Source organism: Vipera berus (genome assembly GCF_964194415.1).
Source record: "Vipera berus genome assembly, chromosome: Z".
Lineage (NCBI taxonomy): Eukaryota > Metazoa > Chordata > Lepidosauria > Squamata > Viperidae > Vipera > Vipera berus.
In genome coordinates, this window is record NC_138205.1 from 72,674,535 (window position 1) to 72,899,698 (window position 225,164).

At 38.5% G+C, this 225,164-nt stretch overlaps 3 protein-coding genes across 7 annotated transcripts in view; 2 read left to right on the forward strand and 1 right to left on the reverse strand.

Annotated features, from left to right (window-relative positions):
• Positions 1 to 37,698, forward strand: part of ELMO1 (engulfment and cell motility 1) — a 336,399-nt gene extending 298,701 nt beyond the window's left edge. For 4 of the 5 annotated variants that reach the window (XM_081343171.1, XM_081343172.1, XM_081343173.1 and 1 more), the window contains 6 exons: positions 19,529 to 19,692; positions 21,995 to 22,107; positions 23,509 to 23,616; positions 28,690 to 28,772; positions 33,880 to 33,957; positions 36,470 to 37,698. In XM_081343171.1, the coding sequence (XP_081199297.1) occupies positions 19,529 to 19,692; positions 21,995 to 22,107; positions 23,509 to 23,616; positions 28,690 to 28,772; positions 33,880 to 33,957; positions 36,470 to 36,670 (747 nt within the window). In that variant the 3' untranslated portion in view covers positions 36,671 to 37,698. Of the gene's footprint in view, positions 1 to 6,835; positions 7,215 to 19,528; positions 19,693 to 21,994; positions 22,108 to 23,508; positions 23,617 to 28,689; positions 28,773 to 33,879; positions 33,958 to 36,469 lie in introns of those variants that run through there. The other variant, XM_081343175.1, reaches the window with a different exon arrangement.
• A 30,100-nt stretch (positions 37,699 to 67,798) lies between these two features.
• On the forward strand, positions 67,799 to 175,373 carry AOAH (acyloxyacyl hydrolase; the record flags this gene model as incomplete). Its single annotated transcript, XM_081346233.1, has 23 exons — positions 67,799 to 67,883; positions 70,187 to 70,323; positions 96,821 to 96,916; positions 101,824 to 101,890; positions 106,006 to 106,105; positions 123,644 to 123,700; positions 125,373 to 125,443; positions 126,355 to 126,415; positions 126,843 to 126,913; positions 134,346 to 134,394; positions 136,796 to 136,844; positions 138,746 to 138,840; positions 142,219 to 142,278; positions 144,350 to 144,441; positions 146,802 to 146,884; positions 148,806 to 148,842; positions 149,106 to 149,180; positions 152,074 to 152,246; positions 159,145 to 159,203; positions 161,950 to 162,009; positions 164,065 to 164,161; positions 167,668 to 167,744; positions 175,248 to 175,373. The coding sequence occupies exons 2-23, from the start codon at positions 70,194 to 70,196 to the stop codon at positions 175,371 to 175,373; spliced, it is 1,785 nt and encodes a 594-aa protein (XP_081202359.1). The 5' UTR covers positions 67,799 to 67,883; positions 70,187 to 70,193.
• Positions 175,374 to 177,489: 2,116 nt separating this feature from the next.
• ANLN (anillin, actin binding protein) lies at positions 177,490 to 221,738 on the reverse strand (the record flags this gene model as incomplete). The annotated part of the gene is made up of 24 exons (XM_081343636.1): positions 177,490 to 177,853; positions 178,079 to 178,251; positions 179,995 to 180,102; positions 180,802 to 180,888; positions 187,840 to 187,952; positions 188,682 to 188,703; positions 188,867 to 188,905; positions 195,103 to 195,159; positions 195,247 to 195,295; positions 201,077 to 201,203; positions 201,648 to 201,827; positions 202,566 to 202,701; positions 203,378 to 203,522; positions 203,864 to 204,012; positions 206,210 to 206,439; positions 207,210 to 207,326; positions 211,154 to 211,265; positions 211,530 to 211,637; positions 211,753 to 211,943; positions 213,830 to 214,022; positions 214,401 to 214,729; positions 215,702 to 215,962; positions 216,754 to 216,907; positions 221,721 to 221,738. 24 exons carry the CDS (start codon positions 221,736 to 221,738, stop codon positions 177,730 to 177,732), a joined length of 3,222 nt encoding a protein of 1,073 aa, XP_081199762.1. The 3' UTR covers positions 177,490 to 177,729.
• Positions 221,739 to 225,164: the final 3,426 nt, after the last annotated feature.

A 225,164-nucleotide genomic window follows, 5' to 3' on the forward strand; every position in this document is an offset into this window, starting at 1 on the left:
TTTACGGGAATAGTTTGAAATAGAAAGAGTATTTTTGGTAAAATGTTCATTTTATTTATTTTATTTATTTAGTAATTCGGTTTATATACCGCCCTACTCCCAAAGGACTCAGGGCGGTTTACAAGGCAAAATTTAAAAACAATACAATATAAAATTAAATTAAATTAAATTAAGTCTAGCTGCAAAAATTAAAATCACAATTTAAAAACATTAAACCCCTCAGTCCAGACCAGATAGCTCAAAGAGCCAGGTTTTTAGGTCCCGGCGAAATGAACGAAGGTCGGGCGCAGTCTGGAGTTCCGTTGGCAGTTGATTCCATAGGGTAGGCGCGCCCACAGAAAACGCCATCCCCCTGGGGATCGCCCGTCGGCAATCCTTGACCAGTGGTACCCTGAGGAGGCCCTCCCTGTGGGAGCGCACAAGACGATGGGAAATTGACGCTGGCAGCAGGTGCTCCCTTAGATAATCCGGGCCTATGCCATTTTAATTGTAGCTATTGTAGCTATTCTTCCCAGCATTGAAAGTTGAAGGTTTTTTCAATTTTCTAAGTCTAGTTTTATTTGTTTTAGTAACTTTACATAGTTATCCTCTTTTATTGTTGCACATCTTGCTGTTAAGTAAATTCCCAAATACTTAACTTTTTTAACTATTTGAAGGTTTGTTTGTTTTTTCAAGTTGCATTTTCTGTTAAGTTCTTTGTCAAAACTTTATTTTCTTCTCTATTATCAAACTTGCTACATCACCATATTGTTCTATTGTATCCAACAGTTTCGTGCTTGTTTCCAAAGGTTCTTCCAATATAAAAACCAAATCACCTGCAAATGCTTGTAATTTATATTTTTCACCTTTAATCTCAGATTCTTGTCTAATGTTCTGTTCAATACTTCCAGAGTTAGTATAAATAGTAATGGGATAAAGGACATCCCTGTCTTGTGCCCTTTTTAATATTAAAGTTTTCCGTATAGTCTCCATTTACAATTATTCTAGCAGTCTGTTTAAATTTACAACTAAATTGTTACATGTCGATTCAAATGTTTCTTTTTCAGGGTCATATATAACTTAAATGTTGTTGATTACACAAAGAGAAAGTGAGAGAGTTTTCTCAATGTAGAAAAAGCTTTTTGTCATTTGAAATGATCTTTCATGCTTACAACTATGGAAAACATTGATGGGTTCAGAATATTTAGCAAAACCAAACTATAGTAAACATGTTTTTAACACCAAGATATATCATAATGAAGAAGTTGGGGTCAGGTTGTCTCCTTTTTATTATTGGTAGGGAGCTATTGGCAAAGTCAAGAATGTAACATTTTAGGTTGCTAACAGCTGAAAACATTTTAGAAGCTGTAGAGAAAAGAGAATGAATTTGATGGGCCAGAGAAAAGATGTGTTACCAAGGCATACAACAAAAAGTGTTTCATTGCTTACCTCCCAATAATAGAGGATTACAAAAATGTCTCAGGCAAACGACTCCTTGTTTCATCTAAGTGTAAAAGAGGGAATTATCCCTTATGGTATAACTGTATTATTGAATTATCAAATGATTTAGGGAGCTGCTGGCAGAGAAGGGGAATGGTGCATTTGCATTTTGTTCCTATAACTCGGCTTGGATTTTTCTGGGAATATGTAGGAGAGGACAGAGTGGCAGGAGTGGTAATATATAGTGGATGATCTTGGGAGAGAAAACAACAAAAACGGAACAATTGTTTAAGTCCAAACAGTAGGCCAGAATTATGAAACCCTCTCAGATACTTCTCTAATTCACATAAAAAGAGAGAGAGAAGGAGGAGAAGTAATCAGACTTGCAAGATTATCTTACTACCAACAAACTTTTTAAAAGTATTGGTTAGTCTTCTATGAAATCTATTTGTCATAGGCCTGACAGGAATTAAATTAGCAATTTAAGAATATAAACTGAAATGGTGTATTTACAGCTATTCAGCCAAATAACTTTTTACAATTGAGAGTGGCATAAATAGTTAATATAATTTGACAATAGGAAACAGGATACCTGTGTTTCCTGCATTCTGGGTTGGAAGGATTAGCCAGCAAAAAAACCTGACTAATTAGCTTGCCCTTGCATTATGTTATTCAGCAGGAGAGTCTGCATCATCTATACAGGTCCATAGGATGCTTAGTGATACATGTCACATCCAGTGGTGGGATTCAGATTTGTGAACAACTGGTTCTCTGTGTGAATGCCACTTCCAGAAGACCATTCTGGGCCTGGGCAACAAAAAAATAGCTACTGGTTCTGCTGAAGTGGTGCGAATCCCACCACTGGTCACATCATTCCTGGATGTTTGCATCCTGCCGCACTCCAAGGCAAAAAAGTTTCCTTAAAGAACATATTTATTTGGTTACATAGTATTGGAATGTTCAATGTTTCTTGTAAGTCCTTCTCCACTTGAGTCTCCACTAGCTTATATTCAGTTTTCTGCTTTATATGATCTCTTTTGTTTTTTTGTTTTCTGATCATTTGATTGTTGTGACATTAAATTAAGAATGCATTCATTTAAATTTTCAAATTCATTTTTAATTTCCTCATGGTTTGAAGTTAACATCATTTGCATTTGTTGTAATAGAACAAACATTTCATCCTGGTAAGTATTTGTTTTTTCTTGGTATGTTCATTCTGCATATCTCTGATGCTCCATAATGACCAAAAGTCCTTTCTCTGCCAATCACTTTAAAGTTGCAATTTAAAAAATATTTATAATCCAAGAAGGTCAATTTTTTCTAAGTTTTGTAGTTCTCACTTTGTAGATAGTCCACAATGTTTTCATTTCTTCTGTAGCAGCTGCTCTTTGTTTAATCAATACCCTGAAGGTCACAACAACAGGCTTTTCTTTCTGTCCAATATATTGAGGGCAGTATTTTCATCCACCACTAGATGTCAGCACCAGTCCATTTTTCAATTCCCCCCCCCCAATCACTTTCAGAAGATTTTTACTTCTGGGTTTTTTTCTTTTTTTCTCAAGAAATCAGTCAGGTAGGAGAGAGAAAATCAATATTTTTACCTAGTTCAGTCATGCTGTTTAAAATTACGCTTAGTTTAGTACTTTTTGGCTTTGGCTACATGTAACTTGGGCTAGACTCACGAATGACACTAGCCTTCCTTCTGTCAGTTTTTTGGAGAGCTTTCCCCAGATATCTGGATCGACCAGCATTGGCAGGGCTTTCCTCCTTCCTTGCCACCTCTCCGAGGTGGCTTTGGGCCCATTTAGGGTCCCCAAACAGAGAGAAATCAGCCGTAGGGATTGGATCATCTCAATCCCTCAGCTGGTGTGCTAGCTGCGCAGAACCAGAAGCCCTAAAGCTCTTTTGCTAAAGCCTTTTTTGCATTGTCCCAAACAGTTTTCCAGTTTTGAGTACTTCACGCACTAATTTAGTATATTTTCCATGGTCTCTATATAAATGAGGATGTCATCAAGGTAGACTAAGACCCCCTTGTACAGGTGCTCATGTAGCACTTGATTAATCAATTGCATGAACACAGCAGGGGTTCATGCAGCCCAAATGGCATAACATTGAACTGAAAGCTTTCCGGTGGGCTGTTAAACGCTGTCTTCCAGTTGTCTCCTTTTTTAACTCTCACTCAATAGTACATCTCTCTTAGGTCCAGCTTGGTAAAAAAACTTTCCTTCTGCCAAATGGGCTAACATGTCTTTCATTAAAGGGAGGGGGTACATATTCTCCACGCTGAACCCATTTAACCGTTTAAAATCAACACACAGCCTCAGCGACCCTTCTTTTTTTTCTTTGAAAAGCACAGGGGCGGCTACTCAGGATTTTGCTGCTGAATGAACCCTTTATCCAAATTGTTATCAATGTACTCCCTCAGTTCTGTCAACTTGTGTGTGTGTGGGGGGGTGTCATTGAGAACATTTTCGGCTTGGGGAGTTTGGCTCCTGGCAAAATCTCAATAGCACAGTTGGTCGCTCGGGGGGGAGGGACAGGATGTCACACTGTGTCTCACTGAATACCTCAGCTAAGTCTCAGTATTCGCTTGGGACGAGCGGATCCCAATTGGGAAATTTATGATAGTTTTCAGGATTTCAGGAGATTGCCTCTGGGTTTCACTTGTGTCACTGGCAGAGGTGGGAAGTGAAGGTCCCATTGCTAATCTAGTCCTCATTCCATTTTCCCACCAGATCATGGGCTGCCATTTATCAAGCCAGGCTAATCCCAAAATTACTGCCTCAGTCATTTTTGGGACTACCAAAAAACAGATAAATTCCCAATGCTCCCCCAGCTCTAGACATACTGGTTCAGTGAGTGGCTAGAGCCCCGCCTATAATGGATCCGTCTGCCTTATACCCTCATGGATATGGGCAATAATTTGGCATGAATGCCTAGCTTGAGCAATGTGGAGAGATTGATCAAACAAGGGTACAACCAGAGTCAATTAAAACATATAAATCCATTTGTGCTCCTGTCTTAGGGACCAAGAGCTTTGCAGAGAAGGCAAAAGGTGGAACAAGCTGACTCACCATCGGGTCAGCTTCTCCTTTGTCGTCACTATTGCAAGGAGCAGGCAGAGGCAAGCTCTCAATTGGAGTTTCAGGTTTCCCTTGGAGAGGAGAAGTGACTTGGGTGGCTTGCTTCTTGACTGGCCCAATTTGATTTTTCATACATTGGTTGGGATCTTGTCTTTGGTTTTGCAGAAGCAGTAGGTGCACTTTTAGGCAGAGGAAAAGGGACTAGACAGCCGGCTGCCTGATGCCCTGGTTGACCACATCTGAAGCACTTGATCAGAGGTCCCACAGGTGCTTTAGGGGTTCCAGTGGTCCTGGCAGGTGAGGGCCATTGAGGAACCTGATGTCTCATTGGTCCTGCTTTGGTCTGGATCTTGGTGCTTCAGGGTTTTGGTAGTGGTTCAGCTCGATGTCTAGGTTTATGGCCAGGTGGTACCATTCATGTAGTTAGTTAGGAATCGCTTGGGAGGCACATGCCTGGAAAAAATCATGGTCCAAGCCAACCTTGTAGTGGTGGATCAGCAATCACTCAGGCCACTGCCTGATCTGCCCAGCCACTCTTTGGAACTCCCTCATGTACTCTTTTGCCAATTGGCCCCTCTGTTTCACTTCATGGATGTCCTTTTCAGCTTGCAGGGCTTGGGATTCATCTTCAAATCTGGCTCTCAACTCACTCATAAATAGATTGAAATCCCACAGCTCTGATGCTTGCTCATTGTGCAAGGCAGTCACCCACTCTGCTGCTTCCCCTTCTAAATTTGTGGCCACAACATCAACCATTCCAGCTCTGTCATGGTAAGCCTGGCCATAACGATACATGTGAGCCCACACTTGGTTCAGGAAGAAGAACAGCTTCTCGGGATCCCCATCAAAGGTGGGCTTAAGAGGGGGTGGTTCTGTGGGTTGTTGCTGCTAGGCACATGGTGCTGGGGTCGCTAATAACCCTCTCCCTGGAGAGCCCTTGGCTGGGATCCTGGACTGGCTGGGCATTGATAATAGTCAGGGCTGGCATGACTTTGGTAGAGGTTGGAGCTGGCATCGCGTTGGCGACGATCAGGACTGGCAGGACGCTGGTGACAGTCGTGGCTGGCATAACATTGGTAGCGATCAGGGCTACCATACCACTGGTGACAGTCAGGGCTGGTATAGTGTCGGTGATGGTCAGAACTGGCATGGTACTGATAACAGTCAGGACTCTGCCAGCACACTGGGCTTGAGGTTAGACCTGGTCTAGGCAGTGGGGAGGCAGCATGTGTCTGGGACTTTGCCGTGTCAGTGGACAGTCACAAGGACACCTGTCCTCTCGCCCGCTGGAGATCACCTGGCGAGTGACTGGCTCCACTTCACCTATCTCAAGTTGATCAAAGTTCTCCCTCAAGCGTTCGACGGAGTGACTGTGGATGGCTATCAGGTATCTCCATTCCTCTGATTCATCCCAAGTGGCCAGCCACTTCGCCTTTCTCAGCACCGGCGAGTGAGATCCACAGGAAGAGATCAATGGGAATTCAACTTCTGCAGCCTTCAAGGTGCGTTTTCGTGGCAGGGCAGCATCCGATTGCCAAGTCCCTCCAATGACTAATGCTCCTTCTGATTGCATCATCGTCTCTAGTGGGACCTCCCAGGCTTTTGGTCTGGCTGTACTCTCCACCTGGGCTATAGCCTGCTTTCCATCTGCTGCCATCACGCTGAGGCTCGCAGTCGATTCCCCCTTCTTCTCCATCTCGAAATCTTCCCTGAGTCTTTGTTGTCCTCCCAAAGTGTTAGGTAGGCGATCGGGGCTCAGGACCCCACGTTTTAAAATAAATTGGAGTCTTGGTTTGTCATGGTTCCGATAGATGAGACCAGTAAAAGAGAACTCCAAGGCAAAAAGTTTCCTTAAAGAACATATTTATTTGGCTACATAGCATTGACATGATCAAAAGTGAAACCAAGGCTGAAATTCCCTCCCAAAGGTTACAAGGTTGAACTTCCCACCCCAGTAATATGTCATAAATCACATTCCCCAATTAACTACTTGAGCAGGCTTTCTAACGGAAGCTTCAGCTCGCTAAAATGCAATCAGCAATGACCTTGGTTCCCACAGAACAATTTATTGTTTTGACTAAGCTAAAAAATACTCATCCCCCCTCCCATTTCTGTGGGAACCAAAAACAAAGGGAAAATGGCTTTTGTAGTGTTGAAAAGATATTATGTGATCTGGCACCCATTATTTGGCCAAGTACCCCCTATAAAAAGATTGAAAGCAAGATGACATCTTTTCCAAAGAAAATCACTTTCCCAAAATAGAGTTTCTCAGTCATCCAGGTCATGGTTGTCTCAAAGGTGCTTTTTCAAAAGGCATTTGGACTTTCTTTGTTTTGGTTGAAGCAAAACAAGCTTCAATCAAAACAAAGAAAGTCCATTTCTTTTTGAAAAAGCACCCTTGGGTTTCCCAAAATAGGTTTATCAAAATAAATCCTATACACTGGCAGTCTTATAAAAATCTCCAAAACAAAACTATAGCATACATCCTATAAAGTATATTGATGAAAGATATTTTACCCAAATGTTTATGACAGGATGTCTATTTTAGCACCTATTACTTGAATTTGAACTTCAATAAACTGAAAATAATTATGCTAATCTGTTTTATTTAAGGAGAAAGAATTAACTTTTCATTGCAAAAAAAAGTTCTGCAGAGAGGGGGGAAACTACCAAAGGACTCCTGTTTTAAGAGAAATAATTAAAACAAATTTGGTAAGACTGAAATATTCATCTATATTCCATTTCCTCCTGTGCTGCAGAGAATAGGGGAAAGTAACCATCCTGATGTTCAGGAATGAGACAGAGAAGAAAAGGAAGAAGACAGTATCCATCAGAAATAATAAGGATTTTTTTTTGTAAAACATGCTGATTAAATAAATGCTGACTGGATACTTTTGCATATTTTGTTCTTGGGATGAAATTATAAGGATACATTTTATCTTCATTGAAAAGTTTAGAAAAAAAACTTTTTTTATTGAAAAGTTTGAAAATACATTTTAAAAACATAAACTCCCTCCCTCCCCCTCCCCCCCACTCACCCTCCCTCGCCCTTCCCCCTCGACTTCCCAGAGCTGAATACAGGGTATTAACTTTTACAAACTTAAGCTAAAATATGCTAACTCACTAAAAAAAACACACATTAAATTCTATCACACTTTAACTCCCCTTAAACATAACTAAATAACTAACTAATAATGAATACCTAATAATACATCATATAAAACTAATACTTATTCATATGCTAAATGAAACTTTTTAGTCCCATATTTATTCTGAATATACTCGATCCATCTTCTCCATTCCACAATATATCTCTGTTGCGATTGTTCTTTCAAATATGCTGAAATCTTTGCCATTTCCACCAGGTTTGAAACTTTCAAAGTCCACTGTTCTATAGTAGGCAGTTCCTCCTTCTTCCAATATTGCGCTACTAAAAGTCTTGCTGCCGTAATTAAATTCAACATCAATTTAGTATCTATAACAGTACAATCTGTAATAATACCCAACAGAAATAACTGTGGAGAAAACCTTATCATTTTCTTAAATATCTTCTGCATGTTCCACCAAATTTTAATCCAAAAAGCTTTGACTTTTTTACAAGTCCACCATATATGATAATACGTTGCATCATCACAACCACACCTCCAATATTTCGGCTGACAGTTCAGATACATACTTGCTAATTTTTTAGGATCTAAATGCCATCTATAAAACATTTTATAAAAATTCTCTCTTAAATTTTGAGCCTGTGTAAATTTTACATTTCTAACCCATATCTTTTCCCAGATATCCATTGTTATGACCTCCTGAAAATTCTGGGCCCATTTTATCACACAGTCTTTAACAAGTTACGTTTCTGAGTCTATTTCTATCAATGCATTGTAAATCCTTCTTATATGTGCTTGACCTTGATCTCTAATTTGTTTTACCAAATTTTCATCAGTTATCGAAATACCAACTTTCTGATCTTCCTTCCATCTAGCTTGTAACTGCCCATACTGGAACCAAGTTTGTACTATTTTTCCTTCTTTTAAAATATTATATGCCTTCAATTGCCATACATTCCTTTCCATCCTAAGAATTTCTTTATATGTAGTCACATCATGTTTAAATCCCACATTTATATTTTCTATTGCATGAGAAAAAAACTTCTTAACTATATTTCTTTCATAGTTTATATGCTGCCGGCATCAACTCCCCTCCGCCCTGTGCGTGCCCACAGAGAGGGCCTCCTCAGGGTGCCTCCGGTCAGGGAATGTCGACTGGTGGCCCCCAGGGGGAGGGCCTTCTCTGTGGGTGCTCCGGCATTATGGAACCAACTGCCGGTTGAGCTCCGGACGGCATCGGACCTTCGATCCTTCCGTCGCGGGCTGAAGACCCATTTATTTGAATTAGCTGGTCTGGCCTGATAGGGGTATATGGGTTTTTTAATTGGTTTTTATTATTCTATCATTGTTGTATTTTAATTGGGCATTGGTTTAATTTTCTTTTAATTTTTGTACTGCTATTTACATATGCCCTGTGAACCGCCCTGAGTCCCTTGGGGAGAAGGGCGGTATAGAAATCAAATAAAAATAAATAAAAAGAAATAAATAAAATATGCAAATTTGTATTATCCTGAGATGTCCAATATGAGTGTACATGGGTCTTATAAAAATAAATCTGCTTTCTGTTGTTAGTTTAGGAAAGTTGGAGAAAGTATATTTAAATATATACCATCAGTCTTTTAGTTATCATTTTCAAATCCACTTTCAGATCAGTCTTGTTCCTCTTCCATAACATGTTTTAAATATGGTCTATAGAGGCATATACTTTTAAAATTAGTATCGGTATCCATTTTCAAAAGTATCCTTTAACATATCCAATGTTACGATATTTTGCTCCATTCTATATTACTAACTCAAATTTAAGCGGTCTTCTTTAATTGTAACCTAGATTCTTCTAATTCCCTCTAGTGTCCAATTTTCAAAGTCCTATCCTATCATATGGGATTGTAAAGAAAGTGTAATTAAAAGCATTTGTGGATACTAAGAAATGAAGACAGGCTGTCATAAAAATCAACTTGTGACCAGATTAAATCTCTTGGCTAAAAGATTTTGTCATGTACAGTACTGGCAAGTGCACGTTTTCCAGTAATAAAGTTATTTAGTAAATCAGTAAACCACAATTTTCTTAACATTTCTTGGATGTAAAAATTTTAATTGGTTTATCTTGTACAAGTTGTTACAGACATAACATTTTAAATGTCATTAGTTGAGTTTTCTACTTTAATATCTAAGTGACCGTATTTTATTTTGAGGCAACATAATTTCTAATCTAGTCATTTAGATTATATTGTTCACACAGATATCTTTTTGATGAGATGGAGTTAGTCTGTTTTATAACAGTCTTCATTGGAATAATGGATGCAAGCTAAGAATGCCTTTTAGTACCCCACTTTGTTTATTTAGATTGAACCCCTATAATGTCTGTTGCTTAAACACCTACCCCAGTTCTTTTTATTCTTGGCAACAGGCAATCAGGTATGGTTTTTGGTAAATTATATCACACCATATTGTTTATTCTTCATCTGGTTTCTCTGTTGAGACCTGTTCATTACGGTAGAACCTTTGGCATAGCTCTCATCCTCCTTGTAGCATGCAAGCCCCATATCCATGTCAACATAGTGCCTCATTGGGGAAATAATAATAATAATAATAATAATTATTATTATTATTATTATTATTATTATTATTATTATTATTATTATTATTATTATTATTATTATTATTATTATTATTATTATGGTTCTTCACAGAGTCAGCCAGATGTTCAGACCTGATTTGATATTTTAGCTACCTATTGCCTCCTTGATAGGCAGATCTGGATGTTTGGTAATGTTACAGATATTATCACAGGATGTAAACTGTATATCATCATAGGCTGTAAGCTGTATTTTATGTTTGTTGTTTGTTGTTTGTTGCACAGGCAGCCAGATGTTCAGACTGGATTTGGTATTTTTGTCTACCTGTTGAGTTCTTTCCAAAGACCTGGGATAGGCAGATGTGGATGTTTTGGGATTTTTTTTTAATAAATATTCTATTTTCTATTTTTATAATCAAGTGCCTAATAGACAATAGACTGAGTCCATTAGTAATTCCATGGTACATGTAAGCTTCTTCAAACTAAACCCAATATTCCTCTCTCCAATACATCCTCTTTTCTTCTGGTAATAAACATTTTTCCACAGTAAGCAAATACAATTCTTATTGTTGTTAGTAAATAAACAATTACATATCAACATTTGTTACATTTTTCTAATAGTGTCAATAATATCAGTTTAGAATATCTTTTCCAATCAAAACATATCTTAATTGCATTTGCATTCAATATCCATATATTCAGTCCATAGCCTACTGTATTTTGTGTCAGCATTTTCTAATTTTCCTTCTATTTTCTGAGTTGTTAGTTCCTTCTCTATAGTTATTTTCTGAGTTTGAAGATTTAAATAAGAAAATTGTTCTTTTATCTCCTTTGTGTTAATTTTAATCTCATTATGAGCTAAAGCAATTGTTTCTTGCATTAATTTCAACATGGAGATAATTTCTTTCTGTGGTTCATCAGTATTTTCTTGGTGGTATGTCAAACTGAGGCTTCTGGAGACAGATGTTAAGGACAGTTTCTTACCATTTAGAGCTAAGTATGGAACATCCATTTTATTTTTTGTAAGTGGTCTTTATAAATTATCCAACCAACTATCCATTCTTAAAGTATAAGTAAAATTCAATTTTTTGTCCAGTGAGAAATACATCCTTTCTGTTCAGGGAGAAGAAAGAACCATTAAAGGTTGTGTATCAATCAAGATTTATAATCCAAAATGTTCCATCATATCAGATATATGTTTCTTCTACAATATCCCCAAGTAATTAATTAGCCGCTTTTCTTTTCCTGCGGGAATGAGGTGGAAATTCCCTTTCCCTCCTCAGGGGGAGTGCTTTGGGCAAATTTTCAGGAAGAGGTCTTAAAGTCATAAAGAGAGGCTCTCACCCAGTTTCACCCACATTGCTGTAAAATTGCTTGTTAGTGCTTGTTGTTTTCTGTTGACAGCAGCTTCTGACTGGCTATGCAAATGTAGCCAGTCTTTCCCCTGCTGGTTTGGAAGGCTTCCTTGGATCAAACAAGAGGGCTGCTGCCTCCCTGCAATCAATGAGGGTCCCCTCCTCGTTGATATGGGGTGACTTTTGATCCTTTCCAGGGTCCCCCAATGGAGCAAAATTGAACGCAAAAGATGGAGCTCCGTCTTCCTACATCTGCTTCACCACAACGTCAAAACCAGATGTTTGTGGATGTTTGAGGGTCTTAACATATATCATTGCAGAATGTAGGCTTTTCCAAGTAAAGTTGCCTTTTGCAATTGATTGATGGTGAATTTGTCAATACCAATGGTGTTCAAGTGATGCTCCAATTGTTTTGGGATTGTACTCAATGTGTGTATTACTAGTGGGACTACCTTTGCTTGCTTCTGCCTCAGTTGTTTTCTTTCTATTTTCAGGTCTTTGTATTTTGTGATCTTCTCTAGTTTTTTTTTTCCTCTTCTCTTCTGCTGTCTCCAGGCACTGCCACATCCACTATCCAGACTTTTTTGTCTCTCTTATAGACAGTTGTTAAGTCTGGAGTGTTATGTGGCAGGTACCTATCTGTTTGAATTCTAAAGTCCCAGAACAATTTAGCTTCTTCATTTTCTATGACTTTCTCTATTTCATGGTCCCACGAGTTCTAGCTTTCAGGCAAAATGATATTTCTTGCAGATCTTCCAATGCAGCATTGTTGCTACTTTGTCATGGTGTTGCTTGTAGTCCATCTGTGTGATCTTCTTGCAGCAGTTAACCAGGTGGTCCATCGCTTCTTCAGCTTCTTTGCATAGGCAGCATTTGCTGTCGCTGTTTTTCAATTCTGGCTTTGTATGAATTTGTTCTTAAAGCTTGACCTTGTACAGCCCGAATTAGCCACTGTCTCTTTCTTCAACTTTTCTGCTCTTAGCCATTGCCAGATCGTATTATTACATGCTTTCCCTGCTATTTTTTTTTCAATGTATTGACCATGTAATAGTTTGTCTTCTCATGCCTCCATTCTGTACTTCATTTTGTATTTCTTGTAGCCCAGTTTGTTCTCTCTAGTGGACAGTAAGCCTTCCTGGTATACAAACATCAGTGTATCTTTTACACTGTCCTTCAGATATTTCTTCAATGCACTTTTTCCTTTTTCAACTATGTGAGGTACTTGCAACATTCCATGCTCAACTATTTTCCTTGGTAGATAGAGTCTGTCTATGTAGCTGTGAGGATGAGACATGATTTATTATTATTTTTCTGGTCATCTTATCCATGGCTTTTAGTTCTGCTTGGATCCAGTTCTTTCATTTCAGCTTCCTTTTTATTCTTATCCACCTCCTTTAACCAAGCCGTGACCTTTGTATTTCTTTGGGTTATCCCATATCTGCGCCCAGATCAGTACTATTTTTTTCGTTGTCAGGACTGATTGATTCACTGCAGTTTCTCCATTGGTAGATTAGTAGAAACATTTCTGATTTGATTGAAATTGGAAGGTCTGTCTATAATTTGCAATTTGAGCTTCATAGCTGCTGATCTTCTTGGCTATAGCTGTTATTTGCTGCTTTAATATTTCCAGTGCTTCTTTGGTCTTCCTTCTAAGTGGTATTTCTTGATTAAGTATTGTTTGGTCTTCTTGTTCTTCTGCTTCCTTTCCTACATCTATTCTAGCTTACTTGCATCTGATCTCAGCTTGCCGATCTTATTTTTCAGTCTAATCTTCCATTTTGGTGGTATACTATTTAGCTTTTTTTCTTCTTTGTTATAAGGTAAAGGTAAAGGTTCCCCCGCACATGCGTGCTAGTCGTTTCCGACTCTAGGGGCCGGTGCTCATCTCCGTTTCAAAGCCGAAGAGCCAGCGCTTGTCTGAGGACGTCTCCGTGGTCATGTGGCCGGCATGACTAGACACCAAAGGCGCACGGAACGCTGTTACCTTCCCACCGGAGTGGTCCCTATTTTTCTACTTGCATTTTTACATGCTTTCGAACTGCTAGGTTGGCAGAAGCTGGGACGCGTAACAGGCGCTCACTCTGCTACGCGGCACTCGGGATTCGACCCGCCAAACTGCCGACCTTCTGATCGACAAGCTCAGCGTCCTAACCCACTGAGCCACCGCGTCCCTTTCTTTGTTATATTGGATCCCAGATATCCAGTTATAATTGCAGCTGTGCTGTACATTAGTTAGTTTGTTTCTTGAAAACAAATATCTGGAAAAATGATTGGCAAGCTGAGCTGGTCTTTATATTTGATATTGCAGTGTTGGCATCTTTTAATGTTTGTGCTAGCTGCTTCTTTGGAACAGGTTTTAATGCAGACAACCTTATTCTGATATTTTTGTGCTATTCTAGATGCTCATTTATTTTTTGTTTCAATTCTTCTGCTTCTTTAATTAGAGGGCTTTCTTTCTGAGGTAGAGGAAAGGGTGCCTGGCTTCTGAAAACAGAATCTGCTGGATTCGTCTATTGCTAGCTCCCCCTGGTTTCTTTCTGCAGTCTGAGTTACTCCTGGCTTTGATTTCTTGCCCTGACTAGACCTTTGCAGTTCTTTCAGTTTTGTGAATACTTTATTTAGTATTACAAATCAACATTGATCTGCCAGCCTCTATTCTGTTATTTCTGATTCTGGATGTTCTTTCCAGAACTGGTGCATTTATTCCAAATATCCTTTTCTGTAGGACTTGATCTGTAATAACAAATCATTATTTCTTTATTTTCAATCACTGTATATTTATGATGGGTAAATACCTTTTCTTCCAGTAGTTCTGAAGCTGTTGGCCCTGGTGTTTAGCTAACAGTCCTGTAGCCCATTTTTCACCAGATGTCCAGGAACTCCAGCATCTAGGGTGGTCGTTGTTAACCTAGGTGACAACCAGGCTGGTATGAATTTCTGTAATTTACATCTCACTATATTTTTTTTATGGAAGAGACACTTTTTGTTTGAATCCTCTGGTAAGACCTGTCCAGTATAGTTGAACCTAGTTCTCATCTTCCTCAGAGCACACAAGCCCCACAAGCATGTCAGTGTAGTGCCTCACTGCAGGATTATTTTTATAATTTATAAACTGAAGGATTATTAGTGTTGTTATTATTATTTCAAAGGTAATGCTAGATTCTTATTTATGATCAGCACAGTAGGAAGTGGGAAATTCTTTCATGAAATTATTTAAGATACTGAAAATAAGAAGCATAATACTGTGCTCTGTTTTCTAAAAGTTAAAATGGTAATGGTCAGAGTTTTGTGCTGTGAACTTTGGACTTATTGTCATCAAAACCAGGAAAACATTGAAAAGTACTATATGAGTAAGAAAATAGTTTTTAACCTGAATACACTACTAATTAAATTATAGCGAATGAGGGCATGTCTTTTCTAAACAAGTTTTATTAATTTTCCAATTTTACATCCAGATATTTATGAAGCAACATGGTGATTGGGTAATGAAAAGTCCAATAAGAAAATCTTTTTGTACATATTCCAGGTTACATCGGCAAAAATTCCCTCTCCAATTCCCTTACTTACAATATCGCAATCAAATTAATACATTTCTAGTTGTAGCACGGTCAGTTGAGACAATAATCAATATATTTTAATTTATATTTATCCATGTCCTGCTTTTAAATTTTACCTAATTTCAGTTACAGTGTTCTGAATTAGCTTTTAGTACCCATAATATTTAGTTTTCGGGTAACCCAAAATTCCCCTATTTCATTATATAATAGTTGTCATATCTAAAATACATATATTGCTTGTTTAAATACATTTTTATTTTTACAAATATATTGTATTTCTCATCTTAGAAGGTCGGCAGTTTGGCGAGTCGAATCCCGAGTGCCACGTAACAGAGTGAGCGCCTGTTACTCATCCCAGCTTCTGCCAACCTAGCAGTTCAAAAGCATGTAAAAATGCAAGTAGAAAAATAGGGACCACTATGGTGGGAAGGTAACAGCGTTCCGTGTGCCTTTGGCGTCTAGTCATGCCGGCCACATGACCACGGAGATGTCCTCAGACAAGCGCTGGCTCTTCGGCTTTGAAACGGAGATGAGCACCAGCCCCTAGAGTCGGAAACGACTAGCACGCATGTGCGTGGGAACCTTTACCTTTACCTAATTTTTATTATATCATTCCAAGTTCTATAATATAATTCAAAACTATGTTCTAATAGCTGATTTTCATTTCCCTCAAAAGTCTAAATCCTATATATAAAGTCAGTTTATATCTATTAAAGATTCCCCTTAGCCCATTAAAAAAAATTTAGGCTCTGTCATTATAAATCACAAAAGAAAAGAACCCATTTTTAAAATCTAACTCTAGCTTTCTTTTTCGGCCAAGCAGGCTTCCATACCAGTGCCTTTAAGTTCTCAAATGGGTCTCCCCTCATTCCTACACACGTTGCTTGAATCGAGGAAGGCCATCCAGCTGTCAATTTTTCAGAGGAACTAGGCCCTTTATAATCATTAAATTGTTGCTCTAATAAATCAAATCCGCATGTTTGTTTTAGTGTAGTTATTGTTGGTTCAGTCTGGTCAACTTCTTCTGGTCCCATCTGGCTTAGAAAAGAAGTCATGTCCAGTGTTGTAGTTGTTGTTTGGCTGGCTGGATTCTCAATATCGTGTGCTTGGAGATCCTTAAGATTCTCCATCTTAGTGTTGCTTTCTTCGACTTCTGTTGTTTTTTGGATTGTAGGTTTTGTAATTGAGATCAAGGTTTGGGTATCAAAGTTGTAGTTGTTGTTTTTTAAGATCCCCTGTTTTAATATTAATTTCTTCCTCTTCTGTTGGTTTTTGGATTGTCAATTCATCAGTTGCAGTCAGGGTTTCATTTGGTAAGTTTAAGCTGACTTTGTAATAATGCCACTTGGGTGTGTGTGTGTGAAAGCCCTAATAAGCAGGCATATACATAGAATGAAGGCTACTGCTAAGCTTGTAAGCCGCCCTGAGTCTTCGGAGAAGGGCGGGATATAAATGGAATTTTTTTAAAAAAAAAAAAGCTGGCACCTTTATCTTTCAGTCGAGTTCAATAATTCAGTCGCTTCAAGAATTTTTTCAAGTATAGTTAAGTTGTGGGTAGTATTCCTCCATTTCTATGGTGTTTACAGATATGTCTTTGGTGGAGGGTATTTTGTTAAGATTCAGCAAATCTCCACCTCCACTATTCCTAGAAGTTGTTTTTGCTGCCTGGTGTTTCAAGTTCTTATCTTTAAAAATAATGCCAAGGACAAATCTAGGCTATAGCAGAGCTCACAATAAAGAGAAAGTTTCCGTGCTATACCAGGCTTTGCCACAAGAAGTCCTCAATAGCATGTAAAATCTTTTTCCAGTCTCCAATAGAATTTTTATCCAGTTTGGATTTTTCCATTTGTTTTTTTCCCTTTTCCAGCTTAAGGGGTAAATAGGGTAGTAGGTCCCCATAGCAATAAGAACTTTTTGGTACCCCAAATATTCCAAAGGTATAAATCCATTTGTTTAGTTTAGTTATTTAGTTTAGTTTAGTTATGTTTTTAAATTTCTTTTGAGGCTTTAATTCCCCAAGTAAGCAGACGCTGCTCTTCCAAAACAGAGGGGGAGAAATTTTCAGAACGCTTCCACAGGAAAGTAGTTAGGGAAATAAGAAAGGTAAAATCTCACCCAAATCCTCCTTGTTGCTTTCGTTGTGCTTGGTAGTAATTTTGGCTTTCGGCAGGAAACGGCTTGATGATTGGCCATGTTAATGGTGGATCTTTTCTTCTTTGGTCCAAAGGAGCTGCATCCAGATCAAATTGAGGGCTGCCACCCTTCTGTGATCACTCAGAGGGCCTCCTCACAGTCGGTGCCCCTCCAGGGCGACTTTCAACCCTTTTCAGGGTCTCTCAATGGAGAAAAACCGGATGGTGGGGAGAGCGCTCTCTCCCACACGTCCGCCAGTGCCGCTAGCGCAAACTGGAAGCCTGGGAATGAGGGCATGTCTTTAGGTGTTAAGTGGAACACATCAAATGAGAAGTTGTATGAATGAATGCAATTTATTTTCAGGAACAAATTAGTCTTAACTGGAAAAACTGAGTTTCCTTGTAATGTCTTTCTTCAGTAATGCTTTACAATTGTTGCTGAAAGAAAAGGCAAGAAAGCACTGAAACTAAAAAAAAAATCTGCTCTAAACTAACATTGACCTTTATCTCTTTTCTTTGATTTGATTTGTTTAGATTGTATTTATTCCTTCTATTCTACATTCTGCATAGCATATCATCCTGAAAAATATTATTTGTATTATCATCATTACTAATATTTCCAGAAATGCAGTCCCATGAGATGCACTTTAGGTTTACTATGGGCTAGATTGTAATTGTCCTTTCTAGATTTTATTTCAGACTAGGACTTACAAAATTATTTTTGTGAATATATTCTTCAAAAACTAATCTAAAAGCTATGGTCTCATAATGCATAAAAGAGATGTAGAATTAGTTTGAGTGTTCAAAATGTTGTTAAACATTTCTCATTAAATTTGGGTGTTTATAAGTGATAAATTGATGAGTAATGTTTAAAAACTTTCACAGTTGATGGAATGGTTAGAAGGTTCTAATTATGCAAATATTTTAAAATATTTAATTTTATTAGGACTGAGAACACTCCAATAGCATATAATGTATAGCTATTTAAAGTGATGTGGTTTCCCACCAGAGACCACCTGTGCAAATACCCATTTTCTGGCTTTCACTCATCTTAATGAACTGCGTCTATGCAATACTTTTTCTGCTGGTTTTAATATTTAGATTTTGAATTATTTATCATTCTATTTCTTAGTTTGCATCATTCATAGTTCTTCCTCAAAGTCTCTCTTGACTTACTTTTGTTTAAAAGCAATAGTTCTTTAAAAAGTAATCTTAAACAGATTTTGCATACATTTTTGTTAAAAGCCAAGCCAAAAAAATAGATAATTGAGTGAAGGGGAATTAACTTTAGCATAAAGATTCTTTGAGTTGAATGAAAGCAGGATAGAAGTGAAATCTTAAGAAGTTTAACATAATTGGCTCTGTGAAAATAAAACATGTCTCTTCTTTGTGTTTCATTATGGAATAATTTCCACTTTTTCTTTACAACCCAGATTTGCTTCTGCTGTATTCATCTATACTAAAAAGCCACAAACATGGCACAGCCATAACACAAATGTAGATGCCATCTGTATGTTACATCATTTACTTATTTACAGAATTAGTAGACAGGTTAATATTCTGCCTCTCTTCTAAGAACCAAACTTTAGGAGGAGCTTTCTTCATATTATTTCCATAGCAACAATTTAGTGAATTAGGTTGTGCTGAGAAAGAATGATTGGGCTACAATCTCCCATTGAGATTCTATACATGAAGATATTGAGGTGCTGAGTCTAAACTTTAAAATGGAAAATACCCTATAGGGGCAGCAAAGCTAACTTATGGAAAGTTTTGGAATTTTATCCTATAGAGCAGGGATCCCCAACCCGTAGTCAATGGACTGGCACCAGGCTACAGCATGTCAGAAACCGGTCCACGCAAACAAGCAAAACCCCATCCGCAGGATGCAGGAAGCACATGAAACCACACCCCAGAAACCACACCCCAGACTGGTTCTCCATGGAACCAGTCCCTGGTGCCCAAAAGGTTGGGGACCTCTGATACAAAGACTGAATTCTCACAAAGTCACATGGCTATTTTGTGCTCTTTAAAGTTATTTTATTAAATTAGATTAAGAAAGAACAGTCGAAAAGTCACCAAGAATAATACTTGGTCTATGTTATTTTTAAAACCATGTGCCACATGCCTCCCAGTTTAGTAAAACTAAAACTGGAGCTGTCCTATCGATATAACAGTTGATGTTACAGCATTTCAAGTTTTTTTTAAACAGTAGCTTTAGCGAACGTCTAGAAAGAACGTGTTCTTGATTATCTAAGACGAGTACTACTCTGAAGTAATTGCAATTTTGCTTTCCTCCACAGGTCATGCAAGTAGTGAGGGAGCAGATAATGAGAGCACTGACCACAAAGCCTAGTTCTCTGGATCAGTTTAAAAGTAAACTTCAGAATCTGAGCTATACAGAAATACTGAAAATCCGCCAGTCTGAGAGGATGAACCAGGAAGATTTCCAATCTCGTCCAATTTTGTAGGTTTTCTTATTTTTTTCTGTTCTTTGCAACAAATACAATTGATGTTTGTGACTTCTTCAAGAATAACCCCAGGAAGTTATGTAGGACATGATTTAAAGAAAAGTTTCACATTTGCTTAGAATGCATTCATGTTTATACGAATAAACAAGTATGGCCCGTTATGTATCCAAAATACTTTTTTCTAGTTTTGTAGTTATTGGAAGTGAAATGATGATATAGGTAGGTAGGTAGGTAGGTAGGTAGGTAGGTAGGTAGATAGAGACAGACAGACAGACAGACAGACAGACAGAGACAGATAGACAAGTAATGCATTTTCAGCAAATGGTATTTTGACATTTTTCCCTGTCTATATGTGCCCTTTTTCCCTTTATGACTTTGTTCTCTCCTGCCCAGTTCTTGCAGAGGACAAAATATTACCATCAGTCAAATGAAATAGGTGGAACAAAAGTTTGAAGCAACAGAGAAGCTCTGGAAAAAAATGCTTTTGCTGTTTGGATTCCATTTTTGAAAATACAAACTCAGTTCTTATTTTACTCCTTTCCATATGCTCATAATAACCAGAATAGTGTAGTTGTTACTGTACCATATCTCATCCCAGATTGTGTGTATACATGTGGCAGAGTGTAAAGGAACTGGTCAACCTTGGCCATTAGCCATTGATAGATTTTTCTTGATTGGAAACTGTAAATTTCATATTTTTACAATCTATCTAAGCCTGTCCATAAAATGATTAATTGAGCCATTCAGGATATTAAAATGTCAGAATGTGGAATCAATATTAAATGTTAAATTTCTCGGTCTGGGCAAATTGCTGTGTAATGTAATTTTTCAGTACACCGTAAAATTCCTTAGTCTCTTTGATTGTCAAACTGAGATTAATTTTATTGATTTATTTGACTTGACATAATGCCAATTTCTGAACTTTCTTGGTAATTTGCAATATATATATTTGATATTAACAGGACTATTATATTACCAAAAGCCTGTATCGAAAACAAGATTCTATATATTCATAACTCTTATTGAAGAAGAAAATACTCATCTGCAGGGAAATCAAGATTACAACAGGATGTCCTTGTTGGGGAATTAATTTATACAGAGAGATGATTCACTTAGCTCACAATTATGGCAATACAATATCAGCTGCTCATTTGCCTCTCTTGTGGGAGAAATGGAGTTAGTAAACCAGCAGCTATGCTTGCTGCTGAAAATTATGAGGCAAACTTTCCAGGAAGCAACAATTATTTTCATTTTCAGGCTATGTCTTATTCCTTTTCTATTTCGGGGGAAAGAAGTGAATACCATTCCTTCAGTCTAGGAGCCATGGTAGCGCAATGGTTAGAATGCAGTATTGAAGGCTAATTCTTCCAACTGCCAGCAGTTCAATTCTCACTGCCTCAGGTTGACTCAGCCTTCCATCCTTCCGAGGTCTGTAAAATGAGGACCCAGATTGTTGGGGCAATATATTGATTCTCTAAACTGGTGAAGTGGTATATAAGTTTATGTGCTATTGCTGTTGCTATTTGTTCCAGACAGTTCATGTTCCATAACAGTATCTCAAAAGCAATATTCAATTCTCAGGAAACTGCAGCAAATAGAAGGGAAAATCAGTGATGTGAGAAATACTTAGGTGTATGATTGGGATAGAGCCAATTTTATCATTTCATATTGAACATAAATGTTTGTCAGAGAAAAATAATTAATATGTAAAAAAGAGTTTATCTAGAATACAATTAAGTGAAAGATATTTCAAGTTTCTTTTAAAATACTGATCATATTTTTCAGATTGCATAAGGATAGATGATTTCTTGAATGTCAAGGCAGATATTCTCTCCTTGTTTGGTGAAGGGAAGCTATACACTATTTTGTAATTGTTGTGTGCAGTACAGTTGTCTTTCCTAATTTCAATACTGCTTTGGAAGGACTAGTATCTCATTTTAACATGAGATTTGAGAATAATGCCTATAATAGTTCAAGGGATCTCCAGTTGGAAAGGATTGAAAAATATTATCTTGACCCATGCACTCAATTACCAGGGCATGCAACCCCTTCCATAGTCATTATGGACAATCTAAAGGTGAGATTTTATCAGCAGAAATGCAATACAAAAAATAGTTCCTCAGTGATCAATTAATGTTAATATTTATGCATAGAGTATCTAATTTGTTAATTAACTACCTAATCAATTCCAGAATAGACCTGACAAATTATTCTTTAAAAGAATTGGCAGTTTTATCAAGCTAACCCTAACCCTAACCCTATCAAGTCTGAGAGTATTTATTTGTGTTTTCTTTCCAGGGAGCTAAAAGAGAAGATTCAGCCTGAAATTTTAGAGTTGATAAAGCAGCAGCGTCTAAATCGTCTTGTTGAAGGAACCTGCTTTCGGAAGCTTAACAGCCGACGCCGACAAGGTACAAATCAGGATTGTTTTATCTGCTTCTTGTTTAACTTGCTTCTCTTTTCTTCTCAATGAAATCATCTTCATTCTGTGGTTAAGGTGCTTTCTGAATGGATGCAAAAGAATATCTTTTAGCTTTTACAGTAACAGTTTAATAACGCTATATAATAGAAAGGTTTGTTATAATTTTTAAGCTAGCTATGGTGAATACTAACCTCTTACTGAAAGCAGGTCTGTGTCTTGCTTCTTCTGATCCACCACCAATGCTTGGTTGTGGCAGCTCATGGAATGTCACTGAGCAGGAAGAAAACATACATTGTCATGGGGAAATCCCAGCACATGTTTAGAATCTGCAGATTTCTCAAGGAAAAAGATAAGGGACTAATTTTTATGGCAACAACTTTGTCCTCTTACAGTTGCAAATTGAATTTAAGTTCTGTTGAATGTAATTTTCTGATGGAGTTTTACAAACATAAGCTACAATTAGCATTACTCCTTTTAAGTTTAAGAGTAGTTTAAAATAATCTTTTCTCATGCTGTGCAAATCTGTTTCTTATCTTTACCATTTCAGGGGAAAATTCTTAAGGGTCAGAAGGATAAGGGAATTCAGTTAATTTTTTTCCTTTTTGAATTCGGTGGTATAAATAGCTACTTTTAAAGATTTTAGGAATGCAGTATTATGTATTATATTTTCTTTGCCATAGAGTAATTGTATGCCTTTTCAGATGAAAGCTGCTAGGAGCCATTTCCATACATCATATATTTTCATGGATCGATTTTTGAAATAGTAAAATAGGATAGAAACTCCACTTTAAGACTTTACTTAAACTCTAAGTAAATATACTGTAATTAAGCAAAATGCTGTCATTTTGATGGCAGCATTCCAGCTACGATGAAGCATGACACCAAATCATAGAAAATATTCAAACTATATCAAATAATTTTCCCCACTCGTGGTAAACTATGACTATTAAATTTGCTTCAATCTCAATATTTGGCAACCCCTGAAGTTTACATCACTGTTATCTGACCTTCTTTTAAGTGAAAAGGAGGAAGAACAAAGTTCAGGTACAGTACGTTTTGGACAGATCCATATTATGTATCCTGTTTATTAAATAAAGGGGTTATAGGAAAAAGAGGTCCTTGCTGTCTTCCTTAATGGGTAGATATAGTCCTCTGTCAAAATGTAAATTTCCAATAAATACTACCTTTTGTAAAGAAAACATACTAGTAGAAGATAAAGATAGTAAGGAAATTCAAGGGGTCTGGAGCATAAAATTCAACTACAAGATTTGATATTCCACAAATATTTATTGATAATTCTGATTTGTTTCTTACAGTGTAATAATTGTTTGTTTCATTCAAGGTGATGTTCTCTTTATAATACAAATTAACAACTTCTTTTATTTATCAGACAAATTTTGGTACTGTCGACTCTCTCCAAACCATAAAGTTTTGCATTATGGAGATTTGGAAGAGAGTCCCCAAGGAGAAGTTCCACATGATTCATTACAGGATAAGTGTAAGTGACTGGTATTAAATAACTTTTACTTTTTAAACATTTAGACTATCTAAACCATAAACATATGCACTGATTTGCTTATTTTTTAGTACCATCAGTGAAATTACTATTTGTAAAGCTCATTTGTCATGCCTTCTAATGAAAACACAACTGAACAGCAAGAATCTGTCTCTTATTTTTAAAATGCCTTGTTATAAAATATCTTCATTAGCTATTGTTTATAATACTTTTTATTCAAGAAATGGTGCAATGTAATAGCAGTATTTTTTTTATTATGAAGACCAGCAGTAGAGACAAATATACACTCACAAAACAAAGGAAATTCAGTGCCTTAAAATGAGACCTGAGTACTGTTCATAGTTATGTCATTCTACTCTGTCCTGCAACTAAAACAGAAATAATTACAAAGAACCTGAACCCAGTCATGTGGAAGTCCACAGTCCTACAGAAGGCCACATGGGGTCCAGCAATTTTCTGACTTCTAAAGATGATTCTTCCACATACAATGGAGAAGGTACCCGTAATAGGAGATTTATTCTCTCTTCCCAGAAAAAAATATTCCAACAAGATCACTTTCAGCCTTCTTTTAGCTGGCACCAAACCAAAGGTTCCATATTTTGACATCTTCAACAAACAATAAATGGTATCTCAAGTCTAGGCCAAGAAGGATGTGTAGATGAGCTCTTAGTAAATATTTATTAATATTGACTAATATTGACTAGTAAATATTAAAAAATATATAATTCTCCATTCTGATAGGTCACAAATTACTAAAGTAAGTGTATTATCTATTTATGATACAAAGCTATAGGTACAATTACGAACAAAAGACTAACACATATGTCAGAAGGGATTAATTTCTAGATATTTGTAAGAACATACAAAAGAAGGAATCCATTGATGATAATTGCATGTTATATTGAAGTGATAATGAAAAACCACATAAAGCTTAGGTATACTATTTGTATACCCAAGATTGAATGTGATTGTGATTAGTAATTGGTGAGTATCTGCTTACAAGAAAATTGATTTCTTTCAAATAAGTGGTTTAAACATGCATATGTTCATACATACCACAACAAAAGGATTAATATAAAGCTAAAAACATAATTGGATTGTTTCTAATAAAATTAGAAAACATTGTATTCCCTGTGATACTCTGTGAAAGCAAAGGTTGAGTTCTGAAGAAGTAGGATAGAAAGAATATTGATGCTGCTGAATTTTTGAACACTCTTGATAATATCACAGACAGCCAAAAAGCAAAGAAGTCATTAAACAAATCAATGCAGAGTTCTCATTCAAGGCACAAATGACCAAACTCAAATTATTCTACTTCGAATACATTATTTGAAGACTTAGTTCTTTAGAGAAGATTATGATGCTGAGAAAATTGGAATGAAAGAGAAGAAAGAAGAGGATAACCAACAATAAGCTGGATGGACAAATTTATTTGTGTGGTCACTTAGTTGATGCAAATAATCATAATGATGATAAGAGGTTCTAAATTTTTTGATAGTTAAAAATGGATCTTAAAAAATCAACATGGAAGGAAAGTGAAAATAGAATGAAAATATAAGTGCAGAAAAAGAAATTATCAATCTTGAATGGAAAAAAATATTAGAAGATAAATTATGGTCCAAAAAGAATCAATGTGCCAGAGAAGTCTGAGGAATGGTAAGTATAAAGCAAGATGCTTTGAAGAATAATGAAGTGAAAGAGGCTCTGGATGAGAAAAGGAATTCGTAAAAGATAATGTTTGCTACAAAATATGAAGAAAAACAAAAGGTTTGTATAATTATTATATGTAGGGAGAAAAGGACAGTTACAAATAAGAAAGGAATGATCCCAAAAAAAGCAAAATGAGTTTGATGGAGATAAATGGTGCTACACAAAGAAAATCCACTAATAATACCCTTAATACTTTACTTCCCAAAATAAACATGAAAAGCTGAAACATTTCATTCATAGAAAATAAAATAAAATATGAATTGTTACTACATCCTGCTAAAATGGAGAAAAAATATGAAACAATATATGTTCTTAGTATGTTGTTATGTTTCACAGGATGCTTTTCCAAAGAAAAGATAAGCAGTGGAGGTAAAAAAAACAACCCAAAAGAGGATGTTGATATATGTCTTGTGATAACTTCACTACAATCACCTAGCATAAGCATTCTAGATACTAAAGTGAATTATTCTAAACTTAAAAAATGAAAAAGCCAGTAGTAAAACAAATTAAACTTTCAACAAATTTAGTAACTTCATTCTACCAGCAACATTATTTCACTTCCAAATGATATTTCTGTAACATAAGCAACAGATGCAGCCCATTTATTTCCTTTCCCACAATACTGTTCTGATATATTTTCCTACTAATTTTGATACTCTTGATAATTTGAATGCTGCACCGTTTTATCAGAAATGACTCTTTCAGTGGCAATGCTTCCTCTGCAATGCATAGAACCAGAATATTATTTGTTGTTGTTAGCTGCGAAGTCGTGTCCGACCGATCGCGACCCTATGGACAACATTCCTCCAGGCCTTCCTGTCCTCTACCATCTTCTGGAGTCCATTTAAGCTCACGCCTACTGCTTCAGTGACTCCATCCAGCCACCTCATTCTCTGTCGTCCCCTTCTTCTATTGCCCTCGATCTTTCCCAGCATTAGGCTCCTCTCCAGTGAGTCCTTCCTTCTCATTAGGTGGCCAAAGTATTTGAGTTTTAGCTTCAGGATCTGGCCTTCTAAAGAGCAGTCAGGATTGATCTCCTCTAGGACTGACCGGTTTGATCGCCTTGCAGTCCAAGGGACTCGCAGGAGTCTTCTCCAGCACCATAGTTCAAAGGCCTCAATTCTTTGGCGCTCAGCCTTTCTTATGGTCCAACTTTCACTGCCATACATTGCTACTGGGAAGACCATAGCCTTGACTATACGTACTTTTGTTGACAGGGTGATGTCTCTGCTTTTTAGTGTGCTGTCTAGATTTGCCATGGCTTTCCTCCCCAGGAGCAAGCGTCTTTTAATTTCTTGGCTACAGAGAATATTATACTACTGCCATTAAGAATGGCACTAAAAATACAAAGTGCGCTCACAATGAATCTGGAAAAGACTTCAATATCACTTCAAATAATATTGCTGCATATATTTTTGCATTTATATTTATATGTATGTTATATTCCAAAAAAAGGCCATGACTCATTAGTGACTGAGCTGAAGTTCAAAAAGTATGTCTTTCATACTTAAAAAATATCAAGTACAAGTATTTTTTCTTAAAATACTTAGATTTGTATTAGATATGTCTGGATCTGTAAAACCTGTTATATAATGTATGAGAAATGCACCATCTGTGAAATACCGTTATCCAATTATTTACAATATTGTTTGAGAGTGCCCCTCTCCCACCTATCATGCCTGACAAAGCCACTGAACTACTATCTCTCATATACATAAGCAAAAGTCAGGTTTGCCTCCACCCTTAATTCTATATAGGTACTACAGGCAGAACTCCAGGTAAAACTAAATTGCAAGCTATGTGCTCAGGTAGGGCAGGAGCATGTGTTGGTGCAAGAAAGCTATTGGCATTCTCCAGCCTCATATTAAAGAAGAATTTCCAGGTTACTGAGGAATTTCTAGATAATAGTTTGAATCAAAAATAGAATTGGATTTAAGGATAGCCTGTTCCCTATAGGAATAGGAAAAAGTTAGAAACATTTAATAATATTAATCTTACGTTGTCTTTATGTGCTTAAAGTCTAATGTTTTATTGCTGGTATTTATCATCTATATGTACACAAGCTCAATATTTGTGTGTTTATGCAAGAAGGAACTTCCTGACACTGGCCTTTCTCTAAATAAAAGCAAACTATCACCATAGTGATCTGCCAAGACATGGCATGTGATTTGAACAGTTTATGGTTTTATATCCTTTGCCTTTGAAATATATTGTTGGTGATGCTTTATATTGAAAATTGATTTTTACATTTCCATTTTTTTCTTTTTTGTCATAAAAAGATTAATTTTATATATCTTCTATGAGACTGATCTGTCTCCAAAATCTCTCATTTCCCTCCCTCCTGCCTCTCTTTAATTTGCCCGAAAGTAATACAGAGTGTGGGCGACCTACCTGTACCACAAGAGGGTTTATCCCAGATGTGCAAAATAATTAATGGTAGCAGAAACTGATTTCTGCTCCAAGGCACAGAGGCAAAGGCAAAATGTATTAACCTTGCAGAAAGTTCTGGGAGAGGAGATTTGAAATATCTAGCCTTTCACACTGCCAGCTGCTCAAATGTTTGCATGATTGTATGGATAAAAGGTTAGATCATGCTTGGCAGTTACTGTATGTGTTTTTATTTTTCTTTTACATTAAGTGTTTTTATTGGAAGCACCTGAGAATCATGTAATAGTGAGATGAGAAGCTAAGTAAATTGAATAAATAAGTAAAATAAATAAAATTAGCTGTATCCTAACAAATTATTTTCTGACTGAATTATATGCACTGTTTTTAATAAAGGGTATTTAGATTAAAAGCATTTATTTTTTCTAAAGAAACAAATAGTAAGCTAACAGAAAGTGGTTGTCTAAACATTTTATCTAAAGGGATACAAATATGAATTTGTTTTTTAACAATTATTTGTTAAAGTGATGACATATAAAAGAAAAGACTCTATGTTAAATCATTACACAGTAAAGAGGAAAAATAAACCAGAATATACAAATAATATATTGATTAGGACTAAATTCAGTGACAAAGAAGAATCAACATTTATGTAAGTATTACAATTACTAGGGAATAAGCCCCACAGAAATCAATAAGGCTGATTAATGAGTGAACTTGAACAGAATTCTTCACTTCCACAGATTCTGGAAAATAAAGATGGAAATTGATAGTTTTATCAGTAACATTTGACAGTAAAATCCATTGATTCCTGATTACCTCTTTGGTTTCTTTCACACACCAGAAATCACACCTGATATTAGGGATGTCATTTCTAACATTACTTTCATTTTGCCTCTTTGATGCCAAGTGCTTTCCATGTCTTCTCACCTTCCGTTTTCTTCTTCTTATCTGATACAGTGCCTGTGGCAGATATAAAAGCAATTGTTACAGGGAAGGACTGCCCTCACATAAAGGAGAAGGGAGCCCTTAAACAAAACAAGGTATTATTTTAAATTACATCCAGTAAGTCTTTAGCTGTAGGGGTTTGGCAAAAGTATCTGTTATTCCTTCTGCTAAAAAAGAGTTTGCTTGGTTCATTTTAAATGTTCTTTTTCTAATTTGTTCATTCTCAGATGCTCAGTCTTTAGCCACATATAGTAATGGAATAACATCTCTCCACAAAACCCATTCATTCTCTGTTTGCAAAGCTCTGGCAGTTGATATCTAGTATAGTAAAATAATCAGACAATACAATATTCCCTGAAGTTCATCATTAGATAAATTCTGGACAGGCTGTGTTTAAGTGCCATTGGTGTCAAATTGGAATTATTGAAATGAGATTGGATCTAGAGACTCTAATGTGCATTTGGCCATTTTAAGTCACACGTAATCCCAGATATAAAAGAACGTGTCATTTTAAGATGATAAGCTTATCTTCCTTTCTCCAAAGTATAGTTAATTCACTCCATCTACATACTACTAAAACTCTTGTGCCTGTTTGTAACCTTCAATTGGGAGAAATGGTGCCTTTAGAGGGCCACAAATTTTTGAATCAAGATACCTCAAATGGACTAATACTGGGACCCATCACTTCTGTAGAACTGAAATTTGGGGAAATTGTGCCCACTTCAGTACCACTGTGCTGCTGCTGCTGCTGCTGCTTCAGTGTACCACATTGTTGCAGTCAGCCATGATCACATCTTTGCCATTTCCAATGCTCCCTGACAGTCAAGCCAGAAACCAGAAGTAAAGGCATTAAATTGCTAAGATAAGTCTTCCCCATCCACACATAACTTCCCACCAGTCACTCACTCACTCCATGCCAGCCACTTATATATCCCATGCCTACTCCTCAACCTGTGCCATATCCCTGTGCTCTCTCCACAAGCAGGTGGCATCTCACACACCTCTCACCCATTCTTCCTAACCCAAGCTGGCCTACAGCACGTCTTCTGCATCACATGCATCATCCACCTATATCACACCCCATACAGGCTTCCCAACATCACACCCTCACACCTTTCTGAGCTCCTGTTGCATCCCTGCCTGCCATTCCTGACATATTTGGCTATCCTTACACCCCCATGCATTCTCTCCAATAACATTACATTCTCGCACTTCCCTGTATATCCTTCTCAACCTGCTCTACCCCTTCAAGCACCCCTAGCTCCAGATCCATGCTGCATCACTGCACAAATACTCATTCCTTCCCCAAGGGGGTAGGAATCATGCTGAACTTGCAATTTTCTCCCAGCTTCTCCACTGACTTTCTCCATAGAAGCTTCCCACAGGCAAAGTGAATGGGAAAGCTGGTAGGAATTTGAGGGAGGAATGAAGATTTGCAATACTTTCTGCCAGTTTCCCACAAGGAAATTTAGTGGTGAAGCCAGAAGGCAGTCAGAAATCACTTCCACTCCCACTGCTTTTTTGCCCATCTATGGTTATTCCTTTCTCTGTTTAGCTAATGAAATATGAAATGATGACCCAAGATTGTCTAGTTATGGCTAAACAGAGCTTGCAAAAAGAACTTTACTAACATGCACTTCATGCTTAGCAACTGTTTTCATATTAAGGTGTTGACAATAGTAGAAATGCTACCACTATGAGCAGAAAATGAAGTATTTCCATTTGCCAATGAACAATTTCCTTTCTTTCAACAGGAAAAATTAGCAACAAATAGATGTAAATTTTATATCATTTGTAATGCTGCCTAAATCACTTGATCTGTCTACTAATATTCAGAATTGGTTTTGACTGCATCTTGTTCCATTTTTTATGATTTTTAAAATTTTGTTTTACAGTTGCCTAACCTTCTAATGAAATTTTTGCAAAAAGAACATATACACACAGCAATCTACAAAATAAAAACCTCAGCAGTCTATTCCTTAAATAGGCATTTAGATCAGGAAGATGCATTGATATAAATTTAACTACAGAATTTATTTAACCTTGCTTATTGCCCAACATCTTTTTGGCAAAAAAGCATTTAGAGGGAAAGAGATCTTGAATCTTTTTTTAAAAAAATATCCCTAACTGAAGCATGCCAGGATAGTGTTTTTTTATATATTACTAGATGAACAATATGAAACCCAAAAAACTGTTCAAGAAACTATTCAAGAAATGTCCCTAGTAATGATAGATATATCTTCAGAACATCTTTCAGCTTCAAGACTAATATTGGACATAGAGTAATTTATGAATTTATGCACATTCAGGGGACAAAAATACTTCCCAGGGGGCGTAAAGATTGCTGTGGACTGAATGAATCAGTTCTCCTCAACTTAAAAGGTTAGGATAGAAATGTTCTTAACACCTAAATACAATGTGACACTGTTCAGACTGTTTGGCTAATGTAGTGGGTAAAGGAATAAGAGTTTTACAAATAAAATGGTACATATAGTAAGCACAGAAAGGTAAGTCAGGTGAACATGCTAGAAGGTAGGACACATTAAAAAATTCCTGTCGATGCAACAGTAGAAGGATCATGTTTTTGAATTCCGCTTTCGTGTACTATGATGACAATATGGCTCTTGCTGTGTCTCCTGTTCATTTTTTAAAAATAATAATAATAATATATAGGCATATAGGATATGTAAAGGAGCTCTAAGAAAGATAGAATTGTGCTTTTGCTGGTTCTCATTATTTTCTCTTTTAATTGAGAATGTCTTAAATTTTAAAAAGAGATCAAAAGTTCATAAAATACATTGTAATGGAAGAAACAAAAGTGCTTCCTGAAGTATAATTATATCTGTGGGCCATGAATTTCCTCACATGGGTATATTTACACACAAAAGTATATTTTTATTCTTTTCTTACTCTGTATGTACAAGTGCACATGACTTGAATTTCATAATTTAATGTATTTCAGTTAGGTTTCTACTTGTATAGCAAAAAGTTTCTACATAGGAAAAACACAGAACTTACTCAATTCCTCATATGCAATACTTTCATTTCACAGAGTTGTTCTTTGTTTATTGCAAAAAAAATTCCATTTTATTATTTCTCTTTCTCCTTTGTTGATGGAAAAGTGCTACAGGATAGATCATTGAAATATGGTAGACATTAGATCCAAGATATCAAGATCAGAGCCCAATTATCACAAAATGTATAAGCATTTACCTCCTGTGCATTCTTATTTGGCATGCATTTTTTATTGTTGAGATAATGTGTATTACTTTGTTTTAATAAATACTATCCTCTACTTTATTTCAGCTAAGTATTTTAATAATGTACAATATATATTTGCCACTATGATCATTCACTATTACTTTGAATGTTGCAAACTTAGAACTAGGAAAACATTCAGCAGTTTTTTAAAAGATATTCCCAATATCTTTCACACTGAGATCTTTTTTTTCCTCCACAAAAAATGGCACAGTATCAACAACAGTGTTATTTCACTAAAAATGGTTTTTAAGGTTTTGAAATATATTCTTTTGGAGCAGTAGGCTATATATAAAATCAGATATCATAATGAATTTCTGTGCTTATGCTTTTTTAAAAATATGAATTAATCCATATTATTAATAGACATTAATGTTTCTTATATTTCTTCTTAACATGTTTTCCTACTTGTTTTATTTTGAGACAACAAAAACTTTAAAAATGCTAAAATTCATTTTTACAGTGTTTTATCTTTTTGGATGGATGGATGATGAAGAGAGAGAGAGATAATTACAGACAATTATCAATAAAGCACATTACATATATAAAACTAATATTATTCATGAAGTGAAATAAGCATATCATTGAAACTGCTGCATACCTTATATTTTACATGATAAAATATGGCTGTACTTAAAAAGATAAAGCTATTTGAGTCTGAGAGTAGTATCTGTAAATAAAACTGATCTGAATGACCAGGGAATTTGACTAAGCATGGGTTACCAACTTTAAATGGATGTCAGCATAAAGTAAACAGTATCACAACCTCTCTTAAAGTTTCAATGGTTCCTTCTGCATATGGGCATTATGTAAAATTGAATTTAATGTTCTTTTATTTTTGTTCTAAAACTGCTGATGTGAACCCATTGAACTTGCCAGAGTTAGGATTCCCCTGAGTTTGAAGACAGCAGTTTGAGATTTAAATATCTAGCAGATCTGGAAAGGGTTCAGCAGCTAATTAAATACATCTTTAGGAAGAATTTCAGAACTAATAGACTATCAATGTCTTTAAGACATTGCTTGATTCCCCTTACTGTATTGCACACTCATGTCTTAAAATTCACATTGGAGTTAAAATTCCAGTTCCTTGTGTATTGCTTGAACCAGGATGAAATAAAGTATCATTAAGTATCATAGGATCTTGCATCTGCCAGGAGGAAAAATAATCCAGTAAGTAAAGATATATATCAAGTCATTAGGTTTTATATTACTAATGAGAGCGTTATAATTTAGGGATCACATTTGAAATATGACATGGAACTTGGAATTTGTTCCTAAGAAACTTTCAGCCAATATTAGCTGAAATGATAGTGATTGTCTTCAGTGCAGCGTTGAAGAAGAAAGACAGAGAAGCACATGGCTCAAAATTATATGAGAATGTGGTATTAATGGTATTTGATTGGGAATATGCAGAATTGGCAAAAATAACACTATACATGTAAAATAGAAACTTGACTAAATTCAAGAAAGAATGGCTTCCATTTATATCACATATATTATGTAGCAAGGCAAATACAAGCATTTAGAACAAGATTTTAAAATTTATATTAACAGCTAGTATAAATTGATGGGGAAACAAAGTAGGAAGACAGAAAACATTTTTTTAGAAATGTTTTTCTTTTTCTTTTGTTTTCCTTTCTTTTTCTTTTCATTTTACAATTCATAAACAATAATATAATGACTTTGTTCAAAAATTCCTTTTTAGTATTATGGAAAGAACTCAATATAGTTAGTTTGATGTCAATTTTTTAATGTTATATTAAGCATCAGATGTGTAAAATCATAATAACTATTAGCCATCAAGACATTATCTTTTGAAAATATATATATTTAATCTTTTTAAAAGAATGCACACTAGACACACAAATATATGGGTGTAAATTGAGACTATGAAATTACAACTATAGTCTCTTTTTTTACTTTATTATTATTGTGTCTTTTCAGGAGGTGCTTGAACTTGCTTTCTCTATACTATTTGATTCAAATGGACAGCTAAATTTCATCGCTCCTGACAAGCATGAGGTAAATTTGTGTATGTTTTTTTTTAAAAAAAATATATATTGAAAAGGCAAATAGAGAATTATTCCTTCTGGTCATTAGTTAAGTTAAACAGCACTTCAACAAATTCTTTCTTGGGAAGGGGAGGAGGTCGAATAGCTAAATCAGCTTCATTTTTTGAGATTCTAGAAATTGCGAACATATAATGATACTTTGAAGCAAAAAAGCAAAATTTCTTAAACTAGGAATTCAAGATGACTAAAAATTTCAGTGGGCTGATGATTTAAGAAAACCAACAGAAATCTTCAAGTTGGCAAAATAATCAATGCAATAGCCATCCACCTATAATTTTTAAACAAATATTAAATGAGATTAAAATATATCCTGTATTGTTTGTCTTCACAAAATGGAAAAGTCTTTCCCATCTTCTAGGACAGGGGTCCCCAACCCCCGGTCCATGGACTGGTACCAGGCTGCAGCATGCCAGCAACTGGTCTGCACAAACAAGCAAAGTCCCCTCCGTGGGGTGCAGGCAGCACACAAAACCAAACACCCTCCGGTCTGCAGAATAACCTCTCTCCACGAAACTGGTCCCTGGTGCCCAAAAGGTTGGGGGCCTCTATTCTAGGAAGTTACTAATAAAGAAGTCAAATGGCTTTCTTGTAAAAAGAAGTTCTAGAGTTCACATCAACAACTGAAAAGTTCATTCTGTAATCCAAGCTCATATTCTCTGAAATGGATGAAGTATATAAAAGGGTCACCCAAGAATGGTAGCCAGTCTCTGACCAGTAATCAAAGTTTGAATTTTTTTGGAAATAAACTAGAAGTCAGTTTACTGAGGCATATAGAATGCTCACCAATATGTCATCCGGGCCAAATTTACATTCTGAGGCAGGATGTAAACAAAAATTCTAATTATAACTAACAGTGCTATAGCACTTGCTAACATAATTCTACCCATTTTCTTGGTATCCAATTGGAATTTGAATTATATAAATTATATTATTGATTTTCATTATTTTTATACTGTAAAATGTACAAACTACCTAGTCCACTAAATGCCAAGCAACAAATAAAACACATAAATTAATGCAGCAACTAAAATAAAATTTAAAAACCATAGGAAAACCCTAAAATAAATGTAAAACAACTTTTAAATAGTGTATCTCATCGGTCTAGAAAACTCAAGAAGAAAGTTTATTGAGCAGCAGGACAGCTAACAAAATCCCTGTCTGACCAAAATTACCAATTTTATATTATACAAATACTCAAGATCCGGTGAAAGTCTTTCATCAGGGGAATAGAATAACAGTAATCAGAAAAAGTAACTACCTTTCTATTTTTGTTTCTTCTTTCCCTTATGTGATGTTCATATACAGTAATCTTTTATTTTCTTGCTTTTTAACTTCAGTTGCACATTGCAAGCTCTAGTTACTTTTATTTTATAGCATGCAGTCAGCTAAATTTAAAATCCATCTATTGGCATGGAATCCAAAACAATCCTTCATATGATAAAAACGCTATTATGGTTGATTATAATTTCTAATTATAAATTAGGACATAGAGCAATGTAAGGGAAATCTTTATTTTTAGGTTGCCTTATTTAAACACTTTTCTTCACAATTGCATAAGTAACTTTTAAAATGGCTTTTAAAATCAACTTGATTGTTGTTCATGAAATCTCTTTGAATTGCTGATGATTTCAAACACTTTTTCTGACCTCTGGAACTATTGGCTTCAGGGAGATTTGGCTTCTTTTTAAAAAAAATTAAAAATAGTGAAACAATTTTTTTTATTTTTTACTTTACTGTTAATGATCCCAAAATTCAGAAGGGCTTTCTCCTTAGCCAGAGTCAATACCCTCCCAACAGCTGTTACTGAAGGAAGATACCAAAAAATCCCCTTCAAACAGAGACTGTATCCATGCAGTGGAGGAATAATTGAATTGATGAAACATGTTTTTCTGTATTTCCCTCTGTATGCAGATGCTCACCAAAAATTATTCCCATTCTTTACTAAGTAACATGATGGTTCTGATTTGTTTTATCTCATTATCAAATAAATCTGATTTTATTTCCATGACCATAGCCAACTATTGCTGTATCGTCTGCACAGTAGGACGTATTAACTCTAACCCTTTTAAGATATATTAGAATAATATATTTTCCTTTTAATTTATTCTGTAAATTAAGTGTGACTTTTGTGGGGGGTTTTTGCTGGTCTATAAATATTATAGACATTGCAAGCAGATATCACTTATACTTCTTCTCTCTTCCCAGTACATTGATTTTATACTGAAACCATCTAAAAAAATTAATTGCTCTACAATGTCATACTCAAACAAGATAGTATGTTTTATTTTAATTCTAGATTACCTATTTAACGAAATCCTAGGGTACCTAGGTTGTAACTTAAAAGTTTTGATATTGTAAAAATGTTTTGCCCAAAATATAATTACTGAAGTGGCATGGTATTTTGGATGCGCTTATAAAAGTCAAATTAATACAACTCTCCCTCTTTTCCCCTCCCACAATAGTACTGTGTATGGACGGATGGTCTAAATGCCCTACTTGGAAAAGATATGATGAGTGAACTGACACGTAACGACTTGGATACTCTACTCAGTATGGAGATAAAGCTGCGTCTCCTGGATCTGGAGAACATACAGATCCCTGATGCTCCACCCCCTATTCCAAAGGAGCCAAGCAATTATGATTTTGTATATGATTGCAACTAAATCAATTGTCACTCCTCAGTATTACAGTTAACAACTGGAAAGTTTTGTTTAAGCAAAAAGAAAGGAAAAAACAAGAAGGGAACACATGATGCATATTGGATTTATGGTGATGATGGGACTGTAAAAGAGCTAGTTCTCCCTTCACTTTCTGCTTCTCATTCTTCTCCATTGCTAATGAAAAACAATCACTTCCATGAACGTTTTACTACTGGGCAAGATCAAATGAATATTTCAACATAAAAGGTGTTACCAAAGGAATTTTCTTATTATTTTTAAATGCTGGAGGACAGTTCCAAATAAAAAGACAGTGTGATGTAACAGCACAATCTCCAAACTAGATCCAGCATTGCAGGTGCTTTAACAAGAGAAAAAGAAGTAGAGAAGAGATAAAACTACAGTAAATGAGGAAGTGAGAATTATCTCCCACCAGTCATTTCAGATCTTTGAATCAACAGGATATCTCAATAAAAATGAAGATTATTAACCACTTGCAGCTTTTACACTGTTGTAGTTGTGATTCACCATTATCTTTATCATTAACACCAGCATCTTAAGTCAAGTGACTGTTTTTTTAAAAAAAATTCACAGATAATATTACAGACATTTGTAATCTCTTAATACCCACAATTTAGTATCTCATCTGAAATGTCCACACACTTAACAAAGTTACTTGCTCTTTATGTCCTGTTGTATAATTATATATCACTAACTGAAAGCAGTGGGCATTTTTTAGTCCAGGCTGTGATTGATTATTTTGTTTGCAAAAAGATACCGAAAATGCTGTGTTCAGGATTATGTTGTAGAAATGTGCAAAGTATTATAAATTTGCAATGAACTTGGATTTGTATAAAACATTTGAACAATACTTGCCAAATTTATATATAATCAAAAACAAAATTATATTGTGTGTACTTTATTAAAAAATACCTGTTTTGAATTCTATATTCTACTTGGAACATTCTCCTTGGAGAGAATTTACACCAACATTCCCATCAACATTGCTATGAATAAAACTGAATTTGTGCTTATGCCTGGCGTTGTGTCCTTTTCATAATATTCTCATTTCTTTGTTATCATTTCTAATCTTCCTCTGTTATTGGTAAAGACAAGACAACTGTGAATGAGTCTGCTGTTACATTCTGAATGAAAGAAATAAAATTATTATTGAATAGTCTAAAAATTGAGCAGAAAAGATGCCACAAAGTACCAAAGTTTGACCATTAGCTCATCACAGAACAATCAGCTTGCAGTAGCAGAGCAATGCTGCAAATGATGTTTTGCAGGCCAGATACTAATTTATACAGCTATACACTCAGCTACATCCCATAGGAGAAAGCAGATTATTCTCTCAGTCTCCTATTACTAGAAAGAATTGATTGGTGGATTGTGTTTATTTCTAATCCCTGACTGGCTGACTTTATTAGTTCAGTTCTCAGTCTGCCCTCAGCATAAACAAAACTCAGCTGTGGATTTCTGGAAGAAGTGGCTTTTGTTTTGTGGAGTGAATACATACCAACTTTTCAGTTAATTACATGGAAAGATAATCTGAGACTACCTCAATGTTTTTAACCAGCAGTATGCTCATGTGACTCTTTTTCTCTGGAATTGTTTCTTTCTAATTTATTTTTATACAATTTCTCCATGACACGATTGTAGCCCATTGCATTCCAGAATGTAAGAGGAGGCTTCCACAACCTTTCACTTCAAAAATGCTGATTAAATTGCATAATCTATTAGCCAGCATCCAGCCAATTGACTTCGGAGAGAGGCATCAGTATGGAGAAGGCTATATTTTAAAAAGAGCTTGGCCATGGAACAAGTTACTGATAATAGTATTATAATAATAACATACTCAACGTTCTGCAGAACTTCCAAGTAATTATAAAAATTAATTTCTTTAGGGAAAGGCAATCCTACTCAGACCTAACTTTGGGACTATGATGGATCATACAAAAAGCAATTCTTTTTCAGGGATCCAAATTTTCCAAATTTGCATTTGTTTTGACTCCATATACTGGATCAGAATTTTCACAGCATCCTTGGCCTACCCTGAGATGGGGATGTATACATTATCAAAGTATCTACGATTCTCACCCCAGATTGACATGACCTCTCAGTGGTTTCATATAGATATTGAAGGGGGATCCCTATTCCATCCCACGGGTGGAGCAAGAATTCAGCTGGTTTCCCCACATGCACCACCCAGTAGAGCTATCTATTCAGAAAGGAGCAGAGCCACCATAAAGTAGTGCCTCCTATTGCCTACCATACATACTAAGGTACGTAAATCCGCTAGGAGGTTTAATAGGACCAGGAGAGGCACAGTTCTGTGATGTCACAACAAAGATAATCAATCAGAGTAATCAATATATTAGGCCCACATTGTGCCAGAATTCTGACCAAGAGGAATCAGAATAATCTATTTCCTATAGGATTCTCTTTAGCTAACACTCCATCAAGTACTTCTCCAAAAATGTAAAATTGAAGATTCAGTGGAAATTATCTATACAGCTAATTAAGAGATATCTCTTTCAGGAAAGTTACAGTACTACTTCCTGCAAAACATGATATTTCTAATATTTCTTAACAACATAGTCATGATGATATAGCCAGGAAAATTAAGAGGATGTTCTAAAATAGTAAACTTCAGAGACACGTTTGCAAAACCATAGATTCATATTAATTTATTCAATGCTGGATATTTTGTCACAGGTGGAGGTGTCACTATATATAGATAACTGAACTGAATTATTTCTCTACTGTTGTCTGATATAATAGTCATAGTATACTCATCTTCTTCATATATTTATTTACAGGATAGTTGATTAATTTTATCAAATTGCTTCTTAATATGTGACATACACCTACTTGCTTCTAGTAGGATTTTTGTGTCCTGAGATCCCAATGAAACCCCAAAATGCTAGATTAGATAATGTGATTTTCTAACAGAGAAAAACAGTTAATGGTTGTAAATGTGACAATCAAAACAATTTCATGTGTGCAATAATTTTGAAGGATTTATCAAGAAAAGAATATATTTGATGACATTTATGATTTGTTTTGATTACATGTGTCTACTGTACTTAAATTGCCATTATATGAATTTGAGAGCTGATTAAGCACTACAAGTAAATTTTCCATAGATTAATCATTAAAAGATTAAAGAGAGTGAGGGAGAGAAAGAGAAGGGAATAACATCAGTTGGAAGGAAAAGAGAATTACCCCACCTATTTGATTCTTCCAAGATTCTGAGGTATAAAATATTGTCCCAAAATATCTGGAGAAGGAGATTTGCCCTGTGCTGGTCATCAATGTTGTTTTGCCTTATCATTATTTTGGACTTCTGGTAGTCAATATTTAATTTCTGAAGATCACAAAAGAGTGTAATAGCATTCAGTGCTCTTCTGAGTCCAATCTGAGAATAAGAAATGACCACAGCATTGTCAGCTTATAGAATGTAGTGGCATCTGACATCCATAGATCCATAATAAGTGGATCTAAGACTTCACCATATTGTTGATACAAAAGTTGAATAGTGAAGTAGCCGAAGGACCGCTCGGGACGACAGGCTAGTTATCAACAAGTTTATTTAGAGCAAGACAAACAGAGAATAACTTGTCCGGCTTTTATAGCCGGCAGCTGGTAGCGAGGACCAATCAGATGTATTTATTTTGGCGCCGTGTCAGGCAGGGACCAATCAGCGTCGTCTTCTGTTGACAGCTCCGGCTTCCGCGTGGTGTGTTTTGACAGCCGCGAGCTGTCAGTGGCTGCGCCTGCGCAGTGTGGCGGACGCTTTGACAGCTCAGTCTTCTTCACGGTCCGGAGTTTGACAGCCGCGAGCTGTCAGTGGAGGCGCCTGCGCAGTACGGGGAACTTTGACAGCTGTCAAAGTTCCCGCGTGTATTCCTGTCAGGCGGCTTTCCTTATATATGCTTTGACGATGCTTTTGTGCTGTTAACATATACACTCAAGGGAATGTTTACATCATGTTATATCATATATAATACACCCCTTACCCCTCCCCTGGTGCGTTTCTTTCCTCTTGGATGTTTGACCCTGCCCACTGATAGTCTTTTAGGTAGGTGGGTGGTCTTCGATTCCTGGATGATCGGCGAAGGGGTGGTGGATGGTCTGGTTCTGGTTCTTCGTTTTGGTGTTCAACTTCCTGGTTTGGGATAGGCAGCATTTCCGGTGGGGGTTGTAAGTCGGCGTTGGTTGGTTGCTCGGAATTGTGTGGCGGTTGTCTGGGTCTGAGCTGGTCAATATGGCGGCGTATGTTGCCTTGTGCCTGCGTAGCTATGAGGTATGAGATGGGCCCTGTTTGTTTTATTACTGTCCCTTGAACCCACTTGTTTTTATCTGTGTATGATCTTGCCCATATTAATTGACCAGGGTTGAGTGTGCGGCCGGGGTGGGGGTGCTGTTTTTCTTCTGGGTATGTGTCGGGGTGCAGTCTGTCGAGACGTGTTATTAGCCTCCTCCCCCATCTTAATTCCGCCGGTGATTTGCCCGTCGTGGAGCATGGCATTGTGTGTTGTGACAAGAGGAACTGGCTGAGTCGCCTCTGCCAGTTCCCTTTAACGAATTTTTTTAATGCTTCTTTCGTGGATCGTACCATAATTTCAGCCATTCCGTTCGACGACGGGTGGAACGGCGCCGACGTGACCAGCCTAATACAATTCTTCGTAGCGAAGATCTGAAATTCACGAGAAGTGAATTGAGGTCCATTGTCGGAAACTATGGTGTCAGGTAGGCCGTGCGTTGCGAATATTTTTCTTAAGGCTTGAATAGTGGCTGCGGACGTTGTTTTTCTAAGGGGCGTGACTTCCAGCCATTTGGAATAGCTGTCTACTGCTATTAAGAAACTTTGGCCCTGGATAGGTCCTGCAAAATCTATATGTATACGTGACCAAGGGTTCCTTGTAGTCTCCCATTTATGGATCGGTGCCTGGGGGGGTTCGCTCCTGGTCTCCTGACAGGTATAACACCCACCTACATACTTTTCAATTTGTTTATCTATGCCAGGCCACCATACATAACTTCTAGCTATTGCCTTCATTTTTACAATTCCAGGGTGCCCTTCATGTAAAATGTGTAATGTTTGGTCTATGTTTTTCTCTGGTATGATGACCCTATTTCCCCATAGCAGGCATCCTCTATGTGTTGAAATCTCGTTTTTCCTGTTATAATAAGGTTGGAATTGGGGTTGTGGGTTTTGAGCTGGCCACCCTGTTGTGGCCCATTTGAGGATTCTGGCAAGTATTTTATCTTTTGCTGAATTATTAGCTATAATGTTTGCCGTCAGGGGGCATTCTGGAAGCTGAGAGATTGCTAAAATTTGGCTGGCTGGGGCTGGATCTGAGTCCCCGGTTTGTATGGGCAGTCTGCTGAGACAGTCAGCATGTCCCAATTCCTTACCTGGTTTATGTATTAGTTGATAAGAATAGGCTGCTAAGAACGTTGACCATCTTAAGATTCTCGGAGAGAGAATTTGTGGTGTAATTTTATTCCAAGTAAATATGCCTAGCAGGGGTTTGTGATCTGTAAATATCGTAAATGGTCTTCCATACAGATAATCATGAAATTTTTTGACCCCTGCTACTATCGCTAGGGCTTCCCTGTCAATTTGTGCATAGTTTCTTTCAGCTTTGGTCAGAGTGCGAGAATAGAAGGCTATGGGTCTTTGTGTGCCGTCCTCGAATAGGTGACTTAAGACTGCCCCAATTCCGTAGGGAGAGGCATCGCAAGCGATGCATATTGGGGTGTCTTCTCTGAAAAGGGTGATGGTTGAGCTTTGGCAGATGATCTTTTTTAACGATTGGAAACTATTTTCATGTTCCTTGGTCCAGGACCAAGTTGTACCCTTGTCGAGGAGCCTATGGAGAGGCTCTGCAATAGTGGCTTTGTGGGGAATGAAAGCATGGTAAAAGTTTAACAGTCCCAAAAAGGATTGAAGCTCTTGCTTATTCCTAGGGCTGGGTGCGGTTTGAATAGCCCTTAGTTTCTCAGAGGTGGGGTGGATGCCCTGGCTATCGATTTTATACCCTAGGAATTCTGTAGAAGTGACTCCAATGGAGCACTTTTCCCGCTTAAGTTTGAGACCGGCTTCTCTGAGCCGGCTCAGCACAGCTGACAGCCTGTCAGCTAAACTAGCTTCATTTTCTCCGGCGATGAGAACATCGTCGAAATAGGGGCAGACCCCGGGTATTCCTTTCAGGGTCTTTTCCATGATACCCTGGAAGATACCCGGGGCTGCAGATATGCCGAACTGAAGCCTCTTAACTTTAAAAGCACCGCGGTGGGTGACAATAGTTTGCGCTTCCGCGGTGTCGTCTGTGACAGGCAGCTGTAAATACGCCTGCGAGAGGTCAAGCTTGGCGAAAATGGTGCCAGAGCGGATGGAAGCAAATACGTCCCTTACCGCTGGCACCGGGTAAGCATGGGGGCTGAGGGCTAGGTTGACTGTCGCCTTATAGTCAGCGCATACTCTCACTTCGCCATTAGGTTTGATTGGGGTGACAATAGGGGTCTCCCAGGTTCCCCCATCTGTTGGCTCTAGCACCCCTAGACTCACGAGTCGGTCAAGCTCGTTTTCAATTTTTTCTTTGAGGGCAAAAGGTACCCTCCTAGCTCTTATTTTAATTGGTTGGATTGCTGGATTTAATTGCAGGGAAATGGGGGGACCTGTATATTTCCCTAACGTGCCCTCGAAAACGTCGGCGTACTTTTCGCAAACGGCTTCCAGGCTGGGTGTTTGAATGGTATTAACCCCTGATAAGGCGATGCCTAGTGGAGTGAACCAGTTAAGCCCTATCAAGTTGGTACGGTTCCCTGGCGTAACTAAAACCTCCAGGGTGCCTTTGAACCCCTTATACTGTACAAGGACCTTGGCTTTCCCTTCCAACGGAATAGGGGTTTTCTGGAAGTCTGCAAGGTGAACCTGAGTTTGTTTCAGGGGAATTTGTCTTCGGCCTTTCTGACAGATCTCCTGATAAGTAGTTAGCGAAATTAAGGAGACCGCTGACCCTGAATCCACCTCCATGTGGCAAGGCACCCCCTGAATTCTGACCCAGACCTTAACCTTGGAACTTATGCAGTTTACCCTATCGATTGTCTCAACCCGGTTGCCTGGTGGGGTTTCCCTGTTGGCCTGGGCAGCTGGCCTACCTGGGGGGTTTGCCTCCACCTCATTGACGTTGTCCCGGCCCTTGCTGCGGCACACCGGCTTGATGTGGCCAGTCTTCCCGCAGTTGTGGCATTTTGCGTTCCTAAAGCGGCAGCTTCCACGGGCATGGTTGCCCCCGCAGCTGGCACAGGCGGCTCGTTGCACGTAACGCGGGGGTGGCGGTGGTGGGTCCCTGACTCCTCGGCGGTCCGACGTTTTTCCCCTCCTCGGCTGTCGGTGCTCCATCCTGCGCTGTAGGGCTTCTCCATCGGTGAAATCTACCGACTCTCCGCTGTCGCTGAAGGTTGCGCTTTCCTGGTAGACGGTCGCCGGGGTCTCTGGGGTCGTGTTCGTCGGCTTCTTTTTGTGGCTGTGTTCATATGCCATGATCTCCCTGGTCAGCTCAGCCAGATTCATGTCAGGTTTGGACGTCAGTTTTTTTTGTAGCTTCTCGTCCCTCAGACCGATCACCACCTGGTCCCTGATGCGGTCTTCCAGGTCGGGGAAGCAGCAGTTCCGCGCGGCGTGTCTGACCCCGGCGATGAACTCGTTGGCGGGCTCGTCCTGCCGTTGTTTCTTTTGTGCGAATTGCACCCGCCAGTACAGTTCCGAGCGAGCCGGCATGTAGTACTTGTTCAGCTGGTCCACCAGGTCCGCGTAGGAGACGTCCGTGATGGGCACTGGGCTGAACAGCCCGACGGCTGCGTCGTACACCGGGGGCCCGCTGATGTACAGCAGGGCGGCGGCCTTTGCTCGGTCGTCAGTAATTTTGCTGACGAGGAGAAATCCTTCAACTTGGCCGAGGTGTGATTGCCATCTCTCGGGATGGCGGGTATCAAACTCCCTCACACGGCCGAAGTTTGCCATGTCGTCCGGTCCTGGGTTGCTCCGATGGAAGTTAAAACTTCCGTGTCAGCTCTTGCCGGGAACTCTCTTCCTCGGCCGTGACTTCAGCTCCGGAGCGATCCCATCCTCGTCGCCAGTGAAGTAGCCGAAGGACCGCTCGGGACGACAGGCTAGTTATCAACAAGTTTATTTAGAGCAAGACAAACAGAGAATAACTTGTCCGGCTTTTATAGCCGGCAGCTGGTAGCGAGGACCAATCAGATGTATTTATTTTGGCGCCGTGTCAGGCAGGGACCAATCAGCGTCGTCTTCTGTTGACAGCTCCGGCTTCCGCGTGGTGTGGTGTTTTGACAGCCGCGAGCTGTCAGTGGCTGCGCCTGCGCAGTGTGGCGGACGCTTTGACAGCTCAGTCTTCTTCACGGTCCGGAGTTTGACAGCCGCGAGCTGTCAGTGGAGGCGCCTGCGCAGTACGGGGAACTTTGACAGCTGTCAAAGTTCCCGCGTGTATTCCTGTCAGGCGGCTTTCCTTATATATGCTTTGACGATGCTTTTGTGCTGTTAACATATACACTCAAGGGAATGTTTACATCATGTTATATCATATATAATACAAATAGTGCAGGTACTAACATACATCTCTGTCTGATACCTTTGGAAGTATTTAACTTGTGAATGCTTCTTAAAGGTTTCAAACAAGGTATTAGTCTGTGCTGTAGTTTCTGAATTAGACATAACAACTTGGTTCCTGCAGACCACCAAATCAGTTCCTTTCTAAACATGGAGAGGAGCTGAACTCGACAGGCAGCTCTTTCACCATAGAGATCACTTAACAACTGCAACTGCTGAGATTCTAGTCCAACTGTAGTTGAGAACTACCAGTATTAGATGATGCATTACAAATATCTCATTTATCATACAGCAGCCTTCTTGGAAGTTCCCCCTATAATTTCTGGTTCAAATGCCTAATACAGAATTTGCCTATTATTCTCAATAAGCTAAAAGGTTTATAGTAGCTCAGGACATTTTTTGCACCTTTCTTGTAAATAGGACCCACTGTTGCCTTTTTCCAATCCTCAGGGATATTTCCTATTTGGTCAATGTAGATGAACAAAGAATTAAGAAGAGGTACCCACCAATCTTGAATATCTTTGGTGAAACACAGTTACAATTGCTGGCTTTTTCTGTTCTTAGAGATTCTATAAATTTAAAAAATTCAGAAAGACTGCTGGGTGGCCAACACTCAAACATAGAGGATGAATAGAAATGGTCCTATTAGTTCACCTTTTTGCTTTTCCTTTTAGAAGCATTGTGTCTGCCTGGGGCAATGCAGAGGTGCCTCATGGTATATCTTACTTGCTTCAGGCATGAACAACACTTCAAAGGGTGTTGGATGTAGCATGTAGGATGAAAAGTAGCATCTAGAGGCATGCACCAATTCTTCCATGAATAATAAAGCAGGTCAAGTACACTGGTCACAGATTTGGAAAGTAAAGTCAGATGCCTTAAAGTAATTCCCCCCCAAAGGCCTCTTGCTTTATCTTGATAGTCCTTACTCCATAGCTCACTTGAGCTTTGCACACTCATGGCTTTGTAATGGAGCAGAAACACAACTCTCAACATTACAGTGACACAGGTCATCTGGGTTGCATTTCAAAAAGCCCAGAGATTTTCCAGATTTGCAAATGCAACACATTTATTCTCTCCTTTAAAGTTGTTGTTAGTTGCGAAGTCGTGTCTGACCCATCGTGACCCTATGGACAATGTTCCTCCAGGCCTTCCTGTCCTCTACCATCTTCTGGAGTCCATTTAAGCTCATGCCTATTGCTTCAGTGATTCCATCCAGCCACCTCGTTCTCTGTCGTCCCCTTCTTCTCTTGCCTTCAATCCTTCCCAGCATTAGGCTCTTCTCCAGTGAGTCCTTCCTTCTCATTAAGTGGCCAAAGTATTTGAGTGTCAACTTCAGGATCTGACCTTCTAAAGAGCAGTCAGGGTTGATCTCCTCTAGGACTGACCGGTTTGATCGCCTTGCAGTCCAAGGGACTCGCAGGAGTCTTCTCCAGCACCATAGTTCAAAGGCTTCAATTCTTTGGCGCTCAGCCTTTCTTATGGCCCAACTTTCACAGCCATACATTGCAACTGGGAAGACCATAGCCTTGACTATACGCACTTTTGTTGACAGGGTGATGTCTCTGCTTTTTAGTGTGCTGTCTAGATTTGCCATGGCTTTCCTCCCGAGGAGCAAGCGTCTTTTAATTTCTTGGCTGCAGTCCCCATCTGCAGTGATCTTGGAGCCCAGGAAAATAAAATCTGTCACTACCTCCATTTCTTCCCCATCTATTTGCCAGGAATTGAGAGGGCCGGATGCCACGATCTTGGTTTTCTTAATGTTACGTTTTAAGCCAACTTTTGCACTCTCCTTCTTCACCCGCAACAAGAGGCTCTTTAGTTCCTCTTCACTTTCTGCCATTAGAGTGGTATCATCTGCATATCTTAGCTTGTTGATATTTCTCCCGGCAATCTTAATTACAACTGTTGATTCATCCAGCCCTGCCTTTCTCATGATGTGCTCTGCATATAAGTTAAATAGGCAGGGCAACAGTGGTTCCATGTCCAGTTCTCACTGTTGCTTCTTGACCCACATATAGGTTTCTCAAGAGACAAATAAGATGGTCTGGTACTCCGGTCTCTTTAAGAACTTGCCACAGTTTGTTGTGATCTACACAATCAAATGCTTTAGCATAGTCAATGAAGTAGAAGTAGATGGTTTTCTGGAACTCCCTAACTTTCTCCATGATCCAGCGTATGTTGGCAATTTGATCTCTAGTTCCTTTGCCTCTTTGAAATCCTGCCTGTACTTCTGGTAGTTCTTGATCCGCATACTGCTGGAGTCTAGCTTGTAGGATTTTAAGCATAACTTTACTAGCATGTGAAATGAGTGCAATGGTGTGATAGTTTGAACATTCTTTGGTACTGCCTTTCTTTGGAATTGGAATGTAAACTGATCTTTTCCAATCCTGTGGCCACTGTTGAGTTTTCCAAATTTGCTGGCAAATTGAGTGTAGCACTTTTACTGCATTGTCTTTTAAGATTTTGAATAGCTCAGCTGGAATACTGTCACCTCCACTAGCTTTGTTGTTGCTCAGCTTTTCTAAGGCCCACTTCACTTCACATTCTAGGATGTCTGGCTCAAGATCAGTGACCACCTCATTGTGGTTATCAGGGACGTTAAGTTCGTTCTTGTATAGTTCTTCTGTGTAATTTTGCCACCTCTTCTTAATCTCTTCTGCCTCTGAGGTCCCTGCCATTTTGGTCCTTTATCATGCCCATTTTTGCATGAACCGTTCCCTTCATCTCTCCAATTTTCTTGAAGAGATCTCTGGTCCTCCCTATTCTATTGTTTTCTTCTATTTCTTTGCACTGTTCATTTAAGAAGGCATTCTTATCTCTTCTAGCTATTCTCTGGAATTCTGCATTCAATTGGGCGTATCTTTCTTTTTCTCCCTTGCCTTTCACTTCTCTCCTTTCCTCAGCTATTTGCAAAGCTTCCTCGGACAACCATTTTGCTTTCTTGCATTTCTTTTTCTTTGGGATGGTTTTGGTTGCTACCTGTTGTACAATGTTGCGAACCTCTGTCCATAGTTCTTCAGGCACTCTGTCTATCAGATCTAATTCCTTAAATCTATTTGTCACCTCTACTGTATATTCATCAGGGATATGATTTAATTCATATCTGAGTGACCTAGTGCTTTTCCCTACTTTCTTCAGTTTAAGCCTAAATTTTGCAATGAGAAGCTCATGGTCTGATACACAGTCAGCTCCTGGTCTCGTTTTTATTGACTGTATAGAACTTCTCCATCTTTGGCTGCAGAGCACATAGTCAATCTGATTTCTGTGTTGACCGTCGGGTGATGTCCATGTGTAGAGCCATCTCTTGGGTTGTTGAAAAAGAGTGTTTGCGATGACTATCGTATTCTCTTGACAAAATTCTGTCAGCCTGTGCCCTGCTTCATTTTGTACTCCAAGGCCAAACTTGCCTATTATTCCAGTTATCTTTTGGCTTCCTATTTTAGCATTCTAATCCCCCATGATGATAAGGACATCATTTTTTGGTGTTAGTTCTATAAGGTGCTGAACCGGTCAATTTCATCCTCTTCAGCACCAGTGGTTGGGGCATAGACTTGGACTACTGTGATATTGAATGGATTGCCTTGGATTCGAACTGAGATCATTCTGTCATTTTGGGGATTGTATCCCAGTATTGTTTTTCCTACTCTTTTATTGACTATGAAGGCTACTCCATTTCTTCTGAGGGATTCTTGGCCACAGTAGTATACCTGATGGTCATCTGAATTAAATTCACCCATTCCTGTCCATTTTAGTTCGCTGATTCCTAAGATGTCGATGTTCAGTCTTGTCATCTCTTGTTTGACCATGTCCAGCTTTCCTTGATTAATAGATGTTACATTCCAGATTCCTATGGAGAAAATATCTTTACAGCACTGGACTTTCCTTTCATCACCAGATACATCCACCGCTGAGCGTCCTTTCGGCTTTGGCCCAGTCACTTCATTCTTTCTGGTGCTACTAGTACTAGCTCTCTGCTCTTCCCCAGTAGCATACTGGAAGCCTTCCAACCTGAGGGGCTCACCTCCCAGCATCGTATCTTTTTGCCTTTTGGTACTGTCCATGGGGTTTTCATGGCAAAGATACTGGAGTGGATTGCCATTTCCTTCTCCAGTGGATCACATTTTGTCAGAACTCTCTGCTATGACCTGTCCATCTTGGGTGGCCCTGCACGGCATAGCTCATAGCTTCATTAAATTATGCAAGCTCCTTTGCCACGACAAGGCAGTAATCCATGAAGGGGCTCCCTTAAAGTAAATGAATGAAATTAGTTCCAATATCTATTTTCCCTAAAAAAAATCCCTTGTGTCATTTACAACTATGACCCAATTCTTTTTTTGTTTCCTAGATATATACTGATTACTGTTGCTAACTACCTGTCTCTTATAATATAGCCTCCAAAACTACCAGGCATCTCCAATCATGAACTGCTAGGTAGAACATTAGCTAAAGGACTATTTTCTGCAATGCCACCTTTGGACTCTTTTTCTGAAATGAAATGAAGCATAAAGAATTTAACAAAAGCAGTATTCTCATAATAAAATTCTGCTGACCCTTACAGGTATGTAACCACTAACTGTAAACTAAACTATATGCTGATTATAGAATCCAGTCTTTGGGGCAAAATTATACATGAATAGCCTGATTGCTCATCAGATGAAATGCAAGAACAAGCAGCCTTTAGTCTTTTCTCCCAACAGGCTAGTGATGGAGAAGCATGAAATACTCCATTTCCTGACGTTCTAGATACTTAATACCCAGCACAAGGTCACAAATCACTCATTCTCATTCAATATACTATTCCACATCTGTCTGATTGTTCTGAATGGCATATCAATTATGTCCAAGTGATTGAGTGTGTACTTGTGTGTATGAACTACATGAAAATGTCAGAAAAAACATCCTTTTTAGGCTAATACTATATTTGCTAAATTCTGAAATATGTTGATTATCCAACAAATCTTTTTTTTAAAGAGGTGATGCTAGAAATTCTCCACCAACTAAAATTATGTAAAATTATGGCCTGGATTACTTTTGAGGCACTGATTTTTTTTTATAGGAATGCAGATTGATTTTTACAAAGAATTGCAGATTAATTCCTAAAAGGAACAGGAAGGAAAGAATGAGGTATTCCTACCATGCATGTAATGAATCCAATCCAGGTCAAATTACCAATTAAAAATGTAAAAATACTTAAGATTTTCAAACTGGCCATGGGTTGGTTTGCCACGCAATGCTAAGAAACCTCAAAAGACAACTACACCTGTCACCAAGTTAAGCAATGCTACTCAGAAAAGGGTACAATACCCAATTACCAGATTTTTTCAGATTAAAGATTAGAGCATAGATCAGTATCAGAATGGATCACAACATCACGTCAAGATGACATAGTAAATAGTTCCATTTTTTCCTATTTGTTTCTGTTGCTCCTTGCTCTTCTCCAAGGCAGCCTTTTCAGACAGTGCCTTGAAAAGGATCTTGTCCATTCCATTTTTGTAGAACTTTGAGAACTGCTTAAGGGAAGTGTAACTTTGGATATATAAGGATGTATTTTTGGCCAGCTCAGTGATTTGCAGAGAACATTTACGTGAACCTGTATGCTATGCATGGTACAATGATTATCTGTTATGTAGCCACAAATATCTTGGATTAACTTTTTTAGGCAGCTGGCAAAGTTCCAGAATCTTATCAACCTCAAACAGGTCCTTTTAAATAAAAATAACTATGATATTTTATTGGCTTCCAGATTTTTTTCCAGTGAGATTTTGCATCAGGTTTAGTTGACTCCAGAACTAACTGAGCTGATTTGAAAGCACTGCAACCATGTTAGTTTCATCACTGGTGTCGACTGGTGGCCCCCAGGGGGAGGGCCTTCTCTGTGGGTGCCCCGGCACTATGGAACCAACTGCCGGTTGAGCTCCGGATGGCATCGGACCTCCGATCCTTCCGTCGCGGGTTGAAGACCCACTTGTTTGAGTTAGCTGGTCTGGCCTGAAGGGGAATATGGGTTTTTTTAATTGGCTTTATTATCTTACTTTTGCTGTATTTTAATTGGGCATGGTTTAATTTTCTTTTAATTTTTGTATACCTATTTATATATGCCCTGTGAACCGCCCTGAGTCCCTAGGGAGAAGGGCGGTATAGAAATCCAATAAAATATATATATATATATATATGGTGTTGTGTATTTACTAATTGTTATTACATTAAGTTAAACAGAAGTTACAGAGCTGAGGTAAAACCGCGGCAGCTTTTGACAGCTGTCAAAAGCTGCCGGGCGAAACCGCGCAAGCGCCAACCATTGACAGCTCAACACGCGCTACAGATGACAGCTCCGAGCTGTCAAAACCAAACAAACCCGATTGGCGGCGACCGCAGCGCGGGAGCAGACTCACCCCGGATTGGTCGATCCGCCGGCAGCTGTCAGTATAAATAGATGTCATGTTCCCTTGTTCTTTGCCTGGTTCAGAATAAAAAGTTAAACTGTTAACTAGCTGTCTCGCCTGCTTCTTAGCCAAAGCACTGGCGACGAGGATGGGATGCTGCTTGCTTAGCTGAAGTCACTACCTAAGGGGAGAAGAGATTTTTCCCTTAGCTGAGCTGGTCACTTGCTGAAGTCACTGGAAGTCAAACTTCCATTCAACGCAAGCAGCGGCACCTCAATTACAGACAGCATGACGAACCACGGCCACATTCGAGAATTCGATACCCGCCACCCAGAAGGCTGGGAATCGCATCTGGGCCAGGTAGAAGGGTACCTGGTAGTCAAGAAGATCACAGATGACCGGGCCAAGGCGGCCGCCCTCCTCTGGCTCAGCGGCCCTGCTGTTTATGATGCCGCTGTGGGGATCTTCACCCCGGAGCCGGTCGCCACCATCTCCTATGCAGACCTCACTGAGGGGCTGAGTAAATACTTCATGCCCCTCAAGTCAGAACTCTACTGGAGAGTGAACTTCGCGCGGAAACTCCAGCTTCCTGACGAGCCAGCAAATGACTTTATAACCAGGGTCAGGCATGCCGCACGTCGGTGCCGGTTCCCGGATTTGGAAGACCGAATCCGGGACCAGATTGTCATAGGGCTCAAGGACGAACGGCTGAGGAAGAAGCTGATCGCCAAGCCTGAAATGACAATGACCGATGTGGCTAGAGAAGTCATCGCATACGAAGACTGCCACGGAGACGACCGACGGATACCGGACAGCGGACCACGGGGGTCCGTGCACCAGGAAGACGGCAGGTTCAGCGGTTCTGAGGACGACGACGGCCCCACAGATATAGACGCGGTGCAACGGCGGTTCGAGAAACTGAGGATGCAACGCAACTACAAGGGGGGCCCTGCCAACAATCAGAGGGGGGCCAACTTCCCGACAAACAGGGCGAAGTGTGCCAGCTGCGGGGGAAGCCACCCTAGGGCAACGTGCCGGTTCCGCAGTGCCAGATGCCACGGGTGCGGGAAGACAGGCCACCTCAAAGCAGTGTGCCGCAGCCGGAGCCGGGAAAACCTGCACGACCTGGAGGTGACAGCCGAAGGTATGGCCCCATATACACTCAGAGCTAGGCACAGCCCCAGAACCCCAGTGTCCAATGTAAGGGGGAGGGCGGAGAAACATACAGTCCACAGCATTCTTAAACCCAAAATCAAGGTGGACGTACGGATTCAGGGAATTCCCTGTGAGATGGAGGTGGACTCTGGGTCCTCCGTCTCACTAATTTCATGGCAAACGTACAGGGACATTTGTAACCGAAGTAGGAAAGGGCCCGCCCTTAGACCCACCAAACTCCGCCTAGCCGACTTCCAGAAAACGCCCATTAAACTCCGGGGAAAAGCTTCCGTCCCCGTAGAGTTCAAAAAATTTAAAGGATCCCTTCCTATTTTGGTGACCCAAGAAAACAGAATAAGCCTGCTAGGATTAGACTGGTTCGAGGCACTAGGAATAGCGTTGACAGGTGTCAACGCCATTCAGCTGTCAAAATTGGAATCCGTCTGCCGACAATTCGCGGACGTTTTTGACAGCTCACTAGGGAAATACACGGGACCGCCCGTATCACTTAAACTGAACCCAAATGTGATGCCTGTCAGAATCAAGGCCAGAAGGGTTCCCTTCGCCTTGAGGGAAAAAATAGAAGCGGAGCTTGACAGATTAACAAACTTAGGGGTCCTCGAACCGGTAGAAGGGGCCGAGTGGGAGACTCCCATAGTGACCCCAGTTAAACCAAACGGCCAAATTAGATTATGTGCCGATTATAAAGCGACCCTCAACCTCGCTTTAAACGCACATGCCTACCCGGTCCCGGCTGTCAAAGACATCCTCGCGGCCATTAAGTCAGGCGCCATATTTGCCAAGTTAGACTTGGCGCAGGCGTATTTACAGTTGCCTGTCACCCCTGACACCGCTTTGGCTCAAACAATAGTCACCCACAAGGGAGCATTCAAAATTAACCGCCTTCAATTTGGCATCTCTGCAGCCCCGGGAATCTTCCAGGAAATCATGGAGAAAACACTTAAGGGAATTCCCGGGGTCTGCCCATATTTTGACGACGTCCTAATTGCAGGGGAATCAGAAAATGACCTGGCTGGCAAACTAACCAAGGTACTCCTAAGGTTCAGGAAGGCCGGTCTCAAATTAAAAAGAGACAAATGCTCCATCGGGGTGCCCTCAACAGAGTTCTTAGGGTTTAAAATAGATGCTAAGGGAATTCACCCCACGGACACAAAAATTAAAGCTATCAAAGCAGCACCGACCCCCAAAAACAAACAAGAACTTCAGGCTTTCTTAGGGTTAGTCAACTTTTACCACACCTTCCTACCGCATAAAGCCTCCATTGCAGAACCCTTACATAGATTATTAGACAAGGGCAAACCCTGGACGTGGACCCCTGAGCATGATAAAAGTTTTAACCTCCTAAAAAACTTACTCTCCAGCAACGCAACGGTAGCCCTGTTTAACGATCAGCTGCCCGTATGTCTCGCCTGCGATGCCTCCCCGTACGGCATCGGAGCGGTCCTAAGCCATTTAACTAAAGAAGGAATACAGACCCCTGTAGCGTTCTATTCGAGAACGCTGTCAAAACCTGAGCGGAATTACGCTCAAATCGATAAAGAGGCTCTAGCTATAGTAGCCAGCGTAAAAAAATTTCATGATTACCTGTATGGCCGACCATTTACTATTTATACTGATCATAAGCCCCTGTTAGGACTCTTTACAGTAAACAGGCTAACACCACAAATATTATCTCCCCGCATCCTAAGATGGTCTACATTTCTATCAGCCTATTCATACAACCTAGAATACAGACCAGGGAAAACCATGGGCCATGCAGACGGCCTGAGCAGACTGCCGCAACCAATTGTGGACCCAGACCCAGCACCAGCTGGAAGAATACTGGCTATCTCAGAGCTGCCAGAATGCCCCTTATCTGTCAAAGATATCTCCGCAGCTACCGCGGCAGACAAAATCCTAGGCAGAGTCCTAGGCTATGTCACAACGGGCTGGCAATATTCACCCCAGGAACCACAATTCCAACCTTACTTCTTAAAACAAAAAGAATTATCCACCCATCAGGGATGTCTCTTATGGGGCAGCAGAGTAATCATCCCTGACAAACACAGACTTAAAGTACTAGAGAGCCTCCACGAAGGGCACCCGGGCACCGTCAAAATGAAGGCTCTGGCCAGGAGCTATGTTTGGTGGCCGGGTATAGACAAACACATTGAGGCACACGTAGCTGGCTGCTATTCCTGCCAGCTAGTTAGAGCAGCCCAGCCACAGGCGTCCATACATAGATGGGAAACGACAAAGTCACCTTGGTCTCGCATTCATATAGATTATGCAGGTCCGTTCCAGGGACAATCATTCCTAATTGTCGTAGACAGCTTTTCAAAATGGCTAGAAGTGGCGCCAGTAGCCAATACAACCTCCTCGGCCACTATACAAGTTTTAAGGGGATTATTCGCCACACATGGCCTCCCTGATGTTATAGTTTCCGATAACGGGCCCCAATTTACCTCCTACGAATTCCAGAGTTTCACAACGGCGAACTCTATTAGGCACACCACCTCGGCTCCCTTTCACCCATCGTCGAACGGCTTGGCAGAGGTGATGGTAAAATCAACCAAGGAGGCACTACGCAAGATCATCTCCGGCAACTGGCACCAAAGACTGGCACAATTGCTTCTCTCCCAACACACCACGCCTTGCACAACTACCGGGAAGTCCCCAGCAGAGCTTCGCTGGGGCAAAAGATTGACCACCAGACTGGACCGTCTCCACCCAGACAGATCCCCTCCAGACCCAGAACTGCCCCTCCATCATAGAACTCTCAACTCTGGGCAAGCTGTCTGGGCTAGAAACTACGGGGGAGGGAACAAATGGACACAAGGGGTGGTCATCGAACAAACAGGCCCCTTGTCATACATCATTGACATTGGACAAAATATACATATCCGCAGACATATAGACCAATTACGCCAACGCAGTCCTCAAAATATAGGGGGAAGGGGTGACGACGAAATACCAACAGAAGCACCGGCGCAAAGACTGGCACGACAAGACTCCCCTGATCGGAACATACCATTTCAACACCCCACTCCAGCAGAGCCAAACACCCCACCCCCGGAGCCAACCCAAGAAGCGCCAAGAGAACCAGAACATACTACCGAGGCTACCCCCCGGCGCTCCGAGAGATTAAGGAAACCTCCCACATACTTGAAAGACTATGAATGGGGAAAACCAAAAAAGAAACAGTTGGGGTAAAATCAACTCAATCAGAGGGAGGGGGAAGGGGTGTTGTGTATTTACTAATTGTTATTACATTAAGTTAAACAGAAGTTACAGAGCTGAGGTAAAACCGCGGCAGCTTTTGACAGCTGTCAAAAGCTGCCGGGCGAAACCGCGCAAGCGCCAACCATTGACAGCTCAACACGCGCTACAGATGACAGCTCCGAGCTGTCAAAACCAAACAAACCCGATTGGCGGCGACCGCAGCGCGGGAGCAGACTCACCCCGGATTGGTCGATCCGCCGGCAGCTGTCAGTATAAATAGATGTCATGTTCCCTTGTTCTTTGCCTGGTTCAGAATAAAAAGTTAAACTGTTAACTAGCTGTCTCGCCTGCTTCTTAGCCAAAGCATATATCACTTTTGTTTTATTCCTCCTCAGTATCCGTAGGCCATCCCTATCAATTATGCAAAATCAAAATCATAATAGAAAACAAAAAAGTGGGTTAGTTCTCACCTAGGGATTAATTTCTGTTTGCTTAATGTTCTGGTGCATAGTTTGTAGAAAATTCAATTGTGCTCTTTTTTGTAATTTTTTGTACATATGATTTCTATTTTTTCAAACTTCCCATGGTTTTGTGATGTAACTTTTGGGCCACTTTTAAAGTTTAAAGGGAAATAATCATTGCTCAATGTTCAGGTTGTGTCATGGATAATCTTATGTGAATCCAGATCCAAAAGACTTATTTTAAAACAGAGAAAACATGTACCAGGAAGAAGTTCAGTTGGTTCCCAGTTGTGCCACAAAAAAAAGACTAAACTAATGAAGTCCTGCTCCAATTTAAACTCAAAAACTTTCAAAAATTGCTTATATAATAAACACTTATATTTTCACTTGCTTTTCCAGGAGGCCAAGGTTAATGCAAGATTGTAGAAGCCTATACATTTGCACACAGGACTTGGTATGATTTTGCTACCTCTAATGATTTGATGATATGAGGCATCATAAGGATTGTTATAAATATTTGCAAATCTTGGGACTTTCTGTGGGGGTTTCCTCCATTACTGGCCATGAAGTATTAAATTAACATGGCATGCTGGCAAATTTTGTCCTCTTCAGAGAAATACTTGGTTGTGACAAAGCTGCAGCTGTCTGGCAGCATACTTATTAGAAGCAGCAAAAGAGGCAGATAGTCCCTTTCAAAGATAAACATTGGCAGGAGGTATAGCAATCTTCTCAATTTAAAATTGTTAGAGGTAATACTTGTGGTTTCAGTTTGGAGTCTATTCACTTATGACCAATGATATAATGACTTAATTTGGTTTGAATTACACAGAATTTAAAGTAAGGTGTGATTTAAGACTGCATACCAGACTCTTAATTCTAAGCCTAGTAACAATATTATTATTATTATTATTATTATTATTATTATTATTATTATTATTATTATTATTATTATTATTATTATTATTATTATTATTATTATTATTATTATACTTTTATTCATAAAACATGAACCTCAGTCAACTGAACACTCAAATTGACTGGCACTAATGGTTGACACGGGTTGCTGCCAGCATCCTAGGTATCAACCATGTATCTCCTTAAAATGTAAGATGTTCCAAGTAGCACAGTTTTTTATAGCTTTGCTGGAGTTATTGCAGGAAGCTGCAATTTCTTGATGTGTTTTGCAAAGTTTTTGGACATAGTTCCCAGTGCCCCAATGACAATGGGTATCACTGTTACATGCTTCATCCATAATCGCGCAGTTTCGATTTCCAGTTCTTTTTCTTCGACTCTGGCATCTCCTAGTACAGCAATATCAATCAACTGTACGCTTCAGTTCTCTACAACTGTGATATTTGGCATGTTGTGTTCCAAATGGCGATCTGTCTGTATTCGGAAGTCCCACAAGATCTTTACCCTCTCATTCTCAACAACTTTTTATACCCTATGTTCCCACGACTTTTCGGACACAGGCAAGTCGTATTTTTTACACAATGCCTAGTGGATTAGTTTAGCAACTCGGTCATATCTAGCTTTGTAATCAGTTGGCGCGATTTTGCTGCACTCACATATTAAATGTGAAACAGTTTCAACTTTGTTGTTGCAAAGTCGGCAATTTGGATTGTCAGTAGCTTTTTGTATCTTCGCTTTCATGGCATCAGTTTGCAGTGCTTGTTCTTGAGCAGCCAGTATTAAGCCTTTTGTTTCTTTCTTGATGGTTCCCATCTTAAGTCACGCCCATGTCAAATTGTTATCACATTTTCCTTCAATGTTTTTCAAATGTTGTCCATGGTTTTCCATCTATTTAATCTATCATCCAGCCGTTTTCCCTTATATTCTGCCTTTGTTTCTGTTATTTTGATAATGCTCTCTGTTTTCACAGCCTGCAGCAATTTTTCTGTACTTTGATTCACATAGTCATTCAAACTTCGTTTTTCTTCTTGTACAGTTTGGTGGATTTGCAGTAGCCCTCTGCTCTCTATTCTTCTTGGCAGGTACAATCTGCCGATGTTACTTCGTGGATGTAGAACATGGTGCATGTTCAAAGGTTTACGCGTTTTCCGGTCTAGGTGTTCCAATTCGGCCAATGTCCAGTTGATAATTCCAGCTGGGTAGCGTATCACTGGGACTGCCCATGTATTAATGGCTATAATTATATTTCCACCATTCAGCTTTGATTTTAGTATTTTGCAGACTCTTCTGATGTATTCCTTTTGTGTTGACTCTTTGACTTTTCCATTCAAGATGTTATCTGCTTCCAATATGCCTGGGTATTTGTAACCATCATCCTTTGCTAGTGCTTTCATAATACTTCCATTTCCCATTTCTATTCCTTCTATTTTTCCCATTTTTCCTCGTTGCATGGATAATATAGCACATTTTCCTAGTCCAAAGTTCATTCTGATGTCACTGCTAAACAGTTGAACTGCGTTGAGTATTGATTCAAGTTCAGTATGGCTTTTTGCATACAGTTTTAAGTCATCCATGTATAGTAGATGGTTTATCTTGCCATGCTGGCTTGAGATGTGGTATCCTAGTTTTGTGTTTCGTAATATTATTGTCAATGGAATTAATGCAATGTTGAACAGTAGTGGTGAAAGTGAGTCCCCTTGGAAGATTCCTTGTCTGAAGTTGATTTCACCAATGTTCTCCCCATTTGCTCTTAGAACTGTTTTCCATTTTTGCATATTTGCTTTCAAAAATGTACAGATGTTTTTGCTAATTCCAAAGTTTTCCAAACGTGCATTAACCCAACTGTGGGGTAATGAGTCAAATGCTTTCTTGTAATCAATCCACGCCATATTTAAATTTGTTTTTCATCGTTTTGCATTTTTAAGTACCATTTTGTCAATGAGCTGCTGATCTTTTGTTCCTCTTGATTTTTTATAATTTCCTGTTTGTTCTCCTGGATGCAAATTGTTTTTGCAGATGTTTTTGCAGATGTATTCAGATGATTGAATACTGAATTTGCCAGTATTCTTGTAAAAAGTTTGAAAGTTGTTGGCAGACAAGTAATTGGGTGGTAGTTGCTTGGTTCTGTGCTCTTTTCAGGGTCTTTCATTATCAAGTATGTTCAACCAGCTGTTAACCATTCTTCACTTGTGGCATTTTGAAGCATTTCATCAAACTGAGTGGCCATGCAGTGATGGAGGCTGGTGAGGTGTTTCAACCAGTATCCATGCAGCTCGTCCAGGCCAGGTGCACTCCAGTTCTTGACCTTCTTTACTTGTTTTGCAACCATATCAGTGGTTATTACAATATTCTCCATTTTGTTTTGTGTTGCTTGTTTTTGGATATCTTTGATCCAGGAGGCAGTTTTCTACTGGGTGTTCCCACAGTTCTTTCCAGAAGTTTAAAGTTTTTTCTTTACATGGTAGAATAGTGGTTTGGACTTTATTTTCATCAAGTGACTGATAGAAGAGGTGCTGGTTTCTTCTGAACTGGACGTTTTCACAATATTGTTTTATTCGTCCTTCATATCTTTCAATTTTCTTTGCTGTTGCTATTACACACTGTTTTAGTTTTTCCATGATTTCCATTATTGTTTTTTTCCTCCAGGTTATATTTTTTTGTATAAACTATTTTTCAGCTTTTCGTTCTTTAGTTTTCCTTCTTTCAAGTATTTCAATTTGCTGACATCTCCTCGTAGTTTTTTTTTTGTTTGTTTTATTTTCAAGTCGGATTTTCCACTTTGGTGTTCCAGTGGGTTTCTTTTTTGGCATTTTATAACCCAATTCTACAGTTATAATGGCGGCTGTACTGTACATTAGTTGGTTTGTTTCATACAGTGTGGTGGATGGGATGGAAGTTAAAATGTTGTTCACAGCATTTAGTAGATCTTTCACTCATTTGCTATGCACTTCACGGATGGCAGGCAGTCTTTTTCTTTCTGTGTTTTCTTTGATGTGGTTTTCAAACTTTTCTTTCAGCATTTTTGCTAGATTACTTAGCTCTACACTTTCGAGTTGTTGCACAGGGGAATCTTCATCCTGTGTGGTGGCTTCTTCCACTGGTTGGTCAGTTTGTTGGTCAGTTTGTTCAGGTATTGGAACAATTTCTTCAGCTTGTTCATCATCATTGCTTGTTGTTTTCTTTTTAGCCATTGTTCCTAGATGTAGAATTTCCACATCTGTAAAAACTTTATTATGGATGATGAAACGTCTTTGATCCATTTATCGTTGTTTGGTTATGTCACTTTCCGGATGCTTTTCCTTCCACAGTTGCATCATTCCTTTTTGAAAACCCCTGGCTGTTGGTTCTGCCTGGTAGTAGCATTGGATGATTTCTTGATTTTCTTTGGTTGTCCAGGTTTTGCGCTTTTGTTCCAGTCCCTTTACATTTGTACGCTCTGGTTCCCAAGCAGTAACAACTGAGCCCTGTGGCCCATTTTTCAACAGATGTCCAAGATCCATAGCATCTGACATGGTCCTTGTTGACCCGGGCGACGACCAATCAGGTATGGATTTTTTTTATTTCTTTTCATCATTGGTGATGGGAGGTGCCTGGGTTGGTTCACGGTGGCTAAGCCACTACCAATCAGAAAACTGGTAATCCCATAACCAAAGGGACCGCATCCGATAGCTGTCCAGGCCCAGCCACGGGTTGTTGTTGTTGTTGTTGTTGTTATTATTATTATTATTATTATTATTATTATTATTATTATTACACAGTCAGCCAGATGTTCAGACTGGATTTGGCATTTTTGTCTATCTATCGAGTCCTTACCAAGGACCTGGGATAGGCAGATGTGGATGTTTGATGGTATTACAGATATTGTCGCAGGATGGAAGCAGTTCCTAGTAAGGCCGCCTTTTGCAATTGACTAATGGCAAATTTGTCAATGCCAATGGTGTTCAAGTGGTGCTCCAGTTGTTTTGGGATTGCACCCAAGGCTATTGTTGTTGTTGTTGTTGTTGTTGTTGTTATGTTAGTGAGAGTTAGAGTTTTTTCTGCCATCCTGTGTCAACCTGAGTCTGAGCTGTCTTCAAGAATATGTGTGATGCTTTCAAGTTTCCTTTTTCCAAAGCAGATGATCAGTTTGCATGTCTTGCTATATTTTTCCAAAAGTGCAAAAGTGCCTTAGCGGATGACCTATATTCTGTCAATGTTGTTCAGCTGCATGGAATGAGTGACTTAAATGGAAGTTGTAAGGAGCTTTTTTATACAATATGGGAAAACTTTTAACCATTTGGTTGATAGCTCTCTGTGGTTGGTTACTAAAGAGATAAAGGCAGAAATTAAAGCTTTGCCCTTTATCTGGGCACCATGTAAAAAGAATAAGTGAAGCAAAATTAAATTAAAGTTACAATTTTATACATGCTTCTTGCAAATCAACTATGACAATTATAGAAAAATACAGTGATACCTCTGTAGTTGATGTTGATTGGTTCCAGGAGGTGCAATGAACACTAAAATCAACAGGTTCCAAGCAAACCATGTGACTTACCATGTGATCCTTTGTTTCAGCCAGGAGGAACTTCCTGTCATTTCCTTTTCCTATGTCAGTGACCTTCCCAGGATGGCAGACTTCTTGTCCGCATTCTGTGGCCATCCCCTGCTTCCTTCTGCAGTGACCTTCCTGGCATGCCTGACTTCCTGTCCATTCTCTGCAGTTGTCCTCCTCTTCCTATTGCAGTATGTCAAATACCAAACAAATAATGAGTACTGGCACAACATTTTCACATCAAAATGCATCAAGTATCAAATTCAATGAGTTTTGAAGTAGTTAAGTACTGAGGTACTACAGTATGGATGCAATAATCTGGATTTTATCAGTACAGGTAGTCCTTGCATACCACATTCATGAGTTATGGTGGAACTAAACAATTGATAGTTATGACTGATCCTTGAAGATCTGGTCACTGGTACACCTCCATGATCACCTGAAATAAATTTGGGTCCTTTGGGGCCTATGTGCAGGACTAATTCTATGAATGATTGACAGCAATAGGAATTAGATCAGACAAAAATCAAGCATGATTTTTGGCTTACAGGAGCTCCCACAGCAAAGAAATTAAATATCAATGATTAATCTTAATAACATTGGAATTGAGGTTAATTTTGGAATTGAGAAGATTTGCCCTTTGCTAGAACAGTTTGTTAGGTGAAATCAACTAAAAGTGAGTGGGAGAGGTGATAGAGAAAAACAGCACAACTGAATTACTAGTCAATGAAACAAAATTAAACAATGAGCTACAGGTAGTCCTCAATTTACAATGTAATGGAGTCTACCCATTTGATCATAAGTAATAATGGTCATAAAGTAAGTCATCACTTGGACTTAGTCGATTTTATGTCCTTTTTTGTACATAAGCAAATCACCATGGTCATTAAGTGGATCTGCTGTCATTAAATAAACCTGTTCACTATAGGATATTTTTTCCCCAGAAATCAGAAGTAAATTCCGGTTTTCAGCAAAAACATTGTAAATTGTGGTCACATGATCTTGTGATGCTGTAAATGGTCATAAGTATGGCCTGGTTACTGAATGCCAGAAATATGGTCATGTGAATATGGGGGCACAGCCACTGGAATTTCAGAACTGGGTCATAGGTGCCTTTGGCAGATGTCCAACATAACTTCAAAGGTTGCTAAGCAACCAATCATAAGTCAAGGACTAACTGTATTGATCTGGTTTACATTAAAAAAATTGAACAAGGTGCACTTTTCTAGCTTCATAAAACATATTAAACCATAAACATAACTTTACAAATTATGACTGAATTTGTGCAAAAAAAACCACATTAGGAAGTGGCCTTAAGAATAATGAAACTTTTGCCCAAATGGTGTTGCAGCATCATTTGGGCAAAAGCACTGGATTCTGCAGATGCATCTGCAGTGACTGGTAGCAGAAGAATCATAAATATTATTTATCATAAATAATAAATTATAATAAAATCATAAAGCATATTATTGATCTGTTAAGAATAGCACAGGTTTCACAAGCCAAAGACTTTGTCTATTTTTCTTTAATTGCTGTTATTTGTTAATTTGCAAGAGAACTAGATTTTGCAAATGAAAATTAGCTCATGATTTAATGTGTCCTTCTCTTCTCTTCTCTTCTCTTCTCTTCTCTTCTCTTCTCTTCTCTTCTCTTCTCTTCTCTTCTCTTCTCTTCTCTTCTCTTCTCTTCTCTTCTCTTCTCTCTCCTTCTCTTTTCTTGTCTTTTCTTATCTGCTCTCTTCTCTCCTTCTCTGGTATGGTAATTTAAGCTTTTTCTCAAGTGATCAAGTCTAGGCTGAAGAATCTGTTAATCGGCTTAATTTCATAGGTGGATTTTATAAACTCACAGTTACATGAAAGGAAATTACATTACAGTGTTCTTGGAGAGCACCTCCTTTGGAACAGTAGAGCTAAAAATAAAACTAGATTTTCTAACCAACAGATGATAGGTTTTATATAAAAGTTACTTCAATCTCTGGAGTCTTGATATTTATTTCTTCCAATCATCAGTCATAACTGAAGTGTCAGGGATTACAGAAACGAATGATATTATTGCACAAATAATTAATTTTTCACCCTAGTGGAAAGCTTACAATGGACTTTGTATTATGTGTGATTATGATGTATCTATATATTTACAACAAATGTTTGCTGCTTGCAAACATAAGGAAATCATTTTTCTAATTCTTTATACTCCAAGGTCCCAGACTCTTCTTGCTTGGGTGTTTGAATTCTGTCATACAGATTCTGGCAAATCAGTGCAGACTCCAAAGGAAGTAAAATTGATTATAAAATATTTTCCCCACTTTTTCCCATAGCATGGCTTCTGATGTATTACAGTTTAGTAATTTTCAGTTTAATTCCTGACTGAGGAATATCTGTGCCTACAGAGGCACCAATTTTTCATTGCCACTATCATTGTACTTACTCTATCTCAGGGATGTCATACTTGGCCACATCATGTGACATGCCATGGCGTATTGCGATTTTTTCCCCTTGCCAAAGCTGGGGTGGGCGCAGATTCCATGTGATGCAGCCGGCCCATGGGACAGCAGTTTGACATCCCTGCTCTATCTGTTTTCTTCCCCTTCACTTGGCCAAAGTAGCTGCTGGTCTTTTATAAGGCTTCATGAGGTCTTCCTGACTGTTTCACCCAGCCAGCTTTCTCACCAAAAGGAGGAGGAAGACAATGAAGATCAGCTGGGGCTGGATGGGGGAGGGGGAGTGCAGATATAGGCGGCGGCAGAGCAGAGTGCCCCAAAAGACTGAGATGGGAGCCATAGATATGTGGTGGAGGAAATTGTGATACAGTTCAGCATGGCACAGTAAGAAAAATGTGAAGTCCTCATGAATGATAGGAAGATCCTCATCTAAAAATCACAACCAGAATGACTGGAATTGTTATTACAATTCAGTCATGTGATGTTTTGTCTAACAACCACTATACTTAGTGATGGCAATTCTGGTTCCAATTAGGATTTTTAAAAAGAACCACCTGTAGTAGTCACAATAGGTTAACCTTTAAAGCTAACAAATTCTTCATTTAAAAGCCCATTTATAAAACTTAAATCTGCTGGTTAGATATCCTGCAGCTAAAGTGTGTATGAATTAAGTATGCCATCAAGAACTATATTTTTGCAGAGGCTCTTTGTGTTAGAACAAGAGACCTTCAGAGATGAATGCTATGTGAATACCCTCTTCTTTGTTGATACAGTTTTGCATTGATTTTACTGTATTGACTTCTGCAAGAAAAATGAAAGAAAATCTGAGTTCACCATTACTGAGGATTGCTTCATGTAAACTGTGTAGTTGATTGGGATTCCCTAGAGGCATGAAGTGCACAGATGCATGTAGTAATGTAAAGATTCTGCCTCATGTCTTCCATTATTGTCATTTTTAGGTAAAAGTCCTTATCTCCATACTATGACAAATTAATTTTAGCAGAATAAAATGGAAAGGTTCAAGAGCAAAACAGATCAGATATTTTATTGGCTCTTCATAACTCTGGATAAAATATGAACATATGTATCTTTGCCCCTTATTATGGAAAAAGTTGAATTATATTGCTTTTCCACCAAAACTTATTAAAAGCTGTTAACTAGATGCAGAAGTATATAAACAGGTAGTCCTCACTTAACAACCATAATTGAGACTGGCCACTCCATTGCTAAATGACACAATCTTTAAGTCAGACATTATGTGGCCATGATAGACTTAGGACCTCATTTCCAGCTCATTCATTAAGGAGCTCACCTGCAGTTGTTAAATAAGACATCAGTGATCATTGGTCATTGATCTAGAACTGCAAGCAGACTGTCCGGCTCTACCCAGAAACTCATTTTTGATCCACTCTGCACATCTTCTGCAACCAGCTAGATATCTCTGTCGCAAAACAATCCCAAAATTCGGAAGGTCCTTATCGTTAGCCAGTTTCAATGTCCTCCCAATAGCTATTATTTAAGGAACATACCAAAATAATCCCCTTCAAAAAGAGACTTTGTCCATGTGCTGGAGGAATAATTGAATGGATGGGACATGTTATTCTGTATTTCTCTCTCTATGTAAGAGCTCACCAGGACTTATTATGTCCACTCTTTACTAAATATCCTGTTCATTCCAATTTGTTTTATTTCAAGATGTTATTATCAGATCAACCTGATTATAATTTCATGATGACAGCCTAGTACTGTTCTACAGTCTGCACAGGATACTGTAATATTAACTCTAACCCTTTTAAGGTATTTTAGAATAACTATATATATTTTTATTTTATCTTAATTAATTGTGACTCTTGTGTTTTATTTGCTGGTCTATGACCAAATAAAGTTTCATTTGATTTGATTTGATTTCCAAAAGTGACTGTATTGTGTTTTGTGTTGTATTGTGTTTGTTTCTTATTGTCTACCTGCAACTGAAGTAGCCCTACTTTTTGGAGAGGATGTTTACCACCCTATCTTCTTCCTAACCCTGCCTATGAGCAATGGAGGTCACATTGATGTGCAATGGGGGAGGCAGCTTTAAATGACATATTTTATGTCAGCAAATTTGTGCTTTCAGTTGCTTCAGCCAGTTTCCTTTGACAATATAGTTCCTGATATGTCCATTCACACTTCAATGTTTTTGTGGTTGTGAAGGAACTGCAACTCCTGCAGCTACTTTTCTTTTTTAAAAATGGGGGAGGATGTCAGCAATTAAACCATTCACCTAGAGAGTGAAAAGGTACTCTGAATCATTTGCAGTTGGAGTGGCCTATGCGCTTAGATAGAGCGGTGTGATGGCTCAGCAGTTAAGATGCTGGGCTTGTCAGCTGGAAAGCTAGCAGGCCAAGTTTGAGACACAAGCACCACACATTCTTTACCCCGCTTACCACATTTATTCCTGCAATTTGAGCAGAGAAAATCCTACACGAAAGGTATGAAAAGCAATGCCACACATAAGAGATTTGGGCAATCTCAGGTGAGATGTGATCGGCCTTTATCTTTTCCAAATTTTCTGTTTCTAATTCAAGCTCCTGGTTCTTCTGTCAGAAGATTTTTGAAATGGGAATGCTAAGAAAACAGGGAGGGTTTGCAGGGAGAACTATCACTCAAGCAACTGTAACTTCTTCTCTTCTTTCGCCCAATAACCAAAAATAACAACCAACCCATGCTTGACTTGACCATCTCTCATATTTAAGAAATAAAAAGAAAAAGAAAAATAAAAGTCTGATTATTGCATTTGAATTCTTTTGTTCAATTAAATCTGACACTATTGGTAGGGAAACAGGAGTTGGGGTCTTTTCCAGAGACAGCATAGACCTCCCTCCACCACCATCGGAACAAGTAATCTGAGCTATGACATTTACTGCCTCTATTAACTAATACTTAAAAAACAGAAATTTGGGCTGATATTCTCCTAAGCCACCAGCTGCAGCATAATTTGATTTGCCAGAGGGCTTACTGCTATGTTTAGGATTTGCATTTCCATCCAGATGTCCCCTTCAGCCTCAGGACTCTTTTGCTTATCAGATAAATTTGCCATTTAGATTTGACAAATAGATTTGAGAAACACATGGAAGATTATTCTGAAAGCCAACGATGGAATATAAATGTTTTGTATATCTATACATAGCTATCTCTCTGGATACACATTATTGTCTTGATAACAGAAAGAAAAAGTGTACGGCAAGTTTTAGAACTGCATCCACTTTGTGACAAAATAATAGCTTTTGAAGAGCAGATATCTTCTTTTTCTTCACATTTTAGTTTCAGTTATATGAAAGGTTTATGGGCAAATATAGTCCCGCCTGCATATTAGTCAGCCACATTTGTTAAGAAAACAGGAAGAGGAAAACCATCACAAAAGTCCGTTTCTTTAAGAGAAGCTCTGTCCTGAGAAAATACATTCTTTGTGCTGAGTGATCAGAATTACTGGTAAGACTCAATGTCTTTACTTAGCCTGGGAGTTGTCTCCTGATTTGTTGATGGGTTTTTGCTATGACTTGGTTTGGAATAAAAATGCAGTAATGTGAAAAGCTTCATCAGTTGTCTTCTAGCAGATTTTATAGAAAGTTATAGGGCTTTTGCCTGAAACCCCACCACCACCACCACCACTTTTTTCTATTTGATGTAGTGGGCTGGATTTGTATTGTCTAATAACTTCATTAGGCTGACAATTTATCCTTGAAAGTAAGTTCTGAAGCATGGAATGTTGGTTTTCAGGATTCATAGATTGCTTGTTATCCAGATTCAGGGTTAGGAAAGATAAAAAGCACTGAAATTGTATGGTATAGTAAACAGGGATTCTAGACAACTTGCAACAGATTCTTCTGACTTTCAACTCCCAGCAGCTCAAAGAAGCTTGGCACATGACAAAAGACGCAGCAACATCTGGAGTGTTTTAAGTTGCCACTCCAAATAAATAGGAAGATGAGTAGTGTTTTTATCCTCAGCAATCAGTAAAGAATATAGATCTCCCAAATCCAACTTTTCCCAACAATGAATTATATTGTTCTAGTGAAGTACAAGTAGCTATATTATGTGCTTTGATGGCTCCTTTCCAACTCGTGTTCAGTTTTGATTTAACTGTAATTCTGGTATAATATGTGCTTCTTGTGGGACACAGAGTAAGGGCGGTATAGAAATTGAATAAACCTAAACCTAAACCTATTGAACTATTCCTAAACAATTGGTCATTTCGTCAAACAGTCAATTAACTTCGGTTATTGAAATAAAAATGTAGGTGTCTTTCATAAAGTTGAGATTTCATTCCTTGTTTAACTGTCCAATATGCTGCACAATTATTGGATAGGCCCTGGAACTCTTTCATCTTATGACTGTTTATATGTAAATAGATTTGGACTGGAACAGCCCTGCCTCCCAAGCCCCCCATTCCTATAGAGAATTTAGCTTTGGAAAGTAAAAGAATTACCTTATGATAAAGGAGAACATCATTCTGTGGCAGCATGAAGACTGTATCTTGAACCACTGTTCAAACATGGCTTAGGATACAGCAGGTTTGTCTGGACTATATTAAAATTTGAATTAGTGTGCACTCCAGAAGCTAGGATATATTATTGATATGAAGTATGGATAATAGTGTTCTTTAATTAAATATATGATCAACTTCATCACCTATCATGTTAAATAAAATCTGACGATGTCTTGGAGAACACATCCAAAGATTTGAGAAAGTACAGTTTTATATCTTGTTATATAGGTTTAGAAATTTAGGTTGGGAGGTGTTAATTTAAACTAATGGAATCAATTTGGCATTTTCTAGCCAGCTGTAAGAGTGAAAGGGTTTTTCCTGTTATTATCACTGCTGTAAAGTCTTGACTTTGAGATTTACAACAACAAAAAGTGTTTGGATGGTTTTTCTCTTTTCTAGTAATTGTTTTGAGGTTTTAAAATCACCATCAAATGATTGAAGTACATCTATCCTAATGGGAAATTTGCAGGCTAAAAAGGATGCTCCTATTGCATCAATGATAAAAATAATCAGGTGGTTGCACATTGAAAAAGAAAAAAAGCATTAAATAGTTTCACTCAGAATATTTTTTCTTCAGATACAGCTTTTATTACTATCAAGAGCTACCTCCACCAAATGATTCAAAGTTGGGCAGGAATAAATCAGCAACTATTTCAACCAGGTCACTAGACAGTGTTAAACAACGAGCTTGTGAATCAAGTCAAGTGGTTCCCCCCCCCCGTATTTTATATCCATTTTAAGGTGGGGGGCAGGTGATTGTGTCAGTTTTAATTCAAAAGATGCTTATGTGGTTTAAAATCTATTTCATGTTTGAACATTTTTCTTTAATAGCTAAAGACTTCTGTTATAGACTTTCTTGGCCTTGGCACTGGTCATAAAAAACAACTAATGGGGTTGAATTAGACTAGTATAAAACTAAGAAAAAAGGAAAGTTTTCAAACAATCCCAATATGGGACTCTTATTCTGTATTTTGCTCAACCATAAATTGTGCAGGCCTGGATTAGTTAAGAAGTTAATTGATACCTAGCGCTGAACTCCACAATCTGGACAACAACTAGGAAAGTCTGTTCTAGATATTTTGACTGGCAATTCCCATTGACCTTACTTTGGTCATGCAGGCTGAATATAATGATATGGTCCAAATATCTTCAGATCCTCTGGGGATGCTGCCCTAAGAATCTCTGTTATTTCTTATTCCTGATTTTGTTTCTAATCCCTTGTAATTTTTCATCTTTATTCCTTCAGAAAGAATATGTTTTGGAAGAAAGTTCCTTCCTTAACTTTCGTGCTCCTTCTCATGCTTTTGACGAATGGCAGCTCCTTTTCACAAGATGAACTGAAACTATTTCAATCTAAAGGTTACCACAGATTCGCCTGTATAGGTATGTCTTTAACAGGGCTACCAGATTTGTGCTGCAAAAATCCAGACGACACAGAGATAGCAAACAGGAATATTGAGTATTAAAGCCCAGATAATGTAGCTTGAAATGCATGGAATTGGTGTATTGTTTGTTTTCTGCTTCTTTTAATGGTGATTGTGTTTAGAAGATAATTAATAATAATAATAATAATAATAATAATAATAATAATAATAGTAATAGTAGTAGTAGTAGTAGTAGTAGTAGTAGTAGTAACAACAACAACAACAAATACGACTTGCCTGTGTCCGAAAAGTCGTGGGAACATAGGTGGAAAAAGTTGTTGAGAATGAGATGGTGAAGATCTTGTGGGACTTCTGAATACAGACAGATTGTCATTTGGAACACAACACACCAGATATCACAGTCATAGAGAACCAAAGCGTACAGTTGATTGATATTGCAGTACTAGGAGATGCCAGAGTCAAAGAAAAAGAACTGGAAAAAATTATGAAATACCATGACCTGGCCATCAAAACTGCGTGATTATGGATGAAAAGTGTAACAGTGATACCCATTGTCATCAGGGCACTGGGAACTATGTCCAAAAACTTTGCAAAATACATAAAGAAATTGCAGCTTCCTGCAATAACTCCAGCAAAGGTACAAAAAACTGTGCTCCTCAGAACATCTTACATTTTAAGGAGATACCTGGTTGATACCTAGGATGCTGGCAGCAACCCGTGTCAATCATTAGTGCCAGTCAATTTGAATGTTCAGTTGTCTGAGGTTCATGTTTAATTAATAAAAGTTTTATAATAACAACAACAATTCCCAGTGAGGCACTACCTTGATGTGGTTGTGGGGCTTGTGTGCTCTGAGGAAGATGAGAGCTATGCCAGAGGTTCAACCATACTGGACAGGTCTCATCAGAAGAACCAGACAAAGAGTATCTCTCCCATAAAAAATATGGTGAGACGTAAATTTCAGAAAGTCATACTGGCTTGGATGTCGCCCGGGTTAACAAGGTCTGTGCTAGATGTTGGAGTTCCTGGATATCTGGTGAAAAATGGATTACAGGACTCAGGACTATTGGCTGAGCAACCAGGACCAGCAGCTGCAGAACTACTGGACAAAATGATGTTTACCTGTTGCAAATACACAGGGATTGAAAACAAAGAAATAATGATCTGTTATTACAGATCAAGTCCAACAAGAAGAGGATATCTAAAATGAATGCACCAGTTCTGGAAAGAACAACATCCAGAATCAGAAATAACAGAACAGAGACTAGCAGATCAACGCCAATTTATAATACAAAATAAAGTATTCACAGAAACAGAATTGGACAAACTGCAAAGGTTTACCCAGGGCAAAGAAATCAAAGCCTTGCCAGAAGTAATTCAGAATGTAGAAGCAACCAGGGGGAATTGGCAGTGAAGGAACCCAGCAGAGATATACAACTGTTCTCATTTGGAAACCAGGCACCTCTTCCTCAGGAAGAACAAAGCCCTCTAACTAAAGAAATAAAAGAATTGAAACAAAGAATAACTGAGCATCTAGAACAGCACCAAAACAACATAATAAGGCTGTCTGCATTGAAGCTTGTTCCAAAGATGCAAAATCAACCAAGAAGAAAAACAAACCAACAGTGCACTACAAAAATGGAAGGTTAGACTGGAAAATAAGATCAGCAAATTAAAATCAGATGCAAGCAAGCTAGAACAGATGAAAGAAAAGAAGCTGAAGAACAAGAAGACCAAAGAATATCTAATCAAGAAATACCACTTAGAAACAAGGAAGATCAAGGAAGCACTGGAAATAATAAAGCAGCAAATAACAGCTATAGCCAGGAAAATCAGTAGATACAAAGCTCAAATTGCAAATTATAGGCAGAACCTCCAATTTCAATCCAATCAGAAACATTTCTACCAATCCATCAATGGAGAAACTGCAATGAATCAGTCAGTACCTGACAAGGAACAAACAGTGCAGTTCTGGAAGTAGATATGGGATAACTGAAAGAAATACAACAAGGATGCGGGTTGGTTAAAAGAGGTGGATGCAAATAAAACAGAAGCTGAAATGAAAGAACTAGTAATAACAACAAAAATGGTAGAAAAAACAATTGTTGATAAGAAAGACAAAAAAGTCTGGATAGTGGGCGTGGCAGTGCCTGGAGACAGCAGAATAGATGAGAAAGAACTGGAGAAGATAACAAAATACAAAGACCTACAAATAGAAATAGAAAGACTGTGGCAAAGGCAAGCAAGGGTAGTACCAATAGTAATAGGTGCCTTGGGTGCAATCCCAAAACAACTGGAGCACCACTTGAACACCATTGGCATTGACAAATTTGCCATTAATCAATTGCAAAAGGTGACCTTACTAGGAACTGCTTCCATCCTACAGCGATATCTGTAATACCATCAAACATCCACATCTGCTTATCCCAGGTCCTTGGTAAGGACTCTACAGGTAGACAAAAATGCCAAATCCAGTCTGAATATCTGGGTGACTGTGCAATTATTATTATTAGTAGTAGTAGTAGTATTAGTATTATTGATGATGATGATAAAAACTCAGTTTTGGAATCAGTGAATAATGGCCTTCTGGAATATTTCTGTGACCTCCACTGGAGTTTTGTTCTCATAAAATAATTTTTGTGTCCATATATTATACATAGCTGTCCTTTGTGAATGTGACCTCACAATTTTGAACTTAAATGGGATTACGTCATCTGTTTAGATGCCAATGGATACATTGGATGCCATGGTAGGTGAATCCAATACTGGTAGATGTATCATAATACTAGTAGGTATACCACAATACTGTTTTCAAAATCCAAATGGTCACTAAAGGACACAGAAATATACAGAAAATTCTTTTTCAGCTCAGCTAATATGTAACAAAGCAACCATTTCTATATCATCCCTCCTAAATCTGCAAAAAAAAGTTTTTTTTCTCATTTAGCTTTTTTTTCTGGACAGAAGAAAACACTAGGCTGAGGCAACCACCATTCTTATTTTCTAGGAAATTATTTTAAATCTATTAAGTCAGTGAGGGATAGAGAAACATTCTTGGAAATGAATAAGTAATATATAAGATTACTGCTTTGTTTTTATAGCATGCTACTACACATGCACAGATTTATAGATGACATCTGGCTATTCCTTTTTAGAAGAAATTATGTAGATTTTTGAAAGGAAGAGACAAATAGGATAACATAAGCAAAAAATATGCAAATGGTTTTTCATCATACCTCTTCACAACATACTGGCATCTAGTTTAATTGGCTTTTAATTAAAATATTTAAAATAAAATCAATACAAGTATAAATATTGACAAGATCATGAAGTATTATTGGATACATTGTTATTTACCAAGAATCACACTGGGTATCCAAGGGCTACTACATGAAATGCGTATTGAATCTAATGACAACAATATATCTTGAAATGACTTAGTATATTGACCCTTCATCTGAGAAAATTGTTGCTTGTTATATTGGATCTTTTTGCTCTTGCTTTATAATGCATGGAAAAATTATTAGAACTTCAGCAAAATAACAATCAAATACATGTATTTTTAACTTGATGTAGCATTTCACATTTAAAATAACTTATAACTTCTCACCAGATTGTTTCAAAAACAGACTTGTACAGAATGCAAAAGTTCTTTCTGTCAAAATAAAGCAGTAGGTACACAGATGATAGATAGATAGATAGATAGATAGATAGATAGATAGATAGATAGATAGATAGATAGATAGATAGATAGATAGATAACCTTTATTGTCATCTTTTACTATAGGCACAAGGGGAAATTTAGATGCTTGCTCTCAAAGTGTACACATACATAACACACATTTAAACATACTATATACAACAAACGGGCAGTGGTGCGCGAGTACCTCTCCAAATGGAGAGTGGCACCGCCCGTTTGGAGAGGTGCACGCGCACCTCCGTGCGAACGGGCAGCGGCGCCGCTCTTTGGGAAAGCTGCTGCGGCATGTTTGTAGGCTGCCGAAGGCGGAAGCTCTGCAAACGGGCCGCGGCAGCTTTCTGAACAAGCGGCGCCGCCGCCCGTTCCGAGAGGTGCGTGCGCACCTCTCCGAACGAGCGGAGGTGCGCGCGAACGGGCAGCGGCGCCGCTCTTTGGGAAAGCTGCCGCGGCACGTTTGCAGGCTGCTGAAGGCAGCAGCTCTGCAAACTGGCCGCGGCAGCTTTCCGAACAAGCGGCGCCGCTGCCACTGGGAACCGGTTCCATCACACACACAAAAAAGTGGCAACCGCGGGCATCCACACATGCGCAAGAAAAAATATTTTGCGCATGCGCAAAACATTTTTTGCGCATGCACGTGCATGGACGCACGCACGCGGCTCCCACTTTTTTGTGTGTGTGATGGAACCGGTTCCCAGTGGCTCTTTTCCTTTTTCAGGTTGCCGACCCCTGACCTATACTCTTACATATAAGTAACATATAAATATTAATCACTGTCCATCTTGAATACATAATGTAAGGAGGAAGCTTTAGAGTTTACAAGATTAATTATGAAGATTTTTTTAAGTGTATATAAATATCTCAGTTTTATATCTAAGCAAATATAGAAGAAACCTTTTTCTCAGCTTTGAGCTTTGTAGTATACATTTAATTGATGTGTTTTGATACCCAGAATATCTAGAAATTCATTTTTCCTGAAATTGTCTCCTCATTTTTCACTAAACACTTGTACAGTAATGGCATTGTACTGTTTCTTATACTAAAAGCTTGTTTTTTCAGACACATATTTTAACCACAAAATGTAATTAATAAGGACCAATTCAATGAAGACCAATCATTATCACTGATTTAAGAATAATGGTATTTTTCAGAAAAAGTTTTTTGTTTGCAGTTAATTTTACTGTTCTCTAAACCGCACTGAGGGATTATTTATTTATTTATCAATATCCAGCTTACTGTTGAGATTGTATAGCATAATAATTTCCATGTAAAAGAATATACATATTTCTATAACAAAAAATGTTATAGTGAATCTAAAGGTCTGCCTGTTGGCTAGTACCCCAAGTATAATCATAACCCTGATTTGCATAATTAAATTCTCTCAGATGCATCTACCACAATTTATTTTAATACAATATTAAAATAATAGCTGAACTTTCTTCCATCCCTGATATCTTTTGTCCAGATTAAGAAACTAATTCGTTACTGCAGTTATATATGAACTAATAAAATAAAGATATTTTTCAAATTATTAAAGAATATGAATCTTTAATAAATCCTAGATACTGGTAAACATAACATAAAAAAATCCCCTTTCAAAGAAATTGAACAAGAACTCATAGCTAAGATATTTTGCCATTTCTACAGGAAATGTGAAATTATTCTTAACTGCCGTTTGATATTTCCAAAATAAGGACAGCTAGAAACTTGATGAAATAATAAAGTTTCTTTCCTCAACCAGTATTTCTCAATACACTGTCAAACTTCCTTTTGTAATCTGGTAAAAACTAATTAAATAGTAGAAAACTTTTTAATCTGTCTATTGAAATACAATATTTTTTTTTCTAATGAATGGCCAAGTATTTTCATCTTAAAAAAATATCTAATTGAGTGTACTTAGACAAGCCAACATTTTTGTATTGACACTTGAGGTTCTACAAAGACAACCTGCTGCTGACTTTTTCTCATTTTTCCCATGATTTCAATCTCATATAAACTGACCTGGTAAAAATGAAGTTCCAGAGATATTACTTTGTCCTGAAGAATCTTATTAGCCTTTAATAAATAAATTGTGTCAGGATCCATTGACTTTCTATGATCTTCCAAGTGAGATTGTCTATTCCTAGCCATTTCTACTATGCAACATAATCTGTTATAATGAATTTAAAGGTCTGCATGGTTGTTATTTTCTCTCTCATTTAAAAAGAGGTATACAGGAAATCAATTCAAAATATGCATAACAATGTTAGATACAATCAATTAATACAAACCTAAATATTACAACCAGCTAGACAAACAACAACCACATTTCTTAATATAATACCTAAATTAAATATAGAATCTGTAAATAGTAAAATGTAGATGTCAACATATTATCTATCCAGATGAGTTTCTGCAGTTTTGCCCAGGATCAGCTTTTTCCACTACTTCCCAGAACAAAATAATCATGTTTAAATCTTTCTTCAATGTGTTTACATTAACTGCTTTCTCAAGATTATTAAGGGGGATAACTCCAAACCCAAAGGGCCACTTCCTGAAAAGCCCTTAGTTGAGAAAGGCATTTTAAGGTTGCATGAATTATGCAAGGTACTATATACGGTGGTACGGTGGTACTCTATTACTTTGAAACTCATCAAATTTGGTACTAAAAGCATTTTGATGTGAACATTTTGTCCCAGTACTCATAGTTTGATTGGTACTCAACACACAAGTAGAACTTGTCGGTGTCAGCTGCCTTGTCACTCACTATTCCCTATGGGAAAACTTTGTTTGGTACTCATCATTTTTGGTACTCATCCCACCTCCCAGAATTAATTAAGGATGAGTACTAAGGTACCACTATATCAAGAAATAGGTAAGATAAAGTGAGATAAAGTGTAGTCTTGTACCACAGGGATCTAAAAATCAAATCAAATGTTTATATTTGGCTATTATTTTTGAAATAAAGGATCCTACATTGCATAGAAGTATTAGAAAATTGGGAAAAATCTAAGAGAAATGGTAATGTTTTGGACCAAAATCAAGGACGAAAGGATCAAAGTGGTAAGAACTGACAATAAATAGTTGAGAACATCCAAGTGTAAAGGAAACAGAAGCATCATTGTATCTGCTGTTTGGCAGATCCAGCAAGTATAAATGGAAATTGCAGTTACATTACTTCTACAAATGTTCACAAAATTAGTCCTCCATAATCCCAACGTCCCTGACAACCAAGATAGGGGCCCCTGAATAACCATAATCAATTTGAAAATTCAAGAAGGATTTTCCAACACATTATCAAGCTAAGCATTGAGGCATACATAAACATCAATTACATAAGTAGACCATAGTACTCAAACTATAGCCTATTTGGGTGTGACAATAAGCTGCATAAGTGAATCTCATGGGGAAAAAATCTTGCATGATCTGAAAGATTTTCTTCATTATGAAACAAAAATTACATTTGTGTGATTACTTCATTAACAAAGAGTTATTGCTAATTCAAAGACCTATATTGTTATGTTATGTTATGCTATATTATCTTATGTTACATTTTATTACATTAGATTAATCACAATGTCATTAAAGCACTCCTATGTTTTGCATTTTGAATATCATTGTGACTTTATAAGGTTCCAGAAAACATTGTCAAGATCTTTAAGATGGCAAATTTCTTGATCCTCTTCCTTGGACTATATTTGGCAAATACCATATTCTCTGTAAAAATGCCAAAGGATTCCATATGGTTATTAAGCTAATCATAAAAGAAGAAATAAAACTAGATTATGTGCATAAAAAGGTAAAGGTAAAGGTTCCCCCGCACATGTTACTCTAGGGGCCAGTGCTCATCTCCGTTTCAAAGCCGAAGAGCCAGTGCTTGTCTGAGGATGTCTCCGTGGTCATGTGACTAGACGCCACAGAATGCTGTTACCTTCCCACCGTAGTGGTCCCTATTTTTCTACTTGCATTTTTACGTGCTTTCGAACTGCTAGATTGGCAGAAGCTGGGACAAGTAACAGGCGCTCATTCTCTTATGTGGCACTCGGGATTCAACCCGCCAAACTGCCGACCTTCTGATCGACAAGCTCAGCATCCTAACCCACTGAGCCACCGCGTCCCTAGAGATTATGTGCATATAGGAAGATAAAACTTCTACATTCTTAATTACAGGAGACAGAAATGGAGAACAAATATTAAAATAAACATATTTTAGCTGAGTTCTAGTTTTGTCAGACTTGTGAATATAGGCTAAAGATAACTATTAATCACAGCTAATCAATAAAAATTGTCACTAAATACAAGGGGTCATGAAAAGAAGCCCTCCCTTGTTGCGTATAGAATAACTGAACAAGAAAGTAAGCATTACTAATAACTGCTATATGTGCAGATAATTTATCTGATTACAGTTGCAGCCAGAGGACTAATACTTCCTTGATAACTACCAGTATTTTTATGGAGGCTATTTATAAGTAAATACTTTCAGCCTCTGAGCTCTGTATTTGCTGAATTGCACATATAAATCAGTCAGAATGTAGATTTTGCTTAGTAGTAATGTTAAATATGGTAAATGAAAGTTCAAAAGTATTCAGTAAGCAGTGCCGTTGAGTTGGGTTGACCCTTGCCATTCTTCTTTTCCTATGATGATGCCACTGGTGAAAAATGGGGGAAGGGGTGCAGGAAAGGGACATTCTGCGTGAAGACATTCTGAAACGTGCACCTCTTGACATACTTTGTGAGATGGTAATGATTTACAACAATTCATTTAGTGATTGCTCAAAGTTACAACAGAACTGAAAAAGTAATGATGATGATGATGATGATAATGATGATGTTAGAAGGGACCTTGGAGGTCATCTAGTCCAACCCCCTGCTCAGACAGGAAATCTTATACCATTTCAGATAAATAGCTGGCCAGTCTCTTCTTAAAAACTTCCAGTATTGGAGCATTCACAGCTTCTGGAGGCAGGTTGTTCCACTGGTTAATTGTTCTGTCAGGAAATTTCTCCTTAGTTCTAAGTTTCTCCTCTCTTTGATTAGTTTCCATCCATTGCTTCTTGTCCTGCCTTCAGGCGCTTTGAAGAATAGCTTGACCCCCTCTTCTTTCTGGCAATCCCTGAGATATTGGAACACTGCTATCATGTCTCCCTCTCATCCTTCTCTTCTTTAAACTAGACATACCCAATTCCAGCAAATGTTCCTGATATGTTTTAGCCTCCAGTCCCCTAATCATCTTTGTTGCTCTTCTCTGTACTCCTTCTAAAGTCTGAATATCTTTTTTACATCGTGGTGACCAAAACTGGATGCAGTATTCCAAGTGTGGCCTTACCAAGGCATTGTAAAGTGGTATTAACACTTCACGTGATCTTGATTCTATCCCTCTGTTAATGCAGCCTTCGAGATCCCTCTCACAGTTACTACTATTGAGCAAGGTACCCCCTATACTATACCTGTACATTTGGTTTTTCTTGCCTAAATATAGAACCTTACTTTTTTCACCATTGAATTTCATTTTGTTAGATAGCGCCCAATGTTCAAGTCTGTCAAGATCCTCCTGTATCTTAAGTCTATCTTCTGGAGTGTTGGCTATTCCTGCTAGCTTGGTGTCGTCTGCAAATTGACTTATGACTATTTTTCACACTTGCGATGGTTGTGGCATCCCTATGGTCACATGATCCAAATTCAGACGATTGGGGTTTTTTTTCTTTACTTTTCTTTTTTCATTTTCATCACTTCTCATTGACTTTGGTGGAACAGAATTTGCTACCAGCATGCCAGTAAATAATTCTCAAGAGCAGACTGTAATCATCTTGCATATTTAGTTACAGGGTGGCTGAAGGGGAAAGAAATTCAGATGTAGGGACAGGAATTCAGACGAAGGAAAAAGAATTCAGACCTGAGTCGATAGAGAGCTTTGAACCAGCCAGGCAGCCTCATCTCCAGAAAAAGAACTCCCCCGAGCACTGCCCGCTGAACTTTTATTCACCTCCAATCTTACAAAAAGTTACATCAGTCTCATACCAAATAGGATACATAGAAATAATTGGATACTCAGGTGCTTATGAGATCACACAAAAACAAGATAGCATAAGATGAATGTGAAGTCTTTATCATAGCATTTCCCAAACCTCCCACATGCCAGGCCCCCCTCCCAGCCAGGAGAGTGTTCTCTGCACTGAAGCTAGAGAGAGGCCCAACTAGGAAGGCACGGAAAGGCTGAAAGGTGAAAAGCCAAATTCTTGGGAGACCAAATTCTGGCCGTTCCCACATGTCCCCTTTTTTTGTGTAATGACAGAAGCAGAATGCTTGAGATAAGCTTGCATAACATGTAAATTTTTGGCATTGAAGGTAGAGGTGTGAGATCGTTTAACAAAAAGCGAACGGCACAATGCCAGCAAAGAGGGAATACATTGAATACAGCAACACAAACTAATCAATATAACTATAGTTAAAATACCATAAACAAATAAATGTTTAAGCGAAGCTAAATCTGGTAGCCATAGAAAAAGCATTTTCCTAAGTCTATAAGTTGAAGAGCCCCAAAAATACATAGTATCATAGGTAGTGGATATATTAAAATTGGTAAAAAGAGTATAATTTTGAATAGTAGTAGCTGGAGCACAGACAGGAACAATGCAAAAGCTAATAACTTCATGAGCAGAAGCAGACATTTTTAAGCAAAAATTACTGTGACTAGAAATGTTGGCCAGTTGTAGCTACAAATTGAATTGTCCTCTATTTGCTAAAACTTCATGAATTCCTACAGATGAAAAAATAAAAAAACAACCAAAAAAACACAGCAACAGTCCAAGTGCTGAATTGATGTTAAGTCGTGTGATAATTGCCAACAGGAATAGTTGTAAGGTCACAAAGGGCATCTGGGCTGAGTGTTTTTAACATTCCCCATGTCACTGGTGGCTGAGTTCCTGCTGGCCGCGAAGGTCTTTTACGCCTTCGTGGTGTTTCACCCACCGGGTTCGGGTTGAATGTCAGGGCTGGATTGAATTCTGGGAGCGGACTGCTTAGCCTCTGGTGCCAGCTCATGTTTGGCTCGGAATGGCTTCACACACCTGGCAGGCACCCACACCGGTCCTGTAGGAGTAAGAATAGATGCAAAACCCCTTCCCCAAGTAATCAATTCAGCTGGTCCCTTCCAGGTTGGCTCGGGCAGCTCCTTATATAGCACTCGTGGTCGTTCCAGGGAAAGCTCCTTCCTAAAATGTCTCTCTGCAGGAGTATAAGCTTGATTAGTGATAGTTAAATGATTCAAAGTAAATAGCAATACTGGAATCAAGGATTTAAGATCTGAGGGAGTAATTCCCCTTTCTTTTGAATGTTTAAACAACAAAGCTTTAAATGTACCATGTGCACATTCCACTATAGCTTGGCCTGAGCTATTGTATGGAATGCCATGTCGGAGAGAAATATCCCAAGTGCTGCAAAATTGGAAAAAAAACATTAGAAGTATACGCAGGAACGTTGTCAGTCTTTAAAACAAGTGGTCGTCCCATGACAGCCATGGCAGCGAGAAGGTGCTGAATAACATGAGAGGTAGTTTCGCTGCGAAGGGGGGTAACCCACACATCTGTTCCTCTTGGATTAATAGCATCAAAGGGAAGAGTTTTAGCATTCTGGTGAAAATAGGAATGGTTAGTCAAAGGGTAAGCCTCCTTAAGAAAATGGAAAACCACATCGGCTCTATGGTTGCCATCAGGAATAGTATCACGCAGGAAAGTTTGAAAAGTAAGGAATAAGGAAAGTAAATTACGATCCAAAAGTGGAGACAGGTAAGCAAAGGCAATATGATTAAAAAGATTGTCCACAATAAGATTAAAAGGAATCAAATCATGTAATTTAAAGGCTAAAATCACTGCAGAAAGTTCAGCACGCTGGGCTGAGGTTTGAGAAGCTGTGAACTTAGTTTGCCATTTTCCATTAATTTGCCAAACAACCACCTCACGGGTATGAGATCCATCTGTAAATAAAGTAATAGCATTAGGAAGAAAGGTAGAAACCTGTGCAGATTGAAAAACAAAAGGTAATTCCTGTAAGAAAATGAAACGTTGGTCCTTGGGGGGGTTAAACAATACAGCTCTCACATAATCTACAAAGGCAATCGCATAAGCAGTAAACATTTGCAGAAAGAAATCATGCTGATCCTTGGTGCAAGGCAAATGAAAGACTAAAGGATGAAAGCCAGAATATAACACCTCGATGGGAAATACATTTTTAGCTGGTGTGTGTATCAAATACAACCATTCTACAATGCAGATAGATTTAAGCGTTTCAGGAAAAAATAAGATAGCAGTTGGCTGTAACAATCCTAAAAGAGAAGCTCTGTTAACCATAACTTTGCAAAAGGCAGAATTAATTAGATGAAGGCAATGTTGCATCGCTGTGGAGACTGGAATCTGCGTGTCAGGGGTTAAATGACCTTGCAAGGCAATAAAAAGCGGACGCAACAAAGCAGTAGTTAACCCTAAAAATGGTCTAGCCCAATTCAGATCTCCTAAAAAGTTTTGCAATTGTACCAGAGTAAAATGAGATGGAATGCACAGAGTTGAAACAAAAGGAGAAAAAGAAGATTGAAGCATCCGATCACCTAAATATAGAAAGGGAGGTTTTATTAGAACCTTCTCAGGGGCAATGACAAGTCCCGATTTAGCCAAGATTTCCTGTAAGGTTAATAAGCAGTTAACAGGTAAAGGCTTTCCAGTTAGCAAGTTATTATCCATAAAATGGTAAGCAAAGCATTTTTTGTCTTTAGCTGGATGAACTACAGCTACAAGAGCTGTGGCCAAAAGTTCTGTCTTATGAGATTCAGTTTCAATGTTCTGACACAAATCAATCATCGGAGCAATAGTTGTCTCAGGTTTGGAATCAATTGCTTTCAGGGCTGTTTTGCAGTTCTGATTAGTATTTTCAAATGCCAATTGTTTCATCAGAACATCAGCAGCACCTTCATTTTGAACCTTTTCAGGGAAAAGCTCTCGGGTGGAATTGCTTTGCAACCCATTTTCTGTAACACTTCCTTTCAGCTCTTTGTGAACTGCAGATGGGACAGACTCATGGACTTGCTGATTTTGAGCATTTTGGACCACAGGGCAGACAGCCATTAATGGCAATGCCTCCTGGATGTCCTCTGAATTTTCAGAGACCAATGCAGACTGCACCATTTGCTGAAAAGCAGTCTGTGTTTGAGGCTGAGGAGGGTCTGAATTTTGCTGACTCTCAGAGCTCCACTGCCGTGAAGAATTATGATAAGACAGTGGTGGCTGAGGGTCTGGGGGATACAGGATTGGTGCCTCAGGAATTATTAATTTTGGAGGGTACAAGATTGGTGCCTCAGGAGTTATTAATTTTGGAGGGTACAAGAGAGGATTGGACCACTCAGTAATAGCTTTATAGCAGAGTTGCCAAGTGTGTAGTACTGATACTGGAGTGGTCACAGCCTGATGCAGATCTTTCCCAATTTCTTGCCAATCATAGGGATTAAGAGATCCATCTGCAGGATACCAAGGGCATAATTTACCAATAATCTTAACCAGCTCTTCTACATCCTCTTTATAAACTTTAACTGTTTGCTTAGTCCTTGTCAACAAATTGCAAAGGTCAGATACCTGTTTTTCCTGTCCTGTTGAAAGAGAAGTCCCCATATTTACCCCGTTGACTCCTTAAACGGAATGAATTGTTGAACTGACTTCGTTGACTCCTTAAACGGAATGAATAAGTTGGTCTTACCTCGTTGACCCCTTAAAACGGGATGAATTAGTTGAACGCGTTCGTTTAGCTCCTGCCGAGCGGAGGTAAGCCAGAAGTTACAGTTTGCCTCACAGCCGCACATGTATCACACCCTCACAGGCATAACGTCGGGCACAGGCATCACATCGGGGTCACCAGATGAAGGGGAAAGAAATTCAGATGTAGGGACAGGAATTCAGATGAAGGAAAAAGAATTCAGACCTGAGTCGATAGAGAGCTTTGAACCAGCCAGGCAGCCTCATCTCCAGAAAAAGAACTCCCCCGAGCACTGCCCGCTGAACTTTTATTCACCTCCAATCTTACAAAAAGTTACATCAGTCTCATACCAAATAGGATACATAGAAATAATTGGATACTCAGGTGCTTATGAGATCACACAAAAACAAGATAGCATAAGATGCATATGAAGTCTTTATCATAGCATTTCCCAAACCTCCCACATGCCAGGCCCCCCTCCCAGCCAGGAGAGTGTTCTCTGCACTGAAGCTACAGAGAGGCCCAACTAGGAAGGCACGGAAAGGCTGAAAGGTGAAAAGCCAAATTCTTGGGAGACCAAATTCTGGCCGTTCCCACAGGTGGCAAAATGTCCTGTCTTTCATTGCACAATTTCATTTATCCAGCAATCTACAGCCTTCCTGGCTTCCAATATTTTAACTGCTACTCTTTGTAAAAGAGAGATTAGCAAGGCACAGCACAAAGTTCATAAGTGCAACACTTCTTTTAGAATACCGACTCCAGTTCAGTGAATCAACAAGAACAATTTCAGGTTTGTTAGTAAGAAAAGCTGCTACCAGAGTTCTGAATTTTTGGCAACATAGACTGCCATGGCTCTCCTCTTATTTGATTCCCAGGCAGCAGTGCATTCTTCTGAAAATAGCAATTTGAAATAATCAATCACCTTTATTACACTTACCAATGAAACACCACTGAAGATGTTACCAATCCTGGTAACAAAATGTTCAGAAACCAACCTTCAAGCTCGGAGGATGAACCTTCACCCTCACTTACCAATCAATACTGTATTCATATTTTGAGAAACGTTACACAGCTAAGGAAGAACTAAAATGAATTTCTAAGTAAATTACACAGATTTCAGTAAACTAAACTAAAATACAAGATAAACCAAAGTACTAAAATGCTAACAGATATCTCAGGTAAATGGGAGAAATTACTATGATTTTAAACTACTAAAATATTGGAATATTAAATGCTGAGCAAGTAAACTGCTAAACTAGTAAATGAATAAAATGCTAAGTTTTTTATATTTTGAGTGACACTTTGAATTAATAGTTTTAAACCTGTTGCATGTCTTAAGGCACTGATTGCTTGGGGAATCTTTTAGTGGCATATTAAATATATTCAGTGTCAAAAACTTCACAGTTATATACAGAATTCAGGCAAAATATATTAAATAACAAAAATGATGAGTTTGTAAAGAATCCCTGCAAATTTTATACCTGTGCATATACACATACATAAACACACAAATAATATGAATCCATATCTATCATCATCACATTTATATGCTTTTCAAATCTACCATCACTCTGGGGACCTTCAAAATGAAACAATAAAAAACAATTTACCTGCAATAAGGCCGATAAAGGAAGAGTCTGGAAAAACAACACAATCTAATTTAATAAAGCAAAAACCTCACGAAGACTCCATCTCCCACTCTAGGTTTTGAGGGATCATTTAAATAATTAACAGAGTACTACAACTGAAATGTGAAAACAATTGTGTTCTAAAGATCTTTTTTCCTTGATGGCATGCATTTTGCCTGAATTTTTTGGATGCATCTGATCAACATTTATCTTTCTGATGGTCATTTGTCAGGTCTCTGTTTCTAATGAGACTGGTCGTTCTTTGAATATCGACAGATGTTGCTACATTTGCAGGAATGATAAGAGTGGATAATTACACCACTGTTTAAATAAATCTGTGTACTGCTACATTGAAATAATTATGGTATTCCCAAGAAATAAGGTTTAGATGGTTTTCTGATGCTTTTGATTCAAAGCAACTCTGCTTATACTGTAGCTTATTCAATGCTACATTAGGCATCTCTACCTAATCTATAATTTATTTTATACTATAAATCAGTCAGGTAGTGTCAATTCAGAGTTATTTCATGGGTTCCTAAGCAGTTTATGCAGGCATAAATCAGAACAGAATTTTATTTAGAGCCAAAAATAAGTATCAAAAATCTTCTTCATTTGAATAAGCTGGAGCACCAAAGCCCTTAACATCAGGTTCAGAATTTAAACCAGTATTAACCTCCAAAAGATAAAATCTCCTCCAAATGAGCTTGACTCCAGGTAATTGCATAGACAGGGATATTTTGGCAACAGTACAAAAGTAGTTTGACATTGTTTTCTTGTGGATTATTTTTTATTTTTTTTATTTCCCAGTCTAGCCTAAGGCTTTGGATTTTTTTATTTTCTTCTATCCAAATATTAATTAGTATTAACCTCGATTCACTTGTTAAGATGAAAGTCAGTTAAATCTTGTCCATGAGGACTGCTTTTAATCATAATGACACCAAAATGAAAAAACATGCATTCTACTGTATATTAGTATGCAAACTTTAAATTACATTGTTAAATGCAAGAGTTTGTATACTATTCCAATGCATATTTTATTACTTGCTCTTGTTTTCCCTCACCTCTGCAGATTCTTGTACTGCTAAAGTTTAGCTATTAAGCATTAAAGAATGTAATTTGTGTATGGATGTTTTTGAAAATAACTTTAACTCTCTCATTCTGTGATATTTTAGTTAATGGACCATATTATTCTTCAGCAGAGCCCATTAGAGCACTAGTAACTAGTTAATACTTGGAAAGGCTTAGATCCAAGCTTATTCATTATTTAAGTAGAAGAATGAAATCAACCAGACTTGCTAATATTGATTCCTATTAATTTAAAAGTCCCCGCTTGGAAAGGGGGGATCCAAACATAGCTGCTGTCTTAAGAAGGAGGAGGAGGAGGAGGAGAGTTCCCTGGTTCTAGAATGATTGAGCTCATTTGATAACTATTTTTTTTGTTCAATAGAAGATAATATTTGTAGCTAACAGTTGTAGTTGAACTGTGAGATTCTTGGTGGTCTCTGAGCTTGGTTAGTTTCTTGCAGATATTTCAGTATCAAACTAGGTAACTTTATCAGTGTTAATAGGGAGTAGGGTTTGTTCTCATTTTATATACTAGTGGCTTACCCTGTCAGTATTGGTGGGAGGGGTCTTGGTGTTCCCTGATTTAATTTTTGCTAGTCTAATGTTAATCTTGGTGTTAATTGCTGCTCATATGGGGGTTGATTGATGGTGAGGAGATGTTTTGTTTTTGTTTTTCATTTTTGGCTTTTTGATCATCTTTTTGGAATGATATATAGATTTGTTTATCTCTATGTGCCTGTTGATGGCTGATTTGTCTGAGTGCCAGGCTTCCAGGAATTCTCTAGTGTTTTTGGACTTGGCTTAGTCTAGGATTCTCATCATTTCCCAGCTGAAATTAAGGTTAAGTCTGTCTCTGTGTTATGAAATTCAGAAGTTTTCATCATGTCTTCTGACTGCTAATTTGTATTCAAATGTGTATGCTAATTTGTCTGTAAGTCTTCTGCCGATTTGTCATGTACAGTAGCTGTTGCAGGCCTTACACTGAATGTTATATAGATGACACTGGGCTTTTCTTCTGGGCTGCTGGATCTTTTTCTTTATTTGGTAATTATATGATAGACTTGTGTTTCTAATTTGCCATCTGCTGATGAGAATATCCAGGAAGGGTAGCATCTTGTTGTTTCTTATTCCCTAGTGAATTTTATTCCTTTGAATATACATATAGAAACATGACAGCAGAAAAAGACCTAGTGGTCCCTCAAGTCTGCCCTTTGAGTTTATTTATTTTTTGTTTTCTTTTTAATGTTGTTTGTCTGTGTTTGCTAGTTGGTCCTTTTTTATTATGACAAAGGCATCATTCACATATCAGATCCATACTTTGGGTGGTATGCATGGGAGTGCTATAGATTTCAAGCATTACATTATGGTATCTGCTATTAGTGCTGAAAAAGGTGATCCCGTGGGTGTTCCTTTGATATATTTGTCCATCACATTGAAAGTATGTGGTCACACAAAGCTTGATAAGTTCCATGATTCTAGGTATTTCAATCTTGGCATATTTGGTTAGATTGGGTGTGCTATGTAGTAATTGGATTCTTTGGCTAATTATGGATCTATCGATTTAAAAAGTGCTGTGACTTCAAATGAAACCATGATTCAAATGAATCCAAGAGCCTTGGTGGAGCAGTGGGCTAATGCCTCGTTAAGTAATACCAGCTGCCTGTAATTAGTGCAGGTTCATGTCCCACCAGGCTCAAGGTTGACTCAGCCTTCCATCCTTCCGAGGTAGGTAAAATGAGGACCCAGACTGTTAGGGGCAATAAGCTGACTTTGTAATAATGCTGCTTGGGGGCCCCCGAAAGCCCTAATAAGCAGGCATATACATAGAATGAAGGCTATTGCTAAGTACATTGGTTTGTGCTTAAATTGTAAGCCGCCCTGAGTCTTCGGAGAAGGGCGGGATATAAATGGGATTAAAATAAAAAATAAATAAAAATGATTTCATCTTCAACTATTGCCACATCTTTGATTCTTTGGAGGCACTGTAATACAGAGTTGAATGGAGTATTTGCTTCCCTCTGTGAGATAGCCTAACCTTTTTCTCTATTCTTTAGTAATGTTGTAGGTTGGGATCCCTGGTAACAATACCATTGGACAGAAAGGTATGTCTGGTTTGCATGTTTTATTGTGTCCATTGAAGACAGGTCTAATGCTTTTTTTTCATCTGTCGTTGGTCTTCTAAATGATTCTTCATGCTGAAGATCTTCATTTCACGTGCAAACAATGAGTCTGTTCCATAGTAATCAATGGAACAACTGCCTCTAGAAGGTGTGAATGCTCCAACCCTGGAAGTTGTTAAGAAGAGACTAGACAGCCATTTGTCTGAAATGGTCTAAGGCAGACATGTCAAACACAAGGCCCGGGGGCCAGATCCGGCCCGTGAAGTGGTTTCATGCGGCCCGCAAAGCCATCCTGGAAACAGTGAGGGAACGGCCCCCACTGCCTTGGCCCTGGCCCAGAGACCCTCCTCCTGCCAGAGACCCTCAGATCTGTCCCACTCCTGCCCAGGCCCCCATAGGCACCCTTGATGCAAATGATGTAGAGCTGGCCATGCCCACCCAGTAGGCCATACGCACTTTAGCCATGCCTACCCAGTAGGCCATGCCCACCCAGGCCACACCCACCCAGCCCCCTGAGGGCAACTGCAATGCTGATGCGGCCCTCAATGAAATTGAGTTTGACACCCCTGGTCTAAGGTTTCTTGCCTGAGCAGGGAGTTGGACTAGATGACCTCCAAGGTCCCTTCCATCTTTATTATTATTGTTAATATTGTTGCTGCTGCTGTTGTTATTGTTGTTGTTGTCATTGACCAATTATTGGTATAGAATAAGGGAAAATGATTTTAAAGAGAAAATGCAATAAGGATAGAAGATTAATAAAATAGCCTAAAATCAGCACAGTAAAAGAAAATTGAGACAGAAAAGCTTTAGCAAATCTTTAGATAAATTTCAAGTCCTTGCAGGTATAAAAAGTTATATCGGTATCTCTTTACCTTTTTCCCCCACTCATGAACTGAGAAATAAATTCTGAATTATTCTGTGAAAAACTGCAAATTATTCTAATCATTTGTTCATTATCCCAAGAAACTTCAATGCCTGTTAGATAATAAATTATGTAATGTGCTCTCACATCAAGATTTTCATATCCCATTAATAGAAGATATTATAGAGATGAAAAATGACAAGAATGGATACCAAGGAGCCATTGTAAAATATATACTTGGCAATGAAAAAAAGTCCTTTTTTCATGAAAAACTTAACAAAATAAAAAAGTGATGAAATGTGAATTAGTAAGATATAGAACCTTTTTTAAAATCACAGTCACTTTGCATTGATCATGGGAAAATAGAGAATGAAGGAAATCAAATAGTGAGAGAAGCATAACAAGAAGTTATATAGTCCCAAATCTGGTGCCATTCAAAAGTCAGAACCCTAATTCTCTCACTTAGATGTTTCATCCAAAGTACTTTAATTACACCCATCTATAGTATATAGAAGGGACGCGGTGGCTCAGTGGGTTAGGACGCTGAGCTTGTTGATCAGAAGGTCGGCAGTTTGGCAGGTTGAATCCCGAGTGCTGCGTAGCAGAGTGAGCGCCTGTTACTTGTCCCAGCTTCTGCCAACCTAGCAGTTCGAAAGCACGTAAAAATGCAAGTAGAAAAATAGGGACCACTACGATGCGAAGGTAACAGCGTTCTGTGCGCCTTTGGCGTCTAGTCATGCCAGCCACATGACCACGGAGACGTCCTTGGACAAGTGCTGGCTCTTCGGCTTTGAAACAGAGATGAGCACCAGCCCCTAGAGTTGGAAACGACTAGCATGCATGTGCGGGGGAACCTTTACCTTTATAGTATATAGAGTATATATGTAGTGTTACATACTTTTAATTGCTACATTTTCAGGCACAGGCACATGTATAGAATTAAAATGTCTTCATGATACAGGAATCTATTTTATTAATAGTTTCTTGCTGGTTCACAAACCTATTTGATTTACAAACATAGGATTCCTCAGTAAAATGGCATGAAGGAACAAGATGGCTTTCATGAAATTTTGGCTCACCTTCTCTGACTTTGCATCATACAAGCCCTGAGAACGTCCCAGAATTCTCTGCTGAGAAACTGTTGAGAAAAATATTTCCAAAATAGAGCAAATTTTTTACATGTAGAAATTTGAGACTTTCCCAATGATTAACCAATGTTGCTAGTTATGGAGCAATGCATATTGTATAAAGGCTTCTCTAGAATGTGAAATCTTAAATTTAGCATTTTTTTGTCTCAGTATTAAGGCAGATTTTGTCCTAATGAGGTGCTTGGGATGCTTAGAATTAAAAATTATCATGTAATCTGAGTGACGGTTGTTTTGTTTTTATTCTCAAAGTATTGCTAGGGAACTGTGGATTTTTGGGATGAATTCCTCAAGCTAGACATAATTACAGTATAGGGAGTTTGTGTAGGAATGTCTTCAAGTCAGCATTGACTCCTGGTGACTGCCTAAATAAATTTCTGCAGTTTTCTTGACAAGATTCCAGAAATGATTCACCAGGGCTGAGAGTGAATGCCTGTCCCAAGATTATCCAGCTGGCTTTGTGCCTAAGGTGAAACTAGAACTTGCTGTCTCCCAGTGTCTAGCCTTAATCACTACACTAATATAGCTCTTGATTATAGTATAAGAGATGTAAAACTATTACAAAGCTATCTAGAAGGCATTTATGGAAATGCAATGTAGTAGTCAGGTATTGTTTTAGCTACTGTATAAAGGACCTTGCACCCAGAGGGATTGCTTAATTCAATGTTTCTCAATCTTGGGAACTCTAAGATATGTTGACTTCAACTGGCTCAGGAACTGACTTGTTTGTGCCATTGCCTTAGGTTTTTTTCTATGTAAGAGATCTCAGTTTTTAGTTCCACACAGAATTCCATCAGCTAATTCTTCTCAATATTTTAGTTGCACAGAGGCCGGGGGGAGGGCTGAAGTTCCATATGAATGAATGAACCTTTATTGTCAAAGTACAACTATGTGTACATTGAGATTAGCTGAGCCTCCCTTTGTGCTCCCACCCCCCAACACACAGTGACAACAAACCCTTCATCTTACTACACCATGTGAACCAACTACACCACACACCGGCCTCCCAAGTCAATTCTGCATAAAATTCACAAAAGTTATTTCTCATTCAAAAGCCTAACAGCCCACAGATAAAAGCTGTTTTTCAGCCTGTTGGTGTGGCTGGCTATACTCCTATATCTCCTACCCGATGGTAGGAGAGTAAAGAGATACCGTCCAGGGTGTGAGTCATCCCTGAGAATTTTCCTCACTCTTCCAAGGCAACGAGCCCTGGCGATGTCATCCAGTGGTGTCAGGGGACAGCCCACAATATCTTGTGCTGTACTCACCACCCTCTGTAATACTTTCCTATCTGCGACTGTCAGACCAGCATACCAAACCACAATACCATACGAGAGGATGCTCTCTATAGTAGACCGGTAAAAGAGGGTCATTAGCCATTGTTCTACCCTGTTCTTCCGCAAGACCCTGAGAAAGTGAAGCCTCTGTTGGGCCTTTCTAGCCACCTGGGTTGTATTAACTTTCCAGGTCAGATCTTCACAGAGGTAGACTCCCAGAAATTTAAAGGAGGAAACTCTCTTCACACAGTCCTCCCCGATGTAAAGTGGGGCAGGTTCCTCCTTTTTTCTCCGGAAGTCTAGCACCATCTCCTTCGTCTTGCCGATGTTCAGGTGCAAGTTGTTACTACACCATATGGATAGTTTTTATACCTCCGCCCTGTATGCTGTCTCATCCCCACCTGTAATGAGACCCACCACAGTTGTATCATCTGCGAACTTAATTATTGCAGTGGATGGGTCAGATGATACACAGTCATATGTGTATAAAGAGTACAGGTAGGGGCTAAGCACACAGCCCTGTGGCAAGCTGATGCAAAGCTTCAGGGGGGTGGACAAAGCAGACCCAACCCTCACTGTTTGTAACCAGTCCCTAAGAAAGTCTCGAATCCAATCGCAGATGGCAGGGGAGAATTTCAAGTCAGTCAACTTCTCAATGAGAATGCTCGGCAAAATGGTGTTGAAAGCCGAGCTATAGTCAACAAAAAGCATCCTAACATAACTTCCAGGTTTCTCAAGATGACTTGCTACAGAGTGTAAAGCAGTAGCTATGGCATCATCTGTCGACCTATTTCCCCTATAGGCAAATTGATGTTTATCAAAATCCAGTGGGAGGCATGTCCTGAGATGTTGGAGAACCAATCTTTCGAAGCATTTCATGACTCCAGACGTTAATGCAATAGGTCTATAGTCATTCAGGCACTCAACTGCAGTTTTCTTGGGGACCGGGACTATGGTAGCTGCTTTGAAGCACGATGGTACACATGCTGTTTGCAAGCAGATGTTAAAAATCCTTGTCAGGACCCCTGCTAATTGGTCAGCACAATTCCTAACCACTATCCCCAGCACCCCATCTGGGCCTGCGGCTTTGCTGGGATTCACAGCCTTCAATACAGCTCTCACTTGGTGTTCACACAGGGTGAGTGGCTGAGAATCAAAAGGCCGGCCAGCAGAGACTACGGGGTCTGGTCTTTTTACCTCGTAGCGAGCGAAGAAGATATTCAGCTCCTCAGCCAATGAGGCATCGGTGTTAGCCATGCTCCTCATACTGCCCTTGTAGTTGGTTAAGTGCTGCAGTCCCTGCCATATTTGCCTCGGATCGTTGTCTGCTAAGTGGTTTTCCACCTTGTGTTTATACTGTTGTTTCGCCATCCTAATGCCTCTTCTGAGATTTGCCCTGGCCTCTCTGTATGTGTCCCTGTCCCCTGCCCTAAAGGCAGAATCCCGGGCTCTCAGGAGTGTTCGTATCTCTGCAGTCATCCAGGGTTTACAGTTCCCGTAAACTCTAATGCACTTATCTGTTGTTACACTATCAGTGCATGTTCTAATATAAGAGAGTACGGCATCTGTATATGCATTTAGATCTTGTTCTTCGAATACACTCCAGTCAGTGGTTTCAAAGCAGTCCTGCAACTGGCTGAGAGCACCCACTGGCCAGGTTTTGACCCTTTTTGTGACTGCCTGAGTTCTTTTCCTGAGAGGGACATACTTTGGGCACAACAGGAGTGAAAGATGGTCAGATGTACCCAGGTGGGGGAGAGGGAAAGCTCTGTATGCCTGTTTCAGATTGGAATACACGTGGTCTAAAGTGTTCTTCCCTCTGGTGGAAACTTGCACATATTGTACAAACTTGGGGAGAACTGTCTTCAGACAAATAGTTGCAATTCAAACTCTGAATTACAGTAGCTTTCTGCAGTTAATCATTTCATAGGAACTCCCAAGAAAAAGGTATATAAGTTGGATTGTTCCCCCCACTTATTAACACTAATTAAAACTTGACTTTGAATGTACGAGAAGAATCAGCCCAAGGCCATGTTCCTTACTCCAAACCCAGACCAGAAGGATACCATGATCAATAATATCAAAAACTGCTAAGAGATCAACAAGAGCAAAGATGAATGCACTATACCAATCCTGTTCCCTTCAGAGATTTTTTTTAAGAGTGATCACTAGTGTTCTGGTCCCATACCATACTGAAGGAAAGGTGGAATATAAATCCAACAAAGATAAATAAATATCTCCCAACATAGAGGAACAGCAACACTGTTAATATTAGTAATACAGCATGTCTTTATTATAGTTGCTTTGGATTTATTTTTATGCTACGTTCTTCATGTTTTTGTATGTTTGTATATATTCATGCATATTTATTCAATGCTGCATACAATTCAATAATTAATTGTTCTTATTACACAGTAGTATACTAGTATATGCAGGTGTTCATCACCAACCATATTGATATCAGAATGACACATACTGTGATATCGTTCTCAAATGATTAACTTAAGGGCTTAAGTTAACACATGAGTGTTTCTCATATATCTAAAATCTGCAGACCAAAGTAAGGCTATTCCATGGAATTTTGCCTTTTATCAGCAACCACTGATGCCTTTCTAATTAGAATTTCCTTTGTATATTTGTTACAGAAGTAGATTAATTTAAACAGTCTGTTCAGCTTGCCAGAGGGTACATAGCCAGCAAGCTCATGTTCTGATTTCATTAGCTATAATGTGATTTTTTTTCAACAACAATAAAAAACAAGAATAAAAATTTAGAGTAAATAAAATAAACTAGAACTGGAAAAGGACAAGCATTTATGAATATCAGGTGTAGCTTCAAATAGGTTATATATTTTGTACTATGGAGGTAATTTATAAAATCATAATCACTTTTCTTGAATCTCCTTGTTTCCAAATGAACTCAGATATAAGGTCTAGCAAGCTAGCTGCAATGTTAGGACCTAGAAATCCATATTTAGTAATGCTCATTTTGTTAAAGTTGTTTATTTCATATGCCTATATTTTTCTCAGTTTGTGTTATTGATATATGCTACTATACCCTTTTTAATTTTCCATTGTTTTATTGATGCCCATCTTGAATTTTGGAAAAGGTTAAATTTACTTTCCTATTTTCTTCCTTCTTTTTTTTACCCTTGCATTTCCCTCTCTGTTTTTTCCTCATTATTCCAATTCATTATTGGATCTTGGAGATCAAGATTGTCCATTACCTAATTACAGGGGTATATTGTTTAAAATTATTCCTGTTTACATTTCTCAAAACTTTTGTTAAGTGCCTATATCTCAATAGGAAGTCTGAATTGTTTCCAGCACTCTTCTTAATCACTAAAGCTTAGTCTCTTGACCAGTATATTCCATCTGGTACTATACTTGATCTTAGTCAAAAGACTCGTGCATAACTACTTTGCATAAGATCTTATATTTCCTTTACTTAGATTAAATTAGAGAGGGTCTAATCTAATTCCTAAATTCTATATTCCAGGTATCCCCTTGTGTTCCAAATGCAGTATTAAGCAGTGAATACATGGACCTGTATTACAGCGCATTGGTTGAAGTTATTGTTCTCTCCCACACGTTTGAATTCTTTCCTTGTTGAAGGAAATTACAAATCAATATGATTCAGGATAATCTCACAAAAACTTCCACATCTTGGTTTTTCCAGGAGGCACTCCTAATGATGGATTATGAGCATGCATCCAGCATATTTAAATAATGTATCGAAGATCTTGAAGCCATACAGGACCAATCTGCTCTATGTAGGAATGCAGAGCTGTCAAGCCCTTTTAGAAACCAGCAAGATATTTATGTCACATAACTGTTTCCAAATTTTGAACACTAACTTTAGTATGCTTAAATGGTCCCCTCACAACAGTTTTGGAGAGATGATAACTAATAATCCTCTGTGAGGTGAGACTGTGCATCTCATGAACAAGGGGGACCTGTTATACTTGTAACCTCTGAAAGGACTCAGGGACCTGCCTTATATCCTTGGGAAAACATCCAGGAAATTTTGATCTTTTAAAAATATAATTATTATTATCAGACCAGTATAAATCAGTCTCCTTTTTATAATTTTGTTATGCTGCAAATTATTGATTTGATTTTGATTGACCGAAAAGCCCATTTCAACTGTAATTTTTTTATCTTGCTTTGCTTTTGTTCCTTTTTATTTTTAATTTATGTTCTTGTATGCAATACTGGTCAGTGACTATAATAAACCATAATAAAAATATTCACATCTCATCTGAAACTTCTCTTTGTTATTATTTCCATAATTTCTTGTCCTTTGTTTGTATTGTCCTCTTAATTTAAAGTTAGCTTATGTAAAAGAAATGTGTAAAGACTTAAACAACAATATGCTGTAGGGAGGAGGATGTAGCAAGCTAAATAGGGTGGTATTTACAGTATGTTGTACTTGTCCAAATTTAGAATTTAAGTTCAAGTATTATTAATTTTTCAGACTGTCTGCAAATTTCCTTAAGATTAACTTGCTGATCCATTGGAAAATTTAAAGATAACTGGCTTATTTGTCTAAGCCGTTCAACACATCTTTAAGTCTGCAATTAAGTGTGTTGGTTTTAGCTTCCCATTGTTTGCTGTGCTTTCCTACTCCCTCTTATTTCTTGAGAATAATAAAGTTGTATCAGATCTTTTCTTGCTTTCTCTTCTGCTACTTTTTAAATTTCATATCATATGCATTTTACTCTTGTAATAAAAAACCTGTTTTATTATCTGTTATAAATATGCATCCAATTGTGCCTTACATTGATAGGGAGGAAAAAGGCAATGCTGAAGATGGATTAATTTCCACAAGATGGTTTCTAAGTTGCAAACCCCATTTTGCTAAAAATAGCATATTTATTTTTATACCAAAAAAAAATTTCTTTACAGGAGCATCTCTGAATAATATTAAATAGCCAGCCGGACTTCCTAAAATATAAGTAATCTGGATTGTTTTTCTTGCTTTGTAGGTTGCGTGAGTGTAGTCTCTATAATACAGCAGCTTTCTCAAGTCCACAACTCTACAGTAAAAGCAACTCTGGAAAGATTCTGTACCTACTTACCTGGTAAAAAACAATATGCACTACATATACCAATTAGTTTGTTTACATGCTTATGATATGATATACAATATTGCACTTGTTATAATTAGTTACAGATATTTTGAATTAATGAAAAGTAATAATTTATCTCAGAGTGGCTCTCAATTCATCCTTCTCTAAAGAAACAATTAAGGAATTTCATCATCCCAAGCAACCTGCCTTTTGTGAAAATCTTTCTAGGGCTCTCTTGTTCTAGAAAGGGAGGATGTTGATCTTGTCAGAGATATCCAGAAACCTGGAACCTAGAACCAGTTATCTGTATAAAAGGGATAAAGTGTTTTTAAGTCTAAAAAAAAGACAACATGTCAAGCACCAGAGAAATCAGGAGATCCAAGCAGTTCAAATGGGTATAAAGATTTATTGCAAGGTTAAGCTCTCTATAGGAATCTAAACTAACAGCCATAGGAAATTGGGGTAGACAAGGGTAGAAGGAATTCAAGATAGGATGGACTTAGATCTCTTATGGGCATGAAGGGACTCATGACTGATGCCGTGTTTGACCCCTCCCTTGGGCTCAGCCTAGTCATCTCCTACATAGTATGTGAAAATGACTGAGACAAATGCCACCCTAATTTACTGAAGTATAAGAAGAAGGAAGAGATATATCATAATTCTGTGCCATGATGCTCACACTTATTCATCCAATCTTTAATTGATACAAGTATCTAAACAAGCAAAGAAAAGAAAATTTTATCATGTAGGCCAATGTATAATTCAGCGAAATTCAACGTTGGCAACTTTAAACTTGTGGAATTTAAACTCACAGAATTCCTACTCAGCATGAAGTCCACAAGTCTTAAAGTTGCTAAGGCTGGACACCCTTGGTATAATTGATAAAGTGAGAGACACAGTTTTAATTATAATAGGAAAAACAAGAATATATTTTCTCATTAAAAGGAACAGAAATTCAACTAGATACATTGAAATCTAAATAATAATTGCAAGATATACCTGAGCACTAATATTTCATAAAAGGCTGTGCTTTTAAAACCATCTAGATTGTAGGACTTTGCTTTTTATATCTCTTTGCTGCCATATTGCAACTGAACATTAATTCCATCCACTATAATAACTAATAGGACAAATAAAGTTCCCAAGACCCTCATGTTAGACCTCCTACTTGCTTTCTTTCACATTTATATTATTGTCAAACTAGAATCCTCTAATGGGAGATGGTGACATATTTATTTCCTGCTTTTTTATTGAAAAGTTTTTCAATACATTTTATCTTTAACAATCCCTCCCCCCCACCCCCCACCCAACCCTTCCAAGCCCTCCCTAACCCTCCCCCCTCCCCTTCCCCCCTCCCCCATCCCCGACTTCCCAGAGCTAAATACAAGGTATAAAAGTAAAAACAATCATAAACAACCATATGCTAACAACAATAAACTATTAAGTCTATCGCACTCTAGCTCATATAAAATAACTACAAGCAATACTAATATCACATCAAAACTTATACAAATGCTAAATGAAACTTTTTGGTCCCATATTTGTTCTGGATGTAATCAATCCACTTTTTCCACTCCATAATATAACGTTGTTGCAAATGGTCTTTCAAATAAGCCGATATCTTTGCCATTTCCGCCAGGTCAGAAACTTTTAAAGTCCATTCTTCTATAGTCGGCAGTTCCTCCTTCTTACAATATTGACCTACTAAAAGTCTTGCTGCCGTAATTAAGTTCAACATCAACTTAGTGTCCACAACAGTAGTATCCGTAATTATGCCCAATAAAAACAATTGCGGACAAAACTTTATCCTTTGCTTAAATATCTTCTGCATATTCCACCAGATTTTAATCCAAAAAGCTTTAACCTTTTTACAGGTCCACCATATATGAAAGTACGTTGCATCTTCGCCACCACACCTCCAACATTTAGGTTGATAGTTCGGATACATACTTGCGAGCTTTTTAGGATCTAAATGCCACCTATAAAACATTTTATAAAAGTTCTCTCTTAAATTTTGGGCTTGCGTAAATTTTACGTTCCTCACCCAGATCTTTTCCCAAGTATCCATTGTGATAACTTCTTGAATATTCTGAGCCCACTTTATCATACAAATTTATTTCCTGCTTGTATTTCATTGCTAATTTTTTTGCAGTGCAAATGTCTAGTTTCAGTAATTGTTAACAGTAATTGATATAATTTCCACAGATGAGTTTCAGAGAAATATGATCAAAGTTTTAAAAAGTATTGAGCCACATATATTATTTGTGGGATACAAAGTTGCCAAGAGTCACTCAGAGCAAACTATCAGAGCAAACTGGTCCACTTGGTTATTTAAGCAATGTGTTCATCTTAGCAGTGGAAAGGCACAGAGACTATAGCACCAACTCTAAAACCATATTGAATAGTTTTTGCAAAATTACCTGTCTCTGGTAGCATGCATGGTGGTCCACCAAATATACCACTACTGATCCTTTCTAGCAATCAGTATGAGGTTGTTCCTGGAGATAATGTAGACAAAAATGCTTTTTCAGTGAAATTCAACTAGTATTTGTGCTGATACTGGGGACTATGTAAAGAAAAGCAAGAACTTTGAGTACATTTTAATGATATGAATGGATATAGCCCTAGACACTCACATAGGATTTAATTTCACTGTTCATAAGAAATAACCTTTTCATAAGCAAAAGGAAAACCAGCAAATTTATGCCTTATCATAGAAATTGTTTTTGATGTTGCAGACTGATGATACTTTGTGAGCAATTTGTCCTGGCAGGAATGTATACATCTTGCTATTGTAGCCATACCTAATTGCTTCTTATCTTACTAAATCTGCAATGTTTTCATTGAGTAATTAATTAAAAGTGATTTTCTTCTTTTTCAGAGGCCCAGAACATATTATTATTATGACTGAAAAATGGCTATTGGGAATATTAATTGCTGAGGCCAAGACTGCACAGCAGTTTGGTTTATTTTTGAAATTTAGCTTTGCAACTTCCCTGTAATTTCAAATAAATAAGAAATTAGTAAAGGTTTATTTTCTTATAAGGGACGAAGTCAAGGGAAATTGCCTCATAAATGCACTTATATTGAAGATGGCTCTGAAAAGAAAAAGAGCTATTGAAATACAATTGTTTTTTTAGTTAATAACAACTAATTAATTAGTGTGCCAATAAATTATTGCCAGACAGCTTTAATTACAATAAAATTTAAATTATTTATTTTGAGTATGTTAGGCACAAGATAAATTGTTCAAAGTTGCCCAACAAGCTTAATTAAATCAGTTTAAAACCTTAGTTCACAGCCAGAAAATCTGTCATTGCTTATATATTTTTTATAATAATTTTTGTGGCATTTAATAATAATAATAAAGTTGGAAGGTACTTTGGAGGTCATCTAGTCCAACCCCTTGCTCAGGCAGGAAACACTATACCATTTCAGACAAATGGCTGTCCAACTTCCAGTGTTGGAGCATTCACAGCTTCTGGAGGCAGATTGTTCCGCTGGTTAATTATTCTAATTGTCAGAAAATGTCTCCTTAGTTCTAAGTTGCTTCTCTCTTTGGTTAGCTTCCAGCAGTGGCTTCTTTTCCTGCCTTCAGGTGCTTTGGAGAATAGCTTGACTCCCTCTTCTTTGTGGCAGCCCCTGAGATATTGGAACACTGCTATTATGTCACTCCTCGTTCTTCTCTTCATTCGAGTAGACATACCCAATTCCAGCAGCCGTTCCTTATATGTTTTAGTCTCCAGTCCCCTTATCATTTTTGTTGCTCTTCTCTGTAGTCTTTCTAGAGTCTCAACACCTTTTTTACATTGTGGTGACCAAAACTGGATGCAGTATTCCAAGTGTGTCCTTACCAAGGCATTGTAAGTTGATATTAACACTTCACGTGATCTTGATTCTATCCCTCTGTTAATTCAGCCTAGCACTGTGTTGGCTTTTTTGGCAGCTGCAGCACACTGCTGGCTCATATTTAAGTGATTGTCCACTAGGATTCTGAGATCCCTCTCACAATTACTACTATTGAGCAAGGTACCACCTATACTATAACTGTGCATTTGGTTTTTCTTGCTTAAATGTAGAACCTTACTTTTTCACCATAGAATTTCATTTTTTTAGATGGCACCCAATGTTCAAGTCTGTCCAGATCCTCCTGTATCTTAAGCCTATCTTCTGGAGTGCTGGCTATTCCTGCCAGCTTGGTGTGATCCGCAAATCTGATGAGTTCCCCATCTGTCCCCTCATCCTAATCATTGATGAAGATGTTGAAGAGCACTGGGCCTAGAATTATATGAAGATGAGAGCAGGTTGATCTTGCTCCTACTATCACATCCATTTTGCTATATAAATATTAATGTTGACTTCTTCAGTAATTTAGAATCTTATGTCTTAAACCAGGGCTTTTCAAACTGGTTCCTACAATTCTGAAAATTTGATTTGGTTCCATGGAAGATTAACTGCAAAACACACACACATGCATAGACAAAAGTTTATGAAACACAGCCAATTTTCCGTCATTACAGCTTTGCTTCTTGATCAGGGTTCTGGATTTTTTTACAAAAATTACTAGATCCCACAATCTGAAAATGTTTGTTAACACTTGACCTAGAGCACATACAAACTTTTAATGTACAATAGGTTCCCATTTTCAGACTGTCATTGTAGCATACGGATGAATAGCCAAGTCAGAAAGGACACGCATACTGGGACCAATGTGGTCCCATTTGCCCATTCATACAATATTTTCAGTATCTACTAGAAACAAACAAAAGGGCTACTCAATCTTATCTGGGAACTTTCTATGACATCTTTTTGACTTCTGTTATAAAAGCACAGTGCAGTAGAATAACTTTTCCTTTCAGCTAGAAGGATGAGTAAATATCTTATGAATGCTCATTTTTTTTCAATATATGTTTTTCCAGAAACATTCCACCTACAAGGTATTTGTTTTTTGCTTGCTGAAATATATGGACCAAAGATTATTAAATTGTAAGTATGAATGACAACAAATAAATAACTATTGCTATGTCATGCATAATTAACGTTTGTCCTATACAACCATCGTAGATGGCATACTCTGGCCTTATTAATCAAATAATGCCCCTGATAGAACCAGGAGGTCTTTGGCATATCCTGCCAAGATTCATACAGCCCCTCATCCTGCCCTAATGTAGAATGCAAGAACTGGCTCTTTTCCCAGGACTTGGACTAGAGTGGATGGCAGGCTTTTTGTGAATTGTTTGATCTGCGAGATGATAGGGTTTTTAACATTCATAGATATATCCCAAGATTTCTTATGGGATTCCTCTCCTGTGCTTTTATCTAGTATAGATCCAGTCCAATAAATCTGTCTAATCTATTTACACTATTTAGTGTAATGGTTAGACGTTGGCTTAGATATGAAATCTGGGCCAAATACTCTCAGCCTCACCCATTTCACAGGGTTGTTGTGGGAAAATAGGAGGAGCAAAGAGTGTTAGATATGCTCACTGCTTTGTTACATGCAGTAATAAAGGCAGGATAAAAATCTAACAAACAATAAATAGTAGAGTGCTGCTGTTTAGTGCATACTTTTGTATTTATTAAAATGTCACTGCTCCAGAAGGAATTCAGTCTAAAAGCTGAGAAATGTACCCCAAGATTTCCATTCAGATTCATCTTGCCCCCAAATTCATAGGGCTCACAAATAAGTCCTGTTAAAATTAGCCCTTAAAACCTGAGTTATTCCTCATGTCTTGTTGTTTTATCCAGATTTTCTTTTTATACACCACTGGGCCTTGAGCCAATCAGAACCAGGCTGCGGACTTGGCAGGCAAGAGTGTATGTGCATCCCCTCTTGTGCGAGCAGTGTGCGAGTGCGTGTGCACATGCTCCATTTGTGCTCACTCACCAGAACAATTCCCTTCCCCCCCCATCCACAAAGGTGGAAAGGTTGGGGAACTCTGTTCTAGGCAATATATTTATTTATTTATTTATTTTATTTATTTTAATTCCATTTATATCCCGCCCTTCTCCGAAGACTCAGGGCGGCTTACAAGCTTAGCAGTAGCCTTCATTCTATGTATATGCCTGCTTATTAGGGCTTTCATACACACCCCAAGCGACATTATTACAAAGTCAGCTTAATTGCCCCCAACAATCTGGGTCCTCATTTTACCTACCTCGGAAGGATGGAAGGCTGAGTCAACCTTGAGCCTGGTGGGATGCGAACCTGCACTAATTGCAGGCAGCTGGTGTTACTTAAGGAGGCATTAGCCCACTGCTCCACCAAGGCTTAAATGTATGTATGTATATAAAACATTAGGTATATACACTGCCTTGAGCCATTCATACAGATTGAGGTGGTCTATATATTAAATTAATTAATAGCAAATGCATTTCTTCATATAAGTTTAGCTGCACTTCTCAACCGGCCTGAAAAGAATCTAATTCCAACAGATTCTGCTGTTCGAATTATTGGTGGAAATAAATCCCAAAGGTGCTTTTCCAAAAAGAAACTGGACTTTCTTTAAAAAAACATTTAGCTTCTCATCCAAGAAATTTCTTCAGTTCTAACTGACTAGTGGAGAATGGAAAGATTGGGAATTTATCAGAGTGTAAATAGATGTGGAATCTTCTTGAAAGAATTGTAAGGAGATAGTAGGTGTCATACCCTTTCCCCTCTGTTGAAAGAGGGCTGTTCAATTTTAACATAAGATATTAAAATTAATGTATGTTAAAATTAATCTATATTAAAAGTCAGTTAGAACTGAAGTAACTTCTTGGATAAGAAGCAAACCATTTTTGACACCAGTGAGACTAGCCAAAATGTTTAAAAATACTTCAAATGTGTGTTGGAAATGTAACCAAAGACAAGGTACTTACTACTATATCTGGTGGTCATGTCCTACAGCTAAAAGGTTTTGGCTTAAGATACATTTATGGTTGGAGAAGATGATTAAAAAACAAATAGAATTTAAGCCAGAATTGTTTCTGTTAGGAATGATAGGCCCCAACTATGAGAAAGAGAGCGGATACTTAATGTTACATGTATTGACAGCAACGAGAATTATATATACCCAATATTGGAAAAATGAAAGGTTACCAACTGAAGAAGTATTAATCAAGAAAATATTGGATTGTGCAGAAATGGATAGATTAATTTTAGAGATTAAAGAGAAAGAGCATTCAGTTTACTATAGAACTTGGAATAAATTCTATCAATGGCTAGATAAGTGAGTTAGAGAGAAAGGAATGTCATATGCAATTTTGAATTTATTTGAGTAACAAAAATACTATACATTGAAAATTTAGTATTGTTTATGACAATCTATTATACCTATCATTATTATCAATTATTAGCTTTATTACTTTTATTTATATATATATTTACCCAGACAATACGCTGTTTGCCAAATATTGAATGTTATTGGGGGAAACCCCAACCCTCACCCCCAACTTTTCCTGTACCCTAACCCAAATTCTTATCCCCTTACCCCCCCCTTAACCTTATAAAAACTACTAAAAAATTTCAAAAAAAAAAAGAAGCAAAATATTTTCAAAGAAAAAAGCCATGAAAATCCAGTAGCCTTTTGGAAAAGTATCCTTGGGACAACTATGACTTGGATGATTGAGAATCTCCATAGGCCGAAACAAATATTTGTGGTCAACTAAAGGGATCAGTCTAGGAAAACCTCTGTGAAAGGCACAAAACTTTGTACCACTGCAATTACTATTAGAAGCTGCAATTGATTCATGCATAGACAAGAGATTCTGACATATGTGCTGGGTTATGAAGCCTGATTGTCTTTTACTGATTCTTGCCTTTCGTCAAATTGTTTTGATTTCTGTGTCTACACTTCAGTCTACAACAATAGAGCAAACAAATAAATAATCCAGCATCTGTCTCAAGAAGTTGCAATAGAAATATGGAAATGTTTAACATTAATAATTAATTAAGAGAAATAAATAATTTTGGTATATGCAGTACAATAGACTTGTACATTTCATTCATTCCAAGCCATATTATCTGTTTTGCTTTAGGGATAAATTAGAGGCAGAAGCTTCCTGTATGTTCCACTTCAAAATATTGCATCCAGAAGCAAATCAGGTTGTTTGGCTCTTCAAATGGGCTGGTCTGCAGTGTTGTGATCATAATTTGCACTATTGGCAGGAGGAATATGTGTACTAGCTCTGAAGCCTCCATGCAAAGGCAAAACGAGGGCCCAAGCAAATAGTGGATAAACATACAAAAGCTCTATGACTGGTATTTCCATAGTATTTAACTTTGGATAATTTTCAAGTGCCAATAGTATTTTCCTTATCTTTCCAAAAGTTAATTAAATCTATTAGCCTATAAGTAGTCTTCTCCAGATAAAAATGTTGTGTAGGAGATTTAATATATGCATGTGTAAAATTTGTATAGGATTCGGAATCATTCAACCCATTGGGAGCTATAGAAAGCCCAAGTTCACCTCAAATGAGAGTAAACGTGTTATTCTAAATTTTGGAACTTCTGATCATCCTTGCAAAATTATTCTAGCCAAATTAGTTAGCAGGTAAATTTATGCAGCTTTTCTTTGTTGCCACCTTTAATAAACCTACCTTTGTTTTCACTTTTAAAGCTAGCATTTCAACATCTCGAAAAGTAATGTAATATCTTTTCACATAAAAATTAAAGTCATTTAAACTCTGTGACTATGTAGAGACTTTTTACAGTTTTATGGAACCTAAAGAAAATATTTCTATGTATTTATTTAAATTCTGAAGAAAATTCTTATACATGGTGGCTAAGAGTTAACACTGATTTGATGACATACAAGCAATTGGTCAATTTAAAAAATTACATGTATTTAACAATAAATCAGAGTAAAAATTATGAGGGCATTTCACTGAGTACAGCTTTGCATAAAATTTGCTGAAGCAAATACAATCAATGAATTCAGAATTTTCCATTATGTACATTATGTAAAGCAGTATTCAAGATCCAAGAAAAAAAATACTAGCTTAAGATCAAATTGGCTATTGTAACATAGACTTAATTTAGTAAATACAAAATGTATCTTTTCACTGGTAAGGAACTATTATGACCTAATACCTGAAAACAAAAACTGCCTTTCTTTTAGGGTAGAAACCAAAATGAATGCCGATGTGATATGCCATTCCATTCATGTGTGTAAAAAGAAAGCAGGTCAACCATACTGTCATCTATACCCTCCTCCTAAGGTGAGTTTCACTTGAGCTTAAAATAAGAGAAGGTATAATTTATTTCGCTTTTTAAAATAATTGATCTAGAGAGGACAGAATCTATGAGCTTTTCTCCAACTCTCAAACTCACTGATGGATCAATGATTAGGTTTTAAAATGTAAATACCTCCATGGTTGTTTAAGCCACCAATAATCAACAGCATCCAACTGGATACCTTTCCTAGTGTGTTGCTCAACTCTTGTCTTATTGCATCATCATGACTATATCATGTCATTTTAATTGTAACCCGTGCTTACTCCAATGTGTGAATGATATCCTTATTTTATCCTTATTTAATATTTGGAACAATCTTATATGTTTAAGTAAGCTAAAGGTTAGATAAACTCAAGGTTCTTTAATGGTAGTCATAATCAATCAAATATATAAACTTTGGTCTCCTGCATGATTGTCAAACCAGCAATAGTAGCCTGGTTTATGAATTATTGTATGTAAGTCTATTAAAAGTCACAGAGTTGGGCTCTATTAAACATCAGAAACAAACCATGTAATATGTAGTAGCCACTATGTCATTTTTTTAAAATAAAGGACAAAATGTTCATTCAAAATGTCCTTTGTATTGAGAATTGCTCTATGACAAATTGCCCTGATGAAAGTAAATTGGTGGCCCAATTGTAAGGATAAACTGTGTGCTCAGCTTAGTATCAGGAACCTGACAATGGGAATTAAATTGCTTAAAAGGTGATTAAAGGTGTAGTCCCTCATTACTAATTATTTTAGTACCTATTTTCTATGTGATGTTGGATCTGAGAAAGGACATTTCTTTTATAGAACACTGACTATTTCATTCTATAAAGAATTAATTATTCATCTTATTTAACAATGGCTCCATTTGAAAAAGGATGGGATAATTTCCATTTTTTGAGAATATTAAACCTTCTCAGATCAGCAAAGGTAAAAGAAAGATGAGCTCATTGCTGCATGACTGAATCACTTTTAAAAAGAGCTTAAAATCAACAGCTTCTATTTGTAACAATTACAATTCCATGTTCAGAAATAATCATTCTCCATAAGAGTCACCTTTATACATAATTTTCAAGCTTTCTGAAAGTAAATGCTAACTTACTGTAATTAATTTCAGTGTGATATTGAAATATTGTATTGGAATTAAATCTGTGTGGCTTATAAGCACTCATATGGTGCATAAGTAAAATTTGGAGAATGGATGCAAGATTTAAGAGTTTGATAACACTTTAATTCCATTTTTATACTTCAAACTCCTCTAAAGTATTAGGTATACAAACTTTGCAAGTAGGATGAGAATTTTTATTCTCCTGATTTTGCTTGTGGCTAGAGTTATCCTACAAGCATTCTAGTTTATTCTTAGACATTGAAGTGACATTTGAAAGACATCCCATGCAGTATGAAAATGTTAAATAGAATAAAATAAAACAAGGTTCTAAAGGATGTGAAGACAGTAACAATGAGGATGAAGCAACAAATAATTTGGGATAAAATTCTGTTTAATCTGAGAATGGCATGGCATGGTATGGCGTAGCATGATAGACAAATTCTGTCTACGTATTATTATATAGGTCATGAGAACAAGCCAGCAAGTACTCTTTGATATCCAAGATTTGCTCTGTTAAATTCACCCCATGCTTCAATAGCAGATCTTGGACACTTTTTGTCGTTGTTCCATGTCTCTCCTACAGTGTGTGTTGCATAGATTTTATACATATAGTTGTGCAGGTATGCAAATGAGTAACTTCCAGTTAAAAAGGCTCTGCTGTTGGTGAGATAGCTAACTAAACATAATCCTTACAGTATATCTAACTGTGTTTACAAAGCACTATAGGAATGAAACATTATAATGGGCAAGTCATATCTTTTATTTACATAATTTAGGAGCAACGTTCCCAGCACAAAAGATGAGCCATTGTTGGCAACTGACATAAGAAATAATTCCTCTAATCTTTACTACTAGTGGAATGCAAGTTTATGTCAAAACAAGGGGTGATGGAAAGAGGTTAGTCTGGCTATCCAATAAAAATGGATAATAGAGATTATGATACTTGACCTTGTGTTTGTGTTGTATGATGATGTTTACCATCATTTTTGCAGAACACATTTAAAACAATGATTAAAATACAGTGTATTTTCAGACATATTTTAGTACCAAAAAGGACTCTTTTGATCCTTTTCCCCAAACTCAGAAATATCTACTGATATTTATAGAAACTCTCTTACTGTTCAGATGCTCCATAGTAATTTCAGCAATAAATATATAATAACATAAATCTTCAGTGTAAAGCGCACTTAAATTTCAAGCTTCTGTGTATATATAATAACCCCATTTTGCTGTTGTTTATGTAGATTACAAAAAAACCCTTCCAATCTATAGCCCAACCCCCAACTTTTCAAGTCCCATACATAGAAGAAATTGGAACAGAGTAATGTTTTGAAGGAAACTTCAAATTTAGTGACCCTAAATGTATAGTTTTTATTTTATGAAAAATAGAATATTCAGGAAATGAAATATGTTAAATAACCACTTTGATTTGTATTCAAGCCCCAAATGCACACTCATATTAAAAGCAAAAATCACTGCAAAATTAAAACACCAAGCTCATTAATAAATGCAAAATTCATAAATATATCCAAAAGGGAGCTATTAAAACAGAATAAAATAAAATATAAGTCAACATATAAGAGGATATAAGAGAAAATTCTTCCTGCTTCAAGATGGCGGACGTGCTTGTTCGAGCTCCGTGAGCTCCGTGAGTCCCAGCTATGAGGCGTCCCTTTGGAGCCCCTCAGGAGCCTTCGGGCTGCCTGGGATGTGGATTGGGGGGACGAGGCAGCTAGTGGCTGATGAAAACGGGCAGAGAACAGTTGGTAACCTGCGAGCTCTTTCATCTGTTTGCCTTTGTTTGCCTTCTGCCTTCTGCCGCTTGCTGCTTGCCGCTTGCCGCTTGCCTTCTCCGGACCGCCTCTCAGCTGTTTGTGGCCGCCTCCGGCGTTCCCTGTTGTTCCCTGCTGTGCCGGACCAGCTGGGCTGCTTGCTGTTCTCAGGTTGTTCCTGGTCGGCGAGGAGGTCGAGGAGGACGCTTGTGGGTTCATTTGGGGCGGCAGTGATGGCGGCGGCGGCGTGGGCGGCGGCCTCGGCGCTGGCGGCGGCAGTTTCTCGGGCTGCGCTCGGTGGCGGCGTTTCTTGCTTCCCCGAGCCGTTTCGGGCCGCCCTTAACATCTTCGGGCTGCCTCTGGTTGCCGAGAGAGACGCCTGCGGGTCCGGCTTGGCGGCGGCGATGGCGGCGACGGCGTGGGCGTTGGCGTTGCCGCTGGTAGCGGCGTCTCCTGGGGCCGCATTCGACGGCAGAGATGGCCTGCATCCGGCGACGACGACGACGGCAGCAGTGGGCTCTGGCCGTTCTCAGCGACCAGCACTAAGCGGTGGCATTCCTGGGGCCTCCTGGCCCGAGTGGCAACACTGGACCTGTTTTTGGGCCACTTCGGCGGCATCAGTGTTTTCTGGCCTATTTGGGCCGCTTGTGGAGGCCAGTGACTGGCTGCGATGTTTCTGGGGCTCTTGGCCCCTCTCGCCGGCGGTGGTGCTTCCATCTTACCCCAGACTGCATCAGGCTGCTTTTAGTGACGCTATCGTCCTCGGGCCGTTCTGGCGGCGGAGAGGGCGACTGAGAGTTATCCTAGCGGCGATGATGTTTCCTGTGCTGCCTCGGACCGCTTGTGTTGGCAACGGCGTCTTTGGACCGCTTCAATGGAGCAACAGGCGGTCTTTATACCACCTTTGGACCGTTCTAACGGCGGTGACGCTTTTAGACCATTTCGCCTATTTGGCCCGTCTACTCTTTTGCCTGAATATATAACTTTGTCTGCCTCCCCCTCTCCCCTTTGGATTTGGTCGGTCCTGGGTATCAGCCATGGTGGGAGAGTGGCTGACTTTTACATCTGCAGCCCCATAGAGGTGAGAGCTCTATGGGGCATGCCTACCCAGAGTATATCTTTGACCATCCCCAGGTACAGAGTTGCAACTTGCCGTGAGAGGGCGGGGGGGACCTGTTTACTGGGGCACCCAGCTAAGTGGCAGTGCAGCTGGGTGTGGATCCAGATATTTTCTTTTCCGGCCTTCGACCCTCCTATGGACTTGATCATCTCCAGGACTACCTATTCTGGACTTGCTGGACTAACATGCGACAATATACCAGCACGGACTTGCTCGCCCTCAGGGGTGCCCCCCTCGCCTGGGTGCGACCCGCCTCTTTAAATTCTAACCTCGATGAAGGGCCCGAGTTTTGGGTCTCTGAGAGATGGCTGGGCAGGGGTAGGGGCCGTCAACATAAATGTAATAAGAGGCCCCTGATTTTGTTTTTATCAAAATTTTTTACGGGGTTGGGGAGGGGGGTGGGAGATAGGGGTTGTCTGGCTTTGGGGGGCGGCCAATCAACCATAGTTCAGGCCAGACTTGGGTCTGACCGCGCGGGGGGAGAACGAGGGGTCGTTGTCTCCGGGGCTCATGAGCGGGTCGTGGGATTACCAATTCCCACGACGGGGAATGGCAGCAGGCGGATAGACAGGGGGCCATATCGTTACCGGGAGCGCCGTCTCCGCTATTTGCAAGCGGTGGGGCGCTCCGACCCTCTGCCTCTTTCCCGAGGTTCCGGGAGCGATGATGTGCAGCCTCCTGAGCTCCGGCTGGTGTACTTGAATGCCAGGTCCGTGGTCAACAAGGCTCCCCTTATTAGGGATTTAGTTGAGGGTGAGCATGCGGACCTGGCTTGCATCACGGAGACTTGGTTGGGCCCAGAGGGTGGGGTCCCTTTGGTTGATCTTTGCCCACCAGGCTTCCGGGTGCTGCACCAGCCTCGAGCTCAGGGTAGGGGTGGGGGTGTGGCGGTGATCGTTAGGGAGACCTTATGTCCGTGGGAGACCACCGTTCCTCAGATAGTCGGGTGTGAGTCTCTCTTCATGAGATTTGGCTCTGGGGCGCAGTTGGGCTTGCTGCTCGTGTACATTTCGCCTAGTCGCGTAGCGGCAGCCCTGCCCGAGCTGCTCGATGTCCTCTCAGGGTTGGTGGTTGAGTTCCCCAAACTTATAGTTTTGGGAGACGTCAACCTACCATCCCTGGGAGGTTCATCTGAGCTTGCTCGGGAGTTCATGGCTTCCATGACGGCCATGGACCTGACGCAGGTAATTTCTGAGCCAACTCATGAGGGAGGCCACACCCTTGACCTGATTTTCTTATCTGGACGGTGGTTGGATGATCTTGGTGGGGGCTTTCCATTTATTATGCCCCTGTCATGGACCGATCATCACCTCCTGCGGCTGGTCTTCCATTTTGCCACCCCCCGCCGTGGAGGTACGGAGCCAACTAGATGGTACCGCCCCAGACGCCTAATGGATCCTGAGAGATTCCAAGCGGCGCTGGGGTCTCCACCTGCCTCCATTGCTCACAGCTCGGCGGATGCCTTAGTGGAAGCCTGGGAAAGGGCAGCCACTGAGGCACTCGACCGGGTTGTACCCTTGCGGCCCCTGACCCGGCGCAGATCCCAGCGAGCTCCATGGTTCTCCGCGGAGCTCCGGGAGATGAAGCGTCGGAAACGGGGCCTAGAGAGCTGCTGGAGGTCCAGCCGATCTGAACCCGACCGATTGCGGTTAAGAACCTACATTAGGTCTTATCTCGCTGCGATGAGGGAGGCGAGGTGTAATTACTTCTCCACCCTCATCGCGTCCGCAGATAATCGCCCGGCCGCCTTGTTTAGGGTGACTCGCTCCCTTCTTAATCAGGAGGTGAGGGAGGATCCCTTGCAGGGTCGTGCCGAGGAGTTTGGTCAACATCTGTCGGATAAAATCGCTCGGATTCGGACCGGTTTGGACTCCAGCTGGGCAGAGTCTGACGATCAGGACACGGGCGGTCTTGTCAATGTTATCTGGGAGGAGTTTGATTCTGTGACCCCTGATGAAGTGGACAGGATTATGGGGAAGCTGAGTTCCACCACATGTTTATTGGACCCGTGCCCTTCTTGGCTGGTTTATGCAGCTAGGGAGAGGACACGAGGCTGGCTCCAGGCGGTTATATCTGCTTCTTTGAGTGAGGGTTGTTTCCCCACCATCTTGAAGGAGGCGGTGGTGAGACCTCTCCTCAAGAAGCCTGCCTTGGACCCAGCTGTATTGAACAACTTTCGTCCAGTCTCCAACCTTCGCTTTCTTGCGAAGGTTGTTGAGAGTGTGGTGGCGCATCAGCTCCCTCTGGTCCTGGATGAAGCGGATTATCTGGACCCTTACCAATCGGGTTTCAGGCCCGGGCACAGCACGGAGACGGCATTGGTCGCTCTGGTGAATGATCTCTGGAGGGCTCGGGATAGGGGGTATTCCTCTGTCCTAGTCCTATTAGACCTCTCGGCGGCTTTCGATACCATCGACCATGGTATCCTGCTGCAGCGTCTCAGGGGATTGGGAGTGGGAGGCACGGTTTTTCAGTGGTTCTCCTCCTATCTCCTGGGACGCTCGCAGTCGGTGTTGGCAGGGGGGCAGAGGTCGACCCCTAGGACTCTCGCTTGTGGAGTTCCTCAGGGGTCGGTCCTCTCGCCTCTCCTGTTCAACATCTATATGAAACCGCTGGGTGAGATCATTCGTGGTTTTGGAGTTGGGTATCATCAATATGCTGATGATACCCAACTTTTTATTTCGACCCCAAACCACCCCAGTGATGCCCTCGCTGTGATGTCCCGTTGCCTGGAGGCGGTTCGGGTCTGGATGGGGAGGAACAGACTTCAACTCAACCCTGACAAGACTGAGTGGCTGTACATTCCAGCTTCCCGAGACACCTGGGATGTTCCACCTCTTTCTATGGGGGGTGAGCTTTTACCCCCTGTGGATAGGGCTCGCAACTTGGGAGTCCTCCTAGATTCACGACTCACTTTGGAGGATCACATAGTGGCCGTGACTAGGGGGGCTTTTGCCCAGGTTCGCCTGGTGCGCCAGTTGCGGCCCTATCTGGACCGGGAGGCCTTGTGTACGGTCACTCATGCGCTCGTGACCTCTCGCCTAGACTACTGTAACGCTCTCTACATGGGACTTCCCTTGAAGACTACTCGGAGGCTCCAACTGGTACAGAATGCGGCCGCGAGAGTTGTCTTGGGAGTTTCCCGGTACTCCCATGTTACACCTTTGCTCCGTGAGCTGCATTGGTTACCAGTTGTCTTCCGGGTAGGGTTCAAGGTTTTGGTTATGATCTTTAAGTCCCTACATGGCATGGGTCCGCGATACCTCGAGGACCACCTGCTGCCGGCGTCGACTCCCCTCCGCCCTGTGCGCGCCCACAGAGAGGGCCTCCTCAGGGTGCCTCCTGTCAAGGAATGTCGACTGGTGGCCCCCAGGGGGAGGGCCTTCTCTGTGGGTGCTCCGGCGTTATGGAACCAACTGCCGGTTGAGCTCCGGATGGCATCAGACCTCCGATCCTTCCGTCGCGGGTTGAAGACCCATTTATTCGAACTAGCGGGTCTGGCCTGATGGGGGTACTTGGGTTGTTTATAGGTTTGTTTTATTATTCTGGTTTTAACTTGGGCATTAATTTAATTATCTTTTAATGTTTGTACTGTTGTTTATATTTATGCCCTGTGAACCGCCCTGAGTCCCTTTGGGAGAAGGGCGGTATAAAAATCTCAATAAATCTTAAATCTTAAATCTTAACATGCACATTTGCATCCTACTTCATCAACTAATATTCTAGTCAGTTGGAATGGAGAAAATCAACTTACTACTTGAGGAGGCTTATATGTGTATAGAGGGTAATTTAGATGCCAAATTCCAATATCAAAATTGGACTTGGAAATACATTTGTATCCAGTAAAACTGATTAATATGTTCAGGCCAATAGATACTGTTAACAGTATAGTGAAGGGTTTTTTCCCCCCAACACAGGCAATGATAGATATGTTGGAACTATTGCTCCAAGAATCGCCATTAAAATAAAGAACTTTGGTAGTTCAACACATTCAGTGGTCTGTATACTTAACAAGATTTATCAAAGCTGTCTTTTTTTAATTATCTGCTTGCATTGTAAGAATGATGGTGGAAGGACTGACACCAGTCTAAAGTAGATTGCAGGCAATGAATGTGAAAGTACTATTTGATATGCAAATATTATGTAGTTCTTAGTTTCTTGTAGAGGGTTTTTTAAATACTGATCAATTCTTTTTCTGCTATGGAAGTTTTATTTACTTTTAATTAAATTATTTTTATTCTTGAATTTTGTGGATTTAACTTTTTTGTGAAATGCCAAAGGGTTTTGGCAACGGAGTTGTTCAGATATAGTAATAAATAGAATATAGGCCTGGAATTCTTAGCGGTTTAATGACAATTCTCTTCAGTTTCTCCCTAAGTGATTCTATTAGCTTTTAAACATGGGGACACAAAGGTATTTCTTGTCATCCTTTAAAAATTGGAAATATTGGGAAAGGAGTATGGAAGCCCTAAGCAAAATTTAAAATTAATTTAAAATTAATTAATTAATTAATTGTATATCTGAAATTTGTAACAGAGTAATTATTAAATAGGGATGCGGTGGCTCAGTGGGTTAGGACGCTGAGCTTGTCGAACAGAAGGTCAGCAGTTTGGCGGGTCGAATCCCGAGTGCCGCGTAACAGAGTGAGTGCCTGTTACTCATCCCAGCTTCTGCCAACCTAGCAGTTCGAAAGCACGTAAAAATGCAAGTAGAAAAATAGGGACCACTACGGTGGGAAGGTAACAGCGTTCCGTGCGCCTTTCGCGTCTAGTCATGCCGGCCACATGACCACAGAGACGTCCTCGGACAAGCGCTGGTTCTTCGGCTTTGAAACAGAGATGAGCACCGGCCCCTAGAGTTGGAAACGACTAGCACGCATGTGTGGGGGAACCTTTACCTTTACCTTTAATTATTAAATAAAGCAATAATGTAAAAACAAAGTAATCATAGTAGCATTATGGATATGGATATAAATTCTGACTTTTTCAGAAGCATATTTCCTTGTTGCATCATACTGGTTGCAAATCATCCAAGGTCACAACCAGAATTTGGTGCATCTAGATAGAAAAACCTGCAGTTTATGACTCCTGCCAAAACACCTATAATGTCAACGCCAGCATTTCTAATATATGAATGCATAAATTTACAGTATTAAACAATCAAGGGGATATCATACATTATGTCTTATATTCTACTCAGTATTGAATGATTTGCTCAACTCCTAGTTATAAACATATATACTTTAATTCCTTCATTTAACATTTTATCACATTCAACAACCAACTCCACTTTCACTGAAAACCTTCTATAATTCAAGCCTATTCATTTTATAATGTGTTTTTCTTTTTTTCTTTTTTAAATTTTTTTATTTTATTCAAATACAAATAATACAAACATAACACATATAAATCTAAATAAAAAACAAAATAAAAAAATACAAATACTACAGTGCACCTACACCCCTGGAGACCATTTTTATTACTTATATTTCTTGTCATATAACAACTAACAATATAAAATATATTTCAATTATGCCCTTATCCCCTCCAAAACAACATATATTCTTGAGCAGGTTTATTCCCTTTGCCTTCCACTAAGACTGCTTTTATAAAATCATCCCATATTTCATTATAATTATTTACTTTAATCATCCCTTTTTAACATTTAATTTCTGTTGTTAATTTATCATTTATTGCCATATTCCATATTTCATTATACCACTCATTTCTTTGAATAACCCAATTCCATCTCCAATATTTAACCATCACTAATCTAGCTATCATTATCAAATTTACAATCAATTCCTTTTTTGCTTCATTTATATCTTGTTTTTCCACCAGTAACAGTAAAGCGACCCTTGGTGACATATCTTAATTTACCTTCAAAATTTCTCTAATTTCACTAAACACCATGTCCCATATCTTTTGTGTGCTATCAAATCCCACCACATATGTTTATATGCTCCAATCTCTTTCTCGCACCTCCAGCAAATATTTGTATATTTAACATCTATTTGATTTAATTTACATGGTGTTAGGTACCACCTCCATATCACTTTATATCCATTTTCCTTAACTCTGACTGACATATTCTTATATGCTCTTCTGTTCCAAATATTTTTCCAATTTTTATCATTTATTTCTCCTAAATCTGTATCCCAGATTAATTTTAAACCTTTACCTGATCTTCTAGTTCAGTTAATATTCTGTATATTTCCCAATTCTTCCTTTGCCTATATATTCTTCATTTTCCTCACTTTCTTTTATAATCATTTCAAATTTTGTTAACTATCTTTCACCTCAAATTTTTCTTCCATTTTTATCCATCTCTAATTGTATTAAATTCAACCAATTTAATTTAGTATCTGATAAAACATTCTTTAATTGTATTATATTCTTTATCTTGTTCTTCCAGTCTTCCCATTTTTTTAATTTACTAATCCAATCTTTCAGTTCAATCTTAGGGAATTTCTCCATTTCTACCACCAGTGTTAAAGGAGAAATTCCTGGCATTAACCGATATCTCCATTTATTCCATAATTCTATCAAAAAATTTTAAAACGAATTTTGAATTCTCTTAACAATTTTTAAAATATCTTTTTTAAACCAGTATGTTTCTATAGGATCGCCTATTTCCCTTAATTCCTTCAATTCAATATCACTCCATAATAAATCTCTATTTATTGCTATAATATCTGGGACCAACCTTAATTGATTAGCTACCCAATAATTTCTAACATTTGGAAGACCCAGCCCACCCATTTTTAATGGTTCATACCATAATGCTTTACTTATTCTTGCTCTCTTACCTCCATTACAATACACCTCCAGCAATCTCTGTATTTCCTTTAATTCTTGATCCGAAAACTTAATTGGGATCATCCATAACAAAAAATTATTTTGGGTAAAACTTTCATTTTTATTACTGCAATTCTTCTGAACCCTGAAAATTTTATTTATCCATATTTATCCATTTTGTCTTTTATATCTTTCTTTAACTTCTCATAATTTATCTTCTTTAATTCTTAAATATTTTTAGGATGTCAATATCTAAATATTTGATACTATCTACTATTTTTAATATACCCTCTCTATAGTAACTATAGGATTTTGAAATGTTAATAATGGATCATCTGCAAATAAATTTATTTTAGTTTTCTTATATACACCAATTCCTTCAATCAATGAGTCTTTCCTGATTGCATTTGCCAAAACCTCCATCAATAATACAAATAGAACTGGGGATAAGGGGCAACCCTGTCTCATTCCCCGGCTTAAGTTTATTGTCTCTGTAACACCATCATTTATGACTATTCTTGTCTTATTCTCTGAGTATAGTTGATTTATCACCTTTCTAAAAAAATATCCAAAGCCTAACTTTTCTATTAATATTTTCAATGTAGGCCATTCCACACAATCAAAGGCTTAAAATGCTAATAAACCAGCTTTAATTTTTTATTCTTTATATAATAGCCTAAATTTAATACCCTTCTTACTACATCTGACATTTGTCAGCCTCTTATAAATCCACACTGATCATTTTTAATATAATTCTCTATAAATGTATTCAATCTATTTGTCAATATTGCTGTAAAAATCTTAGCATCCTGATTAATAAGGGATATTGGTCTATATGATCCTGGGCTTGTAAGATCTTTATTAGGTTTTGCTATCAATACTATCAGAGATTGCTTCCAGGAACTTGGAATAATTTCCCCTTCCATTATTTTATTAAACATTAACCTCATCTTCGGCACCAATAATCCTTTAAAATTTTTATAATATTCTGCACATAGTCCATCTAACCCTGCTGCTTTACCTATTTTCAATTTATTAATAATTTCCAGTATCTCCTCTTCTATTTGTTATTCCATTAATTCTTTATCATATTCTCAAATTTTATAGTTTAAATTCTTTTCTATATATATGCATAACTTTCATTCAGATTTATTTCCTTTCCCTTATATAACTTTTCAAAAAACTTCTGAAATATCAACAATTTTTCTTTCATCATGTCACATCTTTCTCCCTTTTCGTTCTTTATTACTCCAATCAGGCTTTTTGCCTTTTTAACTTCTGTGGCTCTAGCCAACATTCTAGAACTTTTGTTACTATTTTCATAAAATTCCCTATTTAAATAAATTAGATTTCTTTGAACCTGTTCTAACTCAATATTTTGCAACTCTTTTCTTTTAGCTGATAATTCTAACATAATCCTATTCTCTCTACTTTCTATATATTTACTCTCTAGTTCTTTAATTTCCTCCTCCAACCTTTTTATATGTTTCTCTTTTTGTTTTTTATATTATAAGAATATTTTATCCCTAAACTTCTTATCACTGCTTTCATTGCATCCCATATTATACCTATATTACTACCTCCTTCGTCATTTATAGTCCATATGTCTTTTAATTCTCTTTCCATTTTCTCTAAAATTTCTTTATGTTTAAAAATCCTTGAATCAATTCTCCATCTACTTGCCTGTTTATAATCACAATCTATTTCCATTTCTTTTGTTACCACTGCATGATCTGATATTTTAATTATTTTTATCTCTACTTTCATTATTTTAGATAATATTTCTGATGTTACAAATATATCATCTATTCTTGTAAAAATTTTATGTGTACTAGAAAAATATGTATAACTCTTTTGGTTACCATGTAATTCTCTCCAAACATCTTTTGATCTATTTCTATTAATACATTTTCTTAAATCTGTATTATTATACTTTATTTCCACTTTTGATGGATTAGATTTATCAATTCCTTGTAAAAATACAATACAGTATCTATTTTCTCTTTGTTAATTGATTTTTCAATTCATGCTCATTTATATTTTTCCCCCAAGCCATGTACATTCCATGTAGTTACCTTCAACGATTTCCCCATCTATTCTTTATATTACATATTCCCTTTGGTCTCCATATGTGATCTAACATAAATCTTACAAAACTGAAACTACAAAGTAAACATATTAACCCAAAACATAAATAACCTCTTACCCACCCATATACGTATATATTTTCCCCCTTCCCTTCTTCAGGAGATCTTCCTCCTCTCCGCCACTTCAGGCCTCCAAGAGTGAGGGGGGGGGAAGAGGAGCCATCCCTGAATGGACTTTGGTCACCCACTCCACCTCCCTTGACCATCTTTACCCTTAATTTCTACACCCAAACATATATTGCAAAATTACAAATACTTAGATACTATCTCTATAACGAACTTGTAACTCCTGTTGCTTCATCCAGCTTCCCATTCTCCTGTAGATCTTCTTTATTGATGATTCCATGCTCCCTTAATTTCTCCATCACCTCCTCCTTTGTTTCAAATCTGTAAAACCTTCCACCGTAAGAAAATCTCAAAAAAACCAGATATCCCCAGCTATAATTAATGTTATTTTTCCCAATATTTGACAAACTTGATGCATCTCTTTCCCCCATTGTAAAGTCTCATTGCATAAATCTGGAGAAACTTGTATCTGATGCCCCCCCAAACATTATAGACGACATGTTTTGCAATTTGCGCATCAATTGCTCTTTTTTTGCGTATGACCAGAGTCACACCACAATATCTCTCAGCAATTTTCTTCCCAACCTTTTTGGGCCGACTCTGTATTGCATCAATATCATATCTTGTAAAGGGGACATCTGGGAGGATCGAGGTAGCCTGCTTTGGGTCTTTCCAAACACTTTCTGCACTTTGGCTGTGTTTTGACATCCAACCACCAAAAAGAGCTCTTAACCTTCTAAGAATTTTAAACACTTCCTTCCTTTGTCTTGTCCTTATCAACTTATCTCCGTGAAAGCATTATAATGGAAATAAAAAAAATCCAAAGGCAGCAACTATCTTTATTACACACACTTTTATATAGTGGGTTAAGTCAATAGGCAAGGAGCAACACAGGGTCAAAGCATCTCTTTATTGTCTCCAGAAAACAACTGCCTTCTGGTGTTCCTCCAATTACCTGCCTGAATTCTCCTTCCCAAATACAAATGTACAGGCCAAAACTATTGGGACTGACCATTAAGCTAGCCCCTGAGGGCTAGCCTTGGCTTGGCAGGAAATGCCTACTTAGCTTCTCCACAATAGGCAAGGGTCCATGGCTTGCATCATTACATTCCAGTACATAACAACATCTTATCAAGGCTCTGTCTTAAAGGTGTTTAATATTTTTACTTTCTCCAGATCTCAACACTTCGACTGGAAGAAGGAAGTAATGGGCCTTCACATTGTACACTTATAAATCAGCTATTATCTTTTCCGCTATACTCCTTTTAAATTCTCTCCAAATTCTTTCTCCTATCAGTCTTCAATCATAGGGCCCCTCCTCTCCCAACAGCCTTCAAAAGCCTCTCTCTTAGTTAAACATCCAAATTCAAAGCTTCTCTGAGAGAATGTCCAAAACCAAATCAAATACAATCCAAATTTCTGGAGGAAAGCAAGGGAAGTAACTCACGTTTCATAATCTCTTAAATTTTCATAGTCCTTAATTGTGTGTTATATTTCTTAATCAATTCTCTGCGATGGTCTGAAGGAGGCAGAAATTCAGCGTCTGTCGTCCATTCAAGCTATCTCCGCCCCCATAATGTATTTTTCTGAACTAGCAGACAATTAACTTTCTGCTTAACATTTAGAAAATTGTCCATGAAAAGCAAAAATCTGGTCTGCACAGCCCAGCATTTACATCTTACTCTTGGTCACTTTTCATGTCCTTTGCATCCTAGTATGCCAATCACTTTCACAGAAAACTAATCCCCCTGCATTTCTTGCAGTCATTTTTACAACATTTCCCTTTTTAATCACAGAAAAACATGGCATCCTTCCAATTATCAAGCAAGACATTATATAAATCACAGAAACTGTTCATCCACAAAATACACTTGTATTTTAACATTTCTTCAGTTACACCTTCTACTGTATATCTGTAGCACTGCCTTTTTTTCAACATTCTCACAACATTTGTATTTCATCCATTTTTCTTGGGCATTAACATTTATTTGCCTTCATTTGCATTCTGCTCTTTAACATATCAGTATCATTCTCATATAAATCTCCAAATTCTCCTGGCAGCATTTTCTCACTTCACTTTTATCTCAAATCATTTCAGCACATTTATTTTTAATTCTATTCATTCTGCTGGAGGCTTCTTGTGCAACCATCTTTTTTCCTCTTCCAAAATAATTTTCTATCAAAATTGCTCCATGTTATTGAGGCTTCTGTCAATCTTAACCATTACTTTATGTCTTTGACTACATTATTTGCAATTTTTTCTATGCACATCATGCAGTATTTTCCTTATTATTTTTGCAGCAAACATTTGTTTATATTCATTTTTTCACATTCACTGCAATTTTCATGTCATCTTTTGAACAAGCAACGTTTTTATGCTTTCTTTCCATCATCTCTTTTACATCTATTTTCTGCTCATCAGTATTTTTCTATACAGAGGTCATATTTGCTTTCTATGAAAGAAAAATCATAGGAAATCATTCCATTTTTAACTCTGATTCTGTTCTTTTCCTCCATTTCATCCCAACATCCATTCTTGACACTACAAAAAAAATTATCTGTCCCAAATTCAGAAGCTCTCACCACTGTGGTATCCAGTAATTTCCTCTTTGTTTATATTCATTAACTTTGCCCCACAAGAATACGCTGCTTCATTTAGCTTTTTTTAGCCTACTCTGTTCTCTTAGTTTCATAAATACACAATAATCTATTTTGTTTCATTTCATTTCATTTGATAATCCATGCTATTTCTTCATTACCTTTTAATAATCCCAGAAATATATTTTTCATATTCCAAAATAATCAGCTGAACCCTGGAAAGACTGAATGGTTTAGGGTGTGTGGAGGTTCCACTTCTAGGACTTTAACATCTTTAGTTCTGGATGGGATTGCATTACCCCACACAACCCTAGTGCACAATCTGGTGGTTCTTCTGGACTCGCAACTCCTGCTCAGTGAGTAGGTGGGCAGTTATCACTAAGAGAACCTTTGTATAACTTCATGCTGTGCACCAGTTGCACCCTTTGCTGAACTGGGAGCCCTTGTGCTCAGTCATTCAAGCCCTGATCATCTCACAGTCGCACTACTGTGATGTATTCTACATGGGGCTACTACTAAAGAGTGTCTGGAAGTTTCAGCTGGTGAAGAACACAGCGATGCGGTTACATTGCTGTTCCTTGGGTTGCACTGTTGCCATTTTGCTTCTGGGTCCAATTTAAGGTATTGGTTATTATCTGTAAAGCACTGCATGGTATAAATCCAGGCTAGCTCACCCTAATGGGATTGGTCCACCTCACCCATGCTGGCAGAAGGGACATGCTATAGACCTCTTTATCCAGGAATTTTGGCTAGTGGGACACAGAAGAAGAAGCTGTTCTGCCATGGCTCCTACCCTCTGGAAGATCCTGCCACCAAAATGAAATCCACACCTACCCTTTAGGCCTTCTGAAAAGCCTTGAAAACATGGTTGTGCCAACTGACCTGGTGCCCCAATGGGGGTAGGCACTTCAGAGATAGCTAATGGCCTCCTCTCTATGCATTTTGATCCCTCCCTTTCCAGCCTGGTTATGTTTATTTTAATTGAATTTTGAACTCATGATTTTTATTCATTGTTTGAGTGTTCTAAGGTGTTTGAATTGAATGTCTTTCAGGATTAGGGTCTCCACTGGTGAAAAGGGTGACATAAAAGCTTAATAAATAAATATTAACAAAAAGTTTTGTATCTGGAAAAATGTAGCAGAATTAATTTTGTTTTGAAAGCTGGGGTATTATGGGTTATAATGCTGTCATTTTGTTTTGTTGAAAGCTGGAGCATTATGGGTGTTGGAGGTGTACTTTGGTGCTGAATTGATACTGTAGACACATGTGACTTCACTGATAGGCCTTCCTCCCACAGCTTCCCATACTTCAGCTGGAATATTAAAAATGCATTATATGCGAGGCAGTTCTTAAAGCTAGGCCACACATTAGAGTGAGGCAAAATAGAGTGTCCCAGGGCATTTTATCTATCCTACACTATGCAGGGCCAGAATTAAATCAAGTACTTTTTACTTTCGTTGTAATGTTTTCCTTAGAACAATTTTACAGGCCATGTTACATTAAAAAACTTGTTGATTAGTATTTCTCAACTTCAGCAATTTTGCATATTCAAAGAGGGTTGAACTTATCTGTTGGATTTTAGGTGCCTCTGTAAAACTGGGCCCTGTTCTCTTCAGTGGTCTCAGTCTGAAAAATACCTGGGTTTCATGCTTATATCCATTAGCCAAGCATCTTTCGGATATGAATCAAGCCTTAAAGTATAATGTTTGCAAGAAAATGAATGAGACTCTCCATAAATGAATATTTACAGACAAAATGTTATAGATTGGCAAACAGGCAAGTGATGATGAACCCAGATATAAATAACTGATGAAGCACAGTCAAACACTCATCATTATGAATCCCTGGGGTACATGTTATCTAAAATTATGAGTAGAAATAACCTGCTGGATTATAAATGACTTTCTTTTACTTTTATTTTCCTAGGAAGGGTTTAACATAGCTATAAAGAAATTAGAAGGAATGTTTACAACTAGAAGCCAGGTAAGGAATTGCATCAAAGCGTATTTTTCATTTTGATGTACTTGCAATTGGTTAATGCTGAAGCCAGATTAATTCAAAATATACATACAATAAATCTTTTTGAATCATTAACTCAATTTTTATTACTGTATCAGGGGGGAAAAACTGAATTGTTAGGAAAAAATGAGTAACAGCACAAAGACACAGAAAAGGAGCCCTGAGAGAAAATATATATGTCAAGCACAAGAGAAATTGCACAAATGTTAACAAATTTTAATCATAGGAAACCAAACACTACTGAAAAATATGAATTGCCATTATAGAAGCAGTACATCTGAGCAAAGAACCCTGAAATTGCTGTTCTTCTTATCCTTTTGAGTCTAGACTTAAAACAGTACATCAAGAAAAATTCATCCATGACCATAATCCCTGGCTATGGATTGGTATGTTTGTGTATTGAGCCATAGCTTGACAATACTTCCATGGAGAAAGTTTCTTGATGTTTGTAGGCAGGGCTGGGAAAGCTTCTAATGTTCTGTAGCTTCTGCCTTTGAGTAAAGAACACTGAACTAGGCAGAGCAGTGGTCAGTTTTTGATATTATAGAATTTCCCATGGTTATAAGTTCTTGTGCTTTTTTAACTTGTTTTATTTTTTTATTTATATATAATAGACAAAGAAAAATAGAAATAGGAAATTAAGGGAGGGAAAAAGAGAAGGGAAGAGAAGGTACAAGGGGTAAAGAAAAAAAAGGTGTTGACTTCCAACTCTTTTTGGCAGAGGTCCCCAACTTTTGGGGCACCAGGGACTGGTTCCATGGAGAGAGGTTTTTCTGCAGACTGGAGGGGACGTGGTTTTGTGTGCTGCCTGCATCCCACGAATGGGCCTTTGCTTGTTTGTGCAGCCCAGTTCCTAGCATGCCGCGGCCCGGTACTGGTCCACAAACCGGGGGTTGGGGACCCTGATTTTTAGCACAATACAAGATAAAAACACTAGCCTCAATCTTTTGTTTTTACAGATTAATATATAACTAGCCATTTCTTTAACAACAAATCTATCTAATTGACAAAAACAAAGTCAAAGTATGTAACATCATCAATACTGGTAAGGAGTGCAATTTGCTCTCATATATTCTAGTAGTGGCTTATCCTGTCAGTGTTGGTGGAACAGTCTTAGAGTTTCTTTGTTTGGGCAGTTTTCTATTTACTGTTGGCTTGTTTGGCAGTTGTTTGATTGAGGTATTGTTTACTTGGTTGTTGGTCTGATATTAACATTGGAGTTAATCTGTGCTCATCTGGGTGCTAATTGCTGGTAGGGAGGTGTTTTGACCTTTTTGTTACTTGTTTCACTTACCAATTGTCTCTTTTGCATAGTATTTAGATATTGTTTATGTCTATATGTCTATTGATGTCTAATTTGTCAGAGCGCCAGGCTTCTAGGGATAAATCTGTCCATATGTTGTGAAATTAAAGAGTTTTCATCATGTCTTCTGATTGCTGAGAGCAAACTCCACTCCTTACTAGCCCTAATTTGGGTAATGAAATATGTTCAAGAAAACAAAGAAACTCAGAGAGTTCTCAATTCTTAGGGTTTCAGTATCTGTTGCAAAATTCCCTTATCATTAAAGTGTTTATCTACTTCCATTCAGAATTAGGTGTAGTTACTAGGAGTTAATCATCTGTTTTCAACTTCCAGAAATACATGCATGAACTATCATTTATATGTACGCTTCCTTTTATGAGGAATCTGTGCCGGAAAATTGAATTGTATGTATTTTTTAAAATTCTTTATTTTCAAATAACTTTATGCTTTGCACTGATAACTTCATGAACCCCTTCCAAGGTGTTAACTAGAGGACCAGTCCCACTTGAAACAATATTTTTTTAAAAAAATATTTTAAATAAAAACAAGTTAATGGGGAAAAGAATATTTTTCAGGAAATGAAAAGCCAAAAATATGTTATTAAAATTCTGACTGTATTCACTAGCTTGAAAAACATTTAGAAGATAATACACCTGGTTTGTTTTCCCAGGCAACCAAAATGCTGAACAGCTGCACCAAGCTCAGGCATGTCCACAATATACAGTACAGATATCCTATCTTCATGCAATGCACACACCAAGTATTACTGCTTTGTTCCACTCACTATTTTGCCTCCTGTCCTCCAGTTATGGATGGCTCTGCTCTACAAAGCAAATAGTTATCAGAGAACTTTGTTTACCTATCTCCCCAACTTTTGTTCCAGCAATAATAGTAATAGCTTTTGTATCTAGAATTTCATATTGTTCTCAGAAGCTGTTGTTTCTTGTTGTGTTTGGCAGACAAGCAAGAAGAATGTTCAAATGGCTATTGCAAAATTTGGTAGGCAAGGTGTCATAAGTGTCAGGGAGAGGGGGACAAGAAGTGAAGAAATCACTTAGTGTGATTTGCTAGCCAAATCACTCTAAGTATACTGTATGTTAAAAGAATATTGGTGCCCATAACCTGGGGGAGGGGAGTTCAATTTATTATTACATCTTGAGTCCAAGAGTTCTTTTATTTACAGAACAGATTGCTTGCATTATGAAGGGCACTATTTAATACAAGGAAGTGAACAGAATTCTAAAATGAAAAAGTTTACAGTACACTCTAAATAAAGAAAATGTACATGTTTTGTACACTGCTTTTTCTCCTTCAGTTTTGTCAAGAACCAGTTACCATTCGTAGATCTTGATGGAGATACGTTTAGTACTTACCAGGTAAGTATAGCCAATTTGATTTTTCAGAAGAGCATCTTATAAAATCCAAAAGGCCTTTTGTTTCATGTGTTTTACAACCTTGAAATACTGTTTTCTTTTGGGTGAAGGGTAATAATTACTTTTTTTGTTTCCTTTTTGGAAATGTAGTCATGGAATTAAGTTGCCCAGAGAAGCAAATTACTTTGCTAAAGGGCATCATATTTATTGAATTATTAATAAATGTGAAACAAAGTTATGTGAAAAAAATTAAATTGTCAGAGTGTTTTATTTTTCCATTAAAATGAGCAATATAAGTTTTCTGAACATAACTGGCAAGAAGATATCTGATTTGTCAGCATCTCCTTTTTTCCTTCTTTTCTTAGAGTTTAATGCCTAGAGGGGGGAAACAACAAATCAACAATCTCATTTTGCTCTTCTTCCTAATTAGAATTTGAGAGGGTATTACTGGAGAGGCCAAGACTGTAATGACAGAAATGCTGCTGTGTACCCTGGTAGACGGTAAATCTCATCTCTTAATCATGATGCCTTTTAAAATAACTATAAATATCTTTTTATTCTATGAAAAGTGATTTGGGAGGACGTGCAAATGATTTGCTATATTCAATGGTGATACGTGATAAACAGCATGGCAATGGTCTCTGACAAATCAGTTGGAACTTCCAATAATTCTTAACGAATAGCTTTCTTAAAAAGGAAGATGTTTTTGATACAACAAAGAATTATTAAATTGATCTAAAATACTATATGATACAACAGTCAGTTTGGTGTAGTAGTTAAAGCTCTAGGCTAAAAAATCAGGAGACTGGAAGTAGTCCTGCCTTAAAGTCACTAGGTGACCTTATCATTTTCTCTCAGCCCTAAGAAAGAGGCAGTGTCAAACCATTTCTGAAAAATGTTGCCAAGAAAATTGCAGGGATTAAATTCACTAGGATTTAAAAACTATCTTGAAGGTGTATACACGTGCACATATACACATACACACAAAGAGATACACACACACACACACACACACACACACAGAGAGAGAGAGAGAGAGAGAGAGAGAGAGAGAGAGAGATACATTATTTAGCCCATTTAGTTATATTTTAGAGATTTGCTTAATAAATTTGAATTGATTTCATTCACAATATTTTTTATCTCACAGGAATCATAAACTATACCTTTCTCACTTTGATATACCCTTCAATTGTGTGGAAAAAAATGATAAGCTTTGTTTCATGGTGATGACAATCCATCTTCTAAGTCTTAAGAAAGGAGGGTTCCTTATTCTACCATTATCTTTGAAATATACCAGAAAATGGTTGGAGGGTTTCCTGTTATGGATGAGGAAAAATACTTCAGAAGAAAATGTGAAGTAAAGCAGTTATTCTTCCAAACTTATATTCTGATTTCTCTGAAGCAATTTTATGAATTAAAATAAAAGAAATGTGCATATATCAGTGGAAGCCACATATAAAAATACACTATTCATAGCTTGAAAAAAGAATTAGAATTAAGTTAAAACTTTGGCCCCATTCATTCCCTTGTTACACATATACCTCAGGGAGAAATTCCTTTCTCCAGTGGTGGGATTCAGCTGGTTTGCACCACTTCGGCAGAACCGGTAGCTAATTATTTGTTGCCCAGGCCCAGAATGGACTTCCGGAATCGGCATCCACACAGAGAACTGGTTGTTCACATATTTGAACTCCACCGCTGCCTTTTGTCAGTGCTGCTAACATCGGCTGTTTTTACTTTGACAACAGATGAAAATGCAGCCATTTTCTCTATTGCTTTTAGAATTAATTGATGCTGGGAAGGGGGATAGGGATGAGAGTCCAGCTAGTCATAACAACAAATACTCAGCCATGGGAACCCAAGGACATTGGGCCCAGTGCTAATAGCGTTTTGGTGGGCTGGAGAGCTGGGGAGGAAGCCTGCGCTTCAAGCTAATTGGGGAATGTGATTTATGACTGTTTATTGGAGGTGGGAATTGTACTTTGTTACTTTGTATCCAGGGAGGGGAATTTAGTTTTTGGGTTCAACTATGTAGTGCCAATACTTTGTTTCCCGAATAAAAGATTCTTTAAGGCAGGGATTTTCAACTGGTGGTACGCGTACCACCAGTGGTACACAAGCCCCTGGCTGGTGGTACACAAGTCCAGCTTAGCTAATTACAGTGGGGGAGGGAACGAATCAAAACGGAGCTGCACAGACCTGGAGATCAGCTGGAGCTGCAGAGCTTGCCAGAATCCCCAGGATCTGTGGAAACATGCTTATTAGAGTTTCCGGTGCACCCGGAAGAGAAAAGGAGGAGGGTGGAGAGAAGAAAAAGTATAAAAGGGGCAGACCGGCCTGTTTTCAGAGGAACAGCAAGTGGAGCGGCAAGCGAGGAAAGGTGGGTGAGCAAGTGGTGTGTTTGGGGGGGAAGGGCTAGCAAGTGAACAGCTCCTGCCCAGCTCGCTTGTGGAAAACATACTGCTTGCTAAGTGAAGCCCCAGGGTCAGGGCTGGATAACTTGCTGATCCTGGGGCTTCACTTAGCAAGCAGCCTATTTTCTGCAAGCAAGTAAGCCAGGCAGAAGCCCGCGATCGGCTGAGCCGTGCTCAGAAGTCGTGCTCAGAAACACTGATCCTGGGCTGCTGCCCAGTTCACTTAGCAAGCAGCCTCTTTTCCACAAGCAAGTGAGCTGGGCAGCAGCCCGGGATCAGCGTTTCTGAGCGCAACTTCTAAGCGCAGCTCAGCTGATCCTGGGCTGCTGCCAAACTCACTTAGCAAGCAGACTCTTTTCTGCAATCAAGTGAGCTGGGCAGGAGCCCGGGATCAGCTCAGCCATGCTCAAAAGTAGCACCCAGAAATGCTGATCCCGGGCTCCTGTCCAGCTCGCTTGCGGAAAAGAGGCTGCTTGCTAAATGAGCTGGGCAGCACCCCGGAATCAGTGTTTCTGAGCATGACTTCTGACCATGGCTCAGCTGATTCCAGGCTCCTGCCAAGCTCACTTGCTTGCGGAAAAGAGGCTGCTTGCTAAGTGACCTGGGCAGTGCTCAGAAACGCTGCCCAGTCGCGCTCATAAATGCTGATCCCGGGCTGCTGCCCAGCTCACTTGCTTGCGGAAAAGAGGCTGCTTGCTAAGTGAGCTGGGCAGCAGCCCGGGATCAGCATTTTTGACAACTTGCTGGGCAACTGGTGGTACTTGGATATTGTCTTATCCTAAAAGTAGTACAATGAGTGAAAAGGTTGAAAAGCCCTACTTTAAGGTAAACAATGCCTCAAAGTTCTTTTGAAGGGTTTCATCTGTCGGAACCATGACATTAACCCCAAAACTCCAATTTTTACCTATCCACCCCTGGAGTCCTAAACTCCAGTCGCTGTCCCTAGAGTCGAGGGATAGACCGACAAAGATTCGGGGAAGAGTTTAACATGGAAAAGGAAGGGGCACCTGAAACCAGCACCCTGGCAGTGGCTGCTGCCTCAGAGGAGGGAGCGTAGGCCAGCACGCTGGCAGAGAAGAAATCTTTTAAGATCTCCTGGATGGGGGCAAGACCAAAGCCATGAGGACAGCTGATCTGGTTGTCAGATTGGACTTTACCCAGTGGAGACTCCAGACAACTCAAGATAGCCTTGCCACAATCAAGTGCTTCAAAGGCAGATGAAGTCGAGATGCAAAGAGGGGCTTCTCACAAGTCGTCTTCCCCAGACCGATGGAGAGCCACAAAATCAACTACCGCTGAGGACTCTGGTGAGTGGAAGTACCTGTCTGCAGTCCATTGTCAATTAGTGGAGAAGTTGGTGGAGAGATTTGAGGAGCTAGAAGTGGGGAACAACCCTCCCGTTCTCCATACGTGATTGAACATGATGATCGGTGAGGCAGCCACCAATTCATGCCAAGGGGAAATCCCAGCCCCACCTGCACAGGGCAAGAGGCTTCCCCATCCACGAAGCCACCTACAATAGCCTTCAGCCCCATGGAGATGGAAAGCCCCCGTCTCCACTCTAGACATGGCATCCCGGACTGATACGCCTACCAGACACCTAGCCCAAGGCCTCTACAGCAATGTCACAATCCCCACAGCTGGGATGCCAACAGCTGCTGGTGGTTCAGCAATAGCATTGGGGGTGGCTGCAGCTCCAGAAGGTGCAGCAGCAGCTGGGGACCTTGCAGCAACCGAGGATAACACAGCTGCTAGGAGGTCCACAACCATTGGGAGCACAGCAGCAGCAGTGGAGCTGCCACCGTCTCTGAATGTGCAGCAACTGCTGAGGGGCCCGCAACTACTGGGGATCTTGCAACAACCACTGCTGGGGCCGCAGGGAGGGCCTACAACAACCGGGGATGCCACAACCACCTGTAGGTCAGTAGCAGTGGGGGTGGCAACAGCCCCCGAACATGCAGCAACCACTGGGAGGCCTGCAGTAACTGGGGGTGCTACTTCAGCAGCCACTGAGGCCATTGGGGGTCCTATAGCAATTGGGGATGCTGCAGCCCCTGGCAGTGCAGCAACATCCGTGAGGGCGGCAACATCCCCCAAACGTGCAACAACCACTGGGAGGCCTGCAGCAACTGGGGATGCCACAGCCACCATGGGGAGGCCAGCAACTGATGGGGGTGCAACATCCACAGTGGGGAAGCCAGCAACCACCTGGAATGCAGGCTCACTGGGGCTGATGGCACCTCCCCTTAGAGCAACTTTTAATGGAGACCTGGAGAAGCTGATTTTCTTCCTCAACCAGGTCCATTCCCACATGAACTACTGTGCCTATTTCTAACCAGCCGCTATGGTCGACGTGGTTGCATCCAATTTGGAAGGGGAAGCATCCAAGTGGCTGAACAATTTATACAATAAGCAGCTGAGTTGGGGGGTCTCCACCTCTTCCTCCTAGGACTGAGAGTAAGGTTCAAGGATCCATCCATTGCCCTAAAATGGAGGAGGCAGTCCATAAGATAAAACAAGCTGGCAGGCCTGCACTGGAATATGTGTGAGAGTTTCGCAAGATAGCCAGCTGAATAGAGAGGTGGCCCAAGCAATCCCTAGTTCATCACTTCAAGAAGGGAGTGGATGACCACCTCTCCCAGGCTTGTGTCCATTGAGCAGTCCCTAATCAATTGCAAGAATGGTACCAGGTAGCAGTAAGACTGGACGTCCAGCTTGCCCGCTATAAAAAGCCACCACCACAAGAAGCCAGGCCAAGGCCAGATCAACTCAAATGGCAACCACACCCCAAAAGCTTCCAACTGCCGCAACCACTGAAAACCCCAAGCCATCCGCAGGCCCATTGATCAAATGTTTCAGTTGTGGACAACAGGGACATTGAGCAGTGAATTGCCCAGTCCCTTACCCTAAACAGCATAATAGACTGAGACCACTAGCGAGGAAAAACCAGCCCAGCAGCTGGTGAAAGAGAAATCCAACTGGATCACGCAGGAACCCATTGCCCAAGTCACATCACACATGCAGCAGAGTGCCGAGGCTGAAACCGGACCTGCCGTCACTCTGCCCTCCTATGACAGCAATGACGAAGGAGAGAATGCCCCATTGGCGAGTTGACCTGTTCTCACCTTTCTCTTTGCCTGCCAAGCTCATAATTCAGGTAGATCTGAAAGTACTAGTGGACTCAGGATGCTCCCAGTGTGTTATTAGCTTGCCACTTCCCCTGAAAATGAGCATATGTGAGGTTTCAGCAAGCCGATGGCTCCCTAATGGGAGGAACCTTAGTCACGCAATTAACTGAACTCATACGCTTAGAAATAGGTGAGCACTGGGAGTTCATTCATTTCATGGAGGCTCCAAAAATAGCTGCTCTGCTTCAACCAGGCAAGCCACTCATCCCCAGCAAGCACCAGGACCTAGCGGAGGTGTTTAGTGAAAAAGAATGGGACACCCTGTCTCCCCACCAGCCTAATGATTGCTCTATCGAACTGTTACCAGGAGCCTAACTCCCACGACTGAGGATGTATGCCGTGCCCCCTTGAAATGGAGGAAATGCAGCAGTATTTGCCAAGAACCTAACAAGAGGATTTATTGAACAGGCTAAATCTTAGGTGGGAGCTCTGGTATTATTTAAAGAAAAAAAGATGGGTTGCTTCATCTCTGTGTGATCTATAAAGGATTAAACACTGTGAGCATGGGAAAGAAATACCCCCTCCCCCTCCTGAAGGACTTACTAACCTATCTGGCAAAGGGGAGTGTCATCACTAAGTTGGACCTAAGAGAGGCATATTACTGAGTGAGGATAAAGGAGGGAGATGAGTGGAAGACTAACCAAGATGTTTCTGAAACACATCTACAGACTGCATGGCGCACCAAAATGAATAATCTCAGACTGGGAGGTGCACTTTATAGCCATGTTTTGGAGACGTTTTCTTAAGCTAATTGGCTCATCTCAAGGACTATCATTGGCTTTTCACCCATCTACCAATGGGGCAGCTGAATCTGCGAACTCAATGGTGGAGCAGTATCTCTGATGCTATGTGGATTATCAACAGATGAACAGGACTGACCTCCTCCCTTTCGCAGAGGTGGCTTACAATAACTCTGTTCACAGCAGAACCGGCTTCACCTTTCAAAGTGGCCACAGGAAAAGAGTTAAGCCCAATACCTGAATATCCTCAGGGACCCTCCGCTTCCCAAATTCTTGATCAGTGGGTGAGGGGATGGGGAGAAGTCTGGAAAGCCATGAAAACTGCTTTGAAAAAGGCTTCTGTGACATATAAAAAGCAGGCAGATAAAAAAGAGCTCCTCAAAGGACATTCCAAGTGGGGGGAAAGGTTTATTTGTCCACAAAATATTTCCAGCTTAGGTTACCTAGTAAGAAGTTAGGCCCAAAGTACTTAGGACCCTTCCCCATTGTAAAGATCATTAACCTGGTCATGGTGGAATTAAAGCTTTCCAGACTCTTAGGGAAAGTCCACCCTGTGTTCTATTGTAGCCTGCTGAAACCTTTTGAGGATTCCACCTTAAGACCTCCTCCTAAGACGGCACCTGGACCTCTCATAGTAGCAGGACAGACTCACTATGAAGTAAAGTGTATTCTTGATTCTAGATTTTTTAAAGGGAAATTGCAGTACTTAGTGTAATGAAAGGGATATCCGTTGTCTGAAGCCATCTGGGTGAAATCTAGCAATGTAAAAGCTGATAAACAGATAAACTAACAAACCAAGAGGCAACCCCTAACCTATGATTTTGTTTGCATTACAGGATTTGCCATTTTTGTAAGGGGGGGGCAGATGTCAACGCAGCTAACATCGGATGTTCTTGCTTTGACAACAGATGAAAATGCAACCATTTTCTCTATTCTTTTAGAATTAATTGATGCTGGGAGGGGGGATAGGGCGGAGAGTCCAGCTAGTCATAACAATAAATACTCGGCCATGGGAACCCAAGGACATTGGGCCCAGAGCTGATAGAGTTTTGGTGGGCTGGAGAACTGGGGAGGAAGTCCGCGCTTCAAGCTAATTGGGGAATGTGATTTATGACTGTTTATTGGAGGTGGGATTTGTACTGTTACTTTGTATCCAGGGGAGGGGAATTTAATTTTTGGGTTCAATTATGTAGTGCCAATAAAAGATTCTTTAAATTAAACAATGCCTCGAAGTTCTTTTGAAGGGCTTCATCTGTCGGAACCATGATCCCTTTCTCTACATATACTCCAGAGATAAACCTGTAAAAAATTACTGGTTTCATGAGATTTAAAATCAACCCTAACATGCTACTACGTAGGAGGATTATATTAGTGTAATTTAGTGAACTGAATATATGCATCCATCTTATATTTCACGTATCTCCTGTTCTTCAGAAGAGGAGAACCTGATCTGAGATTCTGGAATTATCTCTTCTGAAAAACAAATATATTTAATTATATCTTTACTATACAGCCTTGTTGTTTTTTTAAAAAAAAATAGTGCATGTTTAATGAAATTTTGCAATTATATTTTAATTGTTTTTCATTTTAGCCCTGAAGCCTGGGATGTAAAGGAGGATTCCAACTGTAATGGCATATCTGTGAGTTGAAAATGTTCTTTCTTTCTTCTGATTTATTTATTTATTTTATTTATTTAATAATATTTATATACCGCCCTTCTCCCGAAGGACTCAGGGCGGTGAAAAGGGCAAGAATAAAAATACAAAGTTACAAAAATTAAAAAAGGATTAAATATATGCCCACTAAAAACAGTAAATACAATATTAAAACCCCAATAAAACAACAATAAAAAACCCCACCAATCCCCCATCAGGCCAGGCCGGCTTGTTCAAATAAGAATGTTTTTAGATCGTGACGAAAGGAGCGAAGATCGGGTGCCATCCGGAGCTCAACTGGTAACTGATTCCATAGCTCCGGGGCGCCCACAGAGAAGGATCTCCCCCTGGGGGCCACCAATCGACATTCTCTGATCGGTGGCACCCTGAGGAGGCCCTCTCTGTGGGAACTGTGAGCTTCCCTAATTTTTAATTTAAAAAGCATATTATTATGGCTTTGTCTTGCCACAGAACTAGTTATGTGAAATCTACTCCAAGAAGCATACCACTACTTATATGAGTGATACAATAGCTTGATAATACCCTTTATTTTATTCTAGTGTTCAGCAGCAGCTACCCATAATGTGAGAATTTCATTGAACAAACTCAGTGAATCCTTCCATGCATCAAGGCAACATCTGGTTCTGTACTAGGGAACAGTGGTGTCTTCTTATTCTTATGGGATCCATACCTGCTTCCTGTGGCCTTTCTAGCAACTTTGATTTTAGTTAATTAGTCTTAAGCTTTTGAGTTAAGCAGAGTAAAGAGGATAATGGGTTTTTTTACAAATTAACAGAATAACAGAGAGTTGGACAGGACTTTGGTGCTTGAGCAGGACACCATGTACCATTTCAGATAAATGGTTGTCCATTTCTTCTTAAAATTTTCCAATGATGGAACACCCACAACATCTGAAGGCAAGTCATTCCACTGATTAATTGTTCTAACTGGCAGGAAATTTCTCCTTTCTAGGTCCGATCTTTTCTTGATAAGTTTCTACCCATTGCTTCTTGTCCTGCCTTCAGGTGTTTTGGAGAACAGATTGATCCCCTCTTCTTTGTAGCAGCTCTTAGATATTGGAAGGCTACTATCAAGTCACCTCTAGTCTTTCTCTAGACAATTCTGGCAATTTTTCTTCATATATTTTAGCTTCCACTTCCCTAATCATCTTTGATGCTCTTCTCTGCACTCTTTCCAGAATCTCAACATCTTTTTTATATTGTGGCAACTAAAACTAGATGCAGTATCCCAAATGTTTTACCAAGGCATTATAAAGCAATATTTACACTTTATATGATCTTGATTCTATCCCTCTGTTAATGCAGCCTAGGACTGCATTGGCTTTTTTAGCAGCTGCAGCACACTGCTTCTTGTATTAAATCATTGTCTACTCTAGGACTCGTAGATAGTCATTGCTATTGAGCTATTAATATAACAAATATTGTTCTATAAATGTAACAAATCAGCACTTTCAAAATCTACACACAAATCAGAATGTACTGATATGCTGAAACATAAATTTTTCAGAATTTTGAGTATTTTGCTGACATTTTATTAAAAAATGAAAATATAATGGAAAAAAGCATTGCAATGTTTCTCATAATGCTGAGAAAAGTACATACAAATGCATATACTATATTTGTAGTCTTACACACAAATTAGATATAAGTTCTCATTCAGCTGTTTTGCCAAATTCACAAAAGGAACTGACCACAAGTCAAGATAAATGTGGGAAAGGAGTATCTGGGCAAAAATTACATATGCAGATTCATTTGTGCCACCTTATATAAAGAATGATAAGGTAGACACATCTGTCTTTCTGTCTCTGTCTGTCTGTCTGTCTGTCTCTGTCTCTCTCTCACATACACACATAAACCACACACACACACACATGCACACATAAACAGACACACAGACACAGACACACACACCAGTGGCGTAGCGTGGGTTGTCAGCACCTGGGGCAAGGCAAGTAATTTGCGCCCCCTAACCCGCACCGCACCACACGCCTGGCACCCCCCCTCCACAGTGGGTGGCGACCCGGCGGCTCGGATCGGATTCGCACAGCCAGCACTGCAGTGAGAGAGATTAAGTGAGCCAGGCAGGGGCAGAGAGCTGCGAGTGCGAGCGCGCCCCCCCAGATGTTGCGCCCGGTGCGGCCGGCCCCCCCTGCACCCCCCACGCTACGCCACTGACACACACACACACACACACACACACACACACACACACACACACAGAGCCATAATAAAACAACCATTAATTGGAGATTTCAATTCTTTTTGATCTTGTTGCTAAAACAATTCCTAAAACACTATCTCAGTGAAAATGTAGTATACAGTTTGGATATTCTTTTCAGATACACTAATTTTTCCTTCTCTCTCAGGGTGTTGATTCAAAAGATGGTATTCCTTATGAACAGAAATTCTGCAATGGTAATTCTTTTCATTGAAAAGTTTAAAGTGATGTTAGTTTGTAAACATTTGAATACAGTGGAATAAATTCATTAAAAATACAGGGCTCCTTGAATATATACACAGGTCATGTAAGGTGATGCTTATAAAAACCAATACTAAGAATATAATGAGCTACAAGTATAGTCATTTGTGTCATATAGACTGATTCTTTTCAAAGGTTAAACTCAGAAAAGTATGGTTTTGCCTATAGGAATAGAAGAAAATTATGCATAGCCTTAATTGACTAATGGCTGTACTAATACCCACCCATTCATCTTCTTCCAGAGCAGTTTTGCAAAAATTATTTAAAATGAAATATTAAATAAGTGAAAAAGATTTACCCCTCAAGTTATAAAGCAAATGCTAAATTGCAGAAATATACATACAGAATTTCAATACCTTTTAAACGCAGGCAGCTCACTGAAGTGGAGGAGAAAAACAAAGTTGGTAGCTAATTTGCTGTTCTGGATGGAGGCCAACACGCCTATAACTTGCAGCATTAAGGCAAGGGGAAACCAGATTATCACTTTACCATAAAAACAAAAAGCATAACACAAGAGACTAACTGGGGTAACTCCGGAGTTCTATTTTTTCCAGGCAAGCATGTCTAGGCATCCCAATTTTCTCATTTTCCAGCCATGATAATTCTGCAAGAGTCTAGTTGCTGAAAGTCTAGATCCACTTACCTGTGTTTTACAAGGAAAATTTACCAGGAATATTATTATCTACACCAGAAGTGGAGAACTGGAAGGGCCTTTTAAATTATCAAATCAATTTTCTGCTCAGTTTCAGTTCCTGCTCAGGAATTGAAATTAAAGCCATTCCTGACAGATGGCTTTCAGCATATCCACCACCTGTCCCTGTCAAATTCCTCCTGCCATCATTTCTGAACATTTAATTAGAATCTGCCTGTCTGTAAAATAGGGGACATAATCATTGAAATAAACCTTATTAACGAGATAGTATTTTAGTTACAAAATTCCTTTCTCTAGCATAAGAAGTGGTTGTATTATGGTTTCCAAATTTCAGTATTTAGAATATCACACCTGCTCTGATAGTAAGACTTAAATGTCAAGAGTTGTTACAAAAGTTAAGACCTCAGGAATAGCATCTATGATAGAAATGAGACAAATTCTATGAAAAAAGTAGAAATGGCTTGCAACATTTGCTATTCATATAAAGTCACCCCAATGTACATAACAATATATAAATGAGGTACAATAAGAAGCAACAATATGCAAAAGGGAGAAATACACATAGACAGTGAAGGAATTTGAGCTTTCTAGAGGCCTAAATTATATAATCTCTCTAACACATGGTAATCACAAAATGATCTTATGAATGTTTAAACAAGCTCTAACACAGGTTAAACTGGAGCTCCATGGAGGTCTTTTTTGGCTAACAGAGTTTAGTAATGATAGTTAAGAATAGATAGTCAGAGCTATTTTTCTAATATTTGAAAGCCATACTCTTTACTTATTTATTTCATTAATTTACAGCTAGCATTTTTGAGAAGCTTGTGACTTTGTTCCAATGGATCACAGCAAATTCTCAGTTTCATTGCTTAAAATTTAATCAGTTCATTACAAATAGTAAAATTACTTCACATTAAAGTACCTTGCTTAGCCTGAAGAGAGACTTTGGTCTCAATTAGCCTGCACTTTCTTATAAAATAAATGGCTGCACTCCATTTATTCTAAATCCTTCGGACCATAAAGTTGAAGTTTGGAAAAGAGCATAAATGGTCATTTGATTACTTTTTTTTTTTGCTCTTTGGGCATTAAACTCTTGCATGGATTGTGCATTTCTCAATATATAACTTACTACATGAGAAAATCTAATGAGAATTTTAAGATTATTAATCAAATATTTTACCTTAGGCACAGAATCCAAGGGTATAATTATGCTGGGAGACTCTGCTGGAGCTCGAGCACATATCCCCCCAGAATGGATAACTGCGTCACAGATATCACCGGTATGTCAGCATCACAGTTGGGAATGCTGTAGCACTGGTTGACTTTAACAATGTACTTCTGTGTTACAAAGGGATGGCAGATGACAAGAGATGTAAAAATGTCAGCTGATATTTAACTTTCTGCAGCTTTCAATAGAAATTGCCACCAATGTAATAATGCATGATTATAGTGCAATGAGAGATATGTAAATTCATGAGCAAACCCAGAAAACTCTTTATTTAAAAAGGGAAGAATATAGATAAGCCATTACTGCTATAGATGTGAATAGTAATTTCTCATTTTCTGTTTTTTTTTACATAAAGTGATGTATAAGTATTGCTTATGCGATATTTATCATTAAGATAAAATTAAAAGCTTCCTTCAGTCAAATTTCATCTCAAAGGCATGAACGTGCCCATGTCTCTCTCTCTTTCTTTTTTTTTTTTGAAACAGAGAAGTTTGCCACTGCATTCTCCAGAGTGGCCTTTTTAATTTGCCTAGTCTAGCTTGATTTGATTAATTATGTGCCATCAAATCAATGTTGATTTTAGCAACCAGATAGATATTCTCCAGGATGACCTGTTCCCAAACCCTTTAGGTCTTCCACTGGTGCACCCATCACCGCTGCAATTGAAACCATTTGCTTTGATATTGTTTGTCTTCTTTTCATTCCTTCTACCTTTTCCAGCATTATAGACTTCTCCAGAAAGCTAGATCTTTGTAAAATATGTCCAAATATGATATTTTGAACTTGGTCATTTATGCCTTGAGTGAGAATGCTGAGTTGAGTTTGTATTGCACGGGTGTCAAACTTGTGACGTCATGTGATGTGTTGCGACGTATTGTGACTTTTTCCCCAATGCCAGCAATGGGGTGGACATGGTTTTAGTATGACACATCCAGTCTGTGGGCTAGCAGTTTGACACCCCAATATGTATTGCCTATCCATGTAATTTCCTTGATAAAATACAGGTGCAATTTATCATTGCCTTTATAATGTAGTGGGTTCTGGACCACATGGAAGACAGCAGGCAGATGAGTACAGCAACAGCTCTTTATTGTGGGTAGGACTGTACTGAACAAAGGGGGTTACCTGTACCCCTTATATACCCTGCCAGGTACGCTCCCGGCCAATCCCTTCATCTGAATCTCCCGCCGAAAGCTAACCAGCCAATCCGGTAACGGTACAACGCCACCTGGTGGTATTTGCTGAGCTGCTGCTTAAACCCCATACATAACACCCCTTCCCCCTTAAAGAACAAACAATATACAAACATCATGCACCATAATTTCCAGCAGTTACAATGGTTAATGGCAAACCACGACTTGACTCTAGGCCCTGTCCCCCCCCCAAGATTGTACATAGTCTGCGAGATAGGCAGGTGGCCTGTGAGCCCTGAATGACCATCTCAGCATTTGCCATTCATCCGGGACAGCACAGTCAGTGGTTGAGTTCTGGCTTAGTGTTCCTGGTTGACCCATTCTAGGGTCAGCCCTAGCACACACGCTGTCGTGCTGGTCCTGGGCCTGTTGTTGTATGAACCTACTCTCCTCCAGTCCTGTTGTTGTTGGTTGTTGGGGTTGATCAATCTGTGACACTTCAGGAAACCGCTTCCTGATTTGGTCTATGTGTCATCTGATCTGACAGTCCCCCTCCACCCCTACAACATAGGACAAGGGCCCAGTTCTGTCAACCACCACCCCCGGAATCCATGGATGTCCCGGCACATAGTTCCTTGCCCAAACCAGGTCATTGGTGTGAAATTCTCTAGAGAGCTTGGGTTGGTCAGTCTCCGCAGCCACTCTCTCGGGGTGTAGCCTGTCCAATTTGGTGATGAGGCGCCTGCCCCAACGAAGTTCCTCTGGACTCTTCCCCGTGGCTGTGCAAGGTGTGGTGTGTTGTGCTAACAGGAATTGTGCCAACCTTTGATGCCAGTCGCCACTGATGATGCGCCTCAATGCGTCCTTGGTCATTCGTACCATGCGTTCTGCTAATCCGTTGGTCGATGGGTGGAAGGGCGCAGCTGTGACATGCCTAATCAAGTTGACCTTGGTGAATGTCTGGAATTCAGCAGAGGTGAATTGAGGCTCGTTGTCTGAAACCAATACGCCAGGGAGACCATGTGTGGCAAAGAGCCCCCTGAGCACTTGGATAGTTTTGGCCGAGGTCATGCTATTGACTGGTGTCACCTCTAGCCATTTGGAATGGCTGTCTACCACCACTAGGAACAGCTGTCTTTGGAAAGGACCAGCGTAATCAATGTGGACTCTGGACCATGGGGTGTGCGTGGCCTCCCATTTGTGTACAGGTGCATGTGGCATTTCCGGTCTGGACCTTTGGCAGTCATAGCAACTATTAACCTGTTCCTCTATGGCCTTATCTAGACCTGGCCACCACAGGTAGCTTCTAGCTAATGCTTTCATCCGGACTATTCCCGGGTGTCCTTCGTGTAGTGACTTAATGACTTTGTTCCTCAGTGTCTCGGGAATAATGACCCTACTCCCCCACAAAAGGCATCCTTTGTGGACAGATAACTCATGCCTCCTATTGATGTAGGCCTTGAATTCCGGGCCTGGACTCTTTTCTTGCCACCCCGTGACTACCCAAGACTGAATTCTGGTTAGGATTCTGTCTGTAGTTGTTTCAGCGGCTATGTCTTTTGCCTATAAGGGACACTCGGGTAAATCCTGGATGGTCAGTATTTGGGCTGCAAATGCCGGATCAGGTTGTGAATTTGCTAGGGGCAACCTACTTAACCCGTATGCGTGGCCCATATCTTTACCTGGTTTGTGAACCAGTTTGTAAGTGTATGCAGATAGGAATATGGACCACCTGAGCATCCTCAGCGACAGATGTCGTGGACCTTGGTCCAGTTCCATGCACCTTGCTTGTCTAGGAGCCTGTGCAGAGGCTCAGCTATGGCTGCTTTGTGTGGGAGGAATGAATGGTAGAAATTCAGGAGCCCCAGGAATACTTGCAGTTCGCCCTTGTTTGTGGGGGTAGGGGCCATTTTGATTGCCTTTACCTTGGATTCTGCAGGGTGGATTCCTTTGGCACCAATCCTGAACCCTAGGAATTCTGTGGATGCCACCCCAATGCTACACTTGTCTTTTTTGAGTTTGAGCCCTGCAGAGCGGAACCTGCTTAAAACAGCCTGCAGTCTCTCAGCCAGTACCTCTTCAGTATTCCCAGTGATGAGGACATCGTCAAAGTAAGGGCAGACTCCCAGAATGCCCTTCAGGGTCTTCTCCATCACCTCCTGAAAAATCCCTGGAGCTACAGAGACACCGAACTGCAAACGGTTAACTCTGAAAGCTCCTCTATGCATTACTAGGGTTTGAGCATCTGCCATCTCCCTGGTAACCGGGAGCTGCTGGTACGCCTGTGCGAGATCCAGCTTTGCAAAGATGGTGCCACCCTGGAGAGAGGCAAGAACGTGGCTGACCGTCGGAACCGGGTAAGCGTGCAGATTAAGGGCCCAGTTCACCGAGCACTTATAGTCAGCACAGATTCTCACCTCCCCGTTAGCCTTTAGTGGAGTAACTATAGGAGTCTCCCATTCTCCCCCTTCTACTGGCTCTAACACTCTTGCTCCACTAGCCTATCTAATTCGTTCTCAATTTTGTGTTTGAGAGCGAAGGGGACACTCCGGGGTTTAATTCTAACAGGCATGATGTTGGGGTTCAGTTTGAATTTAATGGGTGGCCCAGTGTACCTTCCTAACTTGCCATCGAATACGTCTGCAATGTTTTGCAGATGGATTTGAGGGTCTTGGCCTGGGTGCTATGGATCCCTGAAATCCCTATGCCCAGAGCCCCAAACCAGTCCAGCCCCACTAGGCTAGTCCTCCAGCCACCGACTACTAGGACATCCAAGTGCCCACGGAACTCCCTGAACCCCATGGACAGGATGGCTTCCCCCTTAATTTTAACGGGTGCATTTTGAAAATCAGTTAGTTTTAGATTGGTAGGTCTTAATTGTGCCCACCACTTGCTCCGGCTGTACACTAGTTTAAAAGTCTCGTAAGAAATTATAGAGACGGCGGACCCGGAGTCAAGCTCCATCTTGCAAGGCATGCCTTGCAAAAGGACCTGTAATTTAATTTTGGAGGTGAGCAGCCAATGGACCCCAGTGTGGGATACGGCTCTCAGACTCATGAAAGAATTGGAGGTGGTGACTTGGGGTTTCCCGGTACCTTTCGGCGACTCATCCTCGTCCCGGGAATGACTCCGACAGACCACTGCGATGTGGCCTGTTTTTCCGCAGACCCGGCACTTAGCCGAGTGGAATCTGCAGGCCACCCTCGCATGGTTTCCTCTGCAGCCGGCACACTTGGGACTGGTCGCTCCGCCTCCAGAGGTAGTTTCGGTGCTGTTCCCTCCACAGCAAGCGGTCTTCAGTGATCTGGTTGACCAGTAGGTATCCTTCAACCTGGCCCAGAGGCGATTCCCAGCGTTCAGGATGGCTGACGTCGAATTTGCGGATCTGACCAAGTTTTGCCATGCTGTGTCCGGTCGTGTGGATGCTGCTTCAGTAGAAGGAAAGCGGAGAAAGATACTCCTTTTCCTCCGTCCCTAGTGACTTCAGCTAGTGATTTCAGCTCTGAGTGAAGCAGCATCCCACCTTCGTCGCCACTATAATGTAGTGGGTTCTGGACTGCATGGAAGACAGCAGGCAGATGAGTACAGCAACAGCTCTTTATTGTGGGTAGGACTGTACTGAACAAAGGGGGTTACCTGTACCCCTTATATACCTTGCCAGGTACACTCCCGGCCAATCCCTTCATCTGAATCTCCCGCTGAAAGCTAACCAGCCAATCTGGTAACAGTACAGTGCCATCTGGTGGTATTTGCTGAGCTGCTGCTTAAACCCCATACATAACAGCCTTCTCCTTACAGAATAAAACAATTCTTTTGCTACTGAACATTTGCCCCCAGCATCTTCCTTTATTACTGATGCTCAATGAAATTGTTTTAATGATTGTAGGGCAATAAGAATAATGAATGAGAAAAAAGTTCAGTAAAACTACCATATATTCATAACTTACATAACTATATGCCATGCCTACTACTGAGTTGGTCTGATTTACAGGTTTGCTAGGATTTATTGTAAGACCATCAATAATTTTAACAGAGAGAACGTATCTTCCAAAAACAAGGTTTATATTTATTTTCAATTGTCTGCACTGATGGTTTCTACTCATCATTCCACCTAATATATTATACAACATAACATGCCTCTAGATCATAAATGCAACCTAATTTTTCTCAAGAAATAAATCTCAAAGGGTGGGTTCTGCAGTGATATAAATTGCTAAATAAATACATTTGTATTTTGATCTGCAATAATGCTTCTTCTATCATTATTAGTTAAGTCACAGTATTTAATTTGATTAAGACTATTAACTGCATCTAACACTGCATTTAATTTTTTAATACTTTTTGTAGTGTCTGGTAATAACAAAATTAATTACTAATTTATGATGTATGAAAATGAAACCAGTATGATTTTTTTCACCTTCTTTATAGAAAACGTATTCCAACATTCTTGAGGTAATTAGCAACGAAATTGACTGGCCTCAATTTTCAACAGTCACTGGATTTCTCAATTCCACAGTTGGGTAAGATAATAGCAGCTAAAATCTTTAGGATGCTTGAATGTTGAAAAGAGTTCAGTGTAGTAATGGACATCTGAATTAAAACATCTGAATGTGTTTTTTTAAAAAAATAGGATTGTAATCCAATATTTCTGCTAGTTAAAGATGGTTAGGAATTTTCTTTGAACCACAAATTCAATGTCACAGTCTCTCAGCCCTACGAAGCAGGCAATGGCAAGCCATTTCTGAAAAACCTTGACAAAAAAACCTGCAGGGACTTGTCCATGCAGTCAGCAGGAATCAAAAACTGACTTGAGGGCACACCCACACCAAATGTTGCAATGCAGTTGGCTCAAGGACTAAGCCAAAATAAATGAAATGTGCACTTTAGAATGAAATAGGTTTACAGTATAGGGTATACTTTCAAAACAAATTGTAGAAATCTATCTTTTCAAAGAAATTGATTAAAATATGCATTTAGTTCTGTTTTGCACAGTTTGTTTTTATTCCAACTTGATACAGGAAAGGGACCGAACAGATTAATGAATGAACTGTCTTGCATTTGAAATATATTAAATGCGATTGTAATTTATTGTATTTTACTCTGGAACAAGTTAAGGTAATCAAGTATACAAAGTCAAATTTATCTATTAATGTAATATTTTGCATACCAGACTTGTTCTTTTTTCCCCTATAAGTGTTATATTTTCACTCTCATTTCTTTTAATTCTTTTTTATTCCTCACGGTCCATTTTTCTAAAATCCAATCATGACACTGCCAAGAAAAATCTGCCTCATATCCAGAATCTGTTCTCAACTTTGTATTCTTCCTCAGCATTCTCAGTCTTTCAAATCTAGATTTAATGAATCAAATAAAATATGCTTTTAAATTTAATTCCCTTCTTTGCCATGTTTGCATATATGTATGTATCTGTATGTATATGTGTGTGTGTATAGAAAAACCACGTTTAAAATAAATTGATGTTTCCCATCTATATTATATATACTGTACTCTCTTGTTTTGTTACTACCTATCCATTCATGCTATGTAAGAGAATATTTTTTTGCCCTGGATCTTAATCATTCAGAAGATCATACAATTTTCATCCCAATGTATTCCTAGTTTTTTCATTATTTTGCATTTGCATTATCTTTCATTATGTAATATTCTTTGAGCATAACATTACAACAATCACCAACCTAAGAATTTTCAGTTTTATGTCAACTCAGACTTTAATTATAATTAAACCTATATCTTAACTTTTATATACATATTTATCATTTCTGTTTCACAAGTTCAAATTTTTCAATAAGAGAAGGGAAGAGTTGCCAGTCTTAATTGTACCCAAGCCACATGCCTTTCTGCTAATAGTAAGGACAATACTTATTCTTTCTGTCTACATATTTTGATCAGTAAGTACAACTAAAGTCTACTTTTATTACCAGCATACTCCCACTATTAAGTGCAAACTAGGATCTCCAAAGACTACCTTGCAAGCCAATTCACTAACGCTCATAAGAAGTACATGCAGTATATTGGCACACTGATGATACACAAATAGTAACATATTTTAGTACCTTCTTTAAAGAAATACTTGGTTGAAAGAATTGGTGTTTTAAAAATGTAATATACTGCTTGCTTTACTTTATGTAGCATATAGTTGACTGCTTTCTAAAAGCTGAAGCTGTCAAATGTAAGTAGCTATTTATAGGAAATCCATCCTAATTAATAATGCATTTTTATGGACTGAACAATGTTACTGTCATCTTGACTATAATGCACAGTAGCAGCTGCTTTTGTTTGTCTGGTCCCTCCCATTTGCTTGGAGATAAAGTCTCAAGTCAGTCTGTCAATTAAACAAAGCCAGTGATTCAAGTCTGCTCTTTTTTCCTGCTCCTTTCATCTTTTCTTTAGGTTTTAAGTTACCAGAGCTCCTAAAATTCAGAGTATAAAATAATTTATAATGCCACTTGGAATGCATCAAATTCAAACTATTATATGTCATATTTATAATCATTGCAATAGACATATCCTTATAATCATTGTTACTGATTTATAACTACTTATGTTACTCATCTTTCTTAGAAGCTACCAGATTTAATTTTGTCAATGAACTTTGAACCAAAATACAAAATATACATAAAGTGTTTGGACTTTTTGTGTGTGCAGGCATGTAGGCTAATTTCCTAGATGTATATTCTGCATGCTTCCAGAAGCTCATATTGGTTACCTGGAAATCTATGAGATGTATTGCAATTCTTCCAGAAATCAAAGAAAGGGAAAATAATATTAATATGCAAAAGAAGGTTTATGTCCTGACACAACCTGTTCCTTAGTTATATAGTATCAGTTCACTAATCACCGTTTTGATTTTCTTTTTCAGAGGATGGACAGAGTCACTCTACAGCCTATTACGGAGAAGAAATCGCTGCAATCATAAAGATTACCAGAATATTTCTAAAAATGGTATCTTCTCATCCATCATTTTCACTGGTGCTTATAGCCATGCTCCATAAATAGAAGCCGGAACACTGCAGAACTGAACTGTTATTCTAAATTTAGACAGAGCAGCAGGTTATAAAATTTGAGCTTCAGTTTCATAAAAGCATAGCTCAGGGGATACAGCATGTTTTCTATGAAGGTTCAAGGTTCGTATTCTGCCATATTTAGCTTCACCCCTGAGTGCAGGATTTGCACTGTAAATAATCGTGTACAAAGATTTCCTGTGAAATCCAAAAGACAAAATCTAAAGATCTAAAGACAGATTACCTTGAGCTTTTGATTCTGCACTATATTTCCTTTACATATTACTGATGCAGAGACTCTCTCTCAATCTTTTGTCCCTTACTTCATAATTTCTCATCTACTCTTTTTTCACATTCTATGATGAAATGTTCCACTTTGAACCTGAGCAACTCGTATTCTCTTGTAATTATAATGAGGGCTTTGGTCGATTGAACATTATGAAGACAGGCAATTCATGACAGAGTGCCATTAGTAAAGGGGAAATGTTATTTTAATCTTGCTTGTATAAAGAATCATACTTCACTTGAATACAATTAGGGGAACCTGGAGCCTCTTCAGTTTGCATCATTAAATTTTATATTTATAACTTTCATGAGCAAAGGGTTCATTGAGCGATAAGTTAAGGGCAATTCACTATCTAACTATTCTTGCACAAAAGTGCAAGATTTGAATTCCTTTGAAACTATATTTCCAATTCTTGTTCACAGTGTTGCTACAAAAACTTTCATATATTAGATTTATTATATTGAAGATCCATTTCTTTTTGGCTTTGACAAATGATACCTTATTATTGCATTTAAATGAAATTCAGGAGGAAAACTATACCTTTAGCTGGACTTGGAGGCCTTCCCATGTAAAACAGAATAATTATAGCCCATTTAGCACTCTCATAGAGTAATAATTTTACCAGAATGCAATGTAGCATCCTGTCAGTCAATTTCTAAACTGGGAATTCACCCACTTGATTCACCCAGATCTTTTCATCTTCCTTTGCTGCTTTCTAAAATCAGCAGGTTTTAGATAGCCAGAGCAGCAGTTGTGGAAGAAATCATTATAACTAATGGAAAAATGAATGGGATGCCATGGGTACTCCATCCTCTGGCTTAGTATTAGATAAAGCTTCATGAAAGGATCTCTAAAACATTAATCTAGCTTTCTTTGATCTTGATTCTTTTCAGATGTATGAATTTCAACTTTCAGTTTGTAACAATAACTATTCTGGTTGTGGAACTTTGGAAATTGAGATTCACACTTCGGAAGATGCCTAGTTTTTGAAGGCTGCATTAATAATGTGAGATCATTCAAGCTGAGATGTTGGGAACCCTAGACTTGTAGTCTACATACATATCCCAGAAGTTAGAAATCTTAAAACCTTCTCCTTATTTTATTTACCAAATCATGGAAAGTAAATTTTAGTCTGCCACACCACACCAGATGGATAATATTACTCTCAAATTGTTTAGTTAAGAATGTGGCAATTTTTTGCCCCAAAACTAAACTGCTATTATAATAGTTCAGAAAATTAGAGTATGTACTTTGAAATGTAGGATTCCATACTACCTCCCAACTCAGCTGTTACATTTCTACTGTAACTTTTCTACATTTTAGATTTAAAATATGCAGATATACCCTCATCATAGGATATGTTGACCCTAAGCCATAAAACAAAAAGAAATTCCATTTAAATTAAGTAAGGTTGAATTATCACTTTTATTTATGACAACTTAAATTTTGTACTTAATATAACAATAGATAGTTAATTCAGCTGCCTTATATTTTCTTGTATCCAATTACTTTGGTTATTTAGGTGTCTCTTCAGCTGCCTTATATTTTCTTGTATCCAATTACTTTGGTTATTTAGGTGCCTCTTCAAGAAATGTCCTACATCTTGTGCAAAGGTACGTAGTAAATAAGGTCTAAGTATAGAAGAGCTACACTACTTCTTTTCTACGTGCTTATGTAAACTGTGACCGGAATTTCTTAATTGTGATCTAGATTTTATATTTACATTTATTTCTATAAATACCTATAGTACTTTTCATCAATAGATTGGAATATATTGGCTGTCACAATATGTATAAGTATGGGATGCATGTGTGTGATTATTCATGGTATATATAGATTTGTTAAGTTATACTTTTAATTTATTTTTCATTTCTAGCTTGGCAAGGAATCAACAATTTGACAAACCAGCCATAGTTATTTTTGCAATGATTGGGAATGATGTCTGCAATGGGTAAGATTAAACATAAAATTAACAAAGAATGTATCCATACTAGAGATTTAAATTAAGCTAACAGTCATTCATTCTTTCCAGAGATGTCTGCAATGGGTAGGTTTATTATCATTAACCTATAATTTCAAATTTATTTTTAAACAGTGACAAGAATGAAGTGGTACAATAGCTAATTGTTTAGCATAGATATATTGTACATTTACCTTATGTTGTAATATCCTTGTAATGTTATATTAAGCATTCTGATTTTCTGTGTGTATGCATACTCTCCAGTATTTTTACATAGAATTATTTTCTTTCATATATGTGTCTACAAATATTTTAGTAGAATGTTTTGTCTGGCTTTGTCAGGTACATGCAGTAAAAAGATATGATAAATGTGCAGAATGATTTATTAATGCATAAGCTTGATATAATGTCCTTAGTGTAATAATGAATCTAAGGAATTTAGATTTCCATTATGTCTTTTACACCTGTCACATCCTTCTTCTTCAAATAACTGTATTTATCAGTTATGGCTCCCGCCATATTCTGACATTTCATAAAAAGTGTTTGGAAGACCATAGATTGGTTTTAAAAAAATGGATTCACAACATGCATTCCCTTAAACCTTCATTGGAACCCATGTAAAAGTTGTTTTCTGACTGCAACTTGTAATTCAACCAAAAGACAAAATTATAAAAATCATAAGGAACATATTAATTATATCTTCACTTAATTTTAATCAAATTTATATGTGAATGACATTGTTTTATCTGATATAGCCCAGTTTTTTGTCTTGGCTGTCTACTTTTTAGATTGCAGTTCCAGTAGCTTCATTATTAAAAAAATAAACATTTAATAAAATATATGTGTAATACAGATATGCAATTCACTGTGCAAAATCTTTTTTCCCCTCCCAATTATATTGAAATGGGGAAACAGGCTTATGTGCATCCATAATTTTCATATTCATACCAATTAGTTGTTAACATTTACAAGAAGTTACTTCCCTTAAAATTCTATTATTTCTGATTAGTTCATCAAGTTGTGCCTTCATATCCTTTTCTTGCTTCTGTTTTAAATGCTTTTCCCCCTTTAGATCATTTTTCCATGATTACAATCCAATCCTATTCTTTTCTACTTATGAGAAAGCCTACCCCATCTTATAAGATAGCTATCGTAGCATTCTTTAAATTGGCTGCAGTATGCATGCAACTATACTGTATGATACTATATGCAACTATATTGCTTCTGAAAGAAATTGGATGCCAAAATAATATGAATGTTCTAATCTGTCTGTGGTCCTAAGGGAAACTCACTCACTCCTTCATCCTTGTCATGATGAGAGATTACTTTCAAAGAGATACTGAATTAAATCCATTTGGAAAACTGTATTCCAAGAAAAAGTAGAAAATATATGGAATAAAAGTGTTGATCCTTACAAGTCATCATACAGATTATTTTTGCTTAAAATATACTCAGATTTAGCACTGATTAAAGATCACAAGAGACTGACATTTGTTTCTATTATTCTAAATAATCATAATACGATAGCATAAATATCAAATTATATATTCATGTACCAAAGTTAAAGATGGGTATAATAATATATTAACATTACAGAATCAGGTTTTGTGTGTGGGTAGGTATGGGTGTGTTTAACTATAGGTTTGTTTGTTTTTTAAACTTATTATTTTACTGTATCATTAGATTTTAATGATCTGGTATTTAGTCTGTTTTAATAAAATAAAGCCTTGATGGAATTCAATCCGCTTCTTGAAACAATGATGAGACAATCAGGTTCTATATGCTGTGTGATCATGTCTCAAGTAAAGGACATAAGCCACTAAGTCATGACAACATAAAAAATGAAGACTGAGAAATTCATTTGTGGTAGAGATAGTAAAACTGACAGCTTCGCACTTTCCCAATAGAACTTAATTTACAATGGCCAATTTGGATGTTGTATAAAAATACAGACAGATGGTATATATTTCATAGCTTACAAGACATGTCTGGGACAGAAGAAATAATAATAAACATTAAAAATACATAGAAACTGTAACACGTTTTAGGTTTTTGTTGATATTAGATGTACCGTACTTTTGTTTCTAGAATTGATCATTTCTACAGTAAACTCCCCATTTTATCCGTGAAATGAAGGCATGATAGCAAGAGAGAAGCCAGATATGATTGACAGGGGCCAGAAGCAATATGTTGTTTAAAATAAGAGATAACAGAAATAAATTATAGAAAGGGATTAGAATTCTGTCATGCTAAATCAGGTGCATTGGAAGTTGCACCCTGCCCCTTCAGAAAAAGCTTTATCTTTAAGAACTTCTGCTAAATGCTGAGACTGACTACAAGTGCAAATGGAATGACTTGTCAGTTTAGCATTTAATTTTCCACAATCCTTACTTCTCAGAAAAGAAATAGTCTGCATTTATTAGATAATGTTAGCATACACATCCTTGGGTATTTTGATATTTTAAGTAGAAGGGCAAGATTGGGATAGAGCTAATTAGTTATCTGGTTTCAAATTTTTAATTAACTGATTAAGTGACATCAAATCATTTTCAATTCTACTGACTGCCCAGAGATTTTCTCCATATTGATCAGTCCCTAACCTGTTCTTTCAGAACTTGCAAAGGTACCCTCATTGCTGTGGTAATAAGAGTCCATGCACCTAGCTATTGGTTTGTTTCTTCTCTTTCCTTCAACTTTTTCCAGCATGACAGCTTTCTCCAGAGGGCTAGAGTCTTCACATAATCTGTCCAAAGCAGAATACTTTGAGCATGGTCATTTTGGGGGTTTGTTTTAAAACTAAGTAACTTCAAAGAAGATATTGCTCATAATTTATAATCATGGGTCATATTAAAGAATGTATGGTTCTTTTTTCTTTCTTTTGCAGATATCCGGACACATTGAACAAAATGACACAACCTAAACAAATGCGCTCCAGTGTTGTGAAGACTTTGTCTTACCTGGATAGTCATCTTCCAAAAGGGAGCCATGTGATTTTGATTGGCTTGGTAAATGGTAGCTTTATGTGGGATGCCATGCACAGGAGATACCATCCTCTTGGTAAATGTAATACTTATCTTTTTCCTTGAGTTTGAAGGCATTTTAGAGATTCTGAGTTTTTAAAAACAACAGTGAAATACAAGTCTTTTCTGCACAAAAACATGTACCTATAGTTTTTTTTAGGCAGAAAGAATTGAGATGACTTTTTTAACTGACAAGCTAAATACCTTGCATTTTTAAGAAAAAAATCTGTGTGTTCGAGGAAAAGCAAGGTTATTAATCTTTAAAAGGTCCATAAAGCACCAAATTGGGCAGAAACATAATTTGCAGACATCCAAAGTTATCTGTAACAGTTTAATCTCTATTTCAAATTTATGATATTTTTCTTCCAAACTCATCCTGCTAGAAGCTAGTCATCCAATGAAGCTTAACCCTGGGAGATTTAGGACAAATTTCTAGAGGAAAATGCTACTATCAACTTTATAGATTTGTCTGATAAACTATTAGTTTTACTTCCCATTCTGAGTTTATTGGAGAATTAAGCTAGAAAAAAGCAACAATGCAGAATAAATTAAGATATGAGGGCGTGTTATAATAGTGTTTGAATTCAGATGACCTATACAGACATATCCCCTTCATGGATTACTGCCTTGTCGTGGCGAAGGGGCTTGCGTAATTCAATGAAGCTATGAGCTATGCTGTGCAGGGCCACCCAAGACGGAAAGGTCATAGCAGAGAGTTCTGAAAAAATGTGATCCACTGGAGAAGGAAATGGCAACCCACTCCAGTATCTTTGCCATGAAAACCCTATGGACAGTACCAAAAGGCAAAACGATATGACGCTGGAAGATGAGCCCCTCAGGTCGGAAGGCGCCCAATATGCTACTGGGGAAGAGCAGAGGGCTAGTACTAATAGCGCCAGAAAGAATGAAGTGACTGGGCCAAAGCCGAAAGGACGCTCAGCTGTGGATGTGTCTGGTGGTGAAAGGAAAGTCCGATGCTGTAAAGATTTTTTCTCCACAGGAACCTGAAATGTAAGATCCATGAATCAAGGCAAGCTGGACGTGGTCAAACAAGAGATGACAAGACTGAATATTGACATCTTAGGTATCAGCGAACTAAAATGGACAGCACCTTATAGAACTAACACCAAAAAATGATGTTCTTATCATCATGGGGGATTTGAATGCTAAAGTAGGAAGCCAAAAAAATAACCGGAATAACAGGCAAGTTTGGCCTTGGAGTACAAAATGAATCAGGGCACAGGCTGATAGAATTTTGTCAAGAGAATACGATGGTCATAGCAAACACTCTTTTCCAAGAACCCAAGAGACGGCTCTACACATGGACATCACCAGACGGTCAACACAGAAATCAGATTGACTATATGCTCTTCAGCCAAAGATGGAGAAGCACTATACAGTCAGTAAAAACAAGACCAGGAGCTGACTATGGCTCAGACCATGAGCTTCTCATTGCAAAGTTTAGAATTAAACTGAAGAAAGTAGGGAAAAGCACTAGGCCACTCAGGTATGAATGAAATCATATCCTTGTTGAATATACAGTAGAGGTGACAAATAGATTTAAGGAATTAGATCTGATAGACAGAGTGCCTGAAGAACTATGGACAGAGGTTCGCAACATTATACAACAGGTAGCAACCAAAACCATCCCAAAGAAAAAGAAATGCAAGAAAGCAAAATGGCTGTTTGAGGAAGCTTTGCAAATAGCTGAGGAAAGGAGGGAAGTGAAAGGCAAGGGAGAAAAAGAAAGATATGCCCAATTGAATGCAGAATTCCAGAGAATAGCTAGAAGAGATAAGAATGCCTTCTTAAATGAACAGTGCAAAGAAATAGAAGAAAACAATAGAATAGGGAGGACCAGAGATCTTTTCAAGAAAATTGGAGAGATGAAGGGAACGTTTAATGCAAAAATGGGCATGATAAAGGACCAAAATGGCAGGGACCTAACAGAGGCAGAAGAGATTAAGAAGAGGTGGCAAAATTACACAGAAGAACTATGCAGGAATGAGCTTAACATCTCTGATAATCACAATGAGGTGGTCACTGACCTCGAGCCAGACATCCTAGAATGTGAAGTGAAGTGGGCCTTAGAAAAGCTGAGCAACAACAAAGCTAGTGGAGGTGACAGTATTCCAGCTGAGCTATTCAAAATCTTAAAAGACGATGCAGTAAAAGTGCTACACTCAATTTGCCAGCAAATTTGGAAAACTCAACAGTGGCCACAGGATTGGAAAAGATCAGTTTACATTCCAATTCCAAAGAAAGACATTGCCAAAGAATGTTCAAACTATCGCACCATTGCACTCATTTCTCATGCTAGTAAAGTTATGCTTAAAATCCTACAAGCTAGACTCCAGCAGTATGTGGATCGAGAACTACCAGAAGTACAGGCAGGATTTCGAAGAGGCAGAGGAACTAGAGATCAAATTGCCAACATACTCTGGATCATGGAGAAAGCTAGAGAGTTCCAGAAAAACATTTACTTCTGCTTCATTGACTATGATAAAGCCTTTGATTGTGTGGATCATAACAAACTGTGGCACGTTCTTAAAGAGATGGGCGTGCCAGACCATCTTATTTGTCTCTTGAGAAACCTATATGTGGGTCAAGAAGCAACAGTGAGAAGTGGACACAGAACCACTGATTGGTTCAAAATTGGGAAAGGACTCTGGCAAGGCTGTATACTGTCACCCTGCCTATTTAACTTATATGCAGAGCACATCATGAGAAAGGCAGGGTTTGATGAATCAAAAGTTGGAATTAAGATTGCCGGAAGAAATATCAACAACCTAAGATATGCAGATGATACCACTCTAATGGTAGAAAGTGAAGAGGAACTAAAGAGCCTCTTCTTGCGAGTGAACAAGGAGAGTGCAAAACCTGGGTTGAAACTTAACATTAAGAAAACCAAGATCATGGCATCTGGCCCTCTCAATTCCTGGCAAATAGATGGGAAGAAATGGAGGTAGTGACAGATTTTATTTTCCTGGGCTCCAAGATCACTGCAGATGGGGACTGTAGCCAAGAAATTAAAAGACGCTTGCTCCTCGGAAGGAAAGCCATGGCATATCTAGACAGCACACTAAAAAGCAGAGATATCACCCTGTCAACAAAAGTGCGTATAGTCAAGGCTATGGTCTTCCCAGTTGCAATGTATGGCAGTGAAAGTTGGGCCATAAAAAAGGCTGAGCGCCAAAGAATTGAGGCCTTTGAACTGTGGTGCTGGAGAAGACTCCTGTGAGTCCACTGGACTGCAAGGCGATCAAACCGGTCAGTCCTAGAGGAGATCAACCCTGACTGCTCTTTAGAAGGCCAGATCCTGAAGCTAAAACTCAAATACTTTGGCCACCTAATGAGAAGGAAGGACTCACTGGAGAAGAGCCTAATGCTGGGAAAGGTTGAGGGCAATAGAAGGGGACGACAGAGAATGAGGTGGCTGGATGGAGTCACTGAAGCACTAGGCGTGAGCTTAAACGGACTCCAGAAGATGGTAGAGGACAGGAAGGCCTGGAGGAACGTTGTCCATAGGGTCGCAATGGGTCAGACACGACTTCGCAGCTAACAACAACAAATACAGACTTATAGTTGCCATCCTTTTACCTTTAAAGCCAATCTCTATGCTGTATAAAAAGTGAAGCTGACATATACAAAGATGCTTTTGATCTTCCTTGATGTGAAATGACTAAATTTGTTGGAGAGGGAAAATCTTATTAATAGGTAAAGTATCAGTCATTCACTTTCAGTACTTGACTTGATTATAAGATTAATTCACCTATCTTCCTGCCTGAATTGGCTTAGAATAGAGGAAGAAACTGCATATATTTTGAGACTGAAACAAATGCTGGGTGGAAATCTGACATGTTTACATATGAACAGTTGCTAGAATACCCATAATATACAGCCTTTCCTTTTTTGCTCTTCATATCTTATCTTATCTTCTTATCTCACTGCAATGAGGACGGCAAAGTCTAATTACTTCGCTACCCTCATCGCGTCCACAGATAATCGCCCAGCCGCCCTGTTTCGGGTTACTCGCTCCCTCCTTCATCGGGAGGAGAGGGAGGATCCCTTGCAGGGACAGGCCGAGGAGTTCAGTCATCATCTTGCAGATAAAATTGCTCAGATTCGGGCTGGCTTGGACTCTGACTGGACAGAATCTGACAGGGAGGATTCGAGTGGTCTTGAAACTGTTATCTGGACTGAGTTCGATCCTATAACCCCCGATGAGGTGGACAGGATCATGAGGAGGCTGAGCTCTACCACCTGTTTATTGGACCCGTGCCCCTCCTGGCTGGTTTATGCAGCCCGGGAGAAGACACGAGGCTGGTTCCAGGCAGTAATAACTGCTTCTTTGAGCAAGGGTGTTTTCCCTTCTGCCTTGAAAGAGGCAGTGGTGAGGCCCCTCCTCAAGAAGCCCACCCTGGACTCGGCGATTTTGAATAACTATCATCCTGTCTCCAACCTTCGCTTTTTGGCGAAGGTTGTTGAGAGTGTGGTAGCGCATCAGCTTCCTCTGATCCTGGAGGAAACTGATTATCTCGACCCGTACCAATCGGGTTTCAGACCTGGGCATAGCACAGAGACGGCATTGGTCGCACTGATGAATGATCTCTGGCGGGCTCGGGACAGGGGTTGTTCCTCTGTCCTAGTCCTATTAGACCTTTCAGCGGCTTTTGATACCATCGACCATAGTATCCTACTGCAGCGTCTCAGGGGGCTGGGAGTGGGAGGCACCGTTTTACAGTGGTTTTCCTCCTACCTCCTGGGCCACTCGCAGTCGGTGTTGACGGGAGGACAGAGGTCCACCCCGAGATCTCTCGTTTGTGGAGTCCCTCAGGGGTCAGTCCTCTCTCCCCTCCTGTTCAACATCTACATGAAGCCGCTGGGTGAGCTCGTGGTTTCGGGGTGGGGTATCACCAGTACGCTGATGATACCCAACTTTTTCTTTCCACCCCGACCCAACCCAGTGATGCCCTCACTGTGATGTCCCGTTGCCTGGAGGCGGTCCGGGTTTGGATGGGGAGAAACAGACTTCATCTCAATCCTGACAAGACTGAGTGGCTGTTCATACCGGCATCTCGGGCTGACCAGCCTTCTCCATCATTAAAAATAGGGGATGAGGTATTACCCCCCGTTGATAGGGCTCGCAACTTGGGAGTCCTCCTGGATTCATGGCTCAGTTTGGAAGATCATATAGGAGCTGTGACCAGGGGGGCTTTTGCCCAGATTCACCTGGTGCGCCAGTTGCGTCCCTATCTGGACCGAGATGCTCTACGTACAGTCACTCATGACCTCCCGGTTAAACTACTGCAACGCTCTCTACATGGGGCTGCCCTTGAGGACCACCTGAAGGCTTCAACTGGTGCAGAATTCAGCCGCGAGAGTTTTGATGGGAGCTTCCCGATACTCCCATGTAACACCTCTTCTCCGTGAGCTGCATTGGCTTCCGGTTGCCCTCCGGGTGAGATTCAAGGTGCTGGTAATGACCTATAAAGCCCTAAATGGCTTGGGTCTGGAATATCTAAGGGAACACCTGCTGCCGGCATCATCTTCCCATCGTCCTGTGCACCCCCACAGGGAGGGCCTTCTCAGGGTACCACCGGTTAATGAATGCCGGCGGGTTACTCCCAGGGGAAGGGCATTCTCTGTGGGTGCGCCTGCCCTATGGAACCAACTACCCACAGAACTTAGGACTGCCCCCGACCTTCGCTCATTTCGCCGGGACCTGAAAACTTGGCTCTTCGATCTATTTGGTCCAGACTGTGGGGTTGTTAATTTAACTGGGTTTTAGATTTACTCTTGGGGCTTGAATTTAATTTGTTTTAATTGTTTTTATTTTTTGTATTCATGGATTTAACTGCCCTGTAAACCGCCCTGAGTCCTATGAGAATAGGGCGGTATACAAATCCAATAAAATAAATAAAATAAAATAAATAAATATTTATTCCATGAGAAAGAAAATAAGGAAGACAGAATGAAAAACAGCAGAATTTATTCAGTGAAAAAGCCCATCTGAAGCCCTTGTTCAATTCTCTGATGAGAATTCAGGGGAGGGGGCTCTATTAATTCCACACTGGGAAGCACTGTTTTGTTTTGTTTTCAAAACACTGTTTTGTTTCATTTTGTTGTATTTTACTTAATAAAATACAAGAGACAATAAAGCAATAACAAACAAAAAAATATTTGGAAAAGCAGCAGTACATCACTATATACATTATACATAAAAGGAAGATATAGCTATAGCTTTAAAGATTCTTTATTGATATAGTGAATTGTTCATGCATAATCTATATCTAAAGGTAACTTATTCATACAGTAGGTTCAATACACAAGACATACATGGAAGTAAAAGTTATGGAAAAGGGCTGAAGTTCTTTCTTTTTCCAAAATGACACTGTTCTTCAAGAATGCTATTTGTATATGTAAAATACCACCCAAGGTGCATTGGTAGAACATATTATGGGACTCAGTGCTATTTTGGAAAAAAATATTCATTTATTGTTAATATGTGAATGTTTCAGTCTGTCTCTGTACAGAAATAATATGTGGAAGAATATTCTATTCTCCTTCACAAAGTTGTTGTTATTACTACTTTAATAGTATTGCTAAGGTGTTGTAGATTTGAAAATAGCTTATTGCAAATCTAGAGTTGCTTACATTTTCAGTCCAAAAAAGAAGATAGTGCCACCTATGGCCATTTCCTGTAACAGGTTTTTGAAACTTACCTCAGTAAAGTATAAGAGTATTATGATATGTATACCTGCTGTCAAAATCAGTGATGACAATGATAGGAAGTTAATGGGAAATCTGGTTGACTATTTTATGAATCCATCAATAGAACTATTATGAAATCCTTGTCAAATAGATTGCTTGTGTGTTTCCAGCAAGGATATTTTAGTTTTAAAATCAGTTGACTAAAAAATTTTGTTTTTCAGGTCAGCTAAACAAAGATGTCACATATGAACAATTTTATTCTTTTCTTAGTTGTCTTCAGGTATGGCAAACAGAAATCTTGCATATTTGATGCTAAATTGCATTCTTTTTCTTTTTCCTTTTCTTCTTCTGCTGCTCCTGCTTCTTCTGCCTCTGCCACTTTTATAGTGTTGGATGTAAGGGAGATACAAAGCTCTGGCTCTTGCTCTTCTGGCAGCCTTAACTATTGTTAACTGATGTTGATGTAGTGTATCTTTGATTTTGTCTCTCCATCTTCTTCTGGGTCTGCCTCATGTTCTTTGACCTTCTCTTTCTGTATACAGTATGCCTTATACAGTATGGAATCACAATACAGCCTCTCCAAATTAGCAAACCACTCCATTTGCTATTTTTGTATGTAGTTTAATTAATGTTAATTGTCTTATGGTCTCATTTCTGATTTTATCTCTTCCATCACTCCAGCAGCCTTCCTCAAATATTTCATTTCCTTGGTGACTAGCTTTTGTTTATGTTTTGCTGTAAGCGTTCATGTTAGGCACTAGTAACATAGGGTGGGGATAAGATGTTTCCATGAAATGCTTATTTGTGCTGATTGGTATGGCCTTATGTTGTAGGAGTGGAGCAAGCTGTTCCAATACTTGGTTTGCCTTTCTGCAATTTGTTAATCTCTTCGTCCACTTCACCATCTTAGGTGAATGTTGTTCCTAAATATTTGAACTTTGATGCTTGTTTTATGCCTATTCCTCCTATCACTATATTTAGGGTATGCTTTTTTCTTCCAGTTGCCATTACTTCTGGTTGTTGATTCTCATATTATTTGTGTTGCATTCTTGGTTCATAGCTATAAGATGTTGCAGTTTCTTGGCTCTATTTGCTATCAATTCCTATCAGCAAAGAGTAGTTTTTGATATTATTATTGTTGTTGTTTGTTGATATTATTTCCATTCTTGGGTTTAGTTTCTTTGCTTATGCTGTCAATGTACTGTAAGTGATAAACTATAGTGGTGACAGTACACATTCCTGTTTTACTCTGCATGTTACTATGAAGGGTTTTGATGTTCTTTGATTTGACTACACTTCTACAATAATGATATAAGCATTTGCACACTCTAAGATGTTCACTTACTTCATATTGGGTCAATGTTAGCCATAACAATTTTCTATCAACTCTATCAAATGCTTTCTCTTGGTTTAGAAATGTGACAAAGAGGTTCTTATTGTAGTCCATGTTCTTTCATATTAGTTTTTAAGCACAAAAATTTCATCTGTGCAGCTTCTATTTCTTCTAAAACCTATCTTCTGTTAGTTGTGGTACTATAACTGTCTTAAGCTAGATTTTATTATCTTAGTGTACACTTTCTTTGCATGTCTGTATTGGAGTTTTGGGAGGCAACTTTCCCACTACAGCTACAGATGAGGTTAAAATCAGATTGACTAAGTCAAAACATATAACAGGATACCTGCTGGTGCTCACCTTTAGGAAACACAACATAACACAGTTCTACACAAAAATTCATCTGTCCCTTTACTCTAGTACTAAAGAAGCCCATCCATACTTTGGAAGCACTGAAAATAAACAAGTGACAATAATTTTACATGGAATTTAAATGCAATTTAATATTTATATTATCATTTATATAATAATCTATATAAAGTGATGTCTATATAAGTCATATGAATAATTGTATTTGTAACAATTTGATATGGATTAAAAGCTATTGCAGGAGTTCCCAGTTTTTTTCAGGTTGGCCACTTGTAGAACTTTGAGAATATGTTTAAGATACTCTTGTAAAATTGCTTCCTCAGGAAATAAAGCTTGCTCAGGAACAAATGATTATCAGGGAACATAATATGTAACAAAACACCAATTTACCAGAAAACTATCTTCCAATCTGTAGCTTTCCTCCACAGGATGTTCCTAACTCTCTGTTAATCTTTGTCCTCCTTCTCACGAGGTGGACACCTTTCCAAGCAAAGGTCTAGGTACCCTCACCCATATTTGTCACAGGACCTGTTTGAGGACTGGGACATTCTCAGAAATAAAGCTGATGTTGAAATCTATTATTTTGTTTTGCAATATATACTCTTTAAAAAAGCTTTTCAAAAATGTAAAATGTCAAGAGTCACGTGAGATGGGAATCATGGTTGACACCAAAGAGAGAATCTTTTGACATCTGAAGCATAACACTGGAGATCTCAGAATTAATGACAAAAGAAATCAGTCAATACTGCTTGCACCATGTGGAGCAGAGTATTATGGAGCGCAAATTTCTTAAGACATTAGCAGATGAAAACTTTTCCCATAAATTGTTGGTCTTCAGCATTTTGCTTTCTGAAATAGTGTTACCCAGTCTTTTGGAAATAACAAGCCCTAGGGCTAGGCAAGATGATAAAGCTTTATGTGATGCCATCAAAGCGCATTTGAAAAACTAGGGAGAAAGTTCTGTGCAGTACCATGTTAATATTTAATGCTGACAGCCAAACGTTTTGTAGGTCATCTATGTCTTTATTGCTAAAACTATGGGCAACATTTGACATCAGAAACATCTAAATACATTTATTGCTACATTTATTGAAAACAAATGTTTCCCAAGTATAACCAAATCATTTGGCATTTCCAGATTAGGTCTGAAAGTTTAATGCACTGCTATTCATCTAAATTTCTGAACATTTCAGAATTTTTTGGGGTGTCACTTCCATCTGCTATTTTTCATGCTACCAGTCAGCTATCTAGTTGACTATATTGATCTTTTTCAGCCATGTATAATACTGATGCCATATTAAAAGAACTTTTTCACATTCCACAGATTAATCTATGCAATGGCTGGTTGACTTCAAATGGCACACTTAAGAATTTGACTACAGAGGTTTGTAATATATAAAATGTATGAATCTCTCTCCTATCTAAACTATTGTCTGTCTGTCTCTCTGTCTGTCTATCTATCTATCTATCATCTATCTATCAATCAATCAGCTATATCTTTCCTTTTTTAAAGGAAATATATACAATATCTAGATCTTCAAAACAAGAAGATAAGCATAACAGTTGTGGTATTGTTTTTGAGGAAAAAATGTCTGAATTTTAATATCATTAAGATTTCCTATTTAATGTTTGATGGTTCAGCAGGCATACAGTCACATAAGGACAGAGCTGAAGCAAGTGGCAATACTTCCCCGACTTTGATCACAAAACAAAACCCCCAGAACAAAAACCATAGGCAGGGCCTGGCTTGGTTAGTATTTAAAGGGGAGATCAACAGGACCTTGCAGGTATATAGGCTAGAGCAGAGGTCCCCAAACCTTTGGGCACCAGGAACCGATTCCGTGGAGTGAGGTTTTTCCGTGGACCGGAGGTTGCATGGTTTTGTGCGCTGCCTGCATCTTGCGGATGGAGTTTTGCTTGTTTGTGCGGACCAGTTGCTGGCATGCCGTGGCCCGGTACTGGTCCACAGACCGGGGGTTGGGGACCTCTGGGCTAGAGGGAAATCCAGAAAGAAGTCTTTGGCAAACCAATTCTGTACTGCTGCTGAGAATATTTCATGGGCTTGTTCATGATATCAGCAGCAATTGAGCTGTTTAAAGGGTTTCAAATGATCAAAAGCTAGAAGCACTATCTAGAATGTCTAGAACATGGGTCGGCAACCCGCGGCTCCGGAGCCGCATGTGGCTCTTTGAGCCGTCTCCTGTGGCTCCCAGCCGCCTGGTGCGCGCGCACCTCTTCGAACGGGCAGTGGTGCGCGTGCACCTCTTCGAACGGGCAGTGGTGCGCGCGCACCTCTCCAAATGGAGAGTGGCACCGCCCGTTCCGAGAGGTGCGCGCGCACCTTTCCGAAGGGCGGAGGTGCGCGTGCACCTCTCCAAGCTGCCGCCGTCCCATCCGGAGACCTGCCGCGTTCACGGCAGCTGTGCAAACGGGATGGCGGCGGTTTGGAGAGTGCGCACGCGCTCGCCAAACCGCCGCCATCCCGTCCGGAGACCTGCTGCGTTCGTCAAACATTGACGAACACGGCAGCTGTGCAAACGGGATGGCGGCGGTTTGGAGAGTGTGCGCGCACCTCTCCCAAGCCGCCGCCGTCCGGAGCTTTGCAGATGGGCCGCGGCAGCTTTCGCAACAAGCGGGGCCGCTGCCCGTTCGCGCGGAGGTACGGAGACCTGCCGACGTTTGGGGAGGTGCGCGCACACCTCTTGGAATGGGTAGCGGCCCCGCTTCTTGAGAAAGCTGCCGCGGCCCGTCTGCAAAGCTGCCGAAAGCGGCAGCTTTGCAGACGGGCCGTCGCCGTCGCGCAACCGGGAACCGGTTCCATCACACATAAAAAAAGGCAACCGCGCACATCCGCGCATGCGCAAGAAACGGTTTTTGCGCATGCACGTGCATGGACGCGGCTCCCACTTTTTTTTATGTGTGATGGAACCGGTTCCCAGTGGCTCTTTTCCTTTTTCGGGTTGCCGACCCCTGGTCTAGAATGTTTCTATAGCTTAGAAAGTTATAGCTTTATTTTGGCAAGATTTGTCTATTAGGTATAAGCAAACAAAGGATGGGACTTGACTGGATCCCACTGATTCATTTCTGGCCTGACAGAAGTAGTGGAAATGGATTAGTGGGAGCACTGAATTTTTACCAAATCCTACTTTGAAAATCTGACATCTGTAAGTGAACATTGTCACTGAAATTGTGCAGCATCTTTATAGCATACTGGTCAAAGATGTGCCAATAAGACAATTCTTTGCCAAAAGAGAGGTCAGTTTTCTGACTCAAATTGGCATATTTACATTTAAATTCCGTCTGAGAAGCTCTGACAATAACAGTGCTTCAACAATATAAAGGTCACATGTTGTTGGCAAGAGAGAACAATATTCTGAAGTCTTAGCAAATTCTCATATCAATAAAGTAAGGGTGCATATTTTATTGATTTTTTTCCCAGAGAGCCATGCTTCTTTCCAATGTCCTGAAAGAAATAGCAAAATCTGAGAAATATTCCAATTTTGACATTTTCTACATGGATTTCCCACTGAAAGAAAGTAAGTTAACAAAATCTGAATGAACAATTGTACATCATTAGAAGGAGGGACAATGCCCACTAGTTTAAAGTTAACTTTGTCAAACTGGTACCAAAACCTAGAAGTGTTGGACTGGAACAGGAGCATAAGGTTTCAAGTGACAGCAATAATGGGGAAGGCTGGCCTAAAGGATGAATATTATTATTCTCCAAGGACAAGATTGTGGAGTATTTAAGAGTGACCAAAATTTTTTAAGTAAATGCATATGAATTAACTTAAAAACTTGAGTACTGCTACTGGCCTGCTATGGTTTGAACACTAAGTGTAATCGTTTTTCTAACTTTCTCCAAGGAGAGACGAATGGCGGGGTGATATCAATTCCTTCCCTTGGTGAGATTGTTCTCATTCATGAATCTGCAGTAGCAAGACCCTGCAATGATGTTTTGTTTTAAACATTATAATTTAAAGAAAAGTAGAATAATGAAGGTGCAGCTACTGTAGAGACACAGGAGACATTTGAAAAAAAATATTCTGTTTACAAGGCATATGGTTTTATTAGAATTACTGAAGTACTGGAGAATTGTTGAAGAAATGTGTTACTGTCCATTTCTATTCAGAGTAGGCAAATCTTCAAGGGAGAGACACTTAAATTCAAGAAATGTTCAAGCAAAACTCTTTGAGGGAAATGGGTAGTTTAGAAATGTGAAAATAAATAAAATAAAATAAGCAAACAAGTAAGTTTGTTTAGTGTGACATAACCCTGTAACATAACATAACCCTTTCTCTTTGCTAAGAATTAAGAAAAGCAGTCATATTGCTTTACATCATTTTGCTTCAAAGCCCCCCCAAGCCCTCCTCCAACATTTGCAGTCTTTTTGTAGTTTTTACAATTGGTAAACATCAATAGCTATTTTTGTGCTTACCTGGATTTCTGCTGCCCAGATACGATAGCCCTAATATAAATACTTCTGGAATAGTTGGAATGACTCATTTTGAACCTGACTTTGAGTTCAAAAGGTTTTAAATTTAAAATCTTTAACCTACTGTAATGGAAAGGAAGGGAAATTCTTAAGGAGGAAGAGCTACTATCAAGACAATGGGCAGGTAAAAGAAATCTGAGCCTGGGGCAAAACTGTAACTTGAGAAAGCATCTCAGACAAGACCTCCACGCCCCTCCCCCCACCCAGTTCTCATGAAGACAAAGGGGGGTGGAATGAGGGAAGCACATTCAAACTTGCTAGAGTCTGTTGCTATAATCTTATATTAAAAGTAGAATTAGCATGGATGACATAACACATTTGACAGGATGATTCATTGAAACATGTAAAAATTACCAACTACCCTAATACTCGTTATAATACTAACACTACTAATAATAATAATGCTCATCCTGTAATAATCAAAGTACTCTTTGACAAAATGATTAAGTTAGTGGACCAGCAAAATGCTGTGGACATAGTATACTTAGATTTCAGTCAACTTCCCTCCGTCCAGTGCGCTCCCACAGAGAGGGCCTCCTCAGGGTGCCCCCGATCAAAGAATGCCGATTGGTGGCCCCCAGGGGGAGAGCGTTCTCTGTGGGCGCGCCAGACCTATGGAACCGCTTGCCGGTTGGGCTCCGGATGGCCCCCGACCTTCTCTCCTTCCGGCGCGACTTAAAAACATATCTATTCGAACAGTCTGACCTGGTCTGATGGGTTAGGGTAGGGGTTTTAATATGTTTTAATACTGTTTTAAACTGGGCTAAATATTTAATCGTTTTTTAATTTTTGTATTCCGCTTTTTTATATTTATTGCCCTGTACACCGCCCTGAGTCCTTCGGGAGAAGGGCGGTATAAAAATATTGGTAAATAAATAAATAAATAAAAATAAATAAATGTTTCTTTGTAAACTAGAAAAATGTGAGATTGACAGCACCACCATCAGATGGATTTGTAACTGGCTGACAAGCCACACTCAAAGAGTAGTACTACATCTACATGGAGGGAAGTAAGCAGTGGGATACCACAAGTTTCCCTCTTAGGCCCAGTACTCTTCAATATCCTGATAAACAACTTAGGAAATAGAAGGGCAGCTCAGCAAATTTGCAGATGACACTAAGCTGGCAGAAATAGTCAACACCCCAGATGATAGGCTCAGGATCCAAATGGATCTTGACAGACTTGAACACTGGACCCTATCCAACAAAATGATATCTAATGTGGAGAAAAGCAAGGTTTTACACTTAAGCAGGAAAAACCAAAAGTACAAGGAATATAAATCCTTCCATTCTCCACCATCCAGTCAGAGCTGAAGAAGCTTCTTGGATGAGAAGCAAAATGTCTTCAAAGAAAAACAAGAAAGCAGTTGCCTCTTGAAAAAGCACCTTTGGGACAAAGAGGGGGGAATCTCCACACACACACACCCACACACTCACACAGGTAGAACTGAATGAAATGACATTATGCATATGAAAATGTTGAGAAAGATGTTTCCAACAAATGTTGCAATCCCCAAAAGGGAATCCATAAACCTCTTTAAAAGAAAGATGTTTTCTTGTAATAGAATCATAAGCCACTAATCCTGACCTGTCACATAAATATTTTCCTACTCAATACATTTTCTTTGATCTTATTACGATGAAGTTTCTGGTGGATTTCAATATTAGGGATCTCCTCCTCTTTTGCTTCTCCTTTGTCTCCCCACCCCCCAATTTTTCCTCCTCCTCAAACAAGGTCACCTTTTTTTAAAAAACAAGGATTAGTAGTTCCTCATACAAAATTAAGTTCTAACTATATTATAAAACTAAGTACTTTTTTCTATAATAAAAGGTGTTTAAAGAGTTTGCTCAGCTTTAAACAGAATTACAATTTACTTCTTTTCAAGTGCCCAGACCATAAAATCTTTTGAATAATTTTGGGAATGCAATTTGAGATTGCAATCCCAAAATTATTAGGACTCTGAAAACAGGGTATGATGTGTTGTAGATCCACCTGGCATGGATCTACAGTGAGGACAAATTTTATAAAACTTTTTATGACATAAAATAATCATAAAAGTTTATTAGATAATACAGACTGCCATACAACATTTCCTATGATGATGTTTGATTGTGCTATAGACTCCAAGATGGGCTGTTTTCAAGGCAGATGAATCTCTGATTGTATGCCAACTATTCCAGTGAAGGCAGTACATTATAAGCTGTTATTGTTCAAGGCATTGAGGAATCTGATGAAATTCTCAAATAATACTCAAGAGGTCATGGGTTGTCTAGTTTATTACCAATTGTGTCTCATTTTAGTCTTGATCTAGCTTGGAAGTGAATGTGAATTGATCTGCCAGCATTTTGCTCTGCATAAATATCTTGGTGGAATTTAAATGTTGCCTGGAAAGAAAGTGGAGGGAATATAGTATTTGTTCTGACAATGTTGCATACAGCATCATACTCATTTTCTAAAAATATTGCTTTGTTAAGACTATAGGTGTTTATTCCTATATTATATAATCTTTTATCATTGTAAGAAATAATTATAATTATTTTTTGTAGTTATTGCAATGTGGCAGAAAATGAAAGGAGAAACCTGGCAGCTATTAGAACCCATGGATGGATTTCACCCTAATCAGGTAACAGACAAGATGTGTGTGGGGGGGGGCATACATTTAGAACAAAAATATATGACTCTCCAGATGTTGTTAAATTATAATTCAAAGCAAACCAAGCCATTTTGACCAATGATAAAGATCCTGGGACTTGATGAGCAATATCTGAATTCCCAAGATCCCTTCTTTATTAAAAGAGAATAAAGAAAATCTAGATGTAAATGGGAGGTAATGGTTTCTATTAGCATGCTATGCAAAACATATAGAATTAGATAACACATTGGATAGCATGATAATTAAAGTCTTAGGATATTTAGGATATAATTTCCTCTGATATTACACAACTCTTTTGCTCCATAGGAATTTTGTTTCTACGTCAAATCAAACTTCATTTGGTGCCAATGGTCTATCTCAGTGATCCCCAATCTTTGTGGCTTTGCTTCCCAGCTGGGGGAGAGGGAAAAGGAGAACCAGACCGCACAAGTGGCAGGCACACAGGCACCAAATGACCTGCACACTCATGTGGAAGCATACTGACCTGCCACTCGCGCAAGTCAAGCTACTCACACGGTCCAGTTCAGAATAGGCCACGGTCCAGTAGTTGGCTGCGGCCCAGAGATTGCGGACCCCTGGTCTATCTGCCACTTTCTTGAAAGAAAAGGAAAGTCAGCATTCTTGAAGCTTCCTGTCACAGAAATGAGGGAAGAAATTTATAATAGATATATAGACACACACACACACGCATACACCTGCTAAAAAGTTTGGTTTAACATAGGAATTGCTTTGCTTGGAATGGAGAATGAAGTAGAGAGAATGTGGATGAGGTTTCTCAGTCATCCAGGCAGAGTTGTCTGGAAGTTGAATCATAGCAACTAGCCTTCTTTTCTTCTTGGTTTGAAACATTTTGCTGCTTATTCAAGTAGTTTCTTCAGTTTGAACAAATTGGTTAGGAAGATCCCATATATATTTTCCAGGGTGGTTTTATTGGGTGAGAAATGAAACCTCCCTGGAGGACATATATGGGACTCCCTAACAACTTGCTCAGACTGAAGAAATTATTAGGACAAGCAGCAAAGTTTCAAACCAAAAAGAAAAGAAGTCCAATTGCCATGACTCAGCTTCCTGATGAATAGAGAATGTTTCTGCACTGAAGATATATACATAAAGAAGTGTGGAGGAAGGGGACAGAATCACCCTTTTTAAATAAATGCTGAAGTGCTTATGCACATAATAGTAGTCTTCAAGTCAGTGTTACATAGATCCTCCAACATTTAAAGGGATAGAAAGATAGAGGACCATAGGGACTAAGACATGGGAGGGAGACTGAAATGAAGGTGAGTATGTAAGGCAGGGACAAGAAAAATAAATACATAAATATTTTGATCTGCGAGGGAGGAAGATTGAATCATCCCTGGGAGAGGTAAATTAAATGCCAATCTCTATTTCTGATTCTACAGTCTTACCATTGAGATAGTAGCTGGTTTATAAATAGTTTTATCCATGAGACAATCATGGATGGATAATAGATCAGGCATGTGTCAACACAACTTTGCAGGCCATGGAGTGTGGAGAACACCTCACTGAAATCTTTCTGACCTGATCTCAAGTACTGTATCAGGCTTGAATAAGGGAAGTGAAATGGTATACTAGAGTCCCTGGCACTTGCAAAGGGTGTTGTCTTTAGTTGGCTAGACATGGGGGCATATTTGTGAGAAGCAACAAGCTGGGAGGATGGGTCCCAATATAACCTTTGTGGTTGTATATCCCCAGCACTATAGTGTGCACAGCAGTGCTACATCCGGAGCTTGATTTCATTGCAGCCAATTATGATTTCTTCAAGATGCTAGTGTCTCTTGGATTAACCTCTCTTTTTTTTGGATCAGACCAAGCTCATAAATGCATGATCATCACTAACAATATGCTTGTCCCAGGTTCATCACAGATTGGACCATTAGACAAAGCTTTTCCTCAGAATGTAACTGGGCTTTGGGGATATTTTTATCAGTCCCTTGTCATGGACAGATCACTTCATTGTGCTTATAGAATTAATTGGAACAAGAGTCTATAAGAAACATGGGCTACTTGGTATTTGCCTATCCCTAGTTATTTGATAGATCCAGGTTGAGGGTTTGCAGGGAGTTTCTGTTAAACACTTAGTTAGCATCTGAAATATAGAAATGCCTTTATATTAAGGCACACTAGACAGAATAACTTCTCTACATCTACTAATCTAAAGGTGCTTTTTTTTCAAGAGGCAATCAGACTTTCATGTTTTTCTTTAAAGATGTTTCACTTCTCATCCAAGAAGCTTCCTTAGCTCTGACTGGATCCCACCATCCAGTCAGAGCTGAAGAAGCTTCTTGGATGAGAAGTGAAATGTCTTTAAAGAAAAACAAGAAAATCCAGTTGCTTCTTGAAAAAGCATGTTTGGGTCAACCATGACTTTGATGAATGAGAATCTCCATAGACATCTGTTAATCCAAGTCAGCTTCTTGGATCTCCAAATTTCATTGTAAGCAAAAAAATTATCAACAGAAATCAAGAGAAATTAGTATTATTGACTTAAAATAAATGGAAAAGGGACAGACATTTGTCTGAAATGATATAGGGTTTCCTGCCTGAGCTGGGGGTTGGACTAGATGACCTCCAAGGTCCCTTCCAATTTTATTATTAACCACCTAGCTAAGGAGAAAATGTGATTGACACATTTTAAAAGCAAACTGCATATATTTTGAAGATGCAGTGTGTTGTAATTAAATTGGGAGATGTCTTGTGCCAATTATAGCCCTTCCAAAGAATAGCTCTCTTCTCCTATACCTTCCTAAATAGAATTGTATGAAAATATAAATTATCTGGTAACACCTTTTTGGACTAACAAATTTTAGTGAAAGGTACATGTACAAGCTTTCATGAGCTACAGCTCATTTTATGAGCTAAATGTAGTGGCTCAATTGTTACAGGACTTATATTGGGATGGAAGCAAAGCAGAGAGAAGATGGGATGGATATGCAGATATAGACTACATGTAAACAAGAGGTCCTTGGTGCTCTCTGAGCTTGGCTATTTGCTTGCAGATGTTTCATTATCCAAACTAGGTAGCCTATCAGAGCTAATGATCATCTGAGAGCACCAAGGACCCCTCATTTCAATTCTGAATTACAAATATTCTCTTTTATCAGTACATGTGAAACAATTAGAAGTATTATTATCAATTGTAATGTATAAAAACCTATTGTTTGTTAAGAGTTTCTGAGATAACTTGAAGCCTTTTGATTTGTTTCCAATGAGTACTTCACTCTTTAGTTGTTAATGCTTGCAGGTACGGTCATAAAATGAATTATCATGTGACCAGACATGATTTTATGACTTTTACCATGATTGTTAAAGGGAAGCATGTGGCCATTAAGTGAATCATGTGATCAATAAGCAAATCCAGTTTCTCTAATTGACTTCTTTTGTCAAACGCTAGCTGAGAAAGTCATGATCTTACGATTGCAAGATGCTGCAACTCTTGTGAATACGAGCCAGTTGCCAAGTGCAATCACATGAATGCTGGGGTGGTGCAATAGTCATAACTTTAAGAAGAGGTGGCACTTTTTCTGAGGCCATTCTAACTTCAAACCATTGTTAAACAAACAATCCTAAGTTAAGGAGTATCTGTAATGAAGTATAAATATGTATATTAAAACTGAATTTATTTTTGCTCCCCACTTTCATAAGGTGTCTGCTATTAACTGATTTAGAATTAGCCACATAATTTTATAATACAATCAAAATCTCTCTTGCTCTCCAATTCTCTCTATATAATTTAATTTTCAGATTAAGTTTTTTGAAAGTTTTCATCATGAGAAAACTGCTCCGATTGCCAGCACAGGTAGTCCTTGACTTATGACCACAATTGAGCCCCAAATTTGTTGCTAAGTGAAATATTTGTTAAGTGAGTTTTGCCCCATTTTACGATCTTTCTTGCTATAAGGTAAAGGTAAAGGTTCCCCCACACATGCGTGCTAGTCGTTTCCGACTCTAGGGGCCGGTGCTCATCTCCGTTTCAAAGCCAAAGAGCCAGCGCTTGTCCGAGGACGTCTCCGTGGTCATGTGGCCGGCATGACTAGACGCCAAAGGCACACGGAACGCTGTTACCTTCCCACCGTAGTGGTCCCTATTTTTCTACTTGCATTTTTTTTTTACGTGCTTTCGAACTGCTAGGTTGGCAGAAGCTGGGACGAGTAACAGGCGCTCACTCTGTTACACGGCACTCGGGATTCGATCCGCCAAACTGCCGACCTTCTGATCGACAGGCTCAGCGTTCTAACCCACTGAGCCACCGTGTCCCTTTCTTGCTATAGTTAAGTGATTCATTGTAGTTGTTAAGTAAATCTGGTTTCTCATTAACTTTGCTTGTCAGGTCACAAAAAGGCAATCACATGACCCTAGGACACTGCAATCTTTATAAATATGAATCAATTGCCAAGTGTCTGAATTTTGATCATGTGACCATGAGGATGCTGCAGTAGTTGTGAGAAAAATGGTCACAAGTCACTTTTTTCACTGCTGTTGTAACTTGGAACAGTCACTAAACAAACTGTTGTAAGTTGAGGACTACCTGAAATCAGTAACAATTGTGTTAGACTGATTTTAAATCAGAGAATATTCAGAAGCATTGCACAATTAAAACATGCTTAGAATATCCATGGTTAATGGACATCCTTTGATGAATTGGTTCTGGAAGTTTAAATGTGTATAGGATTCATTGGGAAGACAATACAATTCTGTTTTCCTTCCCTATAAATTGATTCAACTAGGATAAAATTTCCTCTTTCTAGTATCTTGCTCTAAGTGTTTATGGCACTTATGAAACTACACAGCTTCACAGGCAGTATTTGTTTTAAATGCTTGATTGCTTTATACATAAGATCATGCATTTTAACTAAAAGTTACAAAATAAAATTACTACTGTTTTTTAAAGGAAAACCTGATATTGCCTGGCAAACATGATTTGTCTTGTTTAATGTGAAGAATTATAGTTGCTTTGTACAGCTAGAACACAGCTTGAGGGCCCTTAGACTTTCTCCTTCCAAATGACAAAAAGTATTTGTCAGAAAACTCCAAAGCTGAAAAAGCCATGTAAAAATTACATATTTTAAAAGGTCAAGCTGAAAAGATGTCCTTATCTAACTTAGAAAATTGAAACCAAATCTAGGAAGTCATGCAGGCAATTCTGTTATAAGTGTGTGATATGGGGAAGGGATCAAATCTGGCAAAGTGACATCTTAATTTAGGAAGAGAAAAATAAGATTTAGAGTTGGGGAGCCAATTTCCATTAAAGTACATATTTTCACTTTGCAAACATTCCACAATCTGCCCCCATCACTTGCTATGGATAATAAAACAAAGGTCAATAGCCAAACAGAACTACCATAGTGGGGATCATATAAATTTTGATGGGGATGGAAAAGTAAGCTGCTTAGCTCTCTTCTTGCTCTCCCAACTGAGCCTTCTTTCTAGCATCAGCACAGCAGTTGCCAATAAAGCTGCAAGCTTGTCACAGGTATGGGAAGTGACAGGAGAATTGAGACGAGACTTGTTTGGAAGCTCTGTAGTTATTTGCAACAGTGTCTAGCAGTCAGTTTTTCCTTCTAAAAGTGGACAGACCAAAAGAGAGGAAAAGATGTGTAGTAACTTGATATAAAAAGTTGCAAGACCTCTACGTGCTTTTTTAACAAAACAAAAAAAAAGAAAAGAAAAGACAGAACGTTTCAGAAATTGTCATACCAGTAAGAGCATAGAACATAGTATATAGGTAATTGTAATAGAGTAACAGATAATAGTAATTGAATAGTGATAGTATAAACATTGTCATAATAAGATTTTGTGGTTGTAAAGGTCAATTAAAAAAAATTCAACTGTACCAAAAAAAAAAAAAGCTAAATGTCTCCCTGTCAGTTGTGTCCAACTCCAGGGCATGGTATTCATCTCCATTGCTTGGCTGAGGAAGCCAGCATTGTCCAACACAATTTCCATGGTCATGTAGCCAACATAGCTATATGTCAAAGGTGCATGGAATGCTGCTACCTTCCCACAAAAGTGGTACCTAATCTACTTGCATTTGCAAACTTTCAAACTTCTAGGTGGGCAGGAGCTGGGGCAAATAACGGACCTCACCCCATTGTGCAGAGCTCAGGTCTCAAACCTGGGGTCTCAGCTACCCAGCTGACAACCTCAGCATCTTTAACTGCTGAACCATTGTGCCCATACCAAAAGAATCTATTCATTAAAACCAACACATCATGAATTGTCCATTCTCTCATTAAACTGTTAAGTGTTACAGAAACTAGATTTTAACGAAAGGCCTTCTATGAAGTACATTTTAAAGGTTTCCTGAAAGTCAGGAGTGAGTTCCATTCATATTTCTGGTGGAAGAAATTTCTAAAGGTGCTACTATGGTAAATATTTTTCGCTAAAATAATTTGCCCAATTTACAACTGTAACAGGTTTTTTCTCTCAGAATTCTGTTGCTGATCTTTTCCTTTGCATAATCCCCTAGAGCAGGGGTCTTCAAACCTGCTGGCTGAGGAATTCTGGGAGTTGAAGTCCACAAGTCATAAAAGGGCCAAATTTGAAGACCCCCTGCCCTAGAGCTATCAAAGTTGCAATCCTACCTTTGCATCAACTGAAAAGAAACTGAATTCAACAAGATCTACTTTCACTGTAGTGAAATTTAGTTAGAAATTTGAAGAACAGTGATGTGTCACTGATGCAGCCTTCAAAACATTGGACCTACTCTGTACTTTAGTCACAAAATCTTTGCAACCTGAGAATGATATAAACATTTAAATTGTGGGTCAAAAACTTCAGCTGGGAATACAGTATGAATGTGTGTGCTAGGTTGGATGCTAAACTTTCAATTTTGTCCTCCAAAGGGCTGTTCTTCATGTATGAGCAAACGAATCTGAACAATAAACACATCTAGTGAGTCATATTGAGATAAATGTTATGGTTAAAATTTTAGGGGGAAAAAACAATTAGACTTCACTTTGATGAACTTTGTCCTCACAAGAAGTCTATTTCTTTTCCTTGAGAATTCTCTTCCTTGAGGCAGAGAGGCAATCTGACTTTCCTTGCCTCATGTTTCCTGCCTCAGCTAGAACATGCAGAACTTAGAAAAATAACATTTTACTGTTTTGTAGCAGAAGATAGTTTTGCTCTAAGTATATGCAAAAACTAATTCTAGCATAGATGCCTGATCTGCTCTCAGGAGAAAGGCCAATGTTGATTTGAAGAAAATTCAAGCCTTTCTCAAAGTGAAACATTCCCTCAAAAATTTGCACAACCCTAGAAAATATAGTAATGCAGAAAACACAATTTTGTGTTTAATTTTATACAGTAGCCATGCTATTGCTGCCAACTTGTCATATTTCTGTATTTTAATTACAGTTAATCTGCAAATATTTTAGTATCTAAGGTATTTGGGCATGAATTTAAAGCAACATAGAGTCTACTAATCCACTTTTTTTTAACTACTTCTAGTTTGCTTCTGCACTCGAAGCAAGAATCCTGTGGAAGAAGCTCCTTCAGGAAAGGCCTGATATTCTTGGAAAAGAAAATCCATTCAACAGTGAGATTGCAGCAATCTTTCACAGTCAGGGATACTAATATATATATATATATATATATATATATATATATATATATATATATATATATATATATATATATATATATATATATATATATATATATATATATATATATATATATATATATATATATATATATATATATATATATATATATATATATATATATATATATATATATATATATATATTAGAATGGAAAGTTATATCCAATAGCATATAAAAGGCAATGAATGGCAGGCATAAATAGAGTGACATTCAAACATAAGAAATTTGGGGAGCTACAATGTATGTAATTTAATTAAAATTTTGTTAAGTTCATATTTACTTATTTTGAACTGAAATATATCAGGTAAATTAGGAATAAGGTCAGAGATGACTCTTAATTGATTGGATAGGATTATTTTTATGTACTATATTTCTAACTTTCCAGCCTATTATTCATACTCTACCTTTGTTTAGTTACAATATTAAAGGCAGAATTAAGTTTTCACTAGAAGTACTTTAAATCTAGTATTATGACTATTTTATTAATGTAGTGCTCAATTAATCATAAAAAACTTTTTGTCCACTATGTGAATTTATCAATGCTATCATATTCATATCAACAATATAAATTAATAATTCTGACTAAAATAAACAAGTTTTAAAAAACCACAAAGAATATTTCAGTAAAATTACTTATTTCTTTAAAGAATTATCAACTAAAATATTGTTACATTTGTTCAGGTTAATGTCAGTTAAGGTTTACATTTATGTATATTAACAAAATTTTGGTTTTTTTGGGCAGGGATTAGTTCAAGGTTTAAATATTCATCATATATGAAAATGTGTATTTTTAGCAAATTTCAACAAATCTTAAACAAACTTTTTTTTCAAACAGTTCCTTAAGAGTAAAATAAAAGGCTAAATAACCAAATAAATTCTTGTAAAACAAGTCTGATACAAGTTTAAAACTGGATTCATTCCAAACAATCATTTCTTTTCTTTCATAATCAGCCTTAAAATTATTTCATCAGGATTTGTACAAATTTAAGTACATTTATTGTTGAGTTGAATACCTTAATCAAATGCCAGTCCAAACTGTAGCTTATGAAAAAAAGAAAAAGGGTCCTTGTTTCACTACTTCACAACTTTCCTTGGGTATTTTCCTGAAACTGCAGTTACTGAGAAAACCCTAATAGGGTGTCACAAATTTTGAACCTTTTTTCTCCTAAAGTTTGGATAGGAAGATATTTGCTAGGATTCAGTTAAGAAAACTCTGCCTTTCTTTTGAACAGATGCATTTTTGTTAATTTTTTCTTTATTACTATTACTCTGATATTACCAATATTTTTTCAGCAGGGTGAAAGTCAAAAGCTTTTTGTTCCTTCTAGCTTTTCATATCAAAAGGAAGCATAAAAACATGAAAGAATTGTTTTAAACAACCAACAGGGACAATCTAATTTCTTTCTTTTAGCAGGAAACATGTTAGGTAAGAAGGTCTTATAGAGCCAACACTTCTCCCAATTTGTCTTTTCTCTCAGGAATTTGATACTGAATTTTGCTTTTGAAGATTGAATCCTTCCTTCTACTTACTTGACCCAAAGATTAGGTCTTAGGGATATTAAAAATGTGTTGATATAGGTACAGATCATTCCGAGTACTTTCATTTCCCTTTGGACTAAGCTGACTGTCTTCAAACTATGCCACTCTCAGAGATTATTCAATGGTTTCCTAAAACACAATTCTCTAAATGGAAGCAGTTCAAGGTTTATGGGAAAATAAACTTGTAATAGATCTGGACTAATTCAAACTACTCTATTTTGTAGGATTTACTTCTGAAAAAATATAAAGCATAATGTGGTTAAGAAAGGAGGGTCCAGAGGGAAAACAGAATGTTTTAGAGTTCAAGAATTTTTTTTACATCCCTATATTCATGTTCACACTTTTTGGATTTGCTTATTCGCTTTAGCTGTCTGGATTCAGTCTTTTGCACTATGGCAGGAAAATACTAACTGGAAGACAATTGTTCTATCAGGGATCTTTATTTATGCTGAAGTCTTCTTTATAGCTTAAGAATAAAAAAATACTAAGAATTCACAGAATTACGAAAAAGGGACAGGGACAATGTATAAAGTATTAGTGTTTATTTAAAGCCACATCATGTAAAAGAAGTGCATGCCTATTAATTTTTCAAAGCAAATGCAGCTGCATCATAGCACATTGTGATACCAGTAGAAAACATTTGTGGAAGTTGCATATCTGCTATTTAACTGAGTAGCCTTAATATTGCACCATTCAGCTTATATTAATTTTGCTTATATATCACTCATTTAAAAATAACAGTTTGTATTTAGCTCTTAAAGCAAGCTTTAAGGAAAAAACATAATTCAAGGTTTTCCAATAGGGACATAGCAAGCATCAGGTTGCCACATGCGAAGGTCAATAAGCACTTGATTTAACTTCTGCATCCAAAGATTACGCTCATCTTTAGTATCAGCTGATAACCAGTTCCTTTAAAAAATGAGATTGAATATTAATTTTTAAATTCTCCTATAAAGGTAAAATGGATTATTTTATTAATTATAAAAATATATCATAATTCCAACATCATTCTCATAACTTAATCAACAATGTTGATAGCCAGGCCATGTAAAGAATCAATTTAAAGATATCTATAATAGAAAAAATATACACTCAACTCTTTGAAGAAAGAATATGGATTAAAAAAATGCTTACTTGGTAACACAGAGTGTGTCTCTGCATTGGCTAACTAATGTTTCCTTATCATCTTCTCTCTGGGGACGAACAGTAATTAGCTCAAAAGTATTGGGACGAGCACAGAATTCTCTGTTGGCTGGTTCAATATGGCGATTAGTGCAGTTTGCCAAATTTATGGAGCCCAGTGGATGCTGAAATTAAAGATATTTATTTATAGATGTGTCCATTTATTTATAGATGTGTCCATGGAGTCAGAGAACTGTAGGCATTTATGTTTTTCATGCAACTACATTAATACACAAAATATAATACAGCTGCAAATGATAATTTGTATTATGCAAATACACAATTACATTATTATGCCAGTATACAAATTACATAAATCACAGCAAATGTGTAATGATGCATTAGAGTTCATAGTATTGTGAATGGATTAAATAGAGTTTAACTGTCTTTTAAAAATGAAATATTAAAATAAATCATTCTAAACAACAATTCTTCTAGCATGGTATGTCATAAACTATTACGGTAAAATGAATGCCTTCTGAATTCCAGGGACAAAATTTTTTAGATAAGGCCCAGATAATGCATAGTGACATTCAGCAATTCTTGACATAAAATCTCTCTTGATGATCTCTCTGGAGGCTACATGTCAAGCATTCTGACCTCAAATTGTTTAGAGCGTTATATATCACAACCAAAACCTTGAACTTGTTTTGGTAGTTGCTTCAAAAAAGTGTATCAGAAACAGTGCCTACTCAACAATCTGGTCACAGAGTTCTGCACCAGCTGCAGCTTCCAGACCAAACATAAAGTAGTCTCACAATGAATTATAGTCTTCTAAATAAAGTTATCAATAAATGAACAAATGTGCCCACACTGTCCCTGTCCAGAAAAATGTGTAATTAATATATTAACTCAAGCTAACAATAAATATTCCTAGCCACAGAGGTAATTTGAGCCTTCAAAGATAATAATTTCAGGAGCACCCTCAAACTACATACATGTTCTTTCTGAGAAAACTACACACAGAAGAGAAGTAAAGAAATAAACTTTATAATTAATTGTAGTCTTCTTTTCAAATTGAAGATTTCATTCATGAAAAACAGTCCAAAATGCACAGGAAGTTATATTATTCTTCCTACCTAAATAAGAAATCCTAACAAATATTTATTTTCCTGGGCTCCAAGATCACTGCAGATGGGGACTGTAGCCAAGAAATTAAAAGACGCTTGCTCCTGGGGAGGAAAGCCATGGCAAATCTAGACAGCACACTAAAAAGCAGAGACATCACCCTGTCAACAAAAGTACGTATAGTCAAGGCTATGGTCTTCCCAGTTGCAATGTATGGCAGTGAAAGCTGGACCATAAGAAAGGCTGAGCGCCAAAGAATTGAAGCCTTTGAACTATGGTGCTGGAGAAGACTCCTGCGAGTCCCTTGGACTGCAAGGCGATCAAACCGGTCAGTCCTAGAGGAGATCAACCCTGACTGCTCTTTAGAAGGCCAGATCCTGAAGCTAAAACTCAAATACTTTGGCCATCTAATGAAAAGGAAGGACTCACTGGAGAAGAGCCTAATGCTGGGAAAGATTGAGGGCAATAGAAGAAGGGGACGACAGAGAATGAGGTGGCTGGATGGAGTCACTGAAGCAGTAGGCGTGAGCTTAAATGGACTCCAGAAGATGGTAGAGGACAGGAAGGCCTGGAGGAACATTGTCCATAGGGTCGCGATGGGTCGGACACGACTTCGCAACTAACAACAACAACAACAACAACAAATATTATAAAATAGTGCAGAATTTGGCAATGTAAAGTATGAATTTACCTAAATTTAATGTAGCTATATAAGACTCTGATGAAACATATAATTTCAAATCATAATTTAATAAACAACCTCTCTACATTATTTTTATATGCATTTAGCCTGCAATTACCTTTTTCTTTTCATCATCTGGATAAGTCCAATAAGAGATACAATTTCCTGAAAGAGCACACCAGCGTCGATGCCAAGCTCCAAACCCACTAACATCTTCAAACATAGTCTAGAGAAATGGGGAAAAATATTTCTGAGCAGACATTCTCCCTCATTCGTTTGTAAACATGGTTAGGCCCTTCACACATACAGCTCAGTTCCTATTATTACTTTGTTTGAATACCATAGAGATAATATTCAACTTATGACCAGTTACTTGGTGACCACTCGAAGTTACAGTGGACTCCCTGAAAAACTACTTTTGATCTGGATTCAAAGTTCATCCCCCCTTGCACAGGCACATATTCACATTTTGGGTACTCAGCAACTGACCCATATTTACAGTCATTTGCAACACCCTATGATCAGACAGTAATTTATATTTTTTCTAGAAACTGGCATTTTCTTCTGATTTAACTGCCCTATATCAAACAATGGATTTCCTTTACTGCTTAACATTAGATTTGATCATTCTTGAATTCTCTTATAATACCCATTATTTAAATAGCTATTTTAAATAATTAGTTTGATTTTGGGACTATGAGCATTTTTATAGCACATATTGCCATCTAGTGGAGTCAATAATATTTGGCAACTACAATTATTTGCAATTTAATAGCTGCTGGTACACGTTTTTTAAACCAGAGCTTAGAAAGCCACAGGTTGAAAGATTTATCAGTCACAAAGAGAACAGTTTTAGAAATTCTTAAAATTATGATAAAGTAAAACCAAGGTCACACTCTGTATTAAAATAGGTGCAATAACTTACCAAAAAACCCCTCTCTTCCATACAAGAATCAATATGACATTTAACCTTTAGATGTATATGCCCTTCCAGAGGCGATAAGAAAGGAACCTAAAAATGGATAGGTAGAAGATAAGCATAAATGTTATCCCAAATTTTCTTTAAGGAAGAAAAAAGTTGCTTCTTCTTTTGCTACTAATATGCATCTAGAGCATCTTCAAGGCTACAAACTTCTTCACAAAATTTAAGATTCTATAATCTTGAAATTCCAGAAACAATTTTGAAAGTTTAGACTTCTGGTTTGCCACGTTCCGTCTTCCCTGTCCAGTTTCGCATCACTGGGGGACCCTGAAAAGGGTCTAAAGTCACCCCGTAGAGGTGACCAGCAAGGAGGGGCCCTCGCAGGAGCAGTAGCCCGCTAGAGCCGGCAAATCCCTCCAAACTGGCGGATGAAAGACCAGCCATAGAAATATGGCTTGTCACTAGGCTGCAGACAGCCGAAGTCCCACTTACCATCTGGCAACTTCAAAGCAGCATGGAAGAGACTGGGTGAGATCTACCTCTCTTAAATCCTAATTACTCTCTGTACCTGCATAAGCTGCTAAGGTATTTTTCCCCCTGTGGTGAGGGAAGGAAGATCTTAGCCCTCCCTCCAGAAACAGCAGCGACCAACTACCCAGGGGAGTTTAAAGCATTGAAAAATAACTGGGATCCTAATCAGAATTCTATTTTCTAAAAGAGAGATCTGATAATAATCCAGAGAGTTAAACCAGTCACATAAATTAACCTGAGCACTACTTTACTAAGAACTGACCAATTATGCCATTGAAGCAGGCAACAACAACCAATTTCAAAGAACGAAAGTAGGATTGTTGTCTGTCCAGGCTTAGCATTCTAAGACAGACATGTCAAACTCGTGACGTCGAGCAACATATCGGGACGGTTTCCCCATTGCCGGCAATGGGGTGGGTGCGGTTTCTGCGTGACACATCCAGCCCACGGACCAGCAGTTTGACACCCTTGTTCTAAGAGATGAAAGGCAGCGCCTCATTTCATGTGTAGTCTCCAGAGCTTCAGAATTGATACTACCAAGCACATTCAACTGAATTGCACCATTGTCCCTTACTTTTATTACATTTGCTGCATCTTGTCAAAGCTGTCTCAGGAATAAGGAATCAGGATATCCATTCTTAGAAAACCGATGGAGTTCAAATATTAAGATATGTTAATGATCTAGGAATAAGTTAATTCAACAGAAAATCTTGTTGTTTTTATTGGGCTTCCTAAAAATGTTTTCAAAATGATCAGATTTTTGCATTGGTAGTATAAAAAAAACCTAAGCTCCTTCTAATTCATTTGATTTGGTTGTCCCTGTTATAGTTTTCTTTTGTTTTCAAATCACCACAAGAGAAGTAGTAAAACAAATGCCTGAACTAAAATCTCATAATTTTTTGTGTAGGCATTTGTACATGCTGGTTCACAAGTTGTCTTAAATCAGTACTAGTATATTTTTAAAAAAACTAGGAAGTAATTAACCATAAAAGCTGCTTCCTGCCAACCTTCATTTTATTAACTATATATTCTTGTTATAGGCAGAAAATCTAAGCTACGTTATGAAAAATAAGACAATTGGTGGGGCCTATTTCGTAAAGGGTGAGAAACCAATATTATAGTAATGTATTGAAGGGATTTTATTATGCTTAAGGTTGATGTTAGTAATATTGATATTAGTAGTCATACTTGTAATCATCTTTCTTTATGTGCAAGCAGTTTTGTAGGTGCTTTATATTGGGAAATTAGTTACCGTATATACTTGAGTATAAGCCGAATTTTTCAGCCCACTTTTTTGGGCTGAAAAATTCCACTTCGGCTTATACTCCAGTCAACAAAAAAACTTACCGAGGACTTGTGCGCGGCCGAGGCTTTGGTGCTTCCGGGATCGCCCGCACCTCTCCCAAGCCACCGCCGTCCGAGACCTGCCGAAGTTTGGGGAGGTTTGGGGAGGTGCGCGCGCACCTCCCCAAACTCCGCGCCTTGCCTGCCTGCTTCTTTCCGCAGCGGAAAGAAGCAGGCAGGCAGGGCGCGGAGGAACGGAGACTTGCCGACGTTTGGGGAGGTTTGGGCGCCTCCCCAAACCTCGGCAGGTCTCCGTTCCTCCGCGCAGACCTGCCGACGTTTGGGGAGGTTTGGGCGCCTCCCCAAACCTCGGCAGGTCTCCGTTCCTCCTGCCGACCTTTGGGGAGGTTTGGGCGCCTCCCCAAACCTCCCCAAACCTCGGCAGGTCTCCGTTCCTCCTGCCGACCTTTGGGGAGGTTTGGGCGCCTCCCCAAACGTCCCCAAACCTCGGCAGGTCTCCGTTCCTGTTTGGGGAGGTTTGGGCGCCTCCCCAAACCTCGGCAGGTCTCCGTTCCTCCGCGCAGACCTGCCGACCTTTGGGGAGGTTTGGGCGCCTCCCCAAACGTCCCCAAACCTCGGCAGGTCTCCGTTCCTGTTTGGGGAGGTTTGGGCGCCTCCCCAAACCTCCCCAAACCTCGGCAGGTCTCCGTTCCTCCGCGCAGACCTGCCGACCTTTGGGGAGGTTTGGGCGCCTCCCCAAACGTCCCCAAACCTCGGCAGGTCTCCGTTCCTCCTGCCGACCTTTGGGGAGGTTTGGGCGCCTCCCCAAACGTCCCCAAACCTCGGCAGGTCTCCGTTCCTGTTTGGGGAGGTTTGGGCGCCTCCCCAAACCTCGGCAGGTCTCCGTTCCTCCGCGCAGACCTGCCGACCTTTGGGGAGGTTTGGGCGCCTCCCCAAACGTCCCCAAACCTCGGCAGGTCTCCGTTCCTGTTTGGGGAGGTTTGGGCGCCTCCCCAAACCTCCCCAAACCTCGGCAGGTCTCCGTTCCTCCGCGCAGACCTGCCGACCTTTGGGGAGGTTTGGGCGCCTCCCCAAACGTCCCCAAACCTCGGCAGGTCTCCGTTCCTCCGCGCAGACCTGCCGAGGTTTGGGGAGGTTTGGGCGCCTCCCCAAACGTCCCCAAACCTCGGCAGGTCTCCGTTCCTGTTTGGGGAGGTTTGGGCGCCTCCCCAAACCTCCCCAAACCTCGGCAGGTCTCCGTTCCTCCGCACAGACCTGCCGACCTTTGGGGAGGTTTGGGCGCCTCCCCAAACGTCCCCAAACCTCGGCAGGTCTCCGTTCCTGTTTGGGGAGGTTTGGGCGCCTCCCCAAACCTCGGCAGGTCTCCGTTCCTCCGCGCAGACCTGCCGACGTTTGGGGAGGTTTGGGCGCCTCCCCAAACCTCCCCAAACCTCGGCAGGTCTCCGTTCCTCCGCGCAGACCTGCCGACCTTTGGGGAGGTTTGGGCGCCTCCCCAAACGTCCCCAAACCTCGGCAGGTCTCCGTTCCTCCGCGCAGACCTGCCGACCTTTGGGGAGGTTTGGGCGCCTCCCCAAACGTCCCCAAACCTCGGCAGGTCTCCGTTCCTGTTTGGGGAGGTTTGGGCGCCTCCCCAAACGTCCCCAAACCTCGGCAGGTCTCCGTTCCTCCGCGCAGACCTGCCGACCTTTGGGGAGGTTTGGGCGCCTCCCCAAACGTCCCCAAACCTCGGCAGGTCTCCGTTCCTGTTTGGGGAGGTTTGGGCGCCTCCCCAAACCTCCCCAAACCTCGGCAGGTCTCCGTTCCTCCGCGCAGACCTGCCGACCTTTGGGGAGGTTTGGGCGCCTCCCCAAACGTCCCCAAACCTCGGCAGGTCTCCGTTCCTGTTTGGGGAGGTTTGGGCGCCTCCCCAAACCTCCCCAAACCTCGGCAGGTCTCCGTTCCTCCGCGCAGACCTGCCGACGTTTGGGGAGGTTTGGGCGCCTCCCCAAACCTCCCCAAACCTCGGCAGGTCTCCGTTCCTGTTTGGGGAGGTTTGGGCGCCTCCCCAAACCTCCCCAAACCTCGGCAGGTCTCCGTTCCTCCGCGCAGACCTGCCGACCTTTGGGGAGGTTTGGGCGCCTCCCCAAACCTCCCCAAACCTCGGCAGGTCTCCGTTCTTCCTGCCGACCTTTGGGGAGGTTTGGGCGCCTCCCCAAACCTCCCCAAACGTCGGCAGGTCTGCGCGGAGGAACGGAGACCTGCCGAGGTTTGGGGAGGTTTGGGGAGGCGCCCAAACCTCCCCAAACAGGAACGGAGACCTGCCGAGGTTTGGGGAGGTTTGGGGAGGCGCCCAAACCTCCCCAAAGGACGGCAGGAGGAACGGAGACCTGCCGAGGTTTGGGGAGGTTTGGGGAGGCGCCCAAACCTCCCCAAAGGTCGGCAGGAGGAACGGAGACCTGCCGAGGTTTGGGGAGGTTTGGGGAGGCGCCCAAACCTCCCCAAACAGGAACGGAGACCTGGGGAGGTTTGGGGAGGCGCCCAAACCTCCCCAAAGGTCGGCAGGTCTGCGCGGAGGAACGGAGACCTGCCGAGGTTTGGGGAGGTTTGGGGAGGCGCCCAAACCTCCCCAAACAGGAACGGAGACCTGCCGAGGTTTGGGGAGGTTTGGGGAGGCGCCCAAACCTCCCCAAACGTCGGCAGGTCTGCGCGGAGGAACGGAGACCTGCCGAGGTTTGGGGAGGCGCCCAAACCTCCCCAAACAGGAACGGAGACCTGCCGAGGTTTGGGGACGTTTGGGGAGGCGCCCAAACCTCCCCAAAGGTCGGCAGGTCTGCGCGGAGGAACGGAGACCTGCCGAGGTTTGGGGAGGTTTGGGGAGGCGCCCAAACCTCCCCAAACAGGAACGGAGACCTGCCGAGGTTTGGGGACGTTTGGGGAGGCGCCCAAACCTCCCCAAAGGTCGGCAGGTCTGCGCGGAGGAACGGAGACCTGCCGAGGTTTGGGGAGGTTTGGGGAGGCGCCCAAACCTCCCCAAACAGGAACGGAGACCTGCCGAGGTTTGGGGACGTTTGGGGAGGCGCCCAAACCTCCCCAAAGGTCGGCAGGTCTGCGCGGAGGAACGGAGACCTGCCGAGGTTTGGGGACGTTTGGGGAGGCGCCCAAACCTCCCCAAAGGTCGGCAGGTCTGCGCGGAGGAACGGAGACCTGCCGAGGTTTGGGGAGGTTTGGGGAGGCGCCCAAACCTCCCCAAACAGGAACGGAGACCTGCCGAGGTTTGGGGACGTTTGGGGAGGCGCCCAAACCTCCCCAAAGGTCGGCAGGTCTGCGCGGAGGAACGGAGACCTGCCGAGGTTTGGGGACGTTTGGGGAGGCGCCCAAACCTCCCCAAAGGTCGGCAGGTCTGCGCGGAGGAACGGAGACCTGCCGAGGTTTGGGGAGGTTTGGGGAGGCGCCCAAACCTCCCCAAACAGGAACGGAGACCTGCCGAGGTTTGGGGACGTTTGGGGAGGCGCCCAAACCTCCCCAAAGGTCGGCAGGTCTGCGCGGAGGAACGGAGACCTGCCGAGGTTTGGGGAGGTTTGGGGAGGCGCCCAAACCTCCACAAACAGGAACGGAGACCTGCCGAGGTTTGGGGAGGTTTGGGGAGGCGCCCAAACCTCCCCAAACGTCGGCAGGTCTGCGCGGAGGAACGGAGACCTGCCGAGGTTTGGGGAGGTTTGGGGAGGCGCCCAAACCTCCCCAAACAGGAACGGAGACCTGCCGAGGTTTGGGGACGTTTGGGGAGGCGCCCAAACCTCCCCAAAGGTCGGCAGGTCTGCGCGGAGGAACGGAGACCTGCCGAGGTTTGGGGAGGTTTGGGGAGGCGCCCAAACCTCCCCAAACAGGAACGGAGACCTGCCGAGGTTTGGGGAGGCGCCCAAACCTCCCCAAAGGTCGGCAGGAGGAACGGAGACCTGCCGACGAGCCTTGGCCACACAGGGTATTCCTGTGTATTCAGGCTTGCAAAATGGCGGATCGAGCCTCTGCTGGCGGCAGAGGCTTGCAGAACGGCGGATCGGCTTATACTCGAGTCAATAACTTTTTCCAGTTTTTGGGGGTGAAATTGGGGGTCTCGGCTTATACTCGAGTCGGCTTATACTCAAGTATATACGGTATATAAAAGCAAATGTTTCATGCTTTAGGTACAGGTGATTGCTTACATGAAGAGCATGGTAAGGGGCAGGGGGAAAGGAGTTATGGTGGAGCCTGGGTTGTTGTGTATGAGTCATCATCTAGGAATTACTTTTCTGTACCTTTTGGTTCCTAGTACCAAGACCAGATCTCTTTGTTCTGAAGGGGTATAAAAGGTGGAAGACATCTTTCCTGGTTGTTGCCTTCATCTCTCTACCAGCCACGAAGAGAGATGTGGCCACCCAACTCTTATTTTGATCAAAATAAAAGTTGTTTGCTTGCAGAAACCTTGGCTCAGGAGTTTCTTTTGGCTATTTTAAATTCCTGAGTAAATGCTGGGGCAATTGTGAGGCTAAGTGTAAAACCTTACAGTATTAAGACTGGGAGGGATAATATGTATATATGAGTTGGGTGTTTTTTTTAAATGTACCCTTTTCTAATATCTTGTTTGTACTGTGCTTTTTCTTTTTGGTTTGTTTTAAATTTTATTTTTTGTTTTTTATTTTAACTTTTTTTCAAATAAAATAAAAATAGTTATAATAAAGAATGAATTCTAAACATTCTTTGTCAATATTTGAAAAATCTTTTCACTGTAAAAATGAGAAAATGTAGATGTATTATTTAATGATGTTAAAGGCTGATTTAAAAAGCAATTCTATATTAATGCTATGTATTCTTCCAGTTAAAGTTTAACTCATTTTAATCACTATTAGATGTTTATCTTTCTTGTATAACACTGATATTGTTTTTGTTATTTTTTACTATTATTTTTATCTACCTATCTACTTGCCTACCAGAAATGAACAGAACAGCCAGTTGTTTTATACAAAATCTATTTCAGACTGTATCAGGCTTCCTTCATTTCAACACTATAAAAATTAAGGAATAGTAGTAATTTTATTATCATTGAAACAAATGCAAGTAAATCTCTGTCAATCTAATGTCTAAGGCCATCAAAATCAATAGTAGGTCCATATGGACCTGCTATTGAACCCTTATTAAGCTACTATAATTTAAAGAAATAGCTTGTAGAAAAACAAAATGTAAATTAATTACCTTGTCCAACAGAAATTTAGAACTCCCAACTGAAGACAGTGAAATCGTATATGAACCAACAAGAACAAAGTTACTTGTGCGCACAGAATTAGGTCCACCTGGACTAGTCATAGCTATAAAAATAAAAAGATGTGTAATTTTTATTTAGTTAATGTTATTGGTTAATCCTATTAATTAATTCTATTTGTAATTTAAGTATTTAATTGATTAAATTATAGAATATTTTTAAACATAGTTCTAAGAATACAAAAATTATGTGGCAGTCTCAATCTTATTATATCCCCTTCTTCATTCTAATATAGCAAAGAATCCCACCAGGCAGGCATTTTACACATGAATATGTTTTGGGATATATTTATGTATTTATCTATGTACATGTGTGTATAAAATATTAATAATTGTATTAAGTTGCAAATAAATACAAAATTATTTTATTGACAGCATATGTACTGCACATGAAATATATTAAGAATTGAAAACTGAGGAACTAATTACAATGTAATATATTTCTTTATCTGAAATGGCCATAGATCCAAATCATAAAAATACCTCGTTTGAAAACGGTTATTGTTAATAAAATATAAACAGGCTTTCCTCCTGTTTGCTTCTGTATTAACTATGATTCATTAATTACACAGAATCTAACCAAGAATGTGAATTTTAAATGTCGTTAACTTTTCCTGACAAATCTGTAATCTCATTTTAATCCACTTCCATCTGTGAAAAAGGAAGAATGATAAACAACCTTGATAATACTTAAATGTTTATAAGATTATAATTTCTTTCAGTCTTTATCAGGACTAGTATCAAAATGAATACCAAAAACCTAAAGTTTTGCTTACCTGGTGCAAGAAGATTAGTTTTCTATAGATATGTATATGTAAAAAAAATAGAAACAGATTATTCAAGAAATATTATAGACAAATACATTTGATATTATATTGGAAATAGTCTCAATCAAAATTAACTATTTCTCAGATGACATTTTCTTGGGAGTGGGGAAAAACAAATCAATATTAGTACTTACAGTAGTAATAGATGTCAGTAATCTCTTTGGAGTAATAGCCTATGATAAAGAAGATATAACATACCAAGAACACTACAAATATTATAATTTATTTTAGTATAACGTTAGGCTTATGACTTAAACTAAGTCAGTTGCATCACAAAAGTAAAAATGCAAAAAGAATGAAAAGCCTATCTAATATAAAAACAAGCCAAAATCTAAACAATAGATTTCACTGTACATGGAATATACAAATATTAAATGATGAAACAAAATCCAATTTTTCAAAAGTTGCAGAATCTTTTAACTATAGAAATAATACTTGAAGATAGAATAGAAGGGAAACAACTGGTAAAAATCTCAAAATACAAAGATCTGCAAATAGAAGTAGAATAACTGGAAAAATAGCTCAAACAGTAATAGGTGCCTTGGGTGCAATCCCAAAACATCTGGAGCAACATTTGAATACTACTGGCATTGACAAAATTACCATCAGTCAATTCCCAAAAGCAGCTTTATGTAGAATAGTTTACATCATGCAACCATACCCTTTAACATCATCAAACAACATTTATCTATTTCAGATCCTTGGGAAGGATTCAATAAGTGGATAAAATGTCAAATCCAGTCTAAACATTTGGCTGTGAAACCAACCATAATATTTTATTACATTTCTTCTATTTTTAGATTGGTAAAAACCAGCTTTTTACTAATTTCAAAACAGTGAAATAATATTATTTAAGTAATACTGAAACCCATCTAAAAACAATCTCACATTTAAGGTTTTAAAGGATATACTCTGGCAATTATATACAACTCTGTTTTATAGACTATGTTTATTATCTTTTTGGGTCTTTTCATACTAAATTTAAATTCATTTTTATTATCATCATCAAATGTATTTGCTGCCCATATGATTACAATAAATTATATAAACTGAAAGATAAAAAGGACAAGTATAAGTGGAAAGAGGGGCACATAACTAAGGCAGAATATCAGCAAACAGCCCGTGCCTGCAAAGATGAAGTGAGAGAAGCTAAGGCTCAAAATGAACTAAGGCTTGCGACCAAAGTCAAAAATAACAAAAAAAAGCTTCTTTCAACATATAAGAAACAAGAAAAAACTTAAGGAAATGATTGGTCCATTAGTGGGGGAAAGTGGTAAGAAGGTGACAAGCAACAGGGAGAAAACAGAACTATTTAACTCGTTTTTTGCATCTGTCTTTACACAAAGGGAAAAAATAGTCCAACCTACCAAAACCAGTGCCATAAAAAACAGAATAGAAACGCAAGTTAAGATAGGCAAGAAAATGGTGAGCACCTGTCCAGTCTAGACAAGTTCAAATCACCAGGACTAGACGGATTACACCCCAAGGTTCTCAAGGAACTGGCAGACGTGATCTCAGAACCGCTGAACTACATTTTTCAAAGATCCTGGAGCACTGGGGAACTACCAGAGGACTGGAAGAGAGCTGATGTAGTTCCCATCTTCAAAAAAAATAATAATAATAGATCCAGAAAACTACAGACCTATCAGCCTGACCTCAATACCTGGGAAGATTCTGGAAAAGATAATCAAACAACAAATCAGCGAACACCTTGATGCAAACAAAGTTATTACTAAAACCCAACATGGGTTTGTCAAAAACAGATCATGCCAGACAAATCTTATTGCATTCTTTGACCAAGTGACAAAACTAGTGGACCAGAGGAATGCTGTAGATATAATTTACTTGGACTTCAGTAAGGCATTTGATAAAGTAGATCACAACCTACTACTTGATAAGATAGAAAAATGTGAGAGAGATCTTGGAGTCCTAGTGGACAATCACTTAAATATGAGCCAGCAGTGTGCTGAAGCTGCCAAAAAAGCCAACACAGTGCTAGGCTGCATTAACAGAGGGATAGAATCAAGATCGCGTGAAGTACTAATACCACTTTACAATGCCTTGGTAAGGCCACACCTGGAATACTGCATCCAGTTTTGGTCACCACGATGTAAAAAAAGTTGTCAAGACTCTAGAAAGAGTACAGAGAAGAGCAACAAAGATGATTGGGGGACTGGAGGCTAAAACATATAGGGAACTGTTGCTAGAATTGGGTATGTGTAGTTTAATGAAGAGAAGGGTTAGGGGTGACATGATAGTAGTGTTCCAATATCTCAGGGGCTGCCACAAAGAAGAGGGAGTCAAGCTATTCTCCAAAGCACCTGAAGGCAGGACAAGAAGCAACGGATGGAAACTAGTCAAGAAGAGAAGCAACCTAGAACTAAGGAGAAACTTCCTGACAGTTAGAACAATTAACCAGTGGAACAACCTGCCTCCAGAAGTGGTGAATGCTCCAACACTGGAAGTTTTTAAGAAGAGACTGGCCAGCCACTTGTCTGAAATGGTATAGGGTTTCCTGCCTGAGCAGGGGGTTGGACTAGATGACCTCCAATGTCCCTTCCAACTTATTATTTTATATATTGTATGTATACTTATTGTCCTGGTTTAGTTTGTATCACAACATGGAACAGAAAATGTAGTTTCTCTAAACTTATATTTTTGAAAGATATCTATTTGGAACTTTTATTTATTGAACTGCAATTCTGGATTACATATTGCCTGTATGTTGACAATCGTACACAGGTAGTTGTTGACTTACGACCAAAATTTCTGTTGTTAAGTGATACGTTTGTTAAATGAGTTTTGCTCCATTTTACAACCTTTCTTGCCACAGTTCACTGCAGTTAATAACAAGGTTGTTAATAACAAGGTTGTTAACTGAATCAGTCTTCACCACTGACTGCTTGGTAGAAGGTTGCAAAAGGGGATCAGATGACCCAGGGACACTGCAACCTTTATAAATATGAGTCAGTTGACAAGCAACTGAATTTTGATCATGTGACCAGGGGGATGCTGCAACAGCTTTAAGTGAAAAATGATCTTAGTCACTTTTTTTCAGTGCTGTTATAAGTTTGAATGGTCACTAAGCAAACTATTGTAAATCAAGCACTACCTGTACTTATAGCTGTGAAGACATTTTAACAGTAATGATTTCGGATTGAAATTTGTCAAACCACATAATTATTTAAAAGAAAAATGCAGCATCTTAAATACAATTTAAACACTATGTTAACATTCCAAGTCAGTTCCAAGCAGGGTATTTTCTTTTTGTAAAATTAGAGTTGCTCAGGTCCAATAAATTCAAAACATTCAAATGTTGAGGGAGTTGATAAAGGACAATATTCGTAGCTCAGGGTTGAAATGAGAGGTCTTTGGTGCAGCATTGATGATATTACATCATTTGGGAGATGAAACGTCTATAAGAAAAGAAGCAAGCTTAGAGAGCACCAAGGACCCCTTATTGAAGGAGTCATTTAGGTATTACTCCAAGGGCTCCAATCACAATTAGTATAACTGTGGATTTCTTTTTCAATAAATGTTCAACTTCCAATCTTCAAGTGCCACTATTTCCAATTTTTTTCAGCCTGCTTTCCCTCATTCAAATTATTATTAAAGGTTCATCATAAATTAGCCGGATGTTCAGAGTGGATTTGGCATTTTTATCAATCTATCAAGCCCTTCCCAAGGATCTGGGAAATGCAGATGTACATGTTTTATGATGTTATTATTGTTCTTTGTTTAGTCAGTTAGATCAGGGCTTTTCAACCGGTGGTATGTGTACCACTTGTGGTATTTTGGCACATGGCATGCGACCGTCCTAGAGAAGTGTAGCGGGGGAAGGGAATGAGTTGAAGTGACCCATGCCTGAGGGAGAGGCAGCTGGAGCTGCACCACTGTCGGGGCTCGGCAGAAGTCATCAGGGCTCCAGCTGCTGATTGGCTCCAGCTGCTTGGCACTTCTGGAAGCAGTGGAGAGCTGGAGGTGAACTGAAGAAAAGGGGGGGAAGAGTGGAGAGGATATAAAAGGAGGTGGTTTTGGCGGGAAAGGGAGAAAAAAGACAACAGGGAAAGAAAAGGAGATGAAGAAGCAGCTGTGGAAGGAGAGCTCAGCAGGCAGGGAGGAAACAGAAACAAAGAAGCAGCAGCTGTTGCTGGAAAAGGTCCCCTGGTTTGTTTTCTCCAGCCAGGAGAATGCAATCAGCCCTGATGAAATGAAAAGCTGGGTGACGAGCATGTCAGAAAGGAAGTGGGTTTATTTCGGAAGCCAGTGGACTCTGATCAGCTGGCAGCTTGAATGGATTGCCATAAGGATTTTTATACAGTTTTTACAGTGTTTTGTAATTCAGAGGCTCAGTTTGTGTCCTTTGGTTATTGGAATATTTTAGTCTGCTTCACAAAGGCTAGCAATGTCGGCTTCCATAGGTTTAATTCCTTTAAAAAATGTAATTAGTTTTACCCCCTTGTCTTGAGTCTGTCTAAGGATTTTAGCAAGTTTTCTTTGTAGGTAAACAGGTTTAATTTAAGGTTATCATTTTCGTAATTGCCAAGCCTTTTAGGCTCAGGTTGCTACATTGTTTAAAACTGAGACATGCCTGAGGCAGCTTAAAGACACCCCCCCACCACCACCCCTGGAGTTTAATGTTTCTTTTATTCCAGGAGGCTTTCTTGCTTTGTGCTTGATTCCTGTGTCTTTAAGGATACAGGGAAGGGACTGGGGAGGGGGAAGAAAAGGAGAGGGAGAGAGGAAGAAGGGCCAACCAGCTAGCTCAGAGGTCTGCAAACATAGCAACTTTAAGACCTGTGGACTCCCAGAATTCTTTGTATTTTGTTATCTTCTTTAGTTCTTTCTCTCCTATTCTGCTGTCTTCTTCCTCTTCTACTGCTTTTGTTGTTGTTATTATTGTTGTTGTTATTATTGTTGTTGTTGTTATTGTTATTATTATTATGGTTCATTCCACAATTGAGATTGGGCTTGTTATTTTTATTCATCTATTAAGTTCTTCCCAAGCATCCGGGATGATGATGGTGATGATGATGATTAGTAGTAGCAGTAGTAATAATAACAGCAGCAGCCAATAGTTGTATTATATCACTATACTATTTTGAGCTACCTACCTGGGAAAAGATATACCAGCATCTATTAAAGTCTGTTATTGTATATAATTTCTTATGTGTACCAAGATAATATACAGATAGTCTTTGACTTACAACCATTTCTTTAGTGACCAAAGTTACCATGGCACTGAAAAGTGACTTATGACCCTTTTCACCATTGTAGCATCCCCATGGTCACGTGATCAAAATTCGGAGGCTTGGCAAGTGGCTTAGATTCATGATGGTTGCAATGAACCAGGGTCTTGTGAACACTTTTGTGACCATCTGACAAACAGAATCAATGGGGAAGCAAGATTCACTTAACCACTATCACTAATTTAACAATTGCAGTGATCAACTTAACAAATGTGGCAAGAAAAGTAAAATGGGACAAAACTCACTTAACAAGTGTTTCACTTAGCAAAAAAAATTTGGGGTTCAGTTGTGGTCGTAAGTCAAGGACTATCTGTAATGCAAATAAAGGCTGGTGCTTGAGGCCATTTGAATTTAAAATCTCCTGATTTCCAACTGTACCACTGAACATATGAAATGAATGAAATGAAAAATATTTGATATATATCATTGAGCATGATTTTAGTATTATTTAGCAATTTTGAAATCTTGGCACGTACATAATTCCAAGTTCAACTGTACTTTCAATACTGAGACAGCAGAAAATTTGGATATTATTGGCAAATAAATTATAATTTGATTCTCATAAAATTTTATTTTAAAATGGGAGATAAATTTTTATTTTGGGAAGTTTGGACTGAAGATAGGAATGTTGTCCTATATCAACTCATTGTTAATTATGGTTTGAAAAATCTAAGAGATTTTAAAAAGAACAAAATCTATCTAAAACCAAACAATAATGGTATATTTAGGTAAAATACTTGATGTAATTTAATTTAACCACATGTATTGGCAGCCTCAGAAACGCCACTGTTTCTTCTGATGTTTTTTTAAAAAATGTAAGCCAAATTTACTTTGTCTACACCTGTCTCTATTTGTATAACACAGTGGGTATCTTTATGTGTATTACATTGTATGCCATACATTTGTAATACTTTTGTTTTGGATCTAGAATTACAATAAACCTGCTCTAGCATTTTATTTTATCAGTCAAATATCTATTGAGTGATAAAATAAAACTTAGTATTAAGAAACAGGGAAGAATATTTTAGTCAAAACAGTTTGGGTCTACTGGCCTGAAAGCTATTTTTCTTCTTTGCACTTTTACAACTGAAATTGAAAAATTGGAACTATATAGTCTTTACCTTTGACTTTATTGATTTTTTCTTCTTATCGACACCAATGAACTCTTTTTTCTGTACCTAATGAAGAAAAAAATGAATATTACAATCTACCAATCAGCTAAATATTCTTTCAAAAGAAGCATATTGAAAAGTGATAATACATACCAAGTTATAAACTTCAATGTTTATCTCAAAGCCACTGGACACATTTTGCCTTTAAAAATAGGAGACAAAATTAATAAGAATAGCCATTATATGCTTTGATAAAAGTAAGGAATCAAGCCATACTACAATTTGCTATTTACTAGAAATGAAGAGAAGCTATCAGCCAAACAAGAAAAATTAAGATAGGGCAAGGATATTTTATAGAGTAAGCAACTCAGTCAAACAATTTGAGAAAAGTAGCAGGACACATACAAAGTTGCAAGGCTAAAATTCAATTCACTGCAGTTAATTTCCTTCTCAAGAATAAAGGATTATGTCTTAATGGACATTTGCTGATCATAAGCTTTAAGGATTTGTTATAAACAAGAGATGGGAAAGAGATCATTATTGTATTCAAGAGATAAATTATTAAAATTCTTCATATTTATTTAATGTTTATGCTGCCATTTCACTGATACAGTGACTCATATTGTTTATAATATAATAAAAAGCATAAAATACAAAATGGTTGAAATTGAGAAGATTAAAGAGGAAGGTAACAACCAAGAGGACAGCGACGAGGGTGAAGCTCTTCTTGAGCCAGATGTATTTGTTATGAAAAGAAAATCGTTTTATATATTTATTTCCTTTTTACTATATTCCTTTCTTTCTTTTCTATTTTTCTGCACTTTGGTTTGTATTAGTTTTTATCTTTTCAATTGCTTAATAAAATCATTATATAAAAAGTATGCTTAGATTGACAGACACATGAACAAAAGCATTCAATGTCTCCTATATCTTACTCAGCTATCAGAAAGCCGGAATCATTATCACTTTTCTACATTTTGACTCTGCACCAGCACATTTTATGGCCCAGGTGAGGAATCCTAGTATATCCATGTTATAGCACTGCCCCTCTTGGCTAGTGAAAGCTATGTAGGACATAACATGGAGTTAAATCCCATATAGTGATATCAGCTTCTTCGAGAAAGGGAGTAATTTCACTGGCCTTGAAGGAAGTGGTGGTGTGTTCCCTTCTCAAGATCATTTGCTCATTATGGATCCAACCACCCTGGACATTTTGGAGATGGTCAAGCAGTAACTAGTTGTCAAGGACCTATGGCAAAAGGGCTGTTACAACTATTGTGGTGATCATAAATGTACTGATATAAGAGAATATTTGTAGTTTAGTGTTGAACTATAAGGTCCTTGGTGCTCTCTGAGCTTTGTTTTCTTGCAGATATTTCATTAGTAGGCAACATCATCAGTTCTAATAGGGAGTGGAATTAACTTTCATTTTATATACTAGTGACTTGCCCTATCAGTATTGGTGGGAGTGGTCTTGGTTCTTTGATCGGACTATTATTTACTGTTAGCTTATTTGTCTGATTTGGTAGTTCCTTGACCTGGGGTATTGATTGGTCTAACCTTAGTCTTGGTGTTAATTCCAGTTCATTGGGGTGCAGAGGGTTGTTTTGGTCTTTTTATTTCCTTTTCGATTGTCATTTTTAAATATGAAGATGTTGTTTATTTCTATTTATGTTTATGGACAATTAATCTAGGTGCCAGGCTTCTAGGAATTCTCAAGTGTTTGGGGGCTTGGTTTGATCTAGGATGCTCACCATTTCCAAGTTGAAACCACAGTAAAGTCTGTCCATGTGTTGTAAAATTCAGTTTTCATCATATTTTCTGATTGCGAGTTGGCGACACGTATGAGCTCTGCTAATCTTCTGCTTATTTATCTTGCATAGTAGCTGTTACTGTCCTTACACCATATGTCATAGTGACTCCTGTTTTTTTCTTCTGGGGCTGCTGGTTTGGTTTACTTAGGATGTGTTGTATGGCTTTAGTTGGTTTGTGTGCTACAGTGATACCAAGTATATGTAAGTTTGTTGACAGTCTCTATGTATAACAATATTATACTTTTCAGCTTGTATTAGTTATATTAGTTTCAGAGATCAGGCACTTTTTGATGAAGTTGCATGGATATTCATTGTTTGAAAAGTATTATATAGACAATCTGTTTCTTTTTTCTGATTTCAGGGTTGCTGCAGTGTGTTTGTGCTTGTTTAAATAGTATTATGCAGCTTCTCTTTGGCAAGGTTGTTACTTTGGTAGTGGAACACTTTGTTGATATGGACAGATTTTTTGAGACTTGTGTTTCTAATTTGTCATCACTGGCTCTACTGATGAGGATATTCAAGGGTATGTTTTTTTCTTTGCTTGTGAATGTTTTTTTCTGAAGATGTTAATGTTGTGTATTTTGTTTAGTTGGTCCTTTTTTATGACAAAGATGTTATCAAAGTACCTGATCCATACTTTCGGTTGTATGCAAAGAAGTGGTATAGATTCCTGGCATTGCATTATGGTGTTATTAGTCCTGAAAGCAGCGATTCCATGTATGTCCCTTTGATTTGTTAACAAATTTGTTCGTTGAACTGAAAGTTTGTTAGGCCAGAGTTCAATCTTTTCAGCTTTGCAGACTGGTGGGGGGAATGATTCCACACAAGTGGTGGGCAAGTGCACGTGCGCAGCTCTATTTGCATGAGTGGCAGGCATGTGCACCTGCCACTTTCACAAATGGAGCACGCACGTACTTGCCTGCTGTTTGTGCAAGTGGGAATGTGTGCTCATGCTGGCTCACCACTTCCATGGCCTTTTCCAAATGGCTCAAGGTCCAGAGGTGGGCTGCAGCCTGGGATTGGGGTTAGGATTAGGCAAAGTTTTTTAAGATCCATAATTCCAGCTATTTCAATCTTGGTGCATTTGATTAGGTCAGATGTGCTGTGTATTTTAGATCCATGCAAATAAAAAGTGCTACGATATCAAATGAGACCATGATGTCATCTTCAAGTACTGTCATGTCTTTGCTTCTTTGGAGGCATTGTAGTGGGGAGTTGAAGGAGTATTTGGTACCTTCTGGGGTGTCCCAGTTTTTTTGTCAGTTCTTTTGTGATGTGATAAAATTGGACAGAGGTATGTCTGGCTTGTGTTCAGGGGTCCAAAGAACTGTGCAAAGATGAGTCCACTACTTTTTATCCACCTGTGGTCTCGTTTGATGATTTGATGTTTCTTGATGAGGTTTCAGAATTCTCTTCATCCAGTCATCTAGTTTTTGTATTGGATTGGTGTTCACTGGGATGTTAGGTTTTTTTTCTACTAGTAATTCTTTCACTTTTTGTATATGCTGTAATCTGTCCATGATAACCATGATTCAGTCTTTGTCTGCTGGTAGCATGATGGTTGGTTCTTCTTTAGGTTTTTGAAAGCTGCTCTATGTGATGATGTTACTTAGTTCGATAACGAAAAGTTTGCAAGAACACCGAGGACCCCTTGATCATAAAAGTCTCAATGGTAGTTGGTATTATAGACAATGATAATATTTTGGACTGACTATGGAAGTGGGGGGCACATTACAGTAATTCTTTCTTTTTGGCTGGTTCGATTTGTTGTTTGAGGATGAGAGAGAGGTCATGAAATCCCTAATTTGTAAGGCGTTTCAGGACTAAATGCTTCTCCTCTTGTTTAAGACCACTGAAGCAGGTTATCTGTCAGAGATCTGGAATGATTAGTATGCTCGTTATATTCAGCTGCACATCTCAACCTCTGAACAAATAATCTTTTCAAAGTTTGTCCTAGTACAAAGAGACCAATGAAGTGTGTATGGGGAGCAAGGGGCCCAAATTTAACTTTAGCAAGACCAAATGGCAAGTGCTTGGTCTTCTCAGTTCTAATCTTGCATCAGGCTGCAATAATTCACTCAGGACTTCCTGGCAATATATGGTCTTGTTGACTCACATCTACTTCTCAAGAAGCAGGTGGCAGCTGTGTCAGGAAGTCCTTTGTGTAGGTTAAACTTGTACATTAGTTGCATTCGTTCCTGGATCATGCAGCTGTTTTCTAGATTATGATAAATTAGTCACCTTGTGCATGAAATATAACAGTTTGGAAACCCTTAAGAAGCTTCAGTTGGTCCAAACATAGCAATATGAGAGTGATGCAGAAGCCTTACTACATGAACTAAAATGGTTACAGTTGACTTTCAGGTGCAATTCAAGGTGCTAGATCACTTATAAAATTCAATATGGCATGGGATGTAGCTATAATCTCTTTAATTTTGTGAATCGGCATAAGGTATTTTGGAATTGAAATGGAAAATTTCTAGGAAAATCTAGAAATTTCTAGGAAAGCCTATAACAGTGATGGCAAACCTTTTAGAGACCGAGTGTCCAAACTGCAACCCAAAGCCCACTTATTTATCCGTGGGTGCCAGGTGGGCGTGGCCTACTGGGTGGGCGTTGTGGTCATGGAAGATTGGGTGGGTGTGGCCAAGGTGGGTGTGGTCACCTCAATGTCACTCGTGGGGAGGGACACCTGTGTGGGGTGGCTGGTTGAAGAGGGACAGTTACCACCTCCAAGGCATGGCACCACCACTGGCCTATAAATTTGACAACTAAATAAAATACCACTATCCATATTCTATTCAGAAGTTTTGTAATTGCTATCTTATGCTCTGTAAAGAAAAGATGAATCAGGCAAATAATAAAACAGAACCATTTTCAGAAATGGATTCTTATCAGGGGCCATATCTTTTTTTTAACAAAAGGGGTATTTCATGCAATGTTGTCAATAATGAACAAGAAAAAAACCCCATAAAATTTAAATGAAAAACTAAAAAACTAAAAAAAGGGCCAAGTTCCTGATACCTCAGCCAATTTTTCAAGGCTTCCTATGAAGCAGTTATTCTTAATGTGCCATCTAGTGGCTAATATATATACATGTAATTCCTCATAGAGATGATAATTCTTTTTGCACTTTGAAAATTTCAGTCAAATAACACAGCAATAAAAGTGCTCTTTACAGCACAGCAATATGAGTGAGTTCCACTACTTCATGGGTGTCAAACTTGCCGCATCACGTGTCATGACATATTGCGACTTTTTTTGCATTGCCGTATTAGGGATGCAGTGGCTCAGTGGGTTAGGACGCTGAGCTTGTCGACCAGATGGTCAGCAGTTTGGCGGGTCAAATCCCGTGTGCCGCGTAACAGAGTGAGTGCCTGTTACTCGTCCCAGCTTCTGCCAACCTAGCAGTTCGAAAGCACGTAAAAATGCAAGTAGAAAAATAGGGACCACTACGGTGGGAAGGTAACAGCGTTCCGTGCGTCTAGTCATGCCGGCCACATGACCACGGAGACATCCTCGGACAAGCGCTGGCTCTTCGGCTTTGAAACAGAGATGAGCACCAGCCCCTAGAGTTGGAAACGACTAGCACGCATGTGTGGGGGAACCTTTACCTATACCTTTAGCTGAGATTGGCACAGCCTCCATATGATGCAACCGGCCTGTGGGCCGGCAGTTTGACATCCCTGCACTACTTGGTCAGCTTCCCTATTTCACTGCACTAAACACACCCAAGGAATTAGTTGCTTTGGGGTTTATAAGAAAACACTGTAGGATTCAGTATCATTATTTTTTGTCATTAGGTCTGTTGGAGAAACCTTTTTTCCTTATTGAAATCATTAAGCAAAACAGATAGCTAAGTAGGTGAGAACCTGCTAAAAAGGAAAAAAAATCACAGATATGTTGCTTGGAATGAGGTGAATATATAGCTATAACTTTTTTTAAAAAATGTAAAAAATTAACTTGGGAAACAAAAGGGAAAGAAAATATGTAATTCCATAATTATTGACTTCAAGAGGAAACACAAAACTAAATGATTCTTGGGTTAAACAAAATACTTTTAAATTTAACAAGATACTTAATTTTTAAACTACTCGTAATTATATATTCTATCTGTCTCCAAAGAAGCTTACTAGTGCTGATATAAATAGAATTAATAAAACACTTACAATGTAAATGTTGTTGAAAAAGAAAGAGCATCTCCACACAGAGAATTAGCAGTACTTGCTAAAGGTGTTGCAACCATATTTTTTGCATCTGATTTTAGCATGATTATATAATAGTAATTTGCTGTATCTGTAAATAAATGAATAGTTTATTTATGTACTAGATTTAGATGCCATGTTTCTACTTGGAAAGAACACTCAAAACAGCTCAAAGTAAAACAATACACAAATAGAAAAGTAAAAATACTGTAAAGGCAAGTAACAAAAGGTAGTTTAAAGATTATAATTTAACTGTACTTCAGTTAATACCTGATTTTTTTCTAGTAAGATGCCTTGTTACCCAACTAAGTAATAAAACTGAAAGGAGTCTTTGGTTCAGAATTGAGCCAAGATAAATCACAAAGTCCATCTATACATGTACTCCAGAAGTAATATATAAGTAAACTGCAAATATTTTTTAAAGTAAGTTCTATACTAGCTATACTGTTACAAATTGCAGACTCAAGTGAGCTGCCTCATAGTGCTGAGTGATAGTGCCAAGCCTTACAACTATCATAAAAAACAAGAATATTACCTGCTTTCTGGATATTGCATATAAAATCTGCTTTTAAAGGTAGTCGCATTTCTGACAGACTGACAGATCCTTTGGAAGGTGAAACTCTAGAAATTGTAGAATCAGCTTTTATCTTCTTACTCTGAGGTCCTTTATTTTTAAGCTTGTTTAACTCTTCCAATAATGCTGCTCTTTTTTCAGCTTGAAAAAAGTTAAAAGAATTGAAACAACTTTCCTTTATAATTATCAATTATTTTCATTAAATAATAACCATTTACCAGGAAACATATCTATTTTACAGAAGTTCCTTAATGGATCAAAACTAGTGGTGTTCAAATTTTTATTTGAACCATTTTGATGGTGAACATGTTTCAAGAGAAAAAATGGCTGTTTTCAATATTTCAAGTTTCTCTACTTGGAACAGCTTTGAGTACAGAATGTTGTTTGAATGAATTTATTTTCAGAAAGCTCAAAATAACCCATTCCATGTTTAGGCAAATCTTTGAAATTGGAACTTTAATGAAGTTTTATGTTTGAAATAGTTCATATAGAAGCTTTTTCTGTATCCTTTATGAAATCATATAACCCAGCACAAAATCAGTCAGTTAGGTAGCTTCAGTAACTACCCCCTAAGGAAAGGCTTTGTTCCTCTTTTTCAGACAATAACATAGTAGGTTATATCTCTGAATATGAAAGCTTCACTTACTTAAAAAGAAGAAAACAAGTAAGGTTGCACATTGACAATGATTTTCAATAATTGCTGCTGTATTCAGAACAATGAAAGAGGAAAGATATAAATATATTGACTATAGGAAATAAATTAAGTAATTCCATTAATATAATATGGGTACTTAAAAATAATCATATTGGTTATAAAATATATAGCATCCTGAATAACATTCTCTGCAAATCCAGTGATAAATAAACTAAGCATCATACTTGCAATAAGAAGTAGCCTTTCAGCTTCTGCTTCTTCTTGTGATCCTCTCCCATGGTCCTCATCAACGCAGCAGTTAAGAGCCTGGCTTGTTTGATGTATGACAGTTTGTTGCATATTAATTTCATTATTCAGCTCCTAAATATAGTTGGAATTAGATAGTAATTACCCTAACAAAAAAAGTTTTGTGATTAAAAAATAAATGGCCCTTTCTATGAAGAAAAATAGACCCTATGATTTAAGACAGAAGAAATATAGTATATACCGAGAAGTCTTGAATATTTACACAGGTATTGTAGTATACATTATTATACTGCACTGTACTCTGTACCTACATTCCTTCATCCCCTCCCCTCCCCTCCCCACCACACAAACACACACACACACAAATAAGCAAGTGGGCCTTTTTTGGAGATAGAAAGGATCAAATAACAGTTTAAATTAACAATTTCATCTCTTAAAGAAAATGAAGCTGGGAGTTATGGCAATAGTTAACAGGGAACATGGGAACTTTAAGGTTCTACAGTATATAGTTTACTCCTTAGATCCCCATAAATTAAATTGAAGACAAGACATTTCAGTCCCATCATTCCAGTGGTATCTTGCCATCACTGATCACAACCCTCAGGTAGATACTAAAGATGATTCTTAGCTTTAAAGAAATGCTCACCACACAAGAGGTGCTAATGTTTATCAAGTGCAGACACAAAACTGCATCATAAAGCTACATCACCTAACAATGATTAAGAATACAATTAAAAAGTTTCATATATACTTTCTTCTCATATTAATTGGAAAGTGGGATTCTAACTACCTGTAACTTCTGTTTAATGTTAATTTCATCATTTCCATTTCTCTTCTCTTCAAGCCTGGAAGATACATCTTCTTTGCGAACAATTACTTGTTTTATTGATGGACGATCAGTTTCTTTAAATCTCTGGGATCGATAGGCATCAATACTTCAAGGGGGGAAAAAATCTAGTTTTAGAAAATGCAGTAAGAGTATTTGACTTATTTTATTCCATTCCTCGATAATCAAGGATAGGTGCTTGTGATAAATTAGATTGCTTTGTATAAGATACCTAATGTTTGGTAGATTTAAGTTTCTCTACACACTCACGTTTCTTCCATGACTTCAGGAAGCAGAGTGCTGCCCTTATTTCCCCATATTCATTTATCCAAGAGTAAGTTTTGATTAGGCTGGGCTACAAATAAATCTTCGTTAGTTCCTTTAGCTAATTTTACCATCATTTCCCCAAAATGAGCCATGATTCTACTAGATCTTCTACATAGAAAATACCTATAAAGATTATGTTCTTCTGATAAAGATACAATGCTGCTTCCGGATTCAGTTCTGCAAACAGACATTCTCTGGAATCTGATGGACTTTGGACTTTCATCACTTGCAGTACTTTCTTCAGCAATTGACTTACTAGGAGAAGCAAAAATCTGAAAGAGGGAAACATACTTGTTTGATCATTCTAAAAGCATTAAGACATTTTGTAAAAGCTGTTACTGTAGGAAATATCCAACTGCAGGCTTCCGGTTTGCCGACAGCCGTAAATGGACGCTTGGAGGACGGCTCCTGTCTTCCACGTCCAGATTCGCATCGCTGGGGGGTCCGAAAAGGACCAAGAGTCACCCTGGAGGGGTGTCCAGACAGAAGGGGCTTTTGCAGAAACGCGGGGGGACAGCAACCCCCTTGTTAGTGCCTGCATTCCCTTTGTACCGGCAGACGAAAGACTGACCATAGGAATATGGCCAGCTCCTAGGCTGCAGACAGCCTAAGTCAAATCTACTATCAGGCAACATTAAAGCAGCGTGGAAGAGATGAGGGTAAGATTCCTCTCTTGTACCTTAATCATCTTCTTTTCACCTAATTAAGCTGCTAAGTACTTTCCCCCCTGTGGAGAGGGAGGGGGAATTTAACCCTCCCTTTGGAAGGCAGCGAACAAACTCAGGGGTGTTTTTTTGGAAACAAAAGAACGTTTAAGAAAGAAATAACAAAAGAAAAGAACTCTTAAAGTACTTGGGGGACACCCAGTGGCTAAATTTGAAATTGCAATTTTGACTTTCTCTTTAAAAAAAACAAAAAACCAAGAAAATATTTAAGAAAACAAGATAAAGAGTAACCTTGAACATCAGATGTGAAAGTTTACAATGGAAGTTTCAAAAACAAATTCATACTCTGTGGGAAATATCTTACCAAACTTATCAGCTCCTTTCTACAGCTGGTGATGAAATAAGAGCTTTTGGGAAAGAATTAGAAAGCATCTCGATGAAACAAACTCAGACTGTGACTACAACTAATATTTTACTGGGACAGAACTCAATAGAAGAAATTGAACAATTAAATACATTGGCAGAAGAATTACACAGTCAACAAATACAGGTTTTTGAAGATGGTGATGGAGAAAATATGGAAGGAAGTTTATTTGGACCAGGACAATTGTATCTAGAGGTGAAAATAATAAGATGTGGTGCTGTTGGCAGATTCTTTAATTCTTTAAAGGTGGAGACTAGGGGTCCACTTCAATATGATATAGTAATACAAGAATGCTTTGATGACCCTGAATCAAAGAAGCGCAAAATGACATGGCAAAGTAAGAAAGCAAGAATAAGATTGAAGAAATATGAACATTTTTAAAAGGCCTGAAATAGATAATATTAAAATAGACAGGATGGTACTGGGATTACGAGGATGTTTTGATGAGTAGATAAAAATATTGATTAACTAATAAAAAATAATAAAAATAAAAAATAAAACAAATGTATGAATATCAACATTGAAATATTGAGTTTTTCTAAATTATATGGGTTAAGATGTATATATGCTAAGAATGATAGAATGTAACTAATATATTTGGATGCAGAGACATGAAGGATGTATTGAATGTTAAAATGGAACAAATTTTGGTTAATTTTTAATGTGTGGAAACTATAAATGAGAAACAGGAATATTTTATTGTCCTCCTCTTTTCTTTCTTCTTTTTTTCTTTCTTTTTCTCCTCCTTGCAATTTGTATCTTAATGACTACTATTTTAAATATTGTATAACTGATATAGATATGGAAATGAGATAAATGAGAAATGGACATTACTAGGTATTGAAGAGAATTGTATAAAGGAAAAAGAGGTTATTTAGTAATATGAAATTGAGAAATCTTAAACGTTTTAATTTTAATATCAATGTAAAATTAAAGCTAGAAAAAATAGATAAGGTGTTTGATGTCTTAAAGATGAAATGTTAAAATATGAAATATACTAAAAGATTGATGGATATATATATCCAAAAAATAAAATAAAATAAACTATTAAATGATTGATGTATAGTAATAAAAATATGTTAATTTAGATAAGAGATAGTATATATCGAAGAAAAAAGAGAGAGGAAGTATTGGTTATAAATAACGTGGAGATTTGTAATAATATGTATTTGTCTGAAATGGAGCTATTGTAACTCGGATACCACATTGCTTTTTAAATATATTATTGTAAATATTGGAAAACTAATAAAATATTTTTAAAAGGAAATATCCAACTGGAAACATTAAAAGTTTGATATATTTTCTCAAGTTTTTGAAAACCTACCCAGCCCTGCTAGATGTATAAGAAGTAACATTACTATATTTAGAATTTACTCTTACCTCTGGACTTGCAACAGCAACAGCCTCTGTTAAAGGTGTTAAGAGAGACATTGATGAAATATTCAGTGTCTCTTCCTGTTCATCATCACTTTCAGCTTCTAAAGTTATACTCATTTCTTTTTTAAGTTTCTCTATGTCAGGCCCATCTTCATGAAGGACTTCATCAAAGATGTCACTTATTACCTTTGTGCTATTCATCTCATCATTTATCTCAGTTTCCTCTTCTTTACCTGGACAGTGAGAGCAAGAGGTTTTAACACCGAATAATGATGGAAATAAATACTTTGTCAATGAGGAAAAAATGTAAACATAAAGTACTCTAACAAGAAAGTGAAAGAATATGACAAAGAAAAAAGTCATAACAACACATGTTGCAATCCTATTTATACTTGTATAATGCAAATATAATAATCACAAGTAATTATTTCCATCCTTAAGGTAAAAGTGTCAAGTTTTAGCATTTTGCTTGCACAGTTCATTGTTTTTTCTTTCCCTTAACAATGTAGTCTTATTAATGTTCAAGTCCAATTATTGTTTTAAAAAAACTCAATTTTCTTGAAACAAATATTTCTGTTCACTTAAAAACAAGACTAAGCTCTTTTTATTAAGATAAAATAGTTAGGTTAACAAAGCAAAATCTACCAAAGCACATAATGTATAATTGCAACCATCCAGCAACTTACCCTTAATAGTAAAATAATGTTAGCAGGGATAATATTCTCCCTGCAGTTGTTGACAGGTTCAATATTAATTTCTGCTAATTAACTACAGTATGAATTTGTTATCAGCAGTTTTTGCTTCCATGTTATTTTTTTTACTACAGCATCAGTTTGGATGCGAAGTGAATTTTTTAAAAAAATATTAAATAGAATTTCATATCTGTTTTAGTTATCCACCAATTTCTTTTATTATCAGTGACAGGAGGAGTCTGAACTAGTATCTGAACTAGGAAGATTATGTAATACAACCAATTCAGGATATAGAATTAAGAAAAACAAACCGTTTTGTTTATTAGGAACTTGCTCAAGTTTCGTGTTAGAAGCTGCTTTTACAAGAGTTTTTGGTGAGCAAACTTTCAGAGGACTGAGTTCTTCTCTCTTTTCGTTTTCTGAAGGACCTAAAATTTTCCAAGAAAGCAATTCAGGAAAAATAACTAGTTTTTTTTATTTTTTTTTAAAAAGATAAAACTTCTGAAATAATCATTAAAAGAAATACCATGCCAATTTACCATAAGCAATATCAGCAGAAATTGGGAATGGAAACTTTCTGGAGCATTACCTTTTCTTAATCAGGCAATATTTACTTTGGAAGAACGTAAATAAAAAGTTGATTTATTCTGTTGAGCAATTTTGAAAAACATTCAAACCAAACAACCAAAGTATATAAGCATTTTTAAGTATATGGATAAGCATATAAATGAAGTATACAAATGACCAAACATCCAAAGTATATAAATGTCACCTATTTTAGTATTAAAAATATTACACATATGAAATTGTCAGGGAAACCCTATTCTGATTTCTTGTACCAAACAGATAAATGGTAAGGTTAAAAGTGCAGCTATCACTCAGTTTTCACACTTAATTGGTACCTTATAGATGGATAACTTTAGGTTTATCACATAAATATTTACAAATAAATAGATCACTTCTGAAACATCTTTTAATGCTGTAATTTCATATGTCATTTCCTTTCATAATGATGTCACTCAGTGTTTATAACTGAGGTTAAATATCTTATTGCATAATTGTGATTTAATCCCTTCAGAATTAATCAGGAAAAACAAAGATTGCTGGTCGCCAGTTCTGGCCATAATAACAGGTCTATTATGTCACAAGCCAATTTCCATCTGATTGTAATCAGACTATTATTCTACCATTACAAAAATAAAGGAAATAAACTTGATCCTAAAAATGACAGGCCTATTAGTTTATTAATCACACCAAGTAAACTTTATGCCATATTTTTATATCTAAAATTAGTGGTTTCGGTACAAAATGAAAACATAACTGAAGGATAAACTGGATTTAGAGGGAATGATCAGCATTAGATCACTGTTTGGTATTTCATAATCTGGCAGGAAATATTCTGCAACTCCTCATAGTTCTATTTTTGCAACTTTTGTTGATTTTAAGCCAACTTCAGATAATATGAAGGGAGACTGTGTCAGACAGTTCAAGAGTCTACTATTGATAAAAGGCTGTTCTTACTTGTTCAGTACTTTTTTCAAATGTTGCTTATTAACTTCACTTAGAGAATATTTGTAGCTCTGTGGGGTTCTTGGTGCTTGGAGTTTTTATTGCAGAAATTTAATTGCCAAACTAAATAATATTATCAGCACTGATAAGGTTACCCAATTTAGTAATGAAACATCTCCAAGAAAACCACCAAGTTCAGGAAGCAGTTAACAACTCACGTCACTACTTTTTAATCTTATTTAAATCCAATAATCCAAGCACTTGCTGTTTCAGCTAGTCACATATCTATTTTAACTAATCATTTGTTTCCAGCATTACAATGTTATGTCTATTTCACAAGTGAGAATGAGAAAAGCACTTAGAACACTATTACTTTACACATTTTATTCTGTATAGAAAAAAAGCTATCAATATATTATCAGAAAACCAACACTTTAGAGCAGAGGTTCCCAACCTTTTGGGCACCAGGGACCGGTTCTGTAGAGAAAGTTTTTTCTGCGAACTGGAGAATGCATGTTTTTGTGTGCTGTCTGCATACCACAGATGGGGCTTTGTTTCTGCGGATCAGTTGCTGGCATGCCACAGACCACTACTTAGTCCAGGGACTGGGGGTTGGGACCCCTGCTTTAGTTTGCCCAAGGCTATCATAAAATTCACAAATTGCAAATAAATGGTACTCAAACTGAGCATGCAGTTATCTATAAATATCTTGGAATGCAGTTCCATGCTTCTTTACCCTGGAATGCTCAAGATTTTATCATGAAAAGGAGCTATGTTTTCCAAAGTAAAATAGTCTGTTTCCTCATGGCTTCCAAATTTGCCCTTTGCAAAGCTTAATGGTCTTAAAATTATTCAAAATAATTGATACTATTGATACTAAAGACCTCAAAAGTATCAAAAATGTCATCTTATGTGTAGAGACTGATTTAGTGTTGGACTCTAGAACATGGTTTCTTAGTATCTTTCGTTAACGTCAAATTTACTTCCTATAGGTTTGATGCCATTTGTACTTAAGAGATTGTTTTAAATCATAATGGCTTTAAAAAGCTCTAGATCAAATGTATTTACAGGTAATTGACTTACAACCATTTGTTTGAAGTTACAATGGCACTGAAAACTGATTTATGACCGGTTTTCACACTTATGACCATTGCAGATCTCAATGGTCACGTGATCAAAATTTGGGTGCTTGGCAACTGGCATGTATTTATGACAGTTGAACTGTCCTGGAGTCACGTAATCACCTTTTGTAACATCCCCAGCTGATTTCCAACAAGCAAAGTCAATGGAGAAAGCCAGATTCCTATAACAATTGAATGTTTCACTTTACAACTGCAATGATTAATTTAACTGTGACAAAAAAGGTCATAAAATGGGGCACTACTCACTTAACAGATGTCCGGCTAAGCAATGGAAATTTTGGGCTCAATTATGGTCGTTAAGTCGAGAACAACTGTACTGAGATTTTCTATGGGAGGTTTGTGCTCTTTAAGTTTTGATAATGCTAGAACTGCCCTCAAACAATGATTTCGAGATACAGATCTCCAAATTTAATTACGCAAGGACACATATCCCAGTATTTAACATAAGTCTTCCAAGAGATTTCATTCTAGCATCTTATCATCCAGTACAATTCTGAAATAAGGCTTTCACTTTAGACAAGTTAGATGCATTATCCTCAGTACTTTTTTACATTTTAAGATATTTCTACATATTTTTGGTTATAGTCATACGGTGATAGCTCAGTAGAAACTCTGTCATATTCTAATATGCTGCTCTCTATAAGGATTCTAAATAGAGCTTCATTTATCCGATACTGAAGGAATTTCCAGATAGGGAGTATGGTTTCTACTTAATACTATTTCTTTGAGACAGACTCAGAAATATCTTCTCAAGTCATCCAGTATTACATCACCATCTGTACAGTATGCTGCTGCACCATTATAGGTAGTCTTGATTTACAACCATTCATTTACTGACCATTTGAAGTTACAAGAGCATTGAAAAAAGTGACTTATGACCATTTTTCACATTATGACCATTGCAGAATCCCCATGTTCACACGATCAAAATTCAGACTCTTGGCAACTGGCATGTATTTGACTGCAGTGTCGTGGGGTCATATGGTCAGTTTTTGTGACCTTCTGACAAGTAAAGTCAATTGGGAAGCCTGATTCATTTAATAACTGTGTTTCTAACTTAACTGCAGTGATTCACTTAACATCTGCGGCAAGAAAGGTCATAAAATGGCACAAAACCTACTTACCAATCTCTTGCTTAGCAACATAAATTTTGGGCTCAGTTGTGGTTGTAAGTGGACGACTATTTGTAATTATGTTTGGAACTTCCTACATTACATTTCTGTTTTATTTTATCTGTTTTTAATTATTTTAGATCCTATTATATTTTTCTGTTTTATATATATGAAAATATGTAACAGTTACGCTATTATTACAGATATTTTACTGTACCTGGCCTTAAGACTGCAATAAACTGATCTGATTACATTTACGTTCTTCAGTAATTTTACATGACTACCTAGTATTTATTCATCTATAGAAAATATCTCAACAACACATATTATCAATTGCCATACTAAATATTCTTTCTTCTCACACATAAACCAAAAAATCTAAATAGATGACTAGAAATATAAAAACAATTTTATTTAAGCATCTCTTAAATAAATAATTTTTGCATGTGCTAACTTCCACTGACATGTAATTTGAAGGTAAATTATTCTCACCTGGATATGTGTTTTTTACAACTCTTTCAGGTTTTCTGAACTTTTTTCCTACTAACTGGGAATTGGCATCTGTACTTGAGAAGTGCTTTGGATCAGCATTCGTAGGTTTCTCCTGGGAGTGGGGGGGGGAGAAATATCATATTTAGCCACATTAACGAGCTGAAATGCATATGGAGATATATGCATAATAAAATAAAAATCATACTCTATTGACATATTTGTGTAATGTCTCAATATACATACACACTCATGCAAGGTCCCATATAAAGGGTGTATGAAAACTTTAGCACTGTAGACTAATCACAATGCTTTATTTATATCTTTTAAAAAAGAAAATGGTACTGTGCTTTTCTTAAAATAGATTTTAACATCATACTAATTTTATCTCTGGAGGCTTTTTCTTGGGCTGTTCTCCTTTTTCAGCACTCCACAAAGTGTTCCAGTCAAAGCGACCTCGTATACATTCAAGTTCTCTTTCACGTTCCTGAATAAACCAAGGAAAAAATAAATGTAATGTGAACATTTCTCCAGTAGATATCCAGTGTCAAAGACTGATCAATACACATTATCTCAAATACAAAGTTATTTTAAGTACATACTTGTTTGAGCTGCTGGGCTAGACTGGACGCTGAAGACGCTTCATTCTGCCTAAAGAGTCTTTCTTGGATTGTCTTTGTGTTTGGAGTGATAATTGGAGTTCTGTACCCTCCTGCAATAGCAGAACTTGGTGTAGTATACTCCTGGCAATGGTCCCCAAAACGTTCCAGAAAAGACTTAATGCTTGAACCTCCTATAATAATTGATTTTTCTTTGTTAAAAAGTTAAGATTCTTTATCACCAAGAAAGAATAACTAAAGGCCATAAATGGAAATATAAACTATAACAACTTAACTAAGACTTCACTAAACCATAAAAATTATATGCATATAATACACATTTTGCAACTTAATTGTATACCAAACAGTATGTTTTTATACATAAAAACTCTGGGACCAAGCTGTGCAAATCCTTCATTAAACTCCATGGTCTTTTGAACAGATCATGATAATAAACATGTGAGTACAAATGTTTTCCAACTATTTCATATGTAGTTTAAGAGAACTAGTTTTATCCAGTACTAAATGCTTGGCTATCAAAAATTACTATAAAAGCTATTTTAAAACTTGAAAAACAGACTGGTAGTCCTCCAGGTACACTGATTAGGAATGGAACCTTCATCACTAAGTGAGGTGATTTTAAGTAAGTCATACACAATTTTTATAATATTTTTGCATGGTTATTAAGCAAATCATGTAGTCATTTAATGAATCTCCATTTACTTTGTCAGAAACCCGTGTCCATGTGTGTGTATTTAGGGACGCGGTGGCTCAGTGGGTTAGGATGCTGAGCTTGTCGATCAGATGGTCGGCAGTTTGGCGTGTGCCGCATAACAGAGTGAGCGCCTGTTACTCGTCCCAGCTTCTGCCAACTTAGCAGTTCGAAAGCACGTAAAAATGCAAGTAGAAAAATAGGGACCACTACGGTGGGAAGGTAACAGCGTTCCGTGTGCCTTTGGAGTCTAGTCATGCCGGCCACATGACCACAGAGACGTCCTCGGACAAGCGCTGGCTCTTTGGCTTTGAAACAGAGATGAACACCCTAGAGTTGGAAACGACCAGCACGCATGTGTGGGGGAGCCTTTACCTTTTATACATGCATGCATACATACACACACACACACACACACACACATATATAATGGCTTCATATTTATAAATCATATTTATAAAATCAGTACTGTTAATGACTATTAGCATCATACTGCAATCATGTAGCATATGGCTCCAAAATACACAAAAACTAATTTAAAAAAATTACTAGCTTACTAGTCAAGACAATAAGAGTTCTATTAATATGTCTAGAAGAGAAGTTTTTATCTCAACTATCTTGCAACTTCACTTCATAGCTTCCTGCTCTGCTACTCTAGTGCACATTTTGTGGATATTATAACATTATTATTTTTATCTTGCCTTTATAACCTTGTAAGTAACTCAAGGTGGCAAACATATATATAATACTCCTTCATCTTCCTATTTTCCCCACCAAACATCTCCATGAGGTGGGCTGGACTGAGACTGATTGACCCAAAATTGCCCAACTGCCTTTCATTCTTAAACTGAGACAAGAATTCAGTCTTCTGGTTTCTAAGCCAGCATCTTAACCACTACACCAAACTGGATTGTGGCCAATACAAATATTTTAAAATTATATTAAACATATAGAATGTGTATGTTTCAAAATGAAGTGTGTATGATTTGTAGAATTAAGTATATTTAATGTTGAAATTATAAATAATATTGTCCAGAGATATTATTTTGCACTGTATTTTAGGGGAATATGCTAAAGCCATTGCAGATTTTCACCTGTATGTTTTAATCAGCACAATCAAACTTAACTTCAAATCACTTCCTGAAAAGGATTTTGCCCCTGCTTAACATGTGATTGGTTTTATGTACTTAGTGGAAATGCTCAATAGCCATTTTAAAAAATTGCACTAAGAATTCTATAAATAACAGGATAAATACTAAATCACATGGAATGCTAGAATCAACAGAAGTAACACTCAAGCATACTTTGCATAGAAGTACTTAGTTAATGCTATAAAAAAAACACTAAAAAGATAGAAGCATTTTTTACCTGGTGTGTTGGGTTTATCTTTGTAATCAACTTGTTTGGGTGTTTCTTGTATTTGCTCTTCTTTGGCAGGAATTTCTTGAGATTTTGGTGTTAGGTTAAGATTGCCCTTTTCTTTTAGATTTGGTACCTCAGTTTCTTTAAAATGGCTGCTAGTAACTCCTGAAACTTGTGTTACAGAACTATTAGTTCCGCCCTAGTTTAAATGGGGAAATATATGTTTAAAATGACTACTAAAATTATTCTAAACATTTTTATTGTTTATAAAAGTTTCCAGATATAATTAATTCTTCTGTGAAAGCACTAATCCAAAACCAAAATTTTTAACTATTCTATTAGTAGTTTACTATTTCCCTGACTTTTCTTTTCCACAGTATAATGTGCACAGTTGTCTGTGAAAGCACCTTCTATCAAATTTAGTGTAAAGTACTTGCCATTTATTAAGATTCTTATAAATCTCACTTTTTAAAGAAATGTATTCCCTTTTAAGCATGGTTTGAATTACAATCCAGTATTGTTTACCTTCATTTTAGCAGTCTATATAGGAAATATACAACATTAAAATATAACTTACCAATATCCCAGAGATTGCTGACTTATCCACAGCCCTTTGTGAACAGGATGTAGCATCCTGCTTCACACTACCACTATTGATTCTAACAGATGCTCCACTTGTAGTGGACAATTTGGAAAAACAAGTAGTACCAGGCTGTTCTTGTGTATTGTTTTGCTTTGCAGATGGATGGCTTAGATCATTTTCCCAGGAGCCAATTGTAGCAGCAAGGTTAGCTAGACGGCCCCTTCTTCCTATTGGTGTATCAGTTATTGCATTAAGTTGTTTGGGTGGAGAAATGACACATTCTTTTGATAACAAAGGTGTTGTGGAAATGCTTTCAGGCAAATCTGAAAATTGAAACAATAAAGCACATTTAAAATATGGTGAAGAGATGTCAAACTTTCTGAAATCAGAGTATATACATTTAGATGCATCCTTCTTTTCAGTTAATTGCAAAGAAAAAACACACCATCCAAAGGAGAGCAGATTACCCTGTCCTTCTTGCCCTCCCCATAAAACAGACAAAAGAAAGCCCATCTATTACAGAACTCTGACACTTCCAAAACATACTTAATATAAAAAGACTTGGGGTATTCAAAACTGAATATAGTAGAAATAAATTTCAAACAGAGATTTATCCTTAGCTATTACACAAATCTATAATAATTCGTGGAACAATCTTTCTGAGAGTACTTCCATGCCACCAGTTTCTACCTCCCAATCCCTCACAAAGGTAATTAAAACTAATTGGAGTCTTCTTTCCTTCATTCTTATTTCACTCAGAAAAGAAATAGTGCTGGTGCTCATTTTATGATGTTTCTGAGGTCTTTCTAGACTTTGGAAGCATTGCTAGGGCTGCTGCTCATCTCTCTCAGCTGTAGTTTTCTACAGCAGCTGCACATCACATCAGTTGATGTGACTGTCAGCAGAATAAAAAAGGAAGATAAGTGGACCTGCACGGTTGGGCAGGAAGAATGCCCAAGCTTTCTAGAATAGTGGACCAGTGAGAACTACCTGTATACAGGACCAATCCCAATGGTACAAAGCAGAATTATTTCTCTAAGTCAAGTAACAATTGTGTCAAAACAAAGCACTGGCTCACACACGTAACTCTGGTTTTCTAACTGACATTGGCAGACTTGCTAAACATTTGCAATCATGTCTGTTAGTCAGATTACTTTTTTTTCCTCTGTAGGACAGTACTTTGTAGCCAAGCTAAATATAATTTTGAAAGTTTCATGCACAGATTTTCCACACAGTATTTGCTTGCACATATCATTGCATGTTTAGTTTTCAGTGTCTTAGCATGAAATACATACCATTATCCCAGCAGCGTCGCTGTTCTGCCAACTTCTGCATACGTGTTTTAACTGAGCTAACAGAAGTCAGTTCAGATGTAGTGTTGTGTTCTTCAGTTTCTGAGGATGAACCAGCAAGCTGAGAGGTAGGAGTCATTTCAGGAACAACTGAGTTTACTGAGGGTAAATTAACTGGATGCATATTCTCTGAATTAGAAACTGGAATTTCTGCACTGTCTGAACAATGTCTTTTGGATGGTGATGGCTTTGCACTTGGCTTTGCTATAGAAATTTTGGGGGAAAAAACAAATAGAATATGTTCGTAACTGGAATAGCAGTGAATGCAGCATTAAGTTAAAAATAAATTCAGATTTCTCAAAGCAGAATATAAGATCTGTTTACAGGCTTCTTGGCTATAAGTGGCTTATGATATTTATCATTTTGCCAATAACACCTCCCCCCCGCCCCCCGCAGTTTATTAGGGAGGGTTTGGAATCCACAACAAACATTACTTTTGTAAAAAAAGAAAATCTGATCCAATCATTAGAAATGACAGGGCAGATCATTTTTTTTTGAAATTTCATCTTACAACTTTGTGAGTTCATTTTTTAAAAAAATCATAATTTAATAAGCTTATCCTGTTAAGCAGCTCCTGCTATTTTCACCCTTTATACCGGGTAGAAAAAAATGTCTTTTCATTAGTCATTGATGTCCACTGATCATCGATAAAAGATTTCACTTTCTAAATCCAGATCTAAATTTGGGCACACATCAAAAACAGAAGAGCTGTGGGAAAACCTGGATGTTTTAAAACCTGAGTTTCATAATCAATTAATTATTGGGCTTATAAGTAATGTGAATCATATAACTCCTCAAATACATGATTTGGGATTAAATCAAATTTAAAAATAAATTTAAAATTGTAATTGCATTCACTTTTAGTATAATATAAAGGATACTCACAACAACCTGTAATGCATACTCCTTCTCCATATTTAATTTAAGACATTTTAATATAAGGCAAGTATGGTTTAAGAGTTGGCAAAATTTTAAAACATTGTGGTGAAAAATACCTTCTTTATTAGACTGAAGTGACTGATTACCAGCTTCTGATAAAGGTTCTCTATTTCTTTTTGTTTGAGCCATACTCCGTACTCCTGCTGTGGGACGCCCAGCCATCAGCTTCTGTAAATTCTCCCTCCTGGCACGAGTTCGTTCTAACAGTTTCTAAAATGTTCATAACGATGATCACAAGTAAATATTTCCTAGCAACTATAGTGAATTTGTATAAAATAGTTTTATTTATTAGTAGCAAAACTATGGTTTTTGTCCAATGAGGAATACAATGAGATCTATCAACTGGAATACACGTGGTTCTCATTTAGCAAGTACCTTGTTTGGCAACTGTTGATAGTTACTACAGTAATGAAAAAGTAATTTTGCAACAATTCTATTTGTACCTTTGTATATCTGTAAAGGAAAGGAAAGCTGAAATAATACCATAAATGCGATTTTGCTTTAACAACCAAATTTCCAATCTGTTGTGGTCGCTAAATGAAGACTAACTTATATTTTTTTCAGATTTTGATGAAAAAAGGGAGATTACTTAGGTGCTAAATTTATTCTGTTTTATTATTCAGTTAACTGAAGTGCAGAATATAGTAAATAATAGCAAATATTTCACAAGTTTTGAGTGATCAAAGCAATGTTTAAATTTAAATTAAAAATATGCGTAGATATATCTGTAAATCATATGAACCCTATTGTTTAAATAATACTAATGCAATGATATTATATAAACATGCCACACTATTATAAGATTTTTATTTTTAGTGATTTCAAGTCAGTTTTCAACTCCTAGCATGATTTTTTGGAAGTGGTTTGCCATTGCCTCCTTTCTAGGGCTGAGAGAGAGTGGTTGGCCTAAGATTGCCCGGTGTTGAGGGAAAAGTCTTCATCATGGTTCAGTCCAACCCAGGAATAAACAACATGGCGACGGCTTTAGAAAGAAGGTTGCAGTTTATTGGAGAGCCAGACAGAAAGATGGCTCTGGAAGAAAAGAGAGCGAGCACATGTAGGGAGTGGGTTTTTATACCCTCTGGAGCCTTTTGTTTAGTTGTTCCTGTGGCATGAACTTTGACCTGGGTCTAAATGTGCCTTTCTGATATTCTGATGGTGGTGGGTTAATCCTATTATGTCCCAAAAATCAAATCCTGCTTCCCTAGGGCTGTGGCTCTTAGATTTTTGGTGATTCTAGGGATCTTTCTTCCTAAATCCAGTTTCCTGACTCCAGTCTTTCTGACAAGATTATCACATCTGCATTTCTTCAGACTTGTTTTATATTTGGGACAGAGAGACTTGTGGTGTGTGTATGTGGTTTCTGCCTTTACAATCCTTTAGGGAAATATATTCTGTCTTTTAAATAATTCCCAAAAAAATTTTCTCTGGGGAGGGCTGACTTCCTACACCAGGTAACTTCATTCCTAAAGTGAGATTGGAACTTGGTTTTCTGTTTTCTAGCTTGACGTTCTAACCACTGAACTAAGTCTTATATCAGATTAGCTTAACCTTAATTAAGAACCATATAGTTGAAGGTTGTATCCTTGCCAGCCAACAAGTTTTAGCCATTAATACTGAAGACACCCCTGTACAGATCTAGAGGGAAAGAGGTCCTCCATTACATTCTCAAGAGACATATCAGATATACCCTCTGGTGTAGTTTCTAAGGCCTTAAATTGTATTATCTCTTGCTTCACAAGGTGAAAACATTCGTTGCCAGCAGTTCAGCATCACCCTCAAGTTTAATTGGATTTTCTTTTGTACGGTTTCTATAATTTGCCTTATCTTTTTAAAAATATATATAATTGAAATTTGTTTTTCTGCAATAAGATTAAGGAAGGAAGAAGGGCTAAATCTGTAACCAATTAAGTATGCTTCTCTATTAAAGAGCCTGAAACTATTTTTATTTTTTGATTTTTTAATTGCCAGAAAGTACACAGAGATTGCCCTCAGAAGATAGGTAATGGCTGCAGGAGCTGCCAAGTTGCCATCCCCAAGGCAAGAGTCAGGAGCAACACCTAAAAGACTTTTGAGATGAGATCTTATTTATTATTATTCATAACTAATAATCAACCAAACAATTCTTATTTGGTCACAGACCAGCAAATAAAACAAGAAAATCATAATTAATTAGGATAAAAAGAAATATGTTCTAAAATACCCAGAAAAGATTAAAAACTATACTATGACATAATGTACAAATGATATCCCATATTTAGCTGTGGTTAAAGAAATAAAATCAGATTAATCTAATAATAATTTAAGATAGAACAAATTAGAACAATCAATGTTTAGTAAAAGAATGGAAGTAATAATCCTGGCAAGCATCTGTGTACAGGGGATAGTACAAAGTATCACGCTCCATCCGTTCAGTTATTTCTCCACAGTATTTGATCAAAAGGGATCTTCTGTATCTCCCTTCAATAGCAGTTGTTATATGGTTTTATTTAACCAAAATAAAGCCCTTCTAAATTTCAGAATTGTTAGGTGGGTTGCCACCTAAAAGATTGGTGTGTTTTTTTTAAATTCCATTTATATCCCGCCCTTCTCCGAAAACTCAGGGTGGCTTACAAGCTTAGCAGTAGCCTTCATTCTATGTATATACCTGCTTATTAGGGCTTTCACACACACCCCAAGCGGCATTATTACAAAGTCAGCTTTATTGCCCCCAACAATCTGGGTCCTCATTTTACCTACCTCGGAAGGATGGAAGGCTGAGTTGACCGGTTTAAGACATGTAGAATAGTTAAAGGTGTTTCCAAGTAAAATTGATAAATCTGTTTCAGCTTTAAATCAATGGCCTGTTGTTTGAGATCATTGCACAAACATAGCTCATCAAAAGTGATGGCTGGTCATGAAAAGCCATAGAATTGCAATTTGACATGTAATGCTTGGCACCAAAAAGACCAAAAGCTCTTGGTCATAATTTAAGGGACCAAGCCACTGAAAAAACAATGTAAGCCAACAGAAGAACATGATAATCCAGGTAGAAGTTTTTATTTTAAATAGGACTCTTCAAGCAAAGGACCACATTCAGAAAGCAATAAGGTCCTTGTTTACAACTAATCAAATTAGGTAACATATAGTATATTTTCTAATCTATAAAACTGCCAGACTAAACAAAGTTAATTTCAATTTAAAATGCTTTTAATGCAATTCAATTTTCCCATTGAAAAGATAAAAAAGATGCTACACATTACCTTCAACCTTTAATAAAATTTTAGGACAACTTTACTAAGACATTCTTTAAATTTGGTTGACTCATGTGTCCAATAACAATTTGAAATGATATTACAATGCAACAAGTAAACAAAGTATTTTATTCCAGGAAATGTGCCAGTTGCATTCCATTTTTTTTCATTATTCCAGGTGCAGTAATCTAACTACTACTCAGTCATTTATCAGGATTTTTAGTACTTTGTAAAACTTTATTTTCTCCATATAAACATAATACATATTTAATGTAGTGAATTAAGAGTTAACAATTATGCTATATTATTTAATTAAAAAGGGAAAGTTTTGCTTCTAGAAATATTTATATTCAAATTTGGCATAATACAGAACAAGACTCAATATCTATTAATCCCAAATTAAAGTAATTATGAATAAAATACAAAAAACCTTGCCCTGGGACTATAGACCAAAAAGGAGAACTCTGGTTTGACCCACCTACAATACTGTATTAGGAAGTTGACTGTTATTGAGAGGCTGAATTTCTTGCTCCCAGAAAACACAAAACAGGAAAGGGGGTATTTTATGCCCGTCAGGAATGCCTATTTAGTGTTTGCTCATTACTAGTCTATAATTTTTACAGAGTAAATTCTTTCATAGCTGTTTGTTATTCCCTTTGTATGAGTTTATAGGACAACCAGACTATAATCAGTGGTTGTTAAATTTTAATCTTTATGCAGTATTTAAAAACAAAGGCAATTTTAAGTCTAATATGATAAGAGTTCAGATCTCTTTGAACAAGAGATACAAATAAGAATTTCTGAAATTTTAATTACTTTACTTGAGCCCTGCTCTAAAAGTAATACCCAACCTTTGTAGAACCAAATTATATATTTTTAAAATGTAAGGGATTTTAAAGGAAACCCAGTTTGTGGTTGATCAACCTATTTCATTTACAGCCTTAGCTCTGAAACTTAAATATCGTACACTTAGAAAACTTTCCAAACTTCCAAGCTACATAAAAGTAGTTCTAAACTGAATTTTTGTAGCAACTCAACTTTTTTGCTTTTGAGTTGCTTTTCATCTTGACAAGCCAACAGAAAAGCAATTCGGGAATGCCACACCCATTCATTTTTTCCGGGTGAGTCAAGACATGAAAAACGCGCAGCTTGTGAGGAGTGTTTCTTTAAAAAAAACTGCTAAAACCTTCTTGATGACAACTATTAACAACTATGCGTTATGTATTCAAGACTTATGGAAAGTACGTTAGTATTAAAACAAATCAAGCAGTCCCATAGGAAAAAAAATAACCTTTTTTAGAAATGAGGAATTGAAAGACTCATGCAGTAATTCTACACTGGACTAAATACTGAGGAGTATTGTGAGTTAAATACAAATTAACTGAATTACATTTCATGAATGCATTGCATGTCGGCCTTTTATTTGAAACCGAATCTCCTTTTATTAGATTTTACTTGTAAGTAAGCGCGCATGTCAGGTTTGGGGGGGGGAAGTAACTGGTTCTCTTCCTACCATCCTTTCTTGGTAATATTTCCTTTCATATTTCAAGAAGCGAATATATGCTGCTCTAGATTGAATATGGAGTCCTTGGAGCTCTCTAAACTCGGCTGTCTGCTTGCAGATATTTTCTTACCCCAACGTTTCCTCTTCCCAACTCGGTTTTCTCCACTAAAACTGTTCTTCTGTACACCGTACAATTTGCCCATCTTTCTCATTACCCACCTCCCTTGTCCTCGGTCACACTTAACAAATCACCTCATTGAGCCACCATGTAGGGGTAATCACGTACCTCAGTGAAAGGATCCATCTTTACAATCCGCTCGCTCCGTCTACAACCAAGCTACTTCACTACTCCTACCAAATGATAACTGCTAGTCAGATTTGAATTTCAGCGCCTGCCACAGGCAAGCTGCGTACTACGCATGAGCCTCATCCACGAGCGGCTGCTGCTCCGCCCATCCCAATTTCATAACGGATCGCCTTGTCTCACGCGGGTTTTCCGCCCTTAATGTGAAGTTCAACCGAACTTCGCCTTTTAGCAATCCTGCTAAACTGATTGTGCGGCAAAGCGATCGTAGAACAGTGAAGAGAATGATTGACAAGATTTTTTAGCCAATAATTCATAAGCAACATTCCCAAGATTGCTTTCTTAGCATTTTACAGCCGCCGTGTTTTAGGCTTATGCCATCCTTATATGGTGGTGGTTCGTAATCAGTTTATGAAATTGGCGGACTCTTAAAAAAGTCCTTTATATAGTCTTAGAACTTCAGAAATAGGAAATCCTAGTTGCAGACTTACAGTCCTTAATGCTTTGTGATTTATATTGGACTTCGATGGGACAACCCCTGCTAGTGAGGAAGACCAGCGAGATTTTAGCTTTCCTCTACCTTTTGAAAATCAGGGAGGAACGTATAATTCTGCTAACTTTTCAAAACAAATGAAAGTGGTGACATTCTAATATTGCAGATCGTCGTCAGTTTTATACATTTCTCAGGTGTTTTTTTAATTTTTGAAAAAAGGTTCTTTGGATGGAAAGCAAGATTTTCATTTCCTTGATGTTTCAAATGCTCTTTTCCATCCTTTGCTTTTCAGCAATACAGTAAAGTAATGCCTTTACATAATTAGCATTTTTAATCTAATTTTTATTTTATTCAAAGAATATATTATTTATATCAATATGTACATACACAGAACATAGCCAAAGCAGCCCCAGATATTATTTTCTGGTTATGTACCCTTTATCCAGTCATTTTATCATCCACTTCTGTAGCAAATGCTTCAGGTTTATTCAAGATTTAAGTAAGTCCTTTTGATCTTACATCTTTAAGGTGTTAGAATCATTTAGAAATCTGAAGCTAGCATATTTAATGTTTCAATACATAATATATATAGTCATATTTTCATGTAGTCCATTAAGATAAAGATATTCTAGAACAAAATATTTTTAAAATCAATTGATAAACATACTGGAGCACATTAAATGGAGCTATATCTCCTTTAGCAATAACAGTAGAATATATACAAAATAATTCATGTGGTAAATAACATGGCAAAAAAAGATACTGTAGCACGGGTTCTCAACCTGTGAGCTGCGGTCCACTATAGAGCCGTGGCCTCTGCCATTGGGCTGCGTGAATGGCTAGCTAGTGTGCACACTCCCTCCCACTTGTGCTAGTGCTGTTTTGTCGCGCGAGCGCTAGCCTTATCCTGCGCATTGCACAGGCGCTAGCATCGCCGTTTGCATCTCGTACGCACACACGGCCCCATGCCTGCCCCTTCCTTTCCCTCCGGGCTGCCAAGCTAGAAAGGTTGAGGATCTGTGCAGATGTACTTTGTTCAAGATAACACCTAGTGAGCTGAAACCGACAGAGGAGGCCAGAAGAGCAGCAACCCAAGGGCCAAGTGTCACCAATCAGCTGGTATAAGCTGGATATTATTTTTTTTAGCCTCCATGCAACAAAGCCAAAACATTTTGAAATTTCCTGACAGCGAGAACAATTAAATGAGTGGAACAACTTCCCTCTAGAAGTTATGGGTGCTCCATCATTGGAGGCTTTGAAGAAGAGACTGGACAACAATTTGTGTGAAATAGATCCTGCTTGAGCAGGGGGTTGAACTAGAAGATCTCCAAGGTCCTTCCAATACTGTGATTCTGTTAGTCTAACAAAGAGAAGGGGTAACATGACAGCAGTCTTCAAATATTTGAGGGGCTGCTATAAAAAAGAAGGGAATCAACCTAGTCTGCAAAGCATATGACGGCAGGACAAAAAGCAATGGATGGAAAGTAATCAGTCAAGGAGAAAAGCAACCTGGACTGAAGGAGAAATTTCCTAACAGAGAACAATTAATTAGTGGGACAAATGGCCTTCAGAAGTTGGGGGTGCTTTATCATTGGAGGTTTTTAAGAAGAGATTGGACAACCATTTGTCTGAAATGGTATAGGGTCTCCTGCTTGAGCAGAGGGTTGGACTAGATCTCCAAAGTCCCTTCCAGCTCTGTTCTGATTACATATTTGTCTGAAATGGAATAGCATCTCCTGCTCGAGCAGGGGGTTGGACTAGAAGACCTCCAAGGTCCCTTCCAGCTCTATTCTGATTACCTTACAGCTAGTTCACCCCCTGCGGTGCACCAAGGAAAGGCACACAAGTGCCAAACAGAATGAAATAGCAATTTAGGCTGTAAGGACTGCATTGTATCTAGCATGTATATTTTCCTAAATAAATAATGTTTATTTAATATATTAAGACATAAGGCAATAATATCTAGTCTTTTCAATCTCTTCAGAAGTTTTATTCAGGATTTGGAGGTTCCCAAAGTGCAAAGCTGCTTCCAAAAAAAAAAGTATGATTGACTGATGATACAACACTCTTGAATAATTCAAGGACAAGTCTGCAAAAGAATATAGTCTGAAGTCATCCTTATGTATGAGCATGTGTTGAAGGAAGTCTTCATCAGGGTTCAGTTCAAGCCGGGAATAAACAACATGGTGATTGTTTTAGAAAGAAGGTTGTAATTTATTGAAGAAGAGAGCCAGACAGAAAGATGGCTCTGGAAGAAAAGAGAGAGAGCACATGTACGGAGTGGGTTTTTATACCCTCTGGGGCTCTTGAGGTTGTTTCCTGTTCCTGTTTGAGGCTTTGTATTTCCTTTATCATGTACTTTGACCTGAATCTGAGTGTGCCTCTTTGGCATGTGGGTTAATCCTATTCTGTCCTAGATTTTGTGTGGAGTATGTAGATTTTAGGTGTCTTTGTCTTCCTAAGCTTCTAGCTGGAGGGCTCCAACCTTCCTGAATGTATTATCACATCTGTATTTCTACAGATCTGGTTTCTGCTTGGGGGAGAGAGACTTGGGGCTATTAAGAAAAACTGGGCATGCTTTTCTGCCTCTTTAAGATACTTTGATGAAATATAATATTCTGCCCTTTAAATATTTCCTTCTCTGGGGGGGCTGACTTCCCACACAAGTATGTCATCTATGCCATGTCTATTAAAAGCTATATATAAAAAAATTGGTTCAGCGGACTGATCTTATTCAATTTAATTTCAAGTAAAAGTGTCCCACAAACTAAGTTTTATTCCTGGCGAGTGCATGAACATATCTGTATAATTTTCTTGATAATAATATGAAAATGGTTTGCCATGTTTCACAGGATTTTATTTTACTTTACTTTCCAGTCTAGCCTATAGCCCTGCTATTCTACAGTACCAACAAGGTTCAACCAAGTCTTTTA